The following is a 275,807-nucleotide window of genomic DNA, read 5'->3' on the forward strand; positions in this document are numbered from 1 at the left end:
GGGTTTTACCCAACACACGACGGCATCCTATTGGCCAAGGTGTTTATGGAGAAATATTCTCAAAATATTCTCAAGATATTAAATAGGAAATAATATTTTGAGATAATGGTGTAATTATTCCTAATTTATTTAAATTGGGATTACTTACTTAATTGGAGTCAATCTTCAATTGGGAATGTATTAAAGATAGGATTTGGGTAGTTAATCCTTATCTTTAATTCCTTGCCAAGGGCAGGTGAGTTATGGGCAGTCGTATTCAGCTGCTGGGACCTTCAGGGGTTCGTGTGAAGCGGGTGAAAGATGATAGCGGCCATGAATTATACGGCATGGGAGCCACTGCTAGGAAAAGGGCCATCAAATTCCATATGTATTTTTTTGTGTTGGGATTCACTTTTCCCGTGCTGCGTCTTTTCCATGAGGTGATCTACTCTATGAAATGCACACCTGCTCAGTGCTCCCCAAATGCAGTTCGTGTGATGGTGGGATTCTCGAACTTGAGCAAGTTCTTTGATCTTAGCTTGACCATAAATGAGTTCTGGTACTTTTTTGAGATTGGCCACAAGGAAGGTGTAGGGCAGCTGAGGTTTCGTCATAGGCTGCTCGATGCTTCTTGCAAATATGATCATAAGTGGGCGAGAGACACCTTAGAGATGAGCGGGGAATGAGAGTCTAACTCTTCTCCTGAGCTGCGTGTCCCAACTACCTTTATCAGTGGTAAGTGAACTACTTCATTCTTGTTCTGCTTGAATTTTTGTTGAGCTACATCATGACTTCAATTTATTGATCGTTCTTCTTACTTTGCATAGATTCGGAGTTTGGCTCAACTTTAAGGACTTCGACAGATATAAAGAAAGTTCACATCGCCTTGGGCATTCCTGCTGAGTTCTGTGAGTGGCGCTGGCTGCTCAGCCCTCTTCGTCAGGAGAAAGGTGGCCTGCCTCCGAAGGAAGAGATAAAGCAAATAAAGGACGAGGCATTGGCTCGTTCGATCGCTACTATAGAGCCTACTGCCAATGAGGGTGGAAAGAAGAGATATTCCTTACCTGCTTGTGAGTCTTCGGCCGAGAAGAAGCCAAAGACTTATTCTGCTACTCGTGGAAGCTTGTCTGCTGCCAAGAAACTAGTTATTGATCTAACTTCCCCCAAGGGGTGAAGAAAACCATTGAGCATGAGCTTGTAAAACCTGTTGCTCTGAAGGTGACTGCATTCATTACTGAGAGACTTGCCCAGTATAAGGGTTCAGTGGCACCCCAGTGTCCGAGTTTATATCGAAGCATTCGTCAGGAGCTAAATCTAGTTCGACGTATGAGAGGCTCGCCGCTATGAAGAACGAAAATATGGATTCTGCTGCTAAGGTGGTGCCTGGGCTTATTCCTCCTTCTACCGTGACTGACTCATCTACTGAGAAGGGGAAATCTGCTCACACGGGCAGTTGTGAGAGATCCACTGAGTCTTGGGATGGTAAGTTTACCGAGATTTACGTGCTATTAAAAGCTGACCTGTTTGAGGACGTCAATGCATACACCAATTTTGTTGATAGTGTTGGGAAAGTTGTCGTCTGCTTAGACTTTTTTACGAAGCGTCCTGCCTGTTGGAGAAATTCCTCCCTGATTGCTATAATGCATAAGGTTTTGATCCCGGCAGCCGAGTCTATGCGCGTTGATCAGGATGTTGTCAAGTGTGCTAAGGAGGCTGAAGTGACGTTGATGGCTCAACTTAGCTCAGTTGCTAAAAAGATCGAGACGCTCAAATCTGAACTCACCGTTTTGAAATGGTTTGATGTCTTTGCCCCCACTTCTATACAGCTGAAGATTACTCATCAAGAGATCATCAACTTGAAGACTAAGCTTAATGCGACTCAAACGATATTGAAGGCTGTAGAAAAGAAAGTCAGTCGTGTTTCTCTGGTGGTCAAGGAACTTGAGTGTGTCAATTTGGAGCTACGATCTGCTTGTTTTGCCAAGGACGAAAAGCTTATCTTTATGCATGTTGAAGTATCTTGTCTCAATGAGGTTACCAGTAAGCTTTAGTCTAAGGAAGTGGATCTGCAAGGTGCGCTGTCTGCTAACGAAAACCTGAGAAAAGAACTGGATGAGCTGCAGGGTGCTTACATTGGGCTTGTTGAGGAGAATGTGCAGCTGAAGAATGAGAAAGCTGGTCACGAAGTGGCGCTTGCTTCTTGTTAGGCCGATTTCTACAAGCTTGGCTATGTAGACCATCTTCAGGGCAGGCCGTCAGATTATGAGTTTTCCTAGAAGGACTTTGATACTTTCTCCAATTTTCCAGTTGATTTGCTTGATTTCTCGTTTAAGGCTATCTTTGGTGAAGCAGCTAAGGGTTAGGCAGTCAAGGCAGAGACGGCTGAGGATGAGCTAATGGAAGTTTTGGCTGCTATTAACGGTGCGACTACTGAAGGCGTGGCAGTCAAGGAACCAGTGGTTGCACAGGCTACTAAGGAATAGTCTTTTTTGCTTAGACTTAGAAATTTTCTTCTTTTCATTTTTGTTATGCTTTATTTGAAATTTGTTGGCCTTTGAGCCAATTTATCAATTTTCTAGAAATTTAATAAACAACTTTCCTTGTTTTGCTTCATCCTTCTATTTTGTGGTGTTTTTTACAAAACTTTATTCTAAAACAGTCAGTTGGGTCAGCTGCCTCAAGGAAATAGCCGATCCCACGTTGCCATTTAGGTTTTAGTTTTGTCTTCGGGGCTTCTAAAGTTTTAGCTGCAAGAGGAAAAATGCGAGATTTTTAACTTATATACACGTCGGCCGGACTCATGCTTCTCGTAGAAAGCAAATGAGGCCCGTGTAGCTACTATAGTCGTGACACTTAACTTTAATGGCTTCTTGAGCTTTGGCCCTCCCAGGGCATGTTGCGAGATTTTTAACTTATAGAGTCGTTAGCCGAACTCATGCTTCTCGTATGAAGCAGAGGATGTCCGCGTAGCTGCTATAGTCGTGACACTCAACTTTTTCCCAACAAAACTTAAACCGTAGATCGTCGGTCAGAAGCGTTGGTTTTAAGTAATCAGACGGGTCCGCATAGTCATATCAAGTGTAAGTCTTGGCTTACGGATTACCTTGGGTTGCCAACCGTTAGGTCGTCGGTCGGGCGTCTTACTTACAGAAGCAGATGACCCGCGTGGCTACTTCAGGCGTCGTCCTTGGTTCTCGAAGGCATTTTAGGCATGAGTTGTAGGCAGAATCAAGCCTCAGAGGCCACATCCTTTCAAATTGTAACTTGATTCCGCAGGTTACTTAACTAGTATTGCAACACTTTAAAACCAAGCTACGTTTATGAAGACTTGCATGTCGAGGATAAATTATCTTATCAGGCGAACTTTTTCGTGAACAGGTGCCTTACACTTAGCGTTTCTTCTGGTTAGAGACCCGGGATCCCGCAGAATTGAATCATTCAGTCGGCTAAGTCTATTATAGGGGAATGACTTTCTTGGCCAATTCTGGGAATCGACCGGCTCAGGTAGTCATTGTATTCAAAAGAAACTGAGCAGTCATACCACCCATACATGTCTGGATATTCCAGATTAGTTTACCCTCTCCTTATTGGAAAGCACACGCCATGTTTGCAGGGTAGAGAGTGTTTTCTGCTTGTCACAAGGGTGGTTGAGGAATTAGTTTACCCTCTCGCACTGGAGAGCTTACCTAGATGGATGTCGGGGAATTAGTTTACCTTCTCGCGCTGGAGAGCCAACCTAGATGAGTGTCAGTATACCCTCTTGCATTGGAGAGTTAACCCAAATAGGGCTTTGAGTAGTTGTTGTATGCAACAGTTGAGCCAAATTTGTGAATAACTTCTTGGATCTTCATTGAGAATAAAGAAACGCATCAATTATGTTGGAAGGTAGAAATTGCATAACAACTGGGATAATTATCGGTGTGCGAGGTCTTGTTCGTCGAACTGCTTGAGACTTTGAACTTATTTGGATAGGTCTAAACAGAGTTCAGGAGGTGATGAGAGATTGCCTCAGGCATTCCTTCACCTTGCTAAATGTGGACTGAGAGTGCTCTGACCTGGCAAAGATGCCATTAATGCACATCGTCTTCAATGGGGGTTCAGTGTCAACTTCCGCTGTTTGCATAAGCCGTGCAGTTGGCTTGTTGAGGTATTCGTCACACCAGCCTTCATTCGTCAGCTCCTCAAGATATTGCTTCCATTTCAGGCAGCCGATGGTAGTGTGACCCAGCCCTTAGTGGAATGTGCAATACTTTGTCTGATCCAGCTTAGTAAGATCACCCTTTTTGGTTGATGCAGTTCGAACCATGATTCATTCTTGAGCTTACAAAGAATCTGGCCAATCTGAACTGTGAACTTAGTGAACGTCTTAGGTACTGTGTCATCTCTGTTTGGGGAACGATCCCTGCGCTTATTTTTTTTTTTTGTTGCTCGTTCCCGCAGGATTGCTTAGCCTTATCCCACAATGCGTGCTTTTCTGCCAAAGCGTATGAAGCTGCCAAGGTCAGTTCCCCGCGCATGATTAATTTTTTCGAAAAGTGGGTGATCTCTGGGAGCCCCTTTCAAAAGGCTAAGCATCCAATGCTGTCATCGCATCCGATGATCTTCGCCTTCTCCGCCTTGAACCTCTTGACGTATGTGTGGAGCGTCTTATACGAGTACTTTTTCATGTTAAAGAGGTGGTCAGACTTCTTTTTGATCAAGCAGTAGGACGAATATTCCTTAGTGAACCAAGGAAAGTTCACTGAAGTTCCGGATTGAATGTGGCGGCAGGGTGTGGAACCAGTTTTGTGCTTCGCCTTGTAGAAAATGCACCTGCAAAACAATCAACACATTTGATCAAAGACCTAAGCCTCACGTGCCCACGAGGTGTTGGTGGGGTTAGGCCAATGGATCTCTGATGCCTAAGTCAATTTCGCTAAGAGAGTAAAGTGTTTAGGGCTTTTTAGGGGTAGCAAAAGCTCTGAAAATTTGGTAGAATATGGGGTATTTATAGGGATAGGGCCAGCCATAGTGTAAGGGTTTTACCCTACACATGGCGGCATCTTATTGGCCAAGGTGTTTATAGAGAAATATTCTCAAAATATTCTCAAGATATTAAATAGGAAATAATATCTTGAGATAATGATGTAATTATCCCTAATTTATTTAAATTGGGATTACTTACTTGATTGGAGTCAATCTTCAATTGGGAATGTATTAAAGATAGGATTTGGGTAATTAATTCTTATATTTAATTCTTTGTTAAGGGCAGGTGAGCTGTGGACAGTCGTATTCAGCTGTTGGGACCTTCAAGGGTGTGAGTTGTTTGAGGGAGTATCTAAGAAGCTTACCCATTTATTGAGGGCAATCTTGTCTTTCTAGAATAAAAATCCACGTGTCGCCTCTAGAATTTTTGAGATTATTTTAGACTTCACACATATTACTCTTGTATTAGGCTTAAACACACTCACACGAGAGGGGACAGACCTGTTGAGAGAGTAGACTCCATATTAAAATCTTAAAAGCTTTGCATATGCTTATTAATTAAGAGTTTAGTTACTCTTCGTATTGTCTCCCAACTTTCTTCGATTAACCCGTATGAAATCAATCTGCACAATTGGAAATTAGGTTGCAGGAAGTTTGATTGATGTATGCCTGCCATTTGTGTTAGCTTTGATTAGGCGCATGAAGTCGCACCAAAATTGACCAGTATTCAATCTCAAGAATTCTCAATCACCATGCATGTGGCCCCCTACAAAATTCCAGTGTTTGTATGAAACAACCTTACCAATAATGTAAGGAAATTGAAAAACCTTAGCACGACACACGAAAACAGCTGCTTGTTGATATTGGGGAAAAGTCCAATTTTAGGTGGGAAAGAAAATGGAGAGTGATGAGTGATGACATATAGAGGCCCCACCTCACTCTTTCTCAAACAATCAATAATTAGTTGATTACATTAACCTAGATGAAACTTGCTCAACAGAACAAAATGTTGATTATCATTAATAAACCAATAGATTAGGGAGAAGTCTCCCCAGAGGTCAAGTGCAAGACAATTAAGATAACCACGAGCATACTGTGTCTATGAGAGAGCTAGAGAGAGAAAGACATACACACAAACACACAGCTCAGAGAGAGAGATTTTAAAAGGACACAGGTGTAAAAACTGAAAAAAAGGAGATCGAGAGGCAAAAAGGGTGGGAGAGGACTCACATGATTTCCAACAATATTCCAAGGAAGTTGCAGCACTGGCATGATCTGTATCCATAATGTGAGTATTAAGTATTAACTTTCTTATGCCATGAAAGTCTTGGAATATCTACATTTGGATGACCTTAATTCCATGGTTTGGATTCTTTGGAACCAAACAAAAGCTCCCAGAACCGAGAAACACTTAAGCATCTCTGTCAGGCGCTTCCCTCACTGCATCTAGGCATCGATTATAGAAAAAATGTTTGATTACTCGGAAGAAGGATTGAGGCAAGTACTACTCTCACCACCAATGGTGTTTATATTTTGGGGGAAAGAAAGTGAATTGCAAAGTACACTTTACTTAAGCTAGTATACTTGATTGATTTTTCTCCTTTGATTTCTCTTTGTTTTCCAAAAAAATTCAAAGTAATGATGTATTGATATGTATAGTTTTTTCAAGAAGACAATGATTGCGATTCATGATTAATTAGTGTCTATTGATTATTCTCTTATTTTTCTTCATTTTTCGGTCGTAGTCTCTCATCCCTAGTTTACGCAGATCATAAACAGCATGTTTTCTTTGAGAACTAATTAACCTTTAATTAATCACACAAAGTTGATTTTTTTTTTTTTTTTTTAATGGGCGTAAACAAGGTGATTGTTATCAGCTTGTTTTTACTGGATAGATAGGATCATTATTTGCAGCCTAAAAATTCAGTTTCGGTACACAATGATTTTCGATCTACTGCTAATTAAAAATTAAGATCTCTCGATCTATCTCTATCTCCCAAGAATTAATCATAACAAAACCCCATTTTTTGTATGAATATATTTATGAAATGGGGGAATCATTAAACATTAGAATATGAGAGGTAAAGCTTTAATTTCTTTCTTGTTTGTTAATTGATTCCAGACGGGCAATAATAGCTGAACTCTTGTCAACATATTGATGATTATATGAAACTCTTGTTCTCAGCACACTAATAACTTCGATCTTTATTTTCTTAATCATGTCCACCACTCAGGGTTTCTGTTTAAGTATATCTTTAAAAAAAAAAATGTTTTTTTCTCTATCCACATCTTACTAAATAAGTTCGTAGGATGACTAAGAACATATAGTACTATAACCAGGAGAGTTGGAAATATATCAGTAGTTGTATCTCACTCAGGTGGCAGTAAAAAATACTGCTAAACTACCAATTAACAATAGTTTAATTCCCTTTTCTTGTCTAGTGAAATCCACTATTTTAACTTCTGGTTGGTGTTAATTTTCAGCAACGCACGGGCCTAGCTGATAAAGAGGAAACTAATCATTCTGGGGAACTAAGCAGCTAGCTAGCCATAATGGATGAGCTAGAATTTGGTTATCAGGAAGCTGAGAAGAGTAACGAGATCAGCGAGGAACAAGTAGAAAACGGATCAGTGGGATCGTCCCAGAAATTCTCATCCTTCGATTTGAATGAAGAAGCAAGTAGTGACAATGAAGAAAGAGGCCAAGGGAATAAAGCTGCAGATAATGATATCTCTAGTGGAGGAAATGAAGGGCAGAGGGTTAAAGTAAGGCAATATGTGAGATCGAAAATGCCTCGTCTTCGGTGGACACCTCAACTCCATCTTTCTTTTGTGCACGCTGTTGAAAGACTGGGTGGCCAAGATAGTAAGTTTCTAGCTAGATACGTATAATAAATATGTATATATCCTTTTACATCAAGATGAACAGTACTTTCTTGCCCTACATGCGCCTCTCCAATAATAAGGTTTAGAAGTAGATAGATTTTTTATTGAGAGTATGGATTCGAACTTGAAATCGCTTTTAATACTTAAAGAAAAGAAAAAATACCATGTACTATATAGGAACATTAAGATCAAGTTACATTATTATTATTATTACTTGACTTAATTACATCCTCTTTGCATTAATAATGTTTCTGTTCTTTTCGTATCGATGCAGGAGCAACTCCCAAATTAGTTCTTCAGCTAATGAATGTGAGAGGACTTAGCATTTCTCATGTAAAGAGTCACTTGCAGGTTCGGAAATAATTATTTTGTCAAAATAATCATATCCTTATAATTAATCAGATCCTGATAGACTTAATTCTTTTCTTTTCCAAATTACTAATTCCTCCCAATCATGCATTTTCCAATTGTCAGATGTATAGAAGTAAGAAGCTTGATGGGAATGGCCAAGGTAAGGGTTGATCTGATATCATCTTTGAGTTTAGTATAAAATTAGCAAGGTTAAGTTATTTAACAACTTTTTCTGTTTAAAATAATTCTTCTAAAACTGTAGTAGTCTAAATTACAAACAAAAACTTCCGGAGTTTGTCATTTATACCAAGTCCTTATGTGATAAATATTGTTCATGGAAAAGAAAGTGAAAAAATTTATCCATGAATACAAATCCTATTTTTGGTGCAGTATTATCTGAAAACCACGAATCCAAGCATGGGAGGGATTACATATCTTGCATGGTGCACCAAACAATCAACCAGCCTCGGCGACATGTATACTTTAGAATGGACAACGGTGGCATCGTTGTAGCAACAAATCCACACGACTGTCATAGCCAATCACAGCCAGATTTTAAAGCTAGCTCAAGGTATATATATGTTACACACTAACACTAAAAGAAATCAACATAAATTGTCACTGACATCGTTGGCACAAGATGAGATGGCTAAAGCCGTTAGTGACTTATAATAAACATGCTTGGTAACAATCATTAGGCACTGATAGTGACTTTAGCCACCTCATCTCGTGTCATGACTAATGTTAGTGACCAATGATGTATGTATTTTTTTGGTTTTGTAACTATATTTCTCTTTTATCTAGCCATAGGCTCTACAATCATGCTTCTATTGTTGTTATAATCAGGTCAAGCTCTCTACTAAACAAAGAAGTCGCAAAAGGCAACAACTCGAACAAATATATAGATTCAATCTTGCAAACTGTACCAATAAACCCTAGCAAGTTTCCTGAGGAAAAGAGGTGGCCTCCATTTGAAACGACTAACAAACAACAATGGAGGGCTAAAAGAATACCTGCTGCCAAAATCAATTGGTCGGATAATCGTAATGGCTCCCAATCTGACCATCTAATGCATCATATGCACACCACACCAAGGTTGATAGGGGAATCTCACAATTTAAGGCCACCAAACTCGCACCTTGGAGAGAGCAGAAACGTAAGGCAATTTCCATCAAACGCACACAATTCTATCACCAATTCCAGTTGCTACAAAACCGAATTCAAGTCGCCATTTAGGTTTGAGGTATGGTTTACAGTCTGCAGATTAGTCTATTGATATATATATATATATATATATGTATGTATGTATGTATGTATATGTATATGTATATTATACATTTCATTACTTTTTAACTTTGATTCCGTACATGTTAATTCTTATTCATCTTAATTACTACCTGAATTCCGTTACAGTTGAATGCAGAAAAATTTTCGAAGTACAAAGAATGGATGCCACAACTGGAATTGGGTCTGGGCCAAAGAGTTGAGAATTATGAGGAAAAGAAGATTACTTCCAGACATCGTATGGTTACTGAAGATCATTATGGAACTGGGCAAAGAGTTAAACAGGAAATTAGCACTAAGCTTGCTCTTTCTCTTTAATTCTTGTTGTCGACCTAGTCTGGTCGACCCCACATATATACTGAGGTGCAAATAGTGAATATAGAAGTATATCCAAACAAATTTCCAGTCTATACTAATTAATGTCATGGAGCCACCCAGGCATTGAGGAAGCTGGTTAGTGATTCCCAGGTATATATCTCCATCGTCTTCCCAAGACCCCCTTGGCTAGTCCTGTGTCAAAAATTCTCAACGTACTGTGAAATACTTGTTCTAAAAGCATTTGTACAAGCTTAGGGTTTTTCTTTCTCTCTTTTTTTGGTGGTGCTTTCGGTTTTGACTCCTTAAACCCTCAATGGTATTATGATAACAAGGTTTTGCATCCATGAACGAAAGGGTCACAAATTTACAAGCCCCAAAAATTTTACTTCGTTTCATTCTGAAGAGTACTAAGCATGTTCGCTAAGTCTTCGGGTTAGTAGCTACGTGCACCTACTTCCAATTGGCGGGTAGCAAATGACACACAATTCTCGAGTTTAAGAAACAAAAATAAAGATTGTGCATTTTGGCTAGAGACTAAGAGGATATATATGCTCTAGTACACATCCGAGTTCGAGTCCTTCTCATAGTTTAAATCAGATAAAACTTTAATGTAAATATCATTTCAATCAAAATATAGAAGTACCATAATGTTTTGGTTGCTTGACTAACTTTGATATTAAAATAAAAAATTTATGGAGGGAGTTAAAAGTTGAAGTACAAAAGAAAACATAAAACTAATTGATTTGTTCCTTTTTGAAGGAAAAAAGAAGAAAATCCTTGCATAGACATGTTCATGTTTCTCATGTCAAATAAACAATGAAATGAGAAATTATTGTGTGATTCTAAATTAAGCACTGTTTGGTAGTATAACCAGTTCACTCTAACACATAAATCAATTAATAATATCCAGGTGTCAACTGCATAATGAAAGTTGTCCGTATTCAATAAGCAGTTGTCTATTTAGTACATAAGCTCACTTAACAACGGGCATCATATTATTAGACTTATTCGCTGCTTGATAAATGCTAAGAAGACTCTTTTAAATTGGAACTTTTCATGGACCTTCCGTCACCTCATTTTTTTAGCACATTATTTTATAACGTTGGCATAGAAATTGTGCTACAATGATGAGGTGTCGGAGAGTCTATAGAGATTCTTACTTTTGAGAGAATATTCTTAACAATTCTCTTCGGTGCTTTATACAGCGTGCCAAACGAGGCCTTAAAAGCATAAACTTCTCGTTGACTCATACTATAATATAGATTGGCGTATAACGCGATTTTGTTCGTATGTACTTTCAATGAAACCGAACATTTGAGGCACTCAAGAATGGGCTCTCAAAAGTTACCAAGGGATTCATAATTTCTATTGTCTGGTAGTTGAACAGTCCAGAAAATTACATGGGCCTTCTGTAGCTTAAGAGCGGGGGGTGTCTTTGAATTCATTTGTCTAGGGACAAATGAAATGCTGATGGAATCTCAGCTTTCATGCTCCAGGAACAATCCATCACAGAAATATACAAATACTTTTACTGAAGCAAAGAAACTACAAACCTGAAATATACAAATATTTTAATGATCAGTAGCAAAATGTAAATGAATGATCATCTTTAGGGTGATTGACTTCCAAAAATATCAAAAGCCAACATATTAAAAGCTACTGATATGGGAATTGCTTCAACTACAAGGAATTTGTAAGAGGAACTCAACTGTAGATAGGTAAAAAAAATAAAAAAAAAAAGAAGCCAAAAGCAGAATCTGAAAACCCAAGTTGCTTATCTGGTATACAGTAGCGAAAACAATTGGAGGAAGAGAGCCTCCAAAAATAAATTGGCCAGCTCGAGTTAGCTACCTCGGATCACCTTCAAACCAACCCTTCCGACGAAGCCAGCAAAACAAAAAGAAAATTTTGGAAGACCCAGGCAAATCTTACTCTAGGATTGCTGAGAAAAATGAGTAATTAATTCCTGTCAAGGTATAAAATGTTAGAGCTCCCTTTGTCACAGAAAACTTCTACTGTATACAAAATTATGTGAGAATGAAAGATGGTGAGATTATTACCTCAGAGTAGCGCACATGATCATGACGCGAATTGGAAGTTTTTACAATGGTTTCCCACTTGGTACTCATGGAGGATGTCTCCGATTCCAGCCTTTTAGTATGCGCATGTGAAAATGAATTTCGTGAAGAAATTGACGAAAGGGTAGACCAAAGCCAAGACTCGGAAGGTGATCTTGGTAGAGGTGGGGGAAGAGGAGACTGTATAGTTATAATCTGACCACTTTTTCTGTCCAGCTTTCCATTAGTATCAGAGTTTGAATAGTTAGAGGCCTCAATTTCCTGACCAATTCCCAGCAGAGAGTCCTTCATTGCAACTATTTGGCCTTTGAAGTGTGATATGTCACATAATGAAGATGAGTTGTCATCAGCAGACTCGAATACTTCAGTTTCCAATTTGCCACCAGCCTCGAAATTATTCAGGCATTTGATGTCTTGAAATGGAGATTCTGCAGAAGAAGTTTCTTCCATGTGTCTTCTCTTTAATAAGGTCTCAAAAATTTCATCAGCACAGTCGACTTGTTCTTTGGTATCGAAAGAACTGGAATTCGAATCTGACAGTTTGCCAATATTTACAGTATCTACATACAGCGTCTTCTCAACGATAGGGCTCTCAGAGCGTGGCCCTTGTATATTTCGTTGATGGCTTGTTACTTCCTGAAAGCTGTGACCACCTTTTTTATGCAAATTGGACTTACTATTGGCTTTGGTACTCTCTTCTCTGGGAACGCCAAGAAATCCTACTCCCGGAAATGGAGACTTAGGTGCTTCATTTCGATAGGGGGATATGCAACCACTTCGTGAATGCCTGAAGGGAGATGACCTACCTTTGTTTAGATCACCGGAATGTGTATGGCGACTAGACTCACTTACCTGCTTGTACTCTAACTTCTGAAGTTCAGCTGAATGGACTCCAAGAGGTGCTTCATTTCGGTAAGGGGATATGCAAGTGCTACGTGAATGCCTGAAGGGAGATGACCTACCCTTATTTAGATCACCAGAATGTGCAAAGCGACTGGATTCACAAGCCTGCTTATACTCAAACTTCTGCATTTCAGCTGAATGGAACCCACGAGGTGCTTCATTTGGATAGGGGGTTATGTAAGTGCTTCGTGAATGTCTCAAGGGAGATAACCTACCTTTGTTTAGATCACCGGAATGTGTAAGAAGACTGGATCCACAAGCCTGCTTGTACTCAATTTTCTGCAGTTCAGCTGAATGGACTCCATGAGGGGCATCATTTCGATAGGGGGATATGCAAGCACTTCGTAAATGCCTCAAGGGAGATAGTGTACCTTTCTTGAGATCACCAGAGTGTGTAAAGTGACTGGATTCACGGGCCTGCTTATACTCAAACTTCGGCAGTTCAGCTGATTTGACTCCACAAGGTGCTCCATTTCGGTAGGGGGATATGCAAGCACTTCGTGAATGCCTCAAGGGAGATAACCTACCTTTTGTTGGATCACCAGCGAGTGTAAAGCGACTGGATTCACCAGCCTGATTATAGTCAAACTTCTGAAATTCTGCTGATTTGACTCCACAAGGTGCTCTATTCCGGTAAGGGGATATACAAGCACTTCGTGAATTCCCGAAGGGAGATGACCTACCCTTCTTTAGATCACCAGAATGAGTAAAGCGATTGGACTCACCAGCCTTCTTATTCTCCAACTTCAGCAATTCACCTGATTGGACTCCACAGTTTGATTTGCGCTTATAAGCAGCATCCCAAGCATGCTAATTAAAATCATACGAAAATGTCAGAATTTATATGATTTTGTTATCGGAAAATAAATAAACGAAACTAGAGATGTGATAGTTTCTAAAACAACCTTGTTGAGTTGTTGGCTGTGAGACCGACCATAAGTAGATTTTTCTGGTCTTGCAACCTTAGAGGACGAAGACATGAGACCCCGGGTCTTAACTTTCATCCCTGGAATTGGACCTAAGAGGCATAAAGAGTTTCGCAAGCACAACCGGGGAAACAACCCACAACCCTTCGCTGAAACAGAGCCAGAGGGATCGTAATCGTCATCTTCTCCTTCACTTTCTTTTTCCTCTTCGTATTGTCCGTGTTGCAGTTCCATTTGAGATACTTGTTCCTTAGGTAAGGGCCTCGTATCCTCACGGCGGATTACCCTCGTGATTCTTCTTGGCGGTTCAGGTGCAGCTGTATGCTGCTTCTTTGCAGCGTGAGGTGTCTCCAAAGACATTGCCTTGGCTGCAGGTAAGAATCGATTCATCATGAAATCCCGGGCTTGTGGATCAATAGCGGAGGGTCTAGATGGCTTCACGTCTGCACTTTCAGATTGACTGAGACAACTTGCACTACAGTTCAATGAGAAAGACTTCGTAGGGGAAATCGTCTCAAGTGCATCCGAATAAACATCATCCTCATTCTGTAATTCCAAGGCCATTCTCTCGTTTGTTACATCTTTCGAGCACTTCAACTCCTTCACATTTTCTTTCAAAGAATACGCTTTAAAGTGGGGTGATCTAGCCTCATTTTGATCTCCATAGTCCCTTTCTGAATTATGTTTTGTAACATCTATAACCTTTCCCCGGGGAAGCCTCGGAGTAACTGAAGCCTCCTCTGTAGGCTGAAGCTCTGCCTCATTGTCTTCCTTGGCTTTTCCGGGGATGTGCTCCCAGTGAAAAGGAACTGCAACCGGTTCTGTCACCTGCTCCAAACGAAAGTCTGATTTGTAAGAAGGAAGAGTATGCCGCCCATCGGGCCTCTGCATTATCTTCTCTTTCTCTCCATCTGCGATCACTTGTGTTGTAGCAATTCGTCTCACGGACAGAAAAGGCGCATTCAAATTCAGTTTCCTTTCCTCCATATATACTGATTTCGATCAAGCCAATGTTCTTTAATCCCTCTATACTTCAAGGTTCAACAACAGGGGTGGCAGAAGAGATCATGGTAAATCCGTTCGCATCCGAATTTAAATCAACTCTGAAAAGAAAAGGATTAAAATTACTGTAACAATCCATAGTTTTATCAACCTAACACACACACACACAAAAAGTACAGAAAAAATTCACACCTACACAGATAGGCCAAATCAAATATCTTTAACTAAATAACGGAAAAGCATTTAGTAGATGAACTAAATTTTACCTACTCTAACAAACTCCAATGACCAAAAGAATTACTACTGCTCTTCTGGTGAATAAAATTAACCTTTTCAACGACCTCAAACCCTCCCAACAATCCCATCAATAAAATCTGATAAGCAGAATGAAACCTTGAAATGTGTGCCAAAGGAAGAAACTTTATTGTGAATTCTAATCCAAATTTGTCTAATTCCAACATCATACTAATTCAACAACACAACAAAAGCAAATCTTTATCTCACTAAATGGATTGACTGTATGAATTATAGAACGCCAATGCGCTTGGTTTTACTCCAATGGTTTTACGTTAAGTCTTCCGTTAACTCCAAGTACTCAGCAATACAAGAATGTTCCAAACAAAAAAACCCAGAATTTAAATTAATGTATAATTAACACCATCAGTCACTTCAAGTTGTACTTGTACATCAGAAAGTTCATATTTTTTTGGTCTGATTCCAACATCATCCCAACTCAAAACAAAGGGAAACAGCGATACCAGAATGTTTCGAAGAAAACCCAGAATTTAAATTCATGCATAACTTACACCATCTGTCACTACATTGAAGTTGTATATCAAAAAGTTGAGAAATTTATCAAAAACTCTCCATTGAAGAAGATGAGAGAGGAGGCTTACCTGTGAGAGAGAGGTTGTTTCGAGCCTGTGTGCCCTGATGAAACTTGGGCTCCGAGAATGATGCCGTGTGGTGCGGAGAATGAGTGCAAACAAAGAAAATAAAAGAGCCAAGAAAGGTAGGAGAGAGAGAGAGAGAGAGAGAGAGAGGTGGAAGAATGTGAGAGTGCCTTTTTTTTAACTTTTCAAAGAGTGTATGTAGTGTCGGACATGGACGAAGACCAAACACATGCAGAGGGTAAAGCTAAACACAACATAGTACAGTACTTTCGTTGGATCGATCATTTTGCTTCTCCTTCTTCTTCCCATACGTGGACCCATTTTTTAGTATGTTATGAACACGACTATGCAGCCGTACAATTTTATTTAATTAACACATGATATTTGTATACTTGTCTCATAATATACGATATATCATTTTTGTTATCTACTCTTACTAAAACATGTGACATTGATACACCACTTGTTTCTTGATATTGGATTGATGGAGAGGGAGATGTGGTCATGGACGTTACGGTTGGGAAACAGTGACAGTTGCTACTTGCTCATCCAAGCTCCTTTAACTCTTCAAATTTGTCAAAATTGGTGGACTGACCGACTTGTTTATTAAGCCTTCAGCCATGACTCTTTGTCCACGTAGCATTTAGATAGTAATCACCTTTTATTATATTTATATACTTATTTATTTAGAATGAGAAAGGTTATGAATTAAAAATTAAGTATTTAGAAGAACATAAATGGCATCGAGATCAATTACTCTTCCATAATTAGTCGAATTCTTAGTTTTTCAGTTATTGTATATAGGATGGTGTGTGGAAAACAATATTTTTTTTATTTTTTTTTAATTTTGTATGATTAGAAATATGGAGACCCTGAATAGGTGAAATATCCATATGTTAATAAACACTGAAAATATCAAAATCATAATATTGAATTCTCATTTCAAATAAGAAAACATGCATGTGATGAGGTTTTAGGCTAAAGTCGCGCTTCGGAATGTTTATTGAAAAACAAGTATGCCCGTAATGAATTTATTTTAGTTGAAGGCATTTTGTTAGAGCCATACCATCATTTTTATAATAAAAAATTCAGTAAAAAAAAAATACTTGAAATTACTTCTTAAATCACAAAACCGAAATAGTATTTTTTGGGTCGAATAATTTGGATCTATTTTTAATGGACTCAATGACTCGCAGTGAAAGTGTGGCAATTGGAGGACCCATTGGCATGTGATGATGCGACTCTCCAACACTTGTTCCACCCTTAATTGTATTTAAATATTCAATCCAATTTTCTCCGGATGTGAGAGTTTTGTCAACAATTTCAAAGAAGTTCGGTTTTGAATTGGTCACCAACAAAGTAAAATCTTTTGTTCGATTAGTCTCTAAAAAGTATGAAAAATGCATAACATAACATGGTAGGTTCAGTTATGAACATTGTCAATCTGCTTTTCTCTTGATTTAAGGGATTGATTGCCCTTAGATTGCGGATACCAACTTTTGACTGCACCATAAAAGCCATTGGGTCTAAACCATTCTTAATTGGGCTTTTCTTTTTTCTTCAAACGAATAACATAAACTTTATAAAGAAAAAAGAATAGGACTCTTTTTTTTTTCACTAAAATACTACTCTTTAGGAATCCGTTTTTGTTCACCCCTAACCCAAGACATCTTTCCTAATAATTGAAAAAAATTGGTCTTAACAAGAGTTATTGTGATTTTTACGTGACAATCTTTTAACAGAATAATGAGTATATCCTAAAATTAATGGTGCTAAGTAAAAATGCTTCTAAATGTTTTATGAGAACACAAAACAATTGAACGAATTAAAATAAAACGAACCATTTATTTATCCTATCAATTAAACAATTGGCTGAATTTTCCTATTTCTCTTTACCACTGCTATGACAGCCATGTTTTAACATTTATATTGTTTCCAAAATCAAGGGGCTCGAATTCTTTGCGTGCCAAGGAGTTTATGACTACTCTTGCTTTGTTACAATATGTCCCACAGGTTATTCGTATCTATGTATCATGTAAAGAACTCAACACTCTCCTACAACCAAGATTGGAATAGGAATTGGTAAATATCTCCTGTTTTCGATATGGATTTTTAAGGTGGATTCAATCTCTTTCCTTACATCATTGCTAGTCTTGTAAGTCTTGTTCATGTATATGAATTAATCTTATCACAACAAAAGATAGCTCAAATCATGTGCGATTATTAACTCACTACTCATTGGTCTTTTAAGTACTCGGAGTTTTTTGGTACTTTTTAGCTATGAAAAGAGAGAGTCAACTTGCTGGCAACTTCCTTGCCAAAGTCATCAAAGTGGACGTAAACCTAGTACTTTTTACTGCAACGATTGTTTGTTCCAATTAATATCACAGCCCTAAATGATTTGTGCCCTATTAATCCGTCAGATACAAAGGTTTCCGATTTTGGGATATTTATTGATGCTTTTCAGTCTGATACGGTGGAGTCAACAGACTTTCCGTGCAAGCTTTTGCATTGTTTCTGGTAGGGACTTAAAAATCTAAGGTTTGTAATGGATAGGGCAACATCAACAAAGAATTTTCGTTGTCAGTTATTGAAGATCTTCTTACTTATAGGATCTGCGCGCATTGAAATTAATTTTACTTTAGATATTATTTCTTATCTGATCAATGTGATTTTTGCATGCAGTTCTCTCGGATCTAACCTCGAGACCAGTAGCTACGCATTGGAAAATCTGTTTGCCGTTTTTATTTCTTTATTTGGCTTGCGACTATTTCTATTTTACCTAGTGGAAATTTGCAGCAGGTTGGTGACCAATAACATCTAGGAATCCTAACCTTCATTCCTGGTTTTGATATTTCAGGATTTAATGAACTACTGACCTTACTGTGCACTATATATGGACGCACAGGGTAACTAAACCATCAGCGAGGAGGAAAGTTCTACGCCAGATGGAATCGAAAGAGTGAGAGAGCCAATTCTGGTCATCTGAAAATGGCATTTCCAAAGCATATGAAGAAGGTGATGATGCAAAAGCTACAAATACATCTTGAAAAAGAAAAAACATCGATGTTAATTACCATGAAGAGTATTATTTCTATTGTTTCTGTGGGAGACGTTATTCGTCCGCAAGGCATTGTATGGAGCTACTGATCAAGTAATAATAATAACATTAATAATACTGGATGCACTCAAGAAAGGTGATTCTACGGAGAAGAACTTGTAAATTGGGTCAGCATTGGGCTTCTTCACTGGCTTACCAATCTCGACCATGTTTGTCAAGTCCCACACAAAAGTTGAAGTCTTTGTTAAAATGGCTTACAACTTGAAAACTATAGTGTCCCAAAACTGGTCGCATTTTTGTCAAGGTCACTCCGCCCTCTCAGGAGCAGCAACTACCTAGCAGCTTCTTCCGTTCAAAAAAGTTGGCGCTGCCATCATGAAGGAAGGTACGGGCTGTGCATCTTGCCCAGCTGAGAGAAATGGGGATTAAAAGGATAACTAATGAAGTACCTCTTCTAGGTCACTTCAAGTAGTGCGGATGATATGTCATTTCATATGAACATTACAAACGTTCTTTTCCAAAGTTGAGGAAGAGGAAACGTATTATCTATTATCATTTCCCTAAGAAACTTGTTTATTCAGTAAAACAGCAGAAGCCAGTGAAAGATAATCATTAAAGATGGCCTTTTTTAGAAACCTTTTTCATCAATTCATGAGCTTTAAGTGTGAAGCCTATTTAGAGTAAAAGATGTACGTCAACAAGCTTACAACTAATTAACTATGCATATATGTGCAATCAAAAGCCAAATGGGAGAACCAATCTCGTCTAGTGCATCTATCCTAAAGAGATTTCTGACCCTTTTTTTTCACAACAAACTTACAGGAAGGAGATTCGAACATGAGTGTAAGGGGATGACACTGTCCTGACCAACTCACCTAACCCATATATCGCACTGTTGTCCAAACAACATTTGCGATATCTGACCTTTAAAAGTTTAAACTTTCACCACAATAATACTCAGGACTATTCAAATAAACTTGTAAATAATTGAAATGCACTTGCTAGCTAGCTAATGAAATAAATGATTTTGAAACACACCACAACTGCCTTGCGTTTATTTTGTGGATTTAACCACGAAATTTGCAGCCTTAAGATTATTGAGTAGTTCTGTTTTGGTAAAATAACTAATGGGTTGCCTTTGATCTATCTGGGTTGGCCTGATTTTTTCAGATAAAGTGTTGAGTCTGCTAAAGTTGGTATTGTAGATCGTTACTGGTGCATGGTGGCATTGAGAAGTTTTTGATTAGTGATTAAAGGTTGGAGCTTTACTCCAATCTGGTAAGTCTCCTCTGAAATGCAATTCCTAGCATATTCATATCTAGTGAGAAATTCATTGATAGACTCCGTCTACAACCCAACAAGAAATTCTCTTACGTTTGAAATTGCAATTTCTACACCAAGGGTTCTCTCTGCTAAGTCTCTTACGTTCCCCGCGTCAGTGGTCTTTCACCCTTCTGATGCGAGCTTTTCTCTCCTCTTATTAGTATTTCTCACCATTGTGTGAGTGGTCTTTGGTTTTGTTGCTAACGGGTCGATGACAATCCCATATTTTTCCTCTATCTTCATTTTTTCATTGCTCTTCCTATTGCATGCAATTTTCCTTGTCCCTACCCATCATAATTTCCTCCCCTTTCCTCTGCTTGCCTTTGATTTCACCAATTTGAGCCTTAATCCCCATTCCTTTATTTCCTCCATCCTCCTCGATCCATACCTCTCCATCATTTGTATCATTTGGCTTTATCGTCTTTCTGCCCTCCTCAAATTCGTTCAGGTACAGCCTGTGTTCACTGTGTTTTGGCGCTGACCTATGGGAGGGTGGGTAGAGCTTTGGCTAGGCTGTTCACACCACCACCTTTGTTGGTCCTTCCCAGTGTTTGCCCTTGTTGGCAATGTTGCTCGTGGGATCTCTTTTCCCACGTGCTTTCGGGCGGCGATCAATTTGCTGCTCCTTGGAGGATGATGCAGCTTTTTTCTTCCTCAATTTTGGGTTTCTTGCTGGTGTGATCTCAAGTGCTGGGGGGTTGATCGTTGTGTGAATTCCTGATCCCAACGACTGCAACTTCAGGAGCCCTAGTTTAGGGTTTTGCTTGTGTTGCGTAGGCTTAAAGACTGGCTTTGGGCTTTGTCTTATATGTTTTTGCAGACCATCTTTTCTTTTGTGCTTTGTATTTGGGCCTCTGTTGTGCTTGCTCTGTATTGGTAATGTCATTTACCCTTTGTCCAAAAAGAAAAATGTTTCCTTCCGATTGTAGGACAACTAAAATCCAAAGAAATACAGGAAAGAAGTTCGTACAAATTCATAAAAATTTATAATATAAATCTGCCAACATTGGTGTAGAAATATAGAATCTATTAAAATCCTTTTAAATATGTGACTTAAAAAAGGTGTATTAAAATTCTCTAAAATTCAAAAGGGTGTCCTGTCTACACACATTTTTTACTTTTCACACATCCTTTTAATTTTTAATCGTCGGATTGAATAAATTAAAGAAGATATACAAGGAGAGTGTAAGAAGTAAACACATAGAAATCGATTACACCCCTAGAACTTCGAAATAATGAGATATTTGGGAAGTGCGGTGGGTAAGATCGATGATGGCTTAGAAATGGACTACACACGTCAAGGCTCTGCACCTACAAATTGCACTTATTCACTGAAGGACTAGGAAAATCAGAAATATTAGGGGAGGACAGATTACACCATAAAGTTGTACGTTTTACAAATTTTGTGGTTTTTCCGTTAGCATTCCAACTGGCAACTAGGGAGTGGACATCCCGCAGGCCTCACTAAAAAAAATTAGTGGTTTGCTAATTGCTCTGCAACTTCTGAGTGGACGATGCTGATTTTTTATTAATGGCCTAATTTTGTTGTGTATATGTAGATAATCGATCTGGTTTTGAGTTGTATAGAGTAAAACATACGTAAGTCCATCTGGTTTTGAAAACATGCAGATGCAGGAATCAACAATGTCAGCTATACTACTGGTGTTACTCCTCTTTGCTCTTCATCTTCAATCAGGGGTTCACTCGCTAGCCCCTCATGCTCACGGTAAATTACTCCACCGACGTTCGAAAACCAAGAGTGAATAGATTGTCGTTACTTCATGTATTTATACTTACGAAAATCTTCATCTCTTCACATTATGCAGATTTTGGTTACTTGAAATTTGTGTACAATGCTACTGATCTTCCGTTAGGAGAAAAATACGACTACATCGTAGTTGGAGGGGGCACATCAGGGTGTCCATTGGTAGCAACTTTATCTGCAAAATACTGAGTGCTCTTTCTAGAAAGGGGCAGCCTTCCTACAGCATATCCGAACGTATTAATCAAGATGGGTTTCTATACAATCTCCAGCAAGAAGATGATGGAAAGACACCGGTTCAAAGGATCATGTCTGAAGATGGCATTCCTACCGTAAGAGGCAGGATCCTCGGGGGCACGAGCATGATCAACGCCGGTGTCCATGCTGGAGCTAACATATCATTCTATAATGAGTCAGGAATTGAATGGGACATGGATTTGGTTAATAAGACATATAAGTGGTTGGCAATCTGTTGCGCAAAAAGTATTTTTGGAGGCTGGTGGATTTGATCCAAACAACGAATTCGTTGCAGATCACATAGAAGGAACTAGATTTACAGATTCAACTTTTGACAATAATGGAACGAGACATGCAGCTGATGAACTGCTTAATAAAGGAGACCCAAACAACTTGCGAGTTGCAGTTCATGCCACAGTAGAGAAGATCATCTTCTCAACGTTGTCCACGAAATCAACAAGTATGTTGCATTTTGTATTATTTAAAAGGGACACCAAAATTAATATTTATCATCTTAAAACATTAACAAAGGGAGTGTAGGGTTAGACACTCCAAGTGCAAATACAATATCTCTATATTCGTTCGAGTATTGATTATAAGCTTTTCTTTGATGCAGATTTGTCAGCTACAGGAGTTTTATATAGGGATTCTAATGGAAGGTCTCATCGGGCACTTATACACGATAAGGGAGAAGTTATATTAAGTTCTGGGACAATTGGGTCTCCTCAGCTTCTTTTACTTGGTGGTGTTGGCCCAAAGTCTTACCTATCATCTCTAAAAATCCCAGTTGTTCTTGATCTTCCCGATATTGGGCAGTTTATGTATGATAACCCTCGCAATTTCATTAACATTTTGACCCCAAATGATCCATTGGAGCCCTCTATTGTGACGAGTCTAGCCATTACAAACAATTTCTACCAATGTTCTATCTCGCTCCCGCCGTATACGACTCCGGCTTACAGCCTTTTTCCTAGTTCTTCTTATCCCCTTCCAAATTCGACTTTTGCTCACTTTCCTAGCAAAGTTCCAGGACCTTTGCTCATGGTTCTCTCACGCTGAATTCATCTTTTGATGTCACAGTCCCTCCAAATGTTAAATTGAACTACTTTTGAGATTCGACTGACCTTGCTAATTGTGTAGGCAATGTTTTAAGGACAGAAACTTTAAAACCATATAAAATTTCTAGTTTTAATTTAAAAAATATAGTAACGTACATAAAAATAAATTATCACATTAATTTCAGGGACTTTGATTAAAAATTAAAAACCAACAAGGTTTCAATCAAAGAATATTCATAACTAATGATCGCATTCAAAGTCTTCCAAAAAAAATTAACACGTTGTAACTTATCAAACACGGCCTTTTCCGCACCAAGATTTGTATCTCCTCCACGTCAGACTTCATATCTCACAAATCCAAGTTTTTTTTTTGTTCAAGCTCAATCAAGCACCTTCCGTCGTACTTCGTTGTATCACGGATTCAATCATATCAGTATTTTTCTCATCTTAGGTTTACATGCGATTTTAGATTTTTTTTTTTTTTTTTTTTTTTTTTTTTTTGATTGATGGATTAGGAATGAAAGTTTTGCAAAAAAAAAAAAAAAATTAATTAATTAATTAAAAAAAAAAATTAATTAATTAAAAAAAAAAATTAGGGATTGGCGTTAGGCTTTTGGCTAAGGTTAGCTTTTGTGTGTTGCCCCAATGTACACCTTGACACGGTGATAGGTGGCACCTTTCAGCCCGCCACTACGTGGCACCTCCCAACACATGAGGTATATCCATTTTAAGTTATTATTTCACTTTAAAATTCTCATCCAAGTAAATTGTTCAGGTGGTCTTGTGTTTCGAATTCATATATTTTTACCTCTTTAGTGTACGATTAAAATAAAAAATATATACACTTGAGAGAAAGTGCATATGAATTTTTTTAAATCAAGATAACTTACTTGTCATTTGAATAAAACGTTTCAAGATTAATTTAGTAAGATATTACATTTCACTTTAACATGTTTCATTCAGAATTCAAACTCTTATTTTTCTCTAAATCTAGAAGAGTACAAGTAATAGAAAAATGCAAATACTTAGCACATAGTAGCTGTAAACTCGCATATTATTGATTAGTTTATTACAACAAAAAAAGTCAAAATATATACCAACACACTCATGCACAAAATATCTAACCAACTAAATCTGGAAGAAACCTCTCAACTCATCAACATCCACTCAAAACTATCGTCCATCCTCCAAAAAAAAAAAAAAAAACAAAGAAAAATCCTTAAGCCTACAACTACTTCAGCTAATGAACTAGTTAAGATCAGCACTTAGCATCCATCTTTTCTGTAACTTTAGCTAATGACTTGAGATTACTGCCGATAATCGTATTAGCAAACAAACAAGTATCTTCCTTGCAACTTCCGGCGGGAATATCCACCACGTACGACTGAACCACAACCGTCTTATTCTTCCTTCCCTTTTCTTCTTCCACCGTAGTGGTAGAACTGTAATTTGCAAGCCTGTGGTCTCCACCGACAATGCTATACTGCATGACGTGCATGTTGTCGTCGAGCTTATCCAGCCTCTCCATGCTGTTTTTCGCCGGCAGCCCTGACATAATAACGACCTCTCGAATGCTCCCTATGCCTCCGTTCCCCGCCCGCATGCTGCAGCTCTTAACGAATTGCTTGTAAGCTTGCGGGTTGTCGAACTGGCGGAGGACGGACCGGACTGGGGTTAGCGGTGTGTCGACGGTTTGGACGAGTCTCGAGCCGCACTGGTTCGGCAAAAGAACGTGGGTATGGTAGGTGTCTATCATGACTTGAGTTTTGCTTACAGGGCTTATATTTTGGGACGTTGGGTGGTACACCATTTCTAGGTTTTTTTTTCTTTTTCTTTTCAGGTGTTGGGAGTTTGGGGACAATGGTTTAGGGTTACCCTATGTATACAGGGGTGGTGGAATTGCATGGAAGGGCAAAAGATAGAGAATTTTTTTTTTTTTTTTTTTTTTAAAGGGTTGTTTCTTTAAAGGACAAAAAATGTTTGGATTTTTATGAAGGAGGTTTTGGGACTTGAGCTTTTGATCTTGTGCTTGACGGTTTACTCCAAAATGTCGGACTAAAATAATAGTTTCCATTTGTTAAGGCACTAGGTAGTTACTCTTCTTTTAACGTTTTGTGTACAAGTGGATGTGGACCATATCTTGACATGTCACCAAAGATAACACTTGTGCCCACGTGGACCATATCATTACAAGTCAGCAAAGTTGGGAGAATACTGAGTCAGGAAATAACCAGTTGCTTCTAACCTCAGTATCGCCAAATATATCGACACGTTAGAGCATGGTGTAGGCAATTGAGTAAATAAACTCATTTTGACGAACCAAGATGGCAAAAACTAGTTCTAATGATATAGGCAATGTTGCCTACAATACCATGAGTAGACAAATAAGGCCCACATTTCTTGTTACAGTATAATTTTATATACTTTAATTGCCTATACCATTGGAAATGCTCTTATAATCTAACTACATATTCCCTGTATTGTTGATGCTATCCATGCTTGAATGTACCCATGTGTTCGATAATGAAGATTAACTGATTGTGTACACGTTCGGATAAACATGTGTTGAGACTGCCTAATCTAAAATTTCCCAGATAAACACGCGTTGAGACCGTCTAACCTAAAATTACCTAGCAAAGAGCATGCCTGTATTTGTTTTTTAAGACACCCTTCTAGCAGCCACTATTCTAAAAATCCCCACCTAGTGTCCCGATTAATGTTTAGGCGTTTGAAAATTAAGAAATAGCGCCTAAACCTGCTAAGGTGCCCGCCTAGACGGCCTAGCCTGCCCAGACCCGCCTACCTAGGTTATGACTCACTTAGACAGAAAATAGGTAACTTTCATTTTGCATTTTTTTTTCTTTCAATAAATTGTAAGAGACTTGAACACTAAAATGAACACACATTATATGTTTGTTCCTCATGTTTTCATTACGTTCAAATACTTCATAGTATATATGTCATTCTATTTTGTAGTTTATGATGAAATTATATATATATATATATATATATATATATTATGTTTAAACTGATATTTATTTACACGAAATATAATAGATTTACTTAAATTCACCTAGGCGCTAGGCCCCAACCTATCGTTCGACCAGTGTCTAACATCTTTTAGAACCTTACTAGCAGCACGGGATGTGTACCAGCTTTCATTGTTATTTACCCGTATTATTTTTCTATGAAAATTCATTTGGGGCAAATCAAATCCTCTTTGATGAAATATTTTAAAATCCTGTTTGACCCAATCTGAGCCCGGACAAACAAGCAGACATGTTAACAAACATAAGTCCAACTTCTGGGCCCAAATCAAACAGGCTTGGACACAATAGGGTTACAGCCTAAGCAAGCCACAATTGAAATGAGGCCTGGTTTAATATTGATGTGATTCTGACAAAAAACTGGTATAAAAAAAAGCTGAGAACTGTTTTTATGTTTGGTAAACATTCAGTTTCAGTATTTTTTCATAATTTTGGATGAACAAAAACCAAAAACAAGAAGCTGCAAAACCCAGCTTTGAAAAATCAGCTTTTTTTACACATCTGTTTTATATAAAAATTTACCAAACACTATAATACTGTTTTTTTTTCTTCCAAAAGCACTTTTACAAAAAGCTATTTCTGCTATGCTGTGAGAATAAGCAGTTGTGAAATAAAGCAGTAGAGTGTTTGGTAAACATTTTTGTAAATGTGCTTTTGAAAAAAAAAAAAAAAAAAAAAAAAACAAACACTTTTACAAAATGGTTTACCAAACACTTTGCTGCTTTATTTCACAGCACAGCAGAAGCAACTTTTTTTCAAAACACAGCAATACCAAACCAGCCTTGAGAATGACCAACCTAATTGCCTGAACTGTTGTCCCGTTTTGTGCACAGGATTCAATCGGAATCTAAACAAGTAGATTCAAAGTAGGTTGAAGAAAGAAATGAAAAAAATGGTGTCCAACTTTTATCGATTCCAATCCCCAAAACGGTAGGAAAAGACGGGATAAGTTTCCTTCATTACCAATCACCTCATTATTTCCCCAAAATGAAAATCATTCACCTCTACCTGCGATATACCTCAAACTTTTATGAGTTGTCCAATCCATTCCAATTCTGAGCAACAAACGAGTCGCGGGTTCAAGAACAAAAGAAAATTTGAAATAAGAAAATAAAATGCACCACGCCAGAGATTGAACCAGTCTAACGAAAAATATTCATCGGAAAACTGCTGAAATGCTGCATGATTCACACCCATACGCATCCAAGAACAAACTAGATTATAATCGTTCTTCCATTCTATAAACAAATCAAGGACTTTTACCTTGCTCGTCTCTCGGACGCGCACAAGCACGCTTAGCTAGTTTGTTTCTACTGATGAGGCCATGAAAGGCTTACAAATCCTTCCCATGCCTCAACATTTCTAGTGAGTAAGTAATCAACAGCTTCCACTTCAAGCAACAAACAAACTCTAAGCTGATAGTGTCAACTATGTATATGCATACCAAATCGGAAATATCAGATCATAAAAAAGCATGGAGGACGGCAAGGCTCTGACCTGCAATCCGCTACGAGTACCAATCACAATGTCTATCACTCGCATCTTGCACAACAAACCACAAAATTATATCACAAACACTAAACCACAACAGGTGATTATCCGAGAATAGCGATAACCGCAATCAAGAATGCAATGCAGGTAAAGATTGATGGGTCTGCATTTTATCAAGCAAACATAAAGTTTCTTGCTTTATTAAATCTTCTATTCAAGTTCAAGGATGACTCAGTAACAGCATTGCACCAATCACAAAATTCACAATTTCGAAAACTATCAAAGCCAAAATCGACAATCAGAAATCGAAAAGTACCCTTTTACGGCGCTCTAGGATCGGTCCCGTGCTGCCAAACATACGCAAGCTCATCCCAACCAGTACTCGCCAGAAGCCCCTCCACCAACACGCTCATATCCACACCCACCGCAAACTCCGTGTGGTGGTCGTACCGCGCCACCAGCGCATCCTCCACCATGTAATCCCATAAGCAAACCGACATGTCGTACGAGCACGACATGATCAAGCTCTGCCTGTGCGGCGAGAATTTCACCTTCCTCACGGCGTAGCCGTGGCCGTTGAGCACCGAGATCGGAACCCTCATGCTCCTCACGTCCCAGACTTTGATCGACTTGTCAACGGACGCCGTGGCGATGCAGCAGTCGTCGTACTTGTTCCAATCGCACGCGAGGATCTCGAGCTCATGCGCGGGGATAATCATGGTGGATCCAGGCTCTCGCACGTCCCACACGCGCAGAGTGCAGTCGCCGGAGGCGGAGGCGAATACATCGGCGTGGCGGGGGTTCCATACGGCGGAGTAGACGCAGTATGCGTGTTCCTTGAAGGTTCGAACCGAGGCAGGACGGTCAACGGTCCATAGCTTGACGGTGTCGTCCCAAGAGGAGGTGAGGAAGGAGTCACGGCGCGTGGGGTTGTAATCAGCAGAGCTGACCTCGCGCGTGTGCTCGTGGAGGGAGCGAAGGGGGTTGGAGGCCGGGGGCAGAGCGGTGTCGTAAATCTTGACGGATCCGTCGGCGATGGCGGCGACTAGGAGGGAATCGTGGGACTCAGACCATGCGACGTCGTATACGCCGTCGGCGGTGTCGTAGGAGACGAGCTCGGTGATTGATTGGCGGGGTACGCCGGGGCCCAGAGGGGCGGGAGAGAGGTCGATGACGTGGAGGCGGCCGTTGCCGAGGATGCCGAAGTTTTGAGAGGTGGCGACGGCGAGCCGGGACTCGTAGAAGGGGCTGAACTTGACGGAGTAACCGTTGAACGGAGTTTTGAACACTGGCATTGTTTAGTCCAATCCAGCGGCGCTTTCTCCGCTTTTGGCTTTCGATTTTGGGGGTTTCGGAGGCTGACGAGTCCTTCGGATTATTTGGCGTTATCTTTTTTTCTTTTTTCTTTTGTTTTTCTTTTTTTTTTTTTTTGGCCTTAACTTTTTATGTAGTCATCTTCTTGGAACGTGGAAAGTTCGAGAAAAATAAGAAAGAAATAAAAGTACACACATCTCTTTTTTTTAAGTTTAAATTACATATTGCCCATTAAATTTCGTCTAATTTTACATTCATAAGCTTTTTAATTTTGAAAACTTTAACGAAACGTTTTCCAGTACTGTTTACTTTAATGAAAAATCATATTTTTAGTACTGTTTACTTTAATGAAAAATCATATTTTTACACTAAAAAATCAATCATGATACTATTCATTTTACCTTTTATTTTGTCATTATCGTTAAGACTCAAAGTTTTCAAACATTTTTCATTAGTTTTCCTTTTAATTTTTCTAATTTTATATAACGCTCACGATTTTGATAATTTCTCCGTTATCTATTTAAAACTATAGTCATCACATACTCATATCCAACTCGACTTTCGCATAAATTAATAAATAATGTGAACCACTCATTGAATAATACGCGAATGGCCACAAATTAAAAAAAAAAAACACCTTTAACAGATTATCAAAAAATGCCTAATTGGATAAATGGTCCATGTGGTGATAAGGTAATTGAAGATAACCCTTGTGGTAAAAAAAATTAGGATTTAAACTCTCGTGGTGTAATATGTTAGCCAATTTAATCCAAAAGTGAATTTTTGTTAAATGTCAAATGCAAGGATAAAAATGTACTTTGACATGTGCCTTCTTCTTTCTCATCTCTATGATGTCTATGTAATTTGTGTTTGTGCAGCCATGCAAGTTTGAGTGATGAGAATGAGAATGAGAATGGTGGGAGTGGACATTACTCGATGGGAAGCCAAAATCTTGAATCAGCTCAAGAAAAAGCCGGTAATGATTGAGTTCATGTGGTTGTTTCAAAGGAACATGATTGGGATTTTGTAGGGATTTATGATGGATTTAATGGCCCTAATGCTTCTGATTGCTTGCTTTCCAATTACTTTGTTGTGCACAAAGAACTCAAAGGTGCTCTGGAAGTTCAAAATTGAAATCGAACTCGCAGAAACAAATTCTTTTTCTTTTTGTCATTAATATTAATGTGTATAAATCAAAATCCAACCACTAAACACATATCCACATTTTCTGCCAGAATAACACTGAATCCTCACTTAAAAACTTTAACAAAAAAAAAAAGAATGAAAAATTACTATACCAAAATGAATCATTTACTGCATGATTTCCATAGATTGAAATCACGAGAGATGACCATAGAACCGACAACTATGACTACTCGAAACAAGTTTTTGATTCATAGAAACCAAGACTTAATTAAGCAAAAACCAAACAGGCCAGCAACATATGCAGAGAGACGGTGAAGTGGAAATGATTGGTTCAACCCTTGTTAAGGCACTCCCTCATGAAATGGCCAGACTCAGCGCACTGGTAGAAGCCTCCATAAGCACCTCCGCCTCCACCACTGCTACAACCGTCACCTCTATAGCCACCTCTGCCGCCATAGCTTCCACCTCCTGATAGCAATCCCTCGTCATGTGTCCAGACTCGCCACACTTGAAGAGAGAATGTGAATAGAAAGAAAGAATGAGTTAAAGTACATTTTTATCTCTGCACTAAACTAAAAATCTAACTTTTGGACTAAATTTGCAAACAGATTACACCATAGGGGTTTAAATCCTAATTATTTTACCACGAGGGCTATCTTCCGATTACCTTATCATCACATGGACCATTTATCCGATTAGGCCTATCAAAAAAATTATATATTCTAAAGGGTATTTTGAGAGTTAAAACAAAATTCAACCGTAAGGCCTTTTGTAAATTTTTTTAATAAATAAGATGCTTTTTTAATGCATGTAAGATAGTAATAACAAAAAATCTATCCAAACTTAAACGTGAATATTAAAAACTAAAATTGTGTCTTAAGTAAAAAAATACGATGTCTGATTAACATGACACATAAAACATAAAAAGCATAAAACACAAAGTCTTTCAAGAAAGAAAACATCAAGTTAGCTTGTGTACACTAACATCTAAAAATCCTTCCGAAAAAATCATATAAGACAAAACTTCAGATGATGAAAAAAGAGCGCCGCACATACAGCAACCTCAATAACGACACCTCCTCCCCTTTAGTGTAAACTCCATAACCGAGCATATAAACAAGAAGCCCCAGGACTCGTTATCAGTGGAAGCCCGTGATACATTCCTTGAGTACAAAACACAAATTACCAACTACGACACAGTGACATGTCTCCCATGTTTTTAATTTCTAGCCCAGCCCTTGAACTGGACCATCGCCATAGGCCTAGGCTACTTCTGTGTGCCTTCCATTTGTACCAGAATGTCCCTATTTGAATTGCCACTTCTATTGTGGGCTCACTTTGATATTGCCCGCTTTGTTTCTTTCATTACTCTTGATCTTGAACTAGGACCACAACTTGTCACCATTAAATTTCCTTCTCATTTCTCATAAATTTGGAGGCTTTTTCACATTTAAGTTACACATCTAAATAAAAATCGTTAGATCGTTTAACCTAACAAGGTCTAACAGCTCTTATTCAGACATGTGAAATGTGCACTTTTGATGTGCGGTAAAGAAAACTCACACAAATTTGTTGGAGATAATCAAGGCACGTAAATTGTTCTAGGCCCTAATGGCTAAATCTTCAAGGCCAAGCCCTCTTGGTTAATTTTGGTTGGCCTAATGATGGAAACTCACCATAAATGTGCTAAAGCTTTACTCTACTCTAGCATATTGATCATGAGTGTGTGGGCAATTGTTAACTATAGATGCATAGCTGAAACACATATCTTGTGCATAAATCATCTAGATTTTTACGAGTGTCTATGTACAAAGAAAGTTTAATCAAGTTTCAGAAATTAGTTTAAATGTATGATTAAAAAAATAAACAGAAACACGTCAAACGTGTTAACTCGGTGTCCATTTAGACCCTTAAAATAATACAGGCCTAGAGACATTAGGCTCAAAAACCAACCTAATAGAACTAAAGGAATCAACTTTAAGAGTTATAGACGACCGCTCAACAGTCTGGTTTGACGATCAACAAAGCGGTTGAGCACCTTCTCATAAAGTACTTCTCGACCATTTGAGGCAAGTGGGCAAACTAACGACTTTATAGCACGAGGCTCCATAAACGTACCCATTCAGATGTCAACTTCAAGCCACATGTTGGGCATCAGCGAAAACAAAAACCTATGAAAAGACAGCTCAAGTCAACATTTCCTCAGCTACTTAAGACTAAGTGGAGTGCACAATACGTGTTGGCCTAGAAAACCTTACAACTAGTTGTGAGCAACTGTCACTTCATCTATACGTGTCGACTAAATAGAGGAGTCATCAACAAGTTAACCTTATGTGTAGAGATCATTTGATGCTAGAGCGGTGAAGTATTTGAGAACCCAAGATCTTTGGGGCTCATTGGAAGCCTATATAAGGGAGACGAGTACCTTTTATAATTGGTCAAACACACAAGAAAAAAGAAAGGATTACACTATAACCAAACGCATCTTGTAACCTATATCCAATACATATACAGAGCACTACAGTGGACACAACCCAGTTTTTAAGGATGAACCACTTAAACCTTGTTTTCGATTTCTTATAGTCTTTATCCCAAGCCCACCAAGGGCCAACCATACTAGTCTTTTGTTGACCTACTATTTTGAGCATTAACAAAACATAATCGTTAGAGCAAACCAAAAGCCACATATGTTAAAAGAAACACCACAACTCCACAATTCACCAGCCATGGAGAAACCAAATCCAAGAACTACCGTAAAGCACTAACAGAAAAAATAAAAAATAAAATAAAATCACATCTCTCTATGATGTTCTTGCAATTGTTGACGAATAAGTATGCTATGAGTCGCTTCCAACAAATATTAGATTTTTCTCGTCATAATTATTCATCAAGTGCACAAACATAACAGCTACAAAAACTCTCCCGAAAAAAAAAAGAAGGTAGCTTGACCTTGACACTATGAATGAATTCTCCAATACATTGATTTCTTGTTGTGGGGCAATCAAACAGGTTCCCGTAATTTTAGAATGGAGTTGAATTTTCAGCTGGCCGGATTTGGACTCTTCCCGAACGACGCAATTAATTATGTTTCCATTTGTCTGGCCTCCATTTACTATAATATATCCTCATATATAATCTCAGAATAATTTATGAGAATTGTTATTAACATTCTAAAAATCTTATTTAGCACTCTAAATTTTTTATAATTAAAAAGAAAAATACGCTTAGAATGAAAATTTTGAAGTGCTAATAAGAATTTCTTAATTTATAAATATTTCCAAAATTTTCAGGCACAAATGATTTATTTATTTATTTTTGCAAATATCCGGTGTACTTTGTGGGCTCCAGATTTGAATTACACCTAATCCACTATTTGAGTTCTCAACCCTAATTTGGGTATGTATTTGAGTTCTCGATATAGTGGATATGTAATTTTTGGGTTCTCAACCCTAATTTACAAATATTCATGAAACAATCCATCTCACAAAAGTAATTATTGTTCGGGTTGTTAACAAAGGATGTTTTAGTCGACAGTAATTGCTTGAGTGTATTTCTACTTTTAAAATAAATTGTCCAAGCAATTGACATTAATTTTTTAAGATAATTAATATACATATAAATTTATGTTTAATTTGAAATAAGATTTATAACCGATCCCGTCATGTGTCATGATTTTGTAATTTCTATTTTTTGTATAATTTTTAATACTTATTTCTTACCTAATTACCATGAACCATTGTATTACATTTTTTTTTTTTTTTAATCCAACACCTCATATTGTGCCACGTGGGCCACAACAGCTAATAAGTATTTATATATATATATATATTATTATTTTTCCCTTATTTCTTATTTCTTAAAAAAATTGTTGAAAAAATCAAGACCGTAGGATAGAAATCTTGTGCAAATCAAATGGATGAGGGATGAGTGCGTCTGTAGCGCGGGCCCTAGCATTGCAGGGTTGGTCGGCCACTTGCGCTCACGCGCACGTGAAGTCCACGCGCTTAGCACAAAAAATAAAATAAAATTAGGGAGGTGTATTCAATTGAGAATTTGAGAGATTTTAATGGATTTATAAATCCATGAAGTTTTATGAAGTTTAATTGATTTGTAGAGATTCCATATAAAATTTTGATTCAATTCCCTCGAAATCTCATGGGGAGAGGTGAGATTTGTGGATGCTTAAAATACACTACAAAATTTCTCCAATTCCCTCTAATTCCTCAATTTTCTCAAATTCTTTAAATCAATTTCTAATTGAATAATCTGAAATGTTATAAACTTCTTTAAAATCCTAATTGAATACATCCGGATTTCTAAGGATTTTAATAAACTATCTTAAAATTCTAACTAAATACATCTTGAATTTCAGATAATCACTTAAAATTCTGATTGAATACCCCAGATTCATTAAAAGAATTAAAATCTCTTAAAATCCTAATTGAATACACCCTCTTTAATGTGGATGACGTCACCTTGACGTCACACGCCTTCAGACACTAGGTCGGGCGATTATGGCATGAGTGAACAGTTAGGCCTCCTTCTTTTGACTGTAGCCTGACTTGTTTGGGCCGGGGCGGAGCTCCTTTTGTTGGTTTTGGTGGATTGAATCATCCAATCCCCCTTGCAATCGGGAGGGGGTGAAATTGTTCTAGAACATATAATAATGTTATAAATTGAACAAGTAATGTTGTATAAAAAGCTTAAAACATATAACATCGTATTATTATCCTGAGCTACAACGGTGGTATTCGGAATGTGTGTAAATGAGTCATTGTCGTAGTTTAATTTTCCAATACAAAAATCAAGAGCTCTTGTATATGGCCCCCTCCACTCCATAGCTCACATGTTACCCACTTTAATGGACGGGGCTTGTTGCGGATGGGACATAATTAACTGGCAATTATCAAGCATTTTCGACAGTTTTAACTGTAGCTTGCATTATTTTCTCATCAAATCTAAAGGTCGGTTCCAACGAGACGTTCTAATTCTAAAGGACAATCCACGATAAATTTATACAATCAAATCAATCTTGAAAAAATCTTTTTCGAATAGATTAGGTTGAATAATTTGTTATGGTGTCACGATCTTATCTTTACACTTTTTGATTTACTTCCAACAGTATCTCTAAAGTCATCTTAACTAAGATAAGAGAGAAAGAACTCTCACCTCTCTCATGACATCTACCTACTTTTAGAATTAAAAATTAACTCAATTTATAGTGATTTTGAATCATAAACTTATTTACGTTTGTTTTAAAAAGTTAATATAAAAGTACAAACCATTCGCTTTCCACATCAAGCATATGTGAGATTAGACCAAAAATCAATTTTATCAATCAAAAGTTCGTGATCAATTGGTACACATTAAGAAGGTAGAAACGGAGTTATAAACAATTAGTATTTAGTATGAACAACATGAATAATTATAAAATATTGATTAATGTGAATTCACATACGGTAGACCTACGATGTCAAGATGATGCAAGCAAAATCCTTTTGCAAAATAGGCAAATACATTCACATTGAGTCAAATCACTTTGCAATCCTAAAACCACAAAGAGATAAAGTTTAAAAGAAGTGATGTATCACACCTCACTTTCCAATGAAAACCACAACCCACATGATGTTGCTTGGGATATTGAAACTTTGAGAGATCACAAATCTCCTCTCTCAAAAGAAGATTTTCCCTATGCCCCATTTTCCACGCGATCAAATCTTCTACATTCAAAATGAGTATGGTTTCTATGTGACCTTAATCATTAACTGACACATATTAAATTTCTAACAACACAATTAAAAAAATTAATTTTTAAAGACGTGTCAATCAATAATTTGAGTAACAAAGATGCCACACTCATTTTAAATCTAAAAGATCTGATCTCATTTCCCACCCCTTCTATTCCCAATTCACTCCCGAGTCCCAACAAAGCCGATCGATTTCACTCCCTCTCAATCAACCCACACATACATACAAGTAGCCTCCACACACTAAATTAGAAAATAGCAAAGTGGTTAATCAATCTTATTATGACACGTGTCGGTCCTCAACTGAAACATTTGAGCTAGGGCACCCCTTTGCTGGCAGTCCCAACCGTGCACAAACATGTGCCCCCCGCCATAAGGACCCCCAATCCTTTAAAACCAACCCCAAATTATTGAACTTGGTGAAGGAGAAGGAAAGAAAGAGAGGGATGGGTTGGGGTGGGCCCTAAATGATGATCCCAAAAGGGCAAAGTACAGAGGGAGGTGCAATTATTCATGCCATGGATTTCATCTCTCCAATGGTTAGGCTAAAAGCTAAATATTTTAGTTCGGAATATTTAGCTTTTAGCCCAGAAACAACTTTTCTGCTCCAACCGTTCTAGCCTAAAATTTTAGCTTAGAATTATTAAAGAATGAACTTAGGCTATTTTTTTTTGTTAAATTAAATTTAAAAAATAAATAAATATGTAAACTATCGTAAATTAATTTTATAAACATTTTAATCTAAAAAAATTTAAATTCCGATAAATATTGGGTGGAGTCCACTCTGATTTCTGGGCTAAATTTTGGAGGGAATTTGGCCTTGGTTTAGCATTTAGCATTTAGCATTTAGCCCCAATTTTCCCCTTGGGTTGGAGTGAGTTTGGGGGAAAATTTTGGAGGGGTAATTTGGCTTTTAGCCCACCATTGGAGTTGGTCTAAGCAAGTCATAAGCAGAAAATTTCCTCATCATCTGGCTATCTCATCCCACAATCAAAAGGTTTAAAAAAAAAAAAAAGTGAAAATAAAAAAAAATGAAAGTATTTTACACATAGATTTAACACATTTTATAATAGAAAGATGTAAATTTCACGTCATTATATTAAAAATGTTAGAACAAATGTATTAATTTTGTGTGACTAATTATATTAAATAAATCGTCTAAAAGAAAACACTGATAGTATATAATAGAGATATGCATTTTCTACTTATATTAAAAATTGTGAGAATAAATATATTAATTTTGTATGTCAAAATAAATCGTCAAAAAAAAATTGGTATTATATTATAAAACCATCATTTGTTACAATCATAAAAAATAGAAAAGGGTTTTTAATTAAAGAAACTTCTGTATTCTCTCTTTCATATTCTCTTTCATTCACTGCTTCCCTCACTTCCTCTCTCTCTCCTCTCTCAATCTATGAGAGAGACCATTGGAGGGAGAGAAAAAACATAGCTAGAAAGCAGGAGCAGCAGCAGGCAGCATCTAGCCATGAAAAACACCATCAGGTGCTGCATCTCTTGCATTCTTCCATGTGGAGCTTTGGACGTGATTCGAGTCGTACACTCTAACGGCAGAGTCGAGGAAATCAGCGGCACAATCCGGGCCAGCGAGATCATGAAGGCGTACCCTAAGCACGTCCTCAAGAAGCCCTCCTCGTCAGCGTCCGATCACGATGGGGTCGTTCCCAAGATCGTGATCGTTCCGCCCGACGCGGAACTCCAACGAGGAAAGATTTACTTCCTCATGCCGATGCCTGCCTCTTCGAAGACGTCCGAAAAGACGGGGAGGACAAGATCGTCGTCGGCGAAGAAGAAGCGAATCAAAGACGCCGAAAACAACAACGTCACCAACAACAACAACGTTGTTTTGAACAGCATCGCCATGACCAACCTGTTGATAAATGATCGGTACTTGAGCGAAATACTGTCGGAAAAGCATTCGTCGCAGCGGGATCGGCGGCGAGGACGTGTTGGGGTTTGGAGGCCGCACTTAGAGAGCATTTGTGAGTCACCAAGTGATGTGTAATATTGGCGGATTTTCATTCTTTTGATCTTCTTCTTCTTAGTTTTATCATTTGTCTTGAAGGTTCATATATTTTAGTAGGGTTTGCAAAAAAAAAAAGGAAAAAGTACTACGGCCAATTCTTTCTTTTTTCTACCTCTTTTAATTTCCTTAATTTTCTGCCATTTTCTTAGTTTTTTGTTTCTTGTTTTGTATATATAGAAAAAAATAGGGAAAGAAGAAATAATAGGCAAACAAGTTCTATGAGAGGGTCTCAATCATTGGCTCATGGTAATTAATCCGTATGTCTGTCTGTGGTTTTTGTTTAATTATTTCATGCAATGGATATTATGAAATCTATTTAATCTTGTAATTTTTGGAGAGGGGTGAAGATCAAGAAACTAAATTGTTCTGGTTTTGCTTAACTCTGTTTTCTTTCGTGTGGAAGGAGCAGTTTTTTCTTCTTCTCTTTTTTCTTTTATCAATGTGGAAGGAGAAGTTTATCTGAGGAGAGAGACTACTGTGCTGCATATCATACATATGGAAATGAATTAAAGTCGCAAGGTGTGATTGCGATATGATTATAGAAGTGGCCTTGGAATATTTGATTTACTTTAAATCTTTATCTAAAATTATCTCTAAAGTTGGCATAACCTCTCACCTTGATCTTTGATATTGTCCAACGTCAACTATTTTGGTCATTCTATGAGAAATCTCCGTTAAATTGAGGTTATATTTGTCAAATCAATCCCTCTCCTTAAACTGGTGGTTTTTTCAATTTAACAGATATTTTTCACAGAATGAACCAAAATGATTGGCGGTGGATAATCTCAATGATAATTTCTATCCATTTAAGACTATTTTGACTAAAAAAATCAAATGGAAATGATCATACAGCACACAAGGTTGTCATCTGTGTCGGTAATCCTTTTATGTTGGATATTGATGTAATGATTACTACATATGTACATCAGTAGCTAGCTAGTTCTCATATTTTGTGCGAACACAACCACAAATATATTGTAATCGATCCATGCATTATCATATGCGTGGACAACAAATTTATATTGTAGGTGTCGTATCTACGTCTTTATAATGAACATGAGTACGTTTTATTATACTACATCATGTTTGGTGTTTCAATTACACTAATAATTCCCATACGTATGTCAAATATAAAGATATGGATCGAAATTTAGTATGATAGTAAATGAGATAAATAAAAAATTTTGCCTCGTTTTTTTTTTTTTTATGAATTATATTACCGATTACACCTCCGTATTAATAGTAAAGTTGGATTATAGCATCAATTGTTATTATGATGATGATGATGATGATGATCAAGGTCATCCTGAGGATGGAAATGATAGTCCCCACATATTCACCACATATAGGATAATGCAAATGTAAGCTTTGCACTAGCTTTCAAGTTTCAAGTGGGTATATGGCATGTCTTTAAGCATGTTGTTCTCTTTGAGAATGATTAATTAGATATAGAGATGGTGCGAATGGAATCCTGTAAAGGTAATCACAGTAGGGTTTGACCTTTTTTCTTGACATTGGCCTGTGGCAGAGGCAGATGGTTGAGCCTTTGATGAGCAACCCCATGTTCCGATCCCCATATATGAATTTTTTTTCCTGCACCTGGCAGTCCCACCATCTGGGGCCAACCAAAAAAGGCATCGCAGAGTTCAGATATATGATTGAAATTGTATTATCTCATTCACTTGATCCTTTTGGCACATGTCAGACAGCTATGGGTTAATCTTCTTGCACCTATATGCAATAGGGGATGCAGAATTTAAACTTTGAAGGTTCCAGTGGTAAATACAAATTTTTTTAGCCAGGAATTGAGCGCGAAGCGTGCAAAAAAAATCAATTTATTCACTTGAAACAATTTGATGAATGATATAGAGAGAATTTATCGAGTGCTGTCAACGCAACTTGTCGATATATCCTAGGATGCATTACATCAAACATTTAATAGGCACAAAAGAAACTTGTTCCAAACATTCGTAGAGTCCTCGAAAAATCTTCGCACATATATTTTATGGACTCGGGTGGTCCTGGGACCTTGGTTCCTACTTCCATTGGCCCTTGCCTATATATACACGACATATAAATCATGCTTACAATGCATCATATATAGGGTTAGGGTTAGGATAGTGCGACACTCATTTGTTTGACACAATTTGGCAGAGTCTACTCCATAATGTATGTCAATGAATGAACTATTTAAATTTAACTTTATCATTTATAGAATCATAGATCATTGTTGCAAAAAGTTTAGACAAATCCAAAACCATTAAAATATTCATGTAGTATAGAAGATGAACAAATACGGTTTTACAAAGAAACACTAAAATGATAATAATTCAATACAAATGTCATATGGTTTTGAATTTGGACGATTTTTGGTAGACATGATATTTGAAATAAGAACTAAAAGATAAACGGTTGGATCGTTGTAATACATGATGACGTAGACTCTACAAAATATGTGTCAAAATGTGTATCGATACCCCGTTCCTAACCCATACATATGTATTTTTGATAATTTAGAGCAGAATTATTGAAGGAAAGGTACGTGACTTAAATGTGAAGATATGTATAACTAAAAAAAAATCTTTTGATACTGTGGTTGAAACAGTAGAATAATAGATTAGACAAGTATCAGCTCCCACTGAAAGCAATATTCAACCCATCATTCGTAGTTGAACATAACAAATTTATCAACAATTCACAAAAGTAAATAAATAATGAAAATGCCTTGCTACCAACTTTCTAAAACTAAACTCTTTAATTAAAGTGGACCATGCAGCAATTGACCCATACCCATAACCAGAAGATCATAAAGATTAAAAAGGGCAACCTCAAAATAATAAGGTTCTTTTGCTTTGTGATGATTACGAAGAAACGTTTATCGTATGCAGTTTTATTTTTATTTTGTAAATAAATTATTTTTACGACTTGAACTCGTAACTTTTCAGTCATAAAAACTATTTCAAAAAAAATTGAAAATAAGCAAGATCACATGAGAGTAGAGAGGATGATATATTTAGGGCCAACTATATATAAATCTCCTAAACTATTGTATTGCCCATGTTTCAATAGTTGTAATACTTTTACAAACTTATATAAAAATGACAAACTCTACATAAACCATTGACACCGTCCACGTAAATTTGTCCTCGTCAACACAAAACATGCACTTGTTAGGCTGAAAATTAACATTTGTACTCACAGACGGATTGATGAAATTGTGACATCCCTCAGGAGAGTGATCCTTATATGTATATTCTCATCCCTACCTAACACGAGACCTTTTGGGAGCTCACTGGCTTTGGGTTCCATTGGAACTCCGTAGTTAAGCGAGTAGTGCGCGAGAGCATTCCCAGGATGGGTGATCCATTGGGAAGTTCTCGTGTGAGTTCCCAGAAACAAAACCGTGAGGGTGTGCTGGGGGGCCCAAAACGGACAATATCGTGCTACGATGGAGTCGGGCCCGGGAGGTGATCCCGCTCGGGCCGGGATGTGACAGAAATAGTTTAATTGTTCGTTTGAAAGTGCTTCTAAAAATGCTTGAAAGTGTTTTTGGTGTAATTAATTTTGAGTTCTAAAAGCATTTAAATGTTTTTTAAAAGAAGCACCATATATGTTTTTTTTGCATAAAGCGCTTAAATGCTTTTCCAAAATACGTACACTTGAATTTTTAATAAAGATGGGTTTAAAAAAATTTCACCAAATATATTTTCAATTATTTTAAAATAACTTCTAAATGAGTTATAAATCTAGGGTTTACAGTGGATGAGTTTGTAAACCGTATTACTATAGGCAATAATTTAGGGTTGTATCTGTTATTTGATCCCATATTTCACTTTTGCATAAATAAACAAAAACAAATGGGAAAAAAAACAAATTGCAGCTCTTCCTGTTTCTCTTTCATATTCGAAACGGCGCCTCACACTTTTCATCGATTACAAGAACCACAGAAGGGCTGGTCGCTTTCTCCACCTTTTGCCTTCATTTCTTTGTGACATATAATTTTAGTTTCTTTGCATTTTAATTGTTGTTTATTTATTTTGTGTGCTAACTGTGCCCACTATTAGACATGAGAAACTGGTCATTGTGTTTGTATTATTTTTATGTTATATTTGTTATTTTAACGGATCTTATTGTGTTAAACTTTTTCTCCTAATGACTTCTTACAGGTGATCTGATGACAACCCAACTTGTTAACGGATCATGTCATGTTAATGAGTCTTGTAATAAATTGCCATGTCTAATGTTTAGACTTTGAAAATCGTTTATGTATCATAACTATTATCTTAACAGATTATTAACGTATGATCCGATAACGATCTGAATCGTTAATCGGTAATACGAACGATGAGACTCGTTAACAATTAACCCAAAACTAATAATTTTCGTATTATTTAATATCAGTTCACGGATAGCATAAAAAATTGCCTGACTTACCCACTATATACAAAGAAAGTAGCAAGACCCACCCCATACTTGTCTATGAAAGTGTGTTTTATTTTCGTTTCTAGTAATTTTATTTCATTATTGCCATGCGGACGCACACGGTTCTTTCACTTTCATTGTCTGCGAAACTCGGACTTTACACGTGGCAGATTTTACCAATTCTCAGCTCTCTGCATATGGCGTCCTTCAATGGAGCTCTGATAAATGCAGGAGTTTATTTATTACGTTGAAAAATTACGTTTTCATTTTTTAATACGACTGATATTCCTATTCTAAATTAAATTAAAGAAAAATTAATGAAAATAATTTACATGATTAATTTTTTAGTGTAAAAATGTGATTTTTCATTAAAGTGAACAATACCACGAGTTTTTCATTAAAACTCCCTTAAATTAAATGAAAATAATGTTTAAATTCAAAAAGTAGTGTAAGTTTTCATTTAGGGTGAATAACATTTGTCCCACAAGTATGATAATTTGCTAATTAAAAACAATTTTTATATGTGTTTGGCATATTATAACAGACTCTTATAACGCGAGATAAATTTCTTTGCTCTTGTTTCACTGCCCTTCTCTTTTGATCTTCCTCGTTGTCATTGCGTATTTGAAGTATGTTCATACTTTGTACATGATTTACGTACGCATACGTTAAAAAAATTATCAGAGAAAGACAAATTGATCACATAAAATAACGTGATGAATATCTCCCACACTAGTCCAAGATATACGCGATATGCATGGCTTTTTTTTTGGTAAAGCTTATTTCAACAACTAGAAAGTTGGTAGAAAGTTGGCATAACTTGTCCCGTACGAACAAAGACTTGTAAGTTGTAGCAAATTTTCCTACTACAATCGTGCAGCAATTAGCTAGTGTTTGAACTTGTTAGCTGAAGTTGGGCACGCCAAGTTTGATAGTTTCAGACACGAAGTTTGTTCCTTGAAAAGTTAAATAGAGATTTCAAAAGAGAAGGCCTTACGGAGAAGAGATTCTCTCCTTTTTCCTTTTTTATTTTTTATTTTTTTTTAAAACAAGAATAAGTTAAGAGTTCCCGCCACATTGAACTTCAACGATTTGAACCATTTGTTTTTCAAGTTGCACCTCTTAGATCATCTTTGCATTAGCCAAATCGGATATATTTGATGAACAATTTGTTCTATAAGAAATAATAAAATTTTATTGTGACAATTAAATAGGCAAATGGTTTCAAGTTGAATTAGATTTTTGCAATAATGTCCATGAATCGAGACTTCTAAAATAGACGATTCAAATCGTTGAAGTTCCATTAGAATGGATTACACAACTAATCCTTATTTTTTCAATTACAATGGATCACACAACAAATTAAGTGGACTAATTGATCATATTTCAAATTTTCTTGCCGATTCATAACTTCCTTTTCTGCAAATAAACAAGTATATGTCATGAAAAATATAAAAAGAAGAAAAATTAAACAAAATTAAACAAAAAAAAGAGAAAATTATAGTTTGAGGCAAAAAGAGTAAAGAGAGAGATGGGGTTAAGTGGGTGGGACGGTAAAAAAAATAATCCGATAAGGCGGACAGTAATGCGACGGGGAACGGACCGAGCCGAGCCGGTAAATCCATCGAAGCCACTAAAGCCTTAATGACATCGACAACAAACCCTCACGCGCTCATCCCGGCGACCTCCCTCCTACACTCGCGCCTCATGCGGCCGGCGCTCTGCTCCCACCGACGTGACCCCTTTACTCACTAACAACACCCACCCTCTCTCTATTCCCACCCGCTCCCCAATTTTCCCACGCCCAAAATCCACCCTTCCCGATGGGCGACCTAACCGACCTCCAAATAACGCCGTTCAATGCCGGCACCACCGCCTCCACCCCGCCCTCCTCCAAACCTCGCCCCATGCCCGTCCGCGAAGACTGCTGGAGCGAGGACGCCACGTCCACTCTCGTCGACGCCTGGGGCCGCCGCTACATCGAGCTTAACCGCGGGAACCTCCGTCAGAAGGACTGGCAGGAGGTCGCTGACGCCGTCAACGCCCTCCACGGCCACACCAAGAAGACCCACCGGACGGACGTCCAGTGCAAGAACCGAATCGATACTATCAAGAAGAAGTACAAGGTGGAGAAGGTTAGGGTTTCGTCCTCCAACGGAACCCTAACCTCGTCGTGGCCTTTCTTCGAGAGGCTCGACGCTCTCATCGGATCTAATGTCAAGAAGGCGTCTCCTTCGCCTCACTCGCCTTCGCTGCCGGTCGCCGTTCCGTTGCCTTTGGGGTACCGGAAGACGCCGTCCTCGGCTCCGGTGGTGACGGCTGTGGCGCTTCCGCAGAAGCGGTCGGCATCGACTGCGGCGCTCGACGAGGGTTTCTTCAGGATGAATTACTCGGCTGTGGCTGCGGCTGCAGCCGCAGCCGCAGGGGCTGAGGATGAGGACGATGAGGACGAGGATGAGGACGATGACGATAATGATGAGGCCGAAGAGGAGGTTGAGATGGGGAGGGAGAGCGGAGGAGAGGTTGGAAGCGGTGGAGGAGGAGGAGAAGGGTTGAAGAGATTGGCGAGAGCGATTGAGAGGTTCGGGGAGGTGTATCAGAGAGTGGAGGCCGAGAAGTTGAGGCAGATGGTGGAGTTGGAGAAGCAGAGGATCCAATTCGCCAATGAATTGGAGGTAGAGAGGATGAGGATGATCATGGACACGCAGGTCCAGCTCGAACGGATTAAGCACGGCAAGCGGTCCGGCTCTAATGGTGAGGCAAATCTCTCATATTTCTTGTGTGTAAATTGTAGGATTGTTTTTCGTTTGTGTTTTTATTGTTAAATTGATTGGATTGTTTGATGTTTTATGTCTTTGTGTCAACATGGTCGAGCTTAATTTTATATAACTTGTGAGATTTCATGGTAGTGGCCTGAAAGGGCCTTCCTTGAGTTTGAAGCATCTGTCAATTTTGAAGATCCAAACTTTACCCTGATTGGGAATTTTAGTTAGGGTTCTTGCTCGGAAGTTTGAACTGCACCTTGGCAATGTAGTAAAACAATGATCGATTGTTGCGTTGCATATGTTATTGGAAACTGTTTGCTTGTGTGCTGCTCCCAAAGTCTCAGTTCCTCCTCTGTATTGTAACACGAATGTTGTTGCGGTTGTTTGATTCGTAGACTTTTATGCACTATCTGGCTAGTATTCTTAATGTGATTAGGAGGGGATACATTTTGTTGTGTGGGTTTCACAGGCTTCATGTATGAGAGCGATGTTTCAGAGATATGGAGAAGTTTGAATTATATGGAGGAATTTCAATACTCTGTCGTAGGCTCAACTTAACTTGAACTAAGTTGTGTTGATATTGCTTTTAATTTTAGGAACAATGGGAGTTAGATAGCGACGATAAGTATTTTGTGGACGCAAAATTCGTCTGTCTAGGGGTGGGAGTAGGTTGAGCATCTGCCTGTTGGTTACCCCTAATTTTTTGACCCATGGTATGATAACCGTGTCTCCCTGGGATTCTCATGCATTAAGCGCTCTGGTCGTCATCATTCTCTGCATGAAATTTCATTAGTTCTAGGAACTTGTTGGTTAATGTTGTATCAAATATCTTGATAATAATATGAAATGTGCGAAATGTCTAGTAATTTACAGGATTTGTTTCATAAGGGAAAAATCTTCTAAATTATTCAAGTGAAGAAACATGCGTGGTTACCTTAATGCCCACCTTACATTGCATTCTTCACAGCATCAGTTTCCGATTGCATAGAATGACCTTTCCAGGAGGGCAACATACAGAATGTTTTTAGCATGCCATTTATCCATAGCCTCATTAAGGTTCTGAATCACATGGTGTCTGATCTTTCTTGGATAACTTGATTGGCTAACATTGATGTAGCTAGTGCATGTTTCTGCCCCATACTTCCCTACGACATACAAGAATACGTTGCCTTGTTTGAAAATTTGTGCTTTTATATTTCTTATAACAGCTGAGTGATTTCGATGGAAACCTTGATAAAGTGATACAGAAAAGTAGATCTCCCCGAACCCCCAGATCATACGGCATTTTTTCTACTTGTTCTGGTCAACACAAGTTTGACGTTTAAACTATTTTACTGCACAGTGTTATTGTGTGATGTTTAGAGGGTTGTTGATATTCAAGTTGAAATACATGATCTCTCAGTTAGCGCTTCTGCACATGGTACTCTTGAATTATGATATAATCATGTGTAATCTGGGTTAGCTCTTGTGCTCTTGATTTTGTTTTTTGTTGCAAATTTGATTTCTAACAACGGTTTTACGGTTCTCTCTTTTACAGATGTTTACAGCTAGCTAGCCTAGTGCCGGAGAAGCTTTAACGGTAAACTTACGCAGGGGAAGCGTTATGTAGCATCTTCTTGATTATCCTAGGAAGTACATATTGTTGCAGCTGATGATACTGGACCTGAGAGAAACTACTGGCACCAACCGTCCCGGGTTTTATTTTCGGCTCCTTTCATCTCCTTTTTTTTTTCCCCCCAAAATTTACTATTATTCTCAACTATTCGGGAACAATATAATTGTCTTGTTTGTTGTACTCGTCCTTAGATCTGGTCCAGTGAATTTGCTTAATATTAGTTAGCATTTTTTTTTTGGTTTGAACTCCACAAATCTAGTTGTCTTGCAATATAAAAAATTAGTAGTTAACTTGTCTTTGAATGTGTTTTCTTTTGCTTCTCTGGCTTACTGTCCCTTCATCCCTTTGTTTGTTTACTCTGTTTTGGTTCTTGGGCTTCTTTATACATCCGTTCTGGACCCCGAGATTCACTGACAAATACTACCAATGTAAATATAATCTAACGATCAAATTTTATATAATCGAGATTTTAGTGTATGGGATGATGATGATATTCAATCTCGAAAGAGGGCTGTTACTGGCAATCCAAAAAGGTCGTCAAGCACTCATATATAGTGAGAAAAAGGAAAAAAAAAAAAAAAAAAACCGAGAAATGAGACTTGAGTGGGTCCCATCCAACGGATCAACTTAATTGTCTCAATTCAATGACAATACTTGCATTCAGCCGGAGAGCGCACTTTTATCTTACATAAACAAACTTTTTTGTACATAATCAATAGTAGAAAGTGTTTAGTTTCTTAAACATCATTTAAAGATCATATTTGTACAAAAGTCAATCAAATTAGAGACTATTTAGTCATCTTTAACTATCAAACAAATTGACGTTTTTGTTAAATATTAAGAGATGAATCGTGCATTTATTTTAAACATATTTGTGTGGGTCATTGTAATCTTTTTCCTTCCGTAATTTTGGGTCCAAGTCAGAAAATCAGTGCGGGCAGGTAAAAAGGCGGGTCACCATTTAGCAGACTAGCACTGTAATAAAATGGGCAATATATTCCTCTGCTTAGCCTTTCTTTTAACTTTGGCCAAAGCATTTTCCCGCCAACTTCATGAAGACCAAACCATTCTGAAAGGGCACGAAAACTGGATAGCTCGAATAAACGTGTTCACAAGGATGCAGAAGAGGAGGAGAAGGAGAAGCGACACATGATATATTCAAAGATGACGTCGAATTCATTCGGGATTTTACATTAACAAACGCTTGCACCAGAACTACACACTAAGCATAAATGAATTTGCAGAACTGACCAATGAGGAATTTCGAGAACATTCGTGTATTACTGGTTACAAGAAACAATCCTCCAAAGTGTTTGTGTCCATAGGTGCTGCAGCTGGTTTTAAACATGGAAGTGTGACTGAAATGCCAAAATGTGGTGAAAATAACATGGTATTGATGACTTATGTTGTTTCAATTGTACATGAATTCAGCAGCGGCAGAAGGGGCTACTCAGCACAAACCGGAAACTTAATCTGTGGATTGTGACACAACAGGTGAAGACCATGGCTGTGAAGGTGGTCTAATTGGACATTGTTTTCCAGTTCATCCAACAAAATGGGGAGTAGATCTGTAGATGGAAAAATAGATGCAACACTTAGAAGCCTGCATCCCCAAGAGACTCCGTAAACATATACTACGACTGACCGAGTATGTGCCTAAACAAACGAAATGCTTTGTTGCAGGCTGTCGCCAGTTTTTGTTGCCATTGATGCAAGTCGATCTGCTTTCCACCTTTATTCGAGCCGTGTGCTCACTGGCACTGGAACATGTAACTTAGACTGTTTTTACCGCGGTTGGATACGAGACAAGTGGTGATGGGACTAAGTATTGGGTTGTGAAGAGTTCTCAGAAAATGGGGAAAGTGGATTCTATGGCAGCCATGCCAAAGGACGGACTCAGCGTCATTGGTATATATAATGGCATGATTAAAAATGGAAAACCATGAAGTCGCAAGGGTTAGCCCCGTGGTGAGGGTGGGTAAAGTGATAGGTAGGAGTGTGCTAATTACTGAAATCTGAAACCCTCTAATGTAACAACAAAATGAAGAAAAGAAAATGATAATGTTGTCATATAGTATGTGATGAATAATTGATTTGTATCATCTATATATATGTTCTCGGCAATTTTCAGAAATTAATTTGTACCAAATATCAATATGTAGAAGAATTTGGTTTGTCCTCTTCTTCTTCAAATTTCAAATTCATAGACAACAATTTTTTTTTTTAACAAATGATACTATTTACACTAAGAGGGTGAGGGGGTGAGGGAGTGAGATAAACTTTGTAATGGGTTTGCCATGATAATGTGGTTTAACTTCGTTTTTGGTGAGAATCAAATTGAAGACATTACTCTTCAAATTTCAGATTCACATATAACAATTTTCTCCAACTTTTTTCTTTTTTTAAATAAATGATACTATTTATACTAAGAGGGCGAGGGAGTGAGATAAGCTTTGTAATGAATTTGCCATAATAATGTGGTTTAACTTCGTTTTTGGTGAGAATCAAACTGAAGATCTTATTTACAAGTGAAAAAGAATATTACCAGACCGTAATATTAAGTGACCATAGACAACCACTTTAGTACCTCACCAACCATATTCATGACACCAACTCTATGACCCACTCTATTCCCATATCAACGATATTGCACCGAAAGACCACAATTTTCTTAAAACTGCAATTAGGCTCCCTCCGTCGGGACCCTCATAGGGTGGCCGCCTGGCCGGTTTCGGGCTGGGTGTGTGTGGGTGTGGTGGTGTCACTTGTATAGAGAAAACAAGTCCTCTCCACATCTTTGCATGTAATGAGGTTTTAACACCTCACTAACAAATTCAACACCGTAACCTTAAACCTTTTGCATGCATCGTTATTCACGCAGTTGTGAATAACAAACTTTTACTGTCACAAATTTTATAATTGAAATGTTTATTATTTTAATTATTTAAAGATCATATCAATAATATGTTTATAATCAAGAAGTAAAAATTACAGTTCATGACGAAAATCTATTTATTTGATGTATATAGATGACTAAAACAATCTCTAATGATCTTTTGTTGAGATGATCTTTAAAATAAATAATAAATGATCCCAACTATGAAAGTGCAAGATAAAAATTTGTTAATCACAATTGAATAAACAATGCGTTACACCTTTGAGATAGACCAAGTATTATGGATATATGGTGTGGCTCATTGTCATCTTTCTCCTTCCGCAATTCTGGGTTTAAGTCAGAAAATAATTGTAGGCACGTAGAAGGGCAGGTCTTCATCAAGCACTATCATGAAAAGGACAAGCTTAAAACAAGCTTTTTGTCTATAAAATCCCAGATGCACATAGAAGTTTTGCACCCAAATATCAAAAGATAAACATACCCTTAATTATTCGTGCTTAATGATATTCCATGGCTCTCACAAACCTACAAGGGCCAACTCCTCTTCTCAGCCTTTCTTTAACTTCGCCATGCCATGCCATGCCATTTGCTCCACCCAAGCATTTCCCCCCCAACTTGAAGACCAAACATTTGCACCCAAATATCAAAAGATAAACATACCTTTAATTATTCGTGCTTAATGATATTCCATGGCTCTCACAAACCTACAAAGGCCAACACCTCTTCTCAGCCTTTCTTTAACTTCGCCATGCCATACCATGCCATTTGCTCCACCCAAGCATTTTCCCCCCAACTTGAAGACCAAAAATTTGCACCCAAATATCAAAAGATAAACATACCTTTAATTATTCGTGCTTAATGATATACCATGGCTCTCACAAACCTACAAAGGCCAACACTTCTTCTCAGCCTCTCTTTAACTTCACCATGCCATGCCATGCCATTTGCTCCACCCAAGCATTTTCCCCCCAACTTGAAGACCAAACCATGCTGAAGAGGCACCAGAACGGGACGGCCCGATTCCAGCAGGTACGTTTATTAGGATGCAGAAAAGAAGGAGAGGCGATACATGATATTCAAAGATAAAGTGGACTTCAATGAGGTGAAAATCATGGCCGTCAAGGAGGTCTAATTGGACAGTGCTTTCCAATTGATCCAACGCAATGGGTCAACACTCAGAAGTCTGCATTCCAAACAGTTTCCTAAACGGGTACGTATATGCCATTGCGTACCAGCCAGTTTCTGTAGTCAATACTAGTAGTGTGTTCATCATTATTGCCTTAGACCATGGTGTTACCTCAGCTGGATACTAGATTAGTAGTGATGGACTAAGTATTGGCCTGTGAAGAATTCTTGGCCCTTGGGGCACAAAATGGAGAGAGTGGATTATGGGGCATTCATGCCAAAGGAAGGACTCTATGGGTTGCTGTATATAGAGGCTTCTTATCTAATGGAGGAGAGATTTTTCAGTGTGACATGTACACTAGGTGGTACATCATGTGTCACTATATAAATGGTGGGATATATGTGCTAAAAAGTTAATAACTTAAAAAATAAAATTTCCCATCACTCCTATTAAAATACGTGATATACCACTTATTTTCCCGTCACAACTAAAAATTTCTCCTAATGGAGTGATGAAAGATGGAAACAATAAAGCCACGTGGATTAGCCCCAGTGCCAAGGGTGGGTAAAGTGATGGGTAGGAGTATGCTCGGTACAAAAGTCCTCTAATGTAACCAAAAAAAGGGAAGAAAAAAAAATGATAATGTATAGAGTGGGTAAATTAAGACTAGATAGTTAACTTAAGGCTAATTAATAAAGCAATCGATAATGTGATATTTGCCACCAGAAGATGAGCAACGTTGCTCTTGTACCTGTTTAATTTATGGGAGCTGTAACAGATCAGAACCAGCCATGCATACTTGATATAAGAAAAAGTCTAAGGATATATATATGGAACTAGAACTTAGAAAATACGGTGTTGGTTGCTACAACTTCAAATACAAACCGTATAGCTAGCTTTCTGTACGTACACAGTAAACATTATTTAGAACAAACTAGCTAGCTAGAGCTATATTTTTCAGAGAGGGAGAATAAATACATTATATATGATGAAGAGATGTGTCTTTTCCATTGATAATGCTCCATTTCTACATCCATCGCCCACATATGCATCCCAGTTGAGCTCTTGTAGTGGTCCTGCAATGAACATGCATAGAAAACTAATGAAACAACTTCGTTAAATTTCATAACGAATTAGTTACTAGTTAAACATGATCAATGCCATCAAATTTAGTTACAGAATTTCACTACATCATAACCAAAAATAATTCACGATATCATATATTAGATATGTTGTCTCTTCTCTCTATCACTCTTCTCAAGTGATTTTTGTATAATTACTTCTTTGTCACGGTGAGCATCTCCGGCCCCCCTCTATCTCTTTTCTTGCATGACTAACACTGTGATAGGAAAGGTATTTGTCCCCGACTGTTTTTGGTCTACTGCATTTTTTCTTGTTGACAAGAAATTGTGTTTAACATGTTCAACAAGAAAGTGTAATAAACCTCTCCAACTTCCAGCCCTAACATACCGCGTGGCTTGAGCCAAAGTTGTTTGTGTAACTTATATTGGGTGATGTGAAAGCACGTATTATGTGATTTTGTTGAGCCTAATATGTGGAATGCTTGCTCTACTACTACGAATTACAACATCCAACCGAAAACCAATACCAATTGGTGGAGAATTAGTCTTAACATTATATAATACTGTGCAAGACTTTAAAGGTCCTGATATGATACTCTCTCAACATCAACTGGATCTAAGAAAAGAGTTCATGGCTAGCTAACAGAAGGAACTTTCTTATTAGTGAACACCAAGTGATCAATGTTTAACTTTTCAAAGGTAGAAACTTATAAATTTCGACGTGTAAAGATCAATGTATTAAAAGTGTGAGGCGTGGGTGAGGCGTCCGAGGGATAGCCCAGCTTAGGCGTGTGGCGTGAGGCTTGAGGCGAAGCCTCACGGAACCTAAATTTTTTAATATATACACAAAGCGTACACATATATTATATTAAAAAAAAAATTATTAATCAATAATCATCCTGAGCACACACATATATTATAAATACATACACACATATATATACATATATTATATTATATTATATATATAAAATAGAGGATGAAAAGCACAATGAGCACACATATAACAATGCACGTAAACAACACACACATTCATTATATAAAAAAAATAGAAACCAGAAAAAAAAAAGGCAGAGAGACTCTAGTGCAAGGAAGAGGTATGAGACAATTAAAACCCTACCCAAAATTTGGGTTTGGGAGAAAAAAAAAAAAAAAAAAAAAATCGCCTAAGGCGCGCCTAGCTGGCTCCGCCTTCCGCCTTCCGCCCACTCCCTCAAAACAAAGGCGGCAACCCTCAAGCCCAGCCTCACAGGGCGCCTAGGAACGCCCTGAGGCGAGCCTTTTAAAACATTGGTAAAGATAAAGACCATGGTTTTGGTCTCTCGATGGATCCTTGGGATTTCGTGCAGAAAAGAGTTGGTATTTGTGGGGCAAATACAATTGCCTCACGAGAAATTTTTAATTGTGATGGGAATACAAGTGGTACACCACGTGTTTTAATAGAAGTGGTGAGAAATTTTATTTTTTAAGTTATTAACTTTTTAGCACATATATCCCACTATTTGTATGATAACACATGGTGTACCATTACGTGTACTGGTCACACTGAAAAATCTCTCATTGCCTCAAGGGAAATAAGTTATCATCTAACCTTGAGAATATATATTAATTAACTGACTACCTAGCATATTGGCCTAATAATGATTACTTCCCCATTTCTCCTCCAAATAAAAAAGTTAACAATTTGGATGTAAACAATACCAATCTTAACTTTGAATCTCAGTGCATTGTTACTAATCACTCGTACATAAACTTATTGGGCATGTTTGAGACTGTTTATCAAAGAGTTAAAAGTCTTTTTAAACAACAAAAATACTTCTGACCACGTTTGGAAGAAAAGGTAAAAGCGTTTTTGAGATGTAGTAGTACTTTGTGAATTAAAGCACATGTTTTTCCATGAAGCATAAAAAAATCTAGAAGTACTTTATATAGAAGTAGTCTCAAACAAGCCCTTAGTCTCGTAATTGAACACTTTTTGCCACTTAATGAATGTGTAATTTTAGCTACTAGCAAGCTATGGCCTGACCTTGCCGATTGATGTCAATTAGCTTTTCATATCAACTTCAACGGCCATACAACAAGCTTGGAAAATTGAATCCGGTCATTTTTTGTGGACTCCAAATTCCAATATTTTCCAGTGCTCATTGTCTCAAGATGGACACACACACACACATATATTAAAACAAATTAGGAAGTACTGAAGCCATGTATAGAGTCAATCATAGGAAGAAAAAAGAATTGCTTGGAACATTCTTAAGATATGATGCATAAGCAACAAAGCTAATTAATCACTTGAGTTTATAATTAATGGAACATATAATCCTAATTGTGTGGAATACAATAAGATTAAGATAACTAATACAAAATACGCGAAGATCTCATATATGCATACGATTGAATCATTGATGCATACCTCAACCAAGATTTTAGGACGCAGTAGTGATTATATTTAAGCAATGTAGCTAAGAAAGGCAACGAATTCTTTAATAATTAACAACTAAACAAATCATATGTCAACTAACACACACACACACACACACACATATATATGGTTTTGGATCCATCACAAGAATGATATATTGTTGCATGCATCCATACAATACATATAAATACAAAAAAGGGATTTGATTGGGGAGAATCATACTATTTTGTATAATGAGAATACACACACACATCAGTTTCAGCAATATACGTACGGTAGTACTTACGTCCAGAGTATAAGACTCATGCAAGGATGTACGTTTGTATGATATAATCACAATGTATGGTGCACCCATGGGGAGCACTAAATCGCACAGAATCACAAAAGACCCCAAAACTAATGAAAAAAAAAATAAGAAAGAGAGTATATATAAACACAAACACACAAGCAAGATAGACATTTAATATTAAGGACAAAAGAGAAACAGAGTTTTGTCTGATTGATTGTGAGGAAGAGAGAGAAAGTAGTCTTGCCATCAAGTAAAAGGCACCCACCTCTACCAAATTAAATAAGTTCTTCATCGATATCACCCAGTGCACTATCAAGCTATAGGCTGTAGCCTGCAGTAACTAAAGTTCGATCTTGCAAATTAGGGTTGTTTGGGATTAGGGTTTTATGATGAAATTGAGATCTCAGTCTCAAATTTTAGTCAGAATTTTGAATCATATAAATTTCAAATTAATTAACCTACCTCCTCCATCTATCCTTTCAGTTTGAATTCCCTTTTTCAAGAATTGTTTAAAACTTATTTAACATGAAGCTGATCATGAATTACTATGACCAGGTATATATCTACAGCAGCAGATCGAGAGTAGCTACCATATGTATATAGTACTTGACGATCGGGTAACAAATTAAAAAGAAAAAGAAAATTTACCATTTAATAATCTTCAGAAGGCCAAAGTAACTATTTAAGAAGTGATCTGCTTCAGAGTACCCTCATCGTTAATTGCCTTAAGCTGACCGTTCCTCTTCTTCTTCTTCTTCTTCTTGTACGGAATCCCTCTTGCTTTAGCCTGACACTCCTTCACGTCACGTAAGTAAACCCGAATAGCTCCATTCCCAAAAGGGTTTGTCTCCGGAGACCCTCCATGCTCCTCGTAGGCAGCACGGAGGCGTCCGATCAGCGCGTCCAGACTGCCCCATGCCTGCCTGAGGGGGCAGGTGCACGGGGCAGGCGGGTCAGGCTGCCCAAAGAAGACGCAACCGTGTAAGTGAACCTTAGTCTTTCCGAACTGATCCAAGTAGCGGAGGAAATCGAGGACGTGGTTGCAGTTGCAATGAGAGAGTGAGACTGGAGGTGATTGGTTCTTCAAGTACTGGCCGAAAGTGTTCCAGTCGCGGCGTTTCTGAGACTCGTATCGGCTGAGGGGTTGAGGTGCTTTCTGCTGCTGAGAAGTGGATCGTGATGAGGAGGAGGAGGAGCCCTCGATGGGAGTGGAATCTTTTCTTCGATGACTGTGATCATGATGGGGTGCAGACATGATATTATTGTGGTGGTGGTTGTGGAGGAATTCCTGTGTATTTTTAGCAAGAAATAGAGAAATGACAAGGGGTAAAAAAAGGAAGCAAATGGAGAAAAAAAAGGAAGCTAATGGAAGAAAGAATGAATAGCGTATAGGTTATAGTGCAATGAAAGAAAGATGAAAATCACATCTTGATGAAGTCTATTGAGAGGACTTGTCGTGGGCCCTATGAAGGTGCTTTATATTCCTCTTTTTCTCCCCCCTTCTCCACGACTCTCTCTCTCTCTCTCTGAGGTTGATTTTGACACTATTAGCACTAACTATATTTTATTTATGCTAATGTAATATATAGTGATATAGGGTATTACTCATCCAAAAGAATTAAATAAAACAAAATATTAGCTACAGATCACTATATAGTAATGCTAATATGATATGCCATCATCCATGCAATGATTACCATTTTCATATTGAATTCACATTGTAATCACTAATCACATATCATATTTATGGACCCAGGTTAATTACACACAAATATATCTACATACATATGTGAACAAAAATGAGAATTTACTCTTTTTATTTTATTTTATATAATCTAGCATAAGGAAAAATAAATAAAAAATTAATTACCGTTCCTCGGATGCCTTACTATATATCAACTGTAGTTGGTACTAATTAGAATTGACTAATATTCGACACAAACACGACATAACATGATTCAGACACGATATGACATGACTAGATTTACCATCTTTAATGAGCAGTAAATGCACTTAGCAAACACAAATAAAAGGTTATAGAATTATTAAAGAGCTAGAGATAGTTTAGTATTGTGAAAAATTATTACCAGCATGATTCATGATTTATATATTCACCCCACTAATAAAGTTATATCCTGCAGTGACCAATAATGTACATACGTATCCTTATTTTATTTTGGATACTGTTTTTTTTACCCATAAATTTGTGTTTTCACATTCGTTTTTATTTTGGATACTGTTTTTTTTTTTACCCAGAAATTTATGCTTTCACATTCGTTGCTTGCTAATGTTAGCTTCAGTTTCTTTATCTTGCTTCTTTTTTCAAGATTTTACTCGAATGGGCATAAAATGGCCATGGGAATATTAGAGATATGCTCAAATCCTGCGTTGCAAAATTAGAGATATGCTCTAATGTCAGCTCGTGTTTGCGTAATGACAAATTTTCCTGATGATGATGCAGGTACGCTCGGAAAGTAAATTAAGGTAACTTTTTTTTTAACTGGTTCTATTTGAAAAATGATTGTCTGAAAGACTGAATCCTCTCATCAAGACTCGAGGTAAATTCAAGAGAACATTACGACTTTCTGCTTTTGCTGCAGCAGTTAAGAACATTACGACTTTCCAAAGTTTTACTCACAAACTCCTAAACCTAGTACTAAATAGGGGTACTTATTATATACCCATAATTTTGAAATTAACCCAGAAAGAATAGGGTGTATAAAGAGTGAGCCATCAGTTAACTGTTTAGCTGAGTACTTGCTCCCTGATAATTGGGCATTCGAAAAATCGTGCGTTAGCTTCAGTGACTAACTACTAAATAAGTAAGTCTTTGAAAAATCGTGTGTTGGTTTCAGTGACTAACTACTAAATAAGTAAGTCTTTGAAAAATCGTGTGTTGGTTCCAGTGAATAACTACTAAATAAATAAGCCTTCGAAAAATCGTGCATTGGCTCTTGTAACAAATTATTGAATATCGATCAAGCTCTCGAAAAGTCGTCTGTTAGTTTTCGATGCGGAAATTGGTTTCCCTTGTGACCCTATGTGGGGCCACTTGTGGGGGGTGTGTTGGAGATGGAATCTCACATGTATCATATGACAAACAATCAATATGTAGGAGTTTTCACTTCTAAATTACTGAGATCTTTTAAGATAAAATCAAACATCTAGTAATAAGTGGTTAACTTAGAACAAAATTGGTGATGTTGGTGGTGGATCATGTTAAGCCTGAAAGGTTTAAGTTAAAATATGATTGCCTGGAACTTACCCTGTGCTATGGGCCACAGGAGCTTATACATAGCTCAACTCTTGCGTCTAATTATCTAAAAGTGAATTATGTATGTTATCTATATATCAGAGTTGAGATACGTGTTTTTTACTATGGAGAAGATGATTAATAAATCACAGTTTTGGATTACATCATATGAAGAATACACAAATTGGGTGTGAACTTAGTATACTTATATCTAGGGTTTGAAACTCTAGATTTTGGAGACATCTTTGAGAGATGAGTAAGGGTCTATGATCAACATACTTTTATAGATCTTTGAGAGATGAGTGAGGTAACAGATTCGAACAAATTAGAGGACGACGATTCAACCTTCTATTAAACTACTCTAATTTGCAGAGGGCAAACAAGTTCAAGAGTTAAGAACAAACACAATGTCCTGATTAACTAATCTAAACTCAAGAACCGGCATGAACTAAAGACGGAAAATAAAAAAAAAAGAGGTATAATTCTTTCAGGAAAAGTATGGGAAAGAAAAAAGAAATCTTTTGCAATGATTATATGCACAGCAAGAGTAAAGATTACGAGACACTAAAAAGAGGGGATGACGCAAATTTTGTAGACATCTTTGAGAGATGGGTCCAACCCTTAGTCTATGTTCCAAATGCATAATGCTGCTTGGAGTGCGGACACAGGCTTTATGGGAACAACTTGTATGGCATTCTAGATTTTTAACAGGGGAGCTGCTATCGACATTTTAAAAATACTATTTTGATTTTGCAGCCCTAAATAACTAAAAAAAAAATGAGAAAAAAAATGTAAAATGATTTTTTTGTTGTGAAGTTCTAATAACAATTCTTTACATATATATATATGATGGCTCTTAATTTTGCTTATTCATATTATACTTACTATGAACATAACTTTGCATGATTTAGGTAGTAATTGAGGTGTGTGTATATATACACATACATACATATATATATATATATATATATATATACATATTGAACAATATGAACTTCCTAGAGACAGAGAAACACACTCTCAAAGGTCTCATCATCGTCACGATCGATGATCAAATTTGTTAAATACTTCCGACACATTACGTTCTGGAATTAATATTACAATTATGTGAGGTTGATTGTATATGGATGGGTCTTGTTATGTTTACCAACGTTGAATATAGTGTACACGTGTATAAAAGTACACAGATCATCGACCCTAAACACAGGGTGGACCGAGTCATCTAGCTAAGCTAGGAGATGGTTTGGTGAAATAAGCTAGGGTTAAGTTGTTTCTTAGACGACTAGAGAACATAATTGACCCGAACACTCAAAAGCTATTTTGTTAAAACAAATCCAATTGAGTTATCTCCAAATTTTGAGTTGTATTATTAAACCCTAAATCTTAAAGGACAATCCTTAAAATTTCATCATATCAGCTACCCAGGGCACTTTTTGGTCTTCACATTCTGATGGAGGTTTCAAATTATGGCTCATTTGGGATTTAAATTTAGAGAGTTTTAACGAAAAACTCTCGGTACTGTTCACTTTAACGAAAAATTATATTTTTACATTAAAAAATTAATCATAATACTATTTACTTTATCATTTATTTTATTGTTATCGTTAAGATTTAAAGTTTACAGGTCATTTTCATAAATTTTGTTTAAAAAATTAATGAACTTTTCTTTTTGGCTCTGACATATTAATCAAAACCTTTATGCTGCTTTCAGCTTTTTTTGGCCAAAGATGGTGGTTACTAAAGGCAAACAAAACTTTCTCAGCAACCAAAATTTTACATGGACATGCAAATACTGTTTACCCTTTGGATTATATCTTTAGGGATTTTGGTGTGCCCTTTGCAGGTCCCTTTGACAATTGACAGCTTACATACTCTACCTATATTTTTCAAACAAAAATGTCCTGTGACTACTTCACCAGTGCGCTTTACAGAGATCCACTGAGACCATCATTCTACATACTGTCAAATAAAAGACTGATATATATATATATATATATATATATATATATATATATAAGTTTTTCATTTTTCAAAAAAAATCAGAATATCTTCTTGATCATTAGGTTTGGTTTTAATGAAATTATATTGTTAAGATTCTGTGATCTGTGATTTAATCTCAACCATAGAATTTTCTTAAAGCCAAATCTAATGGTCAAAAGTGTGTTCCTATTTTTTTTTTGAAAAATGAGGATCCCTTCCCTTAAAGGGCATATATATAAATCCTTTAACAAGAGGGATCCTCATTTTTCAAAAAAAATAAAGACACCCCATTGACCGTTAGATTTGACTCTAATGAAATTAAGTGACCTGTGATTTAATATATATATATATATATATATAGAAGTCGCTGGTTGGTGCAGTTGGTAAAGTTTTTCTCTTAATCTGAGGAAGAAACTGGACGATCTACCATGTTCTTTGAGTGTCCAAAAGAACTTGATTTTAGATTATTTGCTGTAAAAACATAAAATTTTATTCTTTCATGCAAATAGATCTTCAGTCTCTTTCAACCTTCCTTTTTGTAATGAATAATTGGTTCACACTGTTGTCTTGTCTGGTCAAAGTAATAAGTTTTCTGAAGATGAAGATATTATTGCATCTCTCTTGAGATTGTACCAAACGTAACAGCTTTTGTCATATATATCCTCACCAAATGACCAAACAGAATCACATGTACTCAAGGGCGGAGTTAGGAAAGTTTATAGGGGTGGATTAATTTTCTTTTTCGGTTCGACGTAGGCTAATTTTATCAAAAAAGGTTGTGCTAATTTCAAATTAGACAACTTTAGCTTATGAATTGACATGTTTTTTTGTACTTCCAAAATTTACCCTAGGCTATAGCCCACCCTCATCATACTCGGCATCTGCCCTTGCATGCATTTTCATCGGTAATACAAATAATAGACATTTAGATAACATATATTAAGTAACGTGAAACACGTGTAATAGTTGGACTTCACACATGTAAGTGAAGTTACTCTACTACTATAAGTTCCGCTGTTATCTAAAGTTTTAATTTGTAAAAACCAATTAACATTTAATGTAGTGAGTAATCCAACTTCTTGTAAAATTAATTATTGAATTTTTTTTTTAATTGGGACGATTCACATCCTCACTTGAACTATCATTTCAAAAGTAGCACATGAAAAATAAAAATACTTGATTAATATTAGTTGATTAGTGTATATGTGAGCACACACTATATATATTGGAAATTTTAATATTTAATATTTATATTTCCGAATTGATGGAAATAAAAAGTTGTAACCCTGATTAATAAAGCAATTAGATTCTATTTTCCAACAATATATTCCAAACATGTTATAATGATATTTTAAATTTGGGATGGATGTTCATGAAGAGTTATTAATTGATTTTTTGCTCCTTCGAAATAATTGAAGGGTTATTATCTAAAATAGTTCCTGAGATTTGCATGATCAATAGAAATAGTTCCTGAGATTGAAAATCAATAGAAATGGTCACTGAGATTGTTCACCATCCATGATTTTGGTTCTTCCGTTAAAAACTCTTTGGGCAATTTTTAAAGTTTCGTAACTCAATCGATTCTTAACCAAATTCGACCCATAATATATCAAAATGAAGATAAGAAAGTGTAGAATAAGATTATACATATTTGGAAGCACAATGATTGCCGGAGACGGCTGAAAAATAGCCTGAAAGGTGACTGGTCCGCATGAAAACTGGAAAACTCGCCGGAAACTGGGTAAACTTTAAACGTTCATAACTTCTTCAATACTCAACAAAATGGAGTGATTCAAAAACAAAAATCATACTTCTCGATGAGACAAAGAGAATGGTATCTTTTTGTACTGCTAACTCACCGTGGTTTGGCCGGAAAACTGCTCGAAAGTGGCTAACTCGAAAATAGTTAGCCATTTTCGAGCCGTTGTCCGACCAAACCACGAACAAGTTAGCCTTTGAAAAATGTACCATTCTCTTTGTCTCGTCAAGAAGTATTATGTTCGTTTTTGAATCACTCAATTTGGTTGAGTATTGAAGAAGTTATGAACGTTTAAAGTTTACCCAATTTCCGGTGAGTTTTCTAGTTTTCCCCCGAACCAGACACCTTTCAGGCTATTTTCTGGCCATCTCCGGCAACCATTGGGCTTCCAAATAGGTATAATCTTATTCTACACTTTTCTATCTTCATTTTCATATATTATGGGTCGAATTTGGTTAAGAAACGATTGAGTTACAAAGCTTTGTAAATTGCCCAAAATCGTTTTTAACGGAATGACCAAAATCATGGATGGTGGACAATCTCAGGGACCATTTCTATTGATTTTCAATCTCAGTGACCATTTCTATTGATCATGCAAATCTCAAGGATCATTTTGGATAATAACCCATAATTGAATGAAAAACATTACACAAACTATCTAGTCATGATTGGAAAAAAAAAAATGATATCTCAGATAATGAGACGATCTTGTGTGGGACAACTTAGTATATAACTTTGTGGTATATTATTCTGTCAACCAACGTGGACAATGGGGCCAAGTGTTTGCTTATGAATCAAGTAAATCACCACCACTGTAAATTTCAATAGTCACCACAAAAGAATTAATCTTCGGTAACTGTTTTGTTTTTAGTATTCAGTCTTTCAGCTAAGAATAGGAGAAAACTATACAGAGAAAAGAATAAAAGAGGAAAGGTAATGAAGTAAAAAGAAATTGTAATGAAATGTTATATAAAATGAAAACTAAAAACTAAAAGCAATTGAAATGATTTTGCTTTGAGTTTTTGTTTCATGCATTCTCCTTCATTTGTTTATCCTCCATTCTCTCTTCCTTAGTTGATTACAAAATTAACCCTAAGTTAACTTATGTTTGGTACAATACTTCTCCCTCTAATATGAAGGATTGGTTACAATAATTAAGGCCATGCTTCTGACCATTACAGTAAGTCTCTATCAGTTGAGAGTGAATCTTATGTCGAATAACTAAAGCCTTGCCTAATAGTTTAAATGAATTTGGACCTCTTCATCCACTGTCAATTAATTTTGAGTTGAATGCTCGTATTTAAACACACAGTTGAATCTCGATTTACCTCATACAAAGGAAAATTGACAAGTTTAATGAATAAGTTGAGGTTTCACCATAAAACCAAATGGCAATATGAGAGTAGCCCAATTATTTATAAGCACATGCAAGGCTCCTTTTTTCGATGTGGGGTTAATACTCTCAACACTTAATACTAAGTTTGGATAAAGAACTTCAAAGTACGAAGAAACTTTAAATTCAGTTGCTAAACATGCAGTACATGAACATTACCAATGATGTACTCTAGCATTACAAGGCTACTACAATTGGTAGAATCAAACCTTTGTATGCTTGTTCTTTCCTTCTTAAAAATTAGTGGTAGCTAGAATCAAACTTGTGTGATGCATAGTGAATTGTAGGGTCACTTTAAAGGGGAATTATGCAGTGTTTAGTCATTCAAAATGGAAAGGAAGGCAAGTGGGTTATGCTTATGCGGATTGCATTTGCACTGAATCTCAGTTGCTTTATGATATCAACTTAGAACTTGGGAGTAGAGTAGATGCTTGCAGCTTGATTATATTACTGCTCATCGACAGTGGTTTTTGGTTCCAACCAAACCAAACGAATTATTTCATTCTTTGCTTTTAATTTCCGTACAGCATGGACACGTGATTGGCCCCATTTTCTTGTCCAACTCCAATTCCTTGGTGATTGGAAAGATATTTCATCGTTTTAGAATATGGCTAAATACATGATGTATTGGACCGTGTTTTTAGTACCTGAAAAATTTCTCATAAGATTGCACCTCCTGGTCAAAACCCTAAAAATTGGAGTTTGACTTTAACCTGTCAATTTATTTGCCCCATTGCTTGCCACTCAACCCAAGAGACTTTGGGCCGACCCCAAGATCGAGTGCAGGCTCGGTATTAGAAGCCCGATAATAACCTTATTTTTTTAAGTAATACGTGCCATTGTTGGTCTCCCAAACCCAATGCATCATGAACCACAAACCTATGGTGGAACAAATGAGATGGCCTAGACAAGCAAAATTGGCAATTGGCAAAAAGAAGACTGATAATAGGTTTTGGGACCGAAAATATTATTGGGTAGGGCCGTCCGTGTCACGTTATCTATCTGCTTAAGGCACATACAAAGAGGCTTTCTGCATTAGAGCAACTCCACCGGGACTAATAGCCCGATGGATTGGCGATTTTTTTTACCCAATAGCCCCAGCTCCTTGCTCCAGCCCATGCGGGCGATTGGGCTGAGGGCGGCCCGAGTGAGAGGCCCGACTCGAATCGGTGGCTCAAGAGCCCGAGGCCAAATGATGCATGGTTGACGTCAACCACGTTATAAAAAAATTTGCATCAGGCGCATGTCGCAAACGTGCGTGTGGGGGCCTGTCACTAACAACTTTTCAATCGGTGGGGCCCGCGGTGCAGACAGCGGAAATGTTACTGTTGGTGGGCCATATGGCACGTTCTCATCCGTTGGATTTCAACAGTTACTTTTTTTGGACCATTGGATTTCCAACAGTCAAAAAAATTTCAAACGTTCTGCAATATCAGCCGTTGGATTTGAGATCAATGGTCCACGTTATTCACCTTTAAAAATTAAAAAAAAATTCACATTAAAAAATTCATATATGTTACGTTGTGCCATGTGGCACAATCTAGAGGGTTGGATTTTTTTTAATCCAATGGTAGAAAATAATTAAGTTAATAAAAAATGTTAAAACTTAATTAAAAAATCCGAATTTTCTTTTTAAAATTAAAAAAAAATAGTTGATTTTACTTTTCTATAAATACCTTCTCATTATCTTTTACCTTACACCACAATTTCATATTTTCTCAAATTCTTCAAGCACATTCCAATCTTTCTCTCAAAGTTTCAATCCAATTGGTTTCCAACAAAATAACTAATGATGCAGGTACGAATTGGACGTTTATCGAAGATGTTACGTTGTGTTCTTACTGGGTTGAAGTTACTCATGATTCGATTACGGGTAATGAGATGTAGTTGCAAGAAATGTGGAGTTTTATTCATACCCTTTTTCTTGAGAAAATTGGTGGAAAAAAAACGAAAGAATCGATGTTCAGTCGTTGGAGAATACTCAGCCAATCGTTTAGTCTTTGGAGAGATGCCTTGACACAAGCTAGTAGTAATCTTCGAAGTGGGGAAAATTTAGCGGATCAAGTAACAATATATTATTTATTTGTTTGTACTATACCCAAATTTAGATTAGCTACTTTGATTATAATTATTTCTTCTCTCGCATTGTGTGGACACTTCAAGCACAAGCTTGGTGTAATGCCAAAACCAAAAACAAAAACAATCATTCACCAGGTGGGAATGTTGGAATATTGTCAAAGATTTTCCTAAATTCAGAGTTGTGCCTGTCTTTCCAGAAGTTGTTATGAACAACACCCCTCTACACTTTACGCCCGATCATGCCTCGCATGTTCATGAAACCAACACAAAAGAAATGCTGGAAACGCCCCCTGAACAAGGGTTGAGGACGACCTGTTATCCAATTAGGCCTCAAGGTAAGAAGGCTTCAAAGAGAAAAGGGAGTGCTTCCAATAATGATTATGCAAAATATATGGAAGAACTTGCTTGTCAAGGTGAATTGGCTTTGGCGTGGGAAATGGCTAAATTTGAGGCTGATAATGCTAGAGATGAGGCAAAAGCTGCAGCTGTTGAGAGATTATTTCAAGCTAATGAGAGAGAAAGAAAGCTACTTAGGCAAGAAAGGGAAGAGTTTAAAGAAGAAAGAAGGGCTCACAAGATCGTGACATTATGAAGGAGCTTGTAGAGGCGATGTCTCCGAATTCTAAATATTTTTGGAATTTGGAGAAAGTGGACGTGGTGCGAATGAGGCGTGTAAGAGAAGCGAGAGTAAGAGAAGATGGTCTTAGCACCACAAGAGGAGATGGTCCTAGCACCACAAGAGGAGATGATCCTAGCACCACAAATTGGTTAGGTGATGATTTTCCATTCACGATGAACTAGGGAATTTGTTTTTAATCGGAGCCCATAATTTTCCAATCACTTTGGGTAGTAATTTCTTATTTATTGAATGAAGTACTTTATGTTGTTTCCAATTTATTGAATTTAGTACTTTATTTAAACTAAGAGTATATTTATTTAATTTGATAATTTATTTAAACTAAGAGAATCTTTATTCAAGGGACATAAACACACCAAATAAAATTACAAACACACTAAATAAAAAAAAAACTCAAAAAAACACACCAAATAAAATTAAATAAACACACCAAATAAAAAAAAAACACACTAAATGAACTTAAATTTCTTGAGCTTGTTTCAATTCTCACTGGTGCTCTATCAAGTCAATTTGTTGGGCATTGTGCATATATGGGTCTTGAAGTGAAGTATATCGTTGAATGAGCCTTTCATTGTAATGTCCATCCTTTTGGAATGGCTCATGTTGCACGGGTTCTTCGGTGGTGTTATGCGCACAATATATTTATGTTATGAAATTGTTCATCATGTCTGGCTCTCATCAACAACATCATAATCGTATTCATTTTCAACAATCAGGTTATGAAGAATGATGCACGTCATCATGATGGATCGAAGCGACTCTAAATCAAACATTCTGGCAGCACCCCTGACAATCACCCAAAGAGCTTGGAGGATACCAAAACAACGCTCCACATCATTCCTACACCCCTCTTAACAACTTGTAAAGTGTTTTTCCTTTGCACTTCGCGGACGTGGCACTGTTTTGACAAATGATGACCACCTTGGGTAAATATCGTCTGCTAGGTAGTATGGCCCATGGTACTTATGTTTGTTGACTCAGTATGTGACTCTTAGTGTTTTTCCTTGCAGGACATCGTTGAACACTGGGAATTGGGTAAAGACATTGAGGTCATTTTGAGCTTCTGGAACACCGAAAAAAGCATGACAAATCCATGTATCAAATGATGCCATTGCCTCCAAAATGATACTTTTTGCTCATTTTTTTATCTCTATAAGCTCATTGTCATGCATTTGGATAATTTTCCAGGTCTTGTGCATATAGTGGATGCTTCCAATCATCCTAGGAAAACTTCGCATCTTGCCCTTCTTCAGAAGCCTTTGCAAGTCCATCTCAGTAGGTCTTCGGAGACAGTCTGTGGTGTAGATAGATTCGACTGCCAAGCAAAACCTTTTCAGGGACTCAAGAATGGTTGATTTTCCCATCCTCACTATCTCATCCACTTGGTTTGCAGATACTCCATATGCAAACATCCGCAAGGCAGCAATAATTTTTTGCTCAGGAAGGAGACCCATAACACCAAAAGCATCATTCTTTTGCACAAAGTAAGAATCATGGTTGCAAACAGCAATCATGATTTTGTTGAACAAATGTCGTTCCATTCTAAAACGACGTCTAAAGTACGTATTAGGAAATGCACTATTATGAATAAAATAATCGTCCAAGAGATCCGTACCTCGTCGTTGCCTGCTTGTATCAATGTTTGTGGAATGGCTGGGCTTGGAGATTTGAGCCACATATTGGATGACTCGACGGGAATGTAAGACTCTTTGGCTTCTTGCTTCGTCATTTCTCCTTCCACGCTTCTCATCTTCTTCTTATTCCATCTCATTTTCACCCATCTGGAGATTGAACATTTCTTCCCATTGCTTAAACAATTCTTTCTCTTGCTCATCGATTTCCCACATCCTTGAAGAAGACATTGTAAGAAGGAAGCAGAAACTATGAATAATGATAGAGATTTTGATTTTGGTGTGTGATTTTTTAGGATGGATGGTGGGTTATAAGGAGGAAAAAGAAAAGATTAGGTTATAGATAATGCCACATGGCATGCCGTTGTTCGTTAAAAATCTGATCGAAATCTATTCTTAACGATTCTGAAAAGGTAATGACATGTGGCACGCCAGCATTGGTTAAAAATCTTATCGAAATCTATCACCAAAAATTGTCTTTTCGGATAATGACACGTGGCACAATAAGAATGATTAAAAATCTTATCCGAAATTACAAATAAAATTATTTTGTATTATTTCATAAAATAAAAAATACTAATATTTTAGTACATATTGCCATGACTATTCAGTTTAGGGGTGGAGATGCAAAAGGCAGTTACTGTTCATTAAAGGAAATTACTGTTCACTAGAGGGGATTGAATAGGAAGTTGCCCTAGGGGGCCTTTGTCACGTTGGAGTTGCTCAAAGGATCTCACACGAGCCCATTTTTGTGGACTTGAATTTAGGAGGTTTTCGTATGACTTATACTATGTTTGGATGATGAAAATAAACTTGAAATTTGGATAAAAGTTAGAATTTATAAATTGACATGCACCAATTCCCTTGTTTGGATTCATAAACATAGAAATTTAGAATTTCCGCGTGGAAAAAAAAAAAAAACCTGGAATTTGGGACCTTCAATTCCCAAGTTTAAATTCCATATAAATAGTCATTATTTCCCAATTTCTATGATTGAGAGTTTAAAAATAACAAATTCCGTATTCAATTTCATTGTTCTTTTAGATTAACCAAACAAGAAAATTCACAAATTCTAGAAAATAAAATCTCGTCGTTTCAATTTTCGTTATTTTAAAGTTCCTTAATAATGTTAAATTTCTTCATCCAAACATAATGTTATGTATATCTTGAGTAGATAGATAATGCGACACAGACTCGAATTTAATTATGTCGGTAATGATTTTGTCAAACCGGAAATTGGTTCTATTAAGACGGTTTCGTTTTGTTCTGTTTGAAAGACCAAGTCTTCTCAATGAAGGAGGAACTGTATCCCCAATAAATGCAGGGGAACCAAACTTCCCTAAATTGGTCATAGGACAAGGAAGGAGAGCATTTGCCGGCCCAATCCTGCCATGTTTAGCTAGCCAGCGTTGTGTACCCACATATATGTTCCAAAGTTATTTCTATTTGTATCCTATACATTTTTCATACCCAGAATGGTCCAAAAAATTATCAGTTAAATCTTGCATATAGAAATTTAGAGCTTGTTTGAATATACTTTTAAAATGACTGAAAGCGTTATTAGTGAAAATATTTTTAGAACCAATCATTAGTAAAGATGCAAGTAGATTCTGGAAAAACACTTAAACTACTTCCTGGAAGAAGCACATAACTGGTATTTCTTGCAGAAAACATTTTAAGCGATTTTGAAACCCAAAATATTTTCTCTAAAAGCGCTTTCAGCTATTTTAAAAGCACATCCAAACGAGCCATTAATATTCTTTGCAACGCTTCTTTTTTTAAACAAAATTTATTATTATTAAGGCGAGAGAGAAGAGTTCAAAACTATTACAATAATTTAGTGAATTGAGAGTTTTGAACTCGAAATGTATAAGTAAAAACCTAACGTCTTATCTACTAAAATATTAGAATACATGTATTTTTTTATAACGGTTAACTTGGTACGTAGCATTATAACCAAACTCAGTAAAAGTGAACAATTTGGGAACTTGAGTTTAGATGGAAAACCTTGTTCATTGGTGATCATGATTCATGCATGTGAGCATCTTCAGACTGGCAGTAAACGTGGACAGAGGAGGCCTAAAACCTTACTTGCAAATATTTAGCCCACCAACTCTGCAAATCTGCAGTAAAAACAATTGGAAGCTAATTAATGCATGCATCGATTCATGGTGTGTTGGCTAATTTTGAACCATGGACCATACTTCATATGGATCATCAAATGCAAAATTTAATCTCTCCTCGGGCATGCAGCAGAAGATGCAGAACTAGAGAATTAAATAGCGTCACCTCCTACTTGTAGTGCCATACTGTCATTCAATGACAAAAAATAGTCCACTTCTGTTTGCCATGGCATACCTAGAATCTTAAGTCGAGAGTTACAGTCATCGAAGATCAAACTTGAATTAGAAGTTAATCACAACCACGTACGTATTAACTGAATCAACCCTTTAATCATGCATTGTATTGCGGCATTCTTTTCTTCCTAATTAATAATTATATGCAAATATTTGCCTAAAGTATTACATTGTAGCTGCATGTTTTGGAATCAATGATATAAAGTATTACTCGGTCTGCCACGCTGCTCATACTATAAGCATTGCACTGCAACAGTGACCGTCGACCGATATTGATGGTGGAATATTTCGGGCGGTAGCGTGGAAGACCCGCCACGAAGCCGCTACTATCTTTGGTGGCGGTGTAGTAATACGTATTTATTCCACTTCAAATATAATACAAGACTCGTGATCTCATTTATATTTTAGGTATGACTTGCAATGTACTAGGACTCGGTCTCATAACTTCCATACTAAAATACTCTCAAAAGAGTAATGCTATTTATACCATATTAGGTGGCATCTGATATAGACAACCATATTATTTGAAAAATTTGCAAAAAACCAAGGAAATGAAGGAGAAAGACTTATCGTATATCACAATCATCATTTAATTAACTAGTTTTTCTTAATTACTAGTTTATTAAATAAGAAATTTTAACGAAAAGTCCGCGGTACTGTTCATTTTAACGAAAAACCATATTTTTACACTAAAAAGTCAAACCTAGTACTATTCACTTTACTCTTTGTTTTGTTCTTATCGTTAAAACTCAAAGTTTTCAAACCATTTTCATTAGTTTTCCTTATTAAATAATGAACTAAATTTAAAAATCTGATTAAATCAAATGATGTGGTTGTCCACATCAAATGCTACCTAAAATAGTATGAAAATATAATAAAAAAACATAGTATGAATAACATTACTCCTTTAAAAAAATGTAATATAAAATGGTTTTTGAATAATAAAATGTGCAGTTTGTTATATTTTTTGGGGGTTTGGAGTGGAACCTAACTAAGATTCTGGGATGCTGGTTGAAGGTCAATCGCGCACAAAATTTGAGATGAGGTGAGTCAACCCCATTGACTGACAGAAGATGGGACCTTAATGTTTGTTAGGTCATCTCGGCTAAAGTCGCATTTAGCCCTAAATTGACAAAATCAATCTCCAACCAAAACGTTAAAGGAAAGCGAATAAAAGAACATGCTAAATTTTGACATACTGCATACTAAGTAAATAATGAGAAAAAGAAAAATCTAGTTGTGTAGCGTATCTGAACTTACTTAAGTTGACTAAATCCGTGTATTTTTTTCTTTGTATAGATGTTTAAATACTACTTAATGTAATTTAGATTGGATTAAAATACCATCAAATAAAAAAACTACCTTGTGTTTTTCTAGCCATGTGTAAAGCTACAAAGAAAGTGCGTTTAGCAACAGATTGGCTCCCATCATAGTTAAAACTGCCTTAGTGCAATTGATGACCGTTGGTGCTAACAAACTCAAAGACTCTTGAGAAAATTATAGAATACATCAATGCGCGACATACATTATCGAAATTAAAAACTAAATTTTCAATAATTATTTTAAGAATTTAATAAATGAAAACAGTCAATTTCGTCATTAATTTTGTGGACAGTACAACTTTAAATTCATTTTTTTAAAATAATAATCATATATTCATTTAATCCACATTTATAAATATCACTTTCCTTTCCATCACGCAATTTACTGTAGCCAGATTTGAAAAAGATACAAAACCAGAAGAACCCAACGAAATTCCACTTTTACCCTTCATATTTTTGAAATGCATCAGAGTTCTCAAAGGCCACTTCACCGTGTAATTATATCAACACGTAAGGGTATTTATGGTATTTCAACACAATGATTTCTCTATTGTACCCAAAGAATGGCTTGCAGAGTTGGCAATGTCGCCTCTCCCTTTCTCATTCCAAACGACACAGAAACACTCGCACTCACAAATCAGTCTCTCTCTCTCTCTCCCTCTCTGTCGCCCTCGGCAGTCAACCTGCTTCAATTCAATCTCACCACCTACTCTCTCTCTCTCTCTCTCTCTCTCTCTCTCTCTCTCTCTCTCCAATTCCATTCCTTCATTCATTGCAATTTGCGTGTTATTTGAAAAGCTTGAAGCCTGCTTGGTTGCTATGAAAACATTTCCTCGGATTTTCTGAGAGCAAGAGAACATCAGCTGGAAGAGTAATTAAGCGAGAGATGCCGCTGGTGAGGTTTCAGGTGCGGAACGAGTACAGCTTGGGGCAGCCTCAGCTGTACAAGGAGGTGAACAGAGAAGATCCCAAAGCTGTGCTCGACGGCGTCGCCGTCTCCGGCCTCGTCGGGATCTTGCGCCAGTTGGGTGATCTTGCCGAGTAAGTTTGCCCCTTCCTTTGCTCCAATTTTACTCACGCAGTTCATTTCTCACCACCCTTTTGCATTTTCTTCCATTTTCTGTGTATTTTTGTATCTGGGTTCAGCTCATTCAATCTAAAGTTTACTTCTTTTGGCGTTGAAGTTCTGTTGAAGTAATGCAATTTGGTAACTTTTATAATTTAGCAAATTGGGTTTTGCGTAATGGTTATTATTTTTTGAAAATAGCTGACAAATCATTGGTAATTACATGTTCTTTTGGATTAGTTGTGGGATTATATATTACAAGTCGTAAAGTTGGTTTTTCTTCTTCTTTCTGCGTTATATGGGGATTGGCATGAATTATCACCTTCGCAAGGCCATTGAGTGTTTTGAAAATTCTCTGGATCCTGAATCTTTACAGGTTTCTTTGATTTTGGTGTTTTTATCACTGCAAAATATGGTAGCCTTGTGTTACAGCTATTTTCAGCGTAATGTCAATTTGGCGTGCTACCTATGAAGCACGGATGCTTTAGTTTGGTCGCGTTTCCGTATACTTCATCGGATACGATACTCGTCCAATACTCCCGGATACTCGCCGCTTATGAGTTTTCGGCTTTTAAGATACCGTTAAACTTTCAAATGAGAAATTAAAAGGAGAACATTAATAGGAAACAAAGATTTAGTTGAAAGTTGATGAATACAATGAGCTTGCCTCTAATGGAAACAAGGAATATAACTCTCACACTTGAATGAACTTGAATTTGGATGTTTTCAGGTTAAAAATATGTTCTAAATTATATATTTTTACAGTCGTCTCTATGACGTATCATATCCTAGTTTTAGAGATTTTACGTAACGCTGTCGTATCAGAGGGTGCTAGTAGATTTCTCGCTAGCTCTTGTTAGTAAAATGGAATGATTTATCATGGTAATGGAAACTTAGTTACCTGTTACAATTGAACTTTACTTTGGCCTGTTTGGGTACATTTGGATGCTGTGAGATTGAGTTCCATATCATTTAAGGTAGTGGATCGGTATTTCAGTTCTTTTCAAGCGAAAATGGCACTAACTGCAATAAGATCCTTTCCTTCTTATGTTTTATTAACATTGGCAACACTGAATAAGTTTAAACTTAATTTGCCCCCGGATATGAAATTGCTTGAAAGTTATTTGTTGGGTGGAGATTCCTATCTCCTGTGCTTAGTGGAAGTTCCTCAGGTTGGTGAAAGGCCAAAATGTGAATTTTGGATCTTCGGTATAGGCTATGAAGTCTGAAATGTATAACGCAATAGGTTGAAGCTAGTGATTATTCTATTATAATTTATAACAACTGTTTGTATACATATAATAGTAAACGGTACTAACTTAGAAAGTAACTTAAAACATGTAGGTTTGCAGCAGAGGTTTTTCATGGCTTGCAAGAGCAAGTGATGACTACAGCTTCTAGAAGCCATAAACTGATGGTTCGTGTGCAACACATTGAAGCTGCAGTTCCTCCCCTCGAGAAGGCTGTACTTGCTCAAACAAGCCACATACATTTTGCTTACACCAGTGGTATGGCTTTTGTTTCTCACCTTTATGTCTGTATATCATATGCCAGCTATTAACTATCAACAGATGTCGTTCACTCTTGTGCAAACTGCTCGGAACTTTTGTTAAATAAGCTGCAGGTTCTCATAAAATTCAATACTGGTGATGTAATAACTTATTTTATGATGTAAAAAAGGAATTATCTATGGTTAGTTTTAGCTACCACTATCATTCGTTACATATTTTTGTATAGGTTTGTTTTTGCAAACCATTTAAGAACTAGATATTGAAGCCAAAATCCTTAAAGGAAAGTCTAGGAAGATAGAGTTATATGTCAATTCATAATCCGTGCAAGTATTCTTTTATTGTTTTGTAAACAAGAGAACTGCAATTTTCTTAGAAGTGGGTTATTTTTTCCATATACAATCTTACGTTTAAAATATCTTGGAAACCTTGGATAACACTACTTACTGACCATAGCGGCAAATCTACACATATTCTGGGACAGCATTATATATACTCTGAATTTTGAGGGGATTACTTCAGTACAAACCTTTCATAATTGACCTTGTTTCATCTGTTCTTTATTGTGGATATTATTTTGTTATATACTCTATAGTCCTTATCCCATGAGTGTGACATCATTATCCTGATAATTGAATCATTAATAGAAAGCAGTTGCTTTGCAGGTATACAGTGGCATCCTCGTATTCGAAATGAGAAAAATCATTTCATCTACAATGACTTGCCTCGTTTTATTATGGATTCATATGAAGGATGTCGGGATCGTCCATGTTTGGATTTACTGGACAAGTATGATTGAAATCTTTTCTTTACCTATCTTTACCTTAATTGGCGTACATTTTGTGGTTAAATTTTTTTTATTCACCTTAATTGGTGTACAAGTAGTGTGGTTAAATTTTTTTTATTCACCTTAATTGGTGTACAAGTGGTTTAAAATTTTATAGTAACTGGTACATGATGGAATTATTTCCTTTACTGTTCAGATTTGATACTGGTGGCCCAGGATCTTGTTTGAAGAGATATTCAGATCCAACCTTTTTCAAAAAAACATCTGCTATCCCTGATGAAGAAAATGTTGAAAAAGTCCGAAGATCTAGGAAGGCTCAAAGAAGCAAGGTATGCACCAACCTTTTTCAACGGCTTCATGTGCATCCAAGTTATCACTGTCAGAAGTGGCTATTTAATAGGGTATCAAAGAATGCCCAAAGCATAAGTTGCAACCTATTGCCAACCCATCTTAACCGGTTTCTATTAGGTTTGGTTTTGGGTTTTGAAAAGTCACAACCTGGTAATCTCCGGTCGGTTCTGACTGGAGCCCAACCTAAACCATCCCAAATCTTGCCCACTCTTAGACATTAGTGCTTCATCCCAAGCAGATAATCTGTATTTCTTATTTGAACGAACTTTGCTTATGCTTTCATATGCAATATTGTGGATGAGTATGGCTCCAAAGTTTTCTTAAGACAGATAGATGCAAGCATATTTTATCATTGTTAAGATAGTGAAGTGCAATGGCCTCTCACATCAATTTCTTCTTGATCAGAGTTTGATTTTCTGCTATCTGTAATCTGTATGTAATGTTTTGTTGGATTATTCTATCTTCTAAGTACCTCAATGGTTCTGTCACTTGGTATTTTTCTAATTAAAATGTTGAAATGGACAGAAGAAAAGAGGATCACAACGTAAAGGAGATGTATTGCGTGGTGCATCAGCATCTAATCGCAGTAGCAGGTATCCTATATGTTTACACACACATATGCATACATAGAGGAAGTCTCTAATTAATGCATAAATCTATAAGTAACAAGTGGCTCCCATCTTTGACTAAATGGAACTAAATACTTATGATGTCTGACCATGCAGAATGCAATATATTTCTCCTATTGTAAATGGGCAAAGCTCGTCTTCTCAAACTGCCTCCACAGCCGACTTGGCATTGAAATCTGACCTGGGGGACAATTCCACTTCTTTTGATTCAAGAACTGAGTCGGGATATATTGAGTATGCTGCCCATCCAAGTTCCTCCATGCAAGGCGAAGAACATGAATCCAAGGAATCACCTACTTCTAAATTGGTGCAACATGTTGATACTATTGATTCTGTCTCACCTGCTGATCCAACTGGATTTGTAGATGATAACTCTCCTGGAAGTTCATTACAGGACCAAGTTACCTCTGGTTCATCTTGTGTTAACTGGGATGAGAAAACAGAGATAGTGGATCCGAAATGTCAACAGAATGGTATAGATGAAACTACAGAGACGCATCCAACAAAAGATAACTTGGATGCACATGAAGCAGGAGCTGGTAACTTTAGAATTATTGAGCGAATGGATGCCCTCTTTGATGATGAAAACATTGTGGAATCAATCTTGAGCGCGAACCAGACTTATGAAATTGAAAGTGAACCAGACAATTTCATGGATGCGCTTAACATCATTGAATCAGAATCTGAAACCGATCTTGATTGTCAAACAAAACGAGAAATGGAACATATTGCCTCTGTTGTCAACAATGAAGGACCATACGGTGTGCATGAGACTACACGCGATTGTTCGGATGATCAAACTCCAATTTTTGAATCTCATACTTCAACGTCTTACATTTCCTCCGAAGTAGAAGTGCCGACAGATCTGCCAAACTCAGCCTCGTTAGAGAGTCCCATACATAAGCAGGTGCCTCAGATAGACATGGAACCTTCTAATCCAAACCACGCTGTAGGCACCAATAGAGCTGACATTTTTTATGGTTCAAGGTTAGAATCTGTTAGTGGTGATTCAGTATCCTCTGGCTCCGGAACTACTAACTTGCAGGATAAGACCATAAGCAGTATATATATTCCTCAAGAATCTCCTGCTGACGTTTCCAGGAGCAGTTCAACATCTCCTTCCTCTGGAACCGCTAACGATCAGGACAAGACCATAAGCAGTTTATGTGAGGCTCAAGAATCTCCTGCTGACGATTCCAGGAATAACTCAACACCCTCTGTCTCTGGCTCTGGAACTACTAGTGTGAAGGATAAGATCATAAGCAGTTTATGTGAGTCTCAAGAATCCCCTGCCGACATTTACAGGAATAATTCAATAAATTTCTGGACAAATGGTGGCCTATTAGGACTTCAGCCATCAAAACCTCCTGATTTCAGCATGTCAAGTCCTATAAGTCAAGATTCTGCTAACAGAAATCACACTGAGACAGTTGATCTCTCAAATCATGCTTACAAGCATATAGTCGATGAGCTTGAAAGCAAAGATAGTCCGTTGGTTGAGAATGCTGGCAGTAATGATAAGGATTTGAGTTCTAAATGCTCCATATTATGCTCTGAGAATCAAGATGATGGCATCTCTTTCAAGAAAATACCTAACGGATTTTCACCCACTGAGTTGTATCCAAAACTTTGTAATATTGGTGATTCTCATACGATAGAACCTGGGACTGTGTTGCCAGTTGCTCCGTCCACTTCCAATGAAGCGAATCAGGAGAAGGAGGAAAACTCTTCTTGGGTTTTTGGGCTTGGCCGTAGGTTACTTGTGAATGATTTTGGTCGAAAAATTGCACATGTCCATGATGACGGATCTGAGCCTCGTAGTTATTCAGATGCTGGTGTACTGGACCAGAAAAATCAGCAGCAGAGAGTAGAGTACCAAGCATTTCCTGAGACATCCGTCAGAGAGCCATTTGAGGATGGAATTGGTGTTGATTCATCTCCTTCTTCACCACCACTTGAATATATGAAAATATCTTTCCATCCCGTAGATGGCATTGAAACTTCCATACTCAAACTGAAATTATCTGATGGGAATCAAAGCCATGAAAGTGCAAGAGACATGTTTCAGTCATTTCAGTTGATCCCAGAACCTGCTGTTCCTCTGCATGAATTTGTTTCTGATTCTGACGATGATACATTCTGTAGATCATCTGCATATATATCAGATGATTGTCATAGCCATCTCTCTGAATCGAATTCTGAACAATGGGAATCTGGTGAAATTCTAGAAAGAAATAACCATGAACTATATGATGGTTTATGTGGAATCTCATCAGAGGAACTATACGATGGTTTTTGTGGAATCTCATCAGAGGAACATATATCCACCTCCCCAGTACTAGACGGAATATCCCATAATGCCACTTATGGTGATGGTGGAAGTAAAAGTGTGCACACTGAGAATGGTCTGGAACATTCTCTCTCTGATCCTCTACTTGATCTTCCAAGTTTCGATGCTTTAGAACCTGTACTTCAGCAAGAAGCAAAAGATGATTCAGGTCCAAAGGATCTCCCTGGTTTGAGATGTTCAGAGGATTATACACCAGGATCACCACCTCTCCCTCCAGTGGAATGGCGTGCTTCAAAACCATCCTTGAATGTTACAGAAGAAAAATATGTATTCAAAGGTCTTAGACATGCATTAAATGCAGAACTTTTGGGGTCTGTCACCCTCCAGCAACCTAAGCCAGCACCAATACAGCAACAACAAATGAATGAGGATTCCATTAAACCGCAAGACAAGGTATCATGTATTTTAGTTCAATCCTATTATTTTAAGGCATGACAGGTATTCAATAGGAATAGTGGCGACTGGCGAGTTGAAACTCAGTAAGGACATATTATCAAATTCTTCTTGCTGCAGCAGGACCACCACGTGAATGGACAGAAAGATGCTGATCAGGATCTAAATGGCAAAGGGATAGACGAAAAGGAAGATTTCCTGCAACAAATTAGAACAAAGGTGAGTCACCATTTTTTCTTGTCATTTGCCTGCTTTCCAAGTAAAAGTCACTTTGTGTTTGTACTGGAGCGTTTCATATTCGTATGTGAAATGTGCATCAACATTGCCAAATTGAGATTTTTCTCATCTCTTCTGCTGCCGCAGATCCATAGCTCTATTTACTTAGAACATGACTGGTTGTACTAAATCTTGATAGATTGATTTCATCTTGTAGTAAAGCTTTACTTTCATCTGTTGCGACCTTGCAAACTAGACTAGAGTAGATTAAGTAACAAAGAAACTATTGCTAACTTCGTGCTCGTTTCTTGTTATGTCCTTCCAGTCATTCAACCTGAGACGCACAGTGCCAGCAAAGGCAGCCGCCACACCAGCACCTGCCGCCAATGTCAAAGTCACCGCAATTTTGGAGAAAGCAAACGCCATTCGTCAGGTTCCCCATTGCCCTGTACCTCTTTTCTTTCCTTTGCCTTTTGTCCATTCTCATTATTTGCATCACAGCAACCAAGTTGACATTTTATCAAAACTTATCAGGCTGTTGGGAGCGATGACGATACCTGGAGTGACACTTGATTCAACCGCGGTTTATGCCATCCCAGGAGAAGCAATCCACAAACTTGGCCGAGGCTGTGTTAAATATGTGTGAATAATTTCAGTTTCTTTGTGTAATTAGGTGTAGGGGCCAACGCCAATCTTGTATCCATCCAGTGAAGTATTTTGATTGATTCCTTCAGGTAGAAAGATGAGATAAGTTGTTGTCCGGTTGAGAGTACATGATCATCTTTACATATTTGAGGCAATCGTTTATACAAAATGCCATAAATGCCTGAATACATACATCGATCTATTCTTCTTGTACTGATTTTATTTTGAGAAGGCTTTTTATCCAAAGCGGTTCGTAAGGTGGTATAATTTTTCACTCCGTTCTGAAATTAAAATCGATAGGAGTGGTTATTAAGTTTGTCCGTCGTCAAACTTTTTGGTTATTATGTAAAAAAATTTTGGTTACTAAGGATAAAATGACAATATTCTCAATTTTTGTCAAATCATTATATTAATTTATTAAATTAAGGGTATTTTTGTCATTTTGGTTTTTATTTGATAGAAATTTTTCGTTGCTAAACCAAAATGATTGATGATAGACAAACTCATAGACCACTTTATTGATTTTAAATCTTATGAACTAAAGTAAGGAGTTATGCTAATCTGAATTGACAGAATTTTCACAGAAACACCAAAATGATTTATTGTAGAAGAACTCATGATCATTTTTATCAATTTTTATTGTCAAAAATCAAAGTAACAAGTTATATTAATCTTACAAATCATTTTGGCTAAAAAGTTTATGTTATTGCCATGGGAACTTACATGGTTTGTGGACAATAAATACATTTTTTAAAGAAAAATCCTAATTTTCTAGCTGGCATTGCAGCCAACCGGCACACTGAATTCAATATTTAGTATATAAATAAATAACGAACATAAGACATTTTTTTTTTTATCATTGATTAAAGCAACTTGCTTACGGATTAAAAACGTGTTTACGAATTAAAAAACCCTAACAACAAAGCAACGAGCTATGCTTAATGCTAATCTTTCCAACTCACCCTAGATTAGCTATATTTTAAAAGATATAACAAGAAGGGATATGTGATTAGACATTAGAGGACATCTCTCTTCCCTTAAAGAGTGACAGATGTGCGATGACGAATTAACTAAAGTAATTAAACGTGACTCAATGGGACATGTAAGAGAGGAACTCGAGTAGTGTTGTCTGACTAAGACAGGATTTGACACAAAACACATAGAATATCTTGTATTTCTGTGAGAAGTGTTTTATGTATGACGTGGTCGGACAACCCTATTCAAAAAGGTAAAGAAGGTAAATTGGAACTAATTAATGGAAGGGTTCCTAATGCCAAACGTGGGGAGTAATTTTTGGCTTCCAAAGTAATTGCTTGTATGTGGAAATCAAAAATTACTCCCCATGTAATCAAGCCACAAAACGCCTAAACATGAGAAAGTGGGGTACTATAACCAAGCAACCTAATGCCCACTACACAGAACATGGAGAAATAGGAGAGTGGGACTTGGAGTTTAAGACTTCAATGCTTGTATAAAGGTCAATTATCTCACTACAAGGAGATGAAAAATGTATGAAGTTATTCTGAAATTCTCCTGCAAATATCGACGCTCAATAACTTGAGCGTCGTAGTGTTTTCTTACAAGTACTCACTCGTTCCCTTGCTCTCTCGTTGATGGCAAGTGAAGATGGTGTCATGTTATTTCGCAACAGAATTACAAGGTTACTTGTTGGAGAATTTAAAGGACGAATTTTTCTGCTCCAACACTGTTAATGCAAATTACGTTGGACTAATTAATGGAAGGGATTTTATCATGAATGGTCTCTGAAATTGTATAACTCCTCATTTTAGTTATGAAGTTAAAAATCAATCAATTTAGTCCCTGAAATTAGTTGCCACAAATCAATTTGGTCCTTATGTTCAATTTCCATCCATTTTAGCATTAAAAGTGGTCACGTGGACTCAAAATAATGAATTATGCCAATTTTAAAGACTATTTATAATAAAAACACTAAATCAAATAATATGAACATGCAACTTCTAAAATCGCTATAAGAAAAGAAAAGAAAAGAAATTCTAATATTATTCCGCTGATGCTTTTTAATCTTTACATGCACACAAGAAAGGCAGTTTTACCCCTAAAAAAGAGGTACCCCAACCAAAATGATGCACCCAAATCACTTTGTTCTCTACATATCCCTTATTCTTTTGATTAAAAGGGACTTTGGAAAGCATCATAAAGAAAAATTTGCATGCATTTCATTCCAAGTAAAAAGTGTTGGAATTGTGCTACTTTGTCTGCATCATACAAGTTAGAAAAAGTGTTGGAAATGAGGTTCTTTTTTTTGCATAAACTAATTAAAGATTCCTTTATTAAAGAAATCCCATTTTCGCATTGCTTTTTATGATAATTCTTCGAGAAATGCTAAGAAGACTTTCAAAAGTAAGACTTTGCATGTAGATCTGCCACCTTATCTTTTTGGTACAATATTTTATAATATTACCACGAAAATTGACATTAAATTATGAAATATCAGAGAGTCCCAAGAATCCCCTTAACATAAAGCTGCCCCGGACCACAAACCGTACAATGTCAAGTGTGATGAAAGGGAAGCAACAAAGTTAATCATCAAATCCATTGAAACCTGAAAAGATGGCTTTGAAACAAAGTGTTTAGCAATAACATTAGATTATTAGCACAAGTATCCCACTTTAATGACAATAACATGCCTTAAACATCGCCTAATTGATATAAAATTTCACAAGTGATCTCCATAGTTTGTTAAAGTAATATATATATAAGACACTCACCCCTCCTAGGAGGCATATATGCTAGCTCACTGCTGGCAGAATTTGGCAGGACAACAAAAATCATTCAAGGCATGTATATGTGCATAGTTTTTCTCTTTTCTTCCAAAGGCATGTGTGTATATAGTTCTATTCATTATTATTATCAGTAGTAGTACTTATTAGTATAGAGGGGAAAATAGGACTATCTTCCAACATTGAAAAAAGAAATATCATCGCAAGTGAGAATAATCTCACCCAACAGACCAATAATTAGTTCATACGCAAAAAAATTGCATTTGCCTTGTAACATAAAACTATCATCAATTACTTAAATTCTTTACCAATTTTTTTTTTAAGATTGAATGATCTTGCCTTGCTCAACTACAAGCAAATTTCGGTAACGTCGCCTGATTAGTAGCTTTCACACTGGATAAGATCACTCTTAGATAAAACATTAAAATGAGACTAAAAAATACAGATGATTTCATGCTTTTGTGAGAGATATCTTACGTACGAATAACATGATTGGATAACCATGCCAAGTTTTTTGCTCGTTTATTGGACCTTTACTATCGATTCAATATCCAACAGATAATCATTATAGATCTTAAAAGTGATTACGGATATACATATCCGGGTGAAATATACTGTAATTGGCACCTTTGATGTCATGTTAGCACCATACCGCAAGTGCCACTGAGAGCAAAAGGGCACAAATTACAAAAGCTGGGGAGCATGCATGCATGTTCAAGACCCCTTGTTCTCCACCCATGTTTGCAAGCTATAGCTTTTAGGACCACCTAACTAAAATCTCTCCTTTTCCTCTTTTCTTCGAAAGTTTGATTTATATTAGTTTTCCACTTATAGAGCTTCACCAGCACTGCTTACAGTTGCGAGCTAATTAGATGTCGCATTGATATTATTTATATGTTTTTAATCAGCCAAAAGCAAAAACCCTAATGCATGGAGATTTCTCAAAAGCAAAAACAAGAAGCACTTTTACTTTATCGCTTTTTTTCTCCATAAACTTTTTTAGGGTAGAATATGTACACAGCTACAACTTTCATTAGCGAGACATGCTTTAATCGATCTCTTTACGCTTCCCAACAACTTCTAACACTTTGTACGCGACCTAACTGGACGGGACCCACTTCTAGACTTATGATGATGACGTGGAGTAATGATGTGGACAAAAAGCTCACCCTCAACTTTTGTCAAAACCACCTGCCCAAGCTCTTGGCGGCTGTCAAATGGATTTTTACATACAAATCCTGCTTTTAATTTAACCACTTTTATCCACTCTCCTCGATCTATAAATACATAACCACTTGCAGTAGCACACCACCTTTCCTTAAACCATCCAAAGTGTATGTCGCTCAAATCATAAATCATCTCTCTCTCTCTCTCTCTCTCTCTCTCTCTCTCTCTAGCTTTTGTATTGTTCTCTCTGTAAAAAAATTCCATGGCTCAGGTTCAAACCGGCCAAGATGTTCATGGAATTAAGCTTTTCGGGAAAACGATTACACTGCAGAACAGATCATCACAAGTAAAAGAAGAACCCAAAAAAGATGAACAAACGGTGGAGAAGCGGCCTGATAGGGTCATACCATGCCCAAGATGCAAAAGCATGGAGACAAAATTTTGTTACTTTAATAACTACAATGTTAACCAGCCTAGGCACTTCTGTAAGGGCTGCCAGAGGTACTGGACGGCCGGCGGGGCCCTACGGAACGTCCCCGTGGGGGCTGGTCGACGAAAAACTAAGCCGCCTTGTCGGGGGCTGGCCGGGTTACCGGAGGGTTGTATATATGAGGGTTCAGATGTGGTGCACCAGTTTGAGTTAGATGGGGTGGTGGAAGAGTGGCATGTGGCGGCGGCACAAGGCAGTTTTCACCAAGTTTTCCCGGTGGTGAAGAGGCGGAGGAGCGGATCAGGTGGTCAACCATGCAGCTGAATCATCATATTGTCCTAATAGAAATTTCAAGAAATCGAAAGAAAAAAAAAAGTGTATTGTGAATTAGCCTAATGGTAATTACTGGCGTGTATATATACAAATTGCGATCTATCAATCTCTATATACTAACAACAACAACAAAAATCTATTAATCCCTATATAATTAATATGTGCATGGAATTAAATATCGATCGGAAAAGAAAAAAAAATCACAAAAATATTGTGGAATCGAACATTCGAACAAAACCGTGCGAATCTGCAACCATAAATAATATTTTATGTGGCATGGAATGGTTGACCATGTACCACGTGGATGGATAAGGTTGGTTAAGTGAGCACAAAACTTCAGACACGGACGAGGTATGAATTACAAGCTACCGACTTCTTGTTTGTCCTTGCTACTTGCTAAACTAAAGGAAAATCAGTCAGTTATTAGACCTAGGAAAAATGGAAGAAAACTCGATCAGTATATAGACCATGAACCGTCCGATCCCGGCTCCTTACAAAGGTATGAGACTTCTTAAATTTTAGCCTCATTTGTTTCCTATTAGTCTCACTTAATGTGAAAGCTAATCTAATTAGAAAACTTTACCGAAAATTCTCTCAAATGACAAGTGTGGAGCAGGGAGAGAAAAGTGATTGAGAGTAAAAAAACTCGAGGAATATAAGCTTTTGATCAAAGTGATTTTTTTTTTTTTTTAAACAAACAATATTATCTAAATTAAAGGGAAGGGGTGGATTTAGCCTCACAATGGGTTAACGATAATATGATTCAAACTCGCCTTTAGTGAGAATCAAACTTATAACCTCTCACTTACAAGTGAAGAGGAATATCACTAAGCCGTAGTACTAAGTTGCAGCTTTTGATCAAAGTGATTGAGCGTGTTGGAAATAGTAGTAATAGGGGAAAACATTATTTTTATTTCAAGGATTTCTCTGAATAAAAGATGGTCGCCAGATGTGAGTAGCTCCATCACTGAGGAACTTCTTTGTATGCAGGTACATTGTGGTTGATGGAAAAAAACAAAAAAAATGTATATTCCTTTTTCTTTGGTAGGATTAGGTCAGATGTACATCTTACATCCATTTGGTTCAAGATTAAAATGATGGTGCTTATACAAGTGCGCACAGAAAATAAAAGTTGGTAAAACATTCTGTAAGTCAATTGATTAAGAACATTTATCCATGCGTCCGAAGTTCTCAGTTCGAAAACCCTACCCCACCATCGCTTGTTAATAAGGCAACTTCTTATTCTTCAGTGGATGTGTCAGCACGTCTACGCCTGCAATAACTCAATAATAAAACACAATGGATTTGAATATGTACATACAAATGCCTCTTCCAAAATTTCTCAAACTTTGCGGGTCCTCTCTGACCCCCTCTCAAAAAACAAAATAAAATCGGTTCAAATCCAAAATTTACACCGTGCAGTGTAGGAATTTGCTTGCGCCACAAATGTGTGCACCGCGTATATCTTTTGTTATACTTTCGACGTTGCCAAACATGGGGCAAACTCATCTGCAATCTGCACCAACTGCTTCACTGATGGACTTGTAACCATCCCTTTCTAAGCACTCGGACAATTCAGCCTAAGAGAGACAGAGAGGAAGAAAAGAAGATGACAAGAGCATTAGATGCACGTCTTTGACAATAGGCCAAAAAATAGGGTTTCCGCAGAATGAGAGCACCAGAAAATACCTTTATCTGGGGGATGAGAGCAGGTCCCCCGTAAGCAAATGCTGTATAAAGCTGAACAAGACTTGCACCGGCTCGTACTTTCTTGTAAGCATCCTCTCCACTAAATCAATGGCATGAACAAGTTCTAGTTTCAAAAAAATGAAGAATAATAGATGTCAACGAAAACAAGAGCGAAGGGCTATTCTGATCTTACCTGCCGATGCCCCCACACCCGATTAAGGGAATCTTTCCCTGAACGATATTAATATTAATGGTCACGCTCTGATACATAACATGTAAATGAAACCAAAAGGGAAGAACATAGACCGTAAACAAATAGCACACATAAGATCCGAAAGAGGACTAAATGTTTCACGCCAAAGATTTCCTTCCATAGAAAGTAAATAAAAGAAAATCAGTTTGGTACCAGTTGAACTACAGTACATACAATTAGGATATGATCCAAAAAAACTGACAAGCTACTCTACATGAAATTAGGATACGATCCATCTTTAAGTCTTCTACTTTGATAATTCTGTACTTTGTAATGTATGGGCATAGAAGAATTATGAATAGTCCAACTTTTCTTGTACTAAAGCTATATTAGGATGATGGATCCGTACAACAATGGCATACCCGACCAAAATTCTACATGCATGTTCAAACATGTCAGTAATCAAACATTAAAATGTGAGCAATCTTTAAAGAACATGGTCTATATACTCTACCAGTGTAAATAATGTGAATACCAGGTTATATGAGTTACAGAGAGACAGCGTACCCTTGTCAAAATGTACATCTCCTTTATGACATTGGTAGACATATCGAAAAGTGGCTTCCCACTCAAGCCACCAGCTTCAGAAGCCAACGGGTGTTTACTAACAGATTCTGGTCTTGAAACAGTTGTATTTGATATAATCTAGAAGAAAAAGTAAATAAACATCGTAAAGAAGAGAAGAAATTGCACTGAATTTAAGTATAGATCAATATACTGAGAGAGAGATATATGTTATGTGAGATCATAACCTCATCAACATATCAACATGCAGAACACCCAGCATGAATTGACTTAAGTTAATTTTCTATATTTTCTTTAGAAACGAAAGGGACTAAGTAGAGATTCTTATTAAGAATATAATATAATATACTAATCTAGTATAATAGGTAAGTTTGTGACCGGAAGAAAACATACCAATCCGTCCAAGCGAAGGGCAAGGGCAACCTATATCCATAAACAAAGAACCATGAGAAAACCATCTTAATGGGGGGAATAAGAAAATCAATTACGAGCATGGATGCATACTGCAGCAATATCTTCAAGGTCTTCTTTAGACAAATCTGGAGCAATTTTCACGAGCAATGGAGGAGGCCCCTCCTCACCCCATTGCATTTCATCACGAGCACCTTGAACCTTGATAGGAAGAAAGTGTTACAAGGGCTAACTTTTTCAGACGTTTTGGTTAATATATAGATAGAAAATTCATGCCTTGAGCACTTGAGCTCCATACCTGCTTCACAAGGTCCTTTAACTGCTTTCTTCCCTGAAGCATACGTAACCCAGGGGTGTTGGGTGATGAAACATTGATCACCTGCAGACAGATAAAGCATAAGTATGGTCGAATTAATGCAACAGGAATTGAACTCAACACATATACACATAAACTAAAACTTCATTGCTTCTAGTTTGGGAATTATTACCGACAACTTAACTTCTGAGGAATAATATAAAGAATCATGGAAGATTACGTATCATCACATGTAATTGGATGTTCAGCAATCACAAATTTCAACCGACTGTGATTTCAGCTTTACAGCTGAAGTTGAACAGCTTTTACTTTTTTGTAAAATTTAATCTGAGCCATTTCCAGATACAAGTTTGATTGTTTATATCCTATTCAAGTAAATAAAATTGGACTTCCTAAATATTGCTCCCCACCTGACCTTTAAAGCTATTATTTTTCAAAATCTCTAGTAAACAAAAAACATTGACTCGAAAATTCCTAAAAAATTTTAGGTCATTGTTGGCAGACAAGGAATACCTATAGCATAATTTGTGAGATCTGATAGAAAAGCCTAAAGATCGTATGAAATTATGCAACTTTCAAATGAATCAATCAACTAAAAGACTGCAAGCAGGAAGCCTATTCAAATGCATCTCTCATTGCTTTTCTGCATGGAGAACCAACACAATAGCAACATATCTTAATAGATCTTGGCCACGAAAACAGCACACTAATATAGGCACCATGATGAAGTTGATGCACTGGTGAGTAGCAAACACAAAAGTGATTTCTTTTTAAAAGAACGAACAATTTAGATCTGGAAGACTTTTTTCTTCTTTCATGAATAAAATTCCAATACTTAGCATAAAAACAGAACAATTACTAAACTAAGAAAAATCAGTAGAGAGAAACCTACCAAGTAATCAGCATACTGGGACAATGTATGAACCCCTTGTCTATAATCTGCAGAAGCATCTTCACTTGTCTTATTCTTCCCAAGATTCACGCCTAGTATGCCAGGGCCAGCTTTGCCTCCAGGTTTGACTTCTTCACCTGAAGAAGATGAGCTTGTAGTTTCATCCAACTTTCTCTTACCGTGCTGAGCACCCAATCGCTTTGCAACAGCTACAATTCCCTCGCTATTAAAGCCACATCGATTGATGATAGCTCTGAACACAAAATCAGGTATTTTGATAACACATAAGTTAGAAAATTAAATGTAACCAGCCCAACTTATCAGCAAGAAAACTTTCAGAAGTTAAAGAACCTACACCACCTTTAAAAGTGACTCAACACAACAAATTCGAGGAAATTCGGTCCTTATTAACATAATAAGATGAATATAAATTTATAAAATATACTCTTACACTTCCTCGCGCAATCTGAAGATTCGAGGCTTTGGATTGCCCTCTTGTGGAACAGGGGTTACAGAGCCAATCTCTACAAATCCAAAGCCTAAACCAAGCAAACCATCAACAGCTTCAGCATTCTTATCAAAGCCAGCAGCAAGACCTATAGGGTTGGAGAACTTCCTTCCCCAAACTTCTAGCCCTAAATTTGATGGATCTGGTCTCTTCTCTCTAGGTACCCAACCACGTGCTGCGGCTGAGACAGCCAATCTGTGAGCTGTCTCAGCATCCAGAAGAGCGAAGAATGGATTCACAATTTTTGTAGCAGAGAATAGCCAGCCACTTCAAAAAGTTGATATCCAAAAATTAGCATTATATGTAACTAAAATTTAAGCTCAATATTTCACAAAAACTTAAGCCATTCAACAATGAGAAAAAATGGCAATTCAATTTCTCTCATATGGTTTCAGCTTCATGCACTGAAATAAGTACACACTAGAATAATGATAAAAAACCTTATGGCCATGACAAGAATGATGCAGAACATAACAAAAGGGCAATTCATAATTTATATCTGATGAGTACCATCAAATTACCAATGAGTTAAGAAATTCCAATTTCAGTCTTTTGTGCATCCACCAAGACCCATAAATTATGACAGGGCGCAATACCATCTTGGCAAAAGAAAATACGAAGATAACTGAACTGAGAATTAAGTGCTGATCCTTTACGTGCCTAGTTAGACCCGTAAAGAAATAGATACAAGTATCTTGTACAGAAGCTTAAAGGCTTCACCCTTACACTCTTACCAATAAGTAAAGTGCATTGCAGGATACAAAGGGTTTATTCTTTAATGCTTCAAGACGCCTATAAACTTAGCAAGAGAAAACTTTAGAGAATTCTAAATCTGTTACGACTATAATCTTCTCATTCGTAGAATGCTAGGTTAAGATAGTAGTCATTGTAAATAAACATAGATGCCGGAACACCATCCACTCGTAAACCAGAAGAAAGTTTAAATGCAAACAGAGCATAACTTCTACTCGAAAATTTAAATTCGATACCAGAAAGTTGCTTCATCCACAGTGCTCACATAAGCTCCGCCACCGATAACTAAGCCTAAGGTGGCTGCCGTCAACAACCTCCCCTACAGTTTAAAATAAGTACACACACCACTTCAGAAATCAAACAAAAATCGACCAAAGATTAAACCGTGAGCAAGCAAAAGCGAAAAAACACCAATTTGGCGAGATGGGTTTGCAAATTTACTGGAAAAAATTAACACTTTACGTTTCTCTGCAACTATTTGCAACAAAAAGGGGAGAGAGAGAGAGAGAGAGAGAGAGAGAACGTACTTTCTTCGAAAAATGTGGAATCTTTGGAGCAGTTTGAGCAGCAGAAGAACAATGTCTGGCACTTGCAGCAGGAGCTGCGCATGCCCTTTTGAACAAAAAGTCTCTCAGCAATTTTCTGGAAGCCCTTGCCGCCATGGCCTTCCATTGATACAATTAAAATTTTAAAAATTTGAAACTTTTTCAATAGTTTGATTTTTCGACGAACAAGAAAAATAAAGGAAAATTGAATGGTAGAAGAGGAACGTACTAGTTCGTAGTGAGTGAGCAGCCGAAGGGAAAGAGAGCTGCACGGACGGCGGGGTTGCGGCGGTAAATTGAAGGAGCGGGGCAATTGGGTAGTAAAATGGCACAGGTGGGTTTGCCTTCTTCTCTCGTATGCGGGTTATGTGATTTGGGCGGTGGGCACCCGGTTTTTTATATTAATCGGGTTAGTTTTCGGTTTATGGGTCATTTAGTGGACTAAGGTCACGTCAGTATTAATTCGATATTAATTTCTTGAGAATTGTTAAGCAGACTCTTTTAGAAGTGAGATCTTTTATAAATTTTATGTTATCTGACAGTCATTTTACGATTTAAGGTTAATTTTATATTAATATTATAAAATATTAAGTAAAAACATATGAAATGACAGAGCCCGGTCTCACTTTTAAAAGAACTTAAATTTATGAATATCAATTATATTGTTGAATAATTTGAATATACTCCAAAAATGGTAATGTGATATTATTATTTCACTCAAATTATATCAGATGCTTTATTAATATATTGTAAAAGTAAGAAATATCAACATTATGGTTCATTTATATTATAACAAGTGCAATGGTAACATCATATGATTGTATTTTGAGAACACTAAAACATTTCTTTATATTATTCACTCATATTATAATACATGGATTGATGTAATCAGAAGACGATGTTATGGTTTACACTTGACTTCTCAATTTTTTTTGGGATTTGTGATGTAATGATGAAAAGAATAATTATAGAAATGATTGTTTAGTTACTATATATCACCTTTATATTTTAGATGTATTATTCAGTTGAGTAGGGGGGAGAAATTAGAACATTTTATTTTCCACACATTCGTTTTAATTTTCAATCATTAAAATAAAAAATTAAAAAAAAGCCATGCACAAAAGGTTACCTTAGAAAAGTCTCTGGCAAATAGTTATTTATTGATAACCATATTACCTTTATGTTTGATTAGCATGAGGATTAATTCTCTTTATGCATATCTGTTTTCCTATTCTTCATTTGTAATTTTAACTGACAAATTTTTTGTTCAAATATAATAGATAACGAGTTCAAAACCAATTTATTCTTCCACTTTTAAGCTCGAATTTTGTGACAAAATTGATGTAACTTGGGTAATATATAGATTATATGTGTAGAAAAAAGAGAGTAGTAGCTGATCACATGAGATTTGAAGAATATCGCAGGAAACCTTGAGAAAAATATTACCCTAAATTAAGTGCTACTACTGCAGATCGATAGATCGATGTATAATTTAAATTTCTCATACATATCACGTATGGATTAGCAGGGGAAATTAATAAAAAACCCATTTATTGATTACACATGATCGAAAAATGAAGGCTGGGATATCAATTCCCATTGGTTTTCTGAAGTACGTAAAATTATTGATGGCTTATTCAGCAGCGCCATCAGGAGCGGCATCAGGTGCGCCGTCAACAAGGTCGCCATCGGGGGTGAGTCCGAGCTCCTTGAGGACCTCAGCGCACCTAGGATCAACCTCCTTCTTCATGAAACCGAGAGGGTTCGCCATGCGATGAGGCCCGGTGATGCCATTGTGGTTCGTGAGGCTGATCCTCGCGCTGAGCTTCGCATGAAGCTCGTTGCTGATCTCGCTGCAGTCCTCCTTGGGACTCTTCACCAAGATCACCTCGCAAACCTCCTCTTCATGGTCTCCTTCCACCGGAATGGAGTAAGTTCCTAATTCCTCGGTGTCTGCCTCTTTGGTTAGAGTTACTTTTCCCCCTTCACTCTCTCTGCATTCCAATCTCACCTTTGCACCTGCACGTACGTACCATTCCATGCATGCAATGCAATGTCAGGGAAGAGAAAAAAAATTCTCATTTCGAGTATCAATCTAGTTTGTTTTATATTTAGTAACTTGTAATTATATATAGATACTGTATCAGGTACTATAGGTTGAACATACGTACCTGTGAGGGGCTCACTGATTCTGGTAAAGAACTGCGTGCGGCAATTATCGCAATAAACAATGCCGTGCACATTGAGGGTCTCGGCGCAGTAGGCGACGCCGATGAGCGACAAGAAGCAAAGGGCAGAGACAAGAACAATACTATTAGAATTGGCCATCGTTAAATTATATTTCGTGCTTGTTTTTTTTCCTTCTTGCTTGGATATCAGAGGAGGACTTTATATGTGCAGATGAGAGGGGGATCGCTTTTTTATACAGAGAAGAGAAGGAATGTTTTGGGGGGATTTATTTGGTTTTCTAGTTGGCAGTTATTTTTCTGGGGTTGTCATTTCTTGCCCTGTTTACTTGTGGTTAAGGCAATTATTTTGACTCGCTCTTTGCTCCTTGAAATTCTCTCCGTCTTCAATTCTATTTTTTTTCAAAAAATATTGAAAGACCTAAGGGCATCTCAAATAGAAGATGCAAATCCCTTAAAATGAGTATTTTACATTTTTAGTGGCCGCAAAATTCTCTAATGGCGAGATGTAAAATATACATCTTGACTGAAAAATGTAACATAAAAGCCTAAATATGCATATTTTTTGCGAATATTTTTGCTCATCACCGTATTTATTATCGTTAGATGAGTTTAAATTTCGAGACCTGAGTAGTGTATATACACAAATCTCAAAAATTAAACTTATACAGTGGTGACAAATATGATGGTGAGTATTACCACCACTTAAGGGTGGTGAACAAAAATGCACCCATATTTTTTACATCTTGGTGGTGAGTCCCTCCGATCAAAGAGAGAAAATTAAATGGAATTTCAAACTTATGTATCTACCATTGGAGTGGAACTCCCATCTATATCTCCCAAAAGTGTGAAACGAGACATAAATATGGTTTTGCATATCTCCATTGGAGATGCTCTAAATAACGGTGTTGGTGAATGCAGTTAGTTACGTACTAACCAGAGTGGAATCCGGTAGGCATTAACATTTAAAAAACATTTTACATGAATTTTCAGAAGCTTATGGTATGTCATAAGTTTCACGAAAATAGATTTTACAATGATTTAACATATAGCATGTTTCTTAATTTTAGAAGCTATAACGCGGCAAAAATGTCACAAAAATAAGTTTTGATATATATATATATATATGTATATATATTTTGTAGGATTTCTTACAACCGACGAAATCCGGTGAGTAATATCTCACAGTCGTGAAAAAATGCGTAGGTCATCTTTCCGAAAGAACGTTAAACCTAATTTTACGATTTATTGAGTCACATATGGCCCACCAGTTAAAGGACGCAAATTAAACATTCAGCAGACAAATCCCATTCTCAACAAACAGAGGATTGAAATTTGGATGTGTAGAAGAAAGCTTTTACATTAAGTCACAGTGATGAACTCGGCGTTTCGGAGTTGCAAATGCTACTAGCAGAACAACAACATTTAACTAGAATCTCACTGGCGAAAAATTAAAAACAAACACCATAAGAAACGAGACCCTGCATCGACTTTCTCCATCCGTAAAATTACACAAGCCCTGGCCAACCCTAGGCCACTTCCATTCACTGCACAAAGATAAAGGAAACTAAGGACGTTGAAGACCCAGAAACCAAATAACTATAACACAATGCTTGACAAATATGGCCGAAAAATGAAGGAACAAAATGATGGTTGGTAATTGGTTGACCGAAATAAGCTATACCTCTGCATCTTCACCTCCAGGTTTAGCAGAGCCATCCCCCTTCTGTATATCGTCGCCTGTAGCAAGTATCAGATTAATATCCAATATCTCTCAGTATAATCGACCAAATTTCTAGGACATGTGAATACCATAAACCCAAGTACTCTGTATTGTTCAGAGCTAAATGTAATTCAAACAGAAAGGCGATTGAACATCTTACTAGACTCAAGCTGGTACACAAAAAGGGAAACATATTCACAATTCGCATCCATGACACATAATAACACACAACGTTCACAAGAAAAAACTTATGTTTTTAGATGTAACGTCTAATTGAATCATAAGAATATGAGAATCGCCTTCATAAATTATTGGAAACCAACCTGTCGAATTCACATTTTAATTGATCTTCAGTTTCCACTGAAGAAATTGTTCTACTATTAATTTTTCTCATTGTGTTGATGATTGTAGTATACTATAAGTGAGACAAGCATCTCACAATCACAATTTCATATACTCATTTCTCGAACCATAATCCAAAAGTTAGTAGTCAAGAACAAGCATCGCATGACTTGATGAAACTACACATAACAAGTCGGGAAAAATTCCACCACATAACATAACATTCTCCATAAGGCTATCTCATTACCTCCATCCTCTGGAATGTCAGAGGTCCACAATGTAAGGTTGTCCCTCAAGAGCTGCATGATCAAGGTGCTGTCTTTGTATGATTCCTCACTCAAAGTGTCCAATTCTGAGATAGCTTCATCAAAAGCTTGCTTTGCAAGGTGACATGCCCTGGAGCAAGTTGCCAAAACGCAACCAATAAGAATTCTTTTCTTCTAATTTTACTTTTGGCCAAAATGAAGAAAAAGAATGTGATATTGTGAATCTTGGTCACCATAAGCACGCATACCTTTCCGGAGAGTTCAAGATTTCATAATAAAAGACAGAAAAGTTCAAGGCCAAACCCAGTCTGATGGGATGTGTGGGGGGTAAATCAGTTTCTGCTTTACCAGAAGCTGCCTGCAAAATAGATAGACATAACAGACAGATGCAAAATCCAAATTAGAACAGCCGGAAGTGAGATAAAGTGAGAAAAGGGACCTAGCCGCGTCATTTCAATAACAGGCTGCTTCAGAAAAAAGGGAGCAACTTCAAAGTGTGACCAAGGGCGATGAGCGTACATCTCAAATCAATGGTAATCTAACGAAAAAAAAATTAAGCTAATACTTAGATATAGCTGGCCACACCACTAAATCACGTAGTTCAATGCAAGGGCCAGCATCGCAACCATGTCTTGACACTAAATTTCAGCATAATGCAATGGAATCATAGCTTCACCAGTTATTTTCAACACGAGATGATACCAGTTTAGTTAGCACTAACATTAACATCAGATATCAGTTTTACTTTTTGCTCGTTTGAGCAACAAATAGTTAATAAAGCTGATTTCTTTTCTCTTCGAGTCCCTCATACTTCTTAGCAAACAAACAGCGCATACGCCAAAAACTTTAATTGACTGATTAGAGTTGATAAATTAAAGACTATCTCGTATTATACCTGATAAGCTTTCATTGACTGATCAGCAACCTCTTTCCTGTCATCACCAGTCTTAAACTCCGCCAAGTAGCGATAATAATCTCCTTTCCTGCAATTACACAAAATAAACCATTCAAAAGCCAAATACTTTAACCACTCCAAAACACTCAATCGAAGCATAAAAACTGCTCACATTTTGTAGAAAAACACAGTGGATTCAAAAGCAGTGCACGACGGAATGAGATGTTCATCAATAACCCTCATGATGTCGCTGCAAATGCTAGAGAGCTCGGACTCGACCTTTTTCCTGTACTCCTTGATACGGCTCACATTCTGATCGTTCCCTTTCCCCTCCTCCTTCTGCTCAATCGACGACAGAATTCTCCACGAAGCTCTGCGAGCTCCGATCACGTTCTTGTACCCGACCGAAAGCAGATTCCGCTCCTCCACAGTGAGCTCCACGTCAAGTTTCGCTACTTTCGTCATCGCCTCCACCATTTCTGCGAATAAAAGGTGCAGAAGGTAAAGTAAATGCAAGTCAAAACCCTTATTCCATGAAAAATTAAGAAATTAACACTCAGATCTCTCTTTTTTTTTCTTTTCTTTTTTTTCCTTCTGGTTTCTTTGATTTTCTGAGTAGACAGACAGAGTATAAGTCTTTGATTTCATGAATTTTGAAGCGAAAAAAATCATTAAAAAATAAAGTAAGTGAGAGAGTGAAGGTATGAGATGCTACCATCGTAACGCTCGGCTTGCTCGGCGAGCTTCGCAGTGTAGACGTAGTTCTCTCTCTCTTTGGGGGAAGCCATGGCCGATCTCACTCTCTCACTACTTCCTCTCTTCCTCTCTCTAGTCTCCGTGCGCTCTGAAGTTTCCTCTCTCTCTCCTCCTTCTTTCTCTCTCTAGAATGACTGTTTTATGTAAAAGGCGTGGGGCATCGTTTGGTGTGGTTGGGTGGGTGAGGACCGGTTTGGAGGGCCCCGGATTGGCCCCGCTCTCCCACTACGTATAGAAATTTTTAGACGGAACGAGGGGTACATAATTTATTTTTATATAAATAGTAGGAAATTTTATTTTTAAGTTATTAATTTTTTAACTTACGTATTCTTATATAGTAATATAAATATATTATTCGTGTACTGATCATATTAAAAAAATCTTTTTATTACGTCTACGCCCAAACCGGTCCGGTTCAAAACCCCACATACAATACCCACGCGCGACTCGAAACGTGGACCCACATACTACTTTGGCTTCGTGAGAATATCAGTTGCGGCTTAGGCAGGGCGCGTGGAATAGACGGGTTCTTGATGGCGGCGGAAAACAGTTGAACGTGGAATTTAAGCTGAACAATGCACCTTTTTCCAATTTTCCATTTTTCTTTTGACGTCCTTTAAATTTGTAATTTTTCATTTTCTCTGTCTTAAATTTTTTCTTTCTTTCTGAAGTAGTAATTTCTATCTAACTGTCAATCATAATTTAACACTCGTGCAGAAAATTTTATTTTTTATTTTTTATTTTAATAATTTATATTCGCATGTGTGATTTGCATACTCGTTGATTCAAAAGAATCGATGGTGTTGGTTATTTAGAAGGGGAAAATAAAATAAAATAAAATAATATTCAACCATGTAAATTGTAACTTGCAACTGAAGTTTCTGCGTTTAGTATGTTGCTAATTTTCCCAACAAGTCATTTTTTATACGAAACTTTAACAAAAAGCTCCCAGTACTGTTCATTTTAACGAAAACCACATTTTTATACTAAAAAGTCAATTCTGATACTATTTACTTTACCCTTTATTTTATCATTATCGTTAAAACTCAAAGTTTTCAAGTTTTTTTTATTAGTTTTTCTTTTTATATAAACCTCTCTTTCGCAAGAGCGAAGCTAGCGAACTACATTCATCGATCACATTGCAAGCTACATGTACAAATGTGAAATGGTGAGGTTAACTTATTCTACATGTTTTCAGCTACACTGCACTTATATTACATACGGATTTGAAGCTATAAGCTGGCAGTGATGAATGAGGAGGAGGATTCCTGTTGCTTCAGGCTGTCGGCAACGTGAGCAACCACCCCGACGCCAGCATTGTGAAGCCATTCACTTTTCACCTGGATTCACAGACGGTAATCGATTTAGAAAACCAGGCAACAGAGAGACTGAAAACCTCCTCAAGAGAAAGATGAATTGATGCGGTACATGAATGTTGTTGTGGGCAAAGAAGGGCCAGAACGCCGAATGAAAGCTGACATCAACTTTTCTCCATCCTACTTGCTGCAAACCCCGTATCATTTCATCTGTTCACCGGAAAAGGTTAAGCTTCATCAGTAACCAATCCACCCTGGACTTCTGTTACCATTTATAGAGTTTTGGTACCTTCTACAATTTCGTGATATTCCAATGTTTTTTGTATGTTGGGTTCGCTTTGGGCGGCTTCCTTTGCTTTAGCTGCTTCAGGAGGAAAATGGGGACCTTCAGATGAAACTGGAGGACAGTACTCCACGTCTACAACATGCTTGTACCCGTCCAAAGACCGGCGAGGGGGCTGCCAATGAAATTCAGAAATATTCAGATTGACACATAAAACACAACGGTAAAAATACTCATCATTTGAATAACTCCATTTACTGATCATAATTTCCTTGGCCCTGTCAATTAATCACTAATTGTCACCGTAGAAGTACCAAACAAATGCTCTGTTTTAGCTAGCAAGGAATAAAAACATTCATTTAACAAGAGTGGCTTCGCCGTGGGCCATTAAATAACTCGGTCATTTCAAGGAGAGAGTGATCTGTCACCTTAAAAATTTCGGTCTCCCTCCTAATGGACGATGTGCGCCAACCAACCATATCTGTTTGTTTTAAAGAAATTCATATACTGAAGAGAGGACTAAGGAGTTAAAAGCTAATAAATTCGTCGAAGTACGGTAAGAAAAAATGGATTATATGCAGTAGGATACGATCATAAGATACATTTGCATAGATAATCCGAGATTTGAATGCCCCCATAGCAGATCTGCATAATGAAACGTATTATAAATTTAGAACCATTACACAAGTTTGGCGAAAAAGTGGGCTTGCCCGAAGTAATATAGAAGCTCTACTTACAAAAATTTCCCATCTTTGCAATCGGATGCCATTCTCAGAAGAAGTGGCGGTCTTTCAGGCTTACCATCGGTGAGAAACAATTGACTACCAGTTCGACCAACAACAATAGGAGCGATTGGCGCAGCCAGCTTTTCTAAGAAAGGTACTCCTAATAAAAATGGAAGCTGCAGAAAACGAAAATCAAAATAATTTGAATATATTTCAAGGTAAGGTTGGAAGTATATCCATATACTGTAATTCATCGTGCAACAGCGATCTTAATTCATCATGCAACAGCAAAGAGTTGAAGACACGGTCAACAATTTACTTCAGTAATTGGTACAATCTACCATGCTCGCATTCAAAGTCTGAGTATTAGTATTATATTTACAGTAAACCTTGACTTTCGCAAGAAGTATGGCACATCGGTAGAGCCCAAACTGGCATCAATTAGTAGATATAATGAAATCAAGATGATATACAGACCTGCTTTTTCCCTCGCACCCCAAGATGTGGAGTTGCCAATGTTACAAAATTAATAGGCTCTAACCCAGCAATCTTTCCTTGTCTCAAGGAGTATGCCGTTTGTGAATTTGCAGTAGTTGAACTGGCACTATCGTTGGGTGTGTAAAGGACAGAAATTGCATATCTTGCAAATAAACCCCCCAGAGAATGGGCTAAAAATGAGATCTTCTTTAGGCTCTCTGTCTTTTGTACAAGTTGCAAAACCTGTTTATCATGAATGCCAAGGTTATGCAACTATATTTCGCTATTTCCGACCAAACTTAAAGCACAAAACTTTTAAACAGTGGCTCATAAACTTCAAAACTCACTTCATCTGCTAATCGTTTCCCAGCTCCATCAATACCAGAAAAAGTTTTGGTGTACGTGTTACACGAACTTGCTGCAAATACATTAACCATGATGTTAACACTCATAGACTAAAAGCCTACATCGAATTCATGCACTTCAGAAACAGGGAAATCAACTGCATTCTGATTTGTGAAGTATACTATCGTCATCAGTCACATCTTAGTGACCCTCAACCCTCATCGGTCTTCCTAGTCTGACAACTGTCAACAAACACCAAGCAACTATCTTTTGAGTGGTACTATACTACTCTGTTATTTATTGCTCTTGGAAATTCTAAAATTCACATATTTGAATTAAGGTAAATAAGATAAATTTACCATAGATTAAGAAGTTTCTTCCTAGACGCCTTTTTAACTCCGCTTCCACGTATGTCCAGTCACTCGGGCTGCATTACTAAGAATCAGTCAACTCGATACAATTTGGTGAAATAAGTAGCCAAAGGAATGCATCAAGGAGACAATTTCAAAAGCAATGAACCGTTGAAAGAGGTATTGGAAGCGTCTAACATGTGGAATCCGAAAATTGTAGTAAGTAGCACGAAAAATTGTAGTAAGTAGCACGAAAATGAACTCAAAGATAACCAATGTATCTAATACAAAACTAAGCACATTACGTAACCCTCTACCTAACTTTCCTTTGTCATTTCCATTTGCTTGAAGAAAAGTGAAAAAACTTGACTTTTCCGTAAAGGCGTAAACTTTATGGAAACAAGAAGCAATTACAATGACAGGCAGAGATCAGGAGCAAGATATACCTCGCCAAGATGCCGTGAACAAGGACGAGAAGATGATCGGGTTTATTCTCCGCATTTGCAATACCCCTGGAGGATCCAAAATTTCCCTGACTAGTCATAGCTTGAGCCCTAAGGCCTTGGTTTCTCCAACTACCACATATGCCTGCAATATAATATCTACAAGAATTTGACGGACGTGGGTTAGGCCAGTTGGTCAACACGGTTCAAATTCTCTATGTTATAAACTAGATTAGTATAGAACATCGTCCTAAAAATCGAATAGGACGATTCTAATCACACTAGAAATTAATTCTAATATTATCGAATGCCGTTAATTCGAGGATAATTAAGCAAATATTACACCTTTGAACGATAAATCTCAAAATTTCCCAGGAAAATTGGTTGAGAGAGAGAGAGAATTGATTACCGGAACCGAAGCCAAACGACGAACAGGAGGAGGAGGCCCCTAAAGGTCCTTGGGTGTCGTTTCGCCGATTGCAGCTGAAACTCGGTAAGTGCCCAAAGCGCGGGTGAATCAGAGAAGCGGACGCCATGTGTGTGTGTGTGTGTATATATACAGAGAGAGAGGAGAGAGAGGGGAGGAGAGAGAGTGGGGGTCCTAATTTCTCGGTTGAATCAAAAGGGAGGGAAGTCAGCATCGACGCCATAACGTGGTATCATTGCTGTGACAAGAGATACGGGTACGCAAACGCCCATGTCTCTTTCTTCCTCTCTCTCGTTAGCCTCTTGATACGATGTAGTTTTGTTTCTTGCATTTTCCTCATTGGAGTTTAATTCTATTAGTTTAATCCGTTAATTGACACAATATTTCTCTCATGAGAAGATATGTGTGCGCAAAAATAAACAAGACAATCAACTCGTTAATTTATTGTCATTGATTTTTTTCAATTCATTCGATTCAATGACCGAAAATTAAGAAAAATGTGTTTTAAGTAAAAGTAGGTGTGTGAATCACGCTAATCTTTCTCTAATCTTTTACGTGCAGGCGTTGGACCTCCTTGTTTACGATCATCCAAAACATCTTCTTTATTTACACAATTCATATATGTAGTTGTTCATGTCATGAGCCTAAAGTATTTCTTAAGCTTCATTTGTCACTGTGTTTACAGGAGATTGGTGCATTTAGATTTTATCAATCAATTTGACACTTCTCTTAATCATAACTCACAAATAGAGTGCGTGAGGCTAAAAAGAAAGGTGCTAGAACCAATAGCCTTTTGATATTATAACATGTAAATCACACAAGGAAACCAGGAACCAAATATTACACAAGTCTAATATGATATCCATGATTGTATCCTATTCACAAGGGCAGTGAAGAAAACTTTCAAACTAAAGTTATGATACAAACATCGTTGCCCACGACAACATGAACTGTAAATTGAGATGGGTCTCGTCATCACATACGAGACCTATGCAGTGATAACTCTGCATAGTATACACGCGCATAAGCTACGTACTGACATAAGCATATATATTCTTCAAACTGAAGGTGCCGCAAAAAAAAAAGGGTTGCGGAACAACCAGAATATGAGGGACACCACGGAATTAATTCACATTATGGAACAAGCATGAGGGTTTTCATCACTGAACACAGCAGTGGCCTGCTCATTAAACATGGTGGAATAAGGAGGAGGTTGATAGTAGCCGTGTTGCTGATTAGTGGAGCCATGCTTGTAGTAGTTATATGAATAGGAGGAGGATTTAGGTACTGATTTGTAGGTAGTGATGGGAAGTTGGTAGGCAGTAATCCGACGGTCATGATGATGCTTATGACGATGATGATTGTGATGATGATCAAGCGGCTGATGTTGCTGGTAGTAGTCAAGACCAATGCTGTGGTATTGAGGGTTGTAAGGGTAAGGCCAAAGCTCAGCTCTCTTTCCAGTCTTCCTCACTGCCCTTAAAACCTTCTCTTGATCTGCCCATCCCATTACAGTCACCTTCTGCATGTTGAAGTCCACGTCAACAGCATCTACTCCTGCAGGCACATATATATAATTATATCAGAATCACAATAATAATTAATAATAATAATAATTAGTTTGAATACTAATCATGTTGTTAATTAATTATACATAATTAACCAACCTGCTACTGGGAGTGGTTATCTGGGACCTTAGTTGTAAGGAAAAAGTCTTGGTCTTGTTCTTTTGTTAATCTCTTTAATTAGTTTTAATTAATTTTATAACAGTACTACGGTTCATAACCGAGCCACAATTAGATATTTAAACTTTCGACGTGAGGTATTTCTTCACATCCTCACAATCTAGATATTTATGAGAAAAGGTTTCAACCAGACCTGATATTTAGAAAGCGAAAAAAGAAAAAAGGAATAACTTGCACAAAACTATACCTTTCATTTTTTTTAGAGCACTCCTAATCTTGTTCTCGCAGCCAGCACAGTCCATGGTCACAATCATCTCTACGATCTGCACAAAACTAATAAACTTTAAAATTACAGTTCATGCAAGGAAACAAGATCAGAATGAAACACAGCACACATATATATTGGTTTTTCTAATTAAAACGTGCGATCAATCGGTGGAGAAGAATATGTTGAGGCATTCACTTGAAGAAAATACATGCCATGCATATTGGAAACCCAGATAATTAATATCTGTGGATCCTGTTAACTGTAACCCCCTAGTCATGCATGCAGCTGTATGTGAAACTTGTAGAATTTTTTAGGTTGATGAGCCGAGGGCTTACTCCAACAACACTAATACTGTCCTTATTTTACTACATGTCCAATCCGTTAGATGTGGGGTTATCACAAAAAGTCTTTGTATTAGTTTGAGTGAGGTAATCCTATATAAATTGTTTTTTCTCATTCCCTTTGACCGATGTGGGACAAAGGAATTCCAACAAGCCCCCGCATGTGAGACCCTATTTTGTGGGTCACACGTGGAGATCCACATATCAGCAACCACGTAGAGCCAAGTCGGGGCTCACCCATCACGTAGGGCCAACGAGGACCCACCCAATCATGTGGCATCTTTGGCCTACTTGGAGCCATGTCGGGACTCACCCATCACGCGGGGCCAAAGGGGGGCCCAATCACGTGGCAGCATGAGCCTGTCCCCTGAGTCTGATACCATGTAGAATTTTTCAAGTCGATGGGCCAAGGGTCCACCCCAACAACACCGATACTTTCCCCACTTTACCATCTGCTCAATCCGTCAGGTATGGGGTTTAATCACAAAAAGTATCGGTATTAGTTAAAATAGAGTAATCCTATATAAATTGCTTTTTCTCATTCCCTCTGGCCAATGTGGGACAAAAGAATTCCAACAAAACTTTAAAAATAAGCACATGTACAACTATATATGTAGGCCAATGGTAGGACCCTTCACCTTTAGGTTTGACGGTAGACATTTTACGTTCTACATCATACTTTGAAGCAAGGTTCGAAAAAATGCTAGTCGCTAGTCTAGCGACAGATTGGGGCCTAGTGTTTAGGTAGTTAAGCAGAGGTCTAAGCATACTAGGTGGATTTAAATAAACTTATTATATATCGTATAAATAATTGCATGTTTATATTTAAAAATTAAATACATAATTGTATTGAGATACATAAATTGAAAAATAGAATGACATATAGATTAGAAAATATCATAACATATTATAAACATGGGGAACCATAATATAATGAGTGTTCATCCAAGTATTCAACAAGTCTCTTACAATTTATTTTAAAAAAATGCAAAATGAAAATTTTTATTTTCTGTCTAAGTAATAGTCATAAAATAAGCGGGTACCTAGGCGGGTCTAGACACCATTTCTTAATTTTCAAACACCTAGTGATTAATCTGAACTGTGGTTAGCCACCTAGTGCCTAGGTGGAACCTAAGCAATGCTAGACGGGAACTTTTAGAACAATGCTCAAAAGAGCTAAGATGGCATAGTCTTCTATTTCATTAAAAATAAAAAAAGGGTATAGCAGCATATGTCGCCATGCATGATGATAACTTAGACATGAAAACAGAATTGAAAGAGTGAGAAAAGGGTTAAGCCATGTGGTTTCCTCACCGTCATGTTGGAATATTGAGATATATAGATCTTTGATTTTCTTTGAGCCTCCCTTTCTCTGTCGAACTCTTTCGGAATGAGAAACTTAAATGCAATTGCACTCAATATATATAGCAAAGATTGCAGGGAAGACAGATATTATTTTTATGAGCTCTTCAACGTTGCTGCCAGGGCAAGATATATACGTTAGTATCTTAAGAAAGCGAGTAGTCCCCACAACCATTTTTTTTATTTTATTGAATGTTTCGTTTTCTTAGTCTTGTTGGTTTGAGCGAAGTTGCAAAGCAAATGCTTAGAAGTTGAACTGCAGGCTGCCTTCGTCTGCTGATCTAATTAATTTATAAATTAATCAATCTCTTAATTATCTATTATTTATCAAGGACTAAACCGTGTTAGTCAAGTGTGTAAATGAAGTAACACGATTTTATTAACTTTTCGTTGCAATTATTAAGCCCTTTGGTCATCTGAATATAGTTGTCAACGCCTTTTGCGATCGTCATCATCATGAAATCTTCTGGAATTGTCCGTTCGTCATCATCTATATATCTATATCTAGTCTTTAAATATATACATGTACATGACATATCAGCTTTGTGTAACGTTACATGTGCAAGTTGGTGAGTTGGTGTACTAATTAAGGTTCATCCAATTGCATTGGACGGTATATGATAGTGGATACTCAATTGGTATTGGATGTGGATATCCTCATGACTGTCAGTCGTCAATGTATGTGAAACATCAACAACTTACATCACTCAAGCATACATAAAAGAATCGATCATTTTTTTTTTCTTTGTAAATTAGGATGAGTAGATGAATAGAGACATTTTTCCTTGTAAATAAATCAGAATTTAACGTGTGTGTTTTTATTTACTTTTGTGATTTTGGTTAAACGCTTTGAATCAATACTGTTATTTACAATTTAAAGATATAATTTTCTTATGAACGGAACACATAAAAGTATAACGTCACTTTCTTATTACCGAAGAATAGAACTGACATCATATTAAATCATATCACGATTGGCATATTGATAGAACTGACATCATGAAAAAGACTTGGTCTCCGGATTCATACATCAAGGTTTTTTCCCAGAAAAAGAGGCAGCGGGCGGAATTAATTAAACAAAAACTAATGAAAAAAGTAAGGGAATTTTGAGTTTCAACAATAAAGATAAAATAAAGGGTAAATGAATACTACATGATTAATTTTTTAGTGTAAAAATATGATTTTTTGTTAAAATGAACAATACTGGGAGCTTTTCGTTAAAGTTCATATTAATTAATTGTATTACTAAGTAATGTCATCTAAACCAATTTTTTACTGCAAACTATGTGATATGTCATCAATAGAAACTGAGCATGTTAATCAACACTAAGTAATAATTCAATTATTAATAATCACGTCATATGGTTTACAAAATTTGATCTAAATAGTTCCTTAGCATTACCTTTATGTTAGTAGGCCTAGTTGCTTCCTGTAGGACCATGGAGGGCTGGTTGAGATAGGTTGTAACCAATTACAATGGACTTGAATCTAGTATTTTATTTGTTGTGTCAAAATATGAGGAACATAACAGGATATGATAGGTTATGAATCCATAATGGAATTGATTATCTAATATGTCATTATACATGGATTACAAATCATGTATCTGTCAATTCCATCCTAAGGATCAATCTCATCCAATTAACCAAACATACATTAATTATTACAAATTTATGTGCACCTTGATGATCTATATATGATTCGGGGACTTTCAAGTGGACGACTTTTGTTACATTATAATTTAATTGGTGAAGCGACAATACGGCCTACGTGCGAAAGTTACACAAAGATATTATCCTACGAACTTTTCAAAAATAAAATAAATAAAAAAGATTGCAAGATTGATTTGAGCAAAGAAGGGAGATTTAAGGTGTTGTTTGGTGTTTAGTATTGGTTTGATTGAATGATGAAACGGATACTAACTCGTATATTGTTTAAGTTGAGTGTAGAAGATGAATTGATCTAAATAAAATTTATCATTTCCAATCCGATCATTATTAGTTAACCAATAATAAAAAATAAAAATAAAAAAACTAATGAGAAAGACTTGAAAACTTTGAATTTTAATTAGAAAGACAAAAATGTATTGTAAGTGAATAGTATCAAAAATGTTTCGTTAAGATTCCCTAAAAAAAAACTAGTATTTGTGAAAATAAGGAAGGAAAAATTTTATTCGTGATTAATCTATCTTCTCGACATCTATTTCTTCATTCAATATTCATTAAATTTAATGAGTCGTCGGTGCCAAATCAAGCATACACGTCAAACGAATCCCATGTCATGTCACTAAAAGTTATGCCGATGTATTGGAAGCATGTGAATTTTTAGTGGGTAAACCGAAAATTAACTCTCTTACTAGTTGTGCGCGATTCTTTTCAAATCATATTAGCTCTGCGTTGGGATTCATTTCAAATATTATGCTCTAGTTGGTCACCGGAGAATGTTTACCCATATTTGGACGCCGTGTTTGTTCTTTGTTACGATTTCTCTTACAATTGGGTTGAAGAACCTTTTGCTTTTCAAGTTGTATTGCTTGAGCATAATAATTCTGATCGTTTCAATAATTTTAGGGTAGTGCTATCCACATTCCATATTTTACCTTTTACACATTTTTCTCAATAATTTTAGGGTGATGCTATTCATATTATATTTTTGTACCACATTTCCATACCATCTTACGTGGCATTTGATGTAGACAACCACATCATTTGAATTAATCAGATTTTTAAATTTATATAATTATTTAATAAACTAATAATTAAGAAAAACTAGGTAATTAAATGATAATTGTGGTATACGAGGAGTCTTTCTCGTTCATTTCCTTGGGTTTTGCAAATTTTTCAAATGATGTGGTTGTACACATCAGATGTCATCTAAAATAATATAGAAATGTGGTATAAAAACATGATATGAATAACATTACTTTTGAAAAATACCAAAGGACAAAATTTAACAAAAATGTGAAAATCAAGAATGGATGTATGGATAATACCGCTTTAATTTTATGTAGCTTTTAAAAAAAAAAAAAAAACTCAAAATTTTAACTATCATCAACTGAATTTTTATTTCTCTAGTAGGAGAAGCCACATCAAAATACAGCCACTGATTTAGACAAAAACGATGGGGAAAAAAGAGGAGAAAACAGGCTTTCCCCAGACAGAAAAATGAAGTTGTGAACTGATGAAATGGAGGCACCTACCGAACGTTACTAGTCGACACACATTACTGCCCGGCTGCGAATGCCTCGACCGGGAAAGTCTTGGTGATACCGGCAAGGCTCTTGAAGTTGATTTTTCCGGCGGGCTGATCAACATTTATTTCACTGACCGGAGGCCATAACATGAGCTCCTTAGCCTTCACTCCCTTGAGCTTCTTAATCCTCTGCTTCTCAATATAGCCTTTGATTTCAGTGTCGTAACTCACAAGCTTACCGATCAGCTTGAAGCTGTGCTCGACCTTCTTCTTCTGGACGATCCACATGTAGCCGGTGGCCCTCACAAAGCCAACTTCGATCACCTCAGCAAGTGGCAAAAGCCCTAGCGGAAGTTCAAACTCCTTGAGCAAGGCGGTCGCCAATGCCAGTCCCTCCTCGTGGCCCTTCTTCACGATTCCTCCTTCCTTCTCCGCCATGATCAAAAAATTATTTTCTTGAAGTATTGAATGAAGCAATGAAGTTGTAACTACTTTGGGTTAAAGAATGTTGATTTATACAAGCATGAAGGCCATTAGACTCCTAGTTTTAATCGACACAAATTTGAGATTACAAATATCGCAATCGTGTTTAAGTACAAAGCTTTAAGCATAAACAGGTGGAATTTTACTTTCCAAGCTGCACATAATACCCATTGACAGGTTGCAGTTGTCTTCAACGAACAAGAAGACTAGGAGACAACAAGAGCAGAAAATTTGGGAGATGACCACAACACACATAGTAGCTTCGGCGGTTCGCACCGTGGATCGTGGAATGATGATAAATTTTATGCCGGATTAGAGAGATTTTGGTGACTACTACAAAGAAATCGCCTTGGTTTCTCCATTCTGTTTGTCCCATGCATGTAGCAACTTGATATAAATTAACCCATTTACCACAAAGTGCCTACAACTTCACACTACTTTGGAAACTTTAATAAAGATAGACAATAGTTTACCCATGGCCGAGAAGGAAGGAGGAATCGTGAAGAAGGGCCACGAGGTGGGACTGGCATTGGCGACCGCCTTGCTCCAAGAGTTTGAACTTCCGCTAGGGCTTTTGCCTCTTGCTGATGTGGTCGAAGTTGGCTTTGTGAGGACCACCGGCTACATGTGGATCCTCCAGAAGAAGAAGGTCGAACACAGCTTCAAGTTGATCGGTAAGCTTGTAAGCTATGACACTGAAGTCAAAGGCTATATTGAGAAGCAGAAGATTAGGAAGCTCAAGGGAGTGAAGGCTAAGGAGCTCATGCTATGGCCTCCGGTCAGTGAAATAAATGTTGATCAGTCCGCCGGAAAAATCAACTTCAAGAGCCTTGCCGGTATCACCAAGACTTTCCCCGTTGAGGCATTTGCTGCTGGCCAGTAAGCTCATGTTGACCACCAAGCAGGACAAGATCCCGTAGGTGCCTAGATTTCATCAGCTTACAACATAGGTCCTATTTGGGGAAGCCGATCTTTCTCCTTTTTCCATCCAATGCTTTGTTTTGATAACGTTTCGGATTGTTGTATCTTGCTACAAGAATAAAAACTTAGATGATGATAGTTAACATGATATGAAGTGGGAAAAATTTCATGCTTTCTTCGAAATATTAAATTTCGAAACAGAAAATTTCTTTTTCCTGTTCTATCTGGGAAGCAAGGACATGTAAGCAGTAAAATGGGCATCAATCATCAAACGAACCATAACAAACAGTTTAAATCACCAGCGAAGAAGCAACAAATGAGGTTCCCGGAAGAAATACAAATTATACTGTATTTATCCAAGAGTTGAGACATCGAATTACTTAAACGATCAGCCTTACTTATACAGCGGAACCTGCATTCCACTGATTCCATGGTTTCGTTCGACCATCTTCAATTTTCTCAGCTATTTAGCCTACTGATACCAGAAAACAGAAACTATATGCATCAAGACATCATTGCAGCAGAAAACAAAATATGCAGAAGTAAGCGAAGTTAAATTGTCAAGAAAAAGTAAAAAGCTTTATATCTATCACTCCGGAAAGTTCCGGCAACCCCGGAGTTAAATACAAATAGTTCCAGTAATACATTGTACCACCCCTTCTCGATTCCTCCACTTTTACTCTGTGTAGGAGGAGGGTTTCAATAATTAAATCTTCCCGATCAATCCCACGTCCTCTCTTTCTTTTCTTCCTGGTACGTACCTCTTCAGAAGCGCAAATATCGCTGCTGTTACCTGAACGAGCATTTGATGGACGCATAATCCTATCATTTTGCTGCTTGGCAGCATTTATCTTCTCTCCTCTTAACTGCCGCACAACCATTGACAAAAGACGGAGGCATAGCATCGGTCCAATCCTACATCTTTCTCCAACATCTCCTCCAGTAGAAGCCTCTTGCTCGATTCCGACAGTCCATTCCACCACTCAGTACAAGCATGGAGCGCAAAACCTCGGCTCCATTTTGTTCCACGAACCTCTTCAAACCCCTTAGAGGACTTGACATTGTCAGCCTCATCCGAAAACTTTGAGTAAATCATTGGTAAGCATTCGTGTGAAAGCTTCAACGCATCCATATCCCCAACATCCAGTCCGCACCCACCATCTTCCTACCTCAAAGTACCGAGACTCGTGTGAAAGCTTTAACTTATCCGTTTCTGATCCAAAATCATCTTCAAAACAAACCATATCACTTCCATATCCACTATCATTCCTCATTCTCTAACATCGCCCAAATCCAACCAAATTCTTCTTCCCACTCCGCCGTATTGGTTGATCGTCGCGGATGAAGGTTTTTCAGGTCGGGGATTTGGGGCAGTGGTGGTGAAGGGTTCAGTAGTGGAGAGGATTGTTGCCCCTGTACAACGACGTAAATTCGAATCCCGTCAGCTTCCTAATCTACCATCTAAATCATTAGCCAATTATACAGAGATTTTTGAATTTAGAAGACTGAATTTTCGTTCAGGTTAAAATTTCAACAGGGCCCATTGCACAAAAGCGTACAAGTGGTTGAAATTTTCTTTTTCAAGCATTCAATCACTTACATTTTATAAATTTAGTATCCCGGACCCTAGTCTTGTCATCCTGAAAAATCTCTCAATTTTGAGATGGCAGACGCAATTAAAAAGTGTAAAACCCTAATAAAGTGTTCGATAACCAAAGCCAGATGATGAAAAGGAAGAGAAACTCTTTACGATTTAATTAAAATTTAATGTCATCTTTGTCTTATCACATAATTGCTTGCAGTAGTTCCAAATGTTACAAATAGATGATGACCTACAACATATAATGAAGATTACAATTCCAAGTTACTCCCATATAAACATTTGGGATTCCGGCAACATCTATCCCGATCCAAGCTTTCACGAGGATGCGTAAGCCAACTCCGAACTCATTTGTAAGCAGCCGAGAAACGCGTAAGCCTGCGTCATGGTATAGACAACACAAGAGCCAACAGAAACCACAAGGCAAGGCATAAAATGTATAATACATCAAAATGGTTTCTTCAAACATCAACCAGTCTCAAAGCACACAGAGAGAAAACAAACGTTTGCGTATACAGGACACTGCAACATTACGACCTGGGGAGAATTTAATAACCCCCTCGTTTCCAATTGATGGTGGGTAACGAACACCCCAAAAAATGGAAGGAATACCATGTCAAGAATATTTCCTTTATGCTTCCTTTGAAATGAGGGTAAAGAGAAAGCACTCGACAAGATTTTTTAAAAGGAAGATAGAATGATACGTTCCCGTTAAAGCAGATGGTATCAACTCTTTTACACATAAACAAGTATGAAAAGACCACAACTTGCTCCGTCATGTATGATATACAATAAAGGGTGACCATAACCTAAAAAAGAAAGATGCTCATAACTAAATGCTGCCACCGGCTTCTTTAAGAAAAGAGACCTTGAAATGATGTGGCAGGTTGTTTAAAAGTTCGCGTTTAAAACACGAACTAACTGAAATAAACAGTAGCAGACATAACATATAAAATGTATCCCCTTTTTGTTATATTGAGAAGATACATTTCTTATCTGAGATTGTAGGTTCGACTCCCTTTTTACAATGACAAAAGTGTCCATGAACGTGATGAAATCAGTTTCAGGATTTTCACCTATAGGTTTAAAACAGATACGAAAAAAAAGACAGTAAACTCCAAAGTTTGTAAGATACAATATATTCTGTTCCAATTGGCCTGCTCAGAACTCAATTAATACAAACCATAAAGTCAATGACGTAAAGTTTACTTCATCAACCATTTTACTCTCTCAAACACTAAGTCGAAACAAAGAAATAAATCAAAGTATGGACTCAATAGAAAACAAAGGTTTCTAATTTATATAGCTCGGCACTTAAAAAGTGGCCAGAGTGAAAACAAGCTACAACTTACTGATTTTCCTCAAAAAAATAAACATTTGATGCTCCAAAACAAGCGAGAGGCAACAATTATTTATATCATGACCGCAAGTAGAAGGTTTCATGACCCACATACAAAGGTAAAGCCACGTATGATCACATAAAGAAAAAAACTATCAGCATTATAGCATAAACAAACGACAAATTTACAAACAAAGGGCAAGTTTTGTCATCAACTCAACAAAGAAGGAAATCCCTATTTCAGCACACAATTTATAGGAAAAGGTTATATCCTTTTAAGTAAGTTCTACATGTAGATCAACACCGATCAGAAAACAAAGCACAGCTCATAGAAGCAGATGAAGTGAACCAGCAACAGAATCACAGCAGTCCATATAATCTATCGAAAGATTTCATTGTCTGCATTCATGGAATCACGATAACCATTTAAAGCAATTGCGCCCAAGAAGCTTCTCAAGGACCTGAACCAAATACCCATTTAACACTAAAACAAATCAAATCTAAACCAATCGAAAAGCTTCTGCAATAAAAAGCAACTACGCGCATAGCACACATGATGAAATTGACTCAGGCAGCAACGAACAACATACAGCTAAAACAAAAGGAGAAAAAATAAAAACAAGACCTTGTCCATTTTCCACTCAAGTTTGGCACTTCACAAACATACATCATCGTGACGCTTCTGCTATAGCAACTCAACTCCTAAGTCTGTATATTAGCATGTATAGACATGTGTGTATACCAAAAACAGAAACATGAATACAAAGACTACCTCAGTAGTAAGGCGGCATGCCCTGGTACAGTCCACCAGGCGGAATTCGAGGCACAGGAGGCTGTTGATGCTGAGAAGGATGCGCCATGGACGATCCTAAACCATAATGTGGATCATCTGAGTATCCTCCAGGACCCATTCCAATAGAACTTGGCGGCAATCGAGCTCCAAATTCTCCTGGCGGTGGCACACCATATCCACCTCCCAAATTCGGATTATACCTGGCACCACCAAAATTATTACCAGAAGGCACCGGCAGCGGCTGATGCCCACCTGGAAAACCCGAATAAGGACCTGTCTGAGGCGGCAGGCCCTGATACATTCCCGGAGGCATGGAAGATTGCGGTGGCCGAACACCAGAATTATCAGGAGTACCTTGTGCCCCACCGGGTTTGCTCTTCTTGTTATCTACCGCCAATTTGCAAGCCACCTGATGACCGTCGATGTTCTTCAACGGTTCAACAAGCGCAGCCCTGGCGCCCTGCTCCGCCTTGTACACGAAGAAAGCAAACCCCTTTGATTTTCCGGTGACCTTATCAAACCCTAGCGGCCCTTCCTCAATCTCTCCATAAGCCGAGAAAGCTGACAATAGTCTGTCCGAAGAGATATCAAACGGGACGCTCCCCACGTAAATCTTCCTGGCCGAGACGTCAGCGGCGTTGGGGTTGCTGCTGTTAAACGACGTCGCTAATCCGGCGGAGGCGAACTGCGTGACGGTGACTCTGCCGTCGATTTTCTTGCTGGGTTCTTTAAGGGACAGGAGGGCCGAGTCGGCGTGCTTGAACGTGACGAAGCCGTAGCCTTTTGATTTTCCAGTGGCCTTGTCGTGGATGACGATGGCCTCGTCGAGCTCGCCGAAGGCGGAGAAGAGGGAGCGGAGGGAGTCGGAGGTGGTGTCGGCGCCAAGGCCGCGGATGAAGAGCTTCCGGAGGGTGGAGTCCTTGTCGGCGACCGAGCGGATGGATTCGAGGACGTCGGGGTGGCGAACGACGGCGTTTTTGAGGATGTCGATGAGTTGGTCCTGAGTCAGGGGCTGGAGGAGCCTCCGGGCGTCTTCGGGAGTCAGAGAGGCGGATTGGGAAGATGGAGAAGTCGAAACGGTGCCGTTTGGCTCGGTTTTGCGCTTCTTTGAGAAGTCCATGGTGGTCATTTGGGATTTTGGGGGATGCAGTCTGCTGCGCCTGGACTGTATAAACCCTAGCCACAGCGAGAGATTCGTATTCCTTCTAGGGCGAATTGTACGACTTTGTAGTTGATGTCGTTCAATTCTGCCCCGGTACGTTTGGCGGCCTATTATGATGGGCCTCACTTGTGGATGCGATCCGGTTGGCCCAATAACTTGTATCAACCCCTTACCTTCTTTCATTTCTTTTTTTTTTTTTTTTTTTTTAAGAATGGGGCTTATAGCCCAAATAAATTAAGCAAAAAAGTCTTAAGTCTGGACATCACAAACCGATCTTTATGAACAAAATTATTCGAACAAGGAGGAGGATTATCAAAATAGTGATTTCCTAGGTATAGGAAAAACTATTTTCTTAGAGCAATCTTTAAAATCACGAGCCACGGATTCAAAACCACAAGTACACCTTTGATACTCTACATTATCAGTCAAACCCCTCTTGAACCCTTGATCATTAGTGAGAAGTCTATCAAGAGAGAGTAGCGCCGCAGAAAACTTTGAACTTTTGGAGGAATGTGGAGTTTCCATATGAGATTCCATCGCCAAGAAGGAGCCTCAATAAAATTAAGGGAACTTTAACAAAAAAACTCATGGTACTGTTCATTTTAACGAAAAATCACATTTTGACACTAAAAAGTCAATCATGGTACTATTCATTTTACCTTTTATTTTGTTCTTATCGTTAAAACTCAAAATTTTCAAGTCTTTTCATTAGTTTTCCTTAAAATTAATGGCCAAGGTGTAAGCAGATTTAACATAAGAGAATTATATGATTTTCTTTTCACACAAAGAATGGCACACCTTAGCACATTGAAACAAAGGAATAAAAGAAAAACTAGTCACTACATTCCTTTGTGTCCCATGCAAGGGTTCATCTTTACTCATCTGGATAAGATTTGTTGACATCTACAATTGTCAAAAGCTATGTGCACAACAGATGCAGATTCTTTTAGTTTTTGTTTTTGTTTCAAGGATTTCATTTATTCCCCCTCGAGAACATGTCCTAGTTGTTCATGAGCAGTGAGCAACTAAGAGGTTCTCTCGACGAAATACGAGATTCTGCTTCTGGCGGCTATGCGTTTGAAACTCGAGGAGGAAGTACGTTAAGAATGCTGTGTGTATCCCCATTTAGTAAGGCAAGCTTTTAGAGCTTGTGCTGATGATCAGGGCCTTGAGGTTGGATGAGTCCCCATGAGCACTAGCCCTCCTTGTGATCATTTCCATATTCTTGTGCAAACTTTGTTTCACCAAATTGTTCATCACTTTCTTCCCTTGTTGTGCCTCCCTTTGATTTAAAGGTGAACCAATTGCAACCCTAGCTGTCTGGGGCCCTGAGTGAGGCCCCATCTTTGCTTGCCTCTCATCCTTGAACCATTGCAAAAGTTTTAGTGCTCTCTTTTGAGCAAGAGAGCTTCCCAACAATGCCACCTCAAGAAGTATAGGCACAATTCCTGACTTGGCCATTTTCTCCCTTTGATCTGAGCTTTGGTGAGCTAAAATCATTAGAATGTAGCAAGATAGCTCCTGGCATTTGGGCTTCTCATCCCATGTCAAAATCTCTATCAAGCTCCCCGGCACCGCCGCGCTATTCTCCATGGCCTTTTTCCCCATTAGGGTCACTACCAAGTTCCCCAGCGCCGCAAGTGCTTTTTCAGAAAGCGCTTCGGTTGTGGATAGCTTCAGGAGCGCCTCGACCACCCCGTTAGAGACCAAATTGGCTGCACTGTCCAGCATTGTGGAGAGGTTGAACAAAGCTCCCAAGCATGGCTCTTTGGTTTCAATGGTTGAAGTGCTTGACTCAATAATGCCAACAAGAAATGGGACAATTTCTGATGAGGACAGAGGGAACTGGGTATTTGCAAGTGAGGACAACAACAAGAGCAACTCTGCAAATTGGTGCCTTGTTGGCTCGTCAAGAATGTTGATGTCGTTTTGTAGCTTTGAGAAGATTCCTGCCTCCACCATGAGAGCCTTGTTCCTGAAAGAAATTATGAACATGCAGAAAATTAGATCACATAAGCTTAAAATATCTCAAACTTATTCTGTCTAGCTTAATGATGACAAGAAGAATAACTATATAGTTCGAGTCAAATAATGGTGTTGAAATCTGACCAGTTGATAAATTAAAAAATATACATTTTATACAATTTATAAGCACACCAAACAAAATAAAAATTAGGTTGCCGATACAGAGAAAATTAATATTGCATATGCACAAGGGCATATTCTAATGTTTGGTTTTGTGCTCGAGAGAAAAGCCCCATGAGACCGGCTTTACAGAAGAACTTATCCTATGCAAAGATGACGCATATAAAGATGATCTCAAGCCAACAAGACTCTTCGTTTTGATATAGATGGCGTACATAATTAAAGTTAAAAAAATAAAGAGTGATCTCAAGTCCATGAGATTCTAAAGTATTTAAATCTTTGTTTTGGTGTGAAGGTCAACAAAATGGGGGTTTTTATTGTCCAAAAGTCAAATAGGATCTGAACAACTAACCCTAAAAATTCCTACGAACCCTAAAAAAAATCATCACTTTTGAAAAACAGGTTCATGTTAGCTTCCATTATATTGTTCCTCCCTCCAACTCTTCCAACCACTATGTATTTTAAGTTGGTCGACAGCCACCGCAGCCTGCGGCCGGCCTCCTCTGATTCAATGGCAGATTGTCTAATTATGTTTGATATATTTCAAATAATGCAGCAATCCCATGAAATAAATTAATAGTTAAACCTCATTAACCCCTTTTTTTAAAACTAATTAATTAAGTTGCATTATGCAAAAATGTGCCAAGTTATTGGGAAAGTTCATTAATCAATAACGGCAACCACTGAGATGACATATCTATACAGGGTGGAGCTCGAACTTATATGATACGGTACATTGTGGTGTTTAGTATTAATAATACAACATTTGTGTAAAATTTAAATATATCTGTGTCTCCAAGATGAAACACTACGATAGCACTATATTATATTTGTACCGTATAAGTTCTTCTCTATCAATTTAAGTTGATTGAGCAATAGCAACCATTCAAATATACTACTTTTTGTTGTTCTATATTCTTGCATCTGCCCACTAAACGACTAAACCCTACCCTACCATTAAAATGACATTGCCTTTTAGCAAGATAGCTGTTTTATGTCACAATCATCACTTGAGTTGGGCAAAGATTCAAACGAAAATTTAACACACTTAATTCTACTTTTGGAAAATGGAGTCATCTTTCCTTCGATAATTTACATTCTTAATTGTCCTAAAAAGAGACAAATTTTTTAGTAGGCTGGAAACATGGTTCAATACACTAAATATTATAATACAAGCGGCTGGACATTTGAAAAGAAAAAAAAATTAAACCACTTGTATTATGACATTTAGTGCACCGGATCATATTCTCGTCATACTGAAAAAACTCACCTAAAAGACAATCACTTAACTGTATATTAAAGTCAAATGTGGCCACTCGAACTTAATAAACAATAATTTAATTATAAGAGACTTGTAATTCAAAAAATAATATAGTTCACTCTATGCCTAAAGTCTTGTATTCGATTTTCTACTCTTTTAATATTATACATTTATATATAAGCAAAACAACCTGACGTTATAATCCGTGTTCAATGAAATATATATTACACACACATGTATTAATATTTTCCTAGCATGCCATGCGAGACGCAAAATCACAAAACATTCAAATAAAAAAAAAGGCATTATTTATCATAAATTAGCTCGATTATTAAAAATAAACTCTTATCCAAGAATGAAAATTTAAATGCTCTTAAACAAAATATAAGAGATAAAATGGAAGCTTACGTGTAAGTTCCATTAGCAAGCTCAATCAAGGCAAAAACTGCCACTCGCCGGCGAGCAACCACCTCGGACGCCGCCATGGACACCAAAACCGGTATAATACCTAGCCCGCCCACCAGCTTCCTCACCTTGACATCTTCTTTAGCCAACATACCAATCTCCATAGACGCCAACTCCTTCTCTTCCCAACTAATTCCAAAGTGAAGCTTCTTCACCGCCCTTTGCAATCCCATCACAGAATCATCATGGTCACCACCACTCACCTTCTCCATAACGACTTGCTGTACCATTACTTCGTTACTATTGCTTACAACTTTGGAGGGTCTTGATGACGTGTCGAAGTGATCCGACGGCGTAGGGCGTTTGCGGGCGTTTTTGGAGCGTAGGAACCGTCGGATGCGGTTGAAAAACCTAAGCTTTAGGTAAGAATATACCCATCGAGAAGAAGAAGAAGAAGAAGAAGAAGCAGGTGTAGAATTTGAATCAGACATGTTTGGTTGAAAACTTGAGAGAGAGAGAGAGAGAGAGAGAGGGTTGAGAAACTGTGTAGGGTTTTTGTATCTTTATACAAATTTTTATGGGAGTTTGACTTTAAGAGAGAAAGGTGTTGGTGGTTTTATGGAATCAGAGGGATAGAAAGAGAAAGAAACTGAAGGGGGCACAAAGCACATGCAGGGGAACAGTATGCTGAGTATTGGGACTCACAAACCGTGACAGATATTTAAATGAAATATTTGTGTATAATATATATATGATCTTCAACATTGGTATTATATTTCAGATCGTATTCCTATAATGCCCATGTCGAATTTTTTGAATTACAAGAACGTTATTCTGGTCCGAACGTTATTCTTGAATTACAAGAACGTTTAATATTCCTCGTCTTGAAAATATTAGTTCCTTTTACAAACAAACTATAATTTAACATGCATCTATAAAAAAATTTTTTTCTAATGAATTATTTATACATGTGTGTTGGACCAACCTGTGTTCAAGATTAGGTTTATTATACGGGGTTGTGTTACATGTGTGTGGGAGGGGGGCACACATCACCTACTCCACTGTGGGGAAGTTGCTTGGATGTGATCAGACTCAGACGGCCTAGACTATTGTTGACCGTCCCACGACTTCAATATATTTTGTTGCCATGGTTTTTGAGAGTGCCACGATGTGCTGCCGTAAAGTTTGTTTTATTATCAATTGCTTTGGATTTTTGTTTTGAAAAAGTCATTGTATAAGTTCCTGTAATTTTCTGAGACGGAGATTTAAAATCGAATATAAAATTTACAGGTTTGCTATCATGATTAATTGACTCAATTCGTGTCGGCATTTTTTAACTTTATTAATTGTAATCATATTTTGAAAAAATCATGGTATAAGTTACTGTAATTTTCTGAAACGAAGATTTAAAATCGAATATAAAATTTGCAGGTATGCTATAATTATGATTAATTGATTCGACTTGCGTCGGCACTTTAAAACTTTATTAATTTTAATCATATTTAATCGTTGTTCTGAGCTACACTTAGAGGCATGTGGGAATCAGGGACACGGAGCACCCGCACTGATTTTCCTGCAAGGTTATTAAGTTTTGATCTCATACAGGCGCAGAAAATTAATGGGTTTGCTGCACTATTAATCCTCAGATCTAGCATTTGTTTTCTCACATGCGTGGTTTCGTTTTGGTGGATTTGTTGCAGGAAGGATCTGATCTCTATGTTGCAGCAAGAAAAACATATCTTAATATCTTCATATCTAATGTTGATAACATGTTGCATAAATTAATGGTGTCTGATCTTTTGCTAGCTAAGTTATAGCTTGTTACGTTATACACAGTCATGAACTATTATGCTTAACGATATATTTTCACTAAAATAGTCAGGGATACATACAATATGACAATCATAATAATTTGATGTCGAACTAAAAAATACGACACTTACTTTAATAAGAAATTAAATTATGTGATGCTAATGTATAATTTTGCTCAAATTGTGTCTTTTTTTTCAGTTGGATTCCATGCTTGAATATTAGGAATTAGGTCGAGATTTGGTTGGTCTAGTCCAATTTATTTTGGCCATCTTGCACTTTTCTACATTTTCCTGCAGAGTGCAAAGGATCTAAATTCTATATTAGTTAGGTTGTATCCCGTACCATGAATTGGGAGAAACACCAATCAGGCGTCCAAATAGGGGGACAAAGGCGATGAACTCTTTTGTTTAAAATATTTGCACGTCTAAAAATGAGAATCTTCGTCAATTGATTCATATAGCTAAAAGAGAGATACTTTATGCAATGATAGATAACTATGTATTGTTGTGTGAAAAAAAATTAAAAATACATGACAGTGAATAATTAATTTAAAATATCGTCACAGTAACATCAGTTTTGAAAGTACGACGATAGTATATTTGTGATAAGTTAGTACACTTGTTAATGTGCATTCGGTATACAATTATCTTTTTATATATGTATTTCTCTTTATATTATTATTAGTAGTTCCAAGTTGGGAATCATCTTGAATTTCTTCTCTTACTTTTCTTTCGATGTGCGGACTTTTTACAGCCACCAAAACTTTGCCAACAATCTTTTCGTTCTTCTTTTCTTTGAAATCCTAACCTTGGTCAAGAACTACTCGGAACAATCTGCTATATATCTAAGAGTTTAGTGCACCACTTGGACACACGCACTGATCGCCAATATTGACCCAAACAACCATTTCATTTGTAGGCGAAGTTTTATAAACTAAATGACATAAAAGTTGATGATTGAATTATTACTTAAACGTTGCTTAAAGTGCTCATTTATATTGATAACATAACATTTAGTTTGTAAATTTTGTATATAAATTTTGTCTCCCTAACATTACCTTTTTTTGATGGAGTCACATTTTGGCCCCAATAGCACGTAGATATCATACATGATGGGCGTGGCAGTTCCACCATAAATTCATTAAGTTTGTTGAGTCCTGAAAGGCCAAAACATTATTAAACTTTCCAACGTGTGAAACAGTAGCCACATCAAGCGCAATAAGGGTTTTTATTTAGATGATTATATCACGAGGTGTTTGTGTTTGTGTTGAGCCAAAAAATGACAAGAAACTAGTGCTTTCTGATGTGTTCCACCCTCCACCGTCGACAGTTCTTCCTTTTTGAAGTCTATACCTGCTGCTACAGCTTCTAAGACAGTGACGCATTGGCCATTTGAAGTACATACAAACGATCTACTTTCTGTCACTTGCATGCAGAACTCACAATACATGGTTAAATTCTGACAATTGATAATAGCAAAATTCGTATTACGATATATAAAAGCTTGAGTTTTTTCAAAATATCATGTTAACATGACATTAGATCGGACCCTTTATGGATGTATTAACTCCAATTTAGCTATCCATGTTTTTTGAGATGGCTTGTTGCACATTTAAAATTTGAGTACTCGCCAACCATCCGTATTTTGAGTTGGTTTCTCCAACTTGTCAAGATTGTACTGTTTTTTCCCGAAAGCATAGGAAATGTGCTAGTTTTGAATAAGTTCGGTATGATTTTCACAATACAAGCTTACATATACCAGAGTTTATTATAGTGATATTTCAAACCAAGTACATTTCATGCATAAATTTTTTTCATATGACAATCCGTAATTAACGATGCATACTATTTAGAGTTCATGTTTCATGTAAGCATATCTCATAATGCAAGGAAGTTTTTCTCCTTCTGCCACGCGGAATGCCAGCAACCAAAACGTGATCCACACACGTGGGATGACTAAATCTAAAACTCAAATGGCTAGTCCACTAACGTATGAGCTAGGTGGAAGATTAATCACACAATACTCAATCTGCAGAACCAACCACAGCTGCACTAAGGAATCATACATGTTATAGAGACACTTACCTACATCGAGAGCACCGGAATATCACTATAACAACATCTCAAGTCGGTTAGGTGCTGCTCAGCTATGTTTAATTTTTCACATAACAGTGCATGATTTGGTTGATGGTTATACTTCTATAATGGTATCTTAAATCAATTAGGTAATGCTATATATTCAACTTTTTCACATAACAGCGCGTGGTTGATCTGAGACACTACGCACTTTATATTACGATGGTTCAGGAGACGGAGGGAGACAAAGTGCAAAATCCACGGAGTCTCAGTTCAATCTTATCTTATGCTAGTCTTGATAGACTTTTAAAGTGGCAGACTTTGATTTTGAAACTTCTCCTCATCCTCTACTCTTCTGGTAGAAAAAACAAAAATAAAAAAGAAGAAGAAGCAGTTTTCTGCTTTTGAAGCTTCCTTTGAAGTTCTGGCTTCAAAGGTCGTCTGCATTTTAAGGTTTGTGATTCAAGGCGGCAGCGGCGGCACAACGTGCTTCAAGGACACGGGAAGGCTGGTTCTCAGGTTCATAGTCGTCGCCCCGTTCAAACTTTCAGAAGTCATTGCAACGACCAGCCAAGCCAAATCTTAGGCTGCCAAAACTTATGCTACATGCTCGGATACGCAACACGTTGTGGTCTGTGACCATAATTTTCAGGTCACGCTTCGTACTTTAGTCGACGATTTCAATACGCAATATTTACTGTACTCGTTTCTAGCTTTCTGCCCCCTCTCAGCCACACTTGAACATTTGATGCTGTTCTTTTTTTATACCAGGAACAATGTGTTTACAGGGAAACAAAATCTCTCATTCCGTAGCTTAAGAATCGACACAAACAACCGCAACTTGGGTTAAACTTCGAATATATTCTTTCATAGAGAAGTAGAGCATACAATTCAGAATGGTGCGAGAACGAACAAATTGAAAAATACATAATTGAATGTTACTTTCCTGAGCATATGTACAATTGAGAATGAATTACAGCTTTGAACCCAGACACCCCAAAGAAAAGGAAAATCAAACCTCAACCAAATCATCATCGTCTTCATCTGTCCCGTCGTCCCAGTCCAACTCGAATTTACTAGCTGATTTCATCAACTCTGTCAGTCCAGTTAGGTCCTCCAGATATGTAGGATGGTTGATTGCTTGCAAAATAAATTCCATTCCCCTTTTCCGATATTCGGACACCACCTGAAATAATTCATTTGCCGTGAATAAGGAACACAGAATCTGGCAAAATATCATGAACGCTACAGAAAGTCTCCAAGCAAGGCAAAACTCACAGTGCTGCAACAAGCCGTGCAACTGTCCGAGGAGTGGCCCACAAGTGTCATCTGCGAAAACTGCGCTAGGGAACCGCGAATTTGATGGGGTAAAATACCAAGAGGCTGCTCACTGCTTCCGCTATTACTGGAGTTTACCACCTCACCTTCCGCAAATATCCTGAACACAAGCAGTTTAATATCAAAATTCCAGTTCAACCGTTTAAAAAACTAAATGTGGAATTTCTATTGAGCTCATGAAAAATGAAAATATTTGAAAAACGCAGAAAGCTAGTACATATTTAGTAATTTTCAAAAAATTCCAAGATTTTACCCATGAGGGTGATGCAGGATCCCCACTAAGAGCTCAACTGCAAGAGCTGAGGCAATAGGAGCAAGGCCTGGGCGTGTAACAGTGCATTGCTGGTCCAATGTGCGGTTTGAAGTTGACTGCACATAGAACAAAAGGCTTATACTTATGACTGTATTCAAAGTACATGGAAGAACACTTAAAATATATGTATTACATCCTAGAAACTTACATCAATAGGCGCAACAACATCATTGCAGAAGTAACAGCCCAATCTCTTCCCCCCGTCTCTATCAGTAAGGCCAAGATTGCCCATATAAGCAGATAAAGCATTTTCAGCTTCAGTTTTTGAGTAATGGCTAGAGCTACAAGGACCTGCTCCATGGCGCATAACCAAGAAGCTATCAAACCCTAAAGCCGCAGTTATAGTAATCTGCAAACAAGTAAATAGTAATGATTTATTATTCGATAATATGTATGTCAATTTGTTACGATAGCTAATTCAAATATCCAATATTTTTGAATCATGTAACTAGATCTTTGTAATGTAGACGTGAGTCAAAGTTATATATGAGAATATAGGGCCACATTATATCGCAGTGCAAGTCTGCAAGATCCTAAAAGCTTAAGTCAACCAACCTTGTTAGTATTTGCACAAAGGAGAGATGGTAGCCACCGGCTTTCTCTTGTATCAGTCAGCAGGAAAACTACATCATGAGAATCAATTAAATCATGTAGTCGTCTACAATCATCGAGCACACTCTGCTCTTCTTGACTCGGAACAGGATGTCCAGGCATCGGTATAGCCATGATGACACCCTCTGCTTCCTGGTAAAAGAATAAAGAGATGGGCAGGCAATATAAGAAAATCAACAAATTTTCGTTTCAATCCATGTATTTTAGAGGACAAAGAGATGAAATTAATTACCACAGCTGGAAATATCTTCTTGAGACTATTAACTGCAGCTGTCACTTTATATTCACCGCCATTTAGGCAGTCATCTAATGTATACAGTGATTGCCGCAGCGGATTAGACATAGCCACCCTGCCATTGTCAACCAACGTAATGTTCCGGACACCCCAAGCCTGTAAAACATGTACCCTTTAGTCACCCAATAGATACATAATAGAACTACAAATTAATTTGTATTTTTGGAACACTCACCATAAGCGTCCGAGCAACCTGGCATCCAAGTGTACCAGCTCCAAGGAGGAGACACTTGAGAGAAGACAAGCTATTTAAGTTCAAAGAAGGCAAAGCACGCCATCTCATTAGTTTCAAATTCAAATCTGCAGCAGATATGGCCAACCTGTAAAAGTTATAAAAAGACACTAAGATAACAATGGACTAGTAACGTTATTGAAAATAGGGTGCCAATAGAGACAACATACCTAGTTGGATCCATAGATTTAGCAAGGCTAATAATCCTGGGTACTTTTCTCCCTTTGTTAAGTTCCCACCCGACTGCATTTGGTACATGACCATGATCTCTCCATCCTAAAAACACATAAAAACTTAAGTTAGAGTAACTACAGATACAAGCATATTCAAACTGTAGAAGGGAGAAACGTAATCATAACTGGGCAGTAACCCAATTTCTGCAGCACTACCTGGCGGAACTGTAATCAGAGCTTCACCAACAAGGGACAGTCCCAGATCTGCGAAACCCCGACTCTCTCTATAGCATAAAAAGTGAACAGACTTTAGATCCCATCTTGAGCAAATAAGAGCAAGGAAGTTGCGAAGAGGCCAACCGGGATGGTTTGGAAGATGGCATGGATCGTAAAAACCAAAGAGTAACTGCAATGGCACAAAAAGTAACTTTAAGAAAGTTGAACCCCGAAATATCTAAAAAATTATTCCAGTTTCCCGGACACCTAAATGATTAGCTATAGTTTGAATCAAAAGTTAAGCGAACAGACCTTGTGACCATCATCAGCACTTTGGGAGGTTTCCCAATCCTTTAGATGCTTAATAGTAGAGTGTGAATTTGAATCAATATGAACCAAGAAGAATGGCACGTCTGAATCAGACAAATTAGGTTAGAAGAAACATTCAAAATTTACATCCAAGCATACGTGAACATAAGGAGAAGTTTCTGCAGACAATTGACAGAATAGAAAATGAGACATATGTATACCTGCTGTTAGGCTTGAGTTACGCCACTCGTTAAATGCTGCTGAAACAGATTCTGCCTAAAGATATAACAATAGTATTAGAGTTTATATAAGTAACATCTAAATACCTTTCTACAGTGCCTATAAAAAACACATCTGACATACCTCCTCCAAGCTAAAACACTGTGAAGCTGGCCTCAAATTTACCAAAGTTGCTGGAGGATCAAGCACCAGAGCGGGGAAAGCAAACCAGTAATTAAAGCTCCATTTTTTCAGGTCTGCAAAAGAGATGACGAGGAACCTCGAGAGTACTGAACTATCCTCCAATGCTCTTCCACTCTGGATGTCCTCCCAAATCTGATTACGAACAAGAACCAGATATGTTAAGCAACATTAAATTCATTGTTAGTCAACCCTACCAATCCACCTACATGATATTTCAACCGAATACTATATTGTACTGTCACTCACAGATGTAATACATTGTCAACACATTCAATACCTTTTGCACTTCTGCCTTAAGCAAGCCCTGTTTATCAAGCGCATGAAAGCCCTCTACCGTATTGGTGTTGTAAATGATTCCTGGAACGGAGCACCTGTTCCTATTGCCCCGACTTACTCCTGGTACCGATGATTCCTCACTCGAATCCGAAGGCAAAGACTCGGCTAAAAGAGTTAAATGATTTGACACTTGAGAATGCGAGCACGGTGCGTAGAAACCTGCAACAGTGTCAGTCCACATCTCAGATTACAGGAAGCCGTTGCACTTAAGTCACACATAAATTCGCATTAAAATCATATAAGTAAACAACATTGTAAAGCACTATCATTCATCACAAAAATCATATCTTTGTTATCCCAATTAATCGAAATCCGAAACCCAATTTACAAATCTTGCTGCTTTTTCCTCCTCCAAATTTTCGCACCAAAATAGCTAAAACAACAATTCCACATCCAAAAAGGCTATTTTTTTATCTCATAATCTACAACTAAAATAATAATTCAACAAAAGTACAAGAATTTCCAAAACCCACCATCCAAACTGCGGAAATCTTCTATCTTTTTTATTTCCCAGAACTGCACCATCTATTAACAGAAATTAAACAAACAAAAAAACGAACCGGTGATGGGAACAGGCGAGTCGTCGATGCCGAACTTGTTGAGCTTCAAGGAAGAGAGTCTGTGCCAGAAACCCTCGTCGACGGAGCTCTGAAACGGTGCGAATTGGAGTATGGATTTCCCGGTGCCTCCCTCCATGATTTTTCTGCTGCGATTAGCTGCGAGCTTGCCCTCTTCTTTTTTGGGGGGTAAGATTTCGTAAAATTGAAGAGTACAAAGGGTAAACGTATATAAATTGTTTGTCAGAAAGAGTGAAGAGATCAAGTTCGAATATAACAAGAAGAAGAAGAAGAAGACACCTCGTTGTGTTGGTTTGGAGTTCCTTCTCTCCACGGTTTAGATTCCCTCCTTTTCCCGCATATACTGCTTCTAAGGGAAGTAGCCAATGACATCTCGCCAACACAGCACCTGGTGGACCCACCGACTGACAAGGCCTAAGTATTATTTTGTTCTGGTTAGTTAATCCAAGTTTTAGTGCTTCTTCCGAATTTAATACTTGAACTTTGAATTTTGTTTCAATTTAGTACACAAACTTTTGGTTGTAACAATTTAGTATCTCAATTAATTTTGTGTCTAAATTTTCGTTAAAATGTTTCAGAGAAATTTTTAGGAATGATCCCTTAACTTTAACTCAATTGGGGCAGTGGTCTCTTAACTAAAAATCTATGATCATTGGTCTCTTAACTCATCAAAACATGCAGGTCATTTTCACCGACTCTGTTAAAACTTCCGTCAAAATGAGTCGCGTGTCATGCATGTGAGGTTTAATCAAGGGGAAAATATGAGAAACTAAATGAGAAAATTGTAGAAATGGTCCCTTAACTTTAACCCAATTGGACCAAGGGTTCCAACTTTAACCCAATTGTTGCAAAGATTCTTCCAACGTGACTCGTTTTGACAGAAAGTTCAAATGACCATAGCTGCAAGTTTTGAAAAATTAAGGGACCAATGGTCATGAGTTTTAGTCAAGAGACCATTGCTAAATTTTTTCAATGTTTAACAAAAGTTAAGGCAATTTTGTCACTTAAAGTAGCAATCTAATTTTGTGTATGAAATCACACATCCATACAAATTATATTACAATCCAAGGAGCTTCGTCTTTCCTCCTTGTTCCTTATAGATTAAATGAGGTTTTATATTACAATGTGTACATGTAGATATCTCAAATAATTGATATATCCACGCATCCATGTCCGAAAATACAAATACAAACTCCATATTTGAAATTACAAATGCACATTCTTGATCTTGATCACCAAGACATACAAATCTTGCTCTCACGAGGATGAGCTCGAGGTATCGATTTTATCGAAGTAAGAGAGCCTTCGCCTTTTGCTCAGCAGCGTTGTTCTTGGCGAGTATTCTGGTGAGGCCGATGCTTTATCAAGGACGGAACTCAGGACCTGGTGAACCGAACTTGCAAGAAGTTCGTATGCTTCAGCATCAGAATCATTGCTTCCCGGTTTGGAGCTGGTGAGAACGAATACATTTTTCACTCGGTTTCCTAAAGTCGCTATTTCTGCTTTCACCATTTTTAAGTGGAGGGAGTCGAGGGCTTCTCTTAGGTCAGAGAGAAGCTCAGACCGGTATTCACAGCAGACGGATGCCTTCACAGATATGGTTCCATCCCCTGCCGCAACATAGGGTTCAATTTTCACTTCATCGGCATCAACTGGGATGAGAAACCCCTTACTGGATTCTAGGGCATCCATCTTCAGATCTTTCACTTGGCTGATAACTGCTGCAAGTAATGTGGCTTTGTCCATCTGTAACGAATGATTAGATCAAGGTTAAGACTTAAATCTGTTGCCACCAACAGTCAACACATAGTTTGTTTCACGTTTTTAAACACCGAAATTTATTGTTACTCTTCTTACAAGCAACTACAGCTATGTTGCAGTGCTGGTCAACAGCATAAGCTGCATAACCTATCATTAAGAAAATATAAGCAGTGATCATACTACACGGGCGCATACATACACAAGAAATTAGATACGTAGATGTATACATGCATGTACAAAACAAAACAACTGGCAGCCATTTGTACGCAAGTAAGATGTCTTCTTTGTCAACTGGAGAAACCCAATTAACTTAATCTTGACAAAGACGAACAGACACCTAGCTAGAGAGACGAATACAAGTTTTATATAATTAATTACTAATTATAGTAGCATCAGCAGAACTTGTTGATAAGTTATCATCACATAGACTTAGTCCAGAAAATGCAGAGCTAGTATTCCGACTTGTTACAACCTACAAGGTGTGGTTGACGACAAACTAAGCTAACAAATTTGCAATTAAAAATCTTTGTTGTATTAATACAGATACTCTTCAGCTTCAAATTAAAAAATTTACTGGTTATTCTTTCCCCACACATCTGTTTCTTGCTTACCGCCCATAATCTGATATAACCATAATCAATTAATTAGCATAACGAAACAGTTCGGCAAGATACATCTAAGCCATAAAATATATCCAGATGCAGACCTTGTGATGGCATCTACCACACAGCTGGCACTCTACCCCATCATCCAATCATAATCTTCAGTATTTCTCGAAACTTCGAAACACAGAATTGTCTGCTATCTACTGTAACAGTTAACAGCAAAGCATCCATACGTATGCTCAGAAAATTATTCAGCAAGATGAGGTTAGCATGAAACAACGCTCAGCCTACTAAACTATAATTTTATTATAGGCGCCTTTGACTTCGTAGAATATACAGCAAAGTCAGATGTCCTCTCTCTGCCAACAACAGCCAATTTCAAAATTTTCTCACATCACAGATTCATAAGGCATAGTGTGATGTACCCAACAGGTGAAAATTTCATCCCTTCTTTACCTTCCTCTTTGTTTTTTATATTTCGATTCATTGCATATGAAAATAGTAACCATGGCTGTCGTCATGCTTAGATTCTTAATTTAATTGAAAATGCAAAAATGAAACCTAGATATCTACTGCAGATCCAATTTACAGATAGTATTTGAAGTTCTTAGTATGGAAGATTTTATGCACATAATCATAGATTGTGATATTAATTCTACTTTTCGAATTTATAACGTATCTTTGAGTTGACTTTTGAAACTTCTGCATAAAGAAATGACTCTCCAATAGCGCAAATGATGTAACGAAAAAAATTTGTCAATTTGAATGACGTGCACTAAAGAACTCTTTACATGATTTCATAACATGATAATAACAACATATGACATTTTTTAGAGCCAACAGTTCGATGCCAAAGCACGGAGTACAGAATATCCGAACAAGACTCCTGACAGAGAACTTCATTCGAGTTCCGAATCTATGAATTTGATAACTCTTCAACAGAAACTCTTGTAACATTACAAAATTTTGCTTAAAGATGTTTGCTTTTTGGCATAATAGATTAGACTGTAAAAAGCTAAAAACTATCAGCTAGCCTGCTCCATTTAATTTGCTACATATTCTGATAAACCCCTTTTTGCCGTACTATGACAGGAAACAACAACAACAAAGCCTGATCCCACACTACGTAACAAAAACTTATCATATCAATTCAAACCGAAAGTTTCCATCTTTTCGATTTTGTGAAAACACAAAATCTTTGCTCAAGTAGGCCAAATAGGTTTTAGAAGTTAATCTGAAATGAAGCTGTAAAATTCTTTTTTTGTTTACGGTCTAAGCACGATCCTAAAAATTCAAAGAACCTAAATTTCAGATCATAAGTTATTAGTTTCCATTTTCCAATCTGTGAGAAACTGTTGTATAACTATTGGATACAGAATCGAAAATTTAAGTTAGATGACTAATGTCTACTAACTACTAACCAGTAAAAGAATTAACAAGCTATAAACACAATCCAACAAATCCAATTATTTACTAATTAAATTACAAACTAGAACTGATTAGGACTAACCAAATATAATTTTATAGAAAACTCAATGAAATTACTTTACCTTCTCAGTGCAGGGCACCAGACCGCGAAGTGTAGAGAGATGTGCATTGATTCGCTCTCTCCTCCTCCTTTCAGCCTCACTGTGATTCTTCAAAGCCAACAAAGCCTTGGCCTCAGGCACCTCTTTTTTCCCCACTCTCGCCGGAGCCTTAACAAGCTCGCCTTTCTCACTGTCCAAAACAAGAGAGTGAGGCAGATTCGCCGCAGCGCCGTCGCGCGAAGCCCCGCCGAACCCAATTACGTCATGCTTAAAAGGGTCGAACAAACTCGAGAAATCCGACCCAAATGAAGATTTTGAGCTAAAACTGTAATAATCCATGTGAATCTTGTTTGTTTGTTTGTTTGTTATGTTTAATATTTCCAAGTCTTTTGGGATTTGCAGAAACTATGAACCGAAGCTGGAGAAGAGCAGACCGGGAGGGCGAGTTGTTGGGGCGAACCAGAAGGAGAGCTTGGAGAGACGGAAGCTTTGTGAACAGGCTTTGTTGCTCAGCAAGGCGTTGATGATGGTGGCTGTGACTGTGGCAGTTCTTGAGGGTTTTTTCATACCTTCCATCACGGAAAAGACAAGCTTTGGGGGGGGTTGGAGGAGGCGGATCAATTAGAAAACATCCACATTTTCCTCCGCATGGTCATGAAAGTCGAGGATTTCGAAAACACAGAGTGAAGTTAGAGAGTTTTGGGAAGTGGGATTTATATAGAAACGTAAAAGGTGAAAGCTTTTTTGTTGGGTTTTCGATGGAGGTGGAGAAGGACAAGGGCAGACAGGGAGTCAAAGGGTTACTGGTTCACGGAGAGCTTTGGAAGGTGTTTTTTGGGGGAGATGAAAGGATGGGAACAGATGATTCGTGGAGCTTAAAGATAGAAAGGTCGCATAAGTTTCGCCCCTATATATAAAGTGAGGACTCACATTGATAGCAATATTTCATACTATATGCTAAATGCCAAATTTGGTTTATACATAAAATTTTGTTGTCTTTTTATATAAAAATATAAAGCGTAAATGTCAAAATAGCTCATTTGTTATAGTCATTAGTCAATTTAATCCGTTATTTTCAATTTTACCAATTAGTTTTTGTGTTTATCTCTATTAGCTAATTAAAGATATTTTATTTAATCTCTATCAAAAAATTTATAAAAATATTACAACCTATTTTTATTTAATCTCTGCCGAAATTTTTTTTTTTAATTGGAATGAAAAAAAAAAAAATGAACATATCCGCCTCATCCACCTTGTCCTTGACCCAAACCTCAACCCTAGCCATGCACGCTTGCAAGTTGTAACTTGACGAACGCGTCTCTAGATCCACCTTGATCCTACCTATCATCCTAGTCCTAAGAAAATTATCTCCGATCACCTTGCCTCTGACTATGTAATTAAGTAGCAAGGAGGTTGGGGAGTTTGCAGAAGAGAAAATTTTCTTTTATTTTAATAATTTATGAATTTTTAACAAAGATTAGATTAAATGTCCTTAATTAGTAACGAAGATAAACATGAAGACCAAATTGGCCAAATTAAAAACAGATGGATTAAATTGGCCAAATAGCAATAACACACCATTTTGACATTTAAGCCAAAATAAAATTCTGTTGCAAGATATATGTATATGACATATATACTGCAAGTCATGTTGTAAATTGAGGTAATTCTCTAATAAATATATTTGTATAACAATTCTCTAATAAATATATTTGTATTACACGTAAGAATGAAGTGTCTAACATATGTATCATTTGTTAGTAGTTTACATGTGAGAAAAACTACCAGTATATATTGTTTTTTTAGGGAAATTATATTCACACACCTCAAATTGCTTCTCCCATACTCTTTTAATTTTTTTAATTTTTTTAATTTTTTTTTCAAGTGTTAGTGGTGTGTATAAAATATTAAAAAATTAAAAGGGTGTAGGAGAAGTAATTTGGAGTGTGTGAAAATATTTTTTTTTTTTTTGGTCGACATGGGAAGGAGGATTTTGAATTTGGAGCATCCATTCTAAGAAAGTATCGATGGATTAAGAGTTAGTTATTCAAACTACCAATAGGTTATGTTTTAAGCTTATTTTTAGCTACAACAAATCTCACTTTTATCTTACACTGTTTTGTTGGATTGGAATCCGATTGTTGGTCTTAAGCTTGTAGATTTGATTAATAGTTGTTTTGTTGCAATTTTGAAAAGAAAAGAGGATTTGGAATTTGTTTTTACTGGAGGACCTAGGCTTATTTCGGGTCATTACCTTGTAGTTCACAAATGGAGGCCTGTGTTTGATGTTAATTCTTCCAAATTTGCAAGGACTGCTGCCGTTTGGGTTGGAAGTAGATGGCTGAGTGCGAGGAGGAAGACGACCATTACTTTAGTTTGTTTTGTTTCTCTTCTTTTTTCTTTTTTAATTTTTGAAGTACATTTCATTTTTTAATTAAAATAAACTTTCCCTAATCCACATGGCATAAAGTGATGAGCCTATACTGTGCCATGTCAGCACATTAACATATTTTTTTAACGGAATTCAAACATACCACCAACTTTCAGGAACCACATTGATTGATTTTCAATTTCATGAACCATATTGATGAGGTAAGTCAATCTCAAAGATCATTTGTAATAAAAATTCAAAGTTTATACAATAAAAATCGATTAAATGAAATTGATAATAATATGAATATTAGTCAAAGTGGCGTGCTAAATACCTCTTAATATATTTTGGTCGAGAGTGCATGCAAAATACCTCTTTATGTGGCAAACTTCATGACAACCACACTAGCCATGTACTCATGTAGACAATTGATCCACGTGGGGTACTTATCTTAATCAAAGAAAAACACACGTAAAATTATGCATATTTTAAATAAATATTACAAATTAATGATTTTCCGAAGAAAATAAATGCTAATTTTTAATTACAAGTTCAATTTGCATGTGTTTCTTTTGTTAAAGACTTTAGTCAAATAGGTTATGCTGTTAAGGCATAAAATACAGAATTGCGCACCTGAATTTTGTTCTCGATATTGATATGGAGAAGTTTAATATATTCAAAGTTGGCAGCTCAACAAAACGAAAATAAAATTGCTCATCTTTTTCCTCAAGTAATTCTCAAACCCTAAACAGGCTAACCTCTCACTCCAACTATAGTAGTTCAATAAGGTTTCTTGTTGCAATTTACGTGCTAAGAAAAGTTTATGTACATGAGCGTTAAAGCGAGAGGAGAAGCTAGTATAACTAATAACTAAACTCATTGATCATCAGACACTTCCCAATAAGTAGGTGAACTCAAGGGAGGACCCAGCTCGTAGTTGCTCAGGGCTCTAGCACACACCAAGTTTTAGAACACGAAATTTTTTGTGTTAGAATAAACATGTTACGGAAAATTAAGTCTAATATTGCACAAAATGAAAATTTAACCTACCCCCAACACCTAAATTTCACTTTATGCTACAAGAAAAATAAATTAATTAGCTCTTATATAAGGGCTCGTCTGAAAGTACTTTTAAAATGGCTAAAAGTATTTTTGGTGAAATTTTTTTTTTATACCAATCTTTAGCAAAAATGCAAGTGAATCTTGGAAAAGCAATTGAAATGTTGGTGCTTCTTACAGGAAGTACTTCAAGTATTTTTTGGAACCCAAAAAATAAATTTTTTTAAAAGCATTTTTCAATCATAGAGAAAATTAGAATCCCCTACAGTTTTTCTATATCATTTAGATTAAACATCTAAGCCTTTTTAAAATTTGATTAAAGTGCTTTGATCAATAGCCCCCTCAAGCTAAATTACATGTCATTATTATATTTTTTAAAATTAAAATAATTTTTGAATTTATCATTTTATCTGCACGATGCATTTTTCCTTATTTAGTGGAGATATTAGTAATTAAACTATATTTTCTCTCATTTCAGATATGTTTTTTCGATCACAGTTATTTTTTTATTTTTTATTTGTTATGCAAACGTTTAATATTATTTCTTTTTCCAAATGGTTTTTTTCTATCAAATAGTTGGTGATCACCATAAAAGTTCCGTGTAATTTTTTCAATTTTTTTTTTGTGAAATTATATTTTTTGTTGTTGTTTTTTTAAGTATCGTTGTTGATGAGTTATTATTAGGTACAATACAATACGTATATATTATCTGCGGGTACGTTTGAATTTACGTATAAATTATTTTTTTTTTTGCTGTTTTTTTAAATATAGTTGTTGACGAGTTATTATTAAGTACAATACAATACGTATATATTATCTACGGGTATGCTTGAATTTACAAAAATCATTAATTGGTACGTTTATTTGCAATTTTGGTACGTTTGATTTGATATATATTGTTAATATTGGTACATTATTTTTATTTTGGTACGTTTTATTTTGTACACATTGTGTATTAGTACGTTTATATTATTCTTAACGTACTAAAAGAAAAACTTATTTCGATACGTTTGATTTTGTGGGGTTTAAAAATATTTTAAACTATTTTGGAAATAAAATATCTTAAATTGTAGATAATTATTGCTAAATTGTAGCATTATTGTGGAAATAAATTGAATCTAACCTTTTTTTATTTTTACAATTATCTCTAACAGAGAAGAGTGTAATCAAAATGCTAGATTATAGGAAATTTGTTACGATATAATGTGCATAAAGCACCAAAATTATGACAAAAAAAAAATTTAATCAAATCACTAAAAATTATAGATGTTTGATTTCAAAATTAAGATGTCTATATCAAAAGATCGTTTTTAAAAATACTTACAAATGAACCCTAATTTCTATCTCGGATTAATACAATTTTGAAGCTCAAAACGTTTAAAGTCCAAATAGGTGACCCCAGAAAGACAATAATGTATAGAACTTAGGGTCAATGATTTGCCTTCAACAACTTCCATTTGACATACTTGAGATTCCCACCGGAAAATAAAACAACAGAAAAGCAAAAACAAAACTTTGCTTGAGAAAACGTCAATAATTTATCGGAAAGACTTGAGCATATCCAAGTCTTGCATTGTCACACTTTGCCAACCAAAATGGTCCTCACTTTCCACGTCACAACTTTGTCACACAAAACAAAAGTCGTAATCATTTTTTAATAATTAATTACATAATCTGTGGCATCAAAAAATAATTATTTCGTATGTTGTTTGGTTCTTCGCCCAGATTCAACTTACCCAAGATGCTACTTGATTAAATATCACTTATAATTATTTTTCTGTTTGTTTGTTTGTTTGTTTTTTTTTTTTTTTTTTGTCAACCTGTTTGTTTGTTTTAGGGTTGGCAAATAAGTGATGAACTATATTATTTTCTGTTGGTTTGGGGTGTTATGGGTTTGGCAATGATTTGACCTTTTTGTGATTCTGTGTGTGTGTCACATCCCGGCCCGGGGTGGATCACTTCCCCGGCCCGCTTCATCACCGTAACACGATATTGTCCGCTTTGGGCCCCGACCATACCCTCACGGTTTTGTTTCTGGGAACTCACACGAGAACTTCCCGATGGGTCACCCATCCTGGGAATGCTCTCGCGCGTTACTCGCTTAACTTCGGAGTTCCCATGGAACCCGAAGCCAGTGAGCTCCCAAAAGGCCTCGTGCTAGGTAGAGAGGGGAAATACATATAAGGATCACTTCCCTGGGCGATGTGGGATGTCATAATCCACCCCCTTAGGGGTCCGACGTCCTCGTCGGCACACCACGACCAGAGTTAGGCTCTGATACCAAATTGTCACATCCCGGCCTGGGGTAGATCACTTCCCGGGCCCGCTCCACCACCGTAGCACGATATTGTCCACTTTGGGCCCCGACCACGCCCTCACGGTTTTGTTTCTGGGAACTCACACGAGAACTTCCCAATGGATCACCCATCCTGTGAATGCTCTCGCGCGCTACTCGCTTAACTTTGGAGTTCCCATGGAACTCGAAGCCAGTGAGCTCCCAAAAGGCCTCGTGCTAGGTAGAGAGGGGAAATACATATAAGGATCACTCCCCTGGGCGATGTGGGACATCCCGGCCCGGGACGGATCACTTCCCGGGCCTGCTCCACCACCGTAGCACGATATTGTCCGCTTTGGGCTTACCATTCCCTCACGGTTTTGTTTTTGGGAACTCACGAGCAACTTCCCAGTGGGTCACCCATCATGGGATTGCTCTAGCGCGCTACTCGCTTAACTTCGGAGTTCCTACGGAACCCGAAGCCAGTAAACTCCCAAAAGGGCTCGTGCTAGGTAGGGATGAGAATATACATTTAAGGACCACTCCCCTGGGCGATGTGGGATTAGGGGTGGGCACGGTGCGGTTCGGTGCGGTTCCACCCCTAAATTGGAACCGAACCGAAATATATTAACGGTTCGATTCGGTGCGGTTCCACTTAAATTTATGACTAGAACATTACGGTTCGGTCTACACCGGTTCCGATTCGGTTCTTGCCGGTTTATGGTTCCTAATAATAAATTATTTGAACACCAAATCATTATGCATTCAAATACATCTTCTAAAACTGATTACATAAAGTTGCATACAACACATCTTTTTTAATGCAAATGTCTTTGGTAGTGGCACCAAGTCAACAAAAAGAGACAACTAAAATACATATGCACTGGTCAATCAGTCAACAAACAAAAAAATGATGAAACAAATTGCAAGTTTTCAGACTTCAGAGAGCAAGCAAGAAGCAGCAGCTCCTGTACACAATTTTTCAACCTATTTTTCAACCTATTATACCATGACATGTGTGTGTATATATAATTTATTTATTTATTATTAATAAAACGGTTCGGTTCGGTTCGGCCGGTTCTTGGTCATTCGAAACCGGAACCGGAACCGGTTTGAACGGTTCGGTTCGGTTCGGTTTTTCACTCAAAGTTGACTTTTCCGGTCAACACGGTTTTTTTCGGTTTTTTTTTCTTACGGTTCGATGCGGTTTTGCGGTTTGGCGGTTTTTATGCCCACCCCTATGTGGGATGTCACAGTGTGTGTCTTTTTACAAAAAAAAAATCAACTAATGACTTTAGTCATAATAAGCAACTTTTAGAACATTGAGAAGACATATTGAGACATTTCAGCGTTTTTCTAATTATTATTATGTGATTCACACGTGCTAAAAATTAAACTTAGAACATACTATGTGAAATATAGACTTGAAATTCGTCTTCAGTTAATGAACCAATTTATGATGGTTGTGCTGGTGTGTTCTTTGATTTTTGTCATCAAAGGTGTGCAAAATGCTAGGAAAGACTTTTTTTTTTCGTTTCGTTTTGTTTATTTATTTTAATAAACCAATCATTATTTAAAATACTAGAGAGATGCTTTCCACTTTTTTTTGTCAAAAAATTATTTATTTATTTCTAAATGAATATCGATAAAAAAAAAAAATCAAATTTGCCCATTTAATTTAAGTGGAGTTTTTGGCTAGTCCAAAAATAACATCCCGTTTAGATTAGGTCACAATTTTTAACTAGTATAAATATAATCCTGTTGAAAGCTAAAAAAAAAAAAGTTGAGTATTTAAAATTAAAAGAAGTGTCTTATGCTAAATAAAAAATAAAAATAAAAATTAAAAGAAGTATCACATTTTAATAATTGATATATTTTTCTTTTGTTTGGGTGGGACATATTGACACTAAATCCTACACATGACAAAATCACATTACACTCGATAACACGATATGAATATTAAACGAATTTTTGTAGTATGATTTTCAAATAAAGATTAAGAAATTAAACAATCTATAAAAATTTCAATTATACCACATCCGAAAATTAAACAGTTTCAATTATACGACGTCGAAAATTACCCTAACTTGGCCCATTGTATGCACACCCAACTAAACTCAACTAGGCCCAAAGTTCCCCAAAAAAAAGAAAAAAGAAAAAAAGTTTTGGAGACGTATTCATGTTAGGAAAGGAAACCTTTTTCAGAAACAAGTACGAAACCCAGTCAGTTTATGCTTCCACCAATCTTGTATGTTTTGTTTTTTATTTTTTAACTCTCTTTTTTTAACTCTTTAAGCAGGCAGTGGACCTCCTTGTCGCACTTTACTGAGCCTAATTTCCACTGGGTATGCACTGAATATTCGGTTTCTCGTGGTTCAGCTTCTGGGTTCGTCCGTTCTTGGAGCTTGTAAGTTGTAAGTGATCAAATTCATGGGTTTTTACTTTTTATCTGCCTCCTCCGTTTTTTATTATGCTTGTTTTTTTATCAAAGGTTCGAACTTCTGAGGCGTTTTGCTTGTTGATCAATGAAAGTAGGTTACTTTTCGTGCAGCTTTTGGTAAATTACAGAGTCTTTTGTAGTGTTGGTTATCTCAGTTTTTCTTGCCTGCGATTCTTGGGGTTTCATGCTGTTCTTCTTATCGTGTCTTTGGTCGCTGAGAATTCGAAGAAGAAAAAAATTGCATAATTTTAAAATATATATGTGTGTGTATATATTATGTATGTTTTGAACTTTAGCTTTAATGATTTGGAGATGGCAATTTTCAATTTAAGGTGTCTAATAATTTGAAAGCCTAGCATTAAGATTTTTCTGTAGAAATTTCTAGGCTCCCATACAGCATGCAGCGTAATAATTTATTTTTAGTCAAATTTTCCCCGTCTGTTCCCTCCGTTTAGCAATTTAGGTTATACAATTTGGCATTAATATATATCTGAAACCATTGTCAAATTAGCATCAACAAGTGATGATTTTACGCTGCGTTTCTCGCAGTTTGAGTAAATTCGGACGCAACCCAGTTGCCTTTGGTATGAAACCTAATGATTTTTATATAGGGTTTGGTCTGAAATTGATATAACGTCTGAGGGTACTTTAGTGTTACTTGTTCAAAGTTATCGGTGTCATTTACTTTGGGTAGTATGCGTTGCCCTAGCGTTCCCTTGATCAAGAAAACATGATTTTGTACTCATCCATCCATGTCTATATGACTGCAGGCTATATTGAGTTGTTCTTGGACTAAGGAGGTTGAGAAGTTATACCTTCAATTGCATCTAAAATTTATACATTATTGTGGTCTTAATGGATACGAGTTGTAAAGGCATATCATGGTTTGGGAACTTATACCAGAAGTTTGAAGATTTGTGCCGGGAGGCGGAGGAAATAATGCAGCAGGTATTGCTTTTTGTTTATGTCCAAGCATCTAGTTCTAGTTTTGCCTTATGCCACAAGTTTCCGCTCAGCATCTACATTTTCCGAATTGTTTTTTGTCAATGTTGATAAGCCTTTTTTTATTTTGTTGCTTGCATTCTCACGCTCAGCTTTATCATCTCTACTCTCACGCCTGCTCGCCTTACTTTTATGGAAAATTCCTTTGTTTGACAGGAAGTAATTGAACCTGCTATAAGCCAGTTGGAGACATTTAATGAGAATTTTGAAAACCTTCTCTCCCTGTCAGAAGCTATAGGAGATGCACTCGGTCAATCTTCAGTGGATATAGGGGAAGGGGCAGCTTCCGATTCATCTCTTTCACAAAACGCTAATGATGCAGCCTGTGTAAAATCACCGGCAGGCACTGATGAAGACTGCGATAAAAGGTCATTAGATGACGCGTACAGAGTCCACTTAAGCTCTGTGGAATTTGTAAAGAACGTTTCCTGTGGTTTATCGTTGGAAGAAACTGATGCCCTAGAAATATCAAGCCAAGAAATTGAATTGGATGGTGGAGGCAATATATTAATCCCAGCCTCGGATGATGCAGGAGGGTGTAACTCTCTTGTGGAAACAGAGGATAGAAGTGGTAACCATGCTGACATGCCTTCTAATATTTCAGATGACATACAATTTTTCAATGCTGTTAACTCTGTAGAAGCTGGTAAAAGAAGCCCTGCGGGCATTGGATCTTGTCCTGCCACCGATGCCCTAGAAATATCCAGTTGTAAGTATAGCTGCATCTAGTATCCAAATATTTGTATGCTTCTTCCTTATGCGTTGTTTTTCTACTAATTTTTGTGTTTCCTCGGACAATTGTGCAGCCTGCTTGACCACGGATGTGACAGTTTCTCCTCCTGGTGGGATTGAGCTGCACAAAAGTTTTGATGAATCAAAATCTGCCGTGCCTTTGCCAGTGTGTGACAGTTTTGATGAATCAGGGTCTACCGTGCCTTTTCCAGAAAGTGGTAATTAATAATTTCATCGATTTTCTTTCCTATGTTGCAGTTCTATCGCCTTGAGTTCTAACATGTTATAGTACTTGTCTAAATGTTTTTGTTTTTGCGTGCGTGCATATCATTACCTGGCCCTTTAATAGAGGACCCGTTTTCTTTTGATGCATATCGGCAGTTTATTTGATTTTACGTCAATAAAATGTTTTAGCAGTGGTAAGAAAGTATATGTTATCAACTATTACTTCATAAGGACCTCATGGCTCCCTTTCAGAAGAGCTGGATAATGACGTTACCAAGTCAGTCTTACAGACTTCACAATCATTGAATACGCTAAAGCTTGATAAAAGTTGCATTTTAGTAGATGGTAGCGGAATTCAATCCATTTCTTGTCAAGACGCAAAATGCAGGTCTTACAAGGTACAACAAACTCCTTTTGATAAAACTTGGAACTGATGAAACATATTAATTTAAGCTCTCTACTCACATTGACACAACAGACATTTTGATTTCTTTCTTTTTGGTTCTCAGAAGAAACTGAAGGACGCATTTGCTTCGAGAATGAGATTATTGAAGACGCGCAACCATAAGCAGCCTGCAGATTGGTCCGGAGATCTTGACGCAGGATTTGATCAAAAGAAAGGGAAAAGCTTCACAACAATCGCAGTCGTTGAGAAATCTAGTTCACCGGATTACGAATTTTCTGAGTCTGAGTGGGAGATTGTTTAGATTAGAGTACCATTCTTGATATGCAAGTTTAAGAGAACCACCATTCTGCTTCCTATTTGTTGTGGAGTTGAAAACACTGAGGTTCCTAAAAGGCTGTGAAAAATACGCTTCCATTTTTGTGACGCTGAAATTTATTTTTGCTGCGGATTGAGTTCAATATTCTCTTTTGTTGCTAAAGTTTTTTATTTAAGCATGAAAAGACACAAATGTATAACTTCACAACTTTTTGCTTGATACAAGTTAACCAAAATTTTTCGTGGAAACAATCTCTTTGCAAAGTGAGAATAAAATTACGTACGATAGATGTTCTTCCTCTGGCTCTCACAAAGCGGAGAGTCTTGTTGGCTTGGAGTCGTCCTTTTATAGGCTTACCCAACGTCTTTAACTCGCTAAATTCTTATTTTATTTTTGAAGTGAGCGTACTTTGAGATTTGAGCATTGTGTCAGATCAAAATTGGACGGCTAAACATATGTTAGGCTAGGGTGTGGTTTGATTGCCTTCTAGAAATGAATCTTATACTTGTTACACAAGTAGGTAACGGAGATTCGTACATTAGACATAATAGTGACTTGAATTGTAACGTTTTAATACTCTACATAGTAACGGGAACAAAAATTTGAAAATTGTTGAAGTGACCCTAATATATATTTGTTTGAATTTAAAAAAAAAATATTTGTTATTTATTTTTGGGACTTAAAAAAAAAAGAAGATTGTTTGGGAGATTGCATTCCAAAAGGGAAAAAATAAAAGGGGTGGTAGGAAAGACGCGGGAATATGGCGGACGGTTGGTTGGGTCCCTCTCACTCTCCGGTTCTTGTCAGTGTTGTCACTCCCACTCTCCCCCAATTCCCTCTCAGATCTCATTCCACCATGTCTACCCTCCGCTCCCAAAACCCTAACCACCTCCGCTGCTCCTCCTCCCCCGCCATCCCCAGCCCTAGCCCTCCCCCGCCCTCCTTGCTCGTCTTCTCAGGCGGGACTGCCTTCAACGGCGTCGTTGAGGAGCTCAAGAGTTTCACCACTCGCGTCGCCCACGTCCTTCCTGTTTCCGACGACGGCGGAAGCACGGCCGAGATTGTTCGCGTCCTCGGTAATTCCGGCCTTCATTTTCGATTAGTGTTTTTGTATTTGGGGATCGCTTTCTTATTTGTTGTGGGTGTATGTTAGGCGGTCCCGCTGTCGGAGATATTCGTTCGAGATGCTTGAGATTGGCTGATAAGAGCACTTCCGAGGCGGTGGCCGTTCGCAGATTGCTTGGCCACCGGTTGCCGCTCGATTCGCGGCAGGCCAAATCGGAATGGTAATGTTTGCTATCATTCTAGTTAATTTACTGATTATGTTCATTCGTAGAAATTATGTCAGGCATTGCAAATTTTCGATCTTTGGATTTAATCAACGACGAAAAACGATAAAAAATAAAAAATAAAAATCATATCTTTGAGAAATGGGGGTTTGTAGTTTGTACTTTCGTGTTTGTTGGTCATTTCTAGGTGATAGGTTGTTGATTTATCCTAAATTATGCTTATTTACTTGGTAGGTGTTACTGTGGTGGGGTATTGACTATTGAGTAACGGTCTGCTGAGTTGAGAATTTGACAGGTATGATATTGTGGAAGGAGAACATTCTCTATGGACGGGAGTATCGAAACCATACAGGGAAACCATTCGTGCTTTTCTGGCTTATTTTCAGAATCAAGTGAGTCATTGGGCGAGAGTGCCTAAAATATGTTGTTTATATGTATTTTGATTTCAAACTTGTACTGAACTCATCTGAACTTCTTCAATTGCCTTTTCTAATTCAGATTCTCCGGCGATCAGATGAATCATTTTGCTTCAGTAATGGCAGGTGTGAAGTGTTTTCAATAGCTATGACTTGGCGTATTTCTGTTTTGTTGTTTTCTGGTGCTTAATTGGAATTCAGTAATCCCTTCCGTTTAACTAAGAAATGTTTCTAAAGGTGTACTACAATCAAATACCTGTCGTAATTGGATTTCCTTGTGTGATTACTTAACTTATTTCTTAATTTTTGTTTTGCAGCATTGGGAATTTCTTCTTTGCAGGAGCACGTACATTTTTTCAGTCCTTAGATGCTGCAATTTTTTTGTTTTCTCGTGTGTCAGATATCCCTTCAGAAAGTCTTGTCCTCCCCGTGATTTCTACCAACGACAGGCTTACATTAGGATGCGAATTATGGGTATGATTGTTGACATACAATTCTTGTGCCTTGACATATTGACATATGTATGTATATGATTTTTAATATGGTATTGGCTTACTGTGGAACCGTGGTTGTATAATTTGCAAGATTCTGCCGATACTTAATCGTGCTGCATTCCTTTTTGCGCTGTTTATGCCTAGGATGGAACTATAATACGAGGCCAGAACGAAATTTCTCATCCAACCAAGGGACATACAGAACCTGTCAATAAGGTATGCTGATATGGTATTCATGATCTGGAAAGTTTCAGTCTGTTGGTGTTCTGATAGTTCAACTTTTTCCTGAGAACACATGACATGGAATCTTTTAGAATGTTCCATTCCTTGTAAGAAAAGCACGTGGTGGTGTTGAGATTTGCATTTTCCTTTAGTGGCAGAATTATATTACATAACTTCTCATTTATTAAAAATGATGGCTTACTGTGGACAGGGAAGCTCTTCATTTCCAGCACTTCCTTCGAGAATAAAGCAGGTATTCTACATGTCAAGTGAGGGCCAAAACTTGCTGCATGAGGTGAATGATACGTTTCTATCGTTTCCTTTTTTCTTTCCTTCATTTTTTTCTGTTTCATGTAATGAGATGCCCTAATATTTTCCTTTTGGTTTTTATTGTTGTACTTCAATGAGGACCCAATACTGGAGTCTTTTGTTAAATCATTATTTTATCTAATATTGCATTTACTTAACATTCGTTAAAAATATTTCAGCACTACCCTAAAACACTGTAATTTTCTCATGTCATGAAAAAGTTTTCTCATGTTATGAAAAAGAATACTGGTCCCTCTCTAAAGATTAAAATGCTTGCATATGCAATGAAATGCACATGTCCGTTGTGTATATGCTTCTGCAGTTCCTAAAACCAGAACAACGGTTTTCTCATTGACTAGGTCTTCCCTGCTGCAAACCCAGCTGTCCTGGATCAGTTGCGTAATGTGGACTGCGTAGTTTATGCCATGGGATCCCTGTTTACTTCTATTTGCCCATCACTGGTAACATTACTACCATCTTAAATATGCGGCGTTTATTTATTTGTTTATAGTTTTCCAGATGTGAGAAACCTGTATATTCATAATTTTCATTTATTCTGCTTCATTCTTTAGGTGCTGATTGGCATTGGGGAGATTATATCGTCAAAGTCTTGCCCCAAGGTACGTTTTCATCACACTTTCGAGTTACATGTTACATGATACAAGTGCCAATTGAACAAGTTGTCATGTTGGTTTTTCCTCATTGTTGCAAAGTTTTATGATATACTCCAGATTAGCCTTATAGATAGACATCAAGGAACAGATTATTTATTCTCCATGTCAAGTTACATGTTGAGTTGATTCAGTTTGTTCTGTTAAAAGGTGCTTTTGTTAAATGGTACCCGTGATCGAGAGACAAGTAGTTTTTCAGCTTCTTGCTTTGTAACCGCTATTACAGATGCCCTAAATCGAACATATGGAAATCCTCATAAGAGTCTTGAAAACCTTGTAAGTTAGTGCATGACTATGAGATCGTCATTTATTTATACAGGGAACATGTAATTTATTACAAGTTTATATTTCCATGCAGCCTAATCAATACATCAACACTCTATTAGTTCCCAAAGGTGGTGAGGTTCCTATAGATGTTCAACGCTTGGCTGCCCAAGGAATCTTTAATGTGGTATGTATCCAAATGCTTTTTCTGTTAGTTTCATGAATTTAAAATTTTACGTTTTTAGACTGCTTGTTGGCCGTATATATGTTTGTTTCGTTACCTGAATATCAAAGTTCAGACTAGAGTGACCTTTCGCAGATTGTTGTCGATTCCATACGTGATCCAAAAGCTGGTGTAGTCTTCGACCCAAAGTCGTTAATACAAGCCCTTGCTGGTGTGATAGGCAGATACGTGAGTACAAATCTTACAGTAGTCCAATGACTGCGCTCAATGGAGCAAGCATAGTAATTTTCACGTGGCTATTGATTTCTGGTCACTAGTTTCATTTTTCATGAGGTACATCTTCAATAGCAAATCAATCTTTTGACAGCATATCTCTGTATCAAGTAGTACTTCATGTTTCCCAATATCTTGCTGCAATTACGTTACTCGTTAAAAATTTGACCTTGTTGATTTCAGGAACACTTTCGCACTTACTCCGACTGTTAGGCGATCCTCGTTGCAAGGATATATGAGGGAAGTTGGTAGTGTTATAAGAAGGGAGAGAGGATCAGATACAATGACCCCTCTCACAAGATGTTTTCTGATGTACATAATTGACTTAGATTATTCATGAACCGAAAATTTTCGGTATGCTTGGGACACTTGATTATGTATTGAATGATTTGTGTATATACGGTTCTTGTACGCAAATGTCGCTGTAGTTTAATGCGAAATTAGTCATCTCGAATTGTGTTGGAGCAAATCATCTTGTAGTATTTGTCTATTCTTACCTACAACCAGGGATATAGAGTTTCCGTAATATCCTAACCACATGAAGGGTGTTGTAGACTCGTGAGGATACATCCCCAATGGGTTCGCCTGTGCCTTTGTATCAAAAGAAGCAAAAAGACAAGGTTTCCAGGCAAATACGAAATTTGAACCATACAACTCTTCGAACAAATAATGCATAATAACCAGTTTCTTTAGCTTTTTAATGGACACAATGTTTAATAACCATTTTCATTTTCATTTTCGGACATCGGGATCGGGGCATGTCAAATATAATTAGGGAGTGTATTTAATTGGAAATTTGAGGGATTTTAATTCTTTTAATGAATCTAGGGGTATTTAATCAAGATTTTAAGTGGTTATTTGAAATTCAAGGGGTATTCAATTAGAATTTAAGATAGTTTATTAAAATCATTAGAAATCCGAGTATATTCAATTCAGATTTTAAAGAAGTTTATAACATTTCAGGTGTATTCAATTAGAAATTGATTTTAAAGAATTTGAGAAAGTTAAGGAATTAGAGGGAATTTGAGAGATTTGGTAGTGTATTTTAAACATCCAAAAATCTCATATATCCCATAAGATTTCGAGGGAATTGAATCAAAATTTTATATTGAATTTCTTTGAATCAATTAAACTCCATAAAAATCCATGGATTTATAAATCCATTAAAATCTCTCAAATTCTCAATTGAATACACCCCCTTAGTGTGGATCTAATTTTCTTTTCATTTAGGTGTGCGGAGTTTTATCTCAAAATACCTCGATTCTCTAGACTTAAAATTTTAGATAGTTCTTGCACTTGATGAAGTTGAAACTTGATGTACATTAGAGCAAGTTTTATCAATTAGCCAAGCATAAAATTAATTCAGAAGATCTGCTACCGCAAGAGAATTAGTTTTGAAAAGGATACTTAATTACGTGAAGAGCACTTTGAATGCCAGTCGAGCAACTCTGAGTTGGAGGGCCACTGCATTGACTTACCATTGCTAGTACTTGAATTTCAAAAAATCATCATCAAATACTGGAGTTTTACGTTCAAATTTCATGAACCTCACCCCAATTCCGTATGAACAAAGTATGAGGTCACTGCTGCAGATTGGTAAATTTGTGGTCATCAGCACCATTAACGGAAACTAAAGGCCAAGGGGCAAAGACTTCAGCAATAGACCAAGGACTTGTAGTCATCAGACCCTTGATTCATCAATGGATCGTTCGAACTTCTTTGTGCACAAACTCCTCGGCGAAAACAAAACAAGCGTAGCATTCGGGCTAGATTGATTGATGAAGTTTACCGTGAGTCATCAACCTGTGGAATGTGCCTGGAAATTTGGCTCGCTTCCAAATTCCTATCCTAACAATTTCAACAAAGTGCACATGCAGGACATCCCGAACGTCTTCTATATAAACCGGTAATATCATGCTTGCTTCTTCACATCCAGCTTGCCAATCACTACTTGAAACAAAGCCATTGTCGACACAGAGCGCCCTCTCATCACCGCAATGGCTTTTGAAAGAAACCTTTTGATTGTTACCATACTCGTCACCTTGGGGACCTTGGCATCTGAAGCCACGTCCCGCACATTGTACCAAGCCTCCATTGCTGCAAAACATGAGCAGTGGATGAAAAAGCATGGACGCGTTTACCAGGACAGCGCAGAGAAGGAAAGGCGTTTCCAAATTTTCAAAAACAATGTGGAGTTTGTCGAGAAATTCAACAGTGAAGGGAACATGACTTACAGCCTATACATCAACCGATTTTCGGATATGACCTATGACGAATTCCTCAGGGATTATACTGGATACAAGCAGCCCACTGAATCAACCTCATCCACAGCTGCATCTTTTACATACGAAAACCTGAGCCTGGCTGATGTTCCCCAAAGCATTGACTGGAGGGAGAATGGAGCAGTTACTCCAGTAAAATTTCAAGGGAGCTGTGGTAAGAGCACCAACCATCATATTAACATAGGGCTAAGCTTCATTGTACATATGTATGTATTGCATTAATTACTTTCTTCGTGCATTCATTCCTACGGAAATTAATTCATATCTGTTTGTTCGAATAAATGCAGGTTGTTGCTGGGCATTTTCTGCAGTGGCTGCAGTCGAAGGGATTACCCAAATCAAAACTGGCAAATTGATCTCACTGTCTGAGCAACAACTTGTGGACTGTGATACAGATAACAATGGCTGCCAAGGTGGTTGGATGGGTAGTGCCTTTGCATACATTCAACGAAACGGAGGAATTGCCAGTGAAGAAAATTACCCATACCAGAGTTCAGATGGCAGTGCCGGAACATGTGACATGAACAAGGCAAATGAGGCTGCCGCCCAGATTACTAGTTATGCAGAAGTACGTCCCAACAGTGAAACCGATCTACTCAAGGCTGTGTCCATGCAACCAGTCTCCGTTGCCATCAATACATCACCAGCCTTTCAGCATTATTCAGGCGGGGTGTTCACGGGCGATGATTGTGGGACAGAATTGAACCACGCTGTTACCATCATTGGGTATGGGACAGCTGAAGATGGCACCCCCTATTGGTTAATCAAGAATTCATGGTCCGATACGTGGGGTGAGAATGGCTACATGAAGATTCTTAGAAACGCTGAAGCCCCAGGTGGTGTTTGTGGCCTCGCTATAAGACCTTGCTATCCGACTATGTAATGTATTAATGAAAGGGTGGAGTAAGCTTCTCCACTTTGCCTATAGGTTATAAGTACTGCAGACAAAACCCATAGGCTGTGAAAATGCCTGTATTTTGTACTTGCAAAAAGTATGTTCTATGACATTACACTATTTTACCTTTATATTCGTCAATGAATTTTCCTACCCTGCTTAGGCTAAATTAATAACCACAGCTGCAACGGCAGTTTGCTGGATTATGCCTTTGAATCCATATAGGAAAACAGAGCAAGTGACAAAACGAGCATGCTTCCCAGATGACTGGTTATGGAACGTGCCTTCCACAGTGAAAACCAAAAGGTCTCTTTTGAAAGCTTGAGACGTCCCTAACAAATTTTCAGAAGGAATCTTCCTCAAAATATGCCATCTTGACTTCCAAAATGCCTAAAACGTCCAAAAACGTAGCGCTGCACGCTGGGCCTTCTTTTCCTCGCCACGCCACGGTCAAAAGGCTCGGTAGAAAAATTTGGAATTTTGATACAATTATCTTGAAAGGCTCACGAACATCCTTCAACTGGAATCACTCCAAAATTCATCCGTTTAATAATTTTTTGCTCCAAATAGAGTCGAATGTGCTATATTAGAAATATAATTTAAAGTATTCAAATCTCATCAAAATAATCAATGAATAATATATGGTATAATATGGACTCATCCGTTGTCATCACAAAGTCCTCAGTTCCATCGGTACTTTGTGAACATTGACTTTTGAGAAAAACCTTGCGATTATTTCAATATTCATCATCTTGGGGACTTTGGCATCTCAAGCCTCATCGCGAACATTGTACGAAGCTTCAATTGCTGCAAAATATGATCTGTGGATGGCAAAAAACGGACGCGTTTATATGGACAGTGAAGAAAAGGAAAGGCGTTTCGCCATATTCAAGAGCAACGTCGAGTACGTGGAGAAATTCAACCGTGATGAAAATAACACACACAAGTTAGGAGTCAATGAATTTGGCGATTTTAGCCACGAAGATTTCGTCCAACAATATACTGGATACATAAAGCCCAATGAACAGACATCATCCGCAGATGTATCTTTTAGGTACGAGAGCTTAGGCGGTCCTGATGTTCCCCTTAGCATCGACTGGAGGATGCATGGAGTCGTCACCACGTAAAGAATCAAGGACCCTGTGGTAAGAGTCTAAGAGATCAACTTTAAATGCTTTATTTTGTATTACTATCTTAAATGTTTTTATTCTTTCTTAGTCCATATCTTACCGATATTTGAACATATCGGCAATGTATCAAGTACACTAGAACACATCACTATTCCTCGGTTTTGTAGTATGTATTGACATTCATATTTTGTGTTATATATTGCAGGCTGTTGCTGGGCATCCTCTGCAGTGGCTGCTTTGGAAGGGATTATCCAGATCAGAACAGGTTAGTTGAGATCACTATCCGAGCAACAACTTGTGGACTGTTCCGGAGATTACGAAAACAAGGGCTGCCATGGTGATACTATGGTGACTACCTTTGAATACATACTGCAAAATCGAGGAATCGCAAGCGAAGCAAATTACCCATACGAGGCTACTGAGGGAATATGCCACACTAACAACTCAAATTGGCACACTTCCAGTGCATGTATAACTGGTTACGAATTAGCTCCTCGCAACCGCGAAAGCGATCTAATCAAGGCCGTGTCCATGCAACCGGTTTCAATTGGCATTCTTGTCACCTGGCTGGACTTTAGATTTTACAAAAGCGGGGTCTTCACCGCTGTACAAGGTTGCGGGACAGTCCCAAACCACGGTGTCACCATCGTTGGCTACGGGCAAGCTACAGACGCCCCTCCCCTAGCCAGAAGTGAAGCTCACGAGCGACGGTTTGCCCCTCTGCTCCCGTCTAGGGATGGCAATGGGACGGATTAGGTTCAGATGTGCCATCCCCAAAACTGAACCCGTAGAATCCCCAAACGGGTTTTCCCCATAACCGAACCCGTCGGGTGATGGATTTTTGATCGGAGAACGGTTTTCCTCATTATGAGATTTATATATTTATTTATATTATTAACTAAATGAAGAATATTTAAAAAAAGAGATATTAAATAAATTGCTATTATTAATACAATTGATACAATGCATCTAATAAGTAATATTAAAAAATTGTATGACTAAGAAAACATTTACACTCTTAAAAATTATAAGCATATAATTCCTATTATTAATGATATAAAAGTAAATAATTAACTTCATATTTAATAATGCATGGTTATTAACAACCCATTAATTTCATATAATAAATATTTATATTTTATTTATTTATAGATGAAATGGTTTGGTTTCAGGTATAGGTTTGGGGCGGATACCCCAATAACCATAACCGAACCTGAAACTGAAAAATTTACCTGAAGGTTACCCATACCCGTAAAATACCTGAAATTTTATACCCAAAACCAAACCATTCTGATCGGTTACTTGCGGGGATCGGATTTGACGGGTTAAATTGTCATCCCTACTCCTGTCGGAAAACCTGCAAGTTGTGAAGCCCCTTCCTAATCGGAAAGCACATTAGGCGAGACTAGGAGGGAGGGATTAAGCAGAGTTATTCAAGTCTGGGCGAGGTTGGGCAGGGCGGGGTGCGGCTAGGTGGGCGTCTATGAAAAAGTTGGAATCTGAAAGTTTTTTTGCACAGTCAATCACGCCCGAGGAAAAAGATGAGGTCTCAACAACCATTTTAATTCGAGTAATGTTATTCATACATGTTTTTGTACCACATTTTCATACCACCTTAGGTGATATTTGATGTGGACAGTCACATCATTTGGATTAATCAGATTTTTAAATTTAGTTCATTATTTAATAAACTAATAATTAAGAAAAACTAGTTAATTAAATATTGATTATGGTATACGAAGAGTCTTTGTCTTTCATTTCCTTGGGTTTTGCAATTTTTTCAAATGATGTGGCTGTCCACATCAGATGCCACTTAAGATAGTATAAAAATGTGATATAAAAATATAGCATGAATAACATTATTCTTTTAATTTCACGGTTTATTTAAGATGGTCCCGCCATCTTTTTAATCACCGCACATTTCTTTTAGGCCCCATCTTCTATTTATTACTTTTTATATCCCTTTATTTTTCTCTTTCTTAACCTAAATATCAAAATTTCCCCTCTTAACCCAATATCACTTTTTATTTCTTTTAAAATAACACCATATATTTTGTACCTAAAACTCTTGCCTTTTTAAAAAATAACGTTTTATTTAATGTTTAAATATAATTTTGTTAAAAAAAGTGTTTAAATTTAATTAATTTATATAATAGATTATAAATTTATTTATAACCCCCTAATTTGCCTAGACCCTGCCTACGCGATATCCCAACCCGTCGCCCGATTAATGCTAGCTTCTTTTAGAACCTTGTTTTACAAACCCCTTTTCTAATTCTTTGCCTTCTGTGTGCCCAGATTGGCTGCAGTTTGCAGCATTCAATCAACCAACAACAACCTTGCAGCTGCCTTTCGTTCCATTCCAAGTGAAAGCCAACATAGTCGATTTGATACTTACGAGTGGTTGGAGTAAAATATAGCAAGAGATGCTGCATTTTGCCATTATTGCTATATTTTCAAATGAAAACAGGAGATGTTGGCAGTGATGTCTTCACTGAAAAGGGTTTTTAATGTAATTTGTTTGTATTGATAAACTATGGACGATATTACTAAATGGACTTGGTTGTTTCCCTTTTTTTGAACTTTGCACTTTTAAATTCGCCCCTCCCCCTTCTAATTCCTGACTTCAGTTAAGTTAAGTGTGTAAATCTAATTTTCTTCCCAATATTGAGAAAGCTCCGTCGATAAAAAGGGTTTGTATTTTGTATCTGATTAGCATAATTGAAGACGGCATCAAGTTGTTTTGAAAAGAATATAATTAAGTGTGTGAATCTAATTTTCTTTTCATTTAGGTGTGCGGAGTTTTATCTCAAAATACCTCGATTCTCTAGACCTAAAATTTTAGATAGTTCTTCCACTTGATGAAGTTGAAACTTGATATACATTAGAGCAATTTTTATCAATTAGCTGAGCATAAAATTAATTCAGAAGATCTGCTACCGCAAGAGAATTAGTTTTGAAAAGGATACTTAATTACGTGAAGAGCACTTTGAATGCCGGTCGAGCAACTCTGAGTTGGAGAGCCACTGCATTGACTTACCATTGCTAGTACTTGAATTTCAAAAAATCATCATCAAATACTGGAGTTTTACGTTCAAATTTCATGAACCTCACCCCAATTCCGTATGATGAGGTTCACTGCTGCAGATTGGTAAATTTGTGGTCATCAGCACCATTAACGGAAACTAAAGGCCAAGGGGCAAAGACTTCAGCAATAGACCAAGGACTTGTAGTCATCAGACCCTTGATTCATCAATGGATCGTTCGAACTTCTTTGTGCACAAACTCCTCGGTGAAAACAAAACAAGCGTAGCATTTGGGCTAGATTGATTGATGAAGTTTACCGTGACTTGAGTCATCAACCTGTGGAATGTGCCAGGAAATTTGGCTCCCTTCTAAATTCCCATCCTAACAATTTCAACAAAGTGCACATGCAGGACATCCCGAACGTCTTCTATATAAACCGGTAATATCATGCTTGCTTCTTCACATCCAGCTTGCCAATCACTACTTGAAACAAAGCCATTGTCGACACAGAGCGGTCCTCTCATCACCGCAATGGCTTTTGAAAGAAACCTTTTGATTGTTACCATACTCATCACCTTGGGGACCTTGGCATCTGAAGCCACGTCCCGCACATTGTACCAAGCTTCCATTGCTGCAAAACATGAGCAGTGGATGAAAAAGCATGGACGCGTTTACCAGGACAGCGCAGAGAAGGAAAGGCGTTTCCAGATTTTCAAAAACAATGTGGAGTTTGTCGAGAAATTCAACAGTGAAGGGAACATGACTTACAGCCTATGCATCAACCGATTTTCGGATATGACCTATGATGAATTCCTCAGGCATTATACTGGATACAAGCAGCCCACTGAATCAACCTCATCCGCAGCTGCATCTTTTACATACGAAAACCTAAGCCCGGCTGACGTTCCCCAAAGCATTGACTGGAGGGAGAAGAGAGCAGTTACTCCAGTAAAATTTCAAGGGAGCTGTGGTAAGAGCACCAACCTCCATATTAACATAGGGCTAAGCTTCCTTGTACATATGTATGTATTGCATTAATTACTTTCTTCGTGCAGCATTCATTCCTACGGAAATTAATTCATATCCGTTTGTTCGAATAAATGCAGGTTGTTGCTGGGCATTTGCCGCAGTGGCAGCAGTCGAAGGGATTACCCAAATCAAAACTGGCAAATTGATCTCACTGTCCGAGCAACAACTTGTGGACTGTGATACAGATAACAATGGCTGCCAAGGTGGTCGGGCAGTTAATGCCTTTGCATACATTCAACGAAACGGAGGAATCACGGGTGAAGAAAATTACCCATACCAGAGTTTAGATGGCAGTGTCGGAACATGTGATATGAACAAGGAAAATGAGGCTGCTGCCCAGATCACTAGTTATGCAGAGGTGCCTCCCAACAGTGAAACCGATCTCCTCAAGACTGTGTCCATGCAACCAGTCTCCGTTTCCATCCATGCCTCACCAGCCTTTCAGCATTATTCGCGCGGGGTGTTCACTGGTGATGATTGTGGGACAGAATTGAACCACGCTGTTACCATCATTGGGTATGGGACAGCTGAAGATGGCACCCCCTATTGGTTAATCAAGAATTCATGGTCCGATACGTGGGGTGAGAGTGGCTACATGAAGATTCTTAGAAACGCTGAGGCCCCAGGTGGTGTTTGTGGCCTCGCTATAAGACCTTGCTATCCGACTATGTAATGTATTAATCAAAGGGTGGAGTGAGCTTCTCCACTTTGCCTATAGGTTATAAGTACTGCAGACAAAACCCATAGGCTGTGAAAATGCCTGTATTTTGTACTTGCAAAAAGTAGGTTCTATGAAATTACACTATTTTACCTTTACATTCATCAATGAATTTTCCTACCCTGCTTAGGCTAAATTAATAACCACAGCTGCAACGGCAGTTTGCTGGATTATGCCTTTGAATACATATAGCAAAACCGAGCAAGTGACAAAACGAGCATGCTTCCCAGATAACTGGTTATGGAACGTGCCTTCCACAGTGAAAACCAAAAGGTCTCTTTTGAAAGCTTGATACGTCTCTAACAAATTTTCAGAAGGAATCTTCCTCAAAATGTGCCATCTTGACTTCCAAAATTGTAAGAACCCGTCCCGGGTTTTACGTAAGAAAATAGGTATTTTTGTATTTTCACTAAGTTTGGGGGATACCTTCCTTTTTAAAATTGTTTTTGAACCTTAATTGGTGAGCCCAAGGGGCCCACCCCCTGTTTTTGTCCCCCGGTTCCTTCCCTTGCCCTTTTCTTTTCTTTTTTTTTTTGAAAAGTCTTCTCCTCTCTTCTCTCTTTCTTCCTTCGTGCTCTCTCTTTCCCCCCTCCTCTCGGTGCTCTTTTCTCCGAGCAGAACACACCCACACACACACACACACACCCATGCCCACACCTATAGCTCTTTTCTAACCCTGTGGTTGTGTTTTGGACGTCAAACCACGAAGAAACCACCTCGAAGACATTTCCCAGTTTTCCCGCGAGCACCGTCCCTTTCGAGGCGATTTCCAGCCAAACCACGGCGAGTTGGCCGGCGTGCGAGGTATCAATCTCTTCGTCTCGCTGAGTACTACAACTTTCCTTTTTGTTTCACCTAATTTCATTGAGTATCGAAGAAGTTATACTCATTTGAATCTTACCCAGTTTCCGGCGACCTCAGTGACTTTCGAGGCAATTTTCGGCCAAACCACGGCGAGTTGGCCGGCGTGCAAGGTATCAATCTCTTTGTCTCGCTGAGTACTACAACTTTCCTTTTTGTTTCACCCAATTTCATTGAGTATTGAAGAAGTTATGCTCATTTGAAATCTTACCCAGTTCCGGCGGACACCCGTGGCTTTCAGGCTGTTTTCCGGCCAACTCCGACCACGATGACGGGAACCAAGGGTATATTTCGATTCCTTACCTTCGGGGCTTCAATTTGGTATATTGAATGACATGTTTTGGTTGAGTTTAGAGCTCCAACGGAGCTTGGGAATTTTCCGGCCGAGTTCCGGCGTCCTTCTCCGGCGCACCCAGGCGTTCGGGCCGTTCTCCACCCTCACACGGGCCTTAGGCCTGTTTGGTCTCTGGCCCAAAACCCAAAACCTTTTCCTTTTTATTTTTATTTTGTTTCTTTAAAAACCCAAGGCCTTTGGGCCTTTCCTGCCAAGCCCAAACCCATTACCCTTTTATTTGGGCCTTTGGGCCGTGTGGTTTCTAACCTAAAACCCAACCCACCTAACACCTAACCCAATTACCTTAACCCAATTACCCTAACCCAAAACCCTAACCCAATTACCTTAACCCAATTCCCTAGGGCCCTGACCCGTGACCCTGACCCGTTGACTTGACGCGTTGACCGGTGACTGGGTCAACGGTCAGCGTTGACTTTGACTTTGACCGGTTTGACCGTTGACTTTTTGAGTTTTCGTGCGGGACCCCTCCTAATCTAATTTCGACGTCCTGAACCCGTTTCCGATGTCCGTTTTCCCAAATTCAATCGTTTGAGTAGAGTTTGACTAAATGTACCGTTTATGTGTTTAGGGGCGTTTAATTGTGGCGTTTCCGTCTTCGCTAGTTGCGTGGCTCTTCGGCAGCTAAGTACTGTGAGTGGACCCTTTCTAAAAATGCATGTTTTGATAGTAGAAATGCATACATGAAAAGCATGATTTGATGATTATGTTTTATGAACGTTTTACGAGATAACATGCTTATTGAGGCTAGTTTGAATTATTACTATTTTTTCCTATAACCCATGTTCTTATAGCATATCTGATGGATGACGATATGATATTTAGAACATGTTTAGAACACCTCTTTATAGTATAGATGATGGATGACTTTATACTATGAAGTTGATTTTCAATATATGTATGTTCACTGGTTTTATACTTACCTAGTGGTCCTTTCCGCTACGGGACGTAGGGATAGATCCGGTCCGTCCCGGGCGACGGTTTGGTGTTGGCATAGGGCCTGGAGTGTGTTTTCCTCTGACTGTCTGCTCAGAGACGGGGAGCCGGCAAGGGGCCTGAAGTGCATTTTCCTCTGACTGTCTGCTCAGAGACGGGGAGCCGGCATGGGGCCTGAAGTGTTATATCGGACATTCACTAGTGTTTATTATTTATGCGAATTATGATTTGAGACATTGCACGACATGCTAGGTTCGGAAAACCTATGTTTTTCATTATATATATGTGTTTTCATAAAACCTGGGGGTTAGTATGTTGATAACTGTTTTATTATATATATATCAACTTGGTCCACTCATGTTTGTTTTGCGCCCCCTTCAGGACTTAGAATCGAGGCATACAATCCCGACGTCCAGGCACTTCCGCATCGGCATCTTCGAGTCCTCTCGGTGTAGGACCCATTCCTTTGTCTCATTCAATTTTATATTATTTTCTTTTAGTGTTCTAGATTAGAGGTGTGCTCTGAACACGGTCCTTATTTGCATATTCATTATTCTTTTATATTTATAAGCCTTATTTATCCTTTGTTTTCAGCATTTGCACTCGATAAATGGCTTTCGTCACCTTCGGGTGTCGGCCAGCACGTGCCTATCCTGGTATTCAGGGAATATCGGGGTTGGGGCCTGTCAAAAATGCCTAAAATGTCCAAAAACGTAGCGCTGCACGCTGGGCCTTCTTTTCCTCGCCACGGTCAAAAGGCTCGATAGAAAAATCTGGAATTTTGATACAATTATCTTGAAAGGCTCGCGAACATCCTTCAACTGGAATCACTCCAAAATTCATCCGTTTAATCACTTTTTGCTCCAAAGGAAGTCGAATGTGCTACATTAGAAATATAATTTAAAGTATCAAAATCTCATCAAAATAATCAATAAATAATATATGGTATAATATGGACTCATCAGTTGTCATCACAAAGTCCTCAGTTCCATCGGTACTTTGTGAACATTGACTTTTGAGAAAAACCTTGCGATTATTTCAATATTCATCATCTTGGGGACTTTTGCATCTCAAGCCTCATCGCGAACATTGTACGAAGCTTCAATTGCTGCAAAATATGATCTGTGGATGGCAAAGTACGGACGCGTTTATATGGACAGTGAAGAAAAGGAAAGGCGTTTCGCCATATTCAAGAGCAACGTCGAGTACGTGGAGAAATTCAACCGTGATGAAAATAACACATACAAGTTAGGACTCAATGAATTTGGCGATTTTAGCCACGAAGATTTCGTCCAACAATATACTGGATACATAAAGCCCACTGAACAGACATCATCCGCAGATGTATCTTTTAGGTGAGCTTAGGCGGTCCTGAAGTTCCCCTTAGCATCGACTGGAGGATGCATGGAGTCGTCACCACGTAAAGAATCAAGGACCCTGTGGTAAGAGTCTAAGAGATCAACTTTAAATGCTTTATTTTGTTTTACTATCTTAAATGTTTTTATTCGTTTTTAAACTAGAATACTATCGATATTTAGTCCACATCTTACTGATATTTGAACATATCGACAATGAATCAAGTACACTAGAACACATCACTATTCCTTGGTCTTGTAGTATGTATTGACATTCATATTTTGTGTTATATATTGTAGGCTGTTGCTGGGCATCCTCTGCAGTGGCTGCTTTGGAAGGGATTATCCAGATCAGAACAGGTTAGTTGAGATCACTATCCGAGCAACAACTTGTGGACTGTTCCGGAGATTACGAAAACAAGGGCTGCCATGGTGATACCACGGTGACTGCCCTTGAATACATACTGCAAAATCGAGGAATCGCAAGCGAAGCAAATTACCCCTACGAGGCTACTGAGGGAATATGCCACACTAACAACTCAAATTGGCACACTTCCAGTGCATGTATAACTGGTTACGAATTAGCTCCTCGCAACCGCGAAAGCGATCTAATCAAGGCCGTGTCCATGCAACCGGTTTCAATTGCATTCTTGTCACCTGGCTGGACTTTAGATTTTACAAAAGCGGGGTCTTCACCGCTGTACAAGGCTGCGGGACAGTCCCAAACCACGGTGTCACCATTGTTGGCTACGGGCGAAGCTACAGAGGGACAGGGAGGGGCGGCAGCCCCTCCCCTAGGCGGAAGTGAATCCCACGAGCGACGGTTCGCCCCTCTGCTCCCGTCAGAAAACCTGCAAGTCGTGAAGCCCCTTCCTAATCGGAAAGCACATTAGGCGAGACTAGGAGGGAGTGATTAAGCAGAGCTATTCAAGTCTGGGCGAGGTTGGGCGGGGCGGGGTGGGGCTAGGTGGGCATATATGAAGAAGCGGGAATCTGAAAGTTTTTTTGCACAGTCAATCGCGCCCGAGGAAGAAGATGAGGTCTCAACAACCACTTTAATTCGAGTAATGTTATTCATTTTGTACCACATTTTCATACTATCTTAGATAACATTTGAAATGGACAGCTACATTATTTAAATTAATTAGATTTTTAAATTTAGCTCATTATTTAATAAACTAATAATTAAGAAAAATTAGTTAATTAAATGATGATTATGATATACGAGGAGTCTTTCTCTTTCTTTTCCTTGGGTTTTGCAAATTTTTCAAATGATGCGGTTGTCTACATCAGATACCACTTAAGGTGGTGAAGAAATATAGTATAAAAACATGTTATGAATAACATTACTCTTTTAATTTCATGATTTATTTAAGATGGTCCCACCATCTTTTTAATCGCTGCACATTTCTTTTAAATAGTCCCCATCTTATATTTATTACTTTTTATATCCCTTTATTTTTCTCTTTCTTAACCTAGATATCAAATTTTCCCCTCTCTTAACCCAATATCACTTTTTATTTCTTTTAAAATCACACCTATATTTTGTACCTAAAACTCTCGCCTTTTTAAAAAAAGGAAAATTAGAATCCCCTGCACTTTTCTAATACTCTTTAGATTAAACATTGATTCTATTTTGAAATTTGATTAGGACGCCTAAATAATAGCCATGTCAGCATTTTTATATTTATTTAGATTACATGTAATTATTGTGTTTTTTTTTTAAATTTAAAATGTTAATTATTATCATTTAAGGTTGATATATTTTTGTATGTGGCCTTTTTTTAGGAAGCCAGTTTCTTCTCCCACATTTGAGATGTATGGTTTCTTCTCCCACATTAGAATTCTGTGATCCTCATTTTTGAATTTTGAATGGACTTATCCATTTCAATTAGTGGTTGCTTTCACTATTTTATATTGATATCATGTGAGATAATTAGACGTATTCTTTGTTTTCGGAGGCTTGAGGCTAGTACGTTCATATAATATATTTAAACGTATTGAATACGTATCAAGAAGATATATAAAGTAACTTACCAAATATGTTTTTTTAAATAAATATAAACGTACCAAAATAATATATAAATGTACCAAATACATACAAAAAAGAAATATGAATGTACCAAATACGTACCAAGAAGATATAAAAAATGACATACCCCGACCAAAATCAAGGCGTGCGCCGGGATGTGACAAAATAACGTACCAAATATGTACTAAGGAGAAATATGTGTTTAATCAAGAGGAAATATGTACCAAATATGTTATTTTTTTTAAATAAATATAAACGTACCAAATACATACAAAAAAAAAAAAAATAATACCAAAAGGTATATTAAATATAATGGCAAGTCGCATTCATGGGTATTTTGAAAGACTTTTTATTGGAATTAAATTCTACAATATTTATCTACAAGATTTTTGGAGTTTCAATGTATTATCTAGGAATTAAAAGGTATATTTATATAATGGCAAGTTGGGTAATTTAAATTATAAAAAAGGCTACTTCTAATCCATGTGGCACCTAAAATGTAGGAAAATGTTTAATCAAAATTATAAAAGGTATAAATGTTTAATCTCAAAATTTTAAAACCTAGGCATCTGTATCAAAACCCCCTTAAAAAAATAACGTTTTATTTAATGTTTAAATATAATTTTGTTAAAAAAAAGTGTTTAAATTTAATTAATTTATATAATAGATTATAAATTTACTTAAATCCGCCTAATTTGCCTAGATCCTGCCTACGCACGATATCCCAACCCGTCGCCCGATTAGCGCTAGCGTTTTTTAGAACCTTGTTTTACAATCCCTTTTTCTAATTCTTTGCCTTCTGTGTGCCCAAATTGGCTGCAGTCTGCAACATTCAATCAACCAACAGCAGCCTTGCAGCTAGACCTGGCAATTTCTTACACGACCCGTTAACACGACACGTAAACGATACGAAAATAACGGGTTTCGGGTCAACACAATAACTAATCGGGTTATTATCGGGTCACACGATAATAACCTGTTAATAACGGGTCCTTAACAAGTTTACACGAGAGTGACACGCGGGTAACCTGTTTCGACACGATAAGAAAAATGTTATTTTGATGATTTTAATTTTTTAAACTACTAAAAAAAACTTACTATAAAATGCAATAGATATAATGAATATGTATATATTGTTTATTAATTATTATTCTATTATTAATCTATATAAATTTTAAATTTTAAGTTTTTTTTTATTTTTTTTATAGTATATTATAGGCAAAGATTGAGATTAAAAATCATAAAACACATTAAAAATAAAAATATCAAGTAATTTAAAAATACCAAACACATAAAAAAATTATAATAATTAATTTCCCGCCTAATATTTAACCCAAAGAAACTCTAAGTGTTAGTTAATGTATCGTTTTGATGGGATACGCATCCTATGAAACTAATTTGAAAGATCCAACCGTCAAACTTGTTTATATATGCTTCGAGATCGCATACGCCAAAAATTGCAAAAAAAAAAAACATTCAGAAATCAAGTAACGAGACAAAACTTTTCGACGATTATAAACGAAAATCACGATTTAACGGTTATTTTAACTCTGATTTTGATGATTTTTTTACAGCTACACTCCTTGACCCTATATGAATACAATGAATGAATTCGATCTTCAATTTAAAATATTTACGCTAGTGGATACCACAAAATCTTATGTTATACTTGATGAAAGTATAAATAAACTCTTAAGTTTTAGTGAATTTATCGTTTTGATTGGATACGCATCCTACGAAACTAATTTCAACGATCTAACCGTCAAACTTGTTTATATATGCTTCGAGATCGCATACGCCAAAAATTGCAAAAAATAAGCATTCAGAAATCAAGTAGCGAGACAAAACTTTTCAACGGTTATAAACAAAAAATTACGATTTAACAGTTATTTTAACTCTGATTTTGATGATTTTTTATAGCTACACTCTTTGACCCTATATGAATACAATGAATGAATTCGATCTTCAATTTAAAATATTTACACTATTGGATACCACAAAATCTTATGTTATACTTGATGAAAGTATAAATAAACTCATAAGTGTTAGTGAATCTATCATTTTGATGGGATACGCATCCTATAAAACTAATTTTAACGATCCAACCGTCAAACTTGTTTATATATGCTTCAAGATCGCATACGCCAAATATTGCAAAAAACAAACATTCAGAGATCAAGTAACGAGACAAAACTTTTCGACGATTATAAACAAAAAATTACAATTTAACGAGTATTTTAACTCCGATTTTGATGATTTTTTACAGCTACACTCCTTGACCCTATATGAATACAATGAATGAATTCGATCTTCAATTTAAAATATTTACACTAGTGGATACCATAAAATCTTATGTTATACTTGATGAAAGTATAAATAAACTCTTAAGCGTTAGTGAATCTATCGTTTTGATGGAATAAGCATCCTACGAAACTAATTTCAACGATCCAACTGTCAAACTTGTTTATATATGCTTTGAGATCGCATACACCAAAAATTGCAAGAAACAAACATTCAGAGATTAAGTAATGAGACAAAACTTTTCGATGGTTATAAACGAAAAATCATGATTTAACGGTTATTTTAACTCCGATTTTGATGATTTTTTACCGCTACACTCCTTGACCTTATATGAATACATGAATGAATTCGATCTTCAATTTAAAATATTTACACTAGTGGATACCACAAAATCTTATGTTATACTTAATGAAAGTATAAATAAACTCAAAGTGTTAGTTAATGTATCGTTTTGATGGGATACGCATCCTATGAAACTAATTTCAATGATCCAACTGTCAAACTTGTTTATATATGTTTCGAGATCGCATACGCCAAAAATTGCAAAAAACAAACATTTAGAGATCAAGTAACGAGACAAAACTTTTCAACGGTTATAAACGAAAAATCACGATTTAATGGTTATTTTAACTCTGATTTTGATGATTTTTTACAGCTACACTCCTTGATCATCTATGAATACAATGAACTAATTTGATCGTCAATTTAAAATATTTACAGAAGTGGATACCACAAAATCTTATGTCATGAAGATCTATGAAAATTGATGATTTTGTAACAGGAATAACATGTAAGCTTTGAGTTTCATTGGCAAGGTTACATGGTCATTTAGATTTTTAAAACCCTCCAAATCTCATGAACAATGTTATTTATTTGAGTGAAAAAGTAATAAAATTAATAATAATTATTGTAGAAGTGTGAAAAATGTAATCACTCGTAATGAAAAGCTTTACAACTTTCATTAAGGGGTCAATTACGAAATTTAGTATGTATATACTAATTTAGTATTATGGTTTACATTTTTTTTGAGTCAAATTATGTTTTTCATTTTCATTTTTATTGATTTAAAATATATTTTTCTTAATGGGTAACGGGTCAGGTCATATTACCTGAAAATATTAACAGGTTGATTTCGGGTCGGGTCATATTACCCATTTACTTTAACGGGTATTACACAACACGACTTGTTAAGCTATCGGGTATGACACGAAAACGACACGAACACGAAAAACACGACACGAATGCCAGGTCTACTTGCAGCTGCTTTCTGTTCCATTCCAAGTGAAAGCCAACATAGTCGATTTGATACTTATGAGTAGTTGGAGTAAAATATAGCAAGAGATGCTGCATTTTGCCGTTATTGCTATATTTTCAAATGAAAACGGGAGATGTTGGCAGTGATGTCTTCATTGAAAAGGGTTTTTAATGTAATTTGTTTGTATTGATAAATTATGGACGATATTACTAAATGGACTTGGTTGTTTCCCTATTTTTGAACTTTGCACTTTTAAATTCGCCTCTCCCCCTGCTAATTCCTGACTTCGCCACATACTACAGATGGTACCAAGTACAGGATATTCAAGAATGAATGGGGTGAGAGCTGGGGCCAAAATGGCTACATGTGAATTCTCAGAGATGCTGGCCTCCTGAAGGTCTTTGTGGCCTTGCTACAACGGCTTCTTACCCAATTATAGATTGATTGTCTCTGCTTCAAAGACTACAATTAAGTGCGTAAATCTAATTTTCTTCTCAATATTGAGAAAGCTCCGTCGATAAAAAGGGCTTGTATTTTGTATCTGATTAGCATAACTGGAGACGGCGTCAAGTTGTTTTGAAAAGAATATAATTAAGTGTGTGAATCTAATTTTCTTTTCATTTAGGTGTGCGAAGTTTTATCTCAAAATACCTCGATTCTCTAGACCTAAAATTTTAGATAGTTCTTCCACTTGATGAAGTTGAAACTTGATACACATTAGAGCAATTTTTATCAATTAGCTGAGCATAAAATTAATTCAGAAGATCTGCAACCTCAAGAGAATTAGTTTTGAAAAGACACTTAATTACGTGAAGAACACTTTGAATGCCAGTCGAGCAACTCTGAGTTGGAGGGCCACTGCATTGACTTACCATTGCTAGTACTTGAATTTCAAAAAATCATCATCAAATACTGGAGTTTTACGTTCAAATTTCATGAACCTCACCCCAATTCCGTATGATGAGGTTCACTGCTGCAGATTGGTAAATTTGTGGTCATCAGCACCATTAACGGAAACTAAAGGCCAAGGGGCAAAGACTTCAGCAATAGACCAAGGACTTGTAGTCATCAGACCCTTGATTCATCAATGGATCGTTCGAACTTCTTTGTGCACAAACTCCTCGGTGAAAACAAAACAAGCGTAGCATTTGGGCTAGATTGATTGATGAAGTTTACCGTGACTTGAGTCATCAACCTGTGGAATGTGCCAGGAAATTTGGCTCCCTTCTAAATTCCCATCCTAACAATTTCAACAAAGTGCACATGCAGGACATCCCGAACGTCTTCTATATAAACCGGTAATATCATGCTTGCTTTTTCACATCCAGCTTGCCAATCACTACTTGAAACAAAGCCATTGTCGACACAGAGCGGCCCTCTCATCACCGCAATGGCTTTTGAAAGAAACCTTTTGATTGTTACCATACTCATCACCTTGGGGACCTTGGCATCTGAAGCCACGTCCCGCACATTGTACCAAGCTTCCATTGCTGCAAAACATGAGCAGTGGATGAAAAAGCATGGACGCGTTTACCAAGACAGCGCAGAGAAGGAAAGGCGTTTCCAGATTTTCAAAAACAATGTGGAGTTTGTCGAGAAATTCAACAGTGAAGGGAACATGACTTACAGCCTATGCATCAACCGATTTTCGGATATGACCTATGATGAATTCCTCAGGCATTATACTGGATACAAGCAGCCCACTGAATCAACCTCATCCGCAGCTGCATCTTTTACATACGAAAACCTAAGCCCGGCTGACGTTCCCCAAAGCATTGACTGGAGGGAGAAGAGAGCAGTTACTCCAGTAAAATTTCAAGGGAGCTGTGGTAAGAGCACCAACCTCCATATTAACATAGGGCTAAGCTTCCTTGTACATATGTATGTATTGCATTAATTACTTTCTTCGTGCAGCATTCATTCCTACGGAAATTAATTCATATCCGTTTGTTCGAATAAATGCAGGTTGTTGCTGGGCATTTGCCGCAGTGGCAGCAGTCGAAGGGATTACCCAAATCAAAACTGGCAAATTGATCTCACTGTCCGAGCAACAACTTGTGGACTGTGATACAGATAACAATGGCTGCCAAGGTGGTCGGGCAGTTAATGCCTTTGCATACATTCAACGAAACGGAGGAATCACGGGTGAAGAAAATTACCCATACCAGAGTTTAGATGGCAGTGTCGGAACTTGTGATATGAACAAGGAAAATGAGGCTGCTGCCCAGATCACTAGTTATGCAGAGGTGCCTCCCAACAGTGAAACCGATCTCCTCAAGACTGTGTCCATGCAACCAGTCTCCGTTTCCATCCATGCCTCACCAGCCTTTCAACATTATTCGCGCGGGGTGTTCACTGGTGATGATTGTGGGACAGAATTGAACCACGCTGTTACCATCATTGGGTATGGGACAGCTGAAGATGGCACCCCCTATTGGTTAATCAAGAATTCATGGTCCGATACGTGGGGTGAGAGTGGCTACATGAAGATTCTTAGAAACGCTGAGGCCCAGGTGGTGTTTGTGGCCTCGCTATAAGACCTTGCTATCCGACTATGTAATGTATTAATCAAAGGGTGGAGTGAGCTTCTCCACTTTGCCTATAGGTTATAAGTACTGCAGACAAAACCCATAGGCTGTGAAAATGCCTGTATTTTGTACTTGCAAAAAGTAGGTTCTATGAAATTACACTATTTTACCTTTACATTCATCAATGAATTTTCCTACCCTGCTTAGGCTAAATTAATAACCACAGCTGCAACGGCAGTTTGCTGGATTATGCCTTTGAATACATATAGCAAAACCGAGCAAGTGACAAAACGAGCATGCTTCCCAGATAACTGGTTATGGAACGTGCCTTCCACAGTGAAAACAACCTATTGAAGGCCGTGTCTCCATGACGAGCCTTTCAGTTTCCTAAGGTGGGATTTTCTCCAATGATCGTGGGACAGAACTGAACCATGCATTTGCAACCGTCGGGTAAGGAGTGAATAAAGACGGCACCAACTATTGGTTGCTCAAGATGGGATGGGAGGTGGGGTGAAGTGAGAATGTCTATATGAAATTTGCATAAACATGCCATTGTTATAGAATTTCTGATTTGAATTATAATACTTCAAAATCTCACATCCTCAGGCCTTACGGGAAGGCTTTGATATATACACCACAACAACAACTTTACAGATTTAAACTGTAAGTGACAGCATGCACACACATGCCGCAGCACCATCTATACACCTTTACACATTAAACTACTAGGTAACAGCACACACACATGTAGCAGCACCATCTGTTGTCTTCTGACAGCACACATGGGAAAATGCTTTAACAGTAACCAAGCACGCATGGGAAGACTTCGAACAGCACACATGCACATGCACATTCCTTTCCCTGCTGTTCATGAGTCAGCAAATGCTTGCTGTGCTGTCTGTACAGCTTGGCCTGCTGTCCTTCTTCCAATACTTGGGTTAACAGCCCCCCGCAAGCGAACAGGTGGGGGAACAACTGGAAGCTTGGAGACAAGAAACTTAAATCGTGAAGAAGAGAGGCCTTTAGTAAAAATGTCAGCAAGCTGGTCTTGAGAACACACATAACTTACTACGAGCTGTTTTCGAACCACCTTTTCACGAACATAATGGTAGTCGACCTCCAGATGCTTAGTGCGCGAGTGGAAGACTGGATTAGACGCCAGGGCAATTGAGGAAATGTTGTCACACCAAATGGTTGGTGGAACCAAATTTAAATGAAGATCTTTGTAGAGAGACCTTAACCATGATAATTCTGCAGCAGTATAAGCTAACTGGCGATACTCCGCTTCTGCACTCGAACGTTAAACGGTCTTCTGCTTCTTTGAACTCCAGGAGACAAGATTAGAACCCAAATAAACACAGAAACCACCCGTAGAATGACGAGTATCAGGGTTGCCAGCGTAATCTGCATCCGAATAAGCTGTCAACGTAGCAGTTCCTGGTTGATACAGTAAGCCATGATTATATGTAGCCTTTAGATACCGAAGAATTCTCTTGACTGCCATCCAGTGTGTGTTTTTCGGGGAATGCATAAACTGACACACTTGATTCACAGCGTAGGACAGATCAGGTCGTGTGATGGTGAGGTACTGGAGCGCCCCCACAACACTGCGATACATCTCTGGTTTGACGTAAGGATCGCCAATATGAGCACTCAGTTTCTGACCAGACGACACAGGAGTAGAAATAGGTTTGGCATCTGTGAATTTTGTGCAAGTGAGGAGATCCAGTGCATATTTAGACTGACAAAGATGCATGGCATCACCATTATACTTCATTTGAATGCCTAAGAAATAACTGAGCGGTCCCAAATCTTTCATTAGAAACAAACTACCAAGTTTCTGAATCAAATGAGCCACCTGGCGTGGATTGTTCCCTGTTATAAGAATGTCGTCGACATAAATTAACAGAATAATATATATACCCTGCCTGTCAAACACAAAAAGGCTGTAATCACACGTAGATTCCTCAAACCCTAGTTGAAACAAGAAATCAGAGAACCGTTGAAACCAAGCCCTAGGCGCTTGTTTGAGACCATAAAGAGATCGATGTAGCTTACATACATGATGAGGAAACTGGTTGTCAATGAAGCCTGATGGTTGTCTCATGTAAACATGTTCATTTAAGTATCCATGCAAAAACGCATTCTGCACATCAAGTTGGCGTACAGGCCACTTCTTTGACACAGCAAGACTCAACACGAGTCGAATGGTGCTATGCTTTACCACAGGGCTGAAAGTTTCGGTGTAATCCACACCAGCTTTCTGATGAAAACCATTGGCAACTAACCGAGCTTTATGTCGCTCAAGAGTGCCATCAGCGTGACGTTTAATTTTAAACACCCATTTGTTGGGTAGCACATTCATTGTAGAATTGTACGGAACTAAGCTCTAAGTTCCATTTCTTTGTAGTGCATTAAACTCCTGCGCCATAGCTTCTCTCCACGCCTGATGTTTGACTGCCTGACTGAAACAGGTAGGCTCAACAAGAGAGTTATCAAGTGCAACATGCATAGCATATTTTGGATTTGGTTTGTGAACCCCTAATTTAGACCGTGTAGTCATAGAATGTCCAGTATCACTAGGGACAGTGGGTTGCATACGATGTTCAGTTACTAAAACTTGCTCATTTGATGATAGTGAGGGTCCTATAGATAGGTTAGGGTCTAAAGGTGGGTTGAGCTGTGATACAGGTTCAACCATGGATGGTGGATTAGTGGGTAATGGAAAGATAGGTAAGATATGAGGGAAAAAATTGTTACCTTGTTCGTCGACACTGTCAGAAGGAGATGTGAGTCCCTTAAAAGGGAATGAGTCCTCGTCGAATAGAACATGGCGAGACAAATAAACTTGTCTTGTGGTCATCTCCAAGCATTTGTATCCTTGATGGTTCAAAGAATATCCAAGAAAAACACAGGACTTTGATTTTGGTTGTAACTTGTTTTGCGTGTATGGTGTTAGCCATGGAAAGCAACGGCAACCAAACACCTTCAAAAACTCATAATTGGGTTTTCTTTGAAATAATTTCTCAAACGGAGATGTATCAAATAATACACGAGTAGGTAATCGGTTTATTAGATATGTGGCAGTTGAGCATGCATCAAACCAAAACGTAGTTGACATGAAAGACTGAGCAAGCATAACCATGGCAGTTTCGACAATATGTCGATGTTTTCGTTCAGCTAAACCATTTTGTTCAGGATGTTTAGGGCAAGAAAAACGTTGAGAAATACCATGAATATCAAGAAACCTTTGAAAAGAATGATTCTTATATTCACCACCTTCATCACATTGAAGAGTTTTTATGGATTTGTTAAACATATTTTCAACTTTGGCTTTAAACTTCACAAATATCGCAAAAACTTCAGATTTTTGTTTCATGGGAAAAATCCATGAATATCGCGAATAATCATCCACAAACAACAAATAATAACGAAAACCTTCGTTAGAAGGAATTGGAGAACACCACACATCTGAATGAATAAGTTGCAAAGGAAATTGAGACCTAGACTCGGATAATTGGAAAGGTAATTTAGTACTTTTACCTAGAGGACATGACTCACAAAAGCGTACATCAGAGGTACCATGAATTGGTACCAATTTTTTTGAAATTAAAAACTTGATTATTGGTTTTGCAGGATGGCCAAGACGTGCATGCCACTTTTGAACCGACACTCGAACTCCTACACATGCAGTAACAGAATGCTTGAGACAGCCACTGCCATTTGGAAATGGGTACAACCCATTCTCACATCTCCCTCGGAAAAGTGTCTTCCGTGTCTTGAGGTCCTTTACAAGGAAAACATGGGGAAAAATAAGTAAGTAACAATCATTATCTAGGGTAAACTGATGAGCAGAAAGGATATTAGTGGAGGCAGTTGGGCAATGAAGAATTTCATGTAAAACAAATGAGCAAGATTTAGTTTGAAGTTTACTGGAACCATAATGTGCAATTGAGATGCCCGTGTGATTACCTACACCTCCTACTCCTTCATTCCCGTGATACTCTTTGGGATTGGACAGATTGTGAATGTCAGGAGTAATGTGTGCATTGGCTCCTGTGTCTAGGAGCCAAGAACCATTCTGCTGTTTGTTAAGAGTAATTGGTGAAGAAGTCATGGCCGAGAGTCGTTTGGCCGGAATTCGTCCTTCAAAGGCAGTGTTCATGCGCTGGTAGCAATCCAATGCAGGATGACCTGGTTTACCACATATCTGACACACAATTCTATCACCACTAGAGACAAACCTTTCGCCAGTACCTTGATTATTCTGCGAAGCATTGTAATGGCGAGGATTGGGACCTCATTGAGCACCACCACGATGTGAGTAGTTCCCGCGTCCACCACCACGAGAACGACCACCCCCACGTCCTCGAGAAGCCACGAAGGCATTAACAGTGGCTCCTTCAACCAACGGAACATTGTGTTCCACCATTCTCCTTTCTGTTGTCAGCAGCAAAGATTCAAGGGCAGGATAAGTGATAGGGTTGTCACGAGCTTGTGCTGCGCTCACAGTCATCTCATACGCTGGTCCAAGATTATTCAACACAATATGGACCAGTTCATCATCACTCACAGGTTGCCCAGCAAGAGCAAGATTGTCAGCAATCGCATTCATGCGATCAAGGTAATCCGCCACAGAGAGATCACCTTTTTTGGTCTGCAACAATTCATTCCTTAGAAACAAAATACGATTCTGAGACGTGGATGCATACCTTTGCTCCAGAGCTTCCCAAGTAGCTCGAGCAGTTCTTTTGCTTGCCACCACAGACAAGACAGACGCAGTCAGAGATCCATTAATCCAGCTAAGGATCATTTGATCCTGTTGCACCCACGTTGTGTACGCAGGATTCACGGTTGTCAAACCAGTAACATGTTTTGGGGGACACACCAAGGTGCCATCAACATACCCCATCAAGTCCCGGCTTTTTAAAATAGGGAGTATTTGAGCCAACCACAGTGGGTAGTTGGTTCTATCAAGTTTGATATTGACGATAATGGAAAAAGGTTGAAAGGTGGTGGTTTGGGGGTTAGGGTTGATAGCAGGGACATTGTTTCCAGCCATGGAAGCGATGATGGACAGAATAATAGGTTAGGATCTTTGTCGTTAGACAAAAAAGGCTCTAGAGACCATATAGAATTTTTGATTTGAATTATAATACTTCAAAATCTCACATCCTCAGGCCTTACGGGAAGACTTTGATATATACACCACAACAACAACTTTACAGATTTAAACTGTAAGTGACAGCATGCACACACATGCCGCAGCACCATCTATACACCTTTACACATTAAACTACTAGGTAACAGCACACACACATGCAGCAGCACCATCTGCTGTCTTCTGACAGCACACATGGGAAAATGCTTTAACAGTAACCAAGCACGCATGGGAAAACTTCGAACAGCACACATGCACATGCACATTCCTTTCCCTGCTGTTCATGAGTCAGCAAACGCTTGATGTGCTGTCTGTACAGCTTGGCCTGATGTCCTTCTTCCAATACTTGGGTTAACAATTGTATCTTTGTCGGCTGGCTATGGATTCTTCTTATCAAACTATCTAAACTATAGATATAATCAAGGGGCTGAGAGATCATCTCGATTTCACCTAACAAGACAAAACTACCAGGCTTCGCCTATAGCCAAGAAAATTTCTTGTAGTAGCTAATCCATACCATTCAATAAACTTTCGGGATCTTATAAAACATTATTGAAAACAGGATAATCTATACATTTCATTTGGTATTGATAAATTTAGTGATATGGATAACCAAAAATGAATTCTTACAACAAACCTAACACAACAAAATGGATATGCAAAATGGGTTCTGATTCAAACAAAAAAAAAAATTAGCCTTTCCAAATGAAACAATACAAAAGGTATTATGAGAAATAAGTTTGAAATTCTGCCTTTGTTCACAAGAATAAGCTATTGGACGTCATTACCTTACATGCCATTGCACTTACCTAATAAACTGAATATGAAAAGACGCAATCAGGCCCGTTTTCCACTATTGGGATTGCTCTTCGTGCAGAGGACCTTCCGCCCCTTAGCACATCAGCGCTTCATCATTGCTCTCCCACCAGTGGTTCTCATGCGTCTACGGAAGCCATGAGTTCGAGCCAAGGATTTCCTGGACCTACTTCTCTTGGTTAGACACAGGGCAGCCTTTCCGGCCCTCACCACCAAGCCAGAGCCTCTTCTTCTTCCAACCCCAACAGTAGAGCTCAAATCCAACCCCAAAGATAAACCTTCAAATTGAAAATCAAGTTCTCATCAATTCAAGGCCTGAAGAAATATCCTTTGGCAAGCTCTTCAGTAGAAACCAAATAAAGGCGCCAGCTTGTTTCATTTTTGCGGAAGTATTAGTATCAGGTAATGGATCCACTGCATATACATATATATGTTATATCCTCTTCTCTGGTGTAACCCAGAATCGTACAGCTTCACCTTCGGATGATGGACCATGGTTTCTTCACTGGCGTAACCCAGTATCATACAGCTCACCTTTGGTAATGGTTATGCCTTCGGGCCACTATGATACCCCTAGTGAGTACAGTATCGATGATATATATGGATTTGCCTTTGGGCGGCGTTAGCACCATTATTGAGCATTATTTTACATGTACTTGTTTTACGAATGTTTTCATGGCATGCTAGAGTTTTCAGAAAACCTATTATGTAGTATTATATGTGTTTTCAAAACAGGGGATTAGTATGTTCATAAAGAAAATGGTTTTCTTATTATTAGTACTATTATTATAAACTTTGGTTCACTCACTTTTTTGGTTTTGCGCCCCCTCAAGAGTTAGAATCGAGGCACAAGATCCCGGCGTCAGGGCATGTCCACTTATGTATCTTCAAGTCTTCTCAGGGTAAGACCCGTTCCTTTGTTCGTACCTTTTTATAATAATTCTTTCATATTATTCTTGATTAGTTGTATGCTCTGAACACGATTCTGAGTTGGTATATTTCTTTCTAATTACATATTTTAATTGTATGCATGTTTAAATTTGCTTTGTCACCCTAGGGTGTCGACTAGCACGTGTTTTGATGCAGGAAAAGCCAATGGAGTCTCAGGGAGATTGTAAGATCCCACATCGCCCAGGGGAGTGGATATGTACATCTTATCTCTACCTAGCACGAGGCATTTTGGGAGCTCACTAACTTCGGATTCCATTGGAACTTTGAAGTTAAGCGAGTTCGCGCGAGAGCAATCCTAGAATGGGTGACCCACTGGGAAGTTCTTGTGTGAGTTCCCAGAAACAAAACCATGAAGGTGTGGTCGGGGCCTAAAATGGACAATATCGTGCTATAGTGGAGTTAAGCCCGGGATGTGGTAGAGGCCCGGGTCGGGATGTGATAATTTGGTATCAGAGCTAATCCCTGGCCAGAAGTGTGTCGATGAGGACGTCGGGCCCTTAAGGAGGATGGATTGTAAGATACCACATGCCCAGGTGAGTGGATCCTCTATGCCTTATATGTACATGCCAATCTCTACCTAGCACGAGATCTTTTGGGAGTTCACTAGCTTCAGATTCCATTGGAACTCCGAAGTTAAGCGAGTTTGTGCGAGAGCAATCCCAGGATGGGTGACCCACTAGGAAGTTCTCGTAAGAAACAAAACCGTGAGGGTGTGGTCGGGGCCCAAAGCGAACAATATCGTGCTACGGTGGAGTCGAGCTCGGGATGTGGTGGGGGCCCAGGCCGGGATGTGACAGAGATGGGGGATGATAACCTCGAATTCGCTTAACCAGGGGCAACGGAGCTCGCTCACGTTGTTAATCGTGGATTTTCTCATACGACCAAGCCAAATGCTTGATTTTAGAAGGAGAAATCACTCTCTTCAAATGCACAAGGCAAATACAATTTTAAATCATTCAAGTATGTCGTCCAAGGTTTGCTAATACAATATTTATAAACATTTACAAATTCATAGACTTTAAGTTTCTATGACACCCTTACAACTCCCAAAATAACTTAACAAATTCATAAGTAATTAAATACAAAACCTTTGTTATCCCAATGCATATTCATGGTTTCAAATTGTTTTCTCCAAGTCTACTTCCTGCATCATTCTCTTCTTCTCGAAAAAACTCGTCCTCGAGTTTCAATTGACTTCCTTTTTTTTTTTTTTTTGTCCTCGATCTTTTGGATGTTTCCCAAAAAGGATCATGAATACTACAGATATAAAGAGCTTTTACTTCATTATATAGTTGTCCATGGAACTCTTCAACCACATCTTCATCGCCTTTGTATTGATCATAAACCAGGGCAGAATCCCATTTGGCAAAGTCATCGATTGCATCACTGCTTTCTGTATGTTCCCCTTTCGCGCCAAACTCCATGTTGGAACGTTTTTCAACCTCATTACATGCACAACAAATCTCACATGAACCATCTAGACAACGATCAAAATTTGGAGGAAGATTGAGATTTAGAAAATTGTCACCTGAAAAATCAAAGACAGCCGTTTCTAGAACCCATCTAACCTTATTTACTGGAGGCAGCAACATGCTTTAGTAAATTGAAGATATTGTTTTGTAGAAATAACGGATTGAGCAATCGCTTGAGAATTTAGAAAATAAACAGTAAGGGCTTTCAATATGGTATGAAGGTCGAGAAATGCTTAACCAAATAAAAAATTGACCCGCAAGAGAACTGATTTTGTTTTCATGACAGCACCGATGCTCTGTGGTGTTTTGCCGATATCTGCACACACAAAATTCGGTTTGATGCACGGTTTGTTGCATTGGAAACTAGACTTCCACAGCTTTCCAGTGATGTATGACTCTCTAGATAAAAGTCATGGGAACTGAGTTGGTTTTGAGGACAAACACAGATGATGTGCGCAGTGCTACCACTAGGATTTCAGATAAAAATCTGAACACTCGCTTGATACCACTTGATGCAGGAAAAGCCAAGGGAGTCTTAGAGAGACGAGGAATGATAACCTGAGATTTGTTAACCAGGGGCAATGGAGCTCACTCACGTCGCTAATCGTGGATTCTCTCACACGACCAAGTCAAATGCTTGATTTTAGAAGGAGAAATCACTCTCTTCAAATGCACAAGCCAAATACAATTTTAATTCATTCAAGTCTGCCATTCAAGGCCTTCTAGTACAATATTTATAAGCGTTTACAAATTAATAGACTTCAAATTTCTACGACACCCTTACAACTCCCAAAATAACTTAACAAATTCCTAAGTAATTAAAATACATAACCTTTGTTATTCCAATGCATATTACTGGTTTCAAATTGTTTTCTCCAAGTCTACTTCCTGCATCATGCTTACCCTGATATTTAGGGATATCGGGTCGGAACGTGTCAAAATATGTGATTGGAGACATGTTTTTGTAGAGTGAGATTAATGGTACTAGTCCAGCAATCACCATGAAGGTTTAGAAAATCCATTTCCTAATCATGCCAAGACATTTTCTTTCATTTCATCTTCAACTTTCTCAATCTAGGAATCCACCACAGAGGCAGATTCTCTGCCCTCCCACTTCCCGTGCTCTCCTGTTTTATGTGGTCACGGTTAAGCCACGTCAACATTTTATATTATTTTTTTTATAAAGATAATAAGACAAAAAAGAATAGTAATATAAAATGTTGACGTGACTTAATCATGACCACACAAACAAGAGAGCAGAGAATCTGCCTCCATCCACCACAGATAGCTCTTTCAGCTTCTCTTTCATTTCATCTTCAACTTTCTCAAGCTGGGAACCCACCACAGGTAGCTCTTTCAGCTTCCAATGGCAGCTAGTTCTCATCCACTACTTGTATCAGATTCCAATCAACTTGAAACACGACAGGGTTGTTATCTATGACAAAAGGAAATCCCTCGAATCACAGGATACGACGTAAAATGCACATCCAGGACGTGTTGAACGTTTTCTATATAAACCAGTTATCATGCTTGCTTCTTCACATCCAGCTTGCCAATCACTACTTGAAACAAAGCCATTGTCGACACAGAGCGCCCTCTCATCATCAGCAATGGCTTTCGAAAGAAACCTTTTGATTGTTACCATACTCATCACCTTGGGGACCTTGGCATCTGAAGCCACGTCCCGCACATTGTACCAAGCTTCCATTGCTGCAAAACATGAGCAGTGGATGAAAAAGCATGGACGCGTTTACCAGGACAGCGCAGAGAAGGAAAGGCGTTTCCAGATATTCAAAAACAATGTGGAGTTTGTCGAGAAATTCAACAGTGAAGGGAACATGACTTACAGCCTATGCATCAACCGATTTTCGGATATGACCTATGACGAATTCCTCAGGCATTATACTGGATACAAGCAGCCCACTGAATCAACCTCATCCGCAGCTGCATCTTTTACGTACGAAAACCTAAGCCCGGCTGATGTTCCCCAAAGCATTGACTGGAGGGAGAAGAGAGCTGTTACTCCCGTAAAATTTCAAGGGAGCTGTGGTAAGAGCACCAACCTCCATATTAACATAGGGCTAAGCTTCCTTGTACATATGTATGTATTGCATTAATTACTTTCTTCGTGCATTCATTCCTACGGAAATTAATTCATATCCGTTTGTTCGAATACATGCAGGTTGTTGCTGGGCATTTGCCGCAGTGGCAGCAGTCGAAGGGATTACCCAAATCAAAACTGGCAAATTGATCTCACTGTCTGAGCAACAACTTGTGAACTGTGATACAGATAACAATGGCTGCCAAGGTGGTCGGGCAGTTAATGCCCTTGCATACATTCAACGAAACGGAGGAATCACCGTTGAAGAAAATTACCCATACCAGAGTTTAGATGGCAGTGTCGGAACATGTGATATGAACAAGGAAAATGAGGCTGCTGCCCAGATCACTAGTTATGCAGAGGTACCTCCCAACAGTGAAACCGATCTACTCAAGACTGTGTCCATGCAACCAGTCTCCGTTTCCATCCATGCTTCACCAGCCTTTCAGCATTATTCAGGCGGGGTGTTCACCGGAGATGATTGTGGGAAAGAATTGAACCACGCTGTTACCATCATTGGGTATGGGACAACTGAAGATGGCACCCCCTATTGGTTAATCAAGAATTCATGGTCCGATAAGTGGGGTGAGAGTGGCTACATGAAGATTCTTAGAAACGCTGATGCCCCAGGTGGTGTTTGTGGCCTCGCTATAAGACCTTGCTATCCGACTATGTAATGTATTAATCAAAGGGTGGAGTGAGCTTCTCCACTTTGCCTATAGGTTATAAGTACTGCAGACAAAACCCATAGGCTGTGAAAATGCCTGTATTTTGTACTTGCAAAAAGCATGTTCTATGAAATTACACTATTTTACCTTTATATTCATCAATGAATTTTCCTACCCTGCTTAGGCTAAATTAGTAACCACAGCTGCAACGGCAGTTTGCTGGATTATGCCTTTGAATACATATAGCAAAACAGAGCATGCTTCCCAGATAATTTGTTATGGAACGTGCCTTCCACAGTGAAAACGACCTATTGAAGGCTGTGTCTTCGTGACGAGCCCTTCAGTTTCCTAAGGTGTGATTTTCTCCAGTGATCGTGGGACAGAACTGAACCACGCATCTGCAACCATCGCGTAAGGAGTGAATAAAGACGGTACCAACTAGTACTTCATGTTTCCCAATATCTTGCTGCAATTACGTTACTCATGTATAAAATTTGACCGTGTTGATTTCAGGAATACTTCCCGCTTACTCCGACTGTTAGGATCCTCGTTGCAAAGATATATCGCTGTAGGCTAATGAGAAATTAGTCAGCTCGAATAGTGTAGGAGCGAATCATCTTTTATTATTTGTCTATTCTTACCTACAACCGGGGATATAGAGTTTCCGTTATATCCTAACCACATGAAGAGTGTTGTAGACTCATGAGGATATATCCCCAACGGGTTCGCCTGTGCCTTTGTATCAAAAGAAGCAAAAAGACGGTTTCCAAGCAAATACGAAATTTGAACCATAAAACTCTTCCAACAAATAATGCACAATAACCGGTTTCTTTAGCTTTTTAATGGGCACAATGTTTAATAAGCTTTCATTTTCATTTCCACGTAACGGTACAGTACGGAGGAGGGACACTGAGTCGATCTACGAACATGGAGGATGACTAATTTCAGCAACCAAAACAAAACAGGCTTTTAAACATCATCCGTAACTTGGTTTGTACACCTTTTCACGCAGAGATTCATTTCTCAATTACAGAAAATTGGCGAGCTTCGATTTCACATTTAACTCTGAACATGTCAATTTGTGGATGTCATGGCCTTGTCAAGATGGCTATAGATTCCCACTCCAGACTACATATAACATCCTGTGCAGCAAAATGTGGAACTGGTAAGCAACGTAACTTTTTACACTTCTTCGAGCACGTTTTCTTTTATTAACAGATTAAATACATTAAAAACGTCATAAAACCATCCAAATTCATGTATTCACCGAGAACAGAGAGAAATTGGTAAAATTCTACTTACAGAAGGATATTGCCGGTCTATGTCAAAGCTGTTGATTGCACAAGGTTCTGCCAGGAGCTCGATGGATTCCTCACCTAAACAGATTCGGGCAATTTGAAACTATTAAGTCCCACATCAAGTTTCAAGAATATATTGTTTTACAAATGGTCAGTTTGTTCGAAAATAAAGAAGCTATCAGCCATGACAGGTTGCCAACCAACAATTTAGCACAAAGGACCATACCTTGTTCAACAACAGCAAGGATACCATCTTCTGAACATATCATAGTAGGTAAGATACGTGAAGAAACATTTCCCACATTCGAAGACTTTGCATAGTGGTCGTACTGAACCTCCCAAACCTCACTTTCGCATGGCGAATGGGTTGCTTCACCTGCCCCAACCCCAGAAAGAAGGATTGGCTGCTGTGGCCACCTAAGATCCCACGCAAATACAGTCCCTAAAGAACCTCCAGCCTGTAAGTACGAGAAAATCGTAAAGACAACATGAGGTTATTCTTTTGGGTCTGTAACAACATAAGACTTAAGTAAAATAGAAGCCAGCAATGGATATATACACAGCACATCATTGTGTAAGCAACATTTAACACATTAGATGCATTCTCATTGCACGCAATATCCCTAACATTCGACAGGAGAAGGCATTATCGATTTCAAAAAGGCATCCAAGGCAAAAAACAAATGGAAAATTACCAAACAAGTGTGCTTTCTCGAAGGATGGATATCAATTGAATGTACAATCCCTGGAGTTGACGGTTGAGACCTGCAACATTTCCAACAAGCAAAAGCTTAATCAACCTACATCCGGCACCAGAGAAGAACAAAACCGAACCGAATCTTTCTGAAGAATTCCTTACTTACTCAACTCAAAATATAACTACATTACGTTTAATAAAGGACTTACCGAGCTAATTGCAGATATCATTAAACATGAGTAAATTCTTAAAACAAGATAGATGTCAATATATTATAACTCAATGTCCACCATACAAATCCAATCTAGCATAATCAATTGAGCAAATGAGACAAAAGATAAATGAAAGTTTAAGCCCAAAAATGCTCACCAGCCACCCTTAAATTGAGAAACCGCTCCGCCGCGCTTCCTCTGATCCCACCACTGGAGGCTAAACCCATATCCACCAGTAGCAAACTCACTCGGAGATGCCCATTTCGCCGCGGTAAACGAAACCAAGCCGCTGCTGTCGAAAACTCGCCGATAGCTCAACTCAGAGTCCCCTAAACTTACTAAATTGACCCTCCCATCTTCCCCAACACTCACACACTCCGACCCACCATCCATAACATCCACACAAGAAATGGGTCCCTCGTGTAACTCCTTTTCGGGCACCGAAAGCTCCGATTGGAGATACGCAGGGTCCATTGAATCGCCGTACAAGATGTGTAGGGAGCCGGAAAATGTCGCGGCAGCGACGAGAGGTTTGTGGTGGGATTGGGAGGTTTTGAGGGAGGAAATTCGGGAGGGCGAGACCCATTGAGATTGCGGGGTTAGCGTTGCTGGGTTCGGAGTGAAAGAGTGGGTCTCTACGGAGGAAGAGTCGGAATCGGAGTCGAAAACTGCAATAACGGCGAGGCGGTCCAAGGCGGAGAGAGGCGGGAGCCACCGGACTGAGTCTATGTACTTGGATTGTGGGAGTCGGTGGATCTGCGGAGGCTCTGAGATCGGCATTGTTTAATGTTTAGGGTTAGGCCCTTTAGGGTTTAGGGAAAGACAGGAATTTCAGATAGGATGAGAGATTTGGGAAAATCAGCAGGGACGACAGATTTAGAAGTGAACGTTTTTTATTTATTTTTTTATTTTTTTTGTCAAGTCGAAGTGAACGTTTAGGCCTCGTTTGGTAGATCGGACTGTATTGATTATTTTTGTCTGATAGGATAAATAGCCACCGGATAGTACTGACTAAATTAGTCGGGTGTTTGGTGCATTATCGAACTAGTGACCGTATTATTTATACTGTGTTTGGTATTATACTAGATAGGAGGAATCAAACTTAAAAAAAAACAATTTAAAAAAGTGAAATCATTTTTTTGTTCCCAGATTTCTTCGCAACCCCCAAACACCCTCCCTCTCTCTCTCTTCTCTCTCCACCACACCCCCCAAACTCCCTTCCTCTCTCTCTCTTCTCTCTCCACCACACCCCCCAAACTCCCTTCCTCTCTCTCTCTTCTTCTTCCCCAACTGCAGAAGAATCCCAAATAATTGTTCCCCAGCTCTCTCCACCACACCCCCCAAACTCCCTTCCTTTCTCTCCCATATTCTTCTTCCCCGACTAAATAATCCGGGCGTTTTGGTTGGTTTTATTAAGCGGGTGTATACCGTGTTATCCTATCCAACCGGTTAAATTAATCCGGTGCTTATTTAGTACGAGTGAACGCCAAACACCCGAGTCCGTATAACTAATCATATCCGATCCTTTATTCGATCTGCCAAACAGGACCTTAAGGAGTTGCAGCAGCCACCCCAAGTGGGTGTACAATAATAATTTGATATTATGACAGTGTATTCAATCAAGAATTTGAGAGAGTTTAATATAATTATTACCTTCCATGAATTTCTTGGATTTTGATTGATTCACATATAATCCAATGAATTGTACTCCGCGTAAAAAGATTTGATATGAATTTTATTATAAAGTTTAATGAATTTTGGGTAAAGTACAAAAAACTACCTCAATTATAGGTCAAATGACACTTTCATACCTCATCTTTTAAAATTGACAATGTCATACCTCATTTTACGAATTTGTGTCAATGTTATACCTTCCGTTAGTTTGGTCGTTTATTTCTCAATTAAATGCTGACGAGGCTTGATCCGGAACCCATTTTTATTAAAAAATTAATAACAAAATTATTAAAAACAAAAAAAAATTATTTAAAATTATTTAAATATTAAAATAATAAAGAAAGGTTATTTAAAAAAAAAAAAAAAAAAAAAAAAAAAAAAAAAAAAACCAACATCAATTCGTCCCTTCCCCCCTCTCTCCCTTCTGCCCATCTTCATCTTCTTCCCCTTTCTGCAACTGCAACCCAAAAAAACAGAAGAGAAAAAAAAAAAAACCCAGAAAAAAGACTTACTTTTTACGAGGAGTTGAGCTTACCAGCGGCCTCCATGGCAGCAAGCAGTTCCTTCTTCTTGGGGACCCTCTTGATGTCGATTTTGATGTCAGTGAGAGAAAGTCTCTTGAAATTCATTTGGGACCTCACCATATCAGGGGCATCAACCAGAGCCTACAGAGAATTACCAGAGGATCAAAACGTTGACGTCAATGCAGAAAAAACATCACAAATACATTGAAGATGTGACAAGACCACCATCATACAAGTACAGATGGGCAGATATCGATTTGGTTCTGATTGGAGCCCAATCAACACCAATTCAAAATTCTACCGTTGTGATTTATCACACCAAATAAATACAAGTTATACAACCCAACAAAATTCGAGTCAGATTGGATTGGCAATCACGTTATAATCTGGACTCAAACGAAAAGTTTAGATCTTAAAATTTTCTCACATGGGTGTGGAGGGGAGAGGGTGGGTGCGAGGGGGGCGGACGAACTAGGTATTTTTTTTTTCTTCTCTCTTCTTCTTCTTCCCTCTTCTTCTTCTTCTTCTGCAGGTTGGGTGGGTGGGTGAAGGGTTTCCCGTTGTTTTTTTTTTTTTTTTTTTTCTTCTCTCTTCTTCTGCTTCCTTCTTCTTCGTCTTCTTCTTCTGCGGGTTGGGTTGGGGGGGTTTTTTTTTTTTTTTTTTCTTCTCTCTTATTCTGCTTCCCTCTTCTTCTTCTTTTTCTTCTTCTTCTTCTTCTGCAGGGGCGACGAACTGGTTTCCCGTTGTTGTTGTTTTTTTTTTTTTGGTTTCCTTCTTCTTCCTCCTCCTTTCTAGGTTGCAGGGGGTTGGGTTTGTGGTGGGGGAGGGGGGATGAACTGGGTTTGGTTTGGTTTGGGTTTTTTTTTTTTTCTCTTCTTCTTCTTCTTCTTCTTCTTTCTCCTTCTCCTTTTCTGGGTTGCTGTAAGATGATAGGGAAGAGAGAGAGGGGAGATGCACGAAAGGAGAGGTTTGTTTTTTATTTTTTTATGTATTTTTTATTATTATTTTAATATTTAAATAATATTAAATAATTTTTTTTGTTTTTAATAATTTTTATTAATTTTTTAATAAAAATGAGTCCCGGATCAAGCCACGTCAGCATTTAACTGAGAAATAAACAGCCAAGCTAACGGAAGGTATAACATTGATACAAATTCGTAAGATAAGGTATGACATTGTCAATTTTAAAAGATGATGTATGAAAGTGTCATTTGACCCATAGTTGAGGTAATTTTTTGTACTTTACCCATGAATTTTTATCAAGTCTAATGGATTCATTGGACAATAATTGTTTTTCGGCTAAACTTTTGCCTCTCAAATTACCAAATATTCTCTTGACCACATTTCTCAAGGAAACATGGTGAAGATTAAACAACTCAAGTGAATTTTCGGGGTCACAACCTTGACCGGCAAAATCTTGAAGGTGATAGCGAACACCTCGAAATGGAGCTAAAAACTGACGACGATTTGCAAATCCACAATCGACCAAGAAAAACTTACCTGGATGAACACGTAACATATCAATAAAATCTAGGGAGTTTTAATGAAAAGGGCTTAGACCAAGAATATTTTAATAAAAAAACCACCCTATAGTTTTCTTTAACCAAAAACATCTCAAAATTAACCATAAAGACAAAGGTCTCCAATTCTACATGGGCTGAATTACAGAGCCCAACAGAAACAAAAATAAGTTTCCAAAATTACCCCAACAAGGAGGCGCAGGTCTGAAACTTGTTTGTTCTCATGAAGGAGAAAGCTCACGTCAACTCCAAGCAGAGCGTCGATCAGCGTTTCGTTTTCTGGGTTTTTCTTCCTTCATTCTTGGTGCATATATCAGTTTTTGAATTTCCTTGTCTAAATTAGATTCAGATTTGGAGAATAACCAGACTTTGAAAGAAAAAAATCCCAAATTATTGAATCTAATCTCCAAAAGTACAATTAAAAAGAAACGAACAGGAAAAGAGTTGTGCAATTGAATCAAGGAGGAGGACACTCAAACTGAATCCATTTTCCATGGAACAGGAAAAAACCAAAAATTCCAATTCCTTGCACCCATTTCTCCATAAAACTAGAAACAAAAATATATCTCTACCTGTGATAAAACTACCTTCCCCAATTACAAAATCTGGAAAAGAAAAAGAAAATAGAAAAAGTAGACGAGAAAGAGAGAGAAAAGTGACTTCAACCATGGCATTCAACTTTCATAACAGTGTTAATGTTAAACATTTCTAGGAAATAGTATGATTTTGTTGCCACTTTTTTAGAAAACAATGCGACCCGTTATATTTTGAATTCGTAACTGTTTCTGGAAAAACTAACAGTGTCTCTGGAAAAATTAACAGTGTCTCTAGAAAAACCTAACATTGTCTCTGGAAAATTAACACTGTCTCTGAAAAAACGAATATTGTCTTTGGAAAAACACTGTCTCTGGAAACAGTGACTTAGATTCTATAAACAATGTTACTTAAAATCTAGAAACAGTTTATTTTTACAGTCCAGAAACAGTGACCTGTCGTTGTTATTGAATAGCATGCAGATCTCAAATTTATTTTTTGGAGAAATAAACGATGAACTCCACTGACGAAGAAAAATTGAAAAACATTACCTCAAATCCATTATGAATAATAACGACGATCACATTTCAACGAAATAATACAAAATATAAATTAAATAGCATGAGTATCTATATTTTTGTTTCAAAGAAAGAGAAGAAGGTCTGCAAAACAATAATGAACTCCATTAACAATGAAAATCTGGAACTCAACCTAAAAAAGTTAGGGGTAAAATCGACAAATCATAATTTATTATAGTTGGGTTATTTTTAGTTGTACTGCTTTAATACAGGCCTTGTACTAATCATTAAACAAAACTTATAACATGATTTTTTATTAAAACTAAAACTTTTCAAACCCTTTTTATTAGTTTTCCTTAAAATCTAATAGTATAACAAATAGAGGCTTAAGAAATGAAAATATGTATTGTGCGACACTTTAAGTCCATTCCTCCTTGATAAAGCATCATACAACACTTTGGAATCATGGGCTGAACCTTCCCATCCACTAAGAATGTATATGAATTCCAAATCAAAGTTACAAGAAGCCAATACATTTTGTGATATTTTCCCATGACGATCACGATAACTGCTGACTTCACGTCCTTTTACCATTGCTGGTATATGTGTGCCATCAATTGCTCTAACACAATCCTACAATAAATATAAGATCATTTATATAGTGTAATTTTTACAATGACAACAATAAAATGAACAAGAACAATATAACATATATATCACTCACCTTAAAGTAAGGGTAAAACCTTGTGCTTTCTCTTATTTTAGTTGGGACTGTGGGTGCTGGTTTGACCATCAGATCAGGAGCTATTGTGTTCAAGGCCTTCAGCACTCTGATAAAATTTTTGCTTGTTGCAAAATGTGATCTTTCAAATGTCTCACGAGTTAAACGATATTGAGCATTTTGACCGACAATGATTAAAAATGTTGCAAGCATTTCTTCAACACAAATGAATCTGGTATCTTGCAATTGCGTCTTCTCTCTTATAATACTGCATAGCTTTAGAAACACATATGGATACATTCTATATAACTTTTGAAATGAACTGCTTAATCTCCCTTCGTTTGCTTAGTTATCGTCTACAACTTACATCACTTTAAAGAATAAACACATGGCAGATGGCGCTTTATTGCAATGGCGAAAAAAAAAATCATGTTTATGCACTCTAGTGCAATTTCAACCCCCCACCAATCTCCCTCCTTCTAACTACTAACAATTTAATCAACTAACGCTATCATTTGTTAAAAAAGCCGAATATGTGCATTGCAAAAAAGTGAAGAAAAAAAAAATGATATCCCTTTTAGATGGTAAGTACAAAAACGAGGTAAGTACTACAGTGGGAGCTGTGGAAGGGATTACACAAATCAAAACTGGTAAATGTAAGCCATTCCAGAAATCGAATCAACCAAATCCTAGATTACGTTTATCATTAATGACAGCGCAAAAAGAACATGAACCCTAATACCGTTTATACAGAGCCTTGATCTAACCGACACGTGAAGACCTGGTGCTATGATAGGAAATTAGCCTTCTCTTCTCTTGTACACACATAACGGTTCTTAAGCTTTCAATGGGGCAAGCATGCAAACTGAACCACCAACATACCGAGAACACTACTAGAAAATGTGCTATAGGGCACCATTTTGAGGACACCCTTCTTCATCAGTGGCTTTGTAAATTGGATTGTCACCATTGTCAAAATTTGGTGTCTTAAACTTTTGTAACACCAATCATTGGTGGCTTTAAACTTTATAACACCATTCATTGGTGTCAAACTATAAAAATTTTGACACCAAAGACTTGTTATATGTTTTTCAATTTTCTTCTCCTTTTGCTGTCAAAATATTTTTATTTTCATTTAATAATGCTATTCTACAGTACTTCACCCCTCATATAAATACAAAGTTTACCCAACCTTAATTGTTAACCAGCCTTTCTCTCCCTTCTCTGCGCTGAAACTCTCTCAGAGCAGCTCCAGCGAAAGCTGCAGTCTGATGGATCGGCGACTTTGATGATCCAATAGCCCCAGTTCCTTGCTCTAACCCATGCGGGCGATTGGGCAAGGGGACTCGAGTGAAAGGCCCAGCTCAAATTGGTGGCCCGAGAGCCTGAGGGCCAGGTGATGCCACACTAACTTCAGGGTGATGTCACCCATGATTTAATTAATTTTGCGTTAGGCGCGTGCATAACACGCGCACGTGAAGGCACTCCCCGACAACTTTTTAGGTGCTGGGCCCACGGTGCAGAGGGCAAAAAAGTTATCATTGGTGGTCACGTGGCACGTTCTCGTCCGTTGGATTTTAACGGTTACTTTTTTTGGACTGCTGGATTTCCAACTGTAAAAAAAAATTTGAAACCTTCCGCAATATTAACTGTTGGATTTGAGATTAACGGTCCACGTTATTCGCCTTTAAAAATTAAAAAAAAAAAAAAGAATTCACATTTTAAAATTATGAAATGTTACCGTTGTGCCACATGGCACAATCTGAAGGGTTGTATTTCAATTTTTTTAATCCAATGACAGAAATTAATTAAGTTAATAAAAAAAATAAAAATGTTAAAAATTAATAAAAAAAAATGATTTTACTTTTCTATAAGTACCTTCTCATTAACTTCTACCTTGCACCACATTTTCATATTTTCTCAAATACTTTCAACCGCATTCCAATCTTTCTCTCAAAGTTTCAATCCAATTGGTTTCCAACAAAATGACTAATGATGCAGGTATGAATTGGAAAATTATTGAAGATGTTACGCTGTGTTCGTTGATTAGGTAGTATGGCCTGTGGTACTTATGTCCGTTGACCTAATACGTGACTCTTAATGCTTTTCCTTGCAAGACATCTTTGAACATTGGGGACTGGGTATGGACATTGAGGTCATTTTGAGCTCTCGAAACACCAAAAAAAGCGTGCCAAATTCATGTATCAAATGATATCACCGCCTCCAAAATGATACTTTTTGCTTATTTTCTGTTCCCATAAGCTCTTTGCCATGCACTTGGATAGTTTTTTCAGGTTCAGTGCATACAGTCGATGTTTCCAATCATCCCAAAAAAACCTCGCATCTCGCCCTTCTTCAGAAGCCTTTGCAAGTCCATCTCAGTCGGTCTCCATAGGTACTCTATGGTGTAGAGAGATTCGATTACGGAGCAAAACCTCATCAGGAACTCGAGAATGGTTGATTTCTCCATCCTCGCTATCTCATCCACTTGGTCTACAGATGCTCCATATGCAAGCATCCGCAAAGTAGCAGTAATTTTTTGCTTAGGAAGGAGACCCATAATACCAAAAACATCATTCTTTTGCACAAAGTAAGAATCATGGTCGCAAACAACAATCATGATTTTGTTGAACAAATGTCATTCCATTTTTAAATGACGTCTAAAGTACGTATCAGGGAAAGTACTGTTATGAACAAAATAATCGTCTAAGAAATCTGTACCTCGTCCATCTCATTTTCGCCCACCTGGAGATTGAACATTTTTTCCTCTTGCTTAAATAATTCTTTCTCTTTGCTCATCAATTTCCCGCAACATCCTTGAAGAAGACATTGTAAGAAGGAACCAGAAACTATAAACAATGATAGAGATTTTAATTTTAGTGTGTGATTTCTTACAATGGATGGTGGGTTATATGGAGTTCACTGATGCAAAATAGTAAATTTGTAGTCATCAGCACCATTAATGGCAACTAAATGCCAAGGGGCAAAGACTCCAGCACATAGACCAAGGACTTGTAGTCATCAGCACCATTAATGGCAACTAAAGACCAAAGGGCAAAGACTCCAGCAAACACACCATTGACTTGTAGTCATCAGACTCTTGATTCATCAATGGAAATTGGGTTCCATCATAAAATCAATTGGTAATATGGGGAGTAGTTCAACCTCTTATAAGCCCATGTAAGGTCCCTCCTCCCATCAATGTAGGACTCATTCTTAACACGCTCCTTTATGTGTGGCGAATTTACAAGCCTAACACAATGAGATGATGTGGAGCACGTGTGGCTGTTTGACTTCACACATGAATAACCTATCCTGATACCATACAGAAAGTTGGGTACCACCATTAGTCGTTCGAACTTCATTGTGCACAAACTCCTCGGCAAAAACAAAACAAGCGTGGCATTCGGCCTAGACTGATTGATGAAGATTACTGAGTCATCAACTTGTGGAATGTGCCTGGAAATTTGACTCCCTTCCAAATTCCCATCATAACGATTTCAACAAAGTGCACATCCAGGACATCCTGAACGTCTTCTATATAAACCGGTAATATCATGCTTGCTTCTTCACATCCAGCTTGCCAATCACTACTCGAAGCAAAGCCATTGTCGACACAGGGCACCCTCTCATCACCGGTGGTTCTTTGCGAGCAATGGTTTTCGAAAGAAACCTTTTGATTGTTACCATACCCATCACCGTGGGGACCTTGGCATCTGAAGCCACGTCCAGCACATTGTACCAAGCTTCCATTGGTGCAAAACATGAGCGGTGGATGAAAAAGCATGGACGCGTTTACCAGGACAGCGCGGAGAAGGAAAGGCGTTTCCACATATTCAAAAACAATGTGGAGTTTGTCAAGAAATTCAATAGTGAAGGGAACAAGACTTACAGCCTATGCATCAACCGATTTTCGGATATGACCAATGACGAATTCCTCATGTATTATACTGGATACAAGCAGCCCACTGAATCAACCTGATCCGCAGATGCATCATTTACATACAAAAACCTAAGCCTAACGGATGTTCCCCCAAGCATTGACTGGACGGAGAATGGAGCTGTTACTCCAGTAAAAGATCATGGGCAATGTGGTAAGAGCACCAACCACCATATTAACATAGGGCTAAGCTTCCTTGTACATATGTATGTATTGCATTAATTACTTTCTTCGTGCATTCATTCCTACGGAAATTAATTAATATCCGTTTGTTCGAATACATGCAGTTTGTTCCTGGGCATTTTCCGCAGTGGCAGCAGTCGAAGGGATTACCCAAATCAAAACTGGCAAATTGATCTCACTGTCTGAGCAACAACTTGCTGTGATACAGATAACAATGGCTGCCAAGGTGGTCGGGCAGTTAATGCCTTTGCATACATTCAACAAAACGGAGGAATCACCAGTGAAGAAAATTACCCATACCAGAGTTTAGATGGCAGTGCCAGTACATGTGATATGACCAAGGCAAATAAGGCTGCTGCCTGGATAAGTAGTTATGCAGAGGTACCTCCCAACAGTGAAACCGATCTACTCAAGGCTGTGTCCAAGCAACCAGTCTCCGTTTCCATCAATATATCAGAAGAATTTCAGCATTATTCAAGCGGGGTGTTCACCGGTGATGATTGTGGGACAGAAATGAGCCTCGCTGTTACCATCATTGGGTATGGGACAACTGAAGATGGCATCCCCTATTGGTTAAACAAGAAATCATGGTCCGATATGTGGGGTGAGATTGGCTACATGAAGATTCTTAGAAACGCTGATGTCCCAGGTGGTGCTTGTGGCCTTGCTACGAAAGCTTCCTATCCGATTATAAGTACTACAGACAAACCCATAGGCTGTGAAAATGCCTGTATTTTGTACTTAAAGTATGATCTATGAAATTACATTATTTTACCTTTATATTCAACAATGAATTTTCCTACCCTGCTTAGGCTAAATTAATAACCACAGCTGCAACGGCAGTTTGCTGGATTGTGCCTTTGAATACATATAGCAAAACAGAGCATGTGACAAAACGAGCATGCTTCCCAGATAACTGGTTATGGAACGTGCCTTCCACAGTGAAAACGACCTATTGAAGGCTGTGTCTCCATGACGAGCCTTTCAGTTTCCTAAGGTGGGATTTTCTCCAATGATTGTGGGACGGAACTGAACCACGCATTTGCAACCATCGGGTAAGGAGTGAATAAAGATGGCACCAACTATTGGTTGTTCAAGATGGGATGGGAGGTGGGGTGAAGTGAGAATGGCTATATGAAAATTTGCAGAAACATGCCATTGTATCTTTGTCGGCTGGCTATGGATTCTTCTTATCAAACTATCTAAACTATGGATATAATCAAGGGGTTAAGAGATCATCTCGACTTCACCTAACAAGACAAAACTACCAGGCTTCGCCTATAGCCAAGAAAATTCCTTGTAGTAGCTAATCCATACCATTCAATAAACTTTCGGGATCTTATAAAACATTATTGAAAACAGGATAATCTATACATTTCATTTGGTATCGATAAATTTAGTGATATGGATAGCCGAAAATGAGTTCTTACAACAAAGCTAACAGAACAAAATGGATATGCAAAATGGGTTCTGATTCAAACAAAAAAAAAAAAATTAGCCTTTCCAAATGAAACAATACAAAAGGTATCATGAGAAATAAGTTTGAAATTCTGCCTTTGTTCACAAGAATAAGCTATTGGACATCATTACCTTACATGCCATTGCACTTACCTAATAAACTGAATATGAAAAGACACAATCAGGCACGTTTTCCACTACTGGGATTGCTCTTCGTGCAGAGGACCTTCCGCCCCTTAGCACGTCGGCGCTTCATCACTGCTCTCCCACCAGTGGTTCTCATGCGTCTACGGAAGCCATGAGTTCGAGCCAAGGATTTCCTGGACCTACTTCTCTTGGTTAGACACAGGGCAGCCTTGCCGGCCCTCACCACCAAGCCAGAGCCTCTTCTTCTTCCAACCCCAACAGTAGAGCTCAAATCCAACCCCAAAGATAAACCTTCAAATTGAAAATTAAGTTCTCATCAATTCAAGGCCTGAAGAAATATCCTTTGGCAAGCTCTTCAGTAGAAACCAAATAAAGGCGCCAGGTTGTTTCATTTTTTGCGGAAGTATTAGTATCAGGTAATGGATCCACTGCATATACATATATATGTTATATCCTCTTCTCTGGTGTAACCCAGAATCGTACAGCTTCACTTTCGGATGATGGATCATGGTTTCTTCACTGGCGTAACCCAGTATCGTACAGCTTCACCTTTGGTAATGGTTATGCCTTCGGGCCACTATGATACCCCTAGTGAGTACAGTATCGATGATATATATGGATTTGCCTTTGGGCGGCGTTAGCACCATTATTGAGCATTATTTTACATGTACTTGTTTTACGAATGTTTTCATGGCATGCTAGAGTTTTCAGAAAACCTATTATGTAGTATTATATGTGTTTTCAAAACAGGGGATGAGTATGTTCATAAAGAAAATGATTTTCTTATTATTAGTACTATTATTATAAACTTTGATCCATTCACTTTTTTGATTTTGCGCCCCCTCAAGAGTTAAAATCGAGGCACAAGATCCCGGCGTCAGGGCATGTCCACTTAGGTATCTTCGAGTCTTCTCAGGGTAAGACCCATTCCTCTGTTCGTACCTTTTTATAATAATTCTTTCATATTATTCTTGATTAGTTGTATGCTCTGAACACGATTCTGAGTTGGTATATTTCTTTCTAATTACATATTTTAACTGTATGCATGTTTAAATTTGCTTTGTCACCCTTAGGTGTCGACTAGCATGTGCTTTGACGCAGGAAAAGCCAATGGAGTCTCAGGGAGATTGTAAGATCCCACATCGCCCAAGGGAGTGGATATGTACATCCCATCTCTAGCTTCGGATTCCATCGGAATTTTGAAGTTAAGCGAGTTTGTGCTAGAGCAATCCTAGGATGGGTGACCCACTGGAAGTTCTCGTGTGAGTTCCCAGAAACAAAACCATGAAGGCATGGTCGGGGCCCAAAATGGGCAATATCGTGCTACGGTGGAGTTAAGCCCGGGATGTGGTGGGGGCCGGGTCGGGATGTGACAATTTGGTATCAGAGCCAATCCCTGGCCGGAAGCGTGCCGATGAGGACGTCGGGCCCCTAAGGGGGGTGGATTGTAAGATACCACATCGCCCAGGTGAGTGGATCCTCTATGCCTTATATGTACATGCTAATCTCTACCTAGCACGAGGCCTTTTGGGAGCTCACTAGCTTCGGATTCCATCGGAACTTCGAAGTTAAGCGAGTTTGTGTGAGAGCAATCTCAGGATGGGTGACCTACTAGGAAGTTCTCGTAAGAAACAAAACTGTGAGGGCGTGGTCGGGGCCCAAAGCGGACAATATCGTGCTACGGTGGAGTCGAGCTCAGAATGTGGTAGGGGCCCAGGCCGTGATGTGATAGAGATGAGGGATGATAACCTCGGATTCGCTCAACCAGGGGCAACGGAGCTCGCTCACATCGTTAATCGTGGATTCTCTCATACGACCAAGCCAAATGCTTGATTTTAGAAGGAGAAATCACTTTCTTCAAATGCACAAGGCAAATACAATTTTAATTCATTCATGTATATCGTTCAAGGTTTTCTAATATAATATTTATAAGTGTTTACAAATTAATAGATTTTAAGTTTCTATGACACCCTTACAACTCCCAAAATAACTTAACAAATTCATAAGTAATTAAAATACAAAACCTTTGTTATTCCAATGCATATTAATGGTTTCAAATTGTTTTCTCCAAGTCTAATTCCTGCATCATTCTCCTCTTCTCGAAAAAACTCGTCCTCGAGTTTCAATTGACTTTCCTCTTTCTTTTTTTTTCTTTTTTTTTTTTTTTTTTTGTCCTCAATCTTTCAGATGTTTCCCAAAAAGGATGATGAATACTACGGATATAAAGAGCTTTTACTTCATTATATAGTTGTCCATGGAACTCTTCAATCACATCTTCATCGCCTTCATATTGATCATAAACCAGGGCAGAATCCCATTTGCCAAAGTCATCGATTACATCACTGCTTTCTGTATGTTCCCCTTTCGCGCCAAACTCCATGTTGGAACGTTTTTCAACCTCATTACATGCACAACAAATCTCACATGAACAATCTAGACAACGATCAAAATTTGGAGGAAGATTAAGATCTAGAAAATCGTCACCTGAAAAATCAAAGACATCCGTTTCTAGAACCCATCTAACCTCATTTACAGGAGGCAGCAACATGCTTTAGTAAATTGAAGATATTGTTTTGTAGAAATAACGGATTGAGGAATTGCTTGAGAATTTAGAAAATAGACAGTAAAGGCTTTCAATATGGTATGAAGGTCGAGAAATGCTTAACCAAATAAAAAATTGACCCGCAACAGAACTAATTTTGTTTTCGTGACAGCACTAATGCTCTGTGGTGTTTTGCCGATATCTACACACACAAAATTCGGTTTGATGCATAGTTTGTTGCGTTGGAAACTAGACTTCCACAGCTTTCCATTGATGTATGACTCTCTAGATAAAAGTCATGGGAACTAAGTTGGTTTTGAGGACGAACATAGATGATGTGTGCAATGCTACCACTAGGATTTCAGATAAAAATCCGAACACCTGCTCTGATACCACTTGACGCAGGAAAAGCCAAGGGAGTCTCAGAGAGACGAGGAATGATAACCTAAGATTTGTCAACTGGGGCAACGGAGCTCACTCACGTCGCTAATCGTGGATTCTCTCACATGACCAAGCCAAATGCTTGATTTTAGAAGGAGAAATCACTCTCTTCAAATGCACAAGCCAAATATAATTTGAAGTCATTCAAGTCTGTCATTCAAGGCTTTCTAGTACAATATTTATAAGCGTTTACAAATTAATAGACTTTAAATTTCTACGACACCCTTACAACTCCCAAAATAACTTAACAAATTCCTAAGTAATTAAAATACATAACCTTTGTTATTCCAATGCATATTAATGGGTTCAAATTATTTTCTCCAAGTCTACTTCTTGCATCATGCTTACCCTGATATTTAGGGATATCGGGTTGGAGCATGTCAAAATATGTGATTGGAGACGTTTTTGTAGAGTGAGATTAATGGTACTAGTCTAGCAATCACCATGAAGGTTTAGAAATTCCATTTCCTAATCATGCCAAGACATTTTCTTTCATTTCATCTTCAACTTTCTCAACCTAGGAATCCACCATGGAGGCAGATTCTCTGCCCTCCCACTTCCCATGCCCTCCTGTTTTGTGTGGTCATAGTTAAGCCACGTTAACATTTTATATTGTTTTTTTTATAAAAATAATAAGACAAAAATGAACAGTAATATAAAATGTTGACGTGACTTAACTATAACCACACAAACAGAAAGGCAGATGATCTGCCTCCATCCACCACAGATGGCTCTTTCAGCTTCGCTTTCATTTTATCTTCAACTTTCTCAAGCTAGGAACCCACCACAGGTAGCTCTTTCAGCTTCCAATGGCAGCTAGTTCTCATCCACTCCTTGTATCAGATTCCAATCAATTTGAAAGCTATCTATGACCAAAAAAAATCCCTCGACTCACCGGGTAAGACGTAAAATACACATCCAGGACGTGTTGAACGTTTTCTATATAAACCAGTTATCATGCTTGCTTCTTCACATCCAGCTTGCCAATCACTACTTGAAACAAAGCCATTGTCGACACAGAGAGCCCTCTCATCACCGCAATGGCTTTTGAAAGAAACCTTTTGATTGTTACCATACTCATCACCTTGGGGACCTTGGCATCTGAAGCCAAGTCTCGCACATTGTACCAAGCTTCCATTGCTACAAAACATGAGCAGTGGATGAAAAAGCATGGACGCGTTTACCAGGACAGCGCGGAGAAGGAAAGGCGTTTCCAGATATTCAAAAACAATGTGGAGTTTGTCGAGAAATTCAACAGTGAAGGGAACATGACTTACAGCCTATGCATCAACCGATTTTCGGATATGACCTATGATGAATTCCTCAGGCATTATACTGGATACAAGCAGCCCACTGAATCAACCTCATCCGCAGCTGCATCTTTTACATACGAAAACCTAAGCCCGGCTGATGTTCCCCAAAGCATTGACTGGAGGGAGAAGAGAGCAGTTACTCCAGTAAAATTTCAAGGGAGCTGTGGTAAGTGCACCAACCTCCATATTAACATAGGGCTATGCTTCCTTGTACATATGTATGTATTGCATTAATTACTTTCTTCGTGCATTCATTCCTACGGAAATTAATTCATATCCGTTTGTTCGAATACATGCAGGTTGTAGCTGGGCATTTGCCGCAGTGGCAGCAGTCGAAGGGATTACCCAAATCAAAACTGGCAAATTGACCTCACTGTCTGAGCAACAACTTGTGAACTGTGATACAGATAACAATGGCTGCCAAGGTGGTCGGGCAGTTAATGCCCTTGCATACATTCAACGAAACGGAGGAATCACCGTTGAAGAAAATTACCCATACCAGAGTTTAGATGGCAGTGTCGGAACATGTGATATGAACAAGGAAAATGAGGCTGCTGCCCAGATCACTAGTTATGCAGAGGTACCTCCCAACAGTGAAACCGATCTAGTCAAGACTGTGTCCATGCAACCAGTCTCCGTTTCCATCCATGCCTCACCAGCCCTTCAGCATTATTCAGGCGGGGTGTTCACCGGTGATGATTGTGGGAAAGAATTGAACCACGCTGTTACCATCATTGGGTATGGGACAACTGAAGATGGCACCCCCTATTGGTTAATCAAGAATTCATGGTCCAATAAGTGGGGTGAGAATGGCTACATGAAGATTCTTAGAAACGCTGATGCCCCAGGTGGTGTTTGTGGCCTCGCTACAAGACCTTTCTATCCGACTATGTAATGTATTAATGAAAGGGTGGAGTGAGCTTCTCCACTTTGCCTATAGGTTATAAGTACTGCAGACAAAACCCATGGGCATTAGATCTATTTATGTATAACAGAAAATGCCTGTATTTTGAACATGCAAAAAGTATATTCAACAATGAATTTTCCTACCCTGCTTAGGCTAAATTTTACTCATGTATAAAATTTAACCGTGTTGATTTCAGGAATACTTTCCCGCTTACTCCGACTGTTAGGATCCTCGTTGCAAGGATATATCGCTGTAGTCTAATGAGAAATTAGTCATCTCGAATAGTGTAGGAGCGAATCATCTTTTATTATTTGTCTATTCTTACCTACAACCGGGGATATAGAGTTTCCGTTATATCCTAACCACATGAAGAGTGTTGTAGACTCCCCAACGGGTTCGCCTGTGCCTTTGTATCAAAAGAAGCAAAAAGACAAGGTTTCCAAGCAAATACGAAATTTGAACCATACAACTCTTCCAACAAATAATGCACAATAACCAGTTTCTTTAGCTTTTTAATGGGCACAATGTTTAATAAGCTTTCATTTTCATTTCCACGTAACGGTACAGTACGGAGGAGGGACACTGAGTCGATCTACGAACATGGAGGATGACTAATTTCAGCAACCAAAACAAAACAGGCTTTTAAACATCATCCGTAACTTGGTTTGTACATCTTTTCACGCAGAGATTCATTTCTCAATTACAGAAAATTGGCGAGCTTCGATTTCACATTTAACTCTGAACATGTCAATTTGTGGATGTCATGGCCTTGTCAAGATGGCTATAGATTCCCACTCCAGACTACATATAACATCCTGTGCAGCAAAATGTGGAACCGGTAAGCAACGTAACTTTTTACACTTCTTCGAGCACGTTTTCTTTTATTAACAGATTAAATACATTAAAAACATCATAAAAACATCATAAAACCATCCAAATTCATGTATTCACCGAGAACAGAGAGAAATTGGTAAAATTCTACTTACAGAAGGATATTGCCGGTCTATGTCAAAGCTGTTGATTGCACAAGGTTCTGCCAGGAGCTCGATGGGTTCCTCACCTAAACAGATTCGGGCAATTTGAAACTATTAAGTCCCATATCAATTTTCAAGAATATATTGTTTTACAAATGGTCAGTTTGTTCGAAAATAAAGAAGCTATCAGCCATGACAGGTTGCCATCCAACAATTTAGCACAAAGGACCATACCTTGTTCAACAACAGCCAGGATACCATCTTCTGAACATATCATAGTAGGTAAGATACGTGAAGAAACATTTCCCACATTCGAAGACTTTGCATAGTGGTCGTACTGAACCTCCCAAACCTCACTTTCGCATGGCGAACGGGTTGCTTCACCTGCCCCAACCCCAGAAAGAAGGATTGGCTGCTGTGGCCACCTAAGATCCCACGCAAATACAGTCCCTAAAGAACCTCCAGCCTGTAAGTACGAGAAAATCGTAAAGACAACATGAGGTTATTCTTTTGGGTCTGTAACAACATAAGACTTAAGTAAAATAGAAGCCAGCAATGGATATATACACAGCACATCATTGTGTAAGCAACATTTAACACATTAGATGCATTCTCATTGCACGCAATATCCCTAACATTCGACAGGAGAAGGCATTATCGATTTCAAAAAGGCATCCAAGGCAAAAAACAAATGGAAAATTACCAAACAAGTGTGCTTTCTCGAAGGATGGATATCAATTGAATGTACAATCCCTGGAGTTGACGGTTGAGATCTGCAACATTTCCAACAAGCAAAAGCTTAATCAACCTACATCCGGCACCAGAGAAGAACAAAACCGAATCTTTCTGAAGAATTCCTTACTTACTCAACTCAAAATATAACTACATTACGTTTAATAAAGGACTTACCGAGCTAATTGCAGATATCATTAAACATGAGTAAATTCTTAAAACAAGATAGATGTCAATATATTATAACTCAATGTCCACCATACAAATCCAATCTAGCATAATCAATTGAGCAAATGAGACAAAAGATAAATGAAAGTTTAAGCCCAAAAATGCTCACCAGCCACCCTTAAATTGAGAAACCGCTCCGCCGCGCTTCCTCTGATCCCACCACTGGAGGCTAAACCCATATCCACCAGTAGCAAACTCACTCGGAGATGCCCATTTCGCCGCGGTAAACGAAACCAAGCCGCTGCTGTCGAAAACTCGCCGGTAGCTCAACTCAGAGTCCCCTAAACTTACCAAATTGACCCTCCCATCTTCCCCAACACTTACACACTCCGACCCACCATCCATAATATCCACACAAGAAATGGGTCCTTCGTGTAACTCCTTTTCGGGCACCGAAAGCTCCGATTGGAGATACGCAGGGTCCATTGAATCGCCGTACAAGATGTGTAGGGAGCCGGAAAATGTCGCGGCCGCGACGAGAGGTTTGTGGTGGGATTGGGAGGTTTTGAGGGAGGAAATTCGGAAGGGCGAGACCCATTGAGATTGCGGGGTTAGCGTTGCTGGGTTCGGAGTGAAAGAGTGGGTCTCTACGGAGGAAGAGTCGGAATCGGAGTCGAAAACTGCAATAACGGCGAGGCGGTCCAAGGCGGAGAGAGGCGGGAGCCACCGGACTGAGTCTATGTACTTGGATTGTGGGAGTCGGTGGATCTGCGGAGGCTCTGAGATCGGCATTGTTTAATGTTTAGGGTTAGGCCCTTTAGGGTTTAGGGAAAGACAGGAATTTCAGATAGGACGAGAGATTTGGGAAAATCGGCAGGACGACAGATTTAGAAGTGAACGTTTTTCTTTTTTTTTTTTTTTTTTTTTTGTCGGTCAAGTAGAAGTGAACGTTTAAGGAGTTGCAGCAGCCACCCCAAGTGGGTGTACAATAATAATTTGATATTATGATGGTGTATTCAATTAGAAATTTGAGAGAGTTTATTGTGATTATTATCTCCCATGAATTTCTTAGATTTTGATTGATTCACATAGAATCCAATGAATTGTACCCACGTAAAAAGATTTGATATGAATTTTGTTATGAGGTTTAATGAATTTTTATTGGGTCTAATGGATTCATTGGACAATAATTGTTTTTCGGCTAAACTTTAGCCTCTCAAATTATTCATTTTTTTTTTCTTTTTCTTTTGAGCTCTAACTATCCAAACCAAGCAAAAAATCATCTGAGTTTGCCAAAACCAATTACCATAAGCAATACTCAAGAAGTCTAGATTCGCCAACAACCAAAGACTATAAACTTTATAGGAAAAGAACTGATGAAGAAAATATAGTTTCCAATATATCAAAGTAGATAAATCATCGTCATTTCTCATCTTTGATTCCTGTTGTTCATAGCATCTGTCTACATATTTGAAGCTATATTAAGTCTTCATGCATTAGCATTTTCTCTTGCCTGCTCTTGGGTTTCATTAAGTTCTTCATCTTCTGCCAGCAATGACGGGGATGAAGGTTCTTTATCTTCAACAGGAAACTCATCGGAACGACACTCCTTACGAAGAAAGTTGTGTAATCCTGCACAAGCTAACACTACTTTTGCTTGTGTCTTGTATGGAAATGGAGGTGCAGACTTAAAAATTGTGAATCGTGATTTGATTATACCAAATATTCTCTTGACCACATTTCTCAAGGAAGCATGGTGAAGATTAAACAACTCAAGTGAATTTTCAAGGTCACGACCTTGACCGGAAAAATCTTGAAGGTGATAGCGAACACCTCGAAATGGAGCTAAAAACTGACGACGATTTACAAATCCACAATCGACCAAGAAAAACTTACCTGGATGAACACATAACATATCAATAAAATCTAGGGAGTTTTAATGAAAAGGGCTTAGACCAAGATTGTTTTAATAAAAATCCACCCTATAGTTTTCTTTAACCAAAAACACCTCAAAATTAACCATAAAGACAGAGGTCTCTAATTCTACATGGGCTGAATTACAAAGCCCAACAGAAACAAAAATAAGTTTTCAAAATTACCCCAACAAGGAGGCGCAGGTCTGAAACTTGTTTGTTCTCATGAAGGAGAAAACTCACGTCAACTCCAAGCAGAGCGTTGATCATCGTTTCGTTTTCTAGGTTTTTCTTCCTTCATTCTTGGTGCATATATCAATTTTTGAATTTCCTTGTCCAATTTAGATTCAGATTTGGAGAATAATCAGACTTTGAGAAGAAAAAATCCCAAATTATTGAATCTAATCTCCAAAAGTACAATTAAAAAGAAACGAACATGAAAATAGCTGTGCAATTGAATCAAGGAGGAGGACACTCAAACTGAATCCATTTTCCATGGAACAGGAAAAAACCAAAAATTCCAATTCCTTGCACCCATTTCTCCATAAAACTAGAAATAAAAATATATCTCTACCTGTGATAGAACCACCTTCTCCAATTACAAAATCTGGAAAAGAAAAAGAAAATAGAAAAAGTAGACGAGAAAGAGAGAGAAAAGTGACTTCAACCATGGCGTTCAACTTTCATAACATTGTTAATGTTAAACATTTCTAGGAAATAGTATGATTTTTTTGCCACTTTTTTAGAAAACAATGTGACCCGTTATATTTTGAATTCGTAACTGTTTCTGGAAAAACTAACACTGTCTCTGCAAAAACTAACATTGTCTCTGGAAAAATTAACACTGTCTCTGGAAAATTAACATTGTCTCTGGAAAAACACTGTCTCTGGAAACAGTGACTTAGATTCTAGAAACAATGTTACTTAAAATCCAGAAACATTGACTTGTCGTTATTATTGAATAGCATGCAGATCTCAAATTTATTTTCTAGAGAAATAAACGATGAACTCCACTGACGAAGAAAAATTGAAAAACATTACCTCAAATTCATTATGAATAATAACGACGATCACATTTCAATGAAATAATACAAAATATAAATTAAATAGCATGAGTATCTATATTTTTGTTTCAAAGAAAGAGAAGAAGGTCTGCAAAATAATGATGAACTCCATTAACGATGAAAATCTGAAACTCAACCTAAAAAAGTTAGGGGTAAAATCGACAAATCATAATTTATTATAGTTGGGTTATTTTTAGTTGGACTGCTTTAATACGGGTCTTGTACTAATCATTAAACAAAACTTATAACATAATTTTTTATTAAAACTAAAACTTTTCAAACCCTTTTCATTAATTTTCCTTAAAATCTAATAGTATAACAAATAGAGGCTTAAGAAATGAAAATATGTACTGCGCGACACTTTAAGTCCATTCCTCCTTGATAAAGCATCAGACACCACTTTGGAATCATGAGCTGAACCTTCCCATCCACTAAGAATGTATATGAATTCCAAATCAAAGTTACAAGTAGCCAATACATTTTGTGATATTTTCCCATGACGATCACGATAACTGCTGACTTCACATCCTTTTACCATTGCTGGCATATGTGTGCCATCAATTGCTCCAACACAATCCTACAATAAATATAAGATCATTTATATGGTGTATATTTTTACAATGACAACAATAAAATGAACAAGAACAATATAACATATATATCACTACTATAAAATGAACAAGAACAATATAACATATATATCACTCATCTTAAAATAAAGGTAAAACCTTGTGCTTTCTCTTATTTTAGTTGGGACTGTGGGTGCTGGTTTGACCAGCAGATCAGGAGCTATTGTGTTCTAGGCCTTCAGCACTCTGACAAAATTTTTGCTTGTTGCAAAATGTGATCTTTCAAATGTCTCACGAGTTAGACGATATTGAGCATTTTGACCGACAATGATTAAAAATGTTGCAAGCATTTCTTCAACACAGATGAATCTGGTATCTTGCAATTGTGTCTTCTCTCTTATAATACTGCATAGCTTTAGAAACACATATGGATACATTCTATATAACTTTCGAAATTCCTCAGGATCTTTATTTAGTACCTTATGTATGTAATTGTGTCCACTTCTATTAATTGGTCGTCGAGTTAGCGGACGTTCAACATTTTCACCACGTATGAGAGCCAATAATGCATTTAGCACTTGAAGTATAGCTTGGATTGCCATAAACATTAACTTAATGGTCTCGTAGTATTCTTGCTCTAATTCTTCGTCCTCCATTTCACTTTCTTATTTATCTTCCTCAATTTCTTCATCACCCATTTCCTCATCAATGTCTTCCTCCTCCAACATGTCTTCCTGGATTATTTCATTACCCCCATTCATATTTTGAGGCATTATATGTAGAGAACCACCTAAGAGAAATGCATGAATAAAATATTAAAAGGTAACAATCAGCATATCTTCAAATTAAAGCCATGCATTGATTCAGAATTACAACATTTATAAATGTTCAAGCCTAACATTCTCAAAAATATTGAACATATTATCAAATAACCCTCAAATCATGTTGTACTGTATCCACTCATAGCGCTCTTCTGATGACATTTTTAAGAATGCATTTTTCACACCCAACTTATAGATCAAAGCGACCGCTTTGTAACGATCATAATTATCCAAGTTTGGCGTCTCCTTGATAGCATCCCACATTGTTTTTCTTTTCTATATCCCTCTCTCTCTCTTTTCTCCATTAGGCTTTGCATTCCTCGAACTTCATTAGCAATTACCTCAATTGAATTCATACCAACATAAACTTTTTCAAGTAGAGTTGCTGGAGTGATGGTCTCACCTGAGGTACTATTTGCTTCATTATCTATTCTGGCTCTCTTTCGTTGAGGGAGTTTTTTTATAGCAGGCTCCAAATTTGTGTCCAAGAAAAATGAAGTGTGGTCATCTTTCCCAACTTTACTCTGCACATTTGTGTCAGTATTGCCATCATTAACAGTCTTCTATTCTGGTACTGGTATTTTCTCCCCCTTGATATGTTCTAGCATCAGTGTCTTCACCCAATCCAACCGAGTTGTTCCCGACAGCGACTCCATTGCCAAATAAAATTATCAAATCATTGTAGTTTGGAAATGTATATGTGCGATGGTACCTCTGGTTTGTGTGGGACTGGGAAAAAAATAGAGTATGTTAGTAGCACCAAAAATATAGGAAAATGAAACTTTTGCAAAAATAATAATTATTTTATACCTTGAAATAATTTTCCCATACTTCATCACTAGCCGAAAATCATTTTGAGATAGGATCCGACCCAAAACGCAAAAATTCAGAAATATGTTGATATCGTTGCTTCATCCATCTCAGCCGACTCGTATATTGACTATAATTCTTGTTGCACCCAAGTTTTTGGTTGAGGACAAGAAGTATCCTCGTTTCTACTAATTGCTTGCTAAACGAACCATTAGCATCACGCCATCCTCGCTTGGCAGCATCAACCATTAGTTCCAACAAAGTATTGCTTTCTATGGAGGACCATTGGTTGTTTTCCCCTTCCTTGAGGTAAATCTTCCCTTTCGAAATTAGAGGAAGCTAGCACTGGCATTAATTTTTAAGCAAACACACATTATTTCAAAAGGGTTATGAATCATTGTTAAAATATAACAAATTAGATGAAAAATCATGTAAAACCTGTATTCCGAGACATGATTGATAAAATTGTTGAGTCCTTGTCATGCAAACTATAAAATCACAGAAATAAAAAAAAAATTATGTAATCAAAATTTTCATATTCAGAATGAATCATTTCAGAAAAACACATATCATATTGTGTGTATTACAGTATTACCCGGAGAAAGGTTTTTGAAGTAGCTTTCGTTTTCTGCAGTCGGCTTTGAAGGAGGAATCAGGTTGAAATATGGAGGAGGGTGCTTGATTTGTGAGGGCCCTTGATATTTATACCTCACATTCTAGAATACATCAAAATCAATCCATTTATTGATTCCAATAAATTCCCTGACTTTTTGAATACTCTTAGATTTAGAAAGTCACTTTAGAAATATGAATTGAATACCACCAGACTTTGAATGACTCTTTGTAAATCTAAATTGAATACAACCTACATTTCACTGATTCAACTAAAATCTTAATTGAATACCCATGAATTTTCAAACTCCTTTAAAGTCTCACATAGTCCTACTTGAATACAACTTCCTTAATCTCGTCATTTATAAAAGTTGAATATGAATTTTTTTTTTTTTTTTTTTGAATGATGGGAGGATTAAAATCGTAATACTAGTATATATGACGTTTTATCGTAATAACAAAAAATAATTATGTCTATAAATTCTGATGTATATTAACATTATTGCCGTACTAAAAAATCTCGTTGCACCTTACTATTAAACTATACTAAAGAGAGATAAGAGTTTGAATCCTAAAAACAGCATATGTTAAATAATGCACATGCTCAATAGTCAACATAAATCGAGGTAAATTAACATTTTACTAGTTTCTTAAGACCATAAAACCTCAAGGTTTTAACTATCCACGAGATGTTACTAACAACATTTGTTCTCATACGTGTGTGGATGACTGTTAGTTTAATAGTTAATGAATTGTGAGACATACATTAACTGCTTAATCTCCTTCCGTTTGCTTAGTTATCGTCCACAACTTACATCACTCTAAAGAATAAACACATGGCAGATGGCGCTTTATTGCAATGGCAAAAAAAAAAATCATGTTTATGCATTCTAGTGCAATTTCAACCCCCCACCAATCTCCTCCCTCTAACTACTAACAATTTAATCAACTAATGCTATCATTTGTTAAAAAAGCCGAATATGTGCATTGCAAAAAAGTGAAGAAAAAAAATGATATCCCTTTTAGATGGTAAGTACAAAAACAAGGTAAGTACTGCAGTGGGAGCTGTGGAAGGGATTACACAAATCAAAACTGGTAAATGTAAGCCATTTCTAGAAATCGAATCAACCAAATCCTAGATTACGTTTATCATTAATGACAGTGCAAAAAGAACATGAACCCTAATACCGTTTATATAGAGCCTTGATCTGACCGGCACTTGAAGACTTGGTGCTATGATAGGAAATTAGCCTTCTCTTCTCTTGTACACACATAACGGTTCTCAAGCTTTCAATGGGGCAAGCATGCAAACTGAACCACCAACATACCGAGAACACTACTAGAAAATGTGCTATAGGGCACCGTTTTGAGGACACCTTGCTTCATAAGTGGCTTTGTAAATTGGACTGTCACCATTGTCAAAATTTGTTGTCTTAAACTTTTGTAACACCAATCATGGGTGGCTTTAACCTTTATAACACCATTCATTGGTGTCAAACTATAAAAATTTTGACACCAAAGACTTGTTATATGTTTTTCAACTTTGGGAGCTGATTTTATTTTATTTTTCAGTTTTCTTCTCCTTTTGCTGTCAAAATATTTTTATTTTCATTTAATAATGCTATTCTACAATACTTCACCCCTCATATAAATACAAAGTTTACCCAACCTTAATTGTCAACCAGCCTCTCTCCCCTCTTTGCGCTGAAACTCTCTCAGAGCAGCTCCAACGGAAGCTGCAGCCTGATGGATCGGCGACTTTGATGACCCAATAGCACCGGTTCCTTGCTCCAGCCCATGCGGGCGATTGGGCAGGGAGGCCCGAGTGAGAAGTCCAGCTCAAATTGGTGGCCTGAGAGCCTGAGGGCCAGGTGATGCCACGCTAACTTCGGGGTGATGTCAGCCACGATTTAATTAATTTTGCGTCAGGCGCATGCATAACACGCGCACATGGGGGCACTCCCCAACAACTTTTCAGGCGCTGGGACCCGCGGTGCAGAGGGCAAAAAAGTTACCGTTGGTGACCACGTGGCACGTTCTCGTCCATTGAATTTCAACGATTACTTTTTCTAGACTGTTGGATTTCCAACAGTAAAAAAAATTTTGAAATCTTCCGCAATATCAACTGTTAGATTTGAGATCAACGATCCACGTTATTTGCTTTTAAAAATTAAAAAAAAAAAGAATTCACATTTAAAAATTATGAAATGTTACCGTTGTGCCACATGACACAATCTGGAGGGTTGTATTTCAAATTTTTTTTAATCCAACGTCAGAAATTAATTAAGTTAATAAAAAAAATAAAAATGTTAAAAATTAATAAAACAAAATGATTTTACATAAGTACCTTCTCATTAACTTCTACCTTGCACTATTTTCATATTTTCTCAAATACTTTCAACCGCATTCCAATCTTTCTCTCAAAGTTTCAATCCAATTGGTTTCCAACAAAATGACTAATGATGCAAGTACAAATTGGAAAATTATTGAAGATGTTACGTTGTGTTCGTTGGCTAGGTAGTATGGTCCGTGGTACTTATATCCGTTGACCCAATACGTGACCTTTGATGTTTTTTCTTGCAGGACATCGTTGAACATTGGGGATTGGGTAAAGACATTGAGGTCATTTTGAGCTCTCGGAACACCAAAAAAAGCGTGCCAAATTCATGTATCAAATGATGCCACTGCCTCCAAAATGATACTTTTTGCTCATTTTCTGTTCCCATAAGCTTCTTGCCATGCACTTGGATAGTTTTTTCAGGTCCAGTGCATACAATCGATGCTTCCAATCATCCCAGAAAAACCTCGCATCTCGCCCTTCTTCAGAAGCCTTTGCAAGTCCATCTCAGTAGGTCTCCATAGGTACTCTATGGTGTAGAGAGATTCGATTGCGAAGCAAAACCTCATCAGGGACTCGATAATGGTTGATTTCTCCATCCTCGCTATCTCATCCACTTGGTCTACAGATGCTCCATATACAAGCATCCACAAAGTAGCAGTAATATTTTGCTCAAGAAAGAGACCCATAACACCAAACATCATTATTTTGCAAAAAGTAAGAATCATGGTTGCAAACAGCAATCATGATTTTGTTGAACAAATGTCACTCCATTCTAAAATGACGTCTAAAGTATGTATCAGGGAATGCACTGTTACGAACAAAATAATCGTCCAAGAAATCCGTACCTCGTCCATCTCATTTTCGTCCACCTGGAGATTGAACATTTGTTCCCCTTGCTTAAACAATTCTTTCTCTTGCTCATCAATTTCCCACAACATCCTTGAAGAAGACATTGTAAGAAGAAACCAGAAATTATGAATAATAATAGAGATTTTAATTTTAGTATGTGATTTCTTAAGATAGATGGTGGGTTATATGGAGTTCACTAATACAAAATGGTAAATTTGTCGTCATCAGCACCGTTAATGGCAACTAAATGCCAAAGGGCAAAGACTCCAGCACATGGACCAAGGACTTGTAGTCACCAGCACCATTAATGGCAACTAAAGACCAAAGGGCAAAGACTCCAGCAAACACACCATTGACTTGTAGTCATCTTCCATCATAAAATTAATTGGCAATATGAGAAGTAGTTTAACTTCTTATAAACCTATGCAAGGTCCATCCTTCCATCAATGTATGACTCATTCTTAACACGCTTCTTCATGTATGGTGAATTTACAAGCCTAACACAATGAGATGATGTGAAGCACGTGTAGTTGTTTAACTTCATACGTGGAACAACCTACTCTAATACCATAAAAAAAAGTTAGGTTCCACCATAAATCGTTCGAACTTCTTTATGCACAAACTCCTCGGCAAAAACAAAACAAGCGTAGCATTCGGGCTAGACTGATTGATGAAGATTACTGAGTCATCAACTTGTGGAATGTGCCTGGAAATTTGGCTCCCTTCCAAATTCCCATCCTAACGATTTCAACAAAGTGCACATCCAGGAGATCCTGAACGTCTTCTATATAAACCGGTAATATCATGCTTGCTTCTTCACATCCAGCTTGCCAATCACTACTCGAAGCAAAGCCATTGTCGACACAGAGCGCCCTCTCATCACCGGTGGTTCTTTGCGAGCAATGGTTTTCGAAAGAAACCTTTTGATTGTTACCATACCCATCACCTTAGGGACCTTGGCATCTGAAGCCACGTCCAGCACATTGTACCAAGCTTCCATTGCTGCAAAACATGAGCGGTGGATGAAAAAGCATGGACGCGTTTAGCAGGACAGCGCGGAGAAGGAAAGGCGTTTCCACATATTCAAAAACAATGTGGAGTTTGTCGAGAAATTCAACAGTGAAGGGAACAAGACTTACAGCCTATGCATCAACCGATTTTCGGATATGACCAATGACTAATTCCTCATGTATTATACTGGATACAAGCAGCCCACTGAATCAACATGATCTGCAGATGCATCATTTACATACGAAAACCTAAGCCTAACGGATGTTCCCCCAAGCATTGACTGGAGGGAGAATGGAGCTGTTACTCCAGTAAAAGATCATGGGCAATGTGGTAAGAGCACCAACCACCATATTAACATAGGGCTAAGCTTCCTTGTACATATGTATGTATTACATTAATTACTTTCTTCGTGCATTCATTCCTACGGAAATTAATTCATATCCGTTTGTTCGAATACATGCAGTTTGTTCCTGGGCATTTTCCGCAGTGGCAGCAGTCGAAGGGATTACCCAAATCAAAACTGGCAAATTGATCTCACTGTCTGAGCAACAACTTGCTGTGATACAGATAACAATGGCTGCCAAGGTGGTCGGGCAGTTAATGCCTTTGCATACATTCAACAAAACGGAGGAATCACCAGTGAAGAAAATTACCTATACCAGAGTTTAGATGGCAGTGCCAGTACATGTGATATGACTAAGGCAAATAAGGCTGCTGCCTGGATAACTAGTTATGCAGAGGTACCTCCCAACAGTGAAACCGATCTACTCAAGGCTGTGTCCAAGCAACCAGTCTCCGTTTCCATCAATATATCAGAAGAATTTCAGCATTATTCAAGCGGGGTGTTCACCGGTGATGATTGTGTTGGAACTAACTGAGATAGTCGAAGGTTTTGTGAACGTGAAAACCTAACTGCACTAGAAAACTGGGAGAATGGATATATTATTGAAGTAAAATAACTTGGCTCTTAAATAGCCTTACAACAAACAAGAAAAAGAGATAACTATCCACGATTGTACAGATCCTAAAATTGTGGTAACTGACTAGATTGAAATCAAAAGAAACAACTTGTCCCTCAAGTATAGGAGGGTTATTAGCACGTCCAGGTGTAAACCCTAGAACAAAGGAACCCTAACTTTGACTACTTCAACATCCTCCCTTAAGCTGAATACCAGTGAAATTCAGCTTAATCCAGGGTGTTCGCAGACTCCCATTGCTTCTCGAATCCTTGCAAAAGCTTCGAACTTCATTGGTTTAGTCATGATATCTGCGATTTGCTCCTGGGTAGAGCAATGTTTCAGTTCCACCACTCCATCATTGACCAGATCACGAAGAAAATGAAAACGAATGTCTATGTGCTTGCTGCGACCATGCATTACTGGATTCTTCGAGAGTTTGATAGTTGAAATGTTGTCACAATACACCACCGTAGAATCATTCTGCGCATGACTTAAACTTTTCAGAATTCTCCTTAGCCAAACAACCTGACAAGCACTTGATGCAGCAGCGATAAACTCAGCCTCTGTGGTAGAGAGGGTAACCACTGGCTGTTTCTTAGAAGACCACGACACTGCACTTGAATTTATCATAAAGACATAACCTGAAGTACTCTTTCTGTCATCCTGATCCCTGGCATAGGCGCTGTCCGTGTAACCAAAGAGTTCTTCATCTCCTCCCTTCCTATAAAACATTCCAAAACTAGTTGTTCCCTTCACATATCTTAGAATCTTTTTAGCTGCCATCATATGAGACTCAGTGGGACGTTCCATGTACCTACTGATGAGACTTACAACAAACATCAAATCAGGCCGAGTGGCTGTTAGATACATGAGACTTCCTACCATCTGCTTGTAAAAAGTATCATCGACCCTTACTCCTTCTTCATCCTTTGTAAGCTTGAAACCAGGAATCATTGGATTTTGCACCGAGTTGCACTGTCCCATGTTGAATCTTTCAAGAACTTCTTGAGCATACTTTCGTTGACTTATGAAAATTCCATCTTCCTTTTACAGCACTTCAATTCCCAGAAAGTATCTCATTTTGCCAAGATCAGTCATGTCGAATTCGACCATCATAGACTTCTTAAATTGTAGAATCATAGCTTCATCATTACCCGTAAATATAAGATCATCTACGTACAAACACACAATCAATATTTTACCTCCATTTGTTGTTTTAGTGAACAAAGTGTGCTCGTAGGGGCATTTGTTGAAGCCTTCCTTGACAAAGTATGATTCTATGCGACTGTACCAAGCTCGGGGAGCTTGCTTGAGTCCATACAATGCTTTCTTGAGTCGATAGACTTTGGATTCTTCTCCCTTTTGTTCATAACCTGTAGGTTGATCAACAAACACTTCTTCTGTAATATCTCCATGGAGAAAGGCTGATTTAACGTCAAGTTGATAGATTGACCAACTTTTCTGTGCAGCAAGAGAGAGCACTATACGAATTGTGTCCAGGCGAGCCACTGGTGCAAAGACTTCTGCATAATCCACTCCATATTGTTGACTGTACCCTTAGCAACTAGTCGCGCTTTATACTTGTCTACCTTCCCATGCTCATTGAGTTTCGTTTTGAAAATCCATTTAACTCCAACCGTTCTTCCTCCTGCTGGCAGATCAGTTAGTTCCCATGTCTCGTTCCTCTCTATCGCCTCAATTTCTTGGTCCATTGCATGCCTCCATTTCTCACTTTTCACTGCCTCTTCATATGTCATTGGATCACTATGAATAAGTAACGCTAGATGAGCTATATTCACCTCTTCTTCGTCAGAGAGACCTTGACCAATCTCATAGTCACTCATCCAGGTGGTCTTCGTGTTCGTCCATCTGGAAGTGAGTTATCGACGTTTGAGACATCGACATTTGAGGCATCTCCTTCAGAAATATTGCTGTTGCCAACCCTATTTCCTTCTAGTTCTTCAATCACGTCAGATTCATCTTCATTGCTTTCTTCTTCTGAACTTGCTTCTTCATCGACTTCCCATTCTAAGTCAGCTAATATGGCCTGCTGATGGTTATCATCCCAACTCCATTCTTGATCTTCTTCAAAGACCACATCTCTACTGATAATTATCTTCTTTGAAATAGGATCGAACAGTCTATAGGCTTTTGACTCTTCGCTGACCCCAAGGAAAATGCACTTGAAACTTTTTGAATCGAGCTTCACTCACTTATTGTCTGGTACGTGGACATGTGATATACATCCAAATACTCTGAAATGCTCCACTGAGGGTCTTCTTTCGTTCCATGCCTCTTCAGGTGTCTTGCTCCTCACAGCAAAAGTAGGACTTCTGTTCAGCACATGCACGGTCCAATTCACGGCTTCAGGCCAAAAGGTTTTAGGGATGTGCTTCTCTGACAACATACTTCGTACCATATTCATAATGGTGCGATTTTTCCTCTCTGCGACACCGTTTTGCTGGGGAGTGTATGCAGCAGTCAACTGTCTGTGTATCCCATTTTCATTGCAGAAGCTTGTGAATTCTTGTGATGTGAACTCACCACCTCGATCGGTTCTTAGACTTTGAATGAAGACCCCAGTTGCTTTTTCCACCCTAGCTTTGTAGGTTTTGAAAGTAGCAAAAGCTTCTGACTTCTCTGCCAAGAAATAAACCCAAGTTTTTCTGCTAAAATCATCAATGAAGGTGATGAGATACCTTTTGTTGCTGTTTGAGATTGGATTAATCGGTCCACAAATGTCAGCATGCACCAACTGAAGTCTTTTAGAAGCCCTCCAAGTGCTTTCTTTTGGGAATGGATCACGGTGCTGTCTTCCTACCAGACAACCTTCACAAACTTGTTGAATGGCTTTGAACTGTGGTAACCCTTCAACCATCTTCTTTTGCTGGAGTATTTTGAGTCCATTCCAGCTGAGGTGCCCATATCGTCGATGCCAAAGAGTTGCCTGATCTGTGGTCAAAGAAGAGAAGCACTTTGTCTCTCTTGATGGTGGGCAGTGAGCTAACACAACAAACATTCTATTCTGAGTCATTTTAGTTTCAATGATCAGACCTTTCTCAGGATGAAAAATCTTGCATTTTCCTTGTTGAATAAGCACAGTGAGCCCCTTTTCTTGCAGCTGCCCAATACTTAGCAGATTGTTCTTTAGTTCTGGTATAAAGAAAACACTGGTGATTACGTGAACTATCCCATTCACCTCTACTCGGACTGTTCCTTTGCCTTGCACAATAAGACTTGAATCATTTCCCATCTTGACTGATTCTTTGAAACTGTTGTCGAAATCAATAAATAAGTCCCTCTTGCTACATATATGGTTGCTGCACCCAGAATTGAGGAACCAAATGTGCTCAGTTTCAGCTTTTGTGTAATCAACATATGCCATCAATAGCATCTCTTCTTTCGTCTCTTCATAATTTGCATGTTGATCCTTTGCTTTCTTTGGGCACTCCCACTGAAAATGCCCGAGTTCATGACAGTTATAACATTCTAGGGTTGCTTTGTCAAACCCTAATCTGCCCCTTCCTCTTCCTCTTCCACGGTAGTTGCTTCGTCCTCCACCTCTTCCTCCTGGTTGGGCTCCATAAGTGACTTGCAATGCTTGTTCCTCCACAACTACATGACGGCTAATTCTTTGTTCATGCACCAAGAGACTGCTTTGAAGCTCATCGATGGACAAAGTATCCAAATCATTGGATTCCTCAATAGAACATACGACGTAGTCATATTTTGGAACCATAGATCTCAAGATCTTCTCAATGATCATCACATCTTGCATGTGCTCTCCATGAATCCTCATCTTGTTAGCAATGATGAGGGTTCTTCCAAAATACTCGTTGACCGACTTTCCAGCCTTCATGTGCAGTACTTCAAATTCTTTTCGAAGAGCCTGCAATTGGGCACATTTTACACGTGCTGTTCCTTGGTATTTCTGTTTCAAAGAGTCCCAGATATCCTTCGAGGTGTCTTTCTTCAAAATTGTCTCTAAGATCGAACGGTCAATAGCCTGAAACAAGTAGTTCTTGCACTTCAAGTCTTTCAGCTTTTGATCTTCGATTACCTTTTTCTGTGATTCGCTTGACTCGACTCCTTCTGCTACTGCAGTGATTCCTGTCTCCACCAAGTTCCAATACTCCTTGGAACGTAGAAAGTTTTCCATTAGCATACTCCAGTGATCATAATGTCCATCAAACCTCGGAATGGCAGGTTGCACAAAACTGCTTTCAGATGTCATGGCTTTGTTCCTTCACGCTAGTTACTTTGTTGCAGGTTTGATCAGGCCCCGTGGTGGGGCTCTGATACCAGATGTTGGAACTAACTGAGATAGTCGAAGGTTTTGTGAACGTGAAAACCTAACTGCACTAGAAAACTGGGAGAATGGATATATTATTGAAGTAAAATAACTTGGCTCTTAAATAGCCTTACAACAAACAAGAAAAAGAGATAACTATCCACGATTGTACAGATCCTAAAATCGTGGTAACTGACTAGATTGAAATCAAAAGAAACAACTCGTCCCTCAAGTATAGGAAGGTTATTAGCACGTCCAGGTGTAAACCCTAGAACAAAGGAACCCTAACTTTGACTACTTCAACAGGTTGTGGGACAAAAATGAGCCTTGCTGTTACCATCATTGGGTATGGGACAATTGAAGATGGCATCCCCTATTGGTTAATCAAGAAATCATGGTCCGATATGTGGGGTGAGATTGGCTACATGAAGATTCTTAGAAACGCTGATGTCCCAGATGGTGTTTGTGGCCTTGCTACGAAAGCTTCCTATCCGATTATAAGTACTACAGACAAACCCATAGGCTGTGAAAATGCCTGTATTTTGTACTTAAAGTATGATCTATGAAATTACATTATTTTACCTTTATATTCAACAATGAATTTTCCTACCCTGCTTAGGCTAAATTAATAACCACAGCTGCAACGGCAGTTTGCTGGATTATGCCTTTGAATACATATAGCAAAACAGAGCATGTGACAAAACGAGCATGCTTCCCAGATAACTGGTTATGGAACGTGCCTTCCACAGTGAAAACGACCTATTGAAGGCTGTGTCTCCATGACGAGCCTTTCAGTTTCCTAAGGTGGGATTTTCTCCAATGATTGTGGGACGGAACTGAACCACGCATTTGCAACCATCGGGTAAGGAGTGAATAAAGATGGCACCAACTATTGGTTGCTCAAGATGGGATGGGAGGTGGGGTGAAGTGAGAATGGCTATATGAAAATTTGCAGAAACATGCCATTGTATCTTTGTCGGCTGGCTATGGATTCTTCTTATCAAACTATCTAAACTATGGATATAATCAAGGGGTTAAGAGATCATCTCGACTTCACCTAACAAGACAAAACTACCAGGCTTCGCCTATAGCCAAGAAAATTCCTTGTAGTAGCTAATCCATACCATTCAATAAACTTTCGGGATCTTATAAAACATTATTGAAAACAGGATAATCTATACATTTCATTTGGTATTGATAAATTTAGTGATATGGATAGCCGAAAATGAGTTCTTACAACAAAGCTAACAGAACAAAATGGATATGCAAAATGGGTTCTGATTCAAACAAAAAAAAAAATTAGCCCTTCCAAATGAAACAATACAAAAGGTATCATGAGAAATAAGTTTGAAATTCTGCCTTTGTTCACAAGAATAAGCTATTGGACATCATTACCTTACATGCCATTGCACTTACCTAATAAACTGAATATGAAAAGACCCAATCAGGCACGTTTTCCACTACTGGGATTGCTCTTCGTGCAGAGGACCTTCCGCCCCTTAGCACGTCGGCGCTTCATCATTGCTCTCCCACCAGTGGTTCTCATGCGTCTACGGAAGCCATGAGTTCGAGCCAAGGATTTCCTGGACCTACTTCTCTTGGTTAGACACAGGGCAGCCTTCCCTGCCCTTACCACCAAGCCAGAGCCTCTTCTTCTTCCAACCCCAACAGTAGAGCTCAAATCCAACCCCAAAGATAAACCTTCAAATTAAAAATCAAGTTCTCATCAATTCAAGGCCTGAAAAAATATCCTTTGGCAAGCTCTTCAGCAGAAACCAAATAAAGGCGCCAGCTTGCTTCAGTTTTGCGGAAGTATTAGCATCGGGTGACCAACGAAGAACTCACACATTCATCTAAACAGCACCTACCAAGTCTCTAACCACTTCTATATCTAATTCACTATGCTGTAAGGCATCTTTTGATCAGCAATCGAAGTACTTAATTTGCTAAAACTAATCAAATTGTAACCAAGAAAGTTACTTTTCATGAAGCTAGAGTACCTAGCAAACTAAAAAATGAACAGAATTCAAGCAAGCAATGGAATGTGAATATACAACCGATCAGCTTATGAAATTCAACAACAACAAAAAACCCCCATCTGAACTTAGATTCAAATTTGAACAAGAATGCAGTACTTCACAATCTTCAGCAAAAAGGAGCAGACGCCCATTTTCCAAATCACCCAGAAAACAAAAACAACAATTCAAGCTTCAAGCTTTCTCAGAGAATCCCAGAGTAACGGTAATAAAAGAAGAAAACTTACCCGAGAACGCGGAAGCGGAAGCGATGGAGGAGGAAGAGATGAAGGAGCAGTGAAGCAACGGGGAGCGCGGGGCAGCGCCACCGCTGAGAGACACGGAGCTCTTCCTTGCAGTTGAGCCGGTGAGGAACGTGAGAGAAGCACAGGGTGTGGAGGCTCGACTGGAAAGGCAGGGCGACCATGCCATTGCTGAAATTGAAGCCATTCTTCCTTTTGCCTTCGTCTTCTTTCGTCTTCAGGTGTTGTTGCTCTGCTTTCTTCTTTCTTTCTGCGTTTTGTTGTCGCTAAAGAGGAGGAAGAAGATGAGGTTTTTGTGCCTTCGCCTTATCCAATCCAGTGTCTGTGGAATTGGTTTGGACCCTTTCGAGTCCGACCGGATTATCCATACTTCAAACGCACTGGGCTGGACCGGCCCATTACCCTTGCGTACATAGCCTGCCGAATGTAGTACGTTATTATAGAATTATTTCGGTGCAATAATCAATTGGGGATGTAGCTCAAATGGTAGAGCGCCCGCTTTGCATGCGGGAGGTACAGGGTTCGATCCCCTGCATCTCCATTTTGCATTTTCTTTTTAAATTTTTTTCTGTCAAGTTGAAACGGGTGGTAGATGATAGTGAATTTGGTAGATGATTGTGAATTTATTTTTATTTTTATTTTTATTTTTATATACAACAATATTTACGTGAAAAGAAAAATTAGTATCCAACTCGTTATTTATGAGTTTCAAACGTAAAAGCTTACTTGTAACTAAATCACATAATGATGGCCATAGAAAAGTTAAAATATCTCTGTAAGTCTTTCCGACTTTAAAAAATGGATTGTCGTGATGAAACCAGCTGATCTTCTTTTTTAAGAAGAAAAAATGTTCTATTATATTTGAATCCCAAAATCTCCAAAAAATAATTGGATGTGACAACATAATCAGTAGGTAATAACTACTAAATTGACAAATGTGGATAAGGCTTAAAGAAAGGAGACCTTTCTTGCTCAAGGGAAAACTTAGATGAGCTGTATATATTTGACAATTACGAGATTAGGGTTTCATAAGCATGTGATATTTGGCACTCAATTATTTGCTTTAGTTTAAGACACTCAGAGAGAGGTCAGCCAACATTAAGATTCCATTTTTTTATACAAAAAAAAGGTAGGTGTGGTTTGCAAATGCAGGCTCCGAATTCCACATTGGAATGGGCAAAACCAACTTGTTGCCAACCCAAAAACCACCTTCTATGTTGGGCACACTTTAATCCTTTCTGTATTAGTTCTCACCCACTATTTACTACATTAGCACATAAGTCCAATCAATGATATCATCGTCATTTTCGGGCCACAAAAATAAATGCGAGTCTATTACATTGTCACACGATGTTTTATCTAATCACTCATATTATAATACAATGTATATCTCGTAGTCTAAAAATTAATTGATTTTATGTACGTATCTTCGTATATCTCTGAATAATGAAACCATTCAAAATAACAAGGAGGATCTTGGATCCACTTGTCTAATTAATGATCACAATTAATAAACGAAAGAATGTGTTAAATTGTTAATCATGTAGTAGGCAGATTTGCAAGCAACACCTTAGTCATGAAAGGCTGCTACTGGTAGGGGTCCCCTAATACAAGTTGTGCAAGCCAACTATGAATCCACTCTCTCTCTCTCTCTCTCTCTAGCAAAATGTTACGTGAGATTTGCTGACATTTGTAACGTTCCTTCTTTATTGTGTTAAAATGAGCTCAAGCGGTAACATAAATTTTAAGGTAATGATTCTTACACTTTCAATTTGTCTTTATGCATTTCTCTCATTATTTGTGTCTCTTCGTTTCTCCTTAATTCATTCAATTTTACAGTTAAAAACAATAAAAACTGCAACATAAAAAAAAAGAGTGCAAAGATCACTCTCCGAATTTTCAAGTGAAAAATTCATGTGTCAGCAACTCTTCGGGCTTTCTTAATTATAAGAGAGTATGGATAACAATCCTCCTTCCAAGTAGCATGCGATCATGTAAAGGTTGCTACTTGCCAAGGTGGTTGAGGGGTTCACCATTTTTAGATGAGAACTTCTTAGTTAAGAGCCTTAAGACACAGACAAATCAAAGGTGAGACTGAGAGACACAAAGCCCCCACCATACATTAAATATGTGATTGGAGACCTGTTTTTGTAGAGTGAGATTGAAGGTACTAGGCCAGCACTGACCATGGAGGTTTAGAAAATCCATTTCCTAATCATATCAAGACTTTCTTTTCATTTCAACTTCAACTTTCTCAATAAAGAAGTACCACCACAGAGAGCTCTTTCAGCTTCCCATGGCAACCAATTCTGATCCACTACTCGTATGAGAGTGCCATTTCTTTTCTCCTAACACTTATTCAGCATAATGTTAACGATTGTTGAAGGGACCAAGACATCACCAAGACCAAGTCTATCATACTCACATTATTTAAAAATGAAGATTCCAATAAACTTGAAACACGACAGGGCTGTCGTTTAAGACAAAAATAAATCCCTCGAGTCATAGAATAGGACGCAAAAATAATGTACAATCGGAGAAAACGAAACAGATAGACCCGAAGAAATTTCTTTTGGATGAAGAATTAGAGGTGGTTTATTTGAGTGATGAGATTCCATGGATGAGGAATTTAGCTTTTGAAGCACTCTTTTTAGGAGTAGGATTCTCTCCCCTCCTATTCCCATCCCCTTCCCTTCCTTCCTCTCACATATTATTTTTTGTCTTATTGTCTTTATAAAAATAAAATCAATATAAGATGTTGACGTGGCTAAACTGTAACCGTTCAAATAGAAGGGGATGGAAGGGGAGATAATCCTCCTCCCTCTTTTTAATGGAGGGTTTTGGAGAGAGCTTTTGCAAGCACCTTCTGAAACAGAATCCACAATAGACTATCTACCTACTATATGTCATGGCATGAGAATTTAAGAACTCATTTTGGAAGTGTTTTTGAAATGATTCAAAGCGCTTTAGCGAACATTTTTTTGGGGTTTAAAAACACTTGAAGTGTTTTTCCATGATTCACTTGCATTTTTACCAAAAATTGATTCCAAAACCATTTATTTTTAATCAAAAGCACATTCAACCAGTTTAAAAACATTTATAAACGAACTTTGAATTGGAGATCATGGGACCAACCTAAGTGTAGTGGTGGGCTTGAATACCAAGAGCTACTTGGATATATTTTATTTTTTAAATGTTTTCTATATGTGGGGCTTGAGGATAAAGTTTTATGAGAGGCTTTTTAGCCAAAATAGTCCTTAAGATTTGCATAACTCATCACTTTGGTCCTTGAGATTTCAAATCAATAGAAGTGGTCACTGAGATTATCCACCATCCATCATTTTGGTCATTCCCTTAAAAACTCCGTAAAGTGTCGGAAGCTCTTGGCCGGAAGTTTGGGCAATAATTAAAGCTTCGTAACTCAATTGTTTCTGAACCAAATTCGACCCATAATACATCAAAATGAAGATAGGAAAGTGTAGAATAAGATTATATCTATTTGGAAGCCCAATAGTTGCCGGAGATGGTTGGAAAATAGCCTCAAAGTTGACTGGTCCGAGGGAAAACTGGACAACTCGCCGAAAACCGGGCAAACTTTAAACGTTTATAACTTCTTCAATACTCAACGTAATCAAGTGATTCAAAACCAAAATCATACTTCTCAACGAGACGAAGAGAATGGTATCTTTTTCAGCAACTAAATCTCCTTGGTTTGGCCGGAAAACGGCTCAAAAGTGGTTGTCTTGGCTTGAGTTAGCCACTTTCGAGCCATTTTCCGGCCAAACCACGGTGAGTTAGCCGCTAGAAAACTACCATTCTCTTTGTCTCATCAAGAATTATGATTTTCTCTTTTGAATGACTTAATTTCGTTGAGTATTGAAGAAGTTACGAACGTTTAAAGTTTGCCCAGTTTCCATCAAGTTTTCCAGTTTTCCCTTGGACCAGTCAATTTTAAGGCTATTTTTCAACCATCTCAGGCAACCATTGGGCTTTCAAATAGGTATAATCTTATTCTACACTTTCCTATCTTCATTTTGATATATTATGGGTCGAATTTGGTTAAAAAATGATTGAGTTACGAAGCTTTGAAAATTGCCCAAACTTCCGGCCAAGAGCTTCGGGACACTTAACAGAGTTTTTAACGGAATGACCAAAATGATGGATGGTGGACAATCTCAGGGATATTGATTTGAAATCTCAAGGACCAAAGTGAGAAGTTATGCAAATTTCAGGGACCTTTTTAGCTAAAAAGCCTTTATGAAAAGTCCAAAACAGATAAATCAATCTACTGGAGTGATATGGCTTACCTAATGCTAAGGGCAAGGACTTAACAGCCTGTGGAACCCAACCTTTTGTTTCCCTCCCTTTGGGTGTTTCAATTTTGAATATTCCTCTTATGCTCATGAAATGCATCCAAGTATTTTAAGCCATCTCTAGCCAGGAGCTGTAAACTACGTTCAGTCTGAATTTATGCAAAATTCGTCTCCAAGAACCAAAAAAATATATATGTTAAAAAGGAGTCAGGTCAAAATTTAGCCAAAGCATTGGTACATATAACAAGTCTTCAACTCTTTCGACGGTCGCCAACTTGTGCATCCCAAGCCAAATGTAAAATTTAAACTTGGCTGGAGATGTAAAAAATTAACAATCTTTGAATCATGCTCTTAGTTGTATTTGATGGAAAGAAAATAAATTAGTATCATAAAATTTTCCACATTTCTCTCCCCACGCCCTTTTCCTTGCCCACGGAATTACTTTAGTTTCTCACATAAATCATTATATGATAAAAAGAAACTTAGATGCACTTGCATGGTGCGTGAGCCGATTGATAATAATTATTAACATGTTATTTGTTAAGTATGCTCATCATGCCTTTACAATTGCATGGTTAAATTTTGTATTTAAAAAAAAAAAAAAAAAAAGGGATCAGCTGATGTTGGGAAGGCTGTAGAGGCATTTGAGCTTCTTTCTAGCCATCATCGTGTGATTCACAAACGCTAACAATCAAATTTAGGACGTGCCTATAGAATACCGGTCTAAAATTTGTTGCCAACCACTAAACCACCTGTAATAATTTATTGCAAGATTAATTTGATTAATCCCTTCATTTCCTCCTCTAATTTTATCATTTGATTTTGCCCTGATAAATAAACACAGTAATATTACTTCCAATCAATTCCACGTTCTAAAATTTACTTTTTGATCAAATTTTATCACCTTCGTACCATTCTTCATTTCTAATCAAGGAACAAGAATTAACAAATGACCTGCAGAAGGAGTAAATAGATATGTGAAAATTATTTGTCTTGTATAATTGGAAATATAAGCATGCTCTACTGCGCGAAATTTTTTGTCATATAATCGAGTATACATCACTTTACTAATATTAATATCTATCACATGACGAAAGACGTACTAACGGAAAAATATACGGTCGATTGTCCGAAAATCCTCTAAACATGCATGTAAGTTGACAAAAAAAAGGCTTTTTAGCTAAAATGGTCTTTGAAATAAATAGATGTGATCCCTGAGTTTGTCCACCATCAATCATTTTGATCATTCCATGAAAAATTATATTAAATAAAGACCAAAATGACAATAATACTCTCAATTTTAACAAGCCAAATGATTTGATAAAAATTGAGGGTATTTTGTTATTTTAGCCTTATTTAATAAAGATTTTTCATGGAATGATCAAAATGATTGATGGTGGACAAACTCAAAAACTACTTCTATTTATTTCAAATCTCAATAATCAAAATAAAGAGTTATGTAAATTTTAAAGATCATTTTGATTAAAAAGCTAAAAAAATAAAATAACATATTTAATAGAGCAACACATGATTTAACCATGTGATGTCAAAATTTCAATCTTGAGACCACGCACAGCAGCCAGCACAGAGGACAGAAGACAACCCGTGACCATGCATACCAATCGCCGATCGAATGTTAAAGAAACTTTTCTTTTTCCTAATAGTTCCCCCATTACAAGCCTCTCCCATTTTCAACCCATTCCACCTTCCAACTTCCCACTATTTCCAAACCCTTCCAAACTTTTCCAGCTCATCTAAGACAAAAGACAAAGAAACTAATTAATCAGTTTTAACTAAGGTTTGTACACGTGAACCAAAGACATAAAAATACTTGAGTTAGAAGATGTGATTATGAGACGAAAGTTTAGGTAAAAGAGGTAGATGAAGACCTAAGAAGATTTTGAAAGAGATTATAAGAAAAGATATAAAGTACTTAGAGCTAACGAAAGACTTGATACAAAACCGTCTGCAATAGCATTCTAGAAATTCATATAGACGATCCCACTTAATGAAATAAGACTTAATTATTGTTGTTGTAATACGTCTAATACTACAATTTAATGGTTTGTATTAGTATTTTAGTGTGACTTACATAGATAACCATGATGTATAACATTTGTCATAAAATATAATATTTATGTTAAATTCAATACGGATTGTGTGACTTAGTCCAAATTCCGTCTCTCATTATAGTAAAATACTTTTGCATAAACAATATCAATCAACTTCAATATTTGATATCCTCAGGCTCTAACTCTAGACATGTGAACCGCCGAAGCCAAACCTCTCCTTCCTGAAATTCCAAATTATTTACTATAAAAACTCGCATCCCACACTTCGTTTTTCTCTCAAAATCTCAAATGGGTTTCAAGCTCCAAGCTCCGCTGTGCCTTGTAGCTCTTCAAGTTCTGGTCTTCTTCTCAGAAGAAGCAGAGTCAGCAGGGCACAGCCATGGCGGCAGCTTGAGAGTCCACAGAAAGCAAGTGAGCCGCTGCAATTTGTTCGAAGGCAATTGGGTTTTTGATGCTTCTTACCCCCTTTATGATTCTGCCACCTGTCCCTTCATAGATCCCGAGTTTGATTGCATCAAGTATGGCAGACCTGATACGCAGTTCCTCAAGTATGCCTGGAAGCCCGCCTCCTGTGACTTGCCCAGGTACATATTAACCCTTCCTGTATCATAAATTCTCCATGCATGGTGTTCGTTCCATACCATTTTCGTTAAATTATCGCTATGAGATAATCGAGAATTGTTATTAGCACTTATACAACACTCCTCCGTACTGAAATAGATAAAGGAGAGAGACGTGACGTTTTTGTGGTGCTAACCAACAATAATTCTCTAAACACGTATCTCAAATTATGTTTTTAGAATGAATATTAGTAGATTAGCGTTAACAACGTGGCTCAAACAATAATATTAGTTGTTTAATTATTATTGAAACAGGTTTGATGGGGTGGATTTTCTGAGGAGGTGGAGCGGAAAGAAGATAATGTTTGTGGGCGACTCACTGAGTCTGAACATGTGGGAATCGTTGTCTTGTATGATACATGCGTCGGTGCCAAATGCCAAGACCACCTTCAGAAAAGGCTATTCTGTGAACTTTGAGGTGGAGAGAATTTTCACACGCACTCTCTCCCTCTCTCCCTCTCTCCCTCTCTCTGCTCTTTCCAATTTCTCTCTCCATCTCTGTGCATGTCCGTGTCTTTCTCTTTTTCCAACATGTTCTGCTTTTTTTCCCCTTTTTTATTGTTTTTGGCAGGTTGGTTCCCCACACTCTGCTGTTTTCCACTGGTTTACTCGTTTTTTTTGGGGATTTGGATTTTATCGGACTCAAATTAGGATTTCCATATCTTAGTCATCCATGGTACATCGTACGGTTAGAAATTATTTGATTTTTTTATTTAAAATTAAACTAAATAGCATATGAAGAAAACTGATTATACAATGAACAATTAGGATGTGAAGATCCTTAGCATTCCCATAAAGAGAATCCGAAGAGGATCCTTATCCATTTTTTTCTGAACAATAATTGACTACTCAAAGATGAGTAGGAACTCATACTCAAAACTCTTAGTGTTTTAATTATAGAGTTTTGTGCATATGATCAAAACCGTTTATACTATGAATCACACTGTAAAGATCATTTCTACAAAAAAATAAATTAAAATTAAAGTCGTTTAATCAATCTATTGTAGCAAATATATAGACGGTTCGTAATATTTTTACCAATTCTGTTCATTTGTTTTTAAACAGCTTAATGACTAAACGACCTTAGTTTTAATTGATTTTTTGCAAATGCGATCTTTATAGGATGATTTATAATATGAACGGTTCTAATTATAAATACGAAGTTTTATAGATTGACAACGAACAATTCTGAAATTTTTTTAGTAGAAGTTCCTACTCATCTTTTAGTAGCCAAGTATTGTTATTTTTTTCTACCATGTTGAGTTGTTTAATTGTGTAAACTTGCAATCATAAGTCAACCACGTATTGTCGTTGAAAAAGTTAGAACGTATAACAGTTTGTGATCAATATACCGTGAGTTGTGGGCAGCAAATCAGATGTGCTGAACAAACTATAGGTGAAACCAACAAAAGATTGTTGTGGGGTTTGGGTAGGGAAGAGAAAAAAAAGTTAAAAACAAACTTTCTCATCTGAGCAAACTATAGGTGAAACCAATAAACGATTGTTGTGGGGTTGCGTAGGGAAGAGAAAAAATAGTTAAAAGACAAACTTTCTCCTCCATTTTTCTTTTCCCTCTTTATTGTAGGGGTTAGAAACATATATTTTTCATGTATTTTTTCCCTTTGGTTTAAGACTAGGTAAATAAAAAGAAAAAGAAATAGTTTTCGTACAGCCATTTTCTCTTCACGCACGCTTTTTTTTTCCTTTTAATATTTGAATCAAGCAATTTAAACGAGAATCAAAGGGAGTAAGTGTAAAGGAAGAAAACAAAAGTTTGAAGATAACTACCTCAACGAAAAAGCATATAGAAAACCGTAGAACCTAACTAAGGATATAACTCCGGGCACGTTTTGTTTGAATTTGATAACTCACTAAGTACTTAACATAGTTTCATACCCTTTCAATTGGAGGCTTCTCTACCCAAAAATTAAAAAAAAAAATTGTAGGAGGACTTCAATTTGCATCATATTATCTGTATTTTTTTTTCGTGTTCTTCTACATTATTATTTATTTTCCACGTAGATCTTTAAAAGCCATGAGCTTTCCATGCTGTGATGAGCAACCAGCCAACCTGTAATGGACCGCTTTCATCAATGATCTTTCTGCAATGGGGTTTCAATAAATCAATTTATAATTGTTCCTTTTTTTTTTTTGTTTTGGTCAAATTATAATTGTCCCTTGTTGAAATACTATCCATTATCAAAATTATGCATGTGGGTGGTTTGTAGTAATATGACTTTTTCGGAAGTGTTTTTAAAATGATTGAAAGCGATTCAGCGAAAATATTTTTGGGTTCTAAAAAGTATTTAAAGTGCTTCTTGATGCTTCTTCCAAAAAACACTTTGTTTTTTTTTCAGGATTCACTTGCATCTTTATTAAGGAGTTGTTTCAAAAACATTTTCAACAGAATTGCATTCAACCATTTTTAAAGTCATTCCAAACGAGCTCTTAATTAGTTAAATGAATGGTTTTATAATTGTATTATTTTGTGCAGGACTATGGAGTGACTTTGTTTATGTTCCGGACACCGTACCTTGTAGATATAGTCAGAGAAGAAGTTGGCCGTGTGCTAAACCTAAACTCCATCAACGCCGGAGATGCATGGAAAGGGATGGACGTCCTGATCTTCAACTCTTGGCATTGGTGGACCCACACCGGCAATTCTCAACCGTACGTTTCAACCCATTACTTTTTTTTCACTCACTCACGCGAGTGACTGTTAATCATTAATGAATATTGAGTGACTGTGAGTCGTTTATGCATAGTGGGAATCAATGAATGGATTCTGAGTGACTATTAGTCATTGATGAACTCTGATTTTCCCACAATGCAATAACAACTCACTGAATCCGAGCATGTGGGCAATGCATTGTTGCTGAATGTGAGTTGTTCATGCATTTTGAGCCCTACAATGCATTAAATACCTCAGACTCACAGGAAATACTCAAGTGAGTTGAGCATCGTCTATGACCATGAGCCGCTTATGCACTATAAGCAAAATGCATCAATGGCTCATCCCACCCACACGAGTGGATAATGCATTGTGAATGGATGTGAGCCGTATATACATTGTAAGCAAGCCCCACAATGCATCAACAGCTCACAGCTCCCTACGGATGAGCGACTAAGATTAGCAGAACTTTTCTTTTTCTGAGTATTGCATTTGATGCTTGTATTGTGCAGATTTGATTATTTTCGGGATGGGACAGAACTGTACAAAGATATGGATCGTTTGACAGCATTTTATAAGGGGCTTTCCACATGGGCTAAATGGGTTGACTCAAATGTTGATACTTCAAGAACCAAAGTCTTCTTTCAGGGCATTTCTCCGACACATTACCAGTAAGGAAAAACTCAGACTTGCAGATATAATTAACAGTGATTATGTCACTTTAATCATAATTAACGACGTCGTTATTGTGTTGAATTACCAGGGGACAAGAATGGAATTCGCCGAAGAAGAATTGCTTAGGAGAACTTGAACCGCTATCGGGATCAACCTACCCAGCAGGGGCACCTCCATCTGCTGCTGTTGTCTATAAGGTGCTGAGCACGATTAAGAGCCCGGTTTACTTGCTCGACATTACAATGCTCTCGCAGTTGAGGAAGGATGCTCATCCCTCGACTTACAGCGGCGATCATTCGGGCAACGACTGCAGCCATTGGTGCTTGCCAGGGTTGCCTGATACCTGGAACCAACTCCTATACGCAGCTCTCATCATGTGAATTGTGAAGATCAACACTGAGCTACAGTAGCAACCAATTTTAGTTTGGGAGATGATTCCTGCGCTCACGTTTTCTCCTTCAAGAGGGAGAAAAAGACGGTGCGGAAATCATTTTCCTCTAGTTTCCTTTCTTTCAGATTCACATCGATTGGTAAACGACAATAAGTGGCAGAATCAGTTGTAAATTGATTGTTTTACTGAACCAGAAGAATGGTTTCGAGTTCATAGATAGACAAAGAATAGATTCAAATCCGAATGAGAGTGTAAGTGTGGTCAAATTGAAGATGTGGAATTTTCCAGCATTGTGCTCAATATAATTTCTTAAAAGCTCTTGAATTTGTGAAGGTACTATACTGATACAACAACAACAGAAACACATTATTTTGGTTTGCAATTCAACCCGAAAGCTAAAGTGATTTCAAGAACGTTCACTATGTTCCAAATGGAGATCAGAGATAACAAATAAACTAGATGACAAGCAAATATGAACACAAACTTAGGATTTTGTGAAGAAATCGTCGGTAGCATCATATATCTTCAATTCCAATTATTAATAAGCATACAAGACCAAGCATTCGGGGATTCGCTATATAATCATCAGCCACAAAAATGACAGGAAGAGAGCTCTTGGTACAGAAAAATCAAAGATATGTTGACGGATATTGCTCTTCCTCTCACAGGCGAAGACACTGATGCACCAGCCATGACTCTCCTAGAAGGGTTCGGTATCGGTTCAAGATAACGAACTTGAGCAAGTCCACTTCAAAAGGACAAATCATTTGATAACAATTCTTATGTTAACTTCAACTATGGGATAAACAAAATACCAGTACGGGCAAGAAAGAAAAAGTGAACAAACCTTAAGAACACTCCGGTGGGGGATTTGGAGGAAAAAAGAAGCTAGTAACCAATGTAAACTGCTGCATTCACTATGTAACAGTCGTCAGTCTTATCTCCCATTTCTTCCACCAACACGCCACTTGAGCATATCAGTCCACCATCCACAACTTCAACTTTCACAATTTCTCCACTGCAATCAAGTTTTAAGCCGGATACAAGGCAAAAGTAATGTCAGATTAGAACTTGTGGATTGTGGTTTCAATGTGATTGCATTACACTGTATAAGATAAGATTTGAAAATCTAGAGAGGATAAACCGAATAAATTGGTTTTCAAGCTCAGCGAAGACTAAAGTCACTTACTAGTTACTGCTAATTCAATATTTTTTCTTAAGCAGCAATGTACATGCCTTGACTAAACCAAGTCAAGATTACAATCAACGAGCAAATAGTTGGATATATCCCTTAATCTTCAGTATGTAAGCTAAGCACAATTCAAACTGGAAACAGAAGTTGGATAACATAGAGAATCTTTCCTCCATTGTAGGGGAATAATCCCGCTAGAAAGATTTCAGATAGACTGAAAAGCTTTCGAACATGGATTAGTACCAGCAATGGTCTTAATGCAATATGATTATAACCACTAAGAGAATCCATCATTATATTGCACAAACAGGCACAATTGTAAAGACAGGAAATGCTCTTTGATTACCCATGAAAGCTATCACTCAAACTTCGAAGTGCACAAATTAGTAGTACAACTTGGTTAAGTTGAATTTTATATGTTTCAGGTAATGAAAATTCATTGATTTAGACTCAAAAAGTGCAGATACTCACTAAGGAAAGACTGATTTGACCTTCTCGACATCCAGCGATGGTTGGAGTACACGAGGCACCCCCAGCTTGATCTCTAGCTTCATCTGCTCAAATGTCACACCAGGAATTGACCCTGCAGCAATTGAACTTCATGACTACTAATGAAACAAACTCCATTACAATCCTCCAAATACGACTATAATCATCCACCATGAGATAGTGTCATCAAGCACATCATCACATAAGGAGTCCTACTACAACAAGTCCAATTTATCAAAACAGAAAATTAAACAGTAACGCATGTAGTAACCGAAATTCACGGTGGAGTATGCTAACAACTTAGTTTTCTTCTTCCTAATTTTCAGAAAGACATATGATGATACCTCTTCGAAACGCAGGGATTGAATTGGAAGTGATGGCATCTCTGCAAGCCCGCATTGCCGCAGACGTAACGTCCTGCCTGTTACACCAACACAATTTCATCAAGCTTCAAATCACCAGACCACTTTCTTTAACAAAAAAAATCAAATTTTGATACTTCAAGTTTACCAAACCAGCTCCAAATTTACCTTTCCAAACTGAGAAAAGCTCGAATTTTTACACTTCAAAATTACCAAATCAGAAAAAGCTCAAATTTTGATACTTGAACGCATAAAAGTGTCAAATGGGCAATCATCAATCAAGGCAAAGAGAGATGAGAGAGTCAAATGATCAAAAGGAAGCTGACCCGTGTTGGTCGTAGCCGACGCCCATCTCCACGAACAAGAGCTTCATGGGCGACGCCGAGGCGGTGGTCTCGCCCTGCTGGGTGGCTTCCATGGCAGCTGATGCGGCTCTGATTTGGCGAGAGAATCGAGGGGTTCGAAGATGGGAGAATTGGGTTGGGATTAGAGTGAGAAGTGGAGGGAAGGAAGATGGTGATTGGTAGTTACTGTGAGAAGCAAACGCAGTAGATGAAGAAGAAGAGAGTGGCAGATTTAGGAAGAAGCAGGCCGTCATTTTTTCAGCCCAGAAAAAATTGAATTTTGTATTTGTTGCCCCGACATGATTCGCACCACCTCTCAATGGGTAAAAGCCGGCCTTTTTTTTTTAAATTTAATTTTAATTTTTTGAGTTTTTATATTTTTTTTATATTTTTTTTAATAATCAGGACGGGTTATCCTATAATGGAAGGATCGTAAGTACACTTTTTTTTCTTTTTTTTTTCATTTCTATTCCCAGGATACTCAACGTTAAATTTATATAGATGCTCTGAATTAGGATTATCTTTTCTTCTATTTTCATCTCTTTCTTCTCCTCTTTTCACTCTTTATAAAAAATTAATATAGAATATTGACGTGATTTAACCGTGATCGTTCAAATATGAAGGGAAAAGAGGAGAGGGAAAAAAAGAAGAAGAGAGAATCCTACTCCATACCAAATTAACACACTCCGAACTCTGTGTTCAGTGAACACCGAACTCGAGACATGCGGACTATTATCTAGTTATGTGACAAAGCATGAAGACAAAACTAAAGTTGTCGGCTGATAACTGTAATTATAGAGATTAACTTTCATTTAAAAGGAATTTTACACAGAGTAGACATCCGACTTGGTATGAACGAGTCAGAGCTATTGAAATATATGCCATGACATTAAATGTGGTCACTGCTACGGCTACCGAGTCCTGAAAGGATGCAAAACATAAAAATCGAAGTGAATTTTTATTTCAGAAATGTTTTATTTATCGATATTAAGCATGCCTAGATAAAAGGTTTTCAACTACATATTTTGTAATAACCAGTCAACTTGTCTATAAACCCAAATTTGTATTGTTTACCAAATTGTAGCTGCATGTGTACAACCCATCATACCAGACTCAGTTCAACACGAGTAAGATCCGTCTAAAATCGGGCACGTACCTATAGATCAGGCCGGGCTAAGTTTTTCATGACAATCTGGTTGGCGCAAGCCAGTTTGATTAGGTTTGACCAAACTAAACCGAACTAAACCGAACCAAACCATAATGAATTAATACGACAAGATCTCAAAGAATTGAAATGAAAAGAATAAGTCGATCTTATTTGAGGATGACGAATTGTAGCATGACTACCTTGTATTACAAGCTATTATACATGTTAGTGAACTTCTGGAACATATTAAACCGATACCCAATCTAGCCGAGCAGGTCATGAGTAATAATACTAATAATAATATAAATACATAAATGCAATAATAATACCATATAGAAGTTCATCTTTACAACAAAAAACTCTCGGAGCAATTTCTGAAGCTGAGCTTGCTACAGATTTAGCACGGTGTAGACCGGCATACGATTTTCTGCTGCTGCTGGTTCTGGCATTGTACATGGCACGATCTCACCTTGTCTCTCAACACCTGAAACGCTCTCATCGTTTCTGCATCGAATCCTCCGGCAAACTGCAGCGAAAAATCACAACACATTGTTAAGAATGCGAAATACAGAACACAGTAAAACGATCGATGCTGTTGAAGTGAGTGTTTTTTTAGTTACCTGATGTACGCGGAAGGCAAATCGAACGCCTTGAACTATCAGCTCTTCTTCTTCAGGACCACCGTCGACTATTTCAAGCTCGGCAGAGACTCTCTTCATGTACTTCATTGCCAATTTTACCGATGCCAACTTGATCTGCGATCATGTAAAACAATAATTCAGTTCCATATGTTTGTATTCTTTTCTGCTAACATAACACTTATGTGGCGTATTCTTGGAAGACAAATGATTTTCGCACTCACGCTTTCTCCTTCTGCGTATCCCTCTCTATTTCTAGCTTTTTGAATTGAATAAAACCAATGGAGAATCAAGGGACAAAAATTAACAATAGTATGCAAAAGGAGAAAACGCGTAAGCTGCTACAGGGACTCTCCATGGATTATCTCTCACCTCACAGTTTAACGTCAATTTCTATGCCAATGTTTTACAATGTTAGCACGAAAATTAACGTTAAATAGCAAGTAATCCATAAAAAGTCCCCCTTTAAAGAGAATTCCTGTAGCATTCCTCTCCAATTCTATTCAATGGTTAGAATCCAAGCACGTTGAGGGGCAGTATCGAGACAAAACATATTATAATGTTGAAAATGTGGGAGTCTTAATAATTCATTTCCTTGTTTACTCCTATGAAGTCAACACTTGACTTCTTTACTCCTACCAAACACTCCGGAATAAAAAGTGAAGAAGACAAACATATGGTGGGGAGTTCTTTACTCCTACCAAACACTGCGAAATAAAAAGTGAAGAAGACAAACATATGGTGGGGAGTTCACATGTGCACATGCATGCAGGCATGGGATAGAAAATATTGAAAAATCTAGGTCTTATTTAATTCCAAAATTTTCAGTGTGGATAGAATACGGTCTGGTACTCCAAATATCATAATATAACTAATTGAATTTTTTTTCTTCCAAATATTCAACTACTTGTATTATAGCATTTAGTGTATCATATCGTGTACTCGGTACACTAAAAAATGGGTACATCTTGTCACCCCTAAGCCCTGAGCTTAGATTGCATCGTAGACCGTGTCAAAAGATTTCTTCAATTAGTCAATTATCTCCAAGATCTACATGTGAGTCACTAAAGAGTACCACCTATAGAAATCCATAGCCGATAATAAAAGATGATCTTGTGGGTGATTGAGTGTATATGAGACTTGAGAGAAACTTCGATGGAGTTAGGATGCTGGTACTCTAACGGTATCTCAAATCAATCATGCGTCGTTATGTATTTAATTTGTTCATGTGATAATGCGTAATTAACTTGGGATATCGCTAAAGTGTCATCCTGATGCATGTAAGTTCTCACAAAATTGGCATACGGTATGAAATATTGGAACAATGAATTACCTGGCTTACAAATTCAGAATCGAGCATCCAATTTGTAGGAATTTGGAAAACTTTGTATCTTTTAGTGGCGGATTCTCTCACCCGCGAGAGATTGTAAACCCCATGCTCCAATCTGTTCAAATTATTCCAACACTTTAAGCACATTACACTAAAATTGCCTATAATTTCCAAGGACAATACTAAAAGATGAAGAAATCTACTTACTTTTCCAGCAAAGCCTGCATCTTCTTGAGGGTTGGACCGCAGGGCTGGCGAGAATGATCAGGGAACGACGAGGCCTCGGATTCAAGCTTCTTGAGATCGGAATACCCGAATGCCGCTTCGCGCAGAGCATCCGCCTTCTGCTCCGGCCAGTCAAAGTGCTTCAGCACCGCTCTTTCATCCACCTAAATAAACAAAATCAATGTCAATACGGTATTCTTAACCACTCTAATGCACGGGAATGCGGCAGACATTGCCTTTACAAACTGGTCTAACTCACGTCTGCAACCCCGATACTCGGTTAAGTCAAGTAATAACAGATTTACGAAATGGAAAATAAAATGTTACCAAGTACGAGAGCTCATCATCCAGCCACTTCACAAAAGGCACCACATCGTTGATGTCTGTAAACGCTGCGTTTTCGATTTCTTTTATCAAAAACCTTATGAAATCTCCCTGCGTTTCTACGTCCGTTTTTATCTGCAAATACAAAAAACACATCAATTTCACAAGCGATAAAGATTTGCCCCTAAACATGACAAAAATTACACCTTTTTGGCATTTAAACCAAAGCAATTCGAATTTGCGAATTGTCTTATCTATCAAGCAAACAACAAAATCCAAAGGAAAGGGCAAATAGGAGGGCCACCTATCACTGACGCTGCAAAAAGGCCAGTGGCAAAGTCGTAATTTAGATAAAAACACAAGCTACCGGAACTTACAGCAAGCAGGTGAGCTGACCGGTTCTCGATCTCGCCGATCATGTCGCGGGCATTGGAGGTTCCCGTTGCGTCCGAGACTCCGCTGCCGGACTCCCTCCGTGAGTCTCTTCGCATCAGAGAGTGGTAGAACTCCACAACCTCCGGCACTCGCTTCACCTTCGCCGTCGCTGGCCTTAAACCTCTCGGTGGCGGAGGAGGCGGAGGTGGAGCCGCCTTAGACGGAGGCGGTGGCGGTGGGAGTGTGGATTTTGTCTGACTTGGCGGCGGCGGAGGCGCTGGTGGAACTGCATTCCCCTGTTCTGTTGAGGCCTTGTTTTGACCGTTGGATGTGGACGGCCTCGGCGGCGGTTTAGGAACCCTTGGGATGCGAGATCTGATGGTAGCCAGAGCCGACTCGGCTAACTCCTCCGAGTTACACCTCGACAGCCTCGGCCTCTCCGATTCCGGCTCTTCCCTCTTCGACTCGGAGCCGTCGAGCTTCTGATTCTCCGGATTTGTCGGAATGTCGGCGCATTTCACTCCCCTCTTCAGATTTCTGATCAGATTCGACCTTCCGGTGACCTCCATCAGTCCCTGAAATCTCTGCGACGATGAAAGCTCGTCGTTTTCAAAACCAATCACACGATCCGACGCCGTTTTCTTCAGCTCCGAAATTTCAGCCTCCAATAGCTTCAATTTCTCTTCTTTCTCCCTCCTCTCTTCTTCCAACGCTGACGTCACTTCGGCCACCTGATTTCTCAGCCGCTCGTTCTCCGCCGCCAGCTCCTCCACCCGCTTCGACGCTCTGTCAATCTCTTCGTCCTTGCTGATGATCTCGTTCTCCAAGACGGGGAGGATGGCGACCGACTCTCTCAGGAGCTTGTGCTCGAGGAGCTCCGTTTTCAGCCTCGACTCGCGCTCCCGGAGCTCCTCCACCAGGCGGAGAAGCTCCGTCACGTCCGGCGGCTTAGGCTGCACCTGCGCAGACGAGCGCGGGAAGTAGGCGCCGAAGGAGCGCGAGAATACCGCCCCCTTCTGCGCTGTCTTCCCGGAGCTCAGCGACGGCGACGGCGACTTCGATGGAGTTTCCGGTTTTGGATTCGCAGGTGATTTTTGTAGCCCCATTGCCACCCTCACCTTCCCAGCCACCATTGCAAAACCCACCTCTCTCACTCAACACTCCGATTTCTCTCCTCCCTCTCTAAGAGTGCGGTGTTTCTCTCTCTGGGATTTGGGGTCTGTGATTAGCCTTGCAAAATCCTGTATACAGTGAAGGGGTTACTTACACGGACGTCCTTGTCTCTCCCTCCAACTTGAAGTTCGCGACCAAAATTTATATTTTAAATAAAAAGGAAAAAGGGTTAAAGTAAAAATTAATTAAAAAGAGGGAAAGCAGAAGGCGCCGTTAACGAGGAACGGTCTTCTTTTCTCGGATCCAAATTATTTTTGACGAAAGTAAAAAATAATTAAGTTAAAAAAAAAGGGAGCCCACGCGCGGGGAGGGATTTGGTAGGGAAATTCTAAAACATCGTATGAGTTTGCGAGGGCGTTTGGGGAAATGGCGCGTGGGACTGGGGTTGGTGTTTTAGTTGAGAGACGGTGAGATGGAAAGGGTGGGAAGATTTTGGAAACTAGAGTAGAAAGGTGCTTCTAACGGTCGGCTTTGTACGGTGTTTCTCGCCATAATCTCGCGGTATTTCCCTTGCTTTTGAGTTTTGTGTCTTGACTCAACTGCTTTGTTTTCCACGAGAAGTCAATGCAGGCATTTGGAGAAGGTCTAACTTACTTGTTACGGTGGATACATGTTTTAGCTTTCCTAGGTTGGTATGGAATATGGATTGATTTTTCAGTGTATCGGATTATGTTCTTAAAACATTGTAAAATTTATAGTTGGTATAAGATACCACTACTTTGTTATCTCGGTTTTTTGTAAGTTTTTTTTGGTTCTTTAGCAAAATTTATACACTTGTGTGATGCTTGGGACTTACGAGATTGTAACTGAGTTCAAATGTAATTTAAAGAATTTAATTTTTTTAGAGAGAACTTATACGTCATAATATATTGTACAATATTTGTCTTTAGATAAGCTATATTTGTGTAAGTTTATCTTACAATGCCCTTCTCAAATTCGGATAAACAAAGAGAGGGAGTGCGTCAGATAGTCGATAACCAGCACTTTGATCTTCACGTCAAATCTCTATGATATGAATCTCAAACGAATTTGTTGTTATTGTTGTTGTAGTTCAATGCATACAACTCCACCAAACAAAATATAAGATTTTAGTTCAATACAAAATAATTCACCAGCCATCAAATGAATGTGTACACAGTTTGACAAAAAGAAGATCACAGATAAAATTTGGAGGTTCATCAAACAAGGGTTTAACTTCGCTAATCTATATGCAAGTATGTTATTATCAAAGCTACTGTGTAAATTAAACAGGAATTCCCAATTATATACAAATCCTTTTATATATACTTTTTATTTTGGTAAACCAAGGGCTCAAAATAAAAACAAAATAAAAAATCTAAGGCTCAGAATGTTGCATTGCACTGAGGGAACGTGAGTGGAGTGGGGGAAAACAAATCTGGGGAATCGTTTTTTTTTTTTTTGGCACTTTTAAATTTGTGTGTGTTGCAATAGTGACTTGAGCTTTGGGGCAAAAAAATTGACTGCAACTGCATAGGAGTAGACCATATAATGAAAGAATCAGAATCCTCTTTGTGAGTTCTCAAATTGTGTTTGTTTATCGTACATCGTGAGGTTATAAATTATTTTAAATTAAATATGAATAGTACCTGACAAAAACTAACCGTACGATATACGATGAACAAACATGATTTGAGGATTCCAAGATCCGAAGAGGATCCTCCTGGATAAGGTAAAGTCACTGTAATTTCTTGCTTAGATTTCAACAGTGATTACGTTTGAGAGGGAGAGGGGAGTGGGTTTGAGGCTGTTACAGCTGCTGTGAGGTTGGCATTAAAAGTTTAGAATGTACATAAGGTTCTCAGTACCCCTCTCAATCTCCTTGCTTAGCCATTTTCGTTCGGAAAATACTAAGGTAACTTAATTTATATACAGATTTGTAAACTAATGATCGATGTGTTATCAATAGGAATGAACACGTTTATCAACGCTTAAGTACTAATTCAATCATTAACTTTTATGTCATTTGGTTTACAAAATTTCATTTACAAATTTGATCTCTCTAGCATTTTTTTTTCGTTCAATTTACATTGTGAGCGAGACTGATTCATAATCAGCTTATTAAGGGACTTCAAATATAAATATATTGGGGGATAATTATTCAGAATTTAGATTGGAATACTCATAATAATGTACATTGTTAAGAAAATAACAGCAATCTGAAATTTTAACACAACAAAGTGTATCTAGTCTTTAAGAAATACAACAAAATCTTATCCAACTAAGTGGGTCGGCGTTGTATGAACAATAGAACGTTACTTCACTTGTGTCAAGTCTTCTGTTAACTTTAAGTCTCCCATGTCTTTTCTTGAAGACAATGTAGAGAAAAACTTGTTCAAGACAGTCAGATTATGCTCGCAAAACAAAACCTCTAGCAATTTGGTGGTTGCATCGATCCAACTTCAATAGTCACACTCAAACTTGATCTCTAATCAAACAATTATACCAAAGTTTCTCTAAGTATGTATATAATGGGGTGGCACACCAACAGATTGTTAGATATCATAGAACAATTTGAATTTACAAAACTATTGTACCACGAATTAGCAAAAAGTAACTGTGAGGAGCTGTTTATTTTTTATTTTTTGCAGGAAATCAGAAATGAAAACGAAATGAAAGTAATGTAACAAGCAAACCCTAGCCCCAGCAGGAGTAAATACCAACGTGATTGAAAGTGGTCCTCTCCAACGTCATGCATGCATATATAGATAGATATATACAGGTCATTTATGCAAAGGAATTCATTTTTTGAAAAAAAAAAAAAGAAAAAAGAAAAAAAGAATTAGGTATGGAGCTCACTCTATATCGAATTTCAATTATCCGAACTGTCTATTTTGTAAGTCTCGATTCATAGATCATCCTTGCAAAAATTCAATTCAATCCGAAACCATTTGCCTATTTAATTATCAAGATCAAATTTCATTGTTTCTTGTATAACAAAGTATTCGCTCATTTCTTTGAACAAAATTAGATGTCTTAAATATTTTCAATTTGGCTAATATTTTGTAAGAATGATCTATGAGGTACAACTTAAAACATAAACAGTTCGAATCATTAAAATTCGAAGTGATGTGAACCCCACAACTATTTTTTTTTTATTATAAAAAAACTAGGAATCCCTTCTTAAGGCTCCCTATATATATATATATATATCAAAGGTTAATATGCAGCAGTGTCCTGCATGCCACAGAACGTGTAACCCCAAGGCCAACGAAGCACGATATATACATCTTTTTGGTTCTTCATCAGTCCACTAAACAGTCTAAACCTAATAATTAGCCAGGACCATTGCCTGAATGTATTATTTAGTACAACTACAATATCCATTACGCCACCACTTCTTAATCTTACGTCCAATATTGTTCACCAAGTACATGTCATGTCATTCTCTTATTTAATGAGAAGAAAAAAAAATAAGATTTCTCCTCATTCTTGTAACCGTGTTTATTTTTAATTTTTGAATTAATTTTTTTTTTGAATAAATGATATTATATACACTAATAAACTAGGGAAATAAATTAAACTTACAACGAGTTAACAATAATGTGGTTCAAATTCGCCTATGGCGAGAATTAAACCATAGACCTCTCACTTACAAGTGAAGAATAATACTACTAGACCGTAATACTAAGTAACACTGAATCAAAATTAAATAAAAAGAAAATTAGGTAATAACACAAATATAAGCTTACTTTGTACCTCATTTAATTTTAATAAGTAAGACTGTAGCTAATGTGTGCAGAGATTATGGATGCAAGTTGGATAGGAATATCCGTTTCTGATCGATTTTGAGTAGAAATATTTCAAATATTCAATTCGATTCAAATTTGAAACTGAAATTCCGAAATCCAAAATAACCCAAAAAGAATATTATACAGGAATTGGAGTGTATTTAGTATTTTGAATCAAAACCGAAATTCAAAGACTTGAATATCTCTATTACATATACGTAATTATGTACTTATTTTATTACCAAAAAAATGAACTTATTGACTTTGAATTTGTAATACAATGTACTCAAATATGTAACTCTTTATTTCAATTACAACTTTGTTGAATATATTACATATGAAAAATGAGAATTAAAAAACTATAGTACTTTACATTATGAAGTCATACAACCCCATAATTTGAAATTTTGAAATAATCCGATGCCGAAAAGACCGAATTCGGCATGAGTTTTTAAAACTTTGATTCCAAAATTGAAAATGACATGCATTTTTAAAACTTTTTGCATTAAAATTTGACACATGTATTTTCGATCCGAGCGATAATCAGACCTAGTAGAAACGCATCTATCATTTAAGATATAAACTCAGTAAAAGAAGTTGGTGCCCATGACCATTTACATGGCATGCATTGACATGACCTCCATGTGACATTTAATCGGTGTGTTATTTGGTACAGTGAAGCAAATGTATATAGAAGCACCTATATACAGGCATACACATTTGGAGCCGTTGTAAAATGACGCACATAGTTGCTTGCTTCATGCTTTGTCTCTGGTTCAATTGAATGCATTAAGCAAGAGTTGGTGAGTGACCACCATCAGATTTTGAGTCCAATGTCAAAAACCAAGTAAATCAAAAGAGAGAGAAACTTCGAATTTTTTGAAACATGAGAACCTTACAACAACTACGCCAAGTCTTCTGTAAGAGATGAGATAAAACCCTAATGAAACCCTAAATGCCAAGGAGGAATCACGCATTTGTGAAAGAGGGAGGTGATGATTCAGGTGAATATGTACGGGATTATTTTCTGATCACTAATTTGTCCAGAGGGGAACAAGTCTCGTGAAGCTGGAGAGGCTAGTCACGGAATCTGACGGGATAGGACCATGGTGGTGGGGCTTGACCATTTCTCAGGGAACATGCATGTATGTCTGTATATATGTTGGAGAATAATATCCCCTGTAAGATTTGAGTTTATTGGTATCACCTCCCAAAAAATATGAAAAAAGTTAAAAGGACTACTGTGTTGTCCGAACTTAGTCCGAAGTGCATTGCAGTAGAGTGCCATGGGGTGTGCAGCAAAACAAGTGACAGCTGAAAGAGAGAATATTACCGCTATTTCTATCTTGAAGGAAATTGATAAAATTGGATTTCAGTGACCTATACTTTGTAGATGGTTTGAAAGTTAGGTTATTTCACTCTTAAAAAACAGAAGATCGGAGAACAACTTGCACAGATATATCGTTATTGTGATGTCCTATGCTAATGATATAGTTTTATGTGGAGAAAACTTACACATGATAGTATATCATTGACACATAACGATGTACTATGATGATGTATCCGTGCTGTAGAATATTTTCTCATGTTGTACAATATGCCTAATGTGAAAAAAAAACTTACTTTAAGTGATGAAATTGACAAGCCATGATTATAGACATGAGTTCATTCAAGTTGGCTGGACCAGCGTGTTGCTTTTCTCACCTAAATTCAACTCCCTTTCCTTGTGATTGGATTAGGATATCATTCAGATAAAAATAATAAAAACCCATGATTGATTAATCCCTGAACGTTGAGAAAAACATGATCAAAAGGAAACAAATGAGCCAACTATGGTGCTTGGAATTTCAACCTTGTGTGCATATAAAAGTTCCATTGGGCCTAGTACATAATTTTGCTCCAAGCCTCAATAATAGTTCATAACTGTTACCCTTGCTGATTTCACTATCTTTTCTAAGGCAATAGTACAAATAACAGTTTGCGCGACGAAACATGGTTCGTCATGCAAAGTCCAAAAACGTTGCAAGAAAATTAGCCCAACAAAAATTTTGTCACTTGCAAACCGTCGCACAAAGGTCATGACGACAGGGTTTGAGCGATAAAGGCATAACCTGCATAGCTCAAAAGATCTTTGCGCGACGACAACACATGGGTTGTGCAAGGTCTTTGCACGACGACAATACCTGCATTGGGCAAAAGGTCTTTGAGCAACAACAATACCTGCGTTGGGCAAAAGGTCTTTGAGCAACGACAATACCTGTGTCGCGCAAAGACCTTTTGCGCCACGACAATACTGCGTCGCAGAAAGACCTTTGCACAATGACATACCTACGTTGCGCAAAAGTTTTTGTGTGACATAAGTATTTTCGTCATTGCACAAAACCTTTTTTTTCTTTTTCTTTTTTTTTTGACAAAATATTTTTTATTTAATTTTAATTAAATTATAAACAATAATTAATAAACCAAGAAAAAGTATTTAATTATAAAATATATGAAAATGTACATACAGGCTGTCCAAACATAAAAGAAAAAAACTACAACAAGTAGTCGTCTGGGTTTGATGCATTAGGCTACAGGGTATCATCTGGGTGAAATGGTTTGGAGGTCAAAGGTGGAGTAAGATCAGGTGTTGGCATCGAGATTTGGAGGCCGAACATCTGTAAGGCCCATAAGATCATGCTCATCTTCTAGTCCTAGGCTGAAAATTAGGTTGCAATCTGGGCTTCCCGAGCATCTCGGGCCACTTCCTAGGACGCAATCTTATCATTTAGGGTTTCCACTTCCTTCTTCAGGGCGATGACTTATCATGTGGTCGATCTGGAAGAGGAGGCACCCGTCTCACATTACAAAACAAACTATCGTTAGCAAGGGTCAAATGTTGTCGAAAAAGACATTCAACCTCAATAGTAAATAGAAAATTGCACGTATATACCACCTTAAGCAGAATTTGTGTCACATCCTCATAGCCAGTCACTTATTCCTCAATTAGATTATCAACATAAAATATGAATACAATGAATGAACTCGATCTTCAATTTAAAATATTTACACTAGTGGATACCACAAAATCTTATGTTATACTTAATAAAAGTATAGATAAACTCTAAATGTTAGTGAATCTATTGTTTTAATGCGATACGCATTCTATGAAACTAGTTTCAACGATCCAATAGTCAAATTTGTTTGTATATACTTCGAGATCGCATAGGCCAAAATTCGTAAAAAACAAACATTCAGAGATCAAGTAAGGGGACAAAACTTTTCGATGAATATAAACGAAAAATCATGATTTAACGGTTATTTTAACTCCGATTTTGATGATTTTTTTACAACTATACTCCTTGACTTTGTATGAATACAATGAACTAATTCGATCGTTATTTTAACTCCAATTGCAATGATTTTTTTTAGAAAATTACGCGACGGACCAACCACGTTGCGCAAAGGGTGTTTGCAGGACACATTTGTCCGTTGCGCAAAAACCCTTTGCGTGACACGTATTTAGTCTGTCGCGCAATTTTCTGGGGCCAAACCAAGGTTTTTACCGCTTTTGTCCCAATATTGCGCGATGAAGGTACACTTTTGTTGGCTAAACAATTTTGCGCAACGGAATGCTTGTCACATCCCGGCCCGGGCCCTTACCACATTCCGGGCTCAACTCCACCATAGCACGATATTGTCCACTTTGGGCACCGACCACACCCTCACGGTTTTGTTTCTGGGAACTCACACAAGAACTTCCTAGTAGGTCACCCATCCTGGGAATGCTCTCGCCCCGTACTCGCATAACTTCAAAGTTCCTACAAAACCCGAAGCCAGTGAGCTCCCAAAATGCCTCGTGCTAGGTAGAGATGAGAATATACATATAAGGCTTACAGGATCCACTCCCCTGGACGATGTGGGATGTTACAATGCTTCGTCGCGCAAAGTTCCGTCGCACAAAATGTCCTTGCGTAACGCTTAGTTGTCAACGTTGCGCAAAATGTCCTTGCGCAACGTAATTTGCTCCATCGCACAAGTTTTTATCGTGCAAATATGTTTTTGTACTAGTGCGGGGACATTTTGTTGAGTGGGAAGAGTCAAGGCAAGTGGACAGTTGGTTATTTCTTTAGTTCATATCATCCAAAAATGTATGTACAAATGTACAAGATTTTGCCTTCTTCAACTTGCCGGCGTCATACTCTTCACAAATATGCATGCTTTCCTTTGAGCAAAAGAAAAAGTCATCATCTAATTTCTTTATGTTTATGTAACCCAATAAAGGATAAGCACTCTTTTGTAACAAAAATAAAAAAATAATAAAAAAATTGACAATCTCTTTCTTGTCAAGTAAACCAAAATCTAAATCTATTAAATCCCAGACATTGACAAAAGATGGTTGGAAAACTAGGAAAACCAAAATTTGAACTTAAAAGTTTTCCAACCACCAATCTCTGAAGTGATTCTACTGACTTCCAATCCAAGAATATTAAAATTTTATTAGATTTGGCATATACCTAATGTCTAAGGGTTGCAATGACATTGCTTCCAACAACAGAATAACATTTACTTCAAAATTTCCTATTCTTGGCTTGATTTTAGTATCACTTTTGTTTGGACTGCTATGAAACCACCACCAATCTCGAGCGAACACCGATCAAACCCTAACATTTCAACTTTTCCAACATTTCAAAACTTCTATTTGCAGGCATCAATCACAAATGTTAGCTTTCTTCAAGTCAACCCATGTGTTTTACAGTGTCTGTACTAAGTACGAAAAGTCATCAACGTGATGCATCGAACATATATCCTTCTAAATGCTTTCTAGATTTTTTCGAGGAGTTTATATAAAGAAGGCAATAAGGCTCATCCTCCCCACAAGGATGCTTGGTGTGAAGAAAAAGATGGATAGCAATCATAGCATAGCCAAAAAATGGAAGCACCTAAGCGGCGAAAACAAATGGGATGGGCTATTGGATCCTCTAAACATTGATCTCCGTCAATACATAATCCACTACGGAGAAATGGCTCAAGCTACTTATGATGCCTTCAACTCAGAGAAGACATCAAAGTATGCTGGAAGCAGCAGATATGCCAGAAAAAACTTCTTCTCCAAAGTTGGTTTAGAGAAAGGCAACCCTTTTAAGTATAATGTGACTAAGTTTGTGTACGCGACGTCGCAGATTCCAATCCCTGAGGCCTTCCTCATTAAGTCTTTGTCAAGGGAGTCTTGGTGCAAGGAATCAAACTGGATGGCGTATATTGCTGTGGCTACAGATGAAGGGAAAGCTGTGTTGGGCAGGAGAGACATTGTGATTGCTTGGAGAGGCACTGTGCAGTCCTTGGAGTGGGTTAATGACTTGCAATTTAATTTGGTTTCTGCGTCAAACATACTTGGTGAGGAAGGTGATCCAAAGGTGCACCAAGGTTGGTACTCCATATATACTTCAGATGATTCACGCTCGCCCTTCAACAAAACTAGTGCCAGACACCAGGTAAGATCACATTCAATTTGAATTAACAGTTCGTAACATAACATGAATGCCAAGCTTGGTAAGAGAATATTACACGTAAATGAGATAATTTTTAATTTTTAATGTTATTATGACTACTGGGTTTTATGTATCTAGGTCATTGAAGAAGTTATGAGACTAATAGAGCAATACAAGGATGAGGAAATTAGTATCACCATAACAGGGCATAGTTTGGGTGCAGCAGTTGCCACACTAAGTGCAATTGACATTGTTGCCAATGGACTAAACAGGCCAAAGGACATGCCAAACAAAGCCTGCCCAGTTACAGCCATTGTGTTCGCCAGCCCTAGAGTTGGAAACTCGAACTTTGAGAAGGTCTTCTCTGGCTACAAAGATCTTCGAGCCTTGCGCATTCGTAACGCTTTAGATGTTGTCCCTAACTACCCAATTTTATTGGGGTACTCCGACGTGGGAGAAGAGTTGAAAATCGACACGCAAAAATCCAAATACTTGAAGAGTCCTGGAGGAGTAGCGAGTTGGCATAACATGGAAGGGTACTTGCATGGAGTTGCGGGAACCCAAGGGAGTAAAGGAGGGTTCAAGTTGGAAGTCAAGCGTGACATAGCACTGATAAATAAAAGTGTTGATGCTTTGAAGGAGGAGTATCTTATACCGGCGTCGTGGCGTTGTGAGAAGAACAAGTGTATGACTCAACTGGAAGATGGTTCTTGGGTGCTTAAGGACCATGAGGATGATGATGATCAATTCTGATTACTTTAGATTCTTGATTTCTTGAGTGGATTTATATTTAGAAGATATAAGTTCTGTGTGTGTCTCGGTTGCACTGTCACATGATATATATGTTGGATTTGGCATTAAATCAACATGCCTAAACTAAAATAAGAATCAAACAAGGATTAAGATATCTTGGATGCAAGATATTTGGATTTGCGTTTCCTAGTTGGTTTGGGATTTGGTTTTAGTATAGGATTTGGTTTCCTATATTCTAGGGACTTTGTGTAAACCTACGACATCTATTAGTATAAATAGATGGATGTGGGATAGAGTTTTGTATGAAAGTTGTGAGAGGCATAAGTTTGTATACTTAAGAACACTTTGTGTTTGTGAGTTCTCTTATATTTGTTGGTAATCAATAAAGCTTCTGTTGTTAGAGAGATACTCATATATTTGAGAAACTCTGAAATCGTTGTGTTTTGTTTTATTGCTCGATTGTTTTTTGGTTTAGTTTACAACAAGTGCTATCAAGAGCTTAGCTTCTTAGGTGGGTTGTGACTATCAAGCAATAACAAAGACTGGAAATTCTACCAGTGGTGATGATGTTGAAGAAAAGTCTGGCACTAGTGGAACCAGGACGACGGCTCAGTGTGCTAGGTTCGAAATTGAGAAATTGAGAAATTGAGAGGGTTTGTGAAATCGGGAAAAAACACAAAGAGACGATGACGGAAGGAAAAGGTACAAGGGAGTTAGTTTGGGTACTTTTTTTTTTTTTTTTAAAAAAAGGCCAAAAATAAGGGTAAAAAACGCCTCTAGCTAACACCCTAAGGGGCACTCCAACGACGCCTTCCGCCCATTCTTGCAAAACTAAGGCGGCAACCCACCTGCCTAGCCTCTGAGGCCTCCTAGGCGCGCCCCGAGACAAGTATTTTAATACACTGCTTGCATCTCACTACTTATGTTAATTTATTCAAGGGTAAATTACATTTTACCCCCTCAATTATGGACAAAATTACAACCTCATATAACATCTTTAAAACATTTCAATTTCATACATTTACTATCATTTAATTTTAATATCATACGTTCCGTTAGAAAATCCGTTAACTCAATCGTTAAGTGATGACATAGCACACACATGGATTCACATCACTGCTTATGTGGCTCAAAAAACAAATAAAAAAATTAATTAATAAAAACAGCACATTGGGCCCCACCACCCATCCATCCACACCTTAAATCATTCCCCTCCGTTCGTCCCCTTCGTTCGTCCCATGTCTTCACCACCAAAACCTCAACTTCCCCCTCTGTCTGTTCTCCCTCAGTCCGTCCCCCTCCCTTCACCACCAAAACCACATATGCACCCTAATTCCTTCCCTTTCCATCCGTCCCCCCGCCCTCATCCCCAAAACCACATATGCACCTTTGTCCTCTAATCCAAAACCCTCGAAATCACACCCAATTCTCTACAATTCAATCTTCTCTCTCTGCAATTCAAGCTCGTAAAAACCCTAATTTCAACTTCCCCAACCCAAAGCTTCCCCCTCTATATCTGTGATTCAAGCTAAAAACCCTAATCTTCTCTATATATGCCACATCATCACTTAACAGTTAAACTAACAGATATTTTAATAGAATGTATAATATTAAAATAAGATGTTGTATGAAGTTGTAATTAAATACAAACCTGAAGGGGTAAAATGTAATTTACCTTTATTTAATTGTCAGTCTGTAAAAACAACAACAAAAAATTAAAAGACGAAATTGGAATGGAAATTTCAAAACTTTTAGCATGATCAAATTAGATTGAACAGATAATTCCTTCAAAATCTACTTCTCTTCAGCATTCGTCTTGGGTAATATAGTTCTTTCCTTTTTTTTTTTTTTTGTGTTTAAACAACTGGAGGAATTGGAATTCAACGGGGATGTAGCTCAGATGGTAGAGCGCTCGCTTAGCATGCGAGAGGTACGGGGATCGATACCCCGCATCTCCATTTAACTCTTTTTTTATTTTATTTTATTTTATTTATTTTTTATTCTAACCACCAAAACAAGAAAGTTTCAAAGTCAACCATAGGTTTTGTGGTAAGCAAACCCGGAAACGAAAATTGGACCATCACGAGAAACATGTCTTTGTGGTTGGGTCTATGAAAGAAATGGATTTTACAGAATATTGAACTAGTTGTACTCTAGTAATTAGCTAGACTAATGTTGCTTTGTTTACTGCTACTAACACGAGAACATAGGCTGTCATTGAATTGTCTCGTGTCGACAACGCTCGTCACAATAATGTTATTTGATTCTTATTACAAAGTGAGGAGAAATTTTAGAATCTGACTTTCGGACCACGTGTTCATGCAGACTCTAGACATAAAACCATGTAATAACCCCACCCTCCTCAAACCAACCTATAACTCACCACCTCTGCCACCTACACCCAAGACCATCACCAAAGGGAGGGGTTAACCATTTAAATTGATGATTTGACGACTCAAAGCAAAAGCATGACATATGGTTGATACTTATTGACTTTGATTTTATTTTAGGCCAATCGTATTATAGACAAATCAATCAATGTACCATTTGTAATTTGTCTAACGCAATAATTAACCATTGTATAAGTTGAGGGGCTGGTAAACGGCCATGGATCAAGCTTATTTTATTTTTGTTAGTATGGATGTTTTAACGTTAAAAGAGATTTCAAGTTCGAACCTCGCATTTCTTTTCAGTTCATTAAAATAATAATAATCATATGATGAAAATGAAGTAAATGATCATATCTATAAGCATGGTGATTCGGGGAAGTGATCACATCTACTGGACGCATAGAGCCTAGGGGTGCGCGGTAAATGGCCATGGATATAGCCTTGTGTTTGATGTTAGAAGAGAATCAACTTCAAAACCCTTGTCTCCCAAAATATAAATAATTATACGATAAAGGTAATTAAGCAACGACCAATTATGTACATTGAATAATGATGGTTTATCTTGTTCGTCTTAATTTTGTGTTGGGGGGTGCAAGGGGGGACACTTAGAGCTTGGCTTTGAGTGTTGGGTTTTCTACCCCCTTGTACTTCCTGTCTGTTATTTGGTTGTTTGCCTATTGTCTGGCTTTCGTTGTCCTCTTTGACATCACTTGCCCTGGTTAATACATTTCGAGTTTCCCAAAAAAAAAAAAAAAAAAAAAACAAAAGGGTCTCGTTTTTTATTTATCAAAGTACACGATCAAGACGAAGTAACTAATCATATATAAGCTAAATGGGTGTTGTAAACTGGCCATGGATCAAGCCCTTGGCAATGTAGCGATAAGCAGCTTCTGTTAAGTGAATTCCATCCCAGTTTACATAGGAAGATGGATCTTTACAGGCAGTTGATCCTATGTGTCCACACCTTGCTGAATTATTGAAATTGTATGGTCCTCCTCCTCCACAGCATGCCCTCAGAGTCCCACTTTTGAATCCTGCAAAAATTCAATAAAAAAATTACGATACTTAATACGATTATATAAAAATCGTAATTTTGATTTAATTCAATAAATAATTTCATACTAGTTGATTGATGAATGATTCTTTTTTAAATAAATAAAACAAAGATGTAATATTTTTTTTTCCACAACATAGATGTAATATATAGAACTTACCATAATGTTGAGGGGCATGGAAAAAGGGCATGGCTGCGCCATAGTAGTCAGCATATATTATGTTTACATGAGGGTATTTCTGTCTCAGTGTTGCTAGGGCACGTTTGAGCTCACTGTTATGGTATTTGGAGAAAGTATTGAAAGCCTTCAAACACCCATTTCGTTTATCGTAATAAGATCTGTTAGGGGTAGACCTGGCAATTTCTGACACGACCCGATAACCCGACACGACACGACACGAAATTAACAGGTGTTTGGGTCGACACGATAACGAATCGGGTCTTATCGGGTAACCCGATAAGCACCTGTTAAGATAACGGGTTGGGTCGGGTATACACGTGGGTAAACACGATACACGATAAGCAGAATATTATTTTTATAATTTTATAACCCTCAAAAAATACTGTAATAATTATATACATTAATTTTACAATTTTATACCCCTAAAAATTATAATAAATATATATATATATTAAATTAACTATAAAATTTATAATAATTATAATAATTATATATACTATAATAATTATACCCCCAAAATATTAAGTCTATCTATACTAATTATATATATATATATATATTAAATTTTATAAAAACTATAATAATTATTAATTAATAATTTAATATGCATGATCATGCATTGCAAATTTGCATGATTTTGCATCCATTGAAATTTGATGCGTCAGGACTCATATGTGATTTGTTTCCATTCTCAAATTTCAATAATCAATTTCTTGCCATTGCCATTTGCCAACTTGCCGCCCTTTTTGAAAAAAAAAAATGGAGGGAAAATGAAAATGTTAAGAAAAGTTGAAAATAAAACAAAAAAGTGAGGGAATTCAATTAGGGAAAGATGTTGGAGGGAAAAGTGAAAATGATAAGAAAAAGTTGAAAAGGAAACAAAAAAGAGAGGGAAAAATGAAAATTAATAGAAGTGGTGAATCTAAGTATAAATAAACTCTAAGTATTAGTCAATCTATCGTTTTACGAATTCTCCAAAACTAATTTCAACGATCCAAACCGTCAAAATTGTTTGTATATGCTTGGAGATCACATCAGCAAAAAATCACAAAAAAAAAACATTCAGAGATCAAGTAACGGGACAAAGCTTTTCAACGGTTATAAATGAAAAATCACGATTTAACGGTTATTTTAACTCCGATTTTGATGATTTTTTATAACTACACTCCTTGACCCTATATGAATACAATGAATGAATTCGATCTTCAATTTAAAATATTTACACAAGTGGATACCACAAAATCTTATGTTATACTTAATAAAAGTATAAATAAACTCTAAGTGTTAGTCAATCTATCGTTTTACGAATTCTCCAAAACTAATTTCAACGATCCAAACCGTCAAAATTGTTTGTATATGCTTGGAGATCACATCACCAAAAAATCACAAAAAAAAAACATTCAGAGATCAAGTAACGGGACAAAGCTTTTCAACGGTTATAAATGAAAAATCACGATTTAACGGTTATTTTAACTCCGATTTTGATGATTTTTTATAACTACACTCCTTGACCCTATATGAATACAATGAATGAATTCGATCTTCAATTTAAAATATTTACACAAGTGGATACCACAAAATCTTATGTTATACTTAATAAAAGTATAAATAAACTCTAAGTGTTAGTCAATCTATCGTTTTACGAATTCTCCAAAACTAATTTCAACGATCCAAACCGTCAAAATTGTTTGTATATGCTTGGAGATCACATCACCAAAAAATCACAAAAAAAAAACATTCAGAGATCAAGTAACGGGACAAAGCTTTTCAACGGTTATAAATGAAAAATCACGATTTAACGGTTATTTTAACTCCGATTTTGATGATTTTTTATAACTACACTCCTTGACCCTATATGAATACAATGAATGAATTCGATCTTCAATTTAAAATATTTACACAAGTGGATACCACAAAATCTTATGTTATACTTAATAAAAGTATAAATAAACTCTAAGTGTTAGTCAATCTATCGTTTTACGAATTCTCCAAAACTAATTTCAATGATCCAAACCGTCAAAATTGTTTGTATATGCTTGGAGATCACATCAGCAAAAAATCACAAAAAAAAAACATTCAGAGATCAAGTAACGGGACAAAGCTTTTCAACGGTTATAAATGAAAAATCACGATTTAACGGTTATTTTAACTCCGATTTTGATGATTTTTTATAACTACACTCCTTGACCCTATATGAATACAATGAATGAATTTGATCTTCAATTTAAAATATTTACACAAGTGGATACCACAAAATCTTATGTTATACTTAATAAAAGTATAAATAAACTCTAAGTGTTAGTCAATCTATCGTTTTACGAATTCTCCAAAACTAATTTCAACGATCCAAACCGTCAAAATTGTTTGTATATGCTTGGAGATCACATCACCAAAAAATCACAAAAAAAAAACATTCAGAGATCAAGTAACGGGACAAAGCTTTTCAACGGTTATAAACGAAAAATCACGATTTAACGGTTATTTTAACTCCGATTTTGATGATTTTTTATAACTACACTCCTTGACCCTATATGAATACAATGAATGAATTCGATCTTCAATTTAAAATATTTACACAAGTGGATACCACAAAATCTTATGTTATACTTAATAAAAGTATAAATAAACTCTAAGCGTTAGTCAATCTATCGTTTTACGAATTCTCCAAAACTAATTTCAACGATCCAAACCGTCAAAATTGTTTGTATATGCTTGGAGATCACATCAGCAAAAAATCACAAAAAAAAAAACATTCAGAGATCAAGTAACGGGACAAAGCTTTTCAACGGTTATAAATGAAAAATCACGATTTAACGGTTATTTTAACTCCGATTTTGATGATTTTTTTATAACTACACTCCTTGACCCTATATGAATACAATGAATGAATTCGATCTTCAATTTAAAATATTTACACAAGTGGATACCACAAAATCTTATGTTATACTTAATAAAAGCATAAATAAACTCTAAGTGTTAGTCAATCTATCGTTTTACGAATTCTCCAAAACTAATTTCAACGATCCAAACCGTCAAAATTGTTTGTATATGCTTGGAGATCACATCACCAAAAAATCACAAAAAAAAAACATTCAGAGATCAAGTAACGGGACAAAGCTTTTCAACGGTTATAAACGAAAAATCACGATTTAACGGTTATTTTAACTCCGATTTTGATGATTTTTTATAACTACACTCCTTGACCCTATATGAATACAATGAATGAATTCGATCTTCAATTTAAAATATTTACACAAGTGGATACCACAAAATCTTATGTTATACTTAATAAAAGTATAAATAAACTCTAAGTGTTAGTCAATCTTAAAAACAAAAACTCTTTATCCTTGCACATTTAATATTTGTAATAGATTAGTAGTGTATGTATTATTTTTTTTATTAGGCTTTCATTTTCGAGTGTAGATATAGTACTTGAACGAGAAATGTTTTAATGCTTTCAAGTAATATTTATGTCGCAATGTGTGGTATGTGCAAATTTAAAAAAAAAAATATATTTTTCTTAACGGGTCATAACGGGTCATAACGGGTCGGGTCACTTTACCCGTTGGGTAAAGTGACACGACCTGTTAAGGACCCGTTAAGATAACGGGTGTGACACGACACGACCCGTTAAGATAACAGGTGTTACACGAAAACGACACGAACACGACAGACACGACCCGTTTGCCAGGTCTAGTTAGGGGTTTGAAACAAAGTCAAATATACGGCTGAACACCCAATTGGCAAGTTTCCAGGCACCAACAACTCCACTGCTCCTTCTTCTATCAATGCCTGGCACAAGTCCCCAACTAATTAGGTTAATCATGTGACAAATTTTTGTGTACAATGACTTTTAATGACTAATATATACAACGATATAAGTATGAGACGCTTGTTCGTATGTAGATAACTACGTATTGTTAGATGCTAGTACTAAACATTCATGCGTGTGTGACTATATATTGTTAATGTATGATGTGACAAATGTTATATATGATGACTAATTGACTATTATTGTTATATTATTACTGATGTGACATACACTGGTGGCGTTAGTAATTGCTCCAACAACATATGGTACTGAAGCTTTGAGCTGTTTAATGTTGCCACCGACAAAGAAAGCGTAATTGTAATCGTTTCCACCTATCTCCCCCACCAGAAAGAGAGTCCTCTTGAAGTAGTTGTCACACTCTAAAAAATAAGTAGTTGTCACACTCTGAAAAATAAGCAAATAAATAAATGTGAATTAAGTTAGTAATTTAGATTACAGATTGAATTGTTACCTTGTTTGGTGCTGCAAAGTGATGGCTTCAGCTTCTTGAACCAACCAAGCTGAGTGCTCAAAGAGTCATTCGTCCACATAACCAGTCCGATTTTTCTTTGGTAGAAGAATTCTGGGTCAAGTGCAGTGGCTCCAGCAACAGCAAAGTTCACTCCATGCTGAATATCTTGGGTTTTGTTCAGTGCTAGGTAGGGTGGCAAAAGTGGCAACCCAAATGCTTCAACTAAAACAGTATCAATGATTTATTTTCATATATCTGTGTTGCTTTTGGAGTTGTTATTAGCATGCAGGCCATTAAAGAGCAATTTTATTCGTACCAGTTTTATTGACATGAATTGTGTTTACAGAAAGTAACTGACAAATTAAGGGAGGAGGAGGGAGAGGAGAGAGTTACCAATGAAATCGACGACAAGCCGTCCATCGGAGCAGCGACCGGTTGCGTGTTGAAAAAAGGTCTCTCCATAAGGGGGCTTTCCGATGACGGGAAATGCAAGGGCACCGGAGAGAAGGAAATTTCCGGTGTCGCTGAGGGAGTCGCCGAAGTTGAATATTGCCTGGTAGGGTTGAAGACTTGACGAGACTAGAGTGCTCAAACACAACGTGAGGCATGCAGAGGAGACTACAAGGATATTAATCAACTTCATTTTGTAATGTTTTGCCAATTCGATCGGAGTTTGTTTGTGTTCTTTGTGAATATATACTACTTTTTTCTAGCTACATGCATGGTTAATTAATGATGCTTTTTAGCAGTTGGAGCTTTAAATGTTATACAAGTATATTCAACTAGATTTTTGGCTGGAGTTTATGCCATTTATAGCAGCGGTCATGTGAGTTATGAGCAGGAGCAGAAGTGTCCTCCTTACCCTTACAACGGACACTAAAGCAAAAATGGCTTCAACACCATTGATATTCAAATGTCGTAAATACTAAGATTACTCTAAACCATATAGCATTGGAATGAATTTAAGCTTATTTTGTTGTTGTTTCCAAAAAAAAGTTATTCTATTGTTTTGGTTGTATTGTGAGTTTAGGATTTGCAACTAGTTTCATTTCCTTGCCTAGTTATTAGAGATTAGGGTTAGTTCTATATTGATATAGTGTTATGTAACTCAGTTAATAACAAATTAGTCACAATGCAATCTTTTAGTTTGTAACTGTCATGGTAATATTTCTTTTCAGCTAATAAAATTGTTTAAGTGCTTGTAGTTGATTTCTTCAATTTTGGTTTGATATTCCTCGTTTGTTCCTCACACTCTGATTTTCAAATCATACATCCAACAATAAAGCCTTCATGAACTAAGTTGAACCCTCTGTATACCAAAGTTAGCGTTAACATATATAATACATAAAAGTACATACGTGCATATATACTGTCCAATTTGGGTATATATAGTACAATTTTAAAAATCATGTAAGTTAATGAATTATACAATACTATACGGAAGCAAATAAAACTATTTTAAAAATAAGTACGTGTAATATGCGTATCATACACTAATTTACTAACTAGGGTGTACATCAAATTGGGATGTGGAATATCTAATTCAATCTTTGAAACTTATATTTAGTTGACAAAGAATAAAAACGTGTACTGTATTTGGGAAATGAGAGGTTTTTTTTTAGTGCTTGGAGGCTTCTTTTTGTTTTTCGTTGTTGTCAATAGACACTTCATTAGCTAGAAAAAGGGGCAAGAGCTGAAAAAAGAAAAAGAAAAGCAAAACATGCAATGTTTAATTTGGGATATGATGGCTTCAATTGGAACATGGAGGCTCTAATCATGAAGAGGATTCTCTCTAGATTCACTTTGTGGAGATTCTAAGAATTCCCACATCATAACCGTTCATTGTATATTGTGCGGTCAGTTTTCGTCAGATACTATTTGTGTTTAATTTTAAATAAAAAAGTCAAATGATTTCTTACCGCACAATGCGCGATGAATGACTAAGATGTGAGGATCCTTAGGATCCCTATAATTTGGATCCGGATGGGATCCAAATCCCTCTAATAATTCACCCAACCAAATTAATGAAAGAGCAATGCTAGGTAGACTAAATTTGTAAATTAAATTATGTCTCACTAATAAGAAATAAGCACGTTAATAATACTTAACTAATATTAATTCAATCATCAACTCCCATGTCTTTATAACATTAGTCTACAAATTTAGTCTACCTAACATTAACACATTACCCTTAATGAAATGATGCTTTTTTACATGATACAAGTGACATGTGTGGAGGGGGGTTTGATGATAACATGACCACCGGTGCAAAACCAAACACGCTTAATTACTTGAAGTATAAGCCCCTTAAAATAATTATTGATGGGATCTAAGTCTACTAAGCGACATCACCAAATGGCACAAGATATTTTCTTGTGTGATATGAATGGCAAAATAAATCTGTAGGCCAAATCACTGTTGTGAAACACAGGAGGTACTAATGTGGGGAATGGTGTAAATTCCATTTAATAAGGCCTTGGCTATCCACTGGTTTGCTGCTTCAGTAGTGTGCCGACCATCCCAGTTGATAGACTTTGCAGGGTTTGCACAAGCACTTGCTCCTGGAAGACCACATGGTGCTGATAAGTTGTAATTGTATGTCCCTCCTCCTCCACAGCATGCTCTGGAAGTATTCTCTGTAAATCCTGCAATGAGATGAATCCGATGATGAGATCACCGAGAGGTTCAACATTTGAAACACTTCAAATAGTCATGTATCTTAACAATAATTGTAAAATATTTAAAAACATTACGGTCGTTTGATGATCATGCATTACGTTTTCATTTTTCAGTTTTTTTAATATTAACTAAACTGTAGCAAACGAGTGCTAGAGAGTTGCAGTACCAAATTGTTCTGGAGACTTATACAATTGTAGCTCAGCACTGTAAACATCTCCATAAATGATGTTGACATGAGGATGAAGGCTTCGAATCTGACTTAACTTTGTCTTAAGTAGCTCATTGTGATACTCAGAAAACTTGTTTAACCAAGTAAGACAGCCAGTTAACGGGTCGTATTCACTCTCATCTGAACCCTCATATAAGGTAAGATAAGCAGGAATGCAACCAATTGGAAAGTTGCCTGGTACCAAAAGTGTCGATGCCCCATGCTGAATCAACTCCTGCAGAAATAAAAAAGTAGAACCACCAGAAGCTTACATTTCTTTAAAAAAAAAAAAGTAAAAAAAATAAAATCCTGTAGAGCTCCAGATGAAAAAAAAAAAGATTTCGAACGTTTTAACCTTTAAATTTTGATTTTTGTGTTAAAAAAAAAAATGTGCTATTGAAAATCCCACATTTCATAGCCAATATTGTAAGAAGGATGCATAACTAAAAGCAGTTATATATGATATTCCAACTCGTACATTGATGGCTGAAGCCATTGCTTCTATCACGATCGGAACATATGTTTCAACAATTTCAAAACTCTCTCCCGCGAAAAGCGGACAGTTGTAATCGTTGCCTCCAATCGGTCCCATAACAATGAGAGAACTTGAAAGGACATTCCTGCAGTCTGTAAATTAAAGGTAAAAAACATAAGTACATCATATCCAAGATGAAACCTTCAGATTCAGTTCACCAAGTTCAATTATTGAAGTTCTTTACCGAAAAGAGCAAGAAAAAAAAAGTTGACATTGTAGTTGTTTATATGTTATTCATATCATGTTTTTATACCACATTTCTATATCATTTTAAGTGGCATCTAATGTGGACAACCATATCATTTGAATTAATCAGATTTTTAAATTTAGTTCATTATTTAATAAACTAATAATTAAGAAAAACTAGTTAATTAAATGATGATTGTGGTATAGATGAGTCTTTCTCATTCATTTTATTGGATTTTGTAAATTTTTCAAATAATGTAACTGTTCATATTAAATGTTACCTAAAATAGTATAAAAAAAAACAGCATGAATAACATTACTTTAAAAGAAAATAAAAGAAAAGTTCGTTTATAGAAGTTGTTACTTCTGTGGCATTGGAAATTGTAGTCAATCACAAAAGCAATGGGGACCAGAAACGCTTTCAAAGGTAAAAAAGGAAAAAGAAATGAAAGGGAATTTGTTTCAAAAAAAATAAAAAATAAAAATAAAGAAATGGAATTTAGATGGAGGGGAATGATGGCCACCTTCTTTTCATTTTATTTGCACCATTGCACTTTATTGGTTGAGTGCCCGCTAACTGTTTAATGAAACGGGAAATAATAACTACACATTTTATTAAAAAGAATTTATAGTCATATTTAGTTATGTTTATTATTTTGTTTGATTTATTTAATTCCACAGATAAAAAAAGAAGAAGTGTGCTAGAAACTGAAACTAAGATAGATGGTGAGTGGGGACTATCAATATCAATGTACCATGTATATGTTGCTTTCAAAATTAATACCGGTGCATTATGTAATAAAAACTAGCCTGTGTCCACACACTTTGTGTGCAAGAGCAATTTGTTTGCTTTTTTTTTTATTTTTTTTTATTCGTGTTTGTTCTGCAGGGGTGTGGAGTTAAGAAGAGAGACGTAGTGGAGTGAGATGGTTTGATGACATGTGGGTGAAAGAAGAGAAAGATGCAAAGTCATTTTAATGCCCATGAATTTTCTTTTATGATAGGGGAATAGAGGAAAAAATCGTCTTTTTGCCATCCTTTAGTTAAGACGGAGAGTTTTGTTAATAGATAATATAGATAAAAAGTTAAAATCAAAGTTCTCTAACATAAAAAAGATCCTTTAGTGTACATGTCACATCTCAGTCTAGGCCTCTACCACATCCCGTGCCCAGCTTCGCCGTAGCACTATATTGTCCGCTTTGGGCCCCGACCACGCCCTCACGGTTTTGTTTCTGGAAACTCACACGAGAACTTCCTAGTGGGTCACCCATCATGGGAGTGCTCTTGCGCGCTACTCGCTTAACTTCGGAGTTCCCATAGAACCCGAAGCCAATGAGCTCCCAAAAAGCCTCGTGCTAGGTAGAGATGAGAATATACATATAAGGCTTATAGGATCCTCACCCCTGGGCGATGTGGGATCTTACAATCCATCCCCTTTAGGGGTCCAACATCCTCTTCTGCACACTTTCGGCCAGGGATTGGCTCTGATACCAATCTGACACGCCCCAACCTGGAATGTCCACCACATCACCTAGGGGTGAGGATCCTGTAAGCCTTATATGTATATTCTCATCTCTACCTAGCACGAGGCCTTTTGGGAGCTCACTGGCTTCGGGTTTCATGAAAACTCCGAAGTTAAGCGAGTAGCACGCGAGAGCACTCCCATGATGGGTGACCCACTGGGAAGTTCTCGTGTGAGTTCCCAGAAACAAAACCGTGAGGGCGTGGTCGGGGCCCAAAGCGGACAATATCGTGCTACGGCTGAGCTGGGCTCGGGATGTGGTAGAGGCCCGGGCAAGGATGTGACAAATTGGTATCAAAGCCAATCCCTAGCCAGAAGTGTGCCGACGAGGATGTCGGGCCCCTAAGGAGGGTGGATTGTAAGATCCCACATCGCCCAAGGGTGAGGATCCTATAAGCCTTATATGTATATTCCCATCTCTACCTAGCACGAGGCCTTTTGGGAGCTCATTGGCTTCGGGTTCTATAGGAACTCCGAAGTTAAGTGAGTAGCGCGCGAGAGCACTCCCATGATGGGTGACCCATTGGGAAGTTCTCATGTGAGTTCCTAGAAACAAAACCGTGAAGATGTGGTCGGGGCCCAAAGCGGACAATATCGTGTTACGGCGGAGCTGGGCCCGGGATGTGGTAGGGATGAGAATATATATAAGGCTTACATGATCCTCACCCCTGGGCGATGTGGGATCTTACAGTACATATTAGGGAAATGAGGCACCTAAATCTACATGGTTAAAAAAATATATTTAGACAAATTTGTAGAACATATTTAGACACATAAAACTGACATATTTGTAGACACAACATACAAGTGTACCTTACTATTTTGTGTGGACGAGTATATAAACAACATAACCCAAAAGAAAAGTCTTGGCAATTGACCTGAAGATGTATTGCATAAAGGTGATAGCATTCCTTTGAACCAATCCACTTGAATTCTTAGAGAGAAGTTTGTAAATACATTATAACGTCCCATTGGGTCAAGAAAGTCAGTGTCAAGTGCAGTGGTTCCAACAACTGCAAAATTCACACCCTCTTCAAGGTTGCGCATCGTTTCATTGACATTCAGGACTTCAAGATAAGGTCGTATTAGTGGAAGCCCCATAGATTCAGCTGCAAAAGGTAAAGCCAAAAAGAATCTGAGAAAGAAAAAAAGCAGATCTGTTTTTCTAATGGTAAGATAGATAAGTGGATGCACTGCACATACCAATGAGGTCTATGATTAAACGACCGTCGCAGCAGCGCCCAGTGGGGTGATGAAAGTAGGTCTCCCCATATGGAGGGAAGAAGAAATGGTACGGACCCTTATGGTGGTCAAGGGCATCGATGTAAATGTTCCCGGTATCAGCAAGTGAATCCCCAAACCCTATGATAGATGTGTAGCAACAATTCGGGTGCGGGATGATAACAACCGTAAGGAGCAGGAGGAGGACGTTCATGGTCAAACTTGCCCCAAAATACCAAGCCATGGATCTCTTTCTCTCACTTTCACTCACACGCAGCTTGACTTATATATAGATATAGATACATAGGAGACCATTAAGGGAATTAATTTTTTTTAATGGGGATTAGTTGTAGGGTTCATACCATATTGAACTTCAACAATCCAAACCGTATATTTTTCAAATTACACCTCATAGATCATCCTTAGAAAATATTAGCCAAATCAGAAATATTTGAAACATCTAATTGACTTAAAAAAAATTTGACAAAAACTTTATTGTATAATTGTTTGGATCCAAATTTACACCATCGACCCGTGTAATTAAGGCCGTTGAAATTCATTTGATCAAGATGGATGCATGCATGGGATAAAGGTGAAATTGTGAGATGGTGATGTGATGTGATTAGGATGGTTATATCTAGATAAAAAATAAAAAATAAAAAAAAGTAGGCTTCAGCCTATGGACATAATGGAAAAGCTAATTATCAGAAGATAATGATGTGGTAATTTCTTGACCATTGATCACATGATGATAGGATAAAGCCATTACTGTTTCGTCAGAGGTGATGTATTTAAATATTAAAAATTTGTGGCATAAGAAGACTCAGGGATTGTTTCAGCTTGGTAGTCGTGATACATCAGAAGTCTAAGAGATTATTTTCTAGTAGCCGTGACACATCAGGAAACTCAGTGATTTACGGCTTGGCCATCAGCGAGAGCAGCATTATAAATACATAGGCATTGTGCATCGAAAGAGCATCTCCAAAATCAACACACAACTGCCTGCGCAAACCTCTCAAACATCTTGAGATTTTTTTTTCTTTTTTTCGCCAACACACATTCAGTTTGGATAAACAGCACTGTGAAGACAACCAGTGACATCTTCAATTTGGATAAACAACACTGTTACCGTAGAATCAGCCGTTCCCGGAGCACCTTCAGTTTGGATAAATAGCACTGCGTCAAGGTCGACTGGTTATCTATCCAAGTCTTGGTCGAGAAGGATTTTCAAATCCTTATTGGCAGAGATCATCTCATTAGCCTTTTCGGTGAAGTGAGGTGTTACCAGGTTACTACATTTGGCACCCTGAGAGCTGAATTTGATATTGAACTTCGCAGAACTAGCAGCCTTGTCTTCAGGCTCTAAAACCCGAAGGTCGAGACGTGTTCCTTCCTCGACCGCAGTCGCAAGATCAAGAAGTCAGCAACACGCTCAGCGCAGCATCAACAAATTTTACTCCTCGACCGACGAGTTGGCACGCCCCGCATACAATTGAAGGACGTAGTTAGCTCATTAGTTACTCGACCTGCGCGCCACGTAGGCTTTGTAATTTTTAGGGTCAACAATAATAAACAATGAAATTTCATCGTGCTAATTAAGTATGCAAATGGTTTTGGATTGAATTAATTTTTTGTAAGGATAAACAATGAATTCGAGACTTACAAAATAATGGTTGGAATCATCGAATTTCGATGTTGAGCATATTCCACAACTAATCTTCATTTAAAAAAAAATAATATGATTAAGGCATGAAATCAGTGCTGCTACCACGTGTAACACACAATAACACAAATATCCTGTCACCATGTTTAACTTCAGAAACCAACAAGTCTCTACAACTGCAGCTTGCAACTGTGAGTCTGCGTGAGGAGGCAGCTGCAGCAAGCCTTCCAACCACAAGTCTACGAGAGTAATGCCATCTTTTGATGCCCCTTTATTTGCTTATTGAGCCTTCAAGTTCAAATTACATGTCTGTGAGAGGAATTCTATATATTGATGCCCCTTTATTTGCTTATTGATCCGCACGTTTCGACAGTTCGGGAACTACCACCTCCAAAACAGTGGCATCAAACAATATTTCAACGTCATGTAATTAAGTTTGGTATCTACGATCGATTATGGCGACTTGAAGGTTATGATTAAGGATAATGATTTTCACACACATGTTTTTACTTTCTTCATACCCTTGTTCATTTTGGTTCATTGATATTTTTCAAATCATTTGATCCCATAGCCGGAAATTAAGAAGTACGTGACAGGTAAAAATAGATGTGTGGATAGCACCTCCCATTATTAACTCCTAATGAAAACAACTAATTTCTTTAAAGAAGAATAAAAATAAAAAACAATAAACAGAAAAAGAAAATAGTTAACCAATTAACATAAAAGTTTAGGTGCATGTGCTTGCCCAAATTTCAGCCATTCGTAGGAGTTGAGGTAAACCTTCGATCGCACAAAATTTAGCAATATTCCATAAATTAAGGGCCAAATTATTTGATATATTGTGGGAGAAAAAAGAGTTAATTAAAAACAAAACAGTCCAAGTAGCAGCCATTTACCACATTGATGGAAAAATGTTGAGTCCTTATATGACGACATGGGTTCAAATCTTGTCGATAACTAATATAACATCTAATCTAACAAAATCTATCGTTTGACAAAAAAAAAAAAAAAAAAACAAAAATAAAGCAGTAGTCACAAATGACTTGACTCTGATACTATGAAGAGAGTTGAGATTCCATTATAAAACCAATTAACTATACGGGAAATAGCCCAATCTCTTATAAGCACATGCAATGTCCATCATTTCTATGACGTGTGATTCACTCTCAAAAGTTTATGGTTGAGAAAGTCGGTGATCGGAAAAATCTCTGATGCAAGAGTAAGACACTGCGCGGGGCAAAAGAAGAATTGGGTTATTCGTTTAAGAATACTGTGAGAAAATTAAGTCAGATATTTATTAGATTGAATGAAGTGCTGCAATGCAATGATTTTAAGGTTATATTGCGAAGGCTAAGTTTCTATGAGATTGATTTGATTATTGCATTAGTTTGACTTGTTTGAGTTTCAATGAGATTTAAATCTTTTGCTGCAATGTTGTCCAGGAATTTGAAGAAACTTTCAGTAGAATACAATTACAAGTTAACATGAGTTCGAAACATAAAAAATGTCCTTATGTTGATTTTAGCTCACTATTAGTTTTATACAAGCTATGTCAGATTGTTAGGCATCCCAAAGTTTGGCAATTCGGGATGAGCCATGATAAATCTTGTGTTGTTGTGAATTTGTGTGATATATAGTCGGATTTAAGTTGATCCAAGGTTAATCCAGTTTTTGCATCAACAAAGTTCAATTCCACATGCGTGTAGGCACAAACAATTTCTAATTAGGAGTTAGAATGAATAAGTTACAAGCGTTTTAAGTTGAAAGGCATTTGGTCTTTTGCCAATTGCATGTAAATGGAAATTTCCGAAAGAAGAAAACTGTAATTAAAAGTTCCTATTTTAGAAGTATATGTTTAAACCATTTAGTATTATGGTATAGTGATATTCATCTTTATTTGAAAGTAAGAGGTTTTAGATTCGATTCTCGTCAAAGACGATTTTGAACCACATTATTGCTAGCTCATTATGAGACTTCGCCTACTCCCTCATCCTCTTAATATAAATAATATCATTTGTTAAACAAAAGGTACCTGTTTAAAATATACTTATATTTCTCATATAATATTTTGAATAAGGTTACTGGGCAAGTTCTAGATAAGTTGCATCGCCGACGCCGAGGCACATATGAGAACTCAACGGACTCCATTTGCATAGTCAGCTGTCATATATCAAATATTATGCTATCAATCATAATATCAGCATCCTTCTCACCCTTAAGCAAGGAAATCAAATTGCTTGAATCAGATTCTATTATCACCCTATTGCAGTCCTCTTCAGCATAAGCTGACAACGCCTCCCTCACTGCCTCTGCCTCGAATGCCAAGCTAGACACAACCACCACCCCTCTACGCCCTCCGCCCCCATTTGAAACCATCCTGCGAGGTTCCTTACCACCCATCCTACTCCACCCGTCGCTGCCTGCTAAGCCCCATCACAATTAACCTTCAATGGGCCAAACTCCGGCTTCATCCACCGGGATTCCACCTCCCTTCTGCGTCCTGGACCCACTCGGCTGCTCGACATCCCTTTCCGGTTGCTGCACCTCCATCCACTCTCTCCATTACTTATTCATCATGCCAGTTGCCTCAATAGGAGGAATAGTCTCCCCTTGTAACACTGCTGCATTTCGACACTTCCAGAGTCACCGACTACGAAAAACAAACATCGATACTCCTCATATTTATCTCTCTTATCGTCAACAACTTTAAATCTGAAATTGCACCCAATATTCAACTTGAACTTGGGTTTGCTTTGTTTTGAATAATATTTGCAACCAATTGCACTATAATACCTACAATTGTTTTCAATATCAAATGTTTATTAGCCACCTATCCATTGTAGGTAGGGTCTGCCATGTTGGTACAGTATCAAACTCAATGACATCATGCAATAATTACTTTAATATTCTGTTTAGTTACAAATTTGCGCTACCAAATTCGAGAGGAGCAACGATAATAGTCTCCGAATCTAAGATCTTTTCCCTTCTTCCCCAACCTGTCACTCCACCTCCGCGGCCCCGCCATTTATGCCACCTCACAGCCATAATCTAAGAATACATACTACATAGCACAGATATTTGAAAAAAAGATGAGTTTGAACATTTGAATCAAAACCCAACCCGCGCCATCAAACCATCAACCCAAAACCTTCAACGCTGCTCTATTCTAGCATTAGGTACACATCACGCCTTCTTGGTCACTCTTCAAGGCAATCAATCCGGGCTCATCCACACCTTTATATTTTTTGTTGAAAGTTGAAACCCACTGGAATTAATCTAAAGCATTCTAATTCCAACTTGTAAAGTCAATTCATTTACTCTATCTTTCAATCCTAGCCGTTCGTTTTAGGTTTCATTTCATTCACGAGCTGTGAAAAATATTGAAGTAAGTTTTCGTACTGATGATGAAGATCTAAATGAAGTCACAGTAGTGAAACACACAAGGTACTAATTTGAGGAACGGTGTAATTTCCGTTTAATAAACCCTTGGCTATCCACCGGTATGCTGGTTCAGTTGAATGCAGACCATCCTAGCTAATAAACTGTGCAGGGTTCTCACAAAGTACATTTGCCTCTGGAGTGCCACATAGTGCTGATGAGTTGTAATTGTATGGCCCTCCTCCTCCACAGCATGCTTTGGTAGTTTCCCCAGTAAATCCGGCATTTCCACGAATCCAATAATAATTTGGGGTTTGACTAAAATCTGACAATGTCTGAATTCTTGACGGCAAGTTTGGTAACCATTTCGTTAACTAATACATTTTAGAACTGTCGAAAAATCCTCACATTTATTAACATGCATTGTAAACTATTTTGCAATATTAAAGAGAGTTGAAGTACCAAATTGGTCTGGAGACTGATGCAGGTCTAGCATGGCATTGTAGTAATCTGCGTAAATGATATTGACACGAGGATGAAGGCTTTGAATCCGCTTAATTCTATTTGGAGCAGCTCGTTGTGATACTCGGTAAACTTGTTCAACCAGTGTACGTTGGGATGACACATCAGTCAGCCACATCAGCACAGCCATGTCAGCAGTGTTTGTTAGAATTGTTAGAAGGTTGTTAAGGAGTCATTTAGCATTGTTGCCGATTGACTTGGGATATAAAAGAACAGAGTGTAATTCATTTGTAGTGTTCTGAAAAATAATACATAGATCATATTCTTCTCTCTCTCTCTCTCTCTCTCTCTCTCTCGAGCATTCATCTTTCTCTGCTTACTTCTCTGTAATCTAAGTACTTCATTTCAATTCCTTTAGTTTGGTTATCAGTTTAAACAGCCAGTTGAAGGGTCGTATTCATCCGCATATGAAGTCTGATATCTTGTTAGAAAAGCAGGAACGCAACCAAATGGAAAGACGCCCGGTACAAGAAGTGTTGAGGCCCCAAGCGCAATTAACTCCTGCAGAGCAATGCAGCCACTGAGGTTCATAGCCAAAACATTATAAAAAAAACTGCCTTTTGAGCAAAGAAATTATGATTCCAACTCTTACATTGATTTCTGAAGCTATTGCTTCTATCACAAATGGGACATATTTTTCCACCTGTTCTGTACTTTTTCCTGAAAACAATGCATTGTAGTAATCGTTGCCTCCGATCTCTCCCATCAGAACCAGAGAGCCCGAAAGCAGTTTGTTGCAGTCTGTAAATTACAGATCACTAATCACTTGTACAAGATGAAAAGCTGTTATAGATGACATACATATGACTTATACAGTGGGAAATATGCACGAATCATAGTTTACCTAATTTTAATAAAAAACAGAACTATGGTAAGTGGAGAACAACACGTATATAAACCACGAATTGAACCCTCTTTTCTAGTCTATATAGGGACTTTTTGTGAATATTCACCTTGTATACTCCCTATTTATTCTATTCAAGCATTAAAAGCCGGAATATGTTATCCACACATTTCTTTTACTTTTCACACACTTCTTAATTTTTGACTTTCAAATTGAATAACTTAAAGAATATCAAATAAAAGAAATTAACATATTACCCTAAAAGCCTTTGCATGCATTTAGGTCCACCAAGTTCAATTATTATTCCCCAAAAAATAAGTTAAATTATTAATGTTGTTATTTATGTGGCATTGAAATTGGCCAACCACACACGCAAATGGGGACAAGAAACCATTAATGACTTTTTTGGTGCAAGACAAGTCACACTCTCAAGTAAAAACAAAAAAAGATAAGAAAAAATGAGGAGAAAAATTGGTAACTGACCTGAAGATGTGTTGCATAAAAGTGACAGCATTTCTTGGAACCAGTCCAGTTGAATTCTTAGAGAGTCGTTTGTAATTTCATTATAAACACCCATTTCTTCAAGAAAGGCAGTGTCCAGCGCAACGGCTCCTACTCCTGCAAAATTCAAACCACCTTCAATGTTGTGGGCACTTTGGTTATGGCTTTCGAGGTAAGATTGTACTAGTGGAAGTTAGATTCAGCTGCCAAAAAAAGAAATCAAGTAAAAATCAAGTTCAATCAGAAGCTGGTGATGAAAAAGGGTTTAGGGTTTAGCGTCGCTAGCTACCAATGAAGTCTATGACTAAACGGCCGTCGGAGCAGCGTCCGGTGGGGTGGTGAAAGTAGGTCTCGCCATAAGGAGGGAAGTAAAAGTTGAAGGATTTGTTAGGGGAGCTGTTGTACAAGTTGCCTGTATCGGAAACTGAATCGCCGAAGTTGATGATTGAGGTGTAGCAACCTAGAGCTTGAGGGATGAATGTGACAACTGACATCATGAGGAGGAGGAGGAGCGTCATCAAAATTGCTTCAAATTTCGAGTAGCTTCTTAAGCTTGACTTTGATTGCTAGAATGAGTATACGAGAAGTAAAAGTTGGTAGGGGTAAAAATTAAGAAAGTATACGAAAAGTAAAAATGAACATGGGAATAACATATATTGTAATAAAACTCCGAAAATTTTTGCCAGTTGTGTTGACGTTGATTGCTAGAATGAGTATAACCACAGGTTTACTGGTGACACTGACATATTACAATTGCGAAACACAAAGAACTAATTGTTGAATAGAAGTATTATTGGCACGTTAAAAATTTTATTCTACATTTTTTATATGTGTATTTTTCTTTTTTAATATAAAAAATTTGAAGAGTAAAATAAGATTTTTAAAGTGTTAATAACAATTATTTTGTTGAAATATAAATGTTAAAGTTGTTGTTTTAATTTCTTTTTAATATATATAATATTGTTTGTTAAAAAAATTGTTGTTTTAATATTATAAAATATTAAGACAAATACTTGGTGTGTAAGAGGCCAAGAGGCGTGTGAAAGAAAGAGTGGTTGAAAATATCTTCAACCAAGGGCTTTCTTTTTATACATACTAGCAGACGAGCATATATTCTACGTGTGTGAACAATCGTTCACATCCTTCCATGTTCTCCTAAAGCGCAATCGCTTCAGTTTATTTAAACTATCCAAAAAATATCATGATTTCATTACATGTATGAAAAAATGATGATGGAACAATTTCTCTTAATAAGTACATATTTTTTATCTTATGCAAATGTTTCGATATAAAATTACTATTTTGTCTTTTTTATGTAAATATTGTGTATCAAAAGTGAGGGCAAAATAGAAAAAAAAAGAAAAAAGTTCAAAAGATACAAAAATACTATTTTGCCCTCTCATGTCAACATTATGAATTCAAAAGTGAGGACAAAATTGGAAAAAATGAGCAAAAAGTTGACAAACTCTCTTCTCTTAATAGAACAGAATAGATGAGAGAAAGAGCGCAGAAACGTAAAGAGTGCAACAAGAACCTGTCTGTGGAGTTGAAAACAAGCCTGACTCTAAACATAAAGCCGGTTTAGTTACAAAAAACACCGACAATCATAAAATGAAGGGAAAGTTTGTATTTTTTCTTCTTCTCTTCCTTGTCAAAGTTTCAACACTACTGCGAGGAATGACGTATTTTCCTTTTAATAAAGCATTGGCTAGCCAACGGTATCGTGGTTCAGTAAAGTGGATACCATCTCAATTGACAAAGTCTGCAGGGTTTTCACAACGCTTGCCTGTGGAGTACCGCATTGTCCCGATCGATGAGCTGTAATTGTATGCCCCGCCTCCACAGCACACTTTCGGAGTTCCCCCGATAAATCCTGCAATCAAAACGAATCCAAATTTTCTTATCGTAAACAGGTTCGGCCGCTTCAGCATTTGGGAAGCTATATATAGGCATTGTTAACCCTTCAAATATATGCCTAATCTTCTGGGTAGAAATAGAATTACACTAAAAATCCACAAGCTATTCAAAAGGCAGCTATGTGTGAGTAAGGACTAAAAGATATGCACATGAAGTTTCAGTTTGTGAGTTTTTAATTACCAATTCGATTAGAATCTTGAATCTTCATCTTTTAACGAAAAATATGCAAAATACTTGGATAGAAATATTGAGGAGTTGAAGTACCAAATGTTCTGGAGAATGATATAAGTGCATCGTAGCATTGTAATAATTTGCATAAATGATGTTAGCATGAGGATGAAGGTTTCGGTTCCAACTTAATTATATCTGAAGCTGCTCATTGTGACACTCCACAAACTTGTTTAGCCAAACGTGTTATCGACAAATAAATCGAACGTTGACAATGTAGCAATTGTAATTGTCTAAATAATTGACCATTGTATAAGCTAGAGGGGTGTCATAAACGGCCATGGATCAAACATATTTTACTTTGTTCGTACGAATATTTTAATGTTGAAAGAGATTTCATGAAACCTCACATGCATCCATTTTCCGTTCATTAAACCAATAATAATCATATGATAAAAATGATGTAAATAATCGTATAAGCATGGTGAAGTGCGCACATGCACTGAACGAATAAAGCCTATAGGTGTGCGGTAAAATGGCCATGGATATAGTCTTGTTTTTATGTTAGAAGAGAGATCAAGTTCAAAACCATTGTCTCCCGTTCCATTAATAAAAAATAAATAATTATACCCGATAAAGGCGAAGCTACGACTAATCGTGTATAGGCTTGAGAAGACTATATCCATGGATCAAATCCTTCTTTAATTTTTAGAAGAGATCTCAAATTCAAATATCTTGTTTATTTATCAAACCAGCAATAATTATACGATAAATGGAAGTAACTAATCATATATAAGCTAAATGGTCTTGGTAAATTGCCATGGATCAAGCCCTTGGCAATGTAGCGATAAGTAGCTTCTGTTAAGTGAATTCCATCCCAGTTTACATAGGAAGAAGGATCTTTACAGGCTGTTGATCCGATGTGTCCGCACCTTGCTGAATTATTGAAATTGTATGGTTCTCCTCCACCGCAGCATGCCCTTAGAGGCCCCGCTCTTGAATCCTGTAAAAAATCAATTAAAAAAATTACGATATTTAATACAATATATTAAAAAACTAAATATCGTAATTTTGATCCAAGTCAATAATAATTTCAATGAATGATTTTTTGAACAAAAAAAAAAATAGAAGTAATATATAGAACTTACCATAATGTTGAGGGGCGTGATAAAGGGGCATGATTGCAATAAAACTATAGATGAAGTCACAGTTGTGAAACACATAAGGTACTAATTTGCGGAACGGTGTAATTCCCGTTTAATAAACCCTTGGCTATCCACCGGTATGCTGCTTCAGTTGAATGCACACCATCCCAGCTGATAAACTGTGCAGGGTTTTCACAAAGTACATTTGCCTCTGGACTGCCACATTGTGCTGATGAGTTGTAATTGTACGGCCCCCCACCTCCACAGCATGCTTTGGTAGTTTCCCCAGTAAATCCTTCATTTCCATGAATCCAATAATAATTTAGGGTTTGACTAAAATCTTACTATGTTTGAATTCTTGACGGCCAGTTTGGTAAACATTTAGTTAACTAATACATTTTAAAACTCTCGAAAAATCCTCACATTTACTAAAACGCATTGTAAAAATTTTGCAATATTAAGGGAGTTGAAGTACCAAATTGGTCTGGAGACTGGTACAGTTGCAGCATGGCATTGTAGTAATCTGCGTAAATGATATTGACATAAGGATGAAGGCTTCGAATCCGACTAAGTTCTCTCTGGAGCAGCTCATTGTGATACTCGGAAAACTTGTTCAGCCAGTTTAGACAGCCAGTTAAAGGGTCGTATTCACTCTCATCTAAAGTTTCATATGTTGTTAGATAAGCAGGAATGCAGCCAATTGGAAAGTTTCCGGGTACAACAAGTGTTGAGGCGCCAAAAGCAATCAACTCCTGGAGAGCAATGCAGCCATAGAAATTCATAGCCAACAAGATTATAAAAAAGACTGCATTTTGAGCAAAGAAATTATGATTCCAACTCTTACATTGATTGTTGAAGCTATTGCTTCTATCACCAATGGAACATATTTTTCAACCTTTTCTATACTTTTTCCTCCAAGCAATGCGTTGTTGTAATCGTTGCCTCCGATCTCTCCCATAAGAACTAGAGAGCTCGAAAGCAGTTTGTTGCAGTCTGTAAATTAGAGATCACTAATCACTTGTTCCAAATGAAGAACTATTATAGATGATATGCTTATAACTTATACATTGGAAAATATGCAATAATAAAGCATAGTTTACCTAATTTAAATTAAAAAAAAAAACAGAACTCTGGTAAATAGAGAACAAGTCGTATACAAACCACGAATTAAGGCCTCTTTTGTAGTCTATTTAGGACTCATTTGAGAAGTGTTTTTAAAGAACTCAAAACGTTTTTAGAGCAAATATTTGTTGAATTAATTCTTAGCAAAAATGCAAGTTAATCCTGAAAAATAACTTCAAGCGCTTTTTGCAAGAATCACTTCAAGTGTTTTTGGAATTCAGAAACAATTTTTTTTTTCTAAAAATTTCTTCAATCATATAAAAACACTTCTCAAACTAGCTCTTAGTAATACTCCTTATTTATTCTATTCAAACATTAAAAGCCGACCAAGTTCAATTTTTAAAGTTATGCACCGAAAAAAATGTTCAAATATTAAAGTTGTTATTTATGTGGCATTGACCGCCAACCACACAAGCAAATGGGGACAAGAAACAATGTCTTTTTGGTTCAAGACAAGTAACACTCTCAAGTAAAAAAATAAAAAAAGAAAAGAAAAAATGAGAAGACAAATTGGTAACTGACCTGAAGATGTGTTGCATAAAAATGACAGCATTTCTTGGAACCAGTCCAGTTGAATTCTTAGAGAGTTGTTTGTAATGTCATTATAAACTCCCATTTCTTCAAGAAAAGCAGCGTCCAGCGCAGTGGATCCTACCACTGCAAAATTCACACCACCTTCAATGTTGTGGACAGTTTGGTTATGGCTTTCGAGGTAAGGTTGCACTAGTGGTAGTCCCATATATTCAGCTGCCAAAAAAAAAAAATGAAAGTAAAAATCAAGTTCAATGAGATGCTGGTGATGAAAAGTGGTTGAGGGTTTAATGTCGCTAGCTACCAATGAAGTCTATGATTAAACGACCGTCGGAGCAGCGTCCGACCGGGCGGTGAAAGTAGGTCTCTCCATATGGGGGGAAGAAAAAGTCGAAAGATTTGTTAGGAGAGCTGTTGTACAAGTTGCCCGTATCGGCAATTGAATCGCCGAAGCTGATGATTGAGCTGTAGCAACCTAGAGCTTGAGGGATGAATGTGACAACTGACATCATGAGGAGGAGGAGGAGAGTCATCAAAATTCTCTCTCTCTCTCTCTCTCTCTCTCTCTCTCTCTCTCTCTCTCTCTCTCTCTCTCTCTCTCTCTCTCTCTCTCTCTCTCTCTCTCTCTCTCTCTCTCTCTCAAGTAGCTTCTTAAGCTTGACTTTCATCTATCAAAACAGTATTACATATAGATACCGAGGCAGAAATATAGCACGTGACATTATTTGAACCAACAGTCAAACACTAAGTTAGGTACTGTTAGGTAAGGTCATGACCTGAATCTACCCGCAAGCATGGTTTCTACATAAGAAATTGGACCCCCACCGAATTTATTGCGGGGAAAATTTTCATTGTGACAGATATATAGGTGGTTGTTTGGGCCCAAAGTATTATTGTTGGGCCGAGCAGCAGGATGTGCTCGGCCCAAGGAGATGATAAACACTATGGGCCGGATAATAAGGCCCAGGCCAGCTAGCAGGGTCGGCCAAATCCTATCATAAGTAGTCCAGATAAATAGAAGGGTTGAGGAAGTCCTGGTGCAACTAGGAGTCTCGACCAGCAAGGAATGAAGTCCCGAAAAGAAGGAAAATTCAGAGTCCTAGTAGGAGTAGGTTTGTTCGAGGAAGAGGCGAATTGGGATAAGGACTCCCAATCCAAATCGGAGTCGGTTTCAGGGAATGGGGCACTATAAATACAAGAAATCATGCAACAGAAAAGGACCTTCAAATCAGCATACAATTGCCCTGCGCAAAACCTCTCAACACCTTGAGATTTTTTCCTTTTCTTTTCCTGCCAACACACCTTCAGTTTGGATAAACAGCACTGTGGAAGCGCCCGGCGAACACCTTCAGTTTGGATAAACAGCACTGCTGCCGCAGAATCAGTCGACCGAGAAGCATCTTCAGTTTGGATAAACAGCACTGCGTCGAGGTCGACCGATTATCTATCCAAGTCTCGGTCGAGAAAGGTTTTCGAACCTTTGTTGACAGAGGTCACCTTGCTAGCCTTCTCGACATAGTTAGGTGTTACGAATTACATTGCTTGGCGTACTGGTCGCCGAGTGGTTTTATGATTGGATACTCACAAGTGAGTTTCAGGGTTCGGCACTCCGACGGCCGAACTACGTTTACCATTAAGACATATATCACGTTCGAGTACCTGTGCCCATACACCTTGGTCTCGATTCGACGTGCTTATACTCTCACGAATATAATCACAGTGACCGAATCGAGCTCGGACGATTTGTGAACTCCGCAGAATTGGCAGCCTTGTCTTCAGGCTGTAGAACCCAGAGACCGAGAGTGTTCCTTCCTCGGTCGCAATCGCAAGTTAAAGAAGTCAGCGACGCGCTCAAAGCTACATCAACAAATTTTACTCCTCGGCCAGGCTCGGCCGACGAGTTGGCACGCCCCGCATTCGACCGAATGACGTAGTTAGCTTATTAGTTACTCGGCCTGCGCGCCACGTAGGTTTTGTAATTTTTAGGGTCAACAGTGGTATACTACATGCTTTTTACATAAATGGTGAAAAATTTTATTTTTTAAGTTATTAACTTTTTAACACATATATTTTATCATTTGTATAATAACATGTGATGTCCCACCCGTGTACCGATCACACTAAAAAATCTCTCCATTTTGTGGGGATCATAGGGATTCTTACATTTTAGCCATTCATCATGTATCATGTGGTCGGAAATTATTTGACTTTTTTATTTAAAATTAAATACAAATAGTACCTGATGAAAATTGGTCGTACGATGTACGATGAACGACTAGAATGTGGGGATAAGATACCCATAAAGTGGATCCGGAGAGGATCCTCTTCCTCTACATAATGTCTCCTACACTTTAATTTAACCAATTATTTCTTAAATTTTCATAATTGGCCAATTTTTTCCAAATTTTAATTTTAGGCAATTATTCCTCTGAACTTTTATCATTGGCCATATTTCCTCCTAAACTTTAATTTTAATCGATTACCCCCTGAATATTTATAATTGGCCAGTTTCTATTCATGAATTTGTTGAGATGAGTAACTACTTTTCTTATTTGAATTTAAGTCTTCAATTGACATAGGTGAACCGAGACGGTCATGTGAATTAAGTCACACAAAAGGCTAATGAAATGGCATATATAACAACCCCAACATGTTGCTGAAAAAGCAAGACCTTGAAAAAGATTCGTAGTTGTCCACGTTAGTGATAAAATTCAAACAAAAAGTGTATGGAGTGAACTAGCGAATGAGAAGAAGAAGCAAAATTAAAAACAATATGTTGTCCACTATCCTCAGACAATTGCTATGTGTTGTGCACATAACTAAGATGGATGAAAAATTACTGAAAATTTCCAAAATCTAACGTCAAATGGAGAATTTATAAAAAGCTCAAAGGGGCTAAAACTAAAGTTTAGGAGGAAAGTGGCCTCATTAAAGTTCGAAAGGGTAATTGACCGAAATTAAATTTAATGAAAAAAATTTGGCTACTCATTACAAGTTCCGGAGAAAAATTGACAAATACCTCAAGAAATAATAATAAAACTCCGAAATTTTTTGTGAGTTGAGTAGAAGTTAATTGCTGGAATAAGTATAACCACAGGTTTACAGGTGACACCGACATATTACAATTGTGAAACACACGAGGAACTAACGCGAGGTATGGCGTATTTTCCTTTTAATAACGCATTGGCTAGCCACCGGTACGCTGCTTCAGTAAAGTGGATACCATCGCAATTGATAAACTCTGCAGGGTTCGCCTGCGGAGTACCACATTGCGTTTAATCGTAAACAGGTTCAGCTTCAGCATTTGGAAACTATGCGTTGTTAAGGGCCTATTGACAAAGCTAAGATTGAGTAGTAACTAAAATAGATGCACATTGTTCTTGCTTTCGAGATAAGATCGAACCAGCGGAAGTCCGAGGGATTGAGCTGCAAAGATAAAGCGAAATCAGAAGCTGATAAAAAATCAGATACTTGTGTGGTGGTTGTAGTTTTAAGATATGATCAGTGGATGTTGCTTAAGTATACCAATGAAGTCGATGATTAAGCGGCCTTCGGAGCAGCGTCCAAGGTGGTGAAAGTAGGTCTCCCTGTATGGAGGGAAGGAGAAGTGGAAATGCTTGTCATGGGAGCTGATGTACAAGTTTCAGGTATCAGCAAGTGAATCGCCAAAGCTGAAAATTGAATTGAAGCAGCCAAAGGCATGTGGGAAGAATGTGAAAATTGATATGAGGAGGAAGTTCATCCAATAATATGTTTGAAATGACGAATCCATAGAATTGATAGATCTCTCTTGCTGAGTCGAAAGAGAAATTCTTGTGTCCAGACACCCATATAATATGATTTGTATTCCATATAATATATTGAAGAAATTTTGGGTATTTAACTACTATGCATAAATAATGGTATTTTAAGTGTGGATTAGGAAAGCAAGTTCGATCGGAAATTCCGATTTTAACCAAAACAGTTCTAAATTTAGCATCGGGCTGGACGAAATTGCCTACACTATTCACTCTGTTGAAAAGTAAACAAAATGTGATCACATTTATTCAATTGATGTTTGGATGCAAAAAAACTTGATCCACATTATTTTAGAGCTCATTTAAAAATACTTTTAAAATAACTGAAAGTGTTTTTAGATAATTTTTTTTTTTATTTTTCAAATGTTTAAGTGTTTCATCATTCTTGCAAGAAGCATCAGTTTGCACATAGACTGATACTTCTTGCAAAAAAAATAAAACATTTCAACTGTTTTTTTTTCTTTTTCAATATCCTGTTGCATTTTTAGAGGGAATTGATTCCACTCACATTTTCTCAAAACTGCTTTTAGCTTTTTAAGAAAACTTCCAAACGAGAGTTTAGTGGAACAAACATGTCAAGGTTCCCTTCGTCCAAACAAAAAAACATGTTTGGGTTCCCAACATAAAGAATGGAATGAAATCACAAAACTTATTGCAATTATTCCGGTTGGGTTAGAATACATTACACAACAAGCAAATACATTGCTTCTATTATTTCAATAGCTCTTATTTAATACAGCAAGCAAAATTTACAACAAAGTACATTGCTTTCAAATTTTCTAATTCTCCCGTTTAGATCTTCCGTTTTGATTCTTTCGACTGCGATCTGTTTACTGAGGATTTGGAGGTCGGCTGTTGGCGGCCGAAACTCGGGATCCCCATTCCAGCAGCTCTTTGCTAGTGTCATCCTTGTGCACAAACACTTCAATAAAACATAGACTATCCTTGTGCTCCCCTGTTGCCTTCGCAATTGCTTCTGTTAAATCCTCCTCTGTACGTACCTGTATCAAAGCAAGAATAATCATCGTTCCCTGCATCAGATTAGCTATCAGGATTAGGAAAGTTATTTCTTTTATGCTAACCTTGGTAGTCCAGCATTTGCCTTCGCCATTGTGGATGGCATCGACAAGGCCGGTGTAATCCCAGTTCTTAATCACATTGTATGGACCATCGTGAATCTCTACTTCAATTGTGTAGCCTCCGTTGTTGATAAGAAATATAATGGTGTTTTGTCCACATCGGATCATTGTCGAAATGTCCTGTGCAGTTACCTGAAAGGAGACACTATTTACCAACCATGCGCCATATATATCTCTCTAACACATGAACTTTTTCGATCGGAAAAATTATAAGGCAATGGTAATTTCTTATCTTTTACCGTTTTAAATGATTAAAACAAAAGAAGAAACTGTTTTGCAGAAAAACTTGAGTTAATATAAATCATTTACTATTTTTCATGTGTCCTTATTTTACAGTCGCATTCCAGCTCCATGGTACTCTTGAACCTGATATAACTAACCTGGAAACTCCCATCACCAATGCAAGCGATCACACGTTTATCTTTGGCACCCTGAGCATAGCCAAGAGTGGCGCCCACCGACCATCCAATTGATCCATATTGCATCTGAAATTCATACCTGAATAAAAATGATACAACTGGTTGGTAGTCCGTTGTGTAACATGCAAAGTTAATCATATTCGAGAACCACATAAACGAGTTGTCTAAAGGAAACCGCATCATACCCGCAATTCTCAGGCAGTCGGAGCTTCTGACAATTGAACCATGAGTCTCCAGTTTCAGCAATTATCGCAGAGTCTCCACTGATAATCTCCTGTAAAAGTTAAATAAATAATTAACAATTAGAAATCTCAAAATGAGAACCACAAACAGAACATAGACAGCTCAAGCATACAAAACAGAACACTCTGCTCCTACCTGAATGTGCTTAAAAAGAATATTGACCCTCAGAGGCTCATCCTTCTCACTCTTCAGAGGGATGCCATGGGGAACAAAGATACGACGGTAATTCTCAACAGCTGTACTGTTTTTCTTTAGCTTCTTGGCCAATGCACTCAAGAAGTCCGCCATGAAAACCCAGCCAAAGGACGGACCATCCCCAATTGTCACACGATTTGGCTGCACGACAATCGCTTTCTCCTTCTTGATCAACAAGGAATACCCCACAGAGCTATAATCATTGAAAATGGGTCCAACAAAAACATAAGCATCAGCAGACTCCACAATCTCACCGCAGAAGGTGGTGCTCACAGCACCCCAATAAGTCCCAATGAAATGCGGGTGGTGCTCGGGCACCAAACCCTTACCAGAGGGCATTACAGTGATCGGGTACCCGCTAGCATCTGCAAACTCCATAAAGGCCTGCTGTGCTTTCGCTACTCTCAACTTGGGGCCACCGACAATCACAGGTTTCACAGCCTTGTTGAGAAAAGCAGCGGTGGCTTCAACTGCTGCCTCCAACCCACATTGGTTGCTTACTTTCGGTGCAAGGAAGAAGGGGACCGGCTCTCTGGAAAATGTGGGATGAGGAATTGCAGGCAGGTTGCAGCTTATGCTGATGTATACAGGCTTGCTTTCTTTCAATGCTGTTGAGATTGCTGTGTCTATCTGCTCATGTGCATCTTCCAAATTGTTCACCACTGCCTGTCACAACAATTTGCACCAAATTCAATAATTTGGAAACACAAAGGGCATATTTATAATTAGGAAAATTTTTAACATGGCCCCCCTGAACTTAAGATCTGATTCTGATTTGCCCTAATATTTCAAAACGTATCACTTTACCCCTACAATTAATCAAATTTTCTGTCAAAAGGAAATAATGACTCCATTGAGAAGTACTTTTTATAACTAAAAACGCTTTTAGAAAAAATATTTGTGGATTTCCAAAAGAATTTGAAATGCTTTTTCAAGATTAACTTATATTTTACTAAGCATTGATGGCAAAAATATTTTCACCGAAAACAATCCACATATATATGAAAGTACTTTTCAAATGAGCCCTAATTTTGTCCATTTAAGTTCAGGTCCGATGCTCAAAACAAAATTAAAAGTAAATTGAAACAATAGCTCTTCAATTTTAACTCAATTGAAGTAATGGTTCTCAACTAAAAATCTATTACTATTGGTTTCGCAACTTATCAAAACATACGGTTACAGTTTTTCAACCAAAAATTCATTAGCATTGGTCCCCTAACTTTAATCCAACTAAAGAAATGGTCCTCAACTTTAACGCAATTGAAATAATGATTATTTAACTTTAACCTAATTATAGCAATGTTTATTTCAATATAACTTATTTTGATAAAATTCTAA

General features: G+C 37.7%; 38 protein-coding genes, 1 long non-coding RNA gene, 2 other non-coding genes and 11 pseudogenes across 60 annotated transcripts in view; 24 read left to right on the forward strand and 28 right to left on the reverse strand.

The window, feature by feature from the left end:
- Positions 1-5,976: 5,976 nt before the first annotated feature.
- On the forward strand, positions 5,977-10,050 carry LOC137728527 (uncharacterized). Of its 3 annotated transcripts, XM_088678493.1 has the most exons (8): positions 6,100-6,232; positions 6,336-6,441; positions 7,429-7,810; positions 8,105-8,181; positions 8,305-8,341; positions 8,572-8,752; positions 9,028-9,424; positions 9,595-10,050. In XM_088678493.1, the coding sequence occupies exons 3-8, from the start codon at positions 7,498-7,500 to the stop codon at positions 9,781-9,783; spliced, it is 1,194 nt and encodes a 397-aa protein (XP_088534619.1). In that variant the 5' UTR covers positions 6,100-6,232; positions 6,336-6,441; positions 7,429-7,497; the 3' UTR covers positions 9,784-10,050. The 3 variants fall into 3 exon arrangements, with proteins under 3 accessions (XP_068323391.2, XP_088534618.1, XP_088534619.1); XM_068467290.2 differs by lacking the exon at positions 6,336-6,441 and having other exon boundaries at positions 5,977-6,232; XM_088678492.1 differs by having other exon boundaries at positions 6,046-6,441.
- Positions 10,051-11,315: 1,265 nt separating this feature from the next.
- On the reverse strand, positions 11,316-15,750 carry LOC137730023 (uncharacterized). Its single transcript, XM_068469092.2, has 4 exons — positions 15,589-15,750; positions 13,670-14,793; positions 11,844-13,574; positions 11,316-11,749 (listed from the first exon to the last, which is right to left on the reverse strand). The coding sequence occupies exons 2-4, from the start codon at positions 14,675-14,677 to the stop codon at positions 11,717-11,719; spliced, it is 2,772 nt and encodes a 923-aa protein (XP_068325193.2). The 5' UTR covers positions 14,678-14,793; positions 15,589-15,750; the 3' UTR covers positions 11,316-11,716.
- Positions 15,751-21,383: 5,633 nt separating this feature from the next.
- Positions 21,384-23,495, forward strand: LOC137728530 ((R)-mandelonitrile lyase 1-like; annotated as a pseudogene).
- Positions 23,496-24,235: 740 nt separating this feature from the next.
- Positions 24,236-25,035, reverse strand: LOC137728531 (abscisic acid receptor PYL11 pseudogene; annotated as a pseudogene).
- A 2,170-nt stretch (positions 25,036-27,205) lies between these two features.
- On the reverse strand, positions 27,206-29,020 carry LOC137729040 (peroxisomal targeting signal type 2 receptor). The gene is made up of 2 exons (XM_068467861.2): positions 27,881-29,020; positions 27,206-27,615 (listed from the first exon to the last, which is right to left on the reverse strand). The coding sequence occupies exon 1, from the start codon at positions 28,857-28,859 to the stop codon at positions 27,885-27,887; it is 975 nt and encodes a 324-aa protein (XP_068323962.2). The 5' UTR covers positions 28,860-29,020; the 3' UTR covers positions 27,206-27,615; positions 27,881-27,884.
- Positions 29,021-37,083: 8,063 nt separating this feature from the next.
- On the forward strand, positions 37,084-38,146 carry LOC137729735 (uncharacterized). Its single transcript, XM_068468745.2, has one exon. The coding sequence runs from the start codon at positions 37,261-37,263 to the stop codon at positions 37,795-37,797; it is 537 nt and encodes a 178-aa protein (XP_068324846.1). The 5' UTR covers positions 37,084-37,260; the 3' UTR covers positions 37,798-38,146.
- A 5,584-nt stretch (positions 38,147-43,730) lies between these two features.
- Positions 43,731-46,916, forward strand: LOC137729050 (trihelix transcription factor ENAP2). The gene is made up of 2 exons (XM_068467873.2): positions 43,731-44,994; positions 46,543-46,916. Exons 1-2 carry the CDS (start codon positions 44,064-44,066, stop codon positions 46,554-46,556), a joined length of 945 nt encoding a protein of 314 aa, XP_068323974.2. The 5' UTR covers positions 43,731-44,063; the 3' UTR covers positions 46,557-46,916.
- A 4,531-nt stretch (positions 46,917-51,447) lies between these two features.
- On the reverse strand, positions 51,448-55,847 carry LOC137729853 (protein LIGHT-DEPENDENT SHORT HYPOCOTYLS 10). Of its 2 annotated transcripts, none has more exons than XM_088677875.1 (2): positions 55,084-55,847; positions 51,448-51,741 (listed from the first exon to the last, which is right to left on the reverse strand). In XM_088677875.1, the coding sequence occupies exon 1, from the start codon at positions 55,688-55,690 to the stop codon at positions 55,118-55,120; it is 573 nt and encodes a 190-aa protein (XP_088534001.1). In that variant the 5' UTR covers positions 55,691-55,847; the 3' UTR covers positions 51,448-51,741; positions 55,084-55,117. The 2 variants fall into 2 exon arrangements, with proteins under 2 accessions (XP_088534001.1, XP_068325000.2); XM_068468899.2 differs by having other exon boundaries at positions 51,448-51,718; positions 55,084-55,844.
- Positions 55,848-65,029: 9,182 nt separating this feature from the next.
- On the forward strand, positions 65,030-65,700 carry LOC148693855 (uncharacterized; annotated as a pseudogene).
- A 5,730-nt stretch (positions 65,701-71,430) lies between these two features.
- On the forward strand, positions 71,431-78,983 carry LOC137728689 (protein SCAR3-like). 2 transcript variants are annotated; one of them, XM_068467430.2, is made up of 9 exons: positions 71,431-71,887; positions 73,257-73,420; positions 74,086-74,209; positions 74,404-74,536; positions 75,084-75,151; positions 75,284-77,930; positions 78,054-78,149; positions 78,472-78,579; positions 78,681-78,983. In XM_068467430.2, the coding sequence occupies exons 1-9, from the start codon at positions 71,733-71,735 to the stop codon at positions 78,717-78,719; spliced, it is 3,534 nt and encodes a 1,177-aa protein (XP_068323531.2). In that variant the 5' UTR covers positions 71,431-71,732; the 3' UTR covers positions 78,720-78,983. The 2 variants fall into 2 exon arrangements, with proteins under 2 accessions (XP_068323531.2, XP_068323530.2); XM_068467429.2 differs by having other exon boundaries at positions 71,434-71,887; positions 78,051-78,149.
- A 3,881-nt stretch (positions 78,984-82,864) lies between these two features.
- LOC137727476 (cyclic dof factor 4-like) lies at positions 82,865-83,583 on the forward strand. The gene has a single exon (XM_068466331.2). It carries the CDS (start codon positions 82,983-82,985, stop codon positions 83,472-83,474), a length of 492 nt encoding a protein of 163 aa, XP_068322432.2. The 5' UTR covers positions 82,865-82,982; the 3' UTR covers positions 83,475-83,583.
- Positions 83,584-84,609: 1,026 nt separating this feature from the next.
- Positions 84,610-89,739, reverse strand: LOC137729926 (dihydroorotate dehydrogenase (quinone), mitochondrial). 2 transcript variants are annotated; one of them, XM_068468976.2, is made up of 12 exons: positions 89,605-89,739; positions 89,358-89,495; positions 89,067-89,149; positions 88,021-88,344; positions 87,570-87,822; positions 86,660-86,740; positions 86,455-86,562; positions 86,344-86,373; positions 85,933-86,070; positions 85,366-85,403; positions 85,173-85,272; positions 84,610-85,063 (listed from the first exon to the last, which is right to left on the reverse strand). In XM_068468976.2, the coding sequence occupies exons 2-12, from the start codon at positions 89,490-89,492 to the stop codon at positions 84,989-84,991; spliced, it is 1,365 nt and encodes a 454-aa protein (XP_068325077.2). In that variant the 5' UTR covers positions 89,493-89,495; positions 89,605-89,739; the 3' UTR covers positions 84,610-84,988. The 2 variants fall into 2 exon arrangements, with proteins under 2 accessions (XP_068325077.2, XP_088534474.1); XM_088678348.1 differs by having other exon boundaries at positions 85,366-85,433; positions 89,605-89,738.
- A 1,124-nt stretch (positions 89,740-90,863) lies between these two features.
- LOC137730301 (olee1-like protein) lies at positions 90,864-91,773 on the reverse strand. Its single transcript, XM_068469367.2, has 2 exons — positions 91,547-91,773; positions 90,864-91,394 (listed from the first exon to the last, which is right to left on the reverse strand). Exons 1-2 carry the CDS (start codon positions 91,701-91,703, stop codon positions 91,009-91,011), a joined length of 543 nt encoding a protein of 180 aa, XP_068325468.1. The 5' UTR covers positions 91,704-91,773; the 3' UTR covers positions 90,864-91,008.
- A 1,098-nt stretch (positions 91,774-92,871) lies between these two features.
- On the reverse strand, positions 92,872-95,692 carry LOC137727855 (14-3-3-like protein D). 2 transcript variants are annotated; one of them, XM_068466689.2, is made up of 7 exons: positions 95,503-95,692; positions 94,960-95,266; positions 94,788-94,875; positions 94,141-94,250; positions 93,874-94,022; positions 93,246-93,301; positions 92,872-93,108 (listed from the first exon to the last, which is right to left on the reverse strand). In XM_068466689.2, the coding sequence occupies exons 1-7, from the start codon at positions 95,573-95,575 to the stop codon at positions 93,106-93,108; spliced, it is 786 nt and encodes a 261-aa protein (XP_068322790.2). In that variant the 5' UTR covers positions 95,576-95,692; the 3' UTR covers positions 92,872-93,105. The 2 variants fall into 2 exon arrangements, with proteins under 2 accessions (XP_068322790.2, XP_068322789.2); XM_068466688.2 differs by lacking the exon at positions 92,872-93,108 and having other exon boundaries at positions 93,240-93,301; positions 95,503-95,690.
- Positions 95,693-96,640: 948 nt separating this feature from the next.
- Positions 96,641-100,216, reverse strand: LOC137727710 (uncharacterized). Its single transcript, XM_088678349.1, has 11 exons — positions 99,910-100,216; positions 99,486-99,663; positions 99,049-99,116; positions 98,692-98,762; positions 98,345-98,587; positions 97,880-98,043; positions 97,732-97,787; positions 97,571-97,623; positions 97,149-97,317; positions 96,972-97,069; positions 96,641-96,883 (listed from the first exon to the last, which is right to left on the reverse strand). Exons 1-11 carry the CDS (start codon positions 100,130-100,132, stop codon positions 96,776-96,778), a joined length of 1,431 nt encoding a protein of 476 aa, XP_088534475.1. The 5' UTR covers positions 100,133-100,216; the 3' UTR covers positions 96,641-96,775.
- A 677-nt stretch (positions 100,217-100,893) lies between these two features.
- On the reverse strand, positions 100,894-103,655 carry LOC137727711 (heavy metal-associated isoprenylated plant protein 29-like). The gene is made up of 3 exons (XM_068466530.2): positions 103,518-103,655; positions 101,842-101,917; positions 100,894-101,466 (listed from the first exon to the last, which is right to left on the reverse strand). Exons 1-3 carry the CDS (start codon positions 103,521-103,523, stop codon positions 101,039-101,041), a joined length of 510 nt encoding a protein of 169 aa, XP_068322631.2. The 5' UTR covers positions 103,524-103,655; the 3' UTR covers positions 100,894-101,038.
- A 2,998-nt stretch (positions 103,656-106,653) lies between these two features.
- On the reverse strand, positions 106,654-107,288 carry LOC137728532 (uncharacterized). Its single transcript, XM_068467293.2, has one exon. It carries the CDS (start codon positions 107,193-107,195, stop codon positions 106,788-106,790), a length of 408 nt encoding a protein of 135 aa, XP_068323394.2. The 5' UTR covers positions 107,196-107,288; the 3' UTR covers positions 106,654-106,787.
- Positions 107,289-107,715: 427 nt separating this feature from the next.
- Positions 107,716-108,123, forward strand: LOC137728533 (uncharacterized protein At5g01610-like). Its single transcript, XM_068467294.2, has one exon. The coding sequence runs from the start codon at positions 107,716-107,718 to the stop codon at positions 108,121-108,123; it is 408 nt and encodes a 135-aa protein (XP_068323395.1).
- A 1,761-nt stretch (positions 108,124-109,884) lies between these two features.
- Positions 109,885-113,103, reverse strand: LOC137727712 (UBP1-associated protein 2C). 2 transcript variants are annotated; one of them, XM_068466532.2, is made up of 2 exons: positions 111,873-113,103; positions 109,885-110,139 (listed from the first exon to the last, which is right to left on the reverse strand). In XM_068466532.2, the coding sequence occupies exon 1, from the start codon at positions 113,020-113,022 to the stop codon at positions 111,874-111,876; it is 1,149 nt and encodes a 382-aa protein (XP_068322633.2). In that variant the 5' UTR covers positions 113,023-113,103; the 3' UTR covers positions 109,885-110,139; position 111,873. The 2 variants fall into 2 exon arrangements, with proteins under 2 accessions (XP_068322633.2, XP_068322632.2); XM_068466531.2 differs by having other exon boundaries at positions 109,885-111,561; positions 111,873-113,102.
- A 699-nt stretch (positions 113,104-113,802) lies between these two features.
- LOC137727714 (U-box domain-containing protein 45-like) lies at positions 113,803-117,471 on the reverse strand. Its single transcript, XM_068466533.2, has 2 exons — positions 116,870-117,471; positions 113,803-115,030 (listed from the first exon to the last, which is right to left on the reverse strand). Exons 1-2 carry the CDS (start codon positions 117,355-117,357, stop codon positions 114,181-114,183), a joined length of 1,338 nt encoding a protein of 445 aa, XP_068322634.2. The 5' UTR covers positions 117,358-117,471; the 3' UTR covers positions 113,803-114,180.
- Positions 117,472-121,594: 4,123 nt separating this feature from the next.
- LOC137729414 (ubiquitin-like modifier-activating enzyme atg7) lies at positions 121,595-125,885 on the reverse strand. Its single transcript, XM_068468359.2, has 14 exons — positions 125,561-125,885; positions 124,942-125,159; positions 124,605-124,796; positions 124,463-124,517; positions 124,245-124,345; positions 123,933-124,122; positions 123,714-123,819; positions 123,487-123,631; positions 123,249-123,407; positions 122,960-123,148; positions 122,553-122,753; positions 122,345-122,460; positions 122,032-122,191; positions 121,595-121,939 (listed from the first exon to the last, which is right to left on the reverse strand). Exons 1-14 carry the CDS (start codon positions 125,694-125,696, stop codon positions 121,766-121,768), a joined length of 2,142 nt encoding a protein of 713 aa, XP_068324460.2. The 5' UTR covers positions 125,697-125,885; the 3' UTR covers positions 121,595-121,765.
- Positions 125,886-126,573: 688 nt separating this feature from the next.
- Positions 126,574-130,368, reverse strand: LOC137729903 (transcription factor bHLH30). The gene is made up of 2 exons (XM_068468953.2): positions 129,495-130,368; positions 126,574-127,324 (listed from the first exon to the last, which is right to left on the reverse strand). The coding sequence occupies exons 1-2, from the start codon at positions 129,810-129,812 to the stop codon at positions 126,836-126,838; spliced, it is 807 nt and encodes a 268-aa protein (XP_068325054.2). The 5' UTR covers positions 129,813-130,368; the 3' UTR covers positions 126,574-126,835.
- Positions 130,369-137,367: 6,999 nt separating this feature from the next.
- On the forward strand, positions 137,368-140,441 carry LOC137730113 (uncharacterized). Of its 6 annotated transcripts, XM_088677319.1 has the most exons (7): positions 137,368-137,389; positions 137,475-137,592; positions 138,389-138,566; positions 138,777-139,329; positions 139,427-139,570; positions 139,830-139,975; positions 140,087-140,441. In XM_088677319.1, exons 3-7 carry the CDS (start codon positions 138,474-138,476, stop codon positions 140,282-140,284), a joined length of 1,134 nt encoding a protein of 377 aa, XP_088533445.1. In that variant the 5' UTR covers positions 137,368-137,389; positions 137,475-137,592; positions 138,389-138,473; the 3' UTR covers positions 140,285-140,441. The 6 variants fall into 6 exon arrangements, with proteins under 6 accessions (XP_088533445.1, XP_088533448.1, XP_068325278.2 ...); XM_088677322.1 differs by lacking the exon at positions 137,368-137,389 and having other exon boundaries at positions 137,394-137,585; positions 139,833-139,975; XM_068469177.2 differs by lacking the exon at positions 137,368-137,389 and having other exon boundaries at positions 137,405-137,592.
- A 551-nt stretch (positions 140,442-140,992) lies between these two features.
- MEE18 (maternal effect embryo arrest 18) lies at positions 140,993-144,890 on the forward strand. Of its 2 annotated transcripts, none has more exons than XM_068468491.2 (13): positions 140,993-141,375; positions 141,453-141,585; positions 141,884-141,980; positions 142,087-142,130; positions 142,322-142,478; positions 142,643-142,714; positions 142,932-143,015; positions 143,389-143,490; positions 143,602-143,649; positions 143,851-143,976; positions 144,059-144,151; positions 144,284-144,481; positions 144,605-144,890. In XM_068468491.2, exons 1-12 carry the CDS (start codon positions 141,060-141,062, stop codon positions 144,404-144,406), a joined length of 1,395 nt encoding a protein of 464 aa, XP_068324592.2. In that variant the 5' UTR covers positions 140,993-141,059; the 3' UTR covers positions 144,407-144,481; positions 144,605-144,890. The 2 variants fall into 2 exon arrangements, with proteins under 2 accessions (XP_068324592.2, XP_068324593.2); XM_068468492.2 differs by having other exon boundaries at positions 141,006-141,375; positions 144,264-144,481.
- A 1,448-nt stretch (positions 144,891-146,338) lies between these two features.
- On the forward strand, positions 146,339-147,814 carry LOC137730214 (senescence-specific cysteine protease SAG12). Its single transcript, XM_068469282.2, has 2 exons — positions 146,339-146,857; positions 146,991-147,814. The coding sequence occupies exons 1-2, from the start codon at positions 146,419-146,421 to the stop codon at positions 147,584-147,586; spliced, it is 1,035 nt and encodes a 344-aa protein (XP_068325383.2). The 5' UTR covers positions 146,339-146,418; the 3' UTR covers positions 147,587-147,814.
- A 497-nt stretch (positions 147,815-148,311) lies between these two features.
- Positions 148,312-149,484, forward strand: LOC148693856 (senescence-specific cysteine protease SAG39-like; annotated as a pseudogene).
- A 2,715-nt stretch (positions 149,485-152,199) lies between these two features.
- LOC137727238 (senescence-specific cysteine protease SAG12-like) lies at positions 152,200-153,685 on the forward strand. The gene is made up of 2 exons (XM_068466098.2): positions 152,200-152,725; positions 152,862-153,685. Exons 1-2 carry the CDS (start codon positions 152,203-152,205, stop codon positions 153,455-153,457), a joined length of 1,119 nt encoding a protein of 372 aa, XP_068322199.2. The 5' UTR covers positions 152,200-152,202; the 3' UTR covers positions 153,458-153,685.
- Positions 153,686-154,059: 374 nt separating this feature from the next.
- Positions 154,060-156,237, forward strand: LOC137729237 (uncharacterized). 2 transcript variants are annotated; one of them, XR_015952323.1, is made up of 5 exons: positions 154,060-154,306; positions 154,408-154,476; positions 154,579-154,647; positions 155,287-155,348; positions 156,033-156,237. It is a non-coding gene; the product is annotated as an uncharacterized LOC137729237 (long non-coding RNA). The 2 variants fall into 2 exon arrangements; XR_015952322.1 differs by lacking the exon at positions 154,060-154,306 and having other exon boundaries at positions 154,313-154,476.
- Positions 156,238-156,665: 428 nt separating this feature from the next.
- LOC137728534 (senescence-specific cysteine protease SAG12 pseudogene) lies at positions 156,666-163,038 on the forward strand (annotated as a pseudogene).
- Positions 163,039-163,902: 864 nt separating this feature from the next.
- LOC148693857 (senescence-specific cysteine protease SAG12-like) lies at positions 163,903-165,382 on the forward strand (annotated as a pseudogene). Its single transcript, XR_015952043.1, has 2 exons — positions 163,903-164,423; positions 164,560-165,382. The product of XR_015952043.1 is annotated as a senescence-specific cysteine protease SAG12-like (transcript).
- A 9,600-nt stretch (positions 165,383-174,982) lies between these two features.
- Positions 174,983-176,443, forward strand: LOC137730332 (senescence-specific cysteine protease SAG12-like). Its single transcript, XM_068469400.2, has 2 exons — positions 174,983-175,571; positions 175,705-176,443. Exons 1-2 carry the CDS (start codon positions 175,049-175,051, stop codon positions 176,298-176,300), a joined length of 1,119 nt encoding a protein of 372 aa, XP_068325501.2. The 5' UTR covers positions 174,983-175,048; the 3' UTR covers positions 176,301-176,443.
- Positions 176,444-177,145: 702 nt separating this feature from the next.
- Positions 177,146-179,396, reverse strand: LOC137729107 (nuclear pore complex protein NUP43). The gene is made up of 5 exons (XM_068467936.2): positions 178,656-179,396; positions 178,285-178,354; positions 177,816-178,047; positions 177,594-177,667; positions 177,146-177,433 (listed from the first exon to the last, which is right to left on the reverse strand). The coding sequence occupies exons 1-5, from the start codon at positions 179,276-179,278 to the stop codon at positions 177,380-177,382; spliced, it is 1,053 nt and encodes a 350-aa protein (XP_068324037.2). The 5' UTR covers positions 179,279-179,396; the 3' UTR covers positions 177,146-177,379.
- Positions 179,397-181,938: 2,542 nt separating this feature from the next.
- LOC148693858 (uncharacterized) lies at positions 181,939-184,301 on the reverse strand (annotated as a pseudogene).
- Positions 184,302-187,628: 3,327 nt separating this feature from the next.
- On the forward strand, positions 187,629-188,892 carry LOC148693859 (senescence-specific cysteine protease SAG12-like; annotated as a pseudogene). Its single transcript, XR_015952658.1, has 2 exons — positions 187,629-188,083; positions 188,217-188,892. The product of XR_015952658.1 is annotated as a senescence-specific cysteine protease SAG12-like (transcript).
- Positions 188,893-189,567: 675 nt separating this feature from the next.
- Positions 189,568-192,097, reverse strand: LOC148693860 (large ribosomal subunit protein bL34c pseudogene; annotated as a pseudogene). Its single transcript, XR_015952458.1, has 2 exons — positions 191,935-192,097; positions 189,568-190,029 (listed from the first exon to the last, which is right to left on the reverse strand). The product of XR_015952458.1 is annotated as a large ribosomal subunit protein bL34c pseudogene (transcript).
- Positions 192,098-193,641: 1,544 nt separating this feature from the next.
- On the forward strand, positions 193,642-195,062 carry LOC148693861 (senescence-specific cysteine protease SAG12-like). The gene is made up of 2 exons (XM_088677871.1): positions 193,642-194,179; positions 194,313-195,062. Exons 1-2 carry the CDS (start codon positions 193,741-193,743, stop codon positions 194,906-194,908), a joined length of 1,035 nt encoding a protein of 344 aa, XP_088533997.1. The 5' UTR covers positions 193,642-193,740; the 3' UTR covers positions 194,909-195,062.
- A 385-nt stretch (positions 195,063-195,447) lies between these two features.
- Positions 195,448-197,743, reverse strand: LOC148693862 (nuclear pore complex protein NUP43-like). The gene is made up of 5 exons (XM_088677872.1): positions 196,964-197,743; positions 196,598-196,667; positions 196,129-196,360; positions 195,907-195,980; positions 195,448-195,735 (listed from the first exon to the last, which is right to left on the reverse strand). Coding segments are annotated over exons 1-2 (624 nt in total). The 5' UTR covers positions 197,587-197,743; the 3' UTR covers positions 195,448-195,735; positions 195,907-195,980; positions 196,129-196,360; positions 196,598-196,666.
- Positions 197,744-201,275: 3,532 nt separating this feature from the next.
- On the reverse strand, positions 201,276-202,285 carry LOC148693863 (uncharacterized protein At2g29880-like). The gene is made up of 5 exons (XM_088678127.1): positions 202,040-202,285; positions 201,972-201,991; positions 201,719-201,890; positions 201,503-201,564; positions 201,276-201,437 (listed from the first exon to the last, which is right to left on the reverse strand). Exons 1-5 carry the CDS (start codon positions 202,218-202,220, stop codon positions 201,276-201,278), a joined length of 597 nt encoding a protein of 198 aa, XP_088534253.1. The 5' UTR covers positions 202,221-202,285.
- A 4,266-nt stretch (positions 202,286-206,551) lies between these two features.
- LOC137728536 (senescence-specific cysteine protease SAG12-like) lies at positions 206,552-212,696 on the forward strand (annotated as a pseudogene). The gene is made up of 3 exons (XR_015952324.1): positions 206,552-207,114; positions 207,248-207,645; positions 212,341-212,696. The product of XR_015952324.1 is annotated as a senescence-specific cysteine protease SAG12-like (transcript).
- LOC148693864 (secreted RxLR effector protein 161 pseudogene) lies at positions 207,966-208,834 on the reverse strand (annotated as a pseudogene).
- Positions 212,697-213,315: 619 nt separating the features above from the next.
- Positions 213,316-214,644, reverse strand: LOC137729105 (large ribosomal subunit protein bL34c). Its single transcript, XM_068467933.2, has 2 exons — positions 214,298-214,644; positions 213,316-213,735 (listed from the first exon to the last, which is right to left on the reverse strand). Exons 1-2 carry the CDS (start codon positions 214,497-214,499, stop codon positions 213,479-213,481), a joined length of 459 nt encoding a protein of 152 aa, XP_068324034.2. The 5' UTR covers positions 214,500-214,644; the 3' UTR covers positions 213,316-213,478.
- Positions 214,645-214,780: 136 nt separating this feature from the next.
- On the forward strand, positions 214,781-214,853 carry TRNAA-UGC (transfer RNA alanine (anticodon UGC)). Its single transcript has one exon. It is a non-coding gene; the product is annotated as a tRNA-Ala (tRNA).
- A 5,928-nt stretch (positions 214,854-220,781) lies between these two features.
- Positions 220,782-225,378, forward strand: LOC137729493 (protein trichome birefringence-like 37). Its single transcript, XM_068468454.2, has 5 exons — positions 220,782-221,281; positions 221,573-221,735; positions 223,812-223,987; positions 224,501-224,659; positions 224,752-225,378. Exons 1-5 carry the CDS (start codon positions 220,986-220,988, stop codon positions 225,041-225,043), a joined length of 1,086 nt encoding a protein of 361 aa, XP_068324555.2. The 5' UTR covers positions 220,782-220,985; the 3' UTR covers positions 225,044-225,378.
- Positions 225,379-225,544: 166 nt separating this feature from the next.
- On the reverse strand, positions 225,545-227,797 carry LOC137729494 (50S ribosomal protein L34). Of its 2 annotated transcripts, none has more exons than XM_068468455.2 (5): positions 227,424-227,797; positions 227,080-227,156; positions 226,718-226,829; positions 225,902-226,072; positions 225,545-225,802 (listed from the first exon to the last, which is right to left on the reverse strand). In XM_068468455.2, the coding sequence occupies exons 1-4, from the start codon at positions 227,693-227,695 to the stop codon at positions 225,943-225,945; spliced, it is 591 nt and encodes a 196-aa protein (XP_068324556.2). In that variant the 5' UTR covers positions 227,696-227,797; the 3' UTR covers positions 225,545-225,802; positions 225,902-225,942. The 2 variants fall into 2 exon arrangements, with proteins under 2 accessions (XP_068324556.2, XP_068324557.2); XM_068468456.2 differs by having other exon boundaries at positions 225,545-225,754; positions 227,424-227,760.
- Positions 227,798-228,730: 933 nt separating this feature from the next.
- Positions 228,731-232,814, reverse strand: LOC137729210 (protein INCREASED PETAL GROWTH ANISOTROPY 1). Its single transcript, XM_068468072.2, has 6 exons — positions 231,483-232,814; positions 231,109-231,240; positions 230,764-230,945; positions 230,560-230,671; positions 229,209-229,343; positions 228,731-229,114 (listed from the first exon to the last, which is right to left on the reverse strand). The coding sequence occupies exons 1-6, from the start codon at positions 232,611-232,613 to the stop codon at positions 228,986-228,988; spliced, it is 1,821 nt and encodes a 606-aa protein (XP_068324173.2). The 5' UTR covers positions 232,614-232,814; the 3' UTR covers positions 228,731-228,985.
- An 8,202-nt stretch (positions 232,815-241,016) lies between these two features.
- On the forward strand, positions 241,017-243,059 carry LOC137730134 (phospholipase A1-IIgamma-like). The gene is made up of 2 exons (XM_068469196.2): positions 241,017-241,876; positions 242,012-243,059. Exons 1-2 carry the CDS (start codon positions 241,199-241,201, stop codon positions 242,624-242,626), a joined length of 1,293 nt encoding a protein of 430 aa, XP_068325297.2. The 5' UTR covers positions 241,017-241,198; the 3' UTR covers positions 242,627-243,059.
- A 1,452-nt stretch (positions 243,060-244,511) lies between these two features.
- On the forward strand, positions 244,512-244,584 carry TRNAA-AGC (transfer RNA alanine (anticodon AGC)). Its single transcript has one exon. It is a non-coding gene; the product is annotated as a tRNA-Ala (tRNA).
- A 1,191-nt stretch (positions 244,585-245,775) lies between these two features.
- LOC137730323 (GDSL esterase/lipase At5g45910) lies at positions 245,776-251,223 on the reverse strand. Its single transcript, XM_068469392.2, has 6 exons — positions 250,928-251,223; positions 250,535-250,756; positions 250,294-250,442; positions 249,948-250,043; positions 246,231-246,411; positions 245,776-246,050 (listed from the first exon to the last, which is right to left on the reverse strand). The coding sequence occupies exons 1-6, from the start codon at positions 251,175-251,177 to the stop codon at positions 245,845-245,847; spliced, it is 1,104 nt and encodes a 367-aa protein (XP_068325493.1). The 5' UTR covers positions 251,178-251,223; the 3' UTR covers positions 245,776-245,844.
- Positions 251,224-252,628: 1,405 nt separating this feature from the next.
- LOC137727326 (GDSL esterase/lipase At1g28600) lies at positions 252,629-257,164 on the reverse strand. The gene is made up of 5 exons (XM_068466191.2): positions 256,868-257,164; positions 256,543-256,773; positions 253,900-254,048; positions 253,380-253,656; positions 252,629-253,179 (listed from the first exon to the last, which is right to left on the reverse strand). The coding sequence occupies exons 1-5, from the start codon at positions 257,127-257,129 to the stop codon at positions 252,947-252,949; spliced, it is 1,152 nt and encodes a 383-aa protein (XP_068322292.2). The 5' UTR covers positions 257,130-257,164; the 3' UTR covers positions 252,629-252,946.
- Positions 257,165-262,645: 5,481 nt separating this feature from the next.
- Positions 262,646-264,426, reverse strand: LOC137730091 (GDSL esterase/lipase At1g28590). The gene is made up of 4 exons (XM_068469155.2): positions 264,083-264,426; positions 263,776-263,910; positions 263,041-263,189; positions 262,646-262,949 (listed from the first exon to the last, which is right to left on the reverse strand). The coding sequence occupies exons 1-4, from the start codon at positions 264,309-264,311 to the stop codon at positions 262,815-262,817; spliced, it is 648 nt and encodes a 215-aa protein (XP_068325256.2). The 5' UTR covers positions 264,312-264,426; the 3' UTR covers positions 262,646-262,814.
- Positions 264,427-266,598: 2,172 nt separating this feature from the next.
- Positions 266,599-269,344, reverse strand: LOC137729808 (GDSL esterase/lipase At1g28580). The gene is made up of 6 exons (XM_068468843.2): positions 268,981-269,344; positions 268,668-268,892; positions 267,868-268,016; positions 267,499-267,775; positions 267,027-267,318; positions 266,599-266,881 (listed from the first exon to the last, which is right to left on the reverse strand). Exons 1-5 carry the CDS (start codon positions 269,342-269,344, stop codon positions 267,083-267,085), a joined length of 1,251 nt encoding a protein of 416 aa, XP_068324944.2. The 3' UTR covers positions 266,599-266,881; positions 267,027-267,082.
- A 3,764-nt stretch (positions 269,345-273,108) lies between these two features.
- The window catches only part of LOC137728082 (pyruvate decarboxylase 1), a 3,678-nt gene continuing 979 nt past the window's right edge, over positions 273,109-275,807 (reverse strand). Inside the window, exons 2-6 of the mRNA XM_068466969.2 lie at positions 274,410-275,135; positions 274,217-274,305; positions 273,993-274,110; positions 273,556-273,744; positions 273,109-273,474 (exon numbers count right to left, since the gene is read on the reverse strand). Of these exons, the coding sequence (XP_068323070.2) occupies positions 273,304-273,474; positions 273,556-273,744; positions 273,993-274,110; positions 274,217-274,305; positions 274,410-275,135 (1,293 nt within the window). The 3' untranslated portion in view covers positions 273,109-273,303. The remainder of the gene's footprint in view (positions 273,475-273,555; positions 273,745-273,992; positions 274,111-274,216; positions 274,306-274,409; positions 275,136-275,807) is intronic.

Source organism: Pyrus communis, chromosome 10 (assembly GCF_041283825.1).
Source record: "Pyrus communis isolate YQ-2024b chromosome 10, ASM4128382v1, whole genome shotgun sequence".
Lineage (NCBI taxonomy): Eukaryota > Viridiplantae > Streptophyta > Magnoliopsida > Rosales > Rosaceae > Pyrus > Pyrus communis.

What these genes read in the sequence shown, in the direction of transcription:
- LOC137728527 (XM_068467290.2), top strand. Translation starts at nt 7,498, where the DNA reads ATGGATGAGCTAGAATTTGGTTATCAGGAAGCTGAGAAGAGTAACGAG. An exon ending in AAGACTGGGTGGCCAAGATA is followed by an intron (nt 7,811 to 8,104) that starts GTAAGTTTCTAG and finishes GTATCGATGCAG; the next exon opens with GAGCAACTCCCAAATTAGTT. An exon ending in GATTTTAAAGCTAGCTCAAG is followed by an intron (nt 8,753 to 9,027) that starts GTATATATATGT and finishes TGTTATAATCAG; the next exon opens with GTCAAGCTCTCTACTAAACA.
- LOC137730023 (XM_068469092.2), bottom strand. Translation starts at nt 14,677, where the DNA reads ATGGAGGAAAGGAAACTGAATTTGAATGCGCCTTTTCTGTCCGTGAGA. An exon ending in ACAGCCAACAACTCAACAAG is followed by an intron (nt 13,575 to 13,669) that starts GTTGTTTTAGAA and finishes GATTTTAATTAG; the next exon opens with CATGCTTGGGATGCTGCTTA. An exon ending in ATCATGTGCGCTACTCTGAG is followed by an intron (nt 11,750 to 11,843) that starts GTAATAATCTCA and finishes ATACCTTGACAG; the next exon opens with GAATTAATTACTCATTTTTC.
- LOC137729040 (XM_068467861.2), bottom strand. Translation starts at nt 28,859, where the DNA reads ATGCCAGTGTTCAAAACTCCGTTCAACGGTTACTCCGTCAAGTTCAGC.
- LOC137729735 (XM_068468745.2), top strand. Translation starts at nt 37,261, where the DNA reads ATGAAAAACACCATCAGGTGCTGCATCTCTTGCATTCTTCCATGTGGA.
- LOC137729050 (XM_068467873.2), top strand. Translation starts at nt 44,064, where the DNA reads ATGGGCGACCTAACCGACCTCCAAATAACGCCGTTCAATGCCGGCACC.
- LOC137729853 (XM_088677875.1), bottom strand. Translation starts at nt 55,690, where the DNA reads ATGTCTGCACCCCATCATGATCACAGTCATCGAAGAAAAGATTCCACT.
- LOC137728689 (XM_068467429.2), top strand. Translation starts at nt 71,733, where the DNA reads ATGCCGCTGGTGAGGTTTCAGGTGCGGAACGAGTACAGCTTGGGGCAG. An exon ending in CAGTTGGGTGATCTTGCCGA is followed by an intron (nt 71,888 to 73,256) that starts GTAAGTTTGCCC and finishes TAAAACATGTAG; the next exon opens with GTTTGCAGCAGAGGTTTTTC. An exon ending in TGCAACAAATTAGAACAAAG is followed by an intron (nt 78,150 to 78,471) that starts GTGAGTCACCAT and finishes ATGTCCTTCCAG; the next exon opens with TCATTCAACCTGAGACGCAC.
- LOC137727476 (XM_068466331.2), top strand. Translation starts at nt 82,983, where the DNA reads ATGGCTCAGGTTCAAACCGGCCAAGATGTTCATGGAATTAAGCTTTTC.
- LOC137729926 (XM_088678348.1), bottom strand. Translation starts at nt 89,492, where the DNA reads ATGGCGGCAAGGGCTTCCAGAAAATTGCTGAGAGACTTTTTGTTCAAA. An exon ending in GTGGATGAAGCAACTTTCTG is followed by an intron (nt 88,345 to 89,066) that starts GTATCGAATTTA and finishes AACTTTTTGAAG; the next exon opens with TGGCTGGCTATTCTCTGCTA. An exon ending in GGGTGTGGGGGCATCGGCAG is followed by an intron (nt 85,273 to 85,365) that starts GTAAGATCAGAA and finishes CCATTGATTTAG; the next exon opens with TGGAGAGGATGCTTACAAGA.
- LOC137730301 (XM_068469367.2), bottom strand. Translation starts at nt 91,703, where the DNA reads ATGGCCAATTCTAATAGTATTGTTCTTGTCTCTGCCCTTTGCTTCTTG. An exon ending in AATCAGTGAGCCCCTCACAG is followed by an intron (nt 91,395 to 91,546) that starts GTACGTATGTTC and finishes ACGTACGTGCAG; the next exon opens with GTGCAAAGGTGAGATTGGAA.
- LOC137727855 (XM_068466688.2), bottom strand. Translation starts at nt 95,575, where the DNA reads ATGGCTTCCCCCAAAGAGAGAGAGAACTACGTCTACACTGCGAAGCTC. An exon ending in GCAAGCCGAGCGTTACGATG is followed by an intron (nt 95,267 to 95,502) that starts GTAGCATCTCAT and finishes TTTTATTCGCAG; the next exon opens with AAATGGTGGAGGCGATGACG. An exon ending in TGACATTCCAGAGGATGGAG is followed by an intron (nt 93,302 to 93,873) that starts GTAATGAGATAG and finishes TACTTGCTACAG; the next exon opens with GCGACGATATACAGAAGGGG.
- LOC137727710 (XM_088678349.1), bottom strand. Translation starts at nt 100,132, where the DNA reads ATGGCGTCGATGCTGACTTCCCTCCCTTTTGATTCAACCGAGAAATTA. An exon ending in GGGTGCGAGGGAAAAAGCAG is followed by an intron (nt 98,044 to 98,344) that starts GTCTGTATATCA and finishes CGTTTTCTGCAG; the next exon opens with CTTCCATTTTTATTAGGAGT. An exon ending in TGCAAATGTATCTTATGATC is followed by an intron (nt 97,624 to 97,731) that starts GTATCCTACTGC and finishes TAAAACAAACAG; the next exon opens with ATATGGTTGGTTGGCGCACA.
- LOC137727711 (XM_068466530.2), bottom strand. An exon ending in TGCTCTAAAAAAAATGAAAG is followed by an intron (nt 101,467 to 101,841) that starts GTATAGTTTTGT and finishes ATGTGCCTGCAG; the next exon opens with GAGTAGATGCTGTTGACGTG.
- LOC137728532 (XM_068467293.2), bottom strand. Translation starts at nt 107,195, where the DNA reads ATGGCGGAGAAGGAAGGAGGAATCGTGAAGAAGGGCCACGAGGAGGGA.
- LOC137728533 (XM_068467294.2), top strand. Translation starts at nt 107,716, where the DNA reads ATGGCCGAGAAGGAAGGAGGAATCGTGAAGAAGGGCCACGAGGTGGGA.
- LOC137727712 (XM_068466532.2), bottom strand. Translation starts at nt 113,022, where the DNA reads ATGACCACCATGGACTTCTCAAAGAAGCGCAAAACCGAGCCAAACGGC.
- LOC137727714 (XM_068466533.2), bottom strand. Translation starts at nt 117,357, where the DNA reads ATGTCTGATTCAAATTCTACACCTGCTTCTTCTTCTTCTTCTTCTTCT. An exon ending in CTTGCTAATGGAACTTACAC is followed by an intron (nt 115,031 to 116,869) that starts GTAAGCTTCCAT and finishes AATTTCTTTCAG; the next exon opens with GAACAAGGCTCTCATGGTGG.
- LOC137729414 (XM_068468359.2), bottom strand. Translation starts at nt 125,696, where the DNA reads ATGGAGGGAGGCACCGGGAAATCCATACTCCAATTCGCACCGTTTCAG. An exon ending in CTCGCCTGTTCCCATCACCG is followed by an intron (nt 125,160 to 125,560) that starts GTTCGTTTTTTT and finishes ACACTGTTGCAG; the next exon opens with GTTTCTACGCACCGTGCTCG. An exon ending in TCTGATTACAGTTCCGCCAG is followed by an intron (nt 123,820 to 123,932) that starts GTAGTGCTGCAG and finishes ATGTGTTTTTAG; the next exon opens with GATGGAGAGATCATGGTCAT.
- LOC137729903 (XM_068468953.2), bottom strand. Translation starts at nt 129,812, where the DNA reads ATGGATTATTACAGTTTTAGCTCAAAATCTTCATTTGGGTCGGATTTC. An exon ending in TGGTGCCCTGCACTGAGAAG is followed by an intron (nt 127,325 to 129,494) that starts GTAAAGTAATTT and finishes CATTCGTTACAG; the next exon opens with ATGGACAAAGCCACATTACT.
- LOC137730113 (XM_088677319.1), top strand. Translation starts at nt 138,474, where the DNA reads ATGGATACGAGTTGTAAAGGCATATCATGGTTTGGGAACTTATACCAG. An exon ending in CGGAGGAAATAATGCAGCAG is followed by an intron (nt 138,567 to 138,776) that starts GTATTGCTTTTT and finishes TTTGTTTGACAG; the next exon opens with GAAGTAATTGAACCTGCTAT. An exon ending in CAAAATGCAGGTCTTACAAG is followed by an intron (nt 139,976 to 140,086) that starts GTACAACAAACT and finishes TTTGGTTCTCAG; the next exon opens with AAGAAACTGAAGGACGCATT.
- MEE18 (XM_068468491.2), top strand. Translation starts at nt 141,060, where the DNA reads ATGGCGGACGGTTGGTTGGGTCCCTCTCACTCTCCGGTTCTTGTCAGT. An exon ending in CGAGATTGTTCGCGTCCTCG is followed by an intron (nt 141,376 to 141,452) that starts GTAATTCCGGCC and finishes GGTGTATGTTAG; the next exon opens with GCGGTCCCGCTGTCGGAGAT. An exon ending in GCCAAAACTTGCTGCATGAG is followed by an intron (nt 143,016 to 143,388) that starts GTGAATGATACG and finishes CTCATTGACTAG; the next exon opens with GTCTTCCCTGCTGCAAACCC.
- LOC137730214 (XM_068469282.2), top strand. Translation starts at nt 146,419, where the DNA reads ATGGCTTTTGAAAGAAACCTTTTGATTGTTACCATACTCGTCACCTTG. An exon ending in AAAATTTCAAGGGAGCTGTG is followed by an intron (nt 146,858 to 146,990) that starts GTAAGAGCACCA and finishes GAATAAATGCAG; the next exon opens with GTTGTTGCTGGGCATTTTCT.
- LOC137727238 (XM_068466098.2), top strand. Translation starts at nt 152,203, where the DNA reads ATGCTTGCTTCTTCACATCCAGCTTGCCAATCACTACTTGAAACAAAG. An exon ending in AAAATTTCAAGGGAGCTGTG is followed by an intron (nt 152,726 to 152,861) that starts GTAAGAGCACCA and finishes GAATAAATGCAG; the next exon opens with GTTGTTGCTGGGCATTTGCC.
- LOC137730332 (XM_068469400.2), top strand. Translation starts at nt 175,049, where the DNA reads ATGCTTGCTTCTTCACATCCAGCTTGCCAATCACTACTTGAAACAAAG. An exon ending in AAAATTTCAAGGGAGCTGTG is followed by an intron (nt 175,572 to 175,704) that starts GTAAGAGCACCA and finishes GAATACATGCAG; the next exon opens with GTTGTTGCTGGGCATTTGCC.
- LOC137729107 (XM_068467936.2), bottom strand. Translation starts at nt 179,278, where the DNA reads ATGCCGATCTCAGAGCCTCCGCAGATCCACCGACTCCCACAATCCAAG. An exon ending in TCTCAATTTAAGGGTGGCTG is followed by an intron (nt 178,355 to 178,655) that starts GTGAGCATTTTT and finishes GAAATGTTGCAG; the next exon opens with GTCTCAACCGTCAACTCCAG. An exon ending in CGAGAAAGCACACTTGTTTG is followed by an intron (nt 178,048 to 178,284) that starts GTAATTTTCCAT and finishes TCGTACTTACAG; the next exon opens with GCTGGAGGTTCTTTAGGGAC.
- LOC148693861 (XM_088677871.1), top strand. Translation starts at nt 193,741, where the DNA reads ATGGCTTTTGAAAGAAACCTTTTGATTGTTACCATACTCATCACCTTG. An exon ending in AAAATTTCAAGGGAGCTGTG is followed by an intron (nt 194,180 to 194,312) that starts GTAAGTGCACCA and finishes GAATACATGCAG; the next exon opens with GTTGTAGCTGGGCATTTGCC.
- LOC148693862 (XM_088677872.1), bottom strand. Translation starts at nt 197,586, where the DNA reads ATGCCGATCTCAGAGCCTCCGCAGATCCACCGACTCCCACAATCCAAG.
- LOC148693863 (XM_088678127.1), bottom strand. Translation starts at nt 202,220, where the DNA reads ATGGTTGATGCTGCCAAGCGAGGATGGCGTGATGCTAATGGTTCGTTT. An exon ending in TATGGGAAAATTATTTCAAG is followed by an intron (nt 201,891 to 201,971) that starts GTATAAAATAAT and finishes TTTTTTTCCCAG; the next exon opens with TCCCACACAAACCAGAGGTA. An exon ending in CAGTACCAGAATAGAAGACT is followed by an intron (nt 201,565 to 201,718) that starts GTTAATGATGGC and finishes ATAGTACCTCAG; the next exon opens with GTGAGACCATCACTCCAGCA.
- LOC137729105 (XM_068467933.2), bottom strand. Translation starts at nt 214,499, where the DNA reads ATGGCTTCAATTTCAGCAATGGCATGGTCGCCCTGCCTTTCCAGTCGA. An exon ending in TTCCGCTTCCGCGTTCTCGG is followed by an intron (nt 213,736 to 214,297) that starts GTAAGTTTTCTT and finishes TTTAATTTGAAG; the next exon opens with GTTTATCTTTGGGGTTGGAT.
- LOC137729493 (XM_068468454.2), top strand. Translation starts at nt 220,986, where the DNA reads ATGGGTTTCAAGCTCCAAGCTCCGCTGTGCCTTGTAGCTCTTCAAGTT. An exon ending in GCCTCCTGTGACTTGCCCAG is followed by an intron (nt 221,282 to 221,572) that starts GTACATATTAAC and finishes TTATTGAAACAG; the next exon opens with GTTTGATGGGGTGGATTTTC. An exon ending in ATTTCTCCGACACATTACCA is followed by an intron (nt 224,660 to 224,751) that starts GTAAGGAAAAAC and finishes TTGAATTACCAG; the next exon opens with GGGACAAGAATGGAATTCGC.
- LOC137729494 (XM_068468455.2), bottom strand. Translation starts at nt 227,695, where the DNA reads ATGACGGCCTGCTTCTTCCTAAATCTGCCACTCTCTTCTTCTTCATCT. An exon ending in GTCGGCTACGACCAACACGG is followed by an intron (nt 227,157 to 227,423) that starts GTCAGCTTCCTT and finishes TTGGTGTAACAG; the next exon opens with GCAGGACGTTACGTCTGCGG. An exon ending in GTCAAATCAGTCTTTCCTTA is followed by an intron (nt 226,073 to 226,717) that starts GTGAGTATCTGC and finishes ACTTGATTGCAG; the next exon opens with TGGAGAAATTGTGAAAGTTG.
- LOC137729210 (XM_068468072.2), bottom strand. Translation starts at nt 232,613, where the DNA reads ATGGTGGCTGGGAAGGTGAGGGTGGCAATGGGGCTACAAAAATCACCT. An exon ending in ATGATGAGCTCTCGTACTTG is followed by an intron (nt 230,946 to 231,108) that starts GTAACATTTTAT and finishes TTGTTTATTTAG; the next exon opens with GTGGATGAAAGAGCGGTGCT. An exon ending in TTGCCTTCCGCGTACATCAG is followed by an intron (nt 229,115 to 229,208) that starts GTAACTAAAAAA and finishes TTTTCGCTGCAG; the next exon opens with TTTGCCGGAGGATTCGATGC.
- LOC137730134 (XM_068469196.2), top strand. Translation starts at nt 241,199, where the DNA reads ATGCTTTCTAGATTTTTTCGAGGAGTTTATATAAAGAAGGCAATAAGG. An exon ending in AAACTAGTGCCAGACACCAG is followed by an intron (nt 241,877 to 242,011) that starts GTAAGATCACAT and finishes TTATGTATCTAG; the next exon opens with GTCATTGAAGAAGTTATGAG.
- LOC137730323 (XM_068469392.2), bottom strand. Translation starts at nt 251,177, where the DNA reads ATGAAGTTGATTAATATCCTTGTAGTCTCCTCTGCATGCCTCACGTTG. An exon ending in GCTTGTCGTCGATTTCATTG is followed by an intron (nt 250,757 to 250,927) that starts GTAACTCTCTCC and finishes ATACTGTTTTAG; the next exon opens with TTGAAGCATTTGGGTTGCCA. An exon ending in CAATTACTAACGCCACCAGT is followed by an intron (nt 250,044 to 250,293) that starts GTATGTCACATC and finishes GACTTGTGCCAG; the next exon opens with GCATTGATAGAAGAAGGAGC.
- LOC137727326 (XM_068466191.2), bottom strand. Translation starts at nt 257,129, where the DNA reads ATGGCTTGGTATTTTGGGGCAAGTTTGACCATGAACGTCCTCCTCCTG. An exon ending in TTTATGCAATACATCTTCAG is followed by an intron (nt 254,049 to 256,542) that starts GTCAATTGCCAA and finishes TTTAATTTACAG; the next exon opens with ACTGCAGGAATGTCCTTTCA. An exon ending in TAAGTCTCCAGAACAATTTG is followed by an intron (nt 253,180 to 253,379) that starts GTACTGCAACTC and finishes ATCTCATTGCAG; the next exon opens with GATTTACAGAGAATACTTCC.
- LOC137730091 (XM_068469155.2), bottom strand. Translation starts at nt 264,311, where the DNA reads ATGACGCTCCTCCTCCTCCTCATGATGTCAGTTGTCACATTCATCCCT. An exon ending in TTTATGCAACACATCTTCAG is followed by an intron (nt 263,190 to 263,775) that starts GTCAGTTACCAA and finishes TGTAATTTACAG; the next exon opens with ACTGCAACAAACTGCTTTCG. An exon ending in CAATAGCTTCAGAAATCAAT is followed by an intron (nt 262,950 to 263,040) that starts GTAAGAGTTGGA and finishes ATTGCTCTGCAG; the next exon opens with GAGTTAATTGCGCTTGGGGC.
- LOC137729808 (XM_068468843.2), bottom strand. Translation starts at nt 269,344, where the DNA reads ATGAAAGTCAAGCTTAAGAAGCTACTTGAGAGAGAGAGAGAGAGAGAG. An exon ending in TTTAATCATAGACTTCATTG is followed by an intron (nt 268,893 to 268,980) that starts GTAGCTAGCGAC and finishes TTTTTTTGGCAG; the next exon opens with CTGAATATATGGGACTACCA. An exon ending in CCAGTCTCCAGACCAATTTG is followed by an intron (nt 267,319 to 267,498) that starts GTACTTCAACTC and finishes ATGGAAATGAAG; the next exon opens with GATTTACTGGGGAAACTACC.